Here is a 288,358-nt window from a genome sequence, read left to right on the forward strand (position 1 = left end):
AGTCCTGTAAGATGCCTTTTGGTATAGATGATTCCATCTTGTTTTCTCCACCTCAAGCATTGTCAAAGATTTCTATTTTAATCCTAAAACTATCTTCTTTACTTCTTTTTTAAATTTAAGTATATAGATGACTTAAATTTTACGTTAGTTTCAGGTATAGCATAGTGATTCAGTATTACAGATTATACTCCATTAAAGGTAATTGTAAGAAAACATCTATAATTCCCTGTGCTATATAATGTATCCTTGTTGCTTACCTATTTTATACATAGTAGTTTGTATCTCTTACTTCCATACCCCTAATTTGCTCCTCCCCTCTTCCCTCTCCTCTTTGGTAACCAGTAGTTGATTTTCTACATCTGTGAGTCTGCTTCTGTTTTGCATATATATTCATTTGTATCATTTTTTATGTTTTCCATATAAGTGATATCATACAGCATTTGTTTTTGTCTGATTTATTGCACTAAGCATAATATTCCCTATCTCTATCCATGTTGCTGCAAATGGCAGAATTTCATTCATTTTAATGACTGAGTAACATTTCATTTTATATACATTCAGTTCAGTTGTTCAGTCGTGTCCGACTCTTTGCAACCCCATAAACCGCAGCACACCAGGCCTCCCTGTCCATCACCAACTCCTGGTCCATTGAGTCGATGATGCCATCCAACCATTTCATCCTCTGTCATCCTCTTCTCCTCCTGCCCTCAATCTTTCCCATCATCAGGGTCTTTTCCAATGAGTCAACTCTTCACATCAGGTGGCCAAAGTATTGGAGTTTCAGCTTCAAAATCAGTCCTACCAATGAACACCCAGGACTGATCTCCTTCACAATGGACTGGTTGGGTTGCCTTGCAGTCCAAGGGACTCTCAAGAGTCTTCTCCAACACCACAGTTCAAAAGCATCAATTCTTTGGCACTCAGCTGTCTTTATAGTCCAACTCTCACATCCATACATAACCCTTGGAAAAACCATAGCCTTGACTAGACGGACCTTTGTCAGCAAAGTAATGTCTCTGCTTTTTAATATGCTGTCTAGGTTGCTCCTAACTTTCCTTCCAAGGAGTAAGCATCTTTCAATTTCATGGCTGCAGTCACCATCTGCAGTGATCTTGGAGCCCAGAAAAATAAAGCCAGCCACTGTTTCCATTGTTTCCCCATATATCTGCCATGAAGTGATAGGACCGGATGCCATGATCTTAGTTTTCTGAATGTTGAGCTTTAAGCCAACTTTTCTACTCTCCTCTTTCACTTTCATCAAGAAGCTCGTTAGTTCTTCTTCACCTTCTTCCATAAGGGTGTGTACATACATGCACATATATATCTCACCACATCATCTTTATCCATTCTTCTGTTGATGAGCATTTGGATTGCTTCCATATCTTGGCCATTATAAGTAGTGCTGCTATGAATGGTAGGGTATACATATCTTTTCAAATTAGCGTTTTCTTTTTTTTTTTTCAGTCATGTACATGGAAGTGGAATTGTTGGATCATATGGTAGTTCTATTCTTAGCTTTTTGAGGAAACTCAATACTGTTTTCCATAGGGACTGCACAAATTTACATTCCTGCCAATAGTATAGAAGGATTCCCTTTTCTCTACATCTTTCCCAAAAGTTTATTTTTATACTTTTTATGATAGCCATTCTGACAGGTGTGATATATCATTCTTGTTTTGATTTGCATTTCTCTAATAATTAGAGTTAAGCATATTTTCATGTGCCTATTAGCCACTTGTATATCTTCTTTGGAAAAATGTCTCTTCAAGTCTTTTGCCCATTTTGAAGGTTTTGTTTTGCTGGTTATTGTTTATGCTTAAAACAAAAGAAATTTATTCTTTCATAGTTCTAGAGGCCAGAAGTAACACAGGACCAAAACTAGCTACTAGTAAACTAGTAACACAGGACAAAACCCCCTTCTGAGGGCCTAGGAAGGTACGCTTCTTTGCCTCTGCTAATTTCTGGTAGCTGAGCGCAATCCTTGGCTTGTAGCTACATCACTGATTTATCTCCCTAGTCACATCTTGTTCTCCCTTTTGCCCATTTTTTGACTGGGTTGTTTGGATTTTGATATTGAATTGTGGGAGCTGTTTATACTTTTTTGGATATTAGCTTCTTGTCAATCATATTATTTGTCAATCACAATATTTTCTCCCATTCTGTATGTTGTCTTTTCATTTTGTCAGTGGTTTCCCTTGCTGTGCAAAAGCTTTTAAGTTTAATTCGGTTCTATTTCTTTATTTTTGATCGTATTTCTTTTGCCTTAGGGAAATTATATATTTATAAAACATAATTATTTTTATAATTTATGTCAAAGTGTGTTCTGCCTATGTTTCTTTTCTAGGATTTTTATGGTTTCAGGTCTTACATTTAGGTCTTTAATCCATTTTGAGTTTATTTGTATATGTAGTGTGAGGAAATGTTTTGATCTCATCCTTACATGTAGCTGTCCAGTTTTCCCAGAATCATCTGTTGAAGAGATTGTCTTTTCTCCATTATATATTCTTGCCTTCTTAGACTAAAACTGTTTTCTATATTACTGTTTTTAATGTTCTAATTGTTCATAATTATAATGAAATTCAACCAATAGATTAGACTTTTCTTCTATTTGATAGAATTTCAAAGCTACAGTTTACCAATAGTCCAGTTTACATTTCTAGTTTCTGTACCCCCTATACTCAGCTTCCAAAGGCAGGACACTATAGGAAAGGCTATCTTGATGGATAGACTACATCTTCAGTTTCAACCATAAGCCTAGACCTGTGAAAAACTTCAGTTTGTAGACAATTAATAGTAAAATTTATATAGTGCTTACAGAGTGCCAGGTACTTTTTAAAGTATCCTAACAATATAAACTCACCTAGTGCTCATGATCGGGCTTCCCTGATAGCTCAGTTGGTAAAGAATCTGCCTGCAATGCAGAAGAGCCCAGTTTGATTCCTGGGCTGGAAAGATCCACTGGAGAAGGGATAGGCTACCCACTCCAGTATTCTTGGGCTCTCTTGTGGCTCAGCTGGTAAAGAATCTGCCTCCAATGTGGGAGACCTGCGTTTGATCCCTGGGTTGGAAAGATCCCCTGGAGAAGGGAAAGGCTATCCACTCCAGTATTCCGGCCTGGAGAATTCAGGGTCGCAAAGAGTCAGACGCTACTGAGCAACTTTCACTTTCAGTGCTCATGATCACCTTGTGAGATAGGCACTGTTATTGTTTTCATTTTACAGAAAACTGAGGCACAGAGAGGGCAAATGATGTACTGTAGACGGATCAGTGAGTAACGAATCTGCCTGCAATGCAGGAGACCCAGGACACATGGGTTCAATCCCTCAGTTAGGAAGATTCCCCTGGAGGAGGAAAATAGCAACCCACTCCAGTATTCTTGCCTGAAAAATCCCATGGACAGAGAAGCCTGGTGGGCTACAGTCTAAAGAGTTGTACCTGCCTGAGCAACCAAGCACAAAAGGTTAACAGATAGTAAGTGATACAAGACAAGCTGAATTTTAGTGGTCTGGCTCCAGAGTCCATAGTCTCAATGATAGAATTAATTCCCTGTTCTGATACAACAGTGTCTTGTTCTTTTAAACAGCTTTTATCCCCCCATTAACACTAATGGTATTTAATTTTGTGGATGATGAAAAGATTAAGTCAGTGCATTCTTAACCCTGGCTCAATAGAATCACCTTGGAGAGCTTTAAGGAAATAGCAGTGCTTTGGTCCCATCCCAGAAATCATGATTTCATTGGTCAGGTGGAGCCTAATCTCTGCATTAAAAGAATCAACTCCCCAGATGGTTCTGTTGTGCATCTGAAATTGTGATGCACTGGATTAGCTCACTGAGGCACCTTGTGATGTCTGGTGGTAGAATTTCTTCGTTCTAACCAATTACTTGGGCCTCTAAATCCCCAGTGTTTCAGTCCTTTGCATTTTGATCATCCATATTAGTAGTAATAGTGTGACTTGGCTTTTCATGGTTAATGTGTCTTTGCACAGCGTGCACTCATGCATGCATGCACACAGTTCATATGCCTCTTCAGAGCTAGTACTCACTGCCTGTTACCTTCTCATTTGGTGTTGTTCTGTGTCTCAGTGGCCAGGACTTACTAGTTGTGAATGTCATTTTGTCCTTGTTCAGTTTAGATCAAATCACCTAATGTGTAGATCTCCAATATAGCACGTTAATAAGGTCAGGGGCTAAGCTGGGACTTCATTGCTCTTTGTTGGAAATATTTTTGGCTGCAGAATGCTTTATTCTTCCTCTTTTTTTCCCATGCCACAGCACTCAGACAAAATTTGTAGAGGAGAAAGCTCATCACCTGGGTTTAGCCCAACTTGCCCACAGGCCTCCTCAGTCTCTGGAGTCACCATTAGCTATAATAAGTTAAATTCCAGTGTCCTTCACCTCCGTCTTAGCCCCAACAGTTGATATAGAGCTTCAACTCCCAAGACTGAGGGGGTGCCCAGGGGAGAACATACATGTGCACAAACCAGCCTGCACCCATTCTCACTGCACTGAACCCCAAAATGCCAAAGGGCTGGGATCAGCAGCAAAGTGAGTTGTGACCCTGCTCACCTGCTCTTTTTGTAAATACGGCCACAGGAGTCTAGAGCTCTTTGAGGCCCAGTGTTTGGTAGAGAAGAGATCTTCCTGGATTTCCCAATAGCCTAGCCTTCCTCCTGAACCCAGACAAGAGTCCACAGGGTGGGGGCTGGGACAACTCAGGAAGCAGGAAGCAGCCTGTTGCATCATCTCAATTTCCCTCCAACACCAAGGTCCCCTTCCAGGGGCCGAGTCGTCTCCTTGGCACCTTCCTCTCCTGAAAGTAGGCTTCTGGGAGCCTCTCCACCCCCAGCTCACCAGCTGTGCTGCTCTGACACCAACAAGCCTGCTCTGACTCCCCATTCAGACTGTGTGGAAGTGCATATCTGTGTAGCTGTTTCATTTCTATAAATGTCCCCCAGAATGACCTACGGTTTAGATTGAGTTCTTTTTTTTCCTAACCACAGGATGAAGCTTAGGCAGGCCTCCAGGCTATGTGGACCAGTGAGCTATGCTGTTCCTTAGGCTTTCCTTCAACAAGCATTTATTCAGCATCTACAATCCACAGTGCACAGACACAGCACAGGAGTAGACACAAAGATAAAGCACACTTGTTCTCCACTCTCGAAATCTCAGCTTCCATTGCAGAATAGAGACACAGACAAAGTCACTGCAATATAGCGCAATACATGCCACAGCTTGAGGGAGGACAGGGAAGCACAGGCATGGAGAAGGGACCTTGAAACTGAGTCTTAAATGAAGAGGAGCACATGAGTTTCCTAGGGCTGCATACGAAGTACCACAAACCGGGTGGTATAACCAATAGAAATTTCACTTCTGGAAGCCAGAAATCCCAGATCAAAGTGTTTGCAGGGTTGGTTCCCTCAGAGGGCTATGTGGGAGAGTCAGTTCCAGGCCTGTTGGTTGCTGGCTATCATGCCCTTATTTTGGCTTGTAGAATCATCACCCTGATCTCTGCCGTCATCTTCATTCTCATGGAATTCTCCTTGTGTGTGTGTGTCCACATTTCTCCTTTTTTATAAGGACATCAGTCATATAAGATTAGGGCCCAGTATACTCCAATGTGGCCTCATCCTAACTAATTACATCCTCAGTGGCCCTATTCCCAAATAAGGTTACATTCTGAGGTACTGGGGGCTAGGACTTGAACAGATGAACATGGAAGTGGGGGACACAATTCAACCCATAACAAGGAGTTTACCAAGAAGAGAAGAGGAGGAAGGCTTTCTGATTCTCAACAAAAAGGAGTGTATGTGAACATAGGAGAGGGCAAAGAGGACACAGTCTGGGAAAGACAAGCGAGGGGTGGGTGTTGAGGAGGGATGGGCAGGGGTGGAAAGGCAGGTTCAACTCTGATTCCAAGGGGTTTTTCTATCAGGACTCTGCATATAGACACTTCACTAGGGCAGGGAGAAACTTGCCTTCCTGGCCTCAGCCCAGCTTAGGGTTGAGGAAGGAGGCGTGGATCTGAGAACAGGACATTTCAAACTGTCTGCTCACACCTCCCCAGGGTTGGAAGATTAGAGAGATCAAGAGAGCTTTGCTGGTAGCTAGACATGAGCTCACATCCAGCCCCTTACCCTTGGGCAAGTCACTTAAACCCTTTGGGTATAGTTTCTTCCTCCACAAAGTGAGCATGAAACCACCTGGCACATCACAAACACTCAACAAAAAGTGGTAGTATAATCACTGTCACAAGTCAGCCCAAGGAACTTTGACCCCTTCCCCCCCAAAAAAGAAAGAAAGCTTCCATTCAAATCATGGTGAAGGATGTCTGACTCCAAGCTAGGATTTAGAGTAAGTTGGTGAATTAAAGATTAATGATGGAGATTAAGTATTTATTTCAGTATCTATTTCCTTTTAAATGTGTATCTGAAAGAGATATCTGCTTTACAGTTCAGTTCATTTGAGTGTGGCAGTTTAAGTGGGATATATGTTTTGTAATAAGAGGAGATTTGTAATAACTGGTTAACTTTGGGCCTTGATCCCTCACAGGGGATGATTCAGACCCATAGCAGGCACGTGACTGCTTGTCGTGGTGAGAGGCAGCTGGTGCTGGGCAGGAAGCAATGATACCGCCAACCAGCCTCGAGGCAGAGCCCCTAGACACCTCCTGCTGGAATGCAATGAAGGTCACTGGCAGGACAAGCCACAGAGCCTGGAATTATTTTATCAGCTCATTTTCAACCTGATGGTGTGCTATGAGTAGGGGCATGTCTGTGTGTGTGTGTGTGTGTGTGTGTGTGTGTGTGTGCATGGAGAGAGAGACAATGTGAAAGTAAGGTAGCAAAATGCTGAGTGTCAAGTGGGCATAAGAAGCAGAGGCGAGCCTATTCGGAGACCCCCAGAGACCCAGAGACAAAGATGCAGGCAGGGTAGCAAAGAGCAGGAGGATGCCTGAGGCTCTGTGTGAGGTGAGGCTTGTGCCCACAGAGCCCACAGGTAAGGTTGCTTTGCCGGCCTGTGGTCCAAGCAGCCCTTGTAGGAGAGAGGCCTTTGTAAAGAAAATTTTAGGGACAGTGTAGTGTTTGACATCAAATTCCAGCTTCACACTGCCTGGATGTGTAACCTTGAGCACGATGATAAGTGAACCTTCTGGTCCCATTTCCTTGTCTGTAAATGGAGATAACAGTGGTCTTCATCTCATAGGAATGTTGTGTGGATTACATGAGATAATGCACTAAGAGTGCCTGGCATGTGCTTGCTTGATGTATAATACTCTTTTAGTTTCCTACAAATGCTGGAATACACTACAACAAACTGGGTGGTTTAAAACAACGGGGGAGGCCAGAAGTCTGAAATCCAGATGTTTGCAGGGCTGCACTTCTCTGGGGCTCTAGGAGAGAATGTGCTTTGCTTCTTCCAGCTTCAAGGCAGTCTTTGCTTGGGGATGCATCACTTCAGTCTCAGTCTCTATGTTTACACGTGTCTGTTACTGTTCTACTATCTCCTATAAAGATGTGCGTATGTGCTCAGTAGCCTGTCAGGCTCTGTCCATGGGATTTTCTAGGCAAGAATATTGCAATGGGTTGCCATTTCCTCCTCCACAGGATCTTCCTAAACCAGGGATAAAACCCGTATCTCGGGGGCAGTCCTAAGATGGCAGAGGAATAGGACGGGGAGACCACTTTCTCCCCCACAAATTCATCAAAAGAACATTTGAACGCTGAGTAAATTCCACAAAATAACTCCTGAATGCTGGCAGAGGACATCAGGCACCCAGAAAAGCAGCCCATTGTCTTTGAAAGGAGGTAGGAAGAAAACCAAAAGATGTAGGGACGGAGATCCATCCCAGGAAGGGAGTCTTAAAAAAAAAAGAATTTTCCAAACACCAGGAAACACTCTCACTAGTGAGTCTGTGGCGAGCCTTGGAACCTCAGAGGGCAACATAACCGGGAGGAAAAATAAATAAATAATTAAACCCCGCAGATTACGTGCCCAACGGTAACTCCCAGCGGAGAAGCAGCGCAGACACCTGCATTCGCCACTAGCAAGCGGGGGCTGGGCAGGGAAGCGCAGGCTGCAATGCTTAGAGTAAGGACCAGGCCTGAATGCCCTGAGGGCAACCTGAGGAAACTAACTTGAGATGGCAAACCAGTCTATGGTATAGCTATCCCGCGAAAAGCCCTAACCTAAGACACCTCCAGGCCCGCGCACAGAACAAAGGACTAAGCAGAGCTAGCCAGCGGCGGACTGGACCATCCCCCACTGGAGACAGGCAGGTGAGGGCAGCCAGAGCCAGAAGGGGGCAATTGTGGCCCCAGAGAGGCAGCCTATACCAAACTGCAAGCAGACTCCGTTGCTAAGACTTCTTGGGATTCTGGATGGTCGCCATCTGCCAGGAGGGTCGCAGCCAGAGATCAGCTCCCTAGAAGACACACACAGCACACCTGAGCAGGTGTACACCCAGAAAACCAAGTGGCAGGGACAGGGGAGGCGATAAGCCGCAGCGACCGTGCTCGCCAAGCACCTGGTCACCTGAGCTGCTTGGACCTGAGAAGGGCACAAAACGCAGGCCCAACCTCGTTTGTGCGTTTGTGGAGTACCTGAGTACCTGAACCTGAGCGGCTTAGACCTGGGAAGTGCATACAACCCAGGGCTGGCCTCAGAAGGTTCCCTGCAGAGCAACCTAGAGCCTAAGCAGTGTAGACAGGGAAAGCACACACGCAGTAATTGGCGGCAAACCCAGTGTGGTCAAGACACTGACAGCACACACCAGTGTTATTTGTTTGCAGTGTTCCTCCCTCCCCACAGCACGACTGAACAAGTGAGCCTAAAAAAGTGTCCACCACTGCCCCCTTGTGTCAGGGTGGAAATTAGACACTGAAGAGACCAGCAAACAGAAGAAGCTAAAACAAACAGGGGGAAGTGACAGATGGAGAAGTCTTGAGGCTACTGTAAGAATAAGACTGAAAACCAGAGGCAGGAGGCTTAAGTCCAAATCCTGAGAACACCAGAGAACTCCTGACTCCAGGGAATATTAATCGACAGGAGCTCATCAAACACCTCCATACCTACACTGAAACCAAGCACCCCCCAAGGGCCAACAAGTTCCAGAGCAAGACATACCATGCAAATTCTCCAGCAACACAGGAACATAGCCCTGACCTTCAATATACTGGCTGCCCAAAGTCACACCAAACCCACTGACATCTCATAACTCATTATTGGACACTTCAATATTGCACTCCAGAGAGAAGAAATCCAGCTCCACCCACCAGAACACCAACACAAGCTTCCCTAACCAGGAAACCTTGACAAGCCACCTGTACAACCCCACCCACAGTGAAGAACCTCCACAATAAAGAGGAACCACAAACTGCCAGAATACAGAAAGGCCACTCCAAACAGCAATATAAACAGGATGAAAAGGCAGAGAAATATGCAGCAGGCAAAGGAACAGGATAAACACCCACCAAACCAAACAAAAGAGGAAGAGATCAGGAATCTACCTGATAAAGAATTACGAATAATGATAGTGAAAATGATCCAAAATCTTGAAAACAAAATGGAGTTACAGACAAATAGCCTGGAGACAAGGACTGAGAAGATGCAAGAAAGGTTTAACGTGGACCTAGAAGAAATAAAAAAGAGTCAATATATAATGCATATTGCAATAAATGAGATCAAAAACAGTCTGGAGGGAACCAACAGTAGAATAACGGAGGCAGAAGATAGGATATATGAGGTAGAAGATAGGATGGTAGAAATAAATGAAACAGAGAGGAAAAAGAAAAATGAATTAAAATAAATGAGGACAACCTCAGAGACCTCTAGGACAATGTTAAACACCCCAACATTCGAGTCATAGGAGTCCCAAAAGAAGAAGACAAAAAGAAAGACCATGAGAAAATACTTGAGGAGATAATAGTTGAAAACTTCCCTAAAATGTAGAAGGAAATAATCACCCAAGTCCAAGAAACCCAGAGAGTCCCAAACAGGATAAACCCAAGGCAAAACATGCCAAGACACATATTAATCAAATTAACAAAGATCAGACACAAAGAACAAATATTAAAAGCAGCAAGGGGAAAACAACAAATAACACACAAAGGGATTCCCATAAGGATAAATGCAGATCTTTCAATAGAAACTCTTCAGGCTAGGAGGGAACGGCAGGACATACTCAAAGTGATGAAAGAAAATAACCTACAGCCCAGATTACTGTACCCAGCAAGGATCTCATTCAAATATGAAGGGGAAATCAAAAGCTTTACAGACAAGCAAAAGTTGAGAGAATTCAGCACCACCAAACCAGCTCTCCAACAAATGCTAAAGGATCTTCTCTAGACAGGAAACACAGAAAGGGTGTATAAACTCAAACCCAAAACAATAAAGTAAATGGCAATGAGATCATACTTATCAATAATTACCTTAAACGTAAATGGGTTGAATGCCGCAACCAAAAGACAAAGACTGGCTGAATGGATACAAAAATAAGACTGTTATATATGTCGTCTACAAGAGACCCACCTCAAAACAAGGGACACATACAGACTGAAAGTGAAGGGCTGGAAAAAGATATTCCATGCAAATAGAGACCAAAAGAAAGCAGGAGTAGCAATACTCATATCAGATAAAATAGACTTAAAACAAAGGCTGTGAAAAGAGACAAAGAAGAACACTACATAATGATCAAAGGATCAATCCAAGAAGATATAACAATTATAAATATATATGCACCCAACAAAGGAGAACCGCAATATGTAAGACAAATGCTAACACGTATGAAAGGGGAAATTAACAATAACACAATAATAGTGGGAGACTTTAATACCCCACTCACACCTATGGATAGATCAACTAATAGAAAATTAACAAGGAAACAAAAACTTTAAATGATACAATAGACCAGTTAGACCTAACTGATATCTATAGGACATTTCACCACAATACAATGAATTGCACCTTTTTCTCAAGTGCACACAGAATCTTCTCCAGGATAGATCACATCCTGGGCCATAAATCTAGCCTTGGTAAATTCAAAAAAATTGAAATCATCCCAAGCATCTTTTCTGACCACAATGCAGTAAGATTAGATCTCAATTACAGGAGAAAAACTATTAAAAATTCCAACATAATGGAGGCTGAATAACATGCTGCTGAATAACCAATAAATCACAGAAGAAATCAAAATATGCATAGAAATGAATGAAAATGAAAATACAACAATCCAAAACCTGTGGGACACTATAAAAGTAGTGCTAAGGGGAAGGTTCATAGCAATACAGGCATACCTCAAAAAACAAGAAAAAAGTCAAATAAATAACCTAACTCTACACCTAAAGCAACTAGAAAAGGAAGAAATGAAGAACTCCAGAGTTAGTAGAAGGAAAGAAATCTTAAAAATCAGGGCAGAAATAAATGCGAAAGAAACAAAAGAGACCATAGTAAAAATCAACAAAGCCAAAAGCTTGTTCTTTGAGAAGATAAATAAAATTGACAAACCATTAGCCAGACTCATCAAGAAACAAAGGGAGAAAAATCAAATCAATAAAATTAGAAATGAAAATGGAGAGATTACAACAGACAACACAGAAATACAAAGGATCATAGGAGACTACTATCAGCAACCATATGCCAATAAAATGGACAACTTGGAAGAAATGGACAAATTCTTAGAAAAGTACAACTTTCCAAAACTGAACAGAAAATCTTAACAGACCCATCACAAGCACAGAAATTGAAATTGTAATCAGAAATCTTCCAGCAAACAAGAGCCCAGGACCAGACTTCAGAGGCTTCACAGCTGAATTCTACCAAAATTTTGAGAAGAGCTAACACCTATCCTATTCAAACTCTTCCAGAAAACTGCAGAGGAAGGTAAGCTTCCAAACTCATTTTATGAGGCCACCATCACCCTAATACCAAAACCTGACAAAGATGCCACACAAAAAAAAAAAGAGAGAGAGAGAAAAGAAAAGAAAACTACAGGCTAATATCACTGATGAACATAGGTTCAAAAATCCTTAACAAAATTCTAGCAAACAGAATCCAACAACACATTAAAAAGATCATACACCATCACCAAGTGGGCTTTATCCCAGGGATGCAAGGATTCTTCAATATCTGCAAATCAATCAGTGTAAGACACCACATTAACAAATTGAAAAATAAAAACCATATGATTTTCTCAATAGATGCAGAGAAAGCCTTTGACAAAATTCAACATCCATTTATGATAAAAACCCTCCAGAAAGCAGGAATAGAAGGAACATGCCTCAACATAATAAAAGCTATATATGACAAACCCACAGCAAACATTATCCTCAATGGTGAAAAATTGAAAGCATTTCCCCTAAAGTCAGGAACAAGACAAGGGTGCCCACTCTCACCACTACTATTCAACATAGTTTTGGGAAATTTGGCCGCAGCAATCAGAGCAGAAAAAGAAAAGGAATCCAAATCGGCAAAATAGAAGTAAAACTCTCACTGTTTGCAGATGACATGATCCTCTACATAGAAAACCCTAAAGACTCCACCAGAAAGTTAGAAATTACTAGAGCTAATCAATGGATATAGTAAAGTTTCAGGATATAAAATCAACACACAGAAATCCCTTGCATTCCTATACACTAATAATGAGAAAATAGAAAGAGAAACTAAGGAAACAATTCCATTCACCATTGCAACGAAAAGAATAAAATACTTAGGAATAAATCTACATAAAAAAACAAAAGACCTATATATAGAAAACTATAAAACACTGGTGAAAGAAATCAAAGAGGACACTAATAGACGGAGAAATATACCATGTACATGGATCCAAAGAATCAATATAGTGAAAATGATTATACTACCCAAAGCGATCTATAGATTCAATGCAATCCCTATCAAGCTAACAATGGTATTTTTCACAGAGCTAGAACAAATAATTTCACAATTTGTATGGAAATACTAAAAAACCTCAAATAGCCAAAGCAATCTTGAGAAAGAAGAATGGAACTGGAGGAATCAACTTGCCTGACTTCAGGCTCTACTACAAAGCCACAGTCATCAAGACAGTTTGGTACTGGCACAAAGACAGAAATATAGATCAGTGGAACAAAATAGAAAGGCCAGAGATAAATCCACACACCTATGGACACCTTATCTTTGACAAAGGAGGCAAGAATATACAATGGAGTAAAGACAATCTCTTTAACAAGTGGTTCTGGGAAAACTGGTCAACCACTTGTAAAAGAATGTAACTAGAACACTTTCTAACACCATACACAAGAATAAACTCAAAACAGATTTAAAGATCTAAATGTAAGACCAGAAACTATAAAACTCCTAGAGGAGAACATAGGCAAAACACTCTCTGACATAAATCACAGCAGGATCCTCTATGACCCACCTCCCAGAATGTTAGAAATAAAAGCAAAAATAAACAAATGGGACCTAATTAAACTTAAAATCTTCTGCACAACAAAGGAAATTATAAGCAAGGTGAAAAAACAACCTTCAGAATGGGAGAAAATACTAGCAAATGAAGCAACTGACAAAGAATTAACCTCAAAAATATACAAGTAACTCCTACAGCTCAACTCCAGAAAAATAAACGACCCAATCAAAAAATGGGCCAAAGAACTAAATAGACATTTCTCCAAAGAAGACATACAGATGGCTAACAAACATGAAAAGATGCTCAACAGCACTCATAATCAGAGAAATGCAAATCAAAACCACAATGAGGTACCATTTCACACCCGTCAGAATGGCTGTGATCCAAAAGTCTACAAGCAATAAATGCTGGAGAGAGTGTGGAGAAAAGGGAACCCTCTTACACTGTTGATGGGAATGCAAACTAGTACAGCCACTATGGAGAACAGTGTGGAGATTCCTTAAAAAACTGGAAATAGAACTGCCTTTTGACCCAGCAATCCCACTGCTGGGCATACACACCAAGGAAACCAGAATTGAAAGAGACACATGTACCCCAATGTTCATCGCAGCACTGTTTATAATAGCCAGGACATGGAAGCAACCTAGATGTCCATCAGCAGATGAATGGATAAGAGAGCAGTGGTACATATACACAATGGAGTATTACTCAGCCATTAAAAAGGATACATTTGATCAGTTCTAATGAGGTGGATGAAACTGGAGCCTATTATACAGAGTGAAGTAAGCCAGAAAGAAAAACACCAATAGAGTATAATAATGCATATATATGGAATTTAGAAAGATGGTAACAATAACCCTGTATGTGAGATAGCAAAAGAGACACAGACGTATAGAACAGTCTCTTGGACTCTGTGGGAGAGGGCGAGGGTGGGATGATTTGGGAGAATGGCATTGAAACATGTATATTATCATATGTGAAATGAATCGCCAGTCCAGGTTCGATGCATGATACAGGATGCTTGGGGCTGGTGCACTGGGATGACCCAGAGGGATGGGATAGGGAGGGTGGTGGGAGGGGGGTTCAGGATGAGGAACACATGTACAACCATGGCTGATTAATGTCAATGTATGGCAAAAGCAATACAATATTGTAAAGTGAAGAAAAAAAAAAAAGAAAGAAAGAAAAATAAAACAGAAAAGAAAATTTTTTTATAGGTATGTAGGAAAAAAACCAAACAAAAACCTGTGTCTCCTGTGTGTTCTTGCATTGGCAGGCGTATTCTTTACCATTGAACCTCCTGGGAAGCCCCATCTTACATGGACACTTGCCATTAATTTAGGCCCACTCCATTATCCAGGATTATCACATCTCAAGATCCCTAACTTAATTACATCTATATGGCCCTCTTTCCAGATAAGGTCGCATCCACACCTTCTAGGATGTAAACATGTCTTTTTAGGGGGGCTACCATTCAACCCCCTATCCTACCTAATGTTTATTGAGTGCTTTCTAAAATCAGAGCTTTATGTGTGACATTTGATTATTCAGTTAAGCTATATCTTGGAGAGAGAGGCCCAGGAAGTTCTTTCCTTGGGGCCTTATGCTGTTTTCCCAAGTAATGTGGCAGTGAATGGCCCTATGGCTTCATGATTAGTGACAGAAGAAAGTGGGTTGACACACATAATTTCTAGATTTTTCCAGATTCCCTCCTTGGCCCTCTCCGTGTACAATATCTTTTCCCTTCTCTGCAAAATGTCTTCCAGAAAGGACTTGTCCCAGCTGCTGGGAGTGTTGTCATCAAACAGCCTTCACCGGTTAGCACCTTCAGGTTAGCCTCCATGAGGAGGGCTGCCTCATTGGAGTTCACTGTCCCAATGTGGGCCACATCGAGTGACAGACGAAGGCTGTGGTACGAACAGCTGCGCCCTTTTAACCTTCAGTTCAGTTCAGTTCAGTTCATTTCAGTCGCTCAGTCGTGTCTGACTCTTTGCGACCCCATGAATTGCAGCACGCCAGGTCTCCCTGTCTATCACCAACTCCCGGAGTTCACTCAGACCCACTCTTAGGGTAAGTCAAATGGGCCATTTAAACCCCCAAATTTCTTGTGGGATCAGAAGGGCTTCAAGGGACTTGCATTTCGTTGTCACTTCTCCCTGGGCCTAATCCTTCTTCCACTTTCCACAGACATGGAGCCCAAAGGCGCCCCCTAGTGAACATTCTCTGCACTAAACTCCAACTCAGACCCTTGCTGCTCAGAATTCCCAGGCTGTGCCCACGTCAAAGGGTCATTTGTTCTTGGGATCATGCAATTATATGTGAAATAGAAATTTTACCCCCACTAATTTTGCACTTGTGTGTAATGATTCAGTTTCTGTAAGTGGCAATAAATGATGTAACCTTTAAGTATTATATTTTTAAATTTTTGGAGATCTCTTTAGGGGTTTGCAGTTTTTCATTTTGTTAAAACTGAGGACATGCAGATGACTATAAGGCAATCCTAAAGCTTTGAAAGATTCCATATGTACTTGGGGGAAAGGAACACTAGTTTGATAGTTGCTGAAAATGTATCTAGTTGAAAATAGTGGTTTGAAGTTTCAACTTGATTCATATCCATCTTTAAATGTTTAAGTAACTTGATGAAACTGATATTTGTCACCATCTGTGAGCAAGAAATAAGAAAAGAAGGAAAAAACAGACAGGTTACTGTATAGATTGAGAAGGTGAGAAGATAGACTTTTTGCATAAATCTATCTGAGTTTGAGTCTTGTCTCTACCATTCGCTGTTACTGAATTCTGCACGTCAGTTTCTTGATCTATTAATGGTGATAATAATGATGCATACCCCATAGAGTTTTTGAGAAAATTAGATAAGATTATCTATCTAGATAGATTTATGCTAGTAAGCATATTGTTTATGCTAGTAAGCATGATAACTGTAATTTATTATTATTAGGTACTTCCTGATATAAAGCATATAAATAAACACACCAAGCAAATTTTAGATCATTTATGTCACTGCCTACAGAAAACTCAAAACAAACACACAAAAAAACTTGTCTAAACATATTTTTAAAGGGTTTTTCTTATTAGAGAGAAGGCTTTTAAGTTTTCTTCTCCTGGTGACATCTGCATCAAGACCTTGAGGTTGTGCAGGTGTGGGTCATGTGGCTCTCCCAGGAAGATCATTTCAAACAGAGGGAATCAGTTCAGTTCAGTTGCTCAGTCTTGTCGGACTCTTTGTGACCCCATGAATTGAGCACGCCAGTCCTCCCTGTCCATTACCAACCCCCGGAGTTCTCCCAGACTCACGTCCATAGAGTCGGTGATGCCATCCAACCATCTCATCCTCTGTCATCCCCTTCTCCTCCTGCCCCCAATCCCTCCCAGCATCAGGGTCTTTTCCAATGAGTCAACTCTTCGCATGAGATGGCCAAAGTATTGAAGTTTCAGCTTCAGCATCAGTCCTTCCAATGAACACCCAGAACTGATTTCCTTTAGGATGGACTGGTTGGCTCTCCTTGCAGTCCAAGGAACTCTCCAGAGTCTTCTCCAACACCACAGTTCACAAGCATCAATTCTTTGGCGCTCAGCTTTCTTTATGGTCCAACTCTCACATCCATACATGACTACTGGAAAAACCATAGCTTTCACTAGATGGACCTTTGTCAGCAAAGTAATGTCTCTGCTTTTGAATATGCTATCTAGGTTGGTCATAACTTTCCTTCCAAGGAGTAAGCGTCTTTTAATTTCATGGCTGCAATCACCATCTGCAGTGCAAAATTCTGAGAGGACACCTAGACTGCGTTTAAGGACCAGCCAGGAGATTCATGTGGCTGGAGGGGACTAAGCATGGCAGATGAAGTTAAGAGATATAAAGGGGTAGAGACAGGTTCTGTAGACCTGGTAGGCCCTTGTGAAGATTTTGGGGTTTGCTAAGTAATTGATGGACTTGTTAGGAGTCTGGGGCCAAGGAGTGACATGGCCCAATTTCTGTATTAAAGGGATGCCCTGACAACTGTGTTAAAAATGGAATGGAGGTGCACGAGGCAGAAGAAGCAAGAAGACCACCTTCCAGAAGCTACTGTAGCATCCCTGACAAACAGCAATGGCAGCTTCAGTCACCATGGGAATGGAGAATGGTCAGTACCTACTACGTTTTGAATCCTGAACTGATGGAATTTGGTAATGTCCTGAGAAGAAGAGAAGAGTTAAGGGTAACTCTTAAATATTTTTTCTGAGCAACTGCAGGAGAAAGTTTCCTTTAACTGAGATGAGGAAGGTGCAGGGGAGTTAGTGGGCCACCTGGACTAGAAATGTCTGTTGGGGAGATATTGGGCTGTAGGTGGTGTTTCAAACTATGCAACTGGATGAAATCACTGAAGAAGTGAGGAGAGAGGGCAACAAGAGTTGAAATAACAGAACTTGGAGGCAACCTAATATCCAAGGGGCCAGAGAGAGAAATAAAGAAATAGCACAAAGACTGAAGAACACGGAGAGTCTGGAAGCCAAGTGGAAGCATGTGTGCGGGCTCTGGTGGTTAAACAAGAGTTTGTTAGGCCAGCGGTCTTCAAAGTGTGGTCCCAGACTAGCAGGGTCAACAGATAGGAACTTGTGAGGAATGTGCAGAATTTTGCACCCTAAGCTTAATCTATTGAATCAGAAACTCTGATGCTGGGTTTCTGATATACCTTAAGATTTGGGAGAATGGCATTGAAACATGTATAATATCATATATGAAACGAATCGCCAGTCCAGGTTCAATGCATGATACTGGATGCTTGGGGCTGGTGCACTGGGACGACCCAGAGGGATGGTACAGGGAGGGAGGAGGGAGGGGGGTCAGGATGGGGAACACGTGTATACCTGTGGCGGATTCATGTTGATGTATGGCAAAACCAATACAATATTGTAAAGTAATTAACCTCCAATTAAAATAAATAAATTTATATTTTTAAAAAAGATTTAAGAACCATTGCCCTAGTCATACAGTTGCCTACCCAATATTATAAAGAGCATTAAGACCCTCACCCTACCATCACCACTTTCTTTGCTGGAAGAAAATATTTTTAAAGACCCACTTAGTGCTTAAGGGAAATGTGTAGCCAATGGGTATTAGGGAGGGAGTAACCCCCTTCCTAATATCACTACTCCCATCTCTCATGTCCCAATTTAGAAACTTTCTACTAATTTATCATGACTCTTTGGAGAGGAGGAATGCCCCCATTTTAGGGACCGAGGCAATGCTGAGCACCAGGCATGCCAGACATTCCATGGCTAAATAAAAGTGTGTGTATGGGGGGGTCGGCATTCCAAGGTTAGCATTAATGGGCCATAAATGCTGAACTCCTAGATAGATATAAACCTTATTCCACTCGACACAACACTTTCCAAATTTTCCTCTAGGTTTTCCTAAGAGAATTCCACCCTTTTCCATCCTGAGGAAAAAAGGTTAAAATTAGGGCCAGCCCTGCAGGACTGGCATTCCAGATAGAGAGAGGCTGTACCCAGAAATAAGCTGGTTCCCACTGCGGATGGGAGGGGTGGGGTGCCTCCAGCCCCAACTCATCCCGAGGGGCTCCTGGGACGCCTGCCCTCTCCAGCGGCTGCCAGGGATCTGGTCCCAAGCCGTTAAGAATCCCGGAGAGATATGGGGAGGGAGGTGGAGGGGGGTTCAGAATTGGGAACACGTGTACACCCGTGGCGGATTCATGTTGATGTATGGCAAAACCAATATAGTATTGTAAAGTAAAATAAAGTTAAAAAAAAATACAAAGGTTAAAGAAAAAGAAAAAGAAAAAAACAGAAGCCGAACCGTGTCACTGCCTCCCGACCTCTCCTGTCCCAGCCAGTCCTGGCTGGCTTTTCAAAAGTGTGCAGTTGTCTCCTCCCCGCCCAGCCCCATCCTCGCGCAGGACCAGCTGTGCGGCCGGCTTCACTTGGGACGCAAGCTGCCTCGCGGCTACAGCTCAGCAAGCGCCGCTCCCAGTTCAGGCACCTTCAGCCCTCCATTCGGCTCCCGAGCCGCGGTGCAAAGTTGGGCAGCTTCCAGTGCTCTTTGCCTCTGATTTCTCCCTCCCCCGGTTCGAGGTGTCTTTGCTTCCCATGCTCCTTTCACCGGGAGCAGCCTGTCCCGGCGGGCTGGCGGTTCGCTCCTCTGTCCAGTCCTCCTCCCCGACCATGCTGTTCAGGAGCGTCCTCCTGGCAGTGCAAGGTAAGGCCTGGACCCGGGGGCTATCCCCGTGGGGCGCTTTCGTAACCCTCTCCCAATCCTGCAGCCCCGGTAGTCCAGCTTGCGGTCCTGGGCTGGGCCATCTAAGGGTGCCTACGGACAGCGTCTCAGCAGCCGTTTACGTCCCTCGCCAGCCCAGCGGCTGCGCACAGGTCTTGCAGTGGAAGCTCCCGGGGCGGGGGCGGCAGTAGCACATCCCTCTCTCGCCCCATCTTGGACGCCTTCCTCCACTTTCACCAGGTAGTTCCCCAGGGTGCCCTGAGTTGCTGCCAACGCTCCCCAGACCCAGCCCGAATTGAAACTCGCTTTGTATCCACAGCACTGCAGCTTGCCAGTACCCTGGACCTGCCCGCGGGGTCCTGCACCTTCGAGGAGAACACCTGCGGCTTTGACTCGGTGTTCGAATTCCTGCCGTGGATTTTAAATGAGGAAGGTAAGGGGCTCGTGCACAGGGGCCCAACCTGAACTTTTTTGGCTGGGTGGCTCTTTTGCATGAAAGTGAAAGTTGCTCAGTCGTATCCAACTCTTTGTGACCCCATGAACTATATAATCCATGGAATTCTCTAGACCAGAATACTGGGGTGGGTAACCTTTCCCTTCTCCAGGGGATTTTCCCAACCCAGGTCTCCCGCGTTGCAGGCGGATTCTTTACCAGCGGAGCCACAAGGTAAGCACTTTCGCATGGATAATGTTATTATCTTGGAGTTACATACTCTCGGGAGAAAAAGTGTGTCATGGATCATCTTTCCAGTTCTCAGCTGTGCTGCATGAATGGCCAATGACGAGATGGGGGTTGGGTGGGGCGTCCTTTGTTTACCTGGCCCTTGGCGAGAAGCGCTGAGATTTCGCCCCTGCCCCCTACTCCCTAATGAAAGGGAGAAAGGGAACACAGCTGATGCTTGTCTCCCACCAGCTATGTGCCCTCTGCAGGTCAACAGGCTCTCTCGTCCTCAGTAGACACCTTTGTGAGCTGGGCAAGTTGGGTGAGATAAGTTTTCCTTTCATCCTGCAGAAACGGTGGTGCTGCTCCTCTGGGATGAGACCTCAGTGTGAACCTCACGTTTGTGTTGTGCTTGACAGCGTTTTGTTGCATGACATCACCCTCATATTATTGTTGATTTATAATTCAGCACTTGGCAAAAGAGGAAACCAAGTGTATGGCTGTGTGTCTGAGGTCACTCAGCTGGCTTGCATTGGTCATTGCCTCAACCGCTCATACTGTTTGGGTTCTAGTGTCAAAGTTTCAATGTGGGATCTTAAATGGGATACAGTTTTTTGCCCTTTATTTATTTAGTAAATATATATATATATATTTCTATTTCTTTACTTTTGCTTGTGCCACCCCATTCAGAAGCCTGATGTCCCAGGTCACCGGAACTGGAAAATAGCCTCCTTTAAAATATGCCGCAGCATAAAGAGATCAGTTAATCTCCTTCCCCTCTCAGTTGTCTTCAGGCCCCCAGATTATCTAACCTCCCTGGAGAAGGTGGGGGCCCAGAACCCCTGCTCAGGATGTATAAAGTGTCATCACAGCTTTTCTGCCTCAGGCTTATCCTTGGGGCTTTGCATATTTTAGCTTCCCTGATGTTGGCAGGGAGGTGATGTTAACCCCAGTTTCCAGAGGAGGGAATCTCAGTCTTAGAATATTTAGACGACTGGCCCACGTACCAAGGTAATCAGTCAGTGGCCAACTCTGAACTGACTAGATCAGGGAAAAAACAGGAGCAAACTACTCAGTAGTAAACGTTATTTATTGCCAACGCTTGCTAAGTCTTCAGTACCAAATACTTAAGGATAGCTGGAAAAAAATCAATTCCTGATTTATTATTTGAGGAATTCCTACCTTGCTGATTGCCTTAGGGAAATCTCTTTCATCTCCTTTCTCTGTTCTGATTGTGCGTGAAGCATGTTGAGCAATGGCCTGGGCCACACAACGGGCTTTGGAGAGCATTATTCTCTAGCACAGTGCTTTAGCTGCATCAGAATTATCTGGGATGGCGGGGGCGGGGGGGTGGTATTAAAACACAGATTGCTGGGCCCCACCTCTGAGTTTCAGAGTCTGTGGGTCTGGAAGGGTGCTGAGAATTTGCATACCTAGTAAGTACTTAGGTGATGTTGCTGGTCAGGAGATCACACTTTGAGAATCACTGACCTTACACATCCCCCTACCTCTGGTGGTGGCTCTGCGCAGGGCTAGGACCAGGGTAAAAGAGCCACTTGCATGACCCTGAGAGTGAAAACCTCCTTCAATCTTGTGCCCTAGACACCCCTTTTGCTTCACCCTAGTCTGGCACTGAGAAAAGGAAATCAGCATCACCCCTTAATCCAGGAGCCTCAGTCCTGTGCCCCCATTGTCAGGCCTCTGTCAGGATGGTGGCCCCCTGGCAGCCTGCTCCTGGGTCAGTGGGCAGGCCACATCCCGCCACACTCGACTGCTGTCCAGACCCACAGGAAGTACTCTCTGCTGAGTTGGCACCTCTGCACCAGTGGCAGTTTAACAGTGCCCCTCCAGGAAAACAGGAAGATGCTTATAGGGGAAGGTGATTGCGGTTTACAGCGTATAATGAAGGCACTGTTGCTTTCCTCTTTGCTTTCTTTCTAACATCTAACAGTCACTGCTTTCTGGCTCAAGGCTGGGACTCCTGGCTTGGCTGGGGGAAGGTAATTCAGTCGCCTCTGAGCATTTCTATGGGAGCAGGCCCATTAGGCTTCTGTCCTTACAGATCGTGTTTTTCAGTGGCCAGAATTTGGACGTAGCAGTCCACTCCAGAGGTGCAGTGAGGTAGGTGTGTGCCAGCTGCTGTGGTTGCCTCCTGAGAAGCCATCACTAAGAGTTTCTATTATAAACCCATTGCTAGGTTGGTAAATTAAAGATAATGAAATTGTTCCAAGCTGAAATTTGGCAAGCTGTTCGCCAGCCTTTCTGCAAATTTACTTCAGCTGGCTGTAAAAACCCTTTGAAACTAGTTCCATCCACCTCTGTGTGTTGCATGGTAGCATAGAGAGCTGTAAGTTTCAGTGACTTTTGCCTACAAGAATTTGGAATGCAAATAGCACTTCCTTTGATGTCCTTGGTCAGTAGGTTAATTTATGGTGGAGCAATCAATGCTAAAGCCCAGTGAAGAGGGTTAAGTGGAGAAACAAATCTGCCAATTAGAATTTCATTCCCTGATAGCTCAGTCGGTAAAGAATCTGCCTACAGTACAGGGCACCTGGGTTTGATTCCTGGGTTGGGAAGATCCCCTGGAGAAGGGAATGGCAACCCACTCCAGTATTCTTGCCTGGGGAACCCCATGGACAGAGAAGCCTGGTGAGCTGCAGTCCATGGGGTTGCAAAGAGTCAGACACCACTGAGCGATGAACACCTTTGCCTTTTTAGGATAGGAGATTCACATCAGGAGTTGTCTCAAAATACCTCCCAGCTGCCCAAAATTGTATGTGAGGTCCACCCCTTTGATTTATTTAGTGTATTAGGTCTCTAAGCCTTTCCAGTTACAATTCCAGTATCCCTAGCTCATGGCCATTTTGAAATATGCTTGATCTCCTTTCACAGAATGGATGAGTTTTGACAAGGCAATGTGTTGACTTGATTGTGCTCCACCATGGAGGGCACCCCTGGGGAACCGAGGATGGCATCAGAGTAGCTGAGCATGTGCTAGAACCTAGTCTCATCTACTTTCCAGTTTTGGCAATGTGGTCTTGTTTTCTTGATTTACCTCCATGTTTTTGGTAGAATATTTTCATTTTCTCTCACTTGTCAAGGCAAGTGAGATTGTATCAGAATCAGACTTTGAAGCTGCTTCTAAGATTTAGGTTTGAATTAAATCCTGGGAAGAAGAGACCTATTTTATCCTATAAAAATCTTCATTCATTCATTATCTCAAAAAATCTTTATTCACAGTTCAGAGAATATTGGAACCCCTTTAACAGTCATCCTCAGCAGAAATCAAGATTGTCAGTTCCACTTGCCCAGTGCCAGCTGTGGGGGCTGAAGCCCTTCGGCTGAGGATTCTTGGAGACTGTAAAGTTGGCCTCACATCAGAATTGTCATGATTCAGATTAGCCATTGGATGGATTTTGGCTTTGTTCTGACTTTTGGGCACCTCGGTTTAGTATCTTTAAGCTGGCTCTGTGAGGAAGTCATTGGTGGAACTGCAGGAGGAAGAGAGTAAAATCCAAATCCAGGCACTACTCCTTTATTAGAAGTTTGGGGCACTAAAGCACCCCAGAGAGTAAGGCAGATGTGGACATATGTCAGGTAAAAAAGGAAATTCAAAACACTTGTTGTAGAGGAGGTGGTTTTTTCCTACAGCAGTGGGGGTCAAGGTTTGAGGAAATGTCTAATACAGGAAGAATTTGGATGGTGTTTGTACCTCGGGGCAAGTGATAGTATCTGTGGCAGGCTGGCCAGCTAGACGTTTGCATTAACCAAGGGGGTGAGAGTAGGGTGGTGGGGTGGTGGTAGAGTGTGCTGAAATCTCAATGTAAGTACATGCCTTTTTCTCTTCCTGTCACCCTCCTTTCTTCACCAAACCCCTTACTTCTCTCTTAAGGACACTTAGAGTCACTTGGTCAGCTGAATTTCAGCTCTTTACTCAGTCAGGTGCTAGTTATTATTAATAGTGATAAATCCTGCATGATATTTCTTGAGGCCCAGCTAAAGCCAAAGTCTGGTCAGGATCCCAGAGACCTTCCTGAAGGAGAATGATCAGTCCTCCCTTTCTGCAGATTAGAGCTCTTTTCCTGATTCTGGGAGAATGGCTCAGCATCCCACTCTGACATCACCCGGAGTTCATCCAGGGAATTCCCACCCTCTGGGCCTGTTTGAGCCTGCATCACCTCTGCTGGTTGGTCTCTTGACACCCTCTCTGCTGAAGCACAGCCCCCACATTGTGCAAAGGCTGGGAGCAGCACAAGACTGAGGTGTTCCCTGTATGCCTCTTGGAGAAACAGTCGACCCCAGGCCACATTCTTCCTGCAGTGCCACAAGGGATTCCTGGGCCCACCCAGGCTACTTCTGATGTCCAGTCGAACCTGGCTCTTGTGAGCTGTGCCTAAGCATGACCTCAGTTCTGTCCTGGCTCTGCCCAGCATCCTAGATCCTAGGGCTGGGCCATGGAGTTCACCCAGTACAACCTCCTCATTTTATGGAGGAGCACACTGGAGCCCAGAAAGGCTCAGCATTAATCAGGCTCTATATTGATGCTGCTGGTGCCTTCTAGGAGGCCCCTGAGCTCTCAACCCCTCAGTTTTGGGGCATGTCCCTAACCCTTGGCCTCCATATCAATCTGAGTTCCCAGGTTGTCTTACATGGCTCCTCCACTTGGGACTTAACCTACCTGGACTGGTAATCTCTCCCAGCTCCTCCCTGCCATGACTCACTTCTCTGAACATAGGCACTGTCTAGCCAGCCTTCTTCCTATCAAGGCCAACACCCAGTCTGGGTCTTCTCTACTCAGGTTAGAATTGCTGAATGGGAAGTTGCTACCTAGTTCCTGGCCTGATCCCTAACAAGGTGTCCTGGATTTGGGATGTTTGCCTTCTCATAATCACAGAAGTCAGCTATGGTCACAATATATTGGGAGGAAAAAGGAATCTCTTGTCATAGGACTTTCTGCTTTTATTGTCATCTTCAAATCTCTTAGCATGCAAGCAACCCCCATGTTTTATGACTTGCATTTTGGGATATGGTATTCATAAAAAATCCTGGTTCTTAAAATAACAGAACCTTTTTGGTAGGTCATCTCAGTAACAGTCCTAATTCTGTCTTATTAAATAGCATTTGATTTTTAAGAAGTTGATTAAAATGCATGTATGTTAATAGAAGTGGTGGGTATCTCGATGCGTAAGATCAGCAGACAGTTGAATGTGTCTTGGGCATTTTGACATGGCATCACCAACTTGATGGACATAAGTTTGAGCAAGCTCCGGGAGCTGGTGATAGACAGGGAAGCCTGGCGTGCTGCAGTCCATGGGGTCACAGAGTCGGATGCAACTGAATGACTAAACTGAACTGAACTGAGCATTTTGGTTGGTCAACCCTGATTTTCACCTCTGCCAATTATCCCACCACTCTCCCTCAATTTCTCTTGTGTGTGTCTTAATCAGCTCAGTCATATAAGTGTATTCATACATTCAGATCTAGGCTCTTGTGGTGTTTGATTATATGTTTAATTTTATACATATGTAGGTATGTGTATGAAATATCTAGAGAAAGAAGGTGGTGCTGAACACAGAACATATTGCTGGTGATAAATGAGGAAGTTATTTAAGAGCAAAGAACTTCCACAGTATATCAGAAATTTCTATCATATCCATTGTGTGTGTGTGTTCAGTCGCTTAGTCTTGTCCAACTCTTTGCAACCCCGTGGACTGTAGCCTGCTAGTTTCCTTTGTCCAAGGAATTTTCCAGGCAAGAACACTGGAGTGGGTTGCTATTTCCTATGCCAGGGGATCTTCTGGACCCAGGGATTGAGCCTGCGTCTCTTGTGTCTCCTGCATTGGCAGGTGGACTCTTTATCACCGAGCCCCCTGGGGAGCCCATCATATCCATTAGGCCATAACCTAATTAAGTAAAGCATAATGTCACACCTAATATCAACAAAGCACTCCTGACAAAAATAGAAATTTATCGAGAAATTCTTACACCTACGCCAATGGTTCTTAGCTCTGACTGGACATTAAAATCACCTAAATTTTTCTTTAAAAATAGTCGTACGCAGGCCCTACCACAAGAGATTCTGATTTACTTGACCGCATACAGGGCCAGACTTGGCACTGTTAACAAACAGACATTAGTAGATGAACAAACTCCCTATGTGATTCTGATACGTGGCCAGGGTTGAGGACAGTGACGAGAAGAATGGCCAACTCCTCCTTCCTCTCCCCAGCCAGATGCAGAAAGAAGGAACGTGCTGTTGCTAAGGATCCTTTAATGATTACCGATTGCCAATAGAATAAAGTACAAACTGCCTAGCTTGGCACTCAGGGGCCTTTGTAATTTACCCTCAGTTATATTTTTATTCCTCCCCCCGTTAATCCCCAACATGCTGTTCACTCAGTGAGCTCTTTGCTTTCTCGCCTCCTTGCTCTGTTTGTGCTGTTCTGTACATCCCTGTTATCCTGCTTTTTCATTCCCTGGCTCCATCCTGGCCTATTTAAATCTATCTGTGCTTTAATGTATGGCTCTTTTTTGAAACAATCCTTGAGTTCCCCAAGTAAATAAACTTCTCCCTTTCCTCTTTGTTTCCCCTTCCCATGGCTCTCTTCACTTTCCACTTTGTAAATCTTCTTCTTAGTGTCTCCTTATTGGAGTCCCCACCTCTTCACCTCATCTGAGTTATGCGTTGAGAACAGGGATCACATACTTCCCACAGCACCTGACAGTGTGTGGTATCAACAAACATTTTGAATTTAATCAATCTCTAAAGCCCTTATTGAGATCAATTTCTTTAAAAAAAAAAAAGTTCTTGACATTTTCCCCTGTAAAGAAAGAGGTTGTGTTTAATAATCCTTCCTACCATAAGACTTCAAAGACTTTGGAGTCTTCTGTTGCAATTTCCAAATATAACAGTGAAGCAGTATTTCAGTTTGCCTCACCAATACATGATCTGTTTCATCCCTGACATACCAATGGACAAATAGCCCTTGGATTATTTACCCATCAGGACTGCCTGAGTCCTTTGATCCTCTGCCATCACAAACAATCACAGTGCAACCTGGAGAGAGACACTGATGGTCTAAAAAGTATTTTTGGCAAAAGATGATCAAACTTTGGACTAGCTATTGAGAGCTGTTGTTTCTAAGGAACTCACGTGGGAGACATAAATAGTACCTACCCTGATGGGTAAAAGCATACAGGGATATTTGTCTGTTACTTGAAGAAAGGAATCTTCCATACTGATGTGACTTATGGAGAAATTCAGTGACATCTGCAAAAATATTTGCTTTTTCTACCTTGTGAGACATTTATCTGTGTTTTTAGGGAGGGTTCTGAGTTTATGAATAAAATAAAACTAGTGGTATCATGCCATAATTTCATAGTATCATGAATGAATCATATCTTTTACAAAAAATACTTTTAAAGAATATTCATTCTGTCAACACATATTTGCATACCCACTATCCATCAGGCACTATGTTGGTTGTTGGAGTACAGATAGTATATGGAATACATTCACAGTCATGATCCCTGCCATTTGCAGGCACCTTAGACCAACAGGAGCAAACACAAATCTGTAATTATGATAGAGAGCAAAAGGAATTGTATACTAGCCCAGGATCTTCATTGCAAACAACATAAGTAGACTGTTTAAATTAAGCGCAAAAGAAGTTTATTGGAAGGGTATCAGTTAGCTCTTAGAATCAGCAGGAAGTCTAGAGATCTGAGTTACATTTGGGCAAGGGTAAAGAGATATAATGTGTTGGCGAGATCCCACTGAAGGAACCATTTGTGTGACTTTGCCATGATTGTTTCCTACTGCACCTCTGGACCTGCCTGTTCATTATACTGTAGACAAGAAGCAGTGTGATGCAGCCTGCTCTCCAGTTCAGTAGCTGAGAAAAGGGTTGATCTGAGGAAGACAAGATGATAATGGGAAGGCTAGATAGGGAACTATGCAGTGGTTCAGCTAAGAGATGATGAGGCTTGAAATAGGAAAAAGGGAGTAGGGGTAAAAGGGAGAGTAAATAAAGCATCAGAACAGGGACTCATCTGGCAGGACTTGCTTATTGATTGGGTGGGAGTAATGAGTCAGATAGAGAGTGACTTCCAGATTTCTAGTTTGGGCAGACATATGTTTGAGGGTGTCAACAGTTGAAGAATTTCAAAGGGAAAATTGTATTAGAGTAGAAGAAGATGTGTTCAATTCTGAGTTACCTGGGAAACATCCAGGTGGAGGTGTTGAGCAGGACTTTGATGCAAGAAGCTGAGAGTCAGGAACAGTCTGGGTAGGACTATTCCCACTATGGCTGTGGGAATCTTCAGTGTAAAGATGGTGGTTGAAACCTTGAGTATAGACAAGATTCCCCCAAAGAGAATGTAGAAAGTGAAGATAGCAGGAAGCTGAAGGTGGAGCCTTAAATTCATGTTTAAGGATCAGGCATAAGAAGGAGATGGTGTAAAAAAGGAAACAGAAGGAAATTTAGACATAGAGGAGGAGAATTAAGAAAATACAGGGCCACAAAAGCCCGGACTTTGTAGGGTCAAAAGGAGGAGGTGATCAACAGGGCCCAGGGAAGCTGAGAAGTGGGCGCTTTATGACTTGCCTGTTGAAAATAACAGTTAGGTGCTCACATGAGTGAAGTGTCAGTAAAGCGCTCAGGACAGACCCTACATGCCCTGGTGGAAGAATGAAGGGAGAATGTTGACAGTGGAGCTCTCAGCAAAGAAGTTCAATGTTCCCTGTTTCTCAGAAAGAGATTTAACCATACCTCCGAAGAAACTTGTGATGAAAGAGTTTTTGTTTTTCTTTTCCTTGTTTCTTAGGAAGACTTGTGCCTGTTTGTAGAGTGAGAGGAAAGGATTAGTCAAGAAAGAAGGTTCAGGAGAGAGTAGGACCTCCTCACTAGCCCTACAGTAGACCCAATTTCCACTTTGACAATTTGGAAACCTCAAGAATATTTCTTTAAAAAAAAATTATTTATTTTTGGCTGCATCAGGTCTTCGTTGCAGCATACAGGATCTTTCATTGTGGTGTGCGGGTTTCTCTAGTTCTGTCACAGTCTTAACTGCCCCGCAGTACGTGGGATCTTAGTTCCCTGACCAGGGATCAAAGCAATGTGGATTCTTAACCACTAGACCACCAGGGAAGTCCCAAGAACATACAGATTTCTTCAACTGGCATAACCCAAGAACCATCCATTGAGTGGCTTGAGAACATTTGTGTCAGCTTCAAAATGTGTGACATTTTATTCCTATTGTAAATCTAGAGGGTATAGGAAATTGGGCTGAATCTGCGGTAGTTAGGATGCATCCTGGAACTTACTTAATAAAAAGCAAAACCAAACCTTTAGAAGTTACAGAATGTTTGGGTATTGGGAAACTTTAACAGCATAGCATATTGTATTTCTGTATTAGGAACGGTTCCCAGTGAGAAGTGTGAAGCGATACCTAGTGAAACCGTTACACGATAGCTTCCTGTGCCGCCGTGGTTTGTGACCCATAGGTGGTGTATCATGGTGCCTGTCTAGTATATTTATTGTCATTGTCTGTAACCATCGTAACAACCAACCATCCCGGAGGTGGTTATTATCAACATTTTACAGATGTGGAAGTAGGAGACACAGAGAGATGGAGGTAACATGCCCAGCGCGATACAGAGTCAGGATGTGGACCCAAGCACATCCAGCTCAAAAGACTTGCGCCTCACTGGACCCTGGGCACCTTCCCATCAGAATAGGTTGATACCTTCATACTTCCAGAGGTCATCACCATGGGAGACAGACCTGAAAGATTCGTGCTTCCCTAGAGACAGTGGGAATCCTCTGCAAAATTCTCATGGTGTCCCAGCATTCCCACTCTGCCCTGGGTTTCAGGCCCCAGCTATAGCCAGTGTGCCTGCTATATGGTAGTAAGCCTTTGGAATCAAGCCAAGATAGGGAAATATACTTTTACTTATTTTTTCCATAATAGATTATAGAGTTTAATTTTGGAACCATTGGAGGATTCTCTTCTCAGTCCTCAGCATGATCTTGGCAGAGAACGTCAGGGAAAATTTACGACTTGACCTAAAATACTTTGGCAGTCTTAAGGAATACTCCTCAACTTCAAATTCATCTGTTCCTACTGTGAACAAATTAAAAGAGTACACAGATAGATGTGTTTTTGCAAGCCAGTTGCCCCACTACGCTACACGAGCACTTTGGTACTTATTCCATTACTCTTAACAGAATGGCAATATTGCTATCCAGCAACATTATACAACATTGTGATATATAACTTAGCTCTACGCTCAGAAAAATTTCCATTCCTTATTTGAAAAACTTTTGCCTCACTGCCAAAGAGAGCTGAAGTGTTATTTGGGGCCATGCTTGTAATGAAGATGACTTTAATATGCTTTAACTTCACCAAGAAGCTGCATTCTTGGCTTACCAATGTTTTATGACTAAAACCATATTGTCTGATATCATAACTTAATGTTTTCTTTTTTAAGCTTCTGCAGATTTCTTCTAATTTTGACTTTATGAAAAAAATGGGTAATAGACTGGAGTGTGTTTAAATTGTTTTGTGACTCTACATTAGCCCATTTTAAAATATAAGCTTTATGGAAAGCCTTTGGCTTTCCACTATAAATCCTGAAAATTGGGAATAAGCATATGAAAATCTTTTTCCTTTTCCACAAATTCTGTTGCGGAAAATGTGAGTTATGCATTGGTACCTTTTTTACGAAAGAAAACACTGAAGAGTAGAACCTTTTGAACTCACATTTAAAAAGCTCTAATATATCATAGGTTACATGTTATCTTTGAAGATTTTCGTCTTCATTGTCAACATGAAATAGTCAATAACCTGCCTACATGTGGTTCTTTACTGAATCAGTTCAGTTCAGTTCAGTCACTCAGTCGTGTCCGACTCTTTGCTACCCCATGGACTGCAGCACACCAGGCCTCCCTGTCCATCAACAACTCCTGGAGTTCACCCAAACCCACGTCCCTTGAGTCGGTGATGCCACCCAACCATCTCATCCTCTGTCATCCCCTTCTCCTCCTACCCTCAATCTTTCCCAGCATCAGGGTCTTTTCAAATGAGTCAGCTCTGAATATTGTATAATAAAAGAGAAATTACATTGAAGGTAACATACCTGAAGATGCATAGTATTGTCATGGGTTTTAATTTGGTTTTTTGTCCTTGAGGTGTAGTTGACATACAGTAGTATATCAGTTTAAGGTGTATAGCATAATGATTTGACTTACATATGTATCATGAAATGATTACCGCAGTAAGGTTAATAAACACTCATCATCTCATATCGAATCAAAATAACAGGTAAAAAAAACATTTTTTTCCTTGTGATGTAAACACTTAGGATTTACTGTTTTAACTCTCCTGTGTAACATAGCAACAGCACTAATTATACCTATGCTACGCATTACATTCCTAGTACTTTATCTTGTAACTGGAAGTTTGTACCTTTTGCCCATGTGTGTGTTTATTCACCAAGTCATGTCCAACTCTTTGGGACCCCATGGACTGTAGTATGCCAGGCCTCCCTGTCCCTCACCATCTCTTAGACTTTGCCCAAGTTCGTGTCAATTGAATTGATGATGCCATCCAACCATCTCATCCTCTGTTACCCCCTTCTCCTTTTGCCTTCAATCGTTCCCAACATCAGGGTCTTTTCCAGTGAGTCAGCTGTTCGCATCAGGCGGTCAAAGTATTGGAGCTTCAGCTTCAGCATCAGTCCTTCCAGTGAATATTCAGGGATGATTGCCTTTGAAAGTCAAAGTGAAAGTCGCCCTTTAGGATTGACCGTTTTGATCTCTTTGCTATCCAAGGGACTCTCAAGAGTCTTCTCCAGAACCACAGTTCAAAAGCATCAATTCTTTGACACTCTGGCTTCTTTATGGTCCTACTGTCACATTCATACATGACCAATGGAAAGACCATAACCTTTGGTGGCGAAGTGATGACTTTGCTTTTTAATACACTGCCTAGGTTTGACTACCTTCACCCAACTCCCCCTCCCTCCCAAACCCCACCTCTGGTGACTGCAAATCTAGTCTCCTTTTCTATGAGTTTGTTTGTTTTTGAAGTATAATTGACCTACAACACTATGTGATTTCCTATTGCACAACATAGTGATTTGATATTTTTTATATTACAAAATGATCACCACAGTAAGTCTAGTTACCATCTGCCACTGTACATACATATTACAGTATTATTTACTGTGTTCCGTACAGTATACTTCCCAGGTGGTGCTAGTGGTAAAGAATCTGCCTACCAATTCAGGAGGTGTAACAGACACAGGTTTTATCTCTGGGTCAGGAAGGTCCCCTGGAGAAAGGATAGGCAACCCACTCCAGTATTGTTGCCTGGAGAATCCCATCCCAGGGACAGAGGAGCCTGGGGGGCTGCAGTCCTTAGGGTTGCAGAGTCAGACATGACTGAAGTGACTTAGCCTGCACTCTGCACTCTGCATTTCATCCCCATGACTTGTTTTGTAGCTGAAAGTTTGTACCTCTTAATCTCCCTCACCTATTTCACTCATTCTCCTACCTCTCTCCCCTGTGACAACCACCTGTTAGTTCTGTGTATCTATAAATGGGTTTCTGTTTTGTTAGGTTTATTCATTTTTTTTTAAGGTTCCACATATAGGTGAAATCATATGGTATTTTTCTGTTTTATCTCACTCAGCATAATACCCTCCAGGCCCATCCATGTTGTCACATATAGCATTATTTTATTCTTTTTTATGACTGAGTAGTATTCCGTTCTGTATACACCACATCTCCTTTATCCATTCATCTATTGATGGGCACTTAGGTTGCTTCCATATCTTGGCTACTAGGCATGCATGTTTCATTTTTAATCTTGCACTTGTGAAATAGGACTTATTTGCTCTATATACACATAAACTCTAAAGAGTGTTCTGTAAAATGAGACTCTAAAAGCTATAGAGCATAAATTCCAGGTTTTTAAACCACTCCCATTATTTTAAAAAAATATCAATAATTATCATTGATGTCATGTTCAATTTTGATCCAAATGGGCCTCTTGTCTGTCAAGTATGTCATTAAGCAACTTTTGGAGAGGATGAAGGCAACCTGTTTGCTTCATAACAGCTGAAAACGGACAGCTTAGTTGTCAAAAAAGTTTCTCGGTCTCTCAGAATATCTTGCATGCCTCTTGCCTTTCTACAAACTCAGCTACTCACAATAAAAATTGCTGGGAGATGAAAAGGGTGTGAAATGGTTTATATCTTTAATTAATTCCATTCATTTGTCATTTTGGCAAGCAGGAAGTCATTCACAAGTTCACGACAATATTCTGTCATAAAATAAGTTTGGACACATTAATGGGCGATCTCTTGCTGAGCATAATATTGGCCTAGTAGTCTAAGATTTGTTAGAAAATTAATGAGTCTTGGAAAAATAGATAACGTTCACCATCATTCCATCCAAATGTGCAGTGAATCATGGCTTGCACAGTAGACACTGAATCTGACACTCAAGTGATTTAAGAACTTCTCCTTAGAAACACTAGACAAAGGAAAGATCCTGGAGAGTAAACAGCAGAGACTCAGAGTTCCAATCTCTTTTAGCCTTGATCACTAGTCACCAGTTGAATGACTTGCCATCAAGATTTCCCTAGCCAGACACTGAGGATGATGACTGGTGTATTTTATTTAAATATTTTGAAGAATGGACTCATCAATTTTTTAAATGTTTTTTAACCATTTTTTTTAATGTTTACCCATAGATCTTTTTTCATAAAGACCATTTGCAAGCATTTACTGAACACTGGGTGAATGTGTTGGCATTGAGCCAGAAGACCCAGTAGATGAATAATGACAACTATTTTATCCAACACTTATTGGGCAGTTCTTATATACCAAGCACTTTGGTAGATGCCTTGCATGTATAATCTCACTGAATTCTTACAGTGACCCAGTGAGGAGATACTCACTACAGATGAAGAAACTGGGATTTAGAGTTTTGGGGTTTTTTTTTTAACATTCCCAAAGTCACAGAGCAGGTAAATGATGAAGCCTGGATTTTAACCTACATTTCTCTCCAAAGACTGGGAAAAGAATCATTCTGCCAGTTTGTTTCCACACTCTCCCTTAACATGGAGCCTCAAAGCATCTTTGGGATAGAAATAATAATGATACTTATAAGTAGCTAACTCTTAAATACTCATCTATATACTATTGGGGTCGCACAGAGTCGGACACAACTGAAGCGACTTAGCAGCAACAGCATATACTATTCTATGTTTGATGTTATTAACTAATTTAATTGTCCCAACAGCTTAATGAGTTGAGTCTTATTTTCATTCTCATTTTAGGGTTAAGGGAGGTGAGGCATCCACAGGTAACATACCTGTGGTCACAGCGATCCCAGCTGGGAACACTATATTTTGTAACAGGTCTTCTGGCTCCAGTCTGTGTTCTGTGAAGGATATAGCAATTATAATATTCTTTTTTTTCCCACTGCACTTTGAGGTGAGAAGCTTTTCTCCTTAAGTTCTAATGTGAATGACTAAGAGAACCATGTAAGGACATTCTTTCAGATTCTTTCATGCACAAGGGCCCTATCACCAAATAAATTCTAATCTGAAGAAATTTTTAATCAGTCCTTTTCTTTAGAAATGGCATGGGACCCTGGGACAACAGAATTCCTGCCTGGTTCCAAGTTCTAAATGAGGTTACGATGGGAACTCCTGTGAGAGACTCATACTCCAGGCACCCCCATGACTGCCCCGCATTCTCTGGACAAATTCCAGTAGAACTTATGTTCCTTGATAATCTTACAGTCTTGTTTTGAAAATATATCAAGTATCCTCATACCAAGAAAAAGAAAAGAAATAGAAGTGTAATATTTGTCTTCTTGGGTTATGGAGCAAGGAGCTCAAATCAGTAGGGATATAAGCAGGAGACACCATATAAGCAGAAAGACAATGAAAAGCCCTCATCCTTGGAACAAAGGCAACGAATGACCCCCTGATCAAACTTACTTTGTAAGTTAGCTAAAGAAATATATGCATCTCAGTCTCGAGGTTTTCTGTTTTTCTTTTCAGTCATGACTACATATTTATTTGTTTACTTTTTAATGTCTAATTACTTTTTAAAAAATTTTATTGAAGTACAGTTGATTTACAATGTTGTGTTAATTTCTTCTCTACAGCAAAGTACTCAGTTATACATCTATATGTAGAGAGAGAGAGATACATAGATTCTTTTTCATATTCTTTTCCACTATGGTTTGTCACAGATATTGTATATAGTTCCCTGTGCTATCCAGTAGGATACTGGTGTTTACCCATCTTGTGTATAACAGTTTGCCTCTGCTACTCCCAAACTCCCATTCCTTCTCTCCGCTCCACCACCTGCTGCCATTCCTTGCCAACTGCAAGTCTGTTCTCTATATCTGTGAGTCTGTTCTTGTTTCATAGATATGTTGATTTGTGTCGTATTCTAGATTCCACATAAAAGTGATATTTGGTTTTGAGTTTTGACTGAAAATATAAAAACTTATGAGTAGTTAGCAGTGAAAGCATAGCCCTAGGCAGTTGATCAATGAGTTTATATCTGTCTATAAAATGCAAGGGCCTGATGGACATTATACTAAGAGGCTCAGTATTCAATTCTTAGGTGATTGGTCAGTTGTTTATGTGGTGCTATAATATATAGTATGGAAAATTATTTGTCAGTGAGATCCTCAGGCATGAAATAATAATAATGACCATTTAGTCTCTATGCTGAAGATACTATGGCCATGTTATCTCCAAATCCTATTATAATTTTATATGATCCGTGTGGCCATCTCCATTTTAAAGACACAGCTGCTGAGAACCAGCAAGGTGACTCAGCCTGCCCCAGATCACACAGCCATAGCAGAATAGGTCCAGGTCTATCTGTGCCAAAGCCAGTGTCTGTTCCATTGTCTTGCCACTGGGTGTCTGGCACTGGATTTGATGCTGCAGGGGCTTCCAAAGAAGGGCAATACCTAACTTCTGCCTTCTAGAAGGAGTAGGATTCCAGCCTCTCCGAGGTTGACTGTTTTGACAACCTCTTCTCCCAAACCAGCCTCTCTAACTCTTGGTCTTTGCCATCATCCATCATGAACGTCTCTCCCAAACTCCACTTGGACTAGGGATTGCTCCCCGGTACCTGACCTCATCATGGTTAGACATTTAGGGAGGGCTTATCAGACTCAACAGTAAAAGTCACTCAGTTGTGTCCAATTCTTTGTGACCCCATGGACTATACAGTCCATGGCATTCTCTAGGCCAGAATACTGGAATGGGTAGCCTTTCTCTTCTCCAGTGGATTTTCCCAACCCAGGGATCAAACCCAGCTCTCCCACATTGCAGGCAGATTTTTTACAAGCTGAGCCACAAGGGAAGCCCAAGAATTCTGGAGTGGGTAGCCTATCCGTTCTCTAACAGCTCTTCCTGACCCAGGAATCAAACCAGGGTCTCCTGTATTGCAGATGGATTCTTTACCAACTGAGTTATCAGGAAGCAGTTCCACTCATCTTTCTCCCTCCCTGCCTGTAAGCTCAGCTTTCATGATCCTCTCCCGTTTTTGCTCCCTCCTGCTGGTTCTCAGTCATTTATGTTGCTCTTCCAAACCTAAAAATTTAGGCTTTTAGGGAACCTGGTGTTATTATCACAAAATCAACATCATGTCCCACTTCCCAAAGCTGGCTTTGGTAAAGTTCAAGTGGAGAGAAAGCTTTTGCCCACTAGTTCTTTTGGTCCTCAAGCCTTAAAAACAGATTTTTTCATCCTTTCTCCAGGGACAGTGTGATGACTCATAGTTCTGTTAGCTGAAAGAAATGCTTACAAGCCTCAATGGTTCTGTCCCCATGAAGCCTGCCCTCCCATACCTAATACCAATTCACAAGATCCTTTCCTGATACTCGGGGCACTGATCAATAAAATAGGTGGGAATGTGCTCTAGTGCCATTTCCTATCAGGCCTTGATATAGCTGTCTCCTTCTCATCATCCCAGCCTCAGCTGAAGTGTTACCCTCTTCCCAGAGCACCCCAGTTCCCATTTGACCTCCCTCATGGTCACTACCACATTGTCCAATTTTAATTCACTTTGTAGCACATTAGCTCTGATATTTTTCTTGTTTATCCAATCAAATATTTATTGTCTGCCAACCTGTTAAACTGTAAGCTTTGCGACAGCAAGGAAACTGTCTCACTTGTGTCACTGTGGATTCTTCCATGCCCAACACAGTGTCTACAACCAGACAGAAACCCAATAAATATTTGGATGAACCAATCTTAGTCACTGTGGAACTTCTGCCTTGGAAATGTACAAAGGCCAACACATTATCAGGATTTGTTGAATGAAAAGAAATGCCAGATGAGCCTGGGCATCACAGAGACATTCTGTGTAAGAGATGCGACTATCTCTAGGATATGTCTAGGCAGAGACTTCACATAGAACAGGTGAATTTTTCAGTTACATTTTGGTGCTGCTCTTACAGAGCTACCAACTTTCTCTTTGTCTGCCCGTGGGAGTGAGTGTTCTACTGGGAGAACAGAGATTTCTCACCCAGATACAGGATAGTATTTTCTTCTTTTAACAAATGTAGTAAGCAATTTGTGGAACAACAACAAAAAAAATATGGAAGAACATTTAAAAACTAAATTCTAAAACATTGCCCAAACAAGAATAAGAAGCTGTGTGTGTGTGTGCGTGCACACACATGCGCGTGCATGTGCCCATGTGTGAACAATAAGTCCTTAGTTAGTCTGTGGTGTGAGAATGACTTTTCAGAAAACTAGCTAGTTTCTCTTAGTACTGGTTGTGTGTATATTATTCAAGCAACTGTTTTAACTTTTTTCTCTTCCCCTAAGATCGGCCAAGCTGATACCTGAAATCTATCAGGGTAATCAGACTCCAGATCACTTGGAAAAGATTTTCCCTTATCACAGATTTTTCTTTTAAGATCCCCAAACAGAAACCTCAGTGTGGAGCCCCTGAAGCAGTTTGAAAAGAAATTAATAAATAGTGGACATGAAGTCTGCCCATAGCTCTCATATATTCTTCTAAAAATGCACACAGCGTGTTGCATCTCTCCACCTTCTCTCTCTGGAGGTATGTGATAACTGGTATCACAACCAACATTTTAGATTTGTGTTCCCCAGGCCCCTTTGGAATCACGACTACGGATCTTTGTCATTTATTGTGGGCCCATGGGGGCTTCACTCGTTTCATCTTACAATCACTCTCTGAGGTAGGTGGCATTCCCTCTAGTTCACAGTTGAGGAAATGGAAGTCTCTAGTGGCTAAGTGGCCTGCCTGATGTCACATAGCTAGAAGTGGCAGGACTGGGCAAGAGGTATCATGGTATCTACCCTGTCATAGCACTCCCATAGCCCTGGCAGTATTTTCAAACCTCTCTTCAAGCACTTGAAAAGAAAGTGAAAATGTTAGTTGCTCAGACATGTCCAACTCTTTGCAACAGCATGGGCTGTAGCCCTCTGGGCTCCTCTGTCCATGGGGTTTTCCAGGCAAGACTACTGGAGTGGGTTGCTATTCCCTTCTCCTAGGGATCTTCCCCACCCAGGGATTGAACCCAGGTCTCCTGCATTTCAGGCAAAGCACCTATTTACTCTCATTCCATTGGCTTTATTCAAGAATTTATCTTTTCCCTTCTATTATGCTTCCCTGGTGGCTCAGACCATAAAGAATCTGCCTGCAGTGCAGGAGACCCAGGTTTCATCCTTGGGTCAGGAAGATCCCCTGGAGAAGGGAATGGCTACTCACTCCAGTATTCTTACCTGGAGAATTCCAGGGACAGAGGAACCTGGCTGGTTATAGCCCATGGGGTTGCAAAGAATTGGACACAACTGAATGACTAACACTTTCACTAGAAATTAGCATCCGTGTCTCTTCCTTCTCTTAATCCTCTATATACCTTACCAAATGCTCTGCACATAATAAATCAGGGCCAGGGCTGGGGAGAAGTTAATGAGGCACTCACTTGGAGTGTAAAATTTAAGGGAACACTCTTAAAATCACAGTCATATTTTTTAAAGCTGTTTTTATCTTTTGGCCCTTGACACGTTGCTCCATTCTCCATCCCCACTTCTGGCGATCACCAATCTGTTCTTTATGTCTGTGAGCTTATTTTTTTCCCCTTACATTTCACATATAACAGCAATCACGTGGTTTGGTACTTGTCTTTCTCTGTCTGCCTGACTTAACATAATACCCTCAAGGTCTATTTGTATTGTTACAAATGGCAAGGTTGTATCCTTTTTATGGCTGAATATTATTCCATTCTGTATGAATATATGTGTATATATGTACCACGTCATCCTAATCCATTAACCCATTGATGGGCATCCAAATCTTGGCTTTTGTAAAGAGTACTGCAGTGAAAGTGGGACTGCATATATCTTTTCAAGTTACTATTTTCATTTTTCTTTACATAAATCCACAGAAATGGAACTGCTCGATCATATGGATTATAGTTCTGTTTTAACTTTTTAGGAGTCTCCATACTGTTTTCTACAGTAGCTATACCAATTTACATTCTCACCAGTAGTGTGCAAGGGTTCCTTTTTCTCCACATCCTTGTCAATACTTGTTATCTGTGTTCTTTTTGATTATAGCTATTCTGATAGGTGTGAGGTAATAGTGCATTATGGTTTTATTTTCATTTCCCTTATAACTAATGATGTTGAGCATCTTTTTATGTACAGTTGGCCATCTGTATGTCTTCTTTGGAAAAAAAAAATGTCTATTTTAAAAATGTAAAATTAATACAAAAATTCCATGATGAACAAAATATTAAAATTTAAATAGAGCCTATTATACAGAGTGAAGTAAGTCAGAAAGAGAAATATAACTATCGTATGCTGACACATACATATGGAATCTAAAAAGATGGCACTGATGAATTTATTTTCAGGGCAGCAACGAAGAAACAGGCATAGAGAACAGAACCTATGGACCTGGAGGGGGAGGAGAGGGGGGAGATATATGGAGAGAGAAACATAGAAGTTTACAATACCACATGTAAAATAGATAGCCAATGGGAATTTGCTGTACGATTCAGGGAACTCAAACAGGGCTCTGTGACAGGCTGAAGGGTGGGATGGGGAGGGAGATGGGAGGGATGTCCAGGAGGGAGGGGACATGGGTGTACCTATGGCTGATTCTTGTTGATGTATGACAGAAAACCACAAAATTCTCTTCATTTTTATGCCAATAAAAGATTTTGAAATTAAAAAAAATAAATAAAGATAGGCCCTGATCCTGAACTTGGCCTCCCTTGCTTAGTCCCAGCCCTATAAGAGCTCTTAAAATATATTGAATGAATGGATTGTAGAATTGGTGTTTGGCTTACATGAGCTAAGTGTGCCATTAATGATCTAGTGACGTGTTACTGTTCAGAATTCATTGGTGAATCAAGTGGACTAAAGCTCTGGTCTTTCTTGCTGTCCGTCTGTCCATGAAGATATTGATTCAGCTGCACTGGTCATGCTCACCCCAGCCTGCAAAAACCGCCATAGTCCTGCTTCCTTACTAGCCTGAGCAGCAGTCTACCCAACAGGGGGAGTTTTCTTAACAACTCTAAATTAAAAACTGTTCTTGGTTGTCTAAGATACTGAAGTTCCTGAAATTTCTCTTTCATTTTGTTATCTTCCCACTTTTCTTATACTTCTGGTTTAAGGAAATTGGAATAGTTATTTTGAAAGACACACTGTAAGATGTACGTGTGTGTGTGTGTCTGTATATATATGTGTATGTGTGTGTGTGTGTGAGATATATAGATTGTGTGTGTATGTATTGATATCTCTCTCACTGTTCCCACTGAGCTCCACCAGGGATCAGTAAATAATAAGAAGCTGCGTAAACACGTGTAAATTTATCAATTGGATTATAGGACATGAACTGTAGGAAAAGAATAGTTTAATTTTGAGTATATTAGATTCATCTGAAGTCACCATTTTATAGCTGACAAAAAGCTTTATTCCAAAAAGACCAGCAGATCTAATTTGCTTCAGTTAAGCCCATTCTTTCATGCTGTTTCCATTGTTTGTGTTAGGAACATTGAAGACTTAGCCAAACAAGGAATCTGTAAATGGAATGCAGTTGCATTGTCATTCACAGTAGCAATTAATAAGACAGAAATCTAGGGTCTAAGTGTCCACTGGGCAGCTTCTCATCTCAGTAAACTGGCTTCATTACAGAATGAATCACCACTTTCAGGGGAACTTTAGTCTCTCCAAAGGCTTATCTCTCAAAGTCATAGAATTAAAATGTTGAAAACAAGCTTCAAGTCCCAAATGGTCAGACTGACTAGAAATGGGGAAAGAGGTGCCCTTGCCTCTGTGCCAGTGAGGGACTGGGAGAGGCGTTTCTGTTGCTCGAGTGTGGCTGTCTGATCTGTAGCTTGGCTGTTGTTGCTCTGGGCTCTAGACTGTTGAAAAGAAGGAACAATTGCCATCAGAATAAATCTTTCTATGCTTAGGTATAATCTACCTAGACAGGCTCAATTCAGAAAGACTTCACAGTTTTCAGAAGAGCAGATCATTCATTCATTCAACAAATGCCTACTGAGGACCTATATATGCCAGGTGCTGGGGATTCAGTAGTGAACAAAATAGTAGTCCCAGGGAGTGTGCATCTTGGCGGGGAGAGCTTGAGATAAATGACACAACAAGCAACAGTGTGATATGGCAGATGGTGTAAGCTTCTTGGAGGGAAATGAGTCAGGGTAAGGATAGCTGTTTTGGCTCAAGTGGGCAGGACCGTGTGACCGAAGGCTGGAATGGTGTGTTTGGGAAAGGCAAGGAGGTCAGTATAGCTGCAGCCTGGTGAAAGAGGAGGGTAGGGAGAGGAGATGAGGCCATACAGAAGTCTGAGGGCCAGATCATGTCAGCCTAGTGCAGGCCATGGGGACTTAAGACTCTATTCTGAGAGATGGGAAGCCTCTGGAGGTTTTTAGAAGTAATGACCTGATATGATATATGACCTGATATGACCTGATATGATGTTTTATAAAAATCACTCTGACTTTTAAGTGAAGAGCCAGTGCTTCAGCCTGGGTACCCTGAAGCCAGGTATAATCTTGCCCTTGTGGAACTTATAAGTTGATGGAGAATTTTGGCAATGGGCACATAAACAAAGAAGTAAAGTCAGTGCAGGTACATTCTAAATAAAATGAAAGAGGGTGATGGGAAATCAGGAAGAATGGGACTGTCTGCTGTAGTTAATGGTTAGGAAAGCTTCCCTAGAGAGGTGATGTTGAACTGAGAACAGAGTAAGGAGGAAGAGCAATCATGCACCAGTGAGGGAGGGCACAGAGTATACCAGGTGCCTGGCCAGCTGTGCAAATGCCCTGAGGTAGGGGCGAGCTAGGGAGAGCGGTCAAGAGAGCGGCAGAGCCAGACCCTGGAGAGACACTCAGGTGACAGTGAGGAGTTTGGATTTTATTCCAATTGAAATGGACAGCCGCTGCAGGTATTTAAGTATGAATTCTGTTTCAAAGGGCCTCTCTTCTACTTTGTGGAGAATAAATGTGCCCTGAGAATGGAAATTAGGACACCAGCCTTTGCAATAATATATGTAAGAGATAATGGTGATTTCAATACTAGTAGAGCTTGTGGACTTGAAGAGTGGATTGGGGATATATTTTGGAGTAAGTCAACAGTCAATTAATGCAATGGATGTGGAAGTATGGGGAATCAAGAATAACTTCTAGGTAATTGATTTGAGCAACTGAGTAGAGGTGTGCCATTTATAGAGATGGGGAAGAATGAGAGAGGGACAGATAGGATAATGAAGGGATAATGAAGGAAGGGGAATCAAGAGTTCTCACTGACGTGTTACATTTGAGAGAGACCCTTGATGGAGCTTTTAGTGCAGATGTCCAACAGACAATTTGATATAGGTTTCTGGAGTTCAGAATAGAGGTCTGAGGGTGAGACAAAAATTTGGGAATTATTAGCATGCAGTTAGTATTTATTGCCCAGGACTAGATGGTCATCTAGGGAAATAATATAAAGAGGAGCAAGAGGGTAGAAGACTAAGCCCTAAGGATGTTCCAAAATTTAGAGTGGAGATGTGGGAAAGGCGCCAACCAGAAGGACTAAGAAGAGGGACAGGTAAGCAGAAGGCAAGCCAAGACAGAGTGATGTGATAGACTCTAAAGGAAAAGAGGTTTCCAGGTGTGCATATCCAGCTGTGTTGAATGCAGTGGAGAGATGAGATGAAGATAAACAGAAAATATTGGATTTGGAGACCACTGAACATTTTTGGTGATCTTGGCAAGAACAGCTTGAGTACAATAGAGAAAGCAATTTTGAGTAGTTTCCCTTTGGCTGAAGGTAGGCTTCATGACCCCTCTATGAAGTCACTTGTAAATTTTTGTCTCTTGGAGTACAGAGAAATATACCAATTTCCTTCTACTGTTGAGCAGACTGAAAATGGTTACATTCTCTGGTATAGAATTAACTAGTTTTTGGTATCTTCTGTTTCATTAAAAAAAAAAACAGAGTCTTATTTCTTCACTTGTACTTATTTTTTTATTTGACTATTAATTTTGAAATTATGGGGCTCATAAAGGGGCCCAGAGGTAAGGATGTTGGTAACCCCTTTATTTTATTGATGAGGAAACAAGAAGCTTGGAAAAGCAGAATGATAGAGGCAGGGTAGAATCCAGGAATCTTTCAGCTTCACTACATGTAGCCTTTATGATTCATATAACTCTACCCCTCATTCCCAAATGCACCCAATTGAATAATATTAGAACAGTGGTCCCAGGTAGCTTGAGACAGGCATTCTACCTTCTAGATTGCTTCTGATCTGAGATGCTACTTATCAAATGGAATCTGCTTTTTTGATTGGTCATGTTTTAGGATATTACAGAAGACTCCATAATGAAAGTCTAAAAACACTCCATGTCCCGTGTCTATGGCATGCACACTGCTAAGATACTCTTTCCTGCTTGCTCAGATACAGCCTCATGCAGATTTCTAGGCAGATACCAATAAACATCTCACATGACTCAGGGAAGCCTGTTTTTCTTACACGTTTTGGATGGAAATTGCGAATGCTCCTAGCCTTAGCAAGCTTACAATGTACAATGGTGAAAACCGTACATTGAGCAAAAGGATAATGGATTCAGAGATCTTTGATCTGACAAGACACTCAGGTGGTCCTCAGCACCAGTCATTGACTGGCATGGTCTTTATATGAACTTATTACTTAAAGATAGGATTTTCCACTTTGGTAATACAAGTGGAAAACTCAAGTGAGAGATGTAGCTCTTTCAGATACCTTAAGAAAATTACTTTATGTGTGAGGAAAACACCTCTTAGCCTCCCTCTGTGGCTCTAATAGACCTGCCTGCCTATATGGCTCACCAGTATGGTATCACTATGGTGACAGTTCTTTACCAGAAGCTGGATCAGAGAACCAGATCTCAACCTACCACCAGGCACAGCCCCATCTGGGGTCTGGTTATACTTAGCCATGTAGTCTATATAAGGCATTTATCCCAAGTCTTATTTTCAGCATCTACAAAAGGAGGAGAATTTCCATAAAGAGTGCGTGAGGCTCACATGAACTGATTTGAGTGGATGTATATTATAATCTGTAAAGCATTATACAATTGTGAGCTGTTATAAGACTTATAAAGAGAATCCAGAACCAAATTAAGCTTGACAATTTGAGATCTCAAAAGTATGAGAGGCTTTAAAAGTAAGGAAAATATTTACTGTAGTTAACTTGTGAATTAGGCGAAGGCACACATGTCTGCTTCTTAAAAGGCACAGTAAAGACTCTGCATCTAGGAAAGGCTGTATTCTGTGGCACTACCTGGAACTGGGGATCAAGGGAAATAGCATTTATTGTGTATCTCTTCTGCAGGCGGGGGTGGGGTGGGGGGCTTTGGGCTAGGTAGGATTTAGCCAGTATGGAGACAAGGATCCTTCCTGTGAAAGATTTCAAACCAAAAGGGACTAAGAGGCAAACATCCAAATTCCAGGACAGAATGTGATATGTGTAGCAGAAGAGATATGAAGGTTCACAAAGTCCAAAGAGTGGAGCAGTTTTGTTAGGTAAGAGAGGGCAGCAGAGGAGTTTTCTTAAAGAAGTGGGATTTCTGATATGCTGTGAGGGATGGATAGAATGCTGAAAGTTGGGTAAGGCAAGCCAGGTACAGGGCAAATATACAAAGGTGTGTTGCAAAGTTTATGCCAGTATAAGAGTGGTCCAGATGGTGACTGCAGCCATGAAATTAAAAGACACTTACTCCTTGGAAGGAAAGTTATGAACAACCTAGAGAGCATATTCAAAAGCAGAGACATTACTTTGCCAACAAAGGTCCATCTAGTCAAGGCTATGGTTTTTCTGTAGTCATGTATGGATGTGAGAGTTGTACTATAAAGACAGCTGAGTGCTGTAAAATTAATGCTTTTGAACTGTGGTATTGGAGAAGACTCTTGAGAGTCCCCTGGACTGCAAGAGATCCAACCAGTCCATCCTAAAGGAGATCAGTCCTGGGTGTTCATTGGAAGGACTGATGCTGAAGCTGAAACTCCAAAACTTTGGCCACCTGATGTGAAGAAGAGACTCATTTGAAAAGACCTTGATGTTGGTAAAGACTGAAGGCAGGAGGAGAAGGGGACAACAGAAAATGAGATGGTTGGATGGCATGACTGACCCAATGGACATGAGTTTGAGTAAACTCCAGGAATTGGTGATGGACAGGGAGGCCTGGTGTGCTGCAGTCCATGGGATCACAAAGAGTTGGACACGACTGAGCGACTGAACTGAACTGAAGAGTGGTCCAACATGAAAGGAGCAAAGGTCAAAATGGAAAAATTATAACGGTGAATGTTTACTGAGTGCTTACTGCATGTCAGGCTGTCCTAAAGGCATTATGCATGCTTCTTCAGGAATCATCATAGTGACCCCATGGGATAGATATTGATGTCATTGAGTGGATGAGCAAAGTGGGGCACAGGCAGGTTGAGTAAAAAACCCATAGTTACCCTGCTAGTAAGTGACTGAAGCAAGACTTGAACTCCAAATAGTGTCATTCAGGAGTCTAAACTTTATACCACTGTGCTATGTCACATTCTCAGATTCTAAGAGATGAAAAGCTGAAATGAGAATGAAATGAGGCTGAATATCTCCTCTGGGGTTATACTAACAGGCACATATTAGGAGCAGGTACAAGTGTGCTCTCATTTCAAAGATCAGTGTTCCCCTAAATCAGCACACAGGCTACTAGTGAGATGATACTTCAGACACTGCCCATTAGTTTTAAGAAGCTATGTATTTATCTTAATATGTATTTTGCATGTCAAAACTTTGATCATGGAAATTTTTACTTAGAATGATGCTATATTTTTTAAGATGGGTCAAAGAAAAACTTTATTAAAGAAATTTATTAAGGAAAAAGTAAATAATAGTACAGTTGATGTACAGATATGTCAAAAACCATGAAAGTAGCCTTTGAATGCTTAAAGTTTGAGGATGCACTGGATGGGCAATGCAAGCAATTAAAGTTTCTAGAAAAGGGAGAATAATGGTCAGACATCCTCTATGGGAGGTTAATTATGTCCCAAGATTTAGGATTGATTAAAAGGTCCAACAGTGAAAGAGGTGGGGTCCTGTTTCAGTCGACTCTATCAGTCAGTATTCAGCCAAGAAGACAGAAGTCCTTCTAAGTCTTTACAGCAAGGAGATTTAGTGGAGAGAGTGCCTAGGTTACATAGGTGATACAGGAGCTGAGGAGCCAGAGTGGGTATACTGCAGCAGCTCAAGAAGCAGTTTCCACCCCTAGGCTACAGGGATAAAGGGAAAAGGTCATGCTGGACCCCCAGGGATCAAGGTCACTGGCAAAACTGGAATCACATCGGAGCTACAGGTGTATGGCTACAGGTGACATCACTTAAGGCAAAGTGAGTGAGTGAGAGTGTTACTCAGTCGTGTCCAACTCTTTGAGACCCCGTAGACTGTAGCTCGACAGCCTCCTCTGTCCATAGAATTCTCTGGGCAAGAATACGGAAGTGGGTTGCCATTTCTTTCTCCAGGGGATCTTCCCAACCCAGGGATCAAATCTGGGTTCCCCTCACTGCAGGAGGACTCTTAATCTTCTGAGCCACCAGGGAAGACCCTAAGGCAGAGAGAAACAGGGAGAAATACTCCTGCTTCTCCCTCCACCCAACTCTCTAACCTCCTCCCTCTGGCATCTCCCATTGGCTGAAGTAGGAAACACAGTCGGTGCAATGCAGAGCCAGGGAAAGGGGAGGCCAAAAAGGCCCACCCACGATCAGCATCAGTGCTGGGATTCCAGCCTTAATCTCTCAGGGAGTAATTTTGGAAGGGCCAAGGGCTGGTGGAGCCAGGATGCAGATGGTCCCTTTTGGAGACATTTTTAGACAGAATGGGTGAAGTCGCTCAGTCGTGTCCGACTCTTTGCAACCCCATGGACTGTAGCCTACCAGGCTCCTCTGTCCATGGGATTTTCCAGGCAAGAGTACTGGAGTGGATTCCCATTTCCTTCTCCAAGGGACCTTCCCAACCCAGGAATTGAACCCAGGTCTCCCACATTGCAGACAGACGATTTATCGTCTGAGCCACCAGGGAAGTCCCTAGACAGAATGGGTAGGATTTGATATTTGCCTGGAAGGGCAGGGAATGATGGAGGAAGTGTGAGTGCAAGAGTAAGAGGGATGAGCTGAATGAAATAAACCCTAGATTCATTCTTGGGTAAGAGTCTCTTGGACATTACCTTCTCTTTTCCACACTTATTCCATCTCATATGGCATTTTATTCCCATGCACACCAGAAAAAATCTTTATTCTTATTGTTCCTGTGAATTTTTTTTCTGTTACTGTATCTGTTATTTTACTGGTCAAGTTAAAGACTCATATAATTACTGAAAATAATTGTAAGAAATTATATTTAGTATATCCAAAGTTATTTTTAATGTGTTTTTCTAATCACAGCACAGCTTTCTTGCTTATCCCAGCTTCTCTCTTGGCTAATAGGCTGAACTAAACCTCAGGATCCTCCATACTTTTGTGGGTCAAAGAGTTGGGACATATCTTTGTAAACATTTCATGTAACATTTCATGCATGATGGGGTCAGAAGCAAACTGTGGATTTACAATGCCTTCTGGTAATTTGTTTAGAATAGGTTACCTGACAAGTTTGTATGAATTGAACACTAGTTTCTTCCTGAGTAGCTAGTGCAATGTTTCTTATTCCTGTGGTGGGGAACTTTTTGAAAATCATTGGGAATATTTAACATTTGCACACTGACCCACATGTTAGCGCCTGGAAGGGAACTGCTTTGCTTTCCAGAACTTCCTGTTCCTGAAGAGTTACAGGAAAAGTTGGAGACGAATTTTAGCCAGAAACATTTGTCTTTTTTGTCACTCCCACCTCGTTTCCTAGGACATTATTTTCATGTCAGCATGATCTTGGCTGAAAAAGAATTTATTCCTCTTAACATCTTCCTCAACTAAGAATAATCATCTTGTACCTTTTTGAAGCCATGTCTGAGACTGCTCTGCTGTCCCTCACAGGGGAGTGGTTTCAAAAGGGATAAGCTGAGAAATGGTGTCAGGTGAGTGAGGGCTGTTGGTGGGTGATAGTTTCATTGTATGTTGTTAGAAATAGTCATGCTAATTGGGAGATCCACCAATACTGTAACCTTCCTTGTCCAGTGGCCGCTTGACTTCTTGAGGTTCCTGAGAAACATATACGTGCACAGTGGGCATTGACCTGACTGCTCCTTGGGAGGAAAGGAAACAAAATCTACACTTATCCTATGGATGACTGGGCCCAGATCTTTTCTAATACAAGCATAGGGAAGAAAGGGAAGAAAGACTAAGCCAATATTGGTGAAGGGACTTCAGAAAGCTCCACCACTAAAAAACTGTAGCTCAGTCATTCTCTGACATTTGATATATAATGTCAATTTGAGGAGCTGCCTTTTTTTGTTTTTTGGATTTTTTTTTTTTGAGAATGGACTTTCTTTCTCTTTACTTGCATTAATCCTTTGGAATAAGGAAAGTAAGAGGTAAGAAGATTGTACCTTCAACTCTACCCTTCCCATAACACACACACATTGCTAGTGTGGTATATATAGCTGGAAGGTTGAGCAATATCCAGGACTTGAGTCACTGAAAGTATGGGGCTGAGAACACCATAGATGTCTAGTAACTTCCTGCTGACCACATGTTTAATTGATTAGAGAGACAAAAAGATCTTCCAATAATATATTTCACGTATGATGTGGTCTTTTGGCTCAGACCTTGAGTAGTAAATTATATTCAAACTCCAGGCCATTTCTAGACTTTTTTTTAGACGTTTATTTGCCATAGATCATTGGCTAATGTATTCACTGTCTTATCCCTTTTCTCTTTTGCCCATTTTAGCAGAATATATTCTTCTACCATTTGCAGACACAATTGTCTCCTCCTGCCTTTTTATGGTAAATATTCTGACATTTGACATGTAATGTCAGTAAAAAATTTTTTCAATGAACAATGTTGCAAGGTGTTCAAAAAAATCATGACCAATTAAATATTTGAATACCAATGGTCAGTTCTATTAACCTCTTAACACTAGATATCCCAAATCTAGAATGCTATAAAACTGCAGGAAAGAAAAAAGAACTTACTAGAATTCTTCTGTAAATAGTGATTTTCAGCAGTAGGAAAGCACTGGTTTACCAGAGGGAGTGGCCTCTATTGACACTAGTTTTGACAGTTCACTTGGGTTATGTTGGGTTAATAGTGTGTACTTTACCATACACTTTGACCCATTCTTCCTCAAAATGGAGACCAACTGTGAGATGAAGGAAAACTGGAAAGCATTACCAGATTTACCCAAGATGTCATTGGTTCTTTTCATGAACAAGAAAATCCATTGATGGGCTCCATGCTACTTCCCAGGGGCTTCAGAATTAAGAGATTGCTCTATTTTCCTTTCTGTTTAAGTAGAAATAATTAGCTAAGGAATCTAACAGGAGTCATAATTCTAGGACTTTGGTGAAAATGTTCTTTCTTGTTATGACCCTCAAATTTTATGAAATCAAAATGCCTGCTTGTTTAATTTTTCTGAATTATATGCCCTCCCTTCCTCCTAGGATTATTGTGAAATAAATGGAGACAATGGAGATATAAAATGTTCTATAGGCACCTGAGGTCTTACTATTTTTATTTTTTATTTGCCAAGGAAAGAACAACCTTTGGGTAATTTTTTGCTCCAGCATAAGTTGAAATCATTTCTATCTGGGGAACTGCAGATAGGGGAAGGAATTAAGAGTCAGAAATTATAGAAGGAAAGCAAAGTGATGATATTAAAGCAACTAATAAGTTAGGGAGTAGAAGGGCTTAGAGAAGACTGGTTATAAATCGATGAATAAAGAGGCCAAAAGAAGGGATCAAAATAAAATTGGCATTTTTTCTTTTAATTTGCCAAAAATTCCCAGGGATACATTTCAAAGAGAACTTATGCAATATGAAGGAGGTCATATTGTAAGCTTGAATTTAAAACATAAATGTGGAATATTTAAAAGAGCCCTCATTTCAACTATTTTAGGAACTGCTTGGGATTTAAACCTTATAGAATATATTACAGATTGCCTGCCCATTAATAGATGCCATCAATATTATGACTGATGATAATAGCTTAAGAATCATTTATTATTAGGAAGTCTTTAGTGCTGTGGTAAGTTAGAGAGGGTAGAAGATATTGACTCATCTAGTACGTCTTGTTTTTAATTCTCTTGAGAAGAACAAGGTATCGAGATTACCTTCCCAGCAACACTATCTCCATATACAACCAATCTCAAAGAAATCTGGCTTACAGTTTTACTGGTCCCACCATTGTGTGACTCATCTGCCTGGATCCCAAGTTCCCAAGGAAAGATGTCTGCTTCTAGCGGAGGCCCCCTTTCCTCAGGATAAGCTCTCAATAAAAAACCCTGAATTCTAGTCCCTTTCAATGTAGATTATAAATAGTCTTCATTTTAGAATTATATATGTGCTAGAATAATAGTGGTAGTTTCATACTTATGAAACATTTTCTACATACCAGCTATAACTGATTTAATCCTCACAACAAATCCATCAGCTAGATATTGGTACTGTTAGTATTCCCACTTGCAGATAAGGAAATTGAGGCACAGTGAAAAAGTTAAATAACCTGATTATACTAAACTCGATTTGAATCTAGGCAACTGAGTTCTTGACCTATAGACTATTGTCTCTAAATATATGCATTCCCAAACTTTTGAAATATTGGAAGATTAAAAGATAGTATTTTTTCCTATCTCTTCCATATTAAAATGGACAAGTCTGCGATAAAAATGTACACTATGGGGAGGGAGATAGAAGGGGGTTCAGGATGGGGGAAACAAAGAATTTTCAAAAATGTACACTAAATATTGAAGTCAAGAGGGGCACAGTTTAAAGGGAAAGATGATAACATTTTTATTACTTCTATTTAAGATGCAACAGAGATTTATGTAAGGGAATGAAAAATCAGCTAAAAAAGGGTAAAGCTCTCATTTCCAAGCTTAAGTATGTGCAAATATGTGGTTTAGAAGGGAGAAGGCTGTACTTTTGACAAGCCAAGTTTGTTTTAATTTGTAGTACTTGTACATCTTGTACCTGAGCGGCACTGAATATTTGTAATAAAGTGTCCTAGTTGGTTTAAAACCAAAATAAAACCAAGAGTTGGTGTCAGGGCTGATTTATTCCAAAGGGAAGACTTCCATCCAGGCAACAGAAAGTCCATGTGAGAGGTGACGACGGACTCGTCCAGCGGCCGTGCTGGCCACTGCAAATGTCGCTATGGTCCCTGTGGCTCAGATGCAGCCACTGAACTTCCAGGAGAGATTCCTAAGTCCTGGCCTTTGGCCAAGGACATTGAAAAGACTTTTCGGAAAGAGTGACTACTTTGCAGTGATTTTATAGACAATGTGAAGCAGCTTTTGAATAATGAATTATACACAGGGACCTGGCAATTTTCAGATCATGATCAAGTGGAAGTCCTTTATATTTCTGGTGTAAATCATGAATATCGTCTCACCAAAACAGTGCTGGGAACAAAGGGGTTAGAATCTCTCTTCTGGCCTGGCCACAATCCCCTTCTTTCATCATTCCAGTCCTGTTGATGTCTTATCCATGTTACTCACTTCAGTATCTTACATGGCTCTGGTTAATGCCTTGGTATTACTTCAACATGTAAACAGCTAAAGAGAACTCTGTCTGCAGCTGCTCAAAGCTCAATCCTTAAACTCTTAGGGTCATGGGCCTCCTTGAGAATCTGATGAAAGTCATGGATTCTCTCCCAGCAAAATATCCAGGCATATAATGATGTCTACAATGTCATGAACTTCTGAAACCATGCCTGTAACTAGGGTAGGAATCCTGGCCCTGATAACTTTAAATGAAATATTATACTTTGGGATCCAGGCTCCTTGTAGCTCACACTTTGCCATCCCCAGCTGTAGCCCTTATCCTCATGGTCTAACGTGCCAGCCATTGTAAATGCATTCCAGGCAAAAGGTAGAGGAGAAAGATAATTTTAAGGGCATCTCCCAAAAGTTGCCTAAACACATATGCTTTTGTGCAGGACTGGCTCCATGAACATGCAACCAGTACAGTTATATGAGGCCTGTTGGCTCGGGTTTAGTGCTCTGTAGCCACCATCTTGACTTTCTTAATAAATTCATGTTTGAATTTGTGTTTTGTAAATGAAGTTCAAATGGAACAATGGAGAATGTCCACTTTCTGCCTCTTCTTATTCCCCCAGGACTATTTCTCCACAGCTAGCCCCTCTCCCCCAGTACCCTGGGCCATCTCAGCTTCCCCATCACCTGTTCCACCCGGCAGCTGTTGTGGCCCTCTGTGCACAGTTGCAGTGGCCTGTGCACCCATGGAGGACTGGTGTCAGGTGAAATGTCCCAAGACTTGGGGCAGGGCTTGGCTACTGCAGCCCCTACCCGGAGGTGCCAGTGTCAGAGTGCACAAAGCAGGACTCACTAGGGACTTAGTAATTCACTCACCTTCACCCATAAACACCAAGACCATCCCAGTACATAGAGGTCATAACACACTTGGAAGGCCTACATCTGCAGTGGGTGGGGCAGCAGGACTGTAGAAAGCAGATGTCTAGCCTGACTTCCAGCCCCCCAGTGTTGAACAGGAAGGGAAACCCCACAGCCCCTGGGCTGTCCTGGTGCCTGTGAGTATTTTCCCTTCCCCACCAGTATATCTGTGTGCCCAAAGGAGAATGCTGCTGCTGCTGCTAAGTCACTTCAGTCATGCCCGACTCTGTGCGACCCCATAGATGGCAGCCCACCAGGCTCCCCTGTCCCTGGGATTCTCCAGGCAAGAACACTGGAGTGGGTTGCCATCTCCTTCTCCAATGCATGAAAGTGAAAAGTGAAAGTGAAGTTGCTCAGTCGTATCCGACTCCTTGCGACCCCATGGACTGCAGCCCACCAGGCTCCTCCATCCAAAGGAGAATAACCAGCAGCAAATAAAAATCATTATGACAGGTCAAGAGAAATTTTGGAAGAAAAGTGAAAGCTTTATTTTTATACCTTTTCATGCATGCTAAGTCGTTTTAGTTGTATCCAACTCTTTGTGACTCTATGGACTATATAGCCCACCAGGCTCCCCCATCCCTGGGATTCTCCAGGCAAGAATACTGGAGTGGGTTGCCATGCCCTCCTCCAGGGGATCTTCCAGATCCAGGGACCAATCCTGCATCTCTTATGGCTCCCACTTTGGTAGGTGGATTCTTTATCACTAGTGCCACCTGGGAAGCCCCAGCAGCACCCTTTCCTGCTTTTTCAACAAGAGGCTCCGCAGTTTAATTTTGCACCCAAATTATGTAGTCAGCCTGCTCTGTCTCAGTGGCCAGCCACAAAAAACTGCAAGACTAACTGATAAATACAGTCTTTTTCTAGGTGACTGTGCCCAGTCCCAGATCAGGAGTTCTGTTACCATGGAAGATGGGGATAATGGATATTGGGGTAGATAACTAGCAGTTTCCACCTTGTAAGTTAACACTTTAAAAATAATTACCAGGAATCAAGGATTATTGAAAATGTCTACAAATTTTACCTCATTTAATCTTGAAGGCAGTAGTACTATTAGCTCCAGTTTACAGATAAAGCAGCAGCACTCAGAGATGAAATCGCTTGCCCCAGAACACAGTTTCACAAATGATGGATCTAAGATTCAAAAAAGATCTTCACAACTCAGATAATCACGATGGTGTGATCACTCATCTAGAGCCAGACATCCTGGAATGTGAAGTCAAGTGGGCCTTAGAAAGCATCACTACGAACAAAGCTAGTGGAGGTGATGGAATTCCAGTTGAGCTGTTTCAAATGCTGAAAGATGATGCTGTGAAAGTGCTGCACTCAATATGCCAGCAAGTTTGGAAAACTCAGAAGTGGCCATGGGACTGGAAAAGGTCAGTTTTCATTCCAATTCCAAAGAAAGGCAATGCAAAAGAATGCTCAAACTACCGCACAATTGCACTCATCTCACATGCTAGTAAAGTAATGCTCAAAATTCTCCAAGCCAGACTTCAGCAATACGTGAACCGTGAACCCCCTGATGTTCAAGCTGGTTTTAGAAAAGGCAGAGGAACCAGAGATCAAATTGCCAACATCTGCTGGATCATGGAAAAAGCAAGAGAGTTCCAGAAAAAACATCTATTTCTGCTTTATTGACTATGCCAAAGCCTTTGACTGTGTGGATCATAATAAACTGTGGAAAATTCTGAAAGAGATGGGAATACCGGACCACCTAACCTGCCTCTTGAGAAATCTGTATGCAGGTCAAGAAGCAACAGTTAGAACTGGATATGGAACAACAGACTGGTTCCAAATAGGAAAAGGAGTACGTCAAGGCTGTATATTGTCACCCTGCTTATTTAACTTATATGCAGAGTACATCATGAGAAACGCTGGACTGGAAGAAACACAAGCTGGAATCAAGATTGCTGGGAGAAATATCAATAACCTCAGATATGTAGATGACACCACCGTTATGGCAGAAAGTGAAGAGGAGCTAAAAAGCCTCTTGATGCAAGTGAAAGAGGAGAGTGAAAAAGTTGGCTTAAAGCTCAACATTCAGAAAACGAAGATCATGGCATCTGGTCCCATTACTTCATGGGAAATAGATGGGGAAACAGTGGAAACAGTGTCAGACTTTATTTTTGGGGGGCTCCAAAATCACTGCAGATGGTGACTGCAGCCATGAAATTAAAAGACTCTTACTCCTTGGAAGGAAAGTTATGACCAACCTAGATAGTATATTCAAAAGCAGAGACATTACTTTACTGACTAAGGTCCGTCTAGTCAAGGCTATGGTTTTTCCTGTGGTCATGTATGGATGTGAGAGTTGGACTATGAAGAAGGCTGAGCACCAAAGAACCGATGCGTTTGAACTGTGGTGCTGGAGAAAACTCTTGAGAGTCCCTTGGACTGCAAGGAGATCCAACCAGTCCATTCTGAAGGAGATCAGCCCTGGGATTTCTTTGGAAGGAATGATGCTAAAGCTGAAGCTCCAGTACTTTGGCCACCTCATGCGAAGAGTTGATTCATTGGAAAAGACTCTGATGCTGGGAGGGATTGGGGGCAGGAGGAGAAGGGGACGACAGAGGATGAGATGGCTGGATGGCATCACTGACTCGATGGACGTGAGTCTGAGTGAACTCCGGGAGTTGGTGATGGACAGGGAGGCCTGGCGTGCTGCGATTCATGGGGTCGCAAAGAGTTGGACATGACTGAGCGACTGAACTCAACTGAAGATTCAAACCTGGGCAATCTGGATTTTGAGTCGAGGATCTCTGTGTGGCACTGCCCTTGCAGTTCAGCAAAAACCATCCTCTGTGGCTCAGCAGGGATGGTCTAGTTTACTAAGACTGTGAACAGCCTTATAAAAAGTTAGATCATAGGATCACTTGTACCAGAATTGCTGCAATGTTTGTTTAAAATGCAGCTTCCTGAGCGCTAATCCAGGCTAGTGAACCAGAATGTCTGAGGATGGGTCACAAGAAATTTCATTTTAAGCAAATTCCTCCAGGTGATTCTTAGCAACTTTAAGAAATGTTGCTCAAAGATTTTAGGTTGCTGTAAACTTCCTGAGAGACGTGTTGTATGGGAATTAGGAAGTGTATGTGGGTATGTGTGCCTGCTCAGTCATATGGCTGTGTCTGATTCTCTGTGACTCTATAGATTGTAGCCTGCCAGCCTCCTCTGTCCATGGGATTTCCCTGGGAAGAATACTGGAGTGGGTTGCCATTTCCTTCTCTGGGGGATCTTCCTGACCCAGGGATCAAACCCACATCTCCTGCATCTCCTGCATTGTAGGCAGATTCTTTACCATTGAGTCACCAGGGAAGCTGAGGAAATGGATACTCATAGTAATACATTGTGGCAGGAAAGCAAAATGTTACAACCTAATGAAAGGGAATTTGCCAATATCTATGGAGACTACAGATGCATTGGCCTTATGTTATAGCAGTCCCAATTCCTGACATTTATCCTACAAATAGACCTACACGTGTATGAAATGGCAGAGGTACAAGATTGTTCGTGGTGGCATTGTTCACCACAGCAAAATAACGGAAGCAGCCTGGGCATCCAGGGGAGAGGTGGCCAAGTCCACCCACACAGTGGCACAGAATGAGGAAGAGCACTGAGTTCCGATGTAGGAAGGTTCCAGGAGGTCTTGGGAGGTGAAGAAAGCACGGTGCCAACAGTGTATACAGACAGGTCAGAGAATCAGCTCTCAGCAGGAATAGTGCTCCCACAAACAGTTCTCTCTTTACAGACTCTGATCTCAGGGCTGGCGTGGCAGGTGGGGGTGGTACCATCAGCTGTGGCCCCTCTTAGTAAAGCTTAGATTCTTAAAGGTGCCCTGAGAACTGTCTTTAGAAGTAGTGGAGGTACTTAGGGCCTCTGTGCCCTAGGCAGAGCAGGTCCTGTTCATCAGTTCCATGGCAAAAGAAAACCATTCTGTCACATCTCTTGGAAACAGTAAACCTAGCTCTTGGGTGTTGAATGATTCCTAGACTGTGTTAACCTTCTCATCATTTCCTGCTGGAAAGGCTGCTGCCTCAGACCTTTGGGGGGAACAGACATTTTGTGTTTGCTTTTTAAATGCGTTTGGAGGATCGGTGCTCTTCTAGCTCTGTTCGATGCCTGTCTCCTCTTGCATTTGGACCGCTCTCTCCTGTTAGGTTGTTTTCTTTTGTACTTAAGAGAAGGCTTACACTCTTGACTGGAAACACAAGGGAGTTTCAATAACAGATTGTTCTCTAAAAATAGTCCCTTCAGTTTTTCCGATTAAACTAGGTGTCAAAGCTCAGAGTTAGAGCAGTTTATTAGAGGAAAAGCTGCACAGAGTGTTCCCTTGGAGATTGTCATATATGGCCGTGAAGCCCCAGGAAGGCAGAACTTGGAAGTCTTCACAAGTTAAGCAGAGAGAAACCCAAATGCCAGGTCAATTTTTTTTTCTTTACTTAAAATATAAGGATTAAAAAATACTCTAGCATCAGGAAGTAGATAGATAGTAGATGATCTGTTAGCACAATAAAATTTTTGTTGTTTCCTGTGTTTGGGGCCTGGATTAATTTTTTCTGGGTACTGTCATGGCCAGTAGTGGTTCCAGAATGCGGAGTGGGAGAGTTTGAAGCTGCATTTTCATGGCCCTTTATGTAAGATCAAAGAAGTATAAACTGACTGTGTCAAAGAGTAAAGGGGTAGCTGATGGACAGTATAGGGAAAGCTCTCCTTCCCCACCCCCTCAGGCCTCACCTTGGCACTCTAATTGGTAGATGATTCTTGTCACAAAGGCCCAAAGTTATATCCAAGGTTAATTTGGACCAGCCATGTCCAGTAGAGCTTTCTGTGATGACGAGAATGTTGTGAGCATGTTCTGTCCAGCAGCCAGTGGTCATTGAGCAGTTGATCTGTAGATAGTGTAACTAAGAAACCAAATTTTTAATTGTATTTCATTTCAACTACTTTGGGCTGCCCCTGTGGCTCAATTGGTAAAGAATCCACCTGCAATGAGAAGAGACCTGGGTTAGACCCCTGGGTTGGGAAGATCCCTGGAGAAGGGAAAGGCTACCCACTCCAGTAATCTGGCCTGGAGAATCCCATGAACTACAGCCCATGGGGTCACCAAGAATTGGACACGATTGAGCAACTTTCAGTTTCACTTTCAACTACTTTAAATAGTCTCATTTAAATGGCTAGTGGCTACAATTTGGATAGCATACCTCCCAGAGCCTGGAACAGGGGTCAGGAATTATGATTTCTGAACTCTTTTAGTTCAGTTCAGTTCAGCCATTCAGTCATGTCTGACTCTTTGCAACCCTATGACCTGCAGCACACCAGGCCTCCCTTCACATCGGGGGGGCCAAATTTTTGGAGTTTCAGCATCAGCATCAGTCCTTCCAATGAATATTCAGGACTGATTTCCTTTAGGATGGACTGGTTGGATCTCCTTGTAGTCCAGGGAACTCTCAAGTGTCTTCTCCAGCATCGCAGTTCAAAAGCATCAATTTTTCAGCGCTCAGCTTTCTTCACAGTCCAATTCTCACATCCATACATGACTACTGGAAAAACCATAGCCTTGACTAGATGGACTTTGTTGGCAAAGTAATGTCTCTGTTTTTTAATATGCTATCTAGGTTGGTCATAACTTTCCTTCCAAGGAGTGAGCGTCTTTTAATTTCATGGCTGCAGTCACCATCTGTAGTGATTTTGGAGCCCAAAAAAATAAAGTCTGACACTGTTTCCACTGTTTCCCCATCTATTTGCCATGAAGTGATGGGACCGGATGCCATGATCTTCGTTTTCTGGATGTTCAGCTTTAAGTCAACTTTTTCACTCTCCTCTTTCACTTTCATCAAGAGGCTCTTTAGTTCTTCACTTTCTGCCATAAGGGTGGTGTCATCTGCATATCTGAGGTTATTGATATTTCTCCCGCCAATCTTGATTCTAGCTTGTGCTTCATCCAACCCAGCGTTTCTCATGATGTACTCTGCATATAAGTTAAATAAGCAGGGTGACAATATACAGCCTTGACGTAATCCTTTTCCTATTTGGAACCAGTCTGTATGCCAAATTAAAATGGCAGTATTGTCGTATTAGTGCCTTGTGCATTCATTGTTCATCTTCTAGAATAGATATAATTGACCCTTGCCTCCCCACTTGGATATTCTGAGAAGAGTGGGCCTTCCCAACTTCCTTATTGGGTTCTGTGAACCAGAGATGTCAATGCCAAGCTATTCTTTGACTGTGTTGGTCCTTATGCAAGAACTGAACAGGAAATTCAGTCCTGGAGAGGCAGACTGATATGAAAGCATGCTCAAACAGCAGAAGGTATGAAATCACAACACTGCACCTGATAATCACAAGTGAGAACTCTTCTTTCATGTGTGTGTATTCCTTCAAAGCAGAATCCGTTCATTAATTTCAGGGACTTACCTTGCCTTACATGAAACTGCACTCCACCCATTTCCCCAACTTATGAGGAAATAGAAAAGAACTAATTGCCATAGTGCAAAGTTTTAGGGGTTGTAACAACTAGGGACCAATTTATTGTTATAAAACCATCTTGTATGTAAAGTAGATATCCAAGGTGGCTTTGTAAAAGCAAACATCATTCAATCTTGTGTATCCTGCTAACCCTAAGTCAGTCTGATCACTCTTTCCTACTTCCTGTTTCTCCCTTCAGAGTATTCATGTTTTATCTTAGTCTGCTGCTGCTGCTGCTAAGTCACTTCAGTCGCGTCCGATGCTGTGCAACCCCATAGACAGCAGCCCATCAGGCTCCCCCGTCCCTGGGATTCTCCAGGCAAGAACACTGGAGCGGGTTGCCATTTCCTTCTCCAATGCATGAAAGTGAAAAGTGAAAGTGAAGTTGCTCAGTCATGTCCGACTCTTAGCAACCCCATGGACTGCAGCTCACCAGGTTCCTCCGTCCATGAGATTTTCCAGGCAAGAGTACTGGAGTGGGTTGCCATTGTCTTCTCCGTATCTTAGTCTAATCAGTGGTATTTTCCAAATCACCTGGTACCTAATATTTTGTTTTATGCTGCTTAGTTAAAAAACAATGCATAGTTGAGCCTCCCATCATGTAATCCATGAGGTCCTATCAATAAAAGTCTTCATCTTCAACCCCATACACTCACATCTCTAGGCCTAGACTCCAGAATTTTTAAGAGATGAGTCTAATCATTTTTTCCCCTAGGAATTCTGTTTCCTTAGGAAGTGGGGAGGTTGGATGGCCCGAAGCAAACCCAATCTGCCTCGGGTCCTCAGTCCCATTGATCTTTATTCCTAAGATTGTCCTTCTGGGAATCCCAAGACCTTCAGGGTTAGCCCAGAGGGAGCCATCCTCCAGAACCAGTCTTCTCTCCAGCCTCCACTTAGCCTGTGTGCTTTACGGTCAGGTCCCAGTGTTGGGCCACCATCTCTTGTCTTCTGATGCATGTCCATTGGTAATAAGCCATGCTTTAGTTGTTCCCCTAAGAGGAAGTCTTGAAATACTCTGGACCAGTAACAACTACAGTTGTTAGAACTCCTGAAAGAGGGAATCCTCTTGGCATAGACTGCTATGTACATCTCATGGACCTAAGATGATTTTGTGACACTGAGACATAGAAACTCTCCAAACGGCTTATTCAAGGAACAAATTCATAACGCGTTTACAAGCTGCTGTAACAATGACATTAACTACTCTCCTCTCCTACTAAGTGAGCCACCCAGCAGAGTACCATGAATATAAACAGCCCTGGAATTTCATATCTTATTGTTTTGTTGACGAGCACACATGGTCCTTGCGCCTACAGTGTGGGTGGTCTGCTGGGGGTTATGAATCAAAGCCAAAAGGTTTTGTTCTTTGGTCAGCCTCCACATGTTATTTGTGAGCACTTGTCTAATTGATCCTAAACTGCACATTTAATGGCCACTTTTGAATTTTTGATAGGAAAATGGCTACTTGTTTATTCTCAGATGTCATAATATACCCACCCATTATAAATCAGAGCCCCAGCATGGACATGTGAATGGACTCTGGGGTGAGATTAGAGGCCCTCCCTGTGATCCACAGCCCACGGCACGACCTTGAGAAAGTCTTGGCCAGGTGTGCCTTCTGTCTTCCCCAACACAAGCAAAACACACCTGCTGTTCATCTGCTGAGTGGGAAAGTGTGCAGCTGCAGTAGATTAGAACCAATGAATGTTTGTCTGCAAACAGAATTTCTTGGTGGTTAGATGTTATGCAATTACAAGTGTTATTGCTAAATATTACCCTGATTTATTCTGTATATGTTAAAACTTTTAAAATTGATCATGCATTTTCTAGAAAAAAGGATATTTTCCCAGTCTCCTGTTTTTGCTTTAAATGATCAGAACAATTCAAGTAGTACAGAATTGTATAAATGACTGAATCATCTTGAGGTAACTAATGTTATAGATGTAATGCACTGCAAGTAACTTTTCATAATCTCTCTATGTGTGTAGAAATAGCAATTCTTATTTTTATCATTTATGAAAGCACTGATATGCCTTTAATATGCTATGGCTATATGCATATACAAATATATATATGTATGTGTGTGTGTATATATATATATACATATATTTTTTACAATACAGCAATACCTCATTCTTTTTAGTAGTTGCCTAATGGTCTATAATGTGGTCCATAATTTGTTGAATCATTTCCCCAGAGTTGGCCACTCTAGTGTTTCCTCCATTCTTAAGTGATAAGAACAAAAGCAAAGGTTGTTATCTTGGCTTTATGACTTTTTGTCATGTACTTCATTTTGAGTTTTAGTTTGTTTTAAGCTCCTCTTCATTAGATTTTCCATCACATGGCAGGTGGATTTTAAAAATATGTGTATTTTCATCTTAATACCCTTTATTAAGAAAAGAGGAAGAGAAAAGTGCCTTTCTGTACGATGGTAGAGCTTACAGGGCAGTTGGTTGGTTGCGTGAGTATCTGGGAGTATTGTTTGTTTACATGGTCGTTTCCTAGGTTTCTGTGTCATTGCCAATCTGTGTGACTTGGCGGCCAATAGCTCTTCCTAAACCACGTCTTGTGGCCAAATGCAGACTGGACGTCAAGGAGTGGAAAATATTGCAAAGTTTCTAAATGGTCAGGAAGGTTTTAATTGCAAGAAAGGCCTAGTTTTTGTTTTATGAAACATAGCCTGGAAACACATAATTTAAAAAAATTCTCTTTAAGTATTTACATTGCATGCAAAGACTGAGAATGTTTTTAACATAGAGCTTCTGCACCAGGCTGTTAGCTTACCAAGGTAGGCCTCTTTATGCATTTTTGTGTAATGTGAGACATAAACAGTAAGACAGTAGGGAAAGGCCAGCCCTGGCATAAGATTCTGTTTGGGAGTAGGAGGAGAGACCAGGAAAATGAGGTAATGCGGTTTGCTCTAGTGATAGATGCTAAATCAGATCTTGAGGATGTTTATCTTGGGCCTGAGAGCAATGGAAAGCCACAAGAACCTTTCTGGGGGGATGGGGATGGGGAGGGAATGGCCGAATCAGTGAGCGGAGAAGCTGACTGAGGCTTTTTACGTGTCATTATGATTGATGACCTGGGATTGTTCTCTCCTGCCCGTTGCATGGAATCAGTTTGTTATACCTTATTTTTATAGCTTGTTCTACCAGGTTTCTATACACCAAAGAATATTGGTAACAATAGAAACAAAACTCTAACTTTTCATATTGTGAATTGGTATGTAGTCTGATTTTTATACATACCACTCATTTCCACAAATGCATCAAGAAAATATAATTTTTATTTATATTATTTTTTATACAATTTTATATATAAAATTTTTATTTTATATTCTATCTAAAAATATAATTTTTAAATTGGGGAACAATTAAAAAACCCTTCAAGAATGATGAAACTTCCTTCCTAGTCCTCAATCCTCCTGAGTTTCTTGGTGGCCTCCAAAATTTTAGCCAGCCTCTCAAAGGCTGTAGAAACTTGGGGATAGATTCAGAAAATTTGAAGTCCTAAAATTCAGTAGTCCCTAACCTTTTTGGTGCCAGGGACCAGTTTTGTGGAAGACAATTTTTCCATGCACATTATAGTTACTGTGCACTTTATTTCTATTATTATTACATCAACTCCATCTCAGATCTTCAGGCATTAGATCCCAGAGGTTGGGGATCCGTGCTATTAATATAACTCATTGTATGAGCTAGGCTTAGACTCAATTCACTAACAAGCCTCAAAGATCATCTTTTTTTCTTTTTTTTTTGGAGGTCCTTACAGGCCAACACTTCCTCCCAGGAATATATAAAACCAACTTAAACTGATTTACCTAATACTTGCCTCTGTCCTACTATGCCTGTTCTGGATGTTCTTACTTGTGATGACCTAATTTCTAGGCAAAATAAAAGATATTCTGCCTGGACACCTGGACATACCAGGCTGTCCCAGATCTAGTGAGGCCCATGAGATAGGTGTGGCTTAAGCCTAACAGGCAGGGGAAAATGCAAAGAGAAAGATAAATAGTACTTTCCATCTTGCTCCTTGATACAGACCATGAAGAGTTAATATATGAAGAACATGAAGGAATGACAGAAACTTCAAATGAGTATTGCAAAACTCAAATAAAAGAGTGTGGGCAGAAGTTCTCTGTAAACTTCAGAAAACTCTGTGAAAAAAGAAGGAAAGCTCTGTGAATTATACTTAGTACTTGTTCTAGAATGCAAAATTCATTGGGTAAAATATTCTAAAAAAAAAAAAAAGCTGTTTTCAAAAGTCTAGCTTCAGTCTACTGTAATTTCCCCATGAAAGTCTGTTGTCCACATATGAGAAAACTTGGTGAAAAGTATGTTTTCTCATCTAATGTCACTGGTTGTTTATGCCTTTGCCTCAATTATTTCTGATTTTTAGTGTTTTCTTTTAATCTCTGCAAAAAATATTGGGATATACTTTTTTCTCTGTATATATATCCTGTCTTTTAATCCAAAAATTCAAAGTGGCTGGGCTTCTCTTTGAAAGGCAACTCACGTGTTCCTGCAGCCATATATCTAAAGAGCCTACGACAAGTATAAAGTTAGTCCAGATTTGGGTCTCTCTCTGGTGTCATTCCTGTCTAGGAAATAGTGCCCATCATGGAAGTTACTTTTCTTTGAAGAGAGAGAATTCCCTTCTTTCAGACATGCAAACCTAACAAGCAATTTCCTCTACCTGATTTACTTTTGGCATTTAATACAACACTACCTGCAAATCGGAACTTTCTGATAAATGCCAGCCTTTTTGCACCAGAGAAATGTCGAAAATGTTAAGTATTTATATTTAAAACTACCATTGGAATATTCTAGGAGACACTATCATCGTGAAATTTCAAAGCATGGTTTTGTTTTTTTAGCTCCTAGCATCTTCCACTAAGAATTGAATTGAATTAACAAAAAGGAAACATAAGGCATTTTATTTTATGAGTAAAATCCCCAGAATAGCCAGTGTGACCAAGTTTTGAAAACTATGAAAGTGAGCAGTGGCTGGGTTGTCTTTTCCCGAGAATCAGAACAATTTCAGATATAAACAGGTGGTTTGCTTGTTATTGCCCTCACCTCTCTCTTTATATTCATGTTGTACCATTGATTTAGCCATAAATTCTCTAGTCCAATTCATTTAAAAGTTTATATCTAAGGGATTCTCTAATTTTAGTCTGACAATATTGTATTTGTTCTGGACTGAGTTTTTGGAAAATAGTGCACATATTAGTTTTTTATTTTCTGTTGTTTGTTCTATAATCAAAGCAATGAAGGGCTCCATAGTTCAGCAGCAGTGTTCTACATGGATATAATATGTCTTCTAAGACAAAGAAAGTCATGTCTGATGGATCACTTATGACAGTCTCTTTTGTTAAAAAGTTGTAACAATCACCAGGCCAGAGGGAATTGTAACCAAAAACAAGGATGATCTGTCTCAGTGAGAGAAGCCAGTGAGCTCCAGGTCAGACCTTGCATCCTATTCCTATGGCTTTGTTCCTCTTTCCCTCCTTACCCATGATTCCTTCTTTCTCACAACCCTCATCACAACCCAAAGCCCATCCTCCCTGAGGGAGGGACCTGAGGAAGCAACAGAGACAACTGCCTTGTATTCCCTCAAGTTTATATTTATTAATGTGGATTCAGTTATTTATTGTTAGTAAGGAGATTCTTTAGCCAGACACGGTTGAGATGTAAAAGTCATACAGCTAAACATCTTGATTCTATTTTAATAAACATGAGCATATTTTGCCTTTAATGATAATTAGCTGAGAAACTTAAGAGTTGAAAAGAGGGGGTTGAACTCAATGACATCTTAAGTCTTTCCTAATGTCAATATTTTGTGATCTCAAAGAAACCATATAAAGAAACCCAACTAGATATTACCAACATTTCCTTTAGTATGTCAAATCCCCCTGAGCTCAAAGTACCAACTGGAACCTACTTCTCTTTTTTTGCACACTCTCAACTTATGTAATGTGGGCTGGTTTTTGTGAGAGACTTACAGCTCCTAAATTTATTATCCAGGTCTATTCCCCATTTTGCCTCTTCCTTATTTTGTATCTTGGCTATAGTCTTTGAAGAGTTGCCATTCAGACAGCTCTCAATCAAAGTGACTGGACTTAAGGCCATCAGAAAGGAGTAAATAATGCTCTGAGCATCTATTTTGTTTACAGCTACATCTCCAGGATCTTAGAACATGTCTTGTACAGAGTATCTCAATATTGTTAAACTCAGAGCTAGCATCACATAATAATGCCTTGGGCTCCACATAGTCACAATCACATGCAGGATGGGTATCACCCGTCAGTCTCTTCTCTGTTACCACCCCATCCCATGCCCAACTGTCACTCTACTTAAAACTTGTTTTTTGTTTCTTCCTTCTACCTGATTCTTTTCCTAGGTTAATCTATAAAAATCTCCTAATCAGTTAATTTATTATCTTAATGTCATTTTTCATTTAATGAATAAGCCATTGGATTGAATTTGGTTTCCCAACTATTGTTATGATCCACTGGCTGGCTGCATAAAGTGAATACATCCAGAGAGCTTTGACAGAACTGATATTGCTTGTCTTTGAACCCAAGAGACTCTGGGGTTTACTAGGAAAGAGTCAACTGGAGCAAATTTTTCTATGTTATTAATAGTACTTGGTCAGAGGGGAATATAGTCTTGGAACAGTTGCCTGCATGAAAGTCATACCCAGGAATCATTATTATTATAAACTATAATTGAAGTTGGAGTAATGGGAAAAATTAAACTTGTTTTAATAAAAGACTTTAATAGATACTATATCCTGCTTTCTCTCATCTACAGTATAGGTGCTCAGGAGAATCAATATGCAAAGGTTACACATTAACACATTAAAACTGCACCACAAAGCCCCTTGTTGTTCACACCAATGTTAGTATAGGGATGAACTTCTGTTCCCAAATCAAGTGGGACAGACTCTTGGAAAACAAATTATCTGCACTTTGAGAGGACAGTACTTTCCATCACTACTTCATCTGCTCCCCACCCCTTCAGTCTGCCTGGCACATAACCAAAGAGACTATTACCAGAAGGCACAGACATCATCGCTAGAGCGTTAAGCCAAACCTCTCAGTAGAGTGTTGCAATTGGCTCCCTAAACCTCCAGGGACCAAGTTCATTCCATCTGTGAAGGTACCAGTTGAGAATTCTGGGGCAGAGAGCTTGCAAGCCTTCATTTCTTAGGGTCTTAGCCTTGTCAGTGCACCTCTTGCCCAGGGAGCTATCCAAGGTGCTATCTGAAACTCCTTGTCTTCTGGTAGATCTGAATGTTTTGTCCCAGTGTGGACATATATTTCTGCCTCTCTTGAGCCTCACCCTTCTGCATTTGTCTAATTCTGAAGCCATTTGTCTTTCCCAATTTGGATCTTTCCTGACCACTACTTGCTTCCAAATCCTGAGATATGTTGTGACGCATTCATAGCCTGCCCTCAACTAACCCTTTGCCCGCATTTTGTCTTGACTCTGCCTAGTCTGACTTAACACTTGTCCTCTCTCACCCTGTTCTCCATCTGGGCTTTCAGTATCTATAGCACATATAAGCAAAGTAATATAAATCAGAAGTTAGTTGATAAGAGAAATTAAACCCCATTATATATGTTTTTATTTTTGTATTAATATAAATTGCCTAAGTTATATACAGTTGAAAAAAATTTCCCTAATGAGAAAACTTCTAAGTGTACAGACTAGATGGACACAATGAAAAATAATTTTCATTCTTAATTATCTTCCAGCCTGTTTTCTAAAGTAAATTCAATATTCAATTATTGTGGACAAGATCAATACTATTCTCAGTCAGTCAGTTCAGCCTCTCAGTTGTGTCTGACTCTTTGAGACCCCTGGACTACAGCACACCAGGCTTCCCTGTCCATCACTAACTCCCAGAGATTGCTCAAACTCATGTCCATTGAGTTGGTGGTGCCATTCAATCATCTCATCCTCTGTTGTCCCCTTCTCCTCCTGCTTTCAGTCTTTCCCAATATCAGGGTTTTTTCAAATGAATCTGCTCTTCACATCAGTATTGGAAATATTGGCCAAAGTACTGGAGCTTCAGTTTCAGCATCAGTCCTTCTAATGAACATTCAGGACTGATTTCCTTCAGGATGGACTGGTTGGATCTCCTTGCAGTCCAAGGGACTCTCAGCCTCCTCCAACACCACAGTTCAAAAGCATCAATTCTTCAGTGCTTAGCTTTCTTTATGGTCCAACTCTAACATCCATACACGACTACTGGAAAAACCATAGCTTTGACTAGATGGACCTTTGTCAGCAAAGTAATGTCTCTGCTTTTTAATATGCTGTCTAGGTTTGTCATAGCTTTTCTTCCAAGGAGCAATAAATATTGTCCCAGAAACATGTATTTGTTATAAAGACTCATTATAGTCACATTTTCAGTTTTTATGTGAAATAAAACAAAGAAAATTGTTTTGACTATAGTAGTAGACAACCCATTCTGGCAATTGGTGCTAAAATGTATTTTTAAGATGCATTTTAAAAATACTTGGAACACTCCAAATTTATATGCAGTGTCAAATTTGCCTGTAAGTAAATATATTTTAAATATAAGAATAATAATTTATATTCCCATAAAAATTATTTTATGTTCTTTCATAAAAATTATTGTTTCCTTTGATTTCCTCTACATGTGTATGTTGTCTCTATAAGGAAAATCAAATACTAACTTAGAGCACTGTGGACACACATCAGGTATTGTGCAATTGATTGTGTAACAATTGCTCTGTGTTTCTTTCACTTCTTCTACAATGATCACACTGTCTTGAGAAAGAAAAACAAACCTTCAAGCACAACACCCTCTGTTTTCTAGCTATGAAGAGATTGTCTGCCTTGAGTATTACCAGTGGTGTTTGTATTGGCTTTTAAGGCAAAGCTAATGACTATATGGAACAATGTCCATTCCTTTTCCCAGTCCCTGTGTGAGAAATGACCCACATCTCTAAGACAGTTCTGAAGATTAGGGATGCAGATCATTGCTATTAAAATTTTTTTATGTCTGCATTAAGCTAATCAGTCCTCCAGGGACTGAGCTCTTGCTCTTGGCTTCTGACCAACTCTTACCAAAGAGGGACCACATTCCTTATCCACCTGAGTTAGTCTTAACTCAATTTAAACTTCAATATAAACAGAACTAATGGTCAACTAATCTATTGTAGTAGTAGAGCCTATTCTTCCAGTAAAAGCTTATTAGAAAAAGTGAAAGTCACTCAGTCGTGTCCAACTCTTTTTGTGTCCAACTCTTTGCAGCCCCGTGGACTGTATAGTCCCTGGAATTCTCCAGGCCAGAATACTGGAGTGGGTAACTGTTCCCTTCTCCAGGGGATCTTCCCAACCCAGGGATTGAGCCCAGGTCTCCCACATTGTAGGGGGATTCTTTACCGGCTGAGCCATCAGGGAAACCCAAAACCTTATTAAAGAGCCTGGCAAATAATATCGATAAAAGGAGACTGAATTCCACAGAATGAAAGTCTGGGAACTTGGCTCCCCATTACTGTCCCATCACCTGAGGCAATGCAGGGCTCCATGAAGCTCTGACAACTGCTGATTATTTAGCTCCTTTACTTTACAGATGGATAAACTCAGGCTTGAAAAGATTAACTCACTGTTCAAGGCTACATTGCTAAGCAGGAGTAAAGATGAGACAAAAAAATTTGTCTCCTGACCATCCTCTGCTGCCCAGTACTCAACCTCTGCCTGCTTCCTTTCCATTTTCCTTAGCACTATGATTGAAAGCGGCACATCATGCACTCACTCTGCCTTTTGTATTAACAGGGCTTTTTTGTCCTCAATTTATTCAGAAAACTAAGATCATGGCATCTGGTCCCATCACTTCATGGGAAACAGATGGGGAAACAGTGGAAACAGTGTTATATTTTGGGGCTCCAAAATCACTGCAGATGGTGATTGCAGCCATGAAATTAAAAGACGCTTACTCCTTGGAAGGAAAGTTACGACCAACCTAGATAGCATATTAAAAAGCAGAGATATAACTTTGCCAACAAAGGTCCATCTGGTCAAGGCTATGGTTTTCCCAGTGGTCATGTATGTATGTGAGAGTTGGACTGTGAAGAAAGCTGAGCGCTGAAGAATTGGTGCTTTTGAACTGTGGTGTTGGAGAAGACTCTTGAGAGTCCCTTGGACTGCAAGGAGATCCAACCAGTCCATTCTGAAGGAGATCAGCCCTGGGTGTTCTTTGGAAGGACTGATGCTAAAGCTGAAACTCCAATACTTTGGCCACCTCATGCCAAGAGTTGACTCATTGGAAAAGACCTTGATGCTGGGAGGGATTGGGAGCAGGAGAAGGGGACGACAGAGGATGAGATGGCTGGATGGCATCACCGACTCGATGGACATGAGTTTGAGTGAACTCTGGGAGTTGGTGATGGACAGGGAGACCTGGTGTGCTGCGATTCATGGGGTCGCAAAGAGTCGGACATGACTGAGCGACTGAACTGAACTGAAAAAGTACTCTAATTTAAACTGGCTTCAATTAAAGGACTTTATTGCCAAATATAAATTAGAAGTGCAGGGAAATCTGACTTCAGGTGCATCTAAAAGATTTTAAAATTTCATCCAGTTCAATCTCCTTCTTTTCACATCTTTTGGTTCTAGCCTCTCTTATGCTGGCTTCGTTTCCAGGGGGCCTCCTTCATGGACTCCAGCAGGTGGAGGCTTCCAGTGTTCTTACAGCAGATCGTTCCTGTGAAAAGAAAGTTTCTCCCAACATCAACATTCTCATAATTGAGCCTCATTTACCTGAGTTGGTCTATGTGCTCATTCCTGAACCAACCTCTGTGACCAAAGGGTTTGAATGATCTGATTGGTCAAGCCTGAGTCAAGTGGCCATCCCTGCAAGGGGAGGTTGAGGTCAGTCCCAGTCAAATCATTTGGACTGAAAATAAGGAAGGGCCTCTGTTTGAGGGAAGAAACAGGCTGCTGTTCGTCAGGACTAGGAGGAAGTGGAGGCTGGGAAGGTAAAAACAATATGTTCTACTGAAACACCCTCAACTCTTAGTTGGCTTGTGAGACTGATATCAGAGGTGAGAGGGCTCACCACATAGCTGCCTGCTCAGTTTCAATTTCTGTAGGACCCCAGATTCCTCTGTATTATGGACTCTTTATTTTATTATTATGCAACGGGAGAACATATAGGGATTTCTTGATTTTTTAAAAAAAGCACAGAATTTAAGTATATCCTTCATTTTTGGAGACAGTTGGTAGAAATGTCCATATAATCTATTAGAGGCATGATACGTTTGGGAGAGGATGGAACAAAGTCAGAAAACTTCCAGAAAATCTCTAAACAGCCCATAGTATTGACAACCCCAGATTGTTCTGCTCTCCTCCGTTCTATCACCACCCACCCAGGTGGAATGCTTTCCTGTACCAAGTAAGGCTATAAATTGAGCAAAGCTCTTGGCTAGGTTGGCTCAGGTGAGCACATTCGGAGAAGGAAACCCTGCCTTTCAGGTTTCCTAGGTGACAAAATATTAACAGTGGTAGAAGAACAATATTGCTTTATGATATTACAGTGTTAATCCTGTAGCCAGCCGGGAGACTGGCTAATGGAAATGTAGCCCTGGAAATGCAGACACTTGGGTCTTGTCTCAATTCTACAGTAGATTGTTGGTTTGACTTTGATTAAATTTCTTACCCTCTCTGGGCCTTAGTGTCCAAGCCTTGGAAAGGAAAGGTTGAAAATATAATAACAACTAACTTTCACATAAATTAGAGTTTTTACCATGCATACCATGATGGTTCATAAGATTATTTTAGATGGCATGTGGCTGTATTTTTAAATTTTTATAATTGTGTATTTATTTTTCCCAGTTTTATTGAGATATAATTGACAGGCAATTTATGTATGTATACTAGATTAGCCAGGACAGCAACTCCCCAATTGCATGGATAGTATTACTAATGAACCAGATAAAATCAACATATTTTTTCAAAGATGAGTACAGTTAAAGAAAAAAAATATTAGTACCATTGGTACATAGATATGGCAAAACCCCAAACATGGTATTTGAATTATGCAATTTGAAAGCTCTGCTATACATTACCTCAAAACTAAAAAAAAAAAAATTGATACAGTAGTATAATAATGATTTGACAAATATGAAATCTGAGACTGCACTTCGAGAACCTACATTACAACTGTTGCTATGCTAGGTACTTCCCAAGCACGAGATTATCCATTTCTACAAACATTCTTCAAAGAACATATTTTTATCCCCATTTTACACCTGAGGAACTGAAGCTTGGAGGAGATTAATTAACTTTCCTGAAGTCAGAAAGTTGTCGGCTGAGTTGTTGTTTAAATAGGAATGAGCTGATTCTAAAACCATGCTCCTTTCCACTAGCCACACTTTCTCTTCAGGATTCATGGTTGATCGAAAAGTAAAACCAGGACAGAACCTTATATCTTCTGACTTCAACTCCTTGCAGACTTTTCTCTAAAATTCACTGCTTCAGATTCAGGAGGGGCTTTCTGAAGCTCTTTACAGCCTGGGCAGGGCTAGACATGTGAGCAGACAGAATATGAAGCTTCCTACTTGTCTGACTCTGTGATAACTCTCTGCCCTCTATCCTATCAATTCATAATTATAGCTCTCTCTCTCTCTCTCTCTCTCTCTCTCTCTCTCTCTATCTATCTATATGAATTTTTTTACATCTCAAAAAATTGTCTCCCTGCTCTACATGTTTTAGATTACCATATAGTTCATACCCTAGTAGGAAACAGCTGAGAGCTGGCAGGAAAACCCAGGGAACTATAAATAGGCAGTTCCTCAGCGTGTACACAGGAGGTGTCAGGAGAGGAGTGGGGATGGTGGAGGGAGAGAGAAGAATGAAATCCCATGGTGAAGGAAGAAGATTGATGAAATCCTTGGGATGATACCAAAGACAAACGCCCGCATGGTTCTATAATTTTTCCTCAGTCTACCTCTAGGTCCAAAATAAATCTTAGGGACCATTTGTACAATGACTCGATTGTGCCTTCCTCATAGGGCTGCTCTTATGAGGTAAAGAGATAAGCGTTTGAGTGATCAGCCCAAGGCTTGACCCATAATTATCCCTCCTGGAAATGGTAGCAATCATAGTTCTGGTGTAATATCATGTGCCATTGAAAATCTTTTTCTAACCTTGATATATCTTGCTGCTGCTGCTGCTGCTAAGTCGCTTCAGTTGTGTCCGACTCTGTGCGACCCCATAGAGGGCAGCCTACCAGGCTCCCCCGTCCCTGGGATTCTCCAGGCAAGAACACTGGAGTGGGTTGCCATTTCCTTCTCCAGTGCATGAAAGTGAAAAGTGAAAGTGAAGTCGCTCAGTCATGTCCGGCTCTTAGCGACCCTATGGACTGCAGCCTACCAGGCTCCTCCATCCATGTGATTTTCCAGGCAAGAGTACTGGAGCGGGGTGCCATTGCCTTTTCCGTGATATATCTTATGCTCCCTTAAATACTCATTAATTTCTTTGTAAACAAAAGTCATAAATCAAGGGACAAATGGTAAGCTGGGAAGCATTGCAATGCATATGACAGGTATCAGGTTAATGGCCTTAATATGTGAAGAATTTCTGTAAATTAATAATGAAAAACTAAAAATGGGCCAAGGACAATAGAAAAAGGAAATATCAATGGTTTTAAAGCATGTAGAAATATGTTCAACTTCATTCATAGTGAGAAAAGTTCAAATTACAACTAGAATTCTATCCTATTTTTTCTATAAGAGATAAATATCAAAAAGTTCAGTAATACACACTTGATTAATGAGGACAGGAAAAATACTCTCACTTATTGTGGCTGGAAGCACCAACTTGTACTTCAAGAAGGAAAATTAGGTATTATGTAAATCAAGTATAAGTGCATTTTCCCTTTTATTTAGCAACTCCCTTGCTAGGATTTTCTCCCAGGGGGTATACTTAGAAATGTGCATTAGCCATAGGTTCAAGGAGATTTCTTGCCACTATGCTTTAATAGCTAAAGATTGGAGGTTTGTGAATGTACACCACTAGGGCACCAATAATTAAATTAATGGCATAGCTATACAATGGAATCCCAGATGACTCTAGTGGTAAAGAACCCACCTGCCAGTGGAGGAGGCAGAAGAGAAGTGGTTTGATCCCTGGGTTGGGAAGATCCTCGGGAGGAGGACATGGCAACCCACTCTAGTATTTTTGCCTGGAGAATCCCATAGATAGAGGAGCCTGGTGGGCTATACCTCATAGGGTTGGAAAGAGTTGGACTGAACTGAAGTGACTTAGCACACATGCACATACAGTGGAAAGCTGTGGAACAGTTTAAAAATATGAGGCAACTTTGGATACATAGAGATAGATTGATAGATATTAATAATATAATCATCTTCAAGATCTATTAAGTACAAAAAAAAAGCATGTTAGAGGAATATTTTTGTTAACCATTTGTATAAGAACTCAAAAAGCTATGTTTAAATATACATACAGGTATTAATATATTAATAAAGTCTCTGGAAGGATGTCCCAGAAACTGAGAGTAAGAAAGAGGATTCCCTTCACTATCTTATATCTTTAAGTTTTATACCATTCAGTATCACCTATTCAAATAATAATCAAGCATTGAGTCCACAGGGAGAGTGTGGCCCTGGAGTCCTGAGTCATTGTTCGTGTCCTTTTTGCCTGGTCTGGCTCCCTGCTGCATTGGAGTAAGGCACACATCTCAGGCCAGCAGGCACGGAACCTTCGGGAAGGCCTAATACCAGAGCAGTCAGAATGGGAGAGGAAAGAGCCACAGTTGAGCCCTTTTATCTGAGAAGGTCCACAGTGACCCTCCAATCAAATATTCTATTTTCACAGAAAAAAAAATTGGCCTGTAGCCTAGGGTTACTAGTAAATAGAGGAAATCCAGTTCAATCTGAATTTCAAATAAAAAGGTAATTTTTTTAGCATAAGTATGTCCCCTGCAGAATTTGGGACACAATAAGTATTTTTAATTGCTTAATCTGGCAGTTTGAGTGGGATCCAGAACCCAGATGCTCATCAGTCTCCATGTATTCTCTGAGCCTGCCTTTTGTGAGCTGTGAAATGAAGGATAATAACTCTCCAGCTTTATTATGGGGTTGTTTTGAGGATTAAATATGCCCCAGTGCTTGTTGAATAAGTGTTCTAAAATTATCAAGAATGAACACAGCTGCTTTCTATGTTATTGTTATCAAAACCCTAGTCTCCATGGTAGACAACTTATTGAAACTCAGTGTCTTGTTTTCTGCCAGTTTTGCTGTGATTTCTTATAAGCCATAGGCCTTTAGTTATACATTTCATTTATCCTAGTGGGAGCCAGAAACTGGCTGTTCATTAGGTGCAAGAAAGATTTCTAAAATACATTAACAGGGACTTTATTATTGTTTTGGGACTTAAAATTTTTGCCTTTATTTTAAACCACCTTTATCCTAAGTTGAGTGACATAGTGTACAGCTTAATTCAGTTAGCATATATTTATTGAACACCCAGTATATGGCAAGTGTTAGAAGGAAAGGAGTGAAGAAACAGACCTAGATCCTGCCTTCTTTGAATGCATGGGCTGGCCGAGATTCAGCCATGGTAGGCCCAAAAAAGGAGGTTGATAGGTAAGATGAGTGTTTCTCTCAAGCCTGGCTTGACTTGAGATCACCTGGGGAGGGATTCTGAAAACTCTGCCATTAGTAGGGTGACCAACCAGGCCAATTCATCTAGTTTGGAGGGATTCCTGAGGATGTGGACTGATGTCAAGTCTGCACTGCAGACCAAGGCCTCCTTCGGTGATTTCAAGATGTACCACCGTTAAGAATGCCTGACTTAGAAGGAGTATAGAGCATGATGGCCCTCAAACTCAATAGAGTCTATTTGGCAAATGAGGACTTCTCAGCCAATACGAATGTGGTTGCTTACATAGACGTGTAGAGAGTGAGTGCATGTACTAGACCCAACACCTAGTGATTTGGATAAAACAGACATGAGAGAAGCAAGAGTGCAGCTTGGAGTGGGCAGTCCAGTGATGTACTTAGACTGCCCTACTGGGGAGACTCAAGACCATCTGAATCTGGTCCTGAGAGTAAGCTTCAGAGCTCCTGGAAAGGAGGTTGATTGGGAGGCAAAATTGCCCTGGATGCAAATAACTGCATAAAACTATTGAATCCACCTGGCAGTCGCAGCCTCTCTTCTTTGATCTGTTAATAGACAGACATCTGTGTTCAGTTATGATAGAAAACCCAGAAGAAGCCACAAATCTGAATCAGTCATTTTACAGATATTGTGGGGTTTACTTCTATCTAAACTCCTCTTTCTATTATTATGCTCACACCGTTGAAAGCTATATCTTCTCTGTAAGGCAACAAAATAAATGTGTTTACCTCTCTAGATATATTTTCAAGTTGAACATTCTGGTTCCTGCTAGCTTGCATACTGTATAATAGGCATAAAATGCAGAATTTGAAATGAGAATTTGCAAATAAATGTAATATATGTATATATCTATATACACATATATATACATGTGTATAAATGTTTGTTTAAATTCAGATTTATTTACCTGTACCATGGTGAAATTTTCATAGTCACTCCTACTTTATTCTGATTTGAATGAAGCGGTAAAGCGTCTGCCTGCAGTGCAGGAGACCCGGGTTCGATCCCTGGGTTGAGAAGATCCCCTGGAGAAGAAAATGGCAGCCCACTCCAGTACTCTTGCACAGAAAATACCATGGACTGTGGAGCCTGGTAGGCTACAGTCCATGGGATCGCAAAGAGTCGGACACGACTGAGCAACTTCAGTTTCAGTTTCAGTGAAGCTGAAATGTGTATAAGTCCTTTTGTTTGACAGAAGTGCCTTGCATAATGCATAAGCAAAGATATTCAGCTGTGCTCTCAGTGGTGTTATTAACAAAACTGGTAAGATAGAGAGTTAGGGTCTCTTTTAAGTCAAAAAAGGAAAATTTCCTTGTAAATGAATGCATATTCCATGGAAGAACAGTACTTGTTTCCCTCCAGGTACACCCAGGGAAACTGAAGAGAGAATTCAGTTACCTATGCATAACCATCCCCCGATGTCATCACCCTCTGCCTTCTTTATCTTAAATAGAGGGGCACTTCCAAGTTTCCAGGAAATATCTTCCCCACCTGGAAGTTCATGTAGTAGAAAATATGTTCTGAGAACCGGTCTTTAGTAGAATAAACACTATCTGGTGATGCAGCCTTTTTTTTTTTTTTTTAATTTTCATACTTTGTTAAATACTATGTAAAGTGTAGCTCCCTTTCCAAATACCCCATGACCTTTCACTGTGGACTTATCACTTGGTTTTACATTGGTAGTTGCTAAGGTAAACTTTTCTTTTAAAACTGCCACTGGGGCCAACAGGGTTCAAAGCTATGCCCTTCCCAGACCCTGTTGAAAACAGTGAAGTGAACATCTGCGGTAGCGGTTTCAAATGTTGGTGTACTGTTTACACTGGATATTGCCTCCTGGCATTTGTTTTCTTTTTGCTAGGCTTAATGCTCTGTAATCTTTTAAGACTACTTTTGCAGTGTTAGTCAGGGTATAAGAATAATTTCCCTGTTGTCACGGGAAACCAAAATGGCATTCAAGACATCTGAGCAATGCTGATCTCATCACTTCCTGATGTTTCGCTGACCCCTGCACTTATGGAACTCCTTGAAATGTGAAGCTAATAAAACTATAGCTCTCTTTAATCTAGAAATGTACACACTGAAACATTTCCTGAATGTGTCTCCTAAACTCTGCATTCCAGAAAGGCAAAGGATTATGCATTTTAACAATCCTTTGTATACCTTGACATAATGAGAATTGTGTTTCAGAAAGTGTTAACAGTGGAAGTATATGTGAAAATATTGTGTCCTGTGAGTTTCCAGGAAAGTTACAACTCTCATTAAATGTCACAGCTTCCAGAATAATAGTAAACTGAGTCATTTATGAAATCCAAACCTAATGAGAAACTTCCATAATAAAAACGAGTCTTAAGGTGTCCTTGATGTGTAAACATAACTAAATCTGGGAAGGAGTTTACCTTATTTTCAAATATAAAAAGTAGCTACTGGGAGCCAGGTAGATGTGATATATGTCCTTAGATGCTTAAAGCCTAGTGAGGAATATCGACAAGTGATCAGAAAATTAAGAATAAAAGTTATAATACTGATAGTAAAACAGACTTAGAAGAGACATTTAAATAAGTTTGGAGGTGGAAGTTAGCAAAGACTACTGGCAAAGGCAGTATTTAACAGGACCACTGTGTACAGTTGTCTAAGTGATACATTGCACAACTATACTTTTTGACTCTGTTAAGACCTTAATGACACTTAGTAGCAACCTAGGAAAGGAGGTGGTGGAGTGGAACATGTGAAGGAAGGTGTACCAAGTAAAGGAGAAGCATGTGAGGCCTGGAAACAAGAAAGTATGTGATAACTTAGCATAGAGGAACTAGAAGAAATTTTGTGTCTGCCGTGTAGACCATGAAAACAGTGTAGTGGCTAAATATGAGGGTTAGAGAAACAGGGCCTTGTAAATCAAGGTCAGTGGGGAACCCCTCAAGTGTTTTAGGCCAGAAAATAATATGATCAGTTTAGCACAGTGGAAGTAACACTCTGGACCCAGTGTGGAGATCAGATTCTAGTGGGGCAAGATTGACTGAAGCAAGGAAACCTATTGGGAATCTCTTGCAACAGTCCAGATAAAAGATGGGTCTAAACTAAAACAGTAGAGGGAACTTGGTGGAATGGATGGCTTTGAGAGAAATTTAGGAAATTAAGTCATCAAGATCCATACAATTTGGAGAAGGAAGGAGGTGAAGGAATCAATGAAAATATTAAGATTTCTTGATATTGGATAGTCAGATATCAATAGTCACCTATAGTCAGGTCATTGAATAGTCAGAGCTCCATTCACTTAAATTTGGAACACAGAAGAAGAGCAGGGTTTTGAGGGAAGAGAGGCATTTGTGTTTATGACTTGTACAAATGGAGACACCAACAGGAAGGTAGATGCATGGGTCTGGAAGTTAATAAGGGATCCAGTTGGTGAACTAGACTTGGGAAACACTTGTATAAAAATTATTCTGAAAGACATAGGGGGTGGTGAATCAGGTAGTTTGGAAGCCTGTAACAAAAAAACAAACAACAAAAAAAACAAAGATAACAGTGGTTAAAACTGGAATCTGTTTTTCTCTTTCATAATGAACAGTGCAGAGGTAGGAAGTTAAACTGGTTATAAGACTCCACAATGTGAGTAGTAATCCAGCTCATTCTGCATTTCTGCCCTGCCCACTACAATGGCTTCCATCCTCAGGGTCACCTCCCAGGGTGACCAACTGTGTTGGTTTGCCTGGGATTGAAGGGGTTCCCAGGACGTGAGACTTTCCATTTGAAAACCAGGAAATTCCCAGGCTACCTGGGATGAGTTGGTTACCTCTGCACCTCCTGGTTTTGCAATGGCCACTGCAACTCCAGCCCTTTGCACCCACACTTCAGACAGGAAGAAGAAGTAAGAGAGGAGGGCAAAAGGGACAGGTCAGCTGACTGAGCCCCTCTTTAAGGAGTTTTATCAGAAGCCCCACCTGACAACTTTCTCTTGCATCTCCATCTAAAACTGTCATTGGCCACCTCTCCTCTCAAGGGTGAATGGCGACAGCAGTGTCATGGCTGGGCACATTGGCAGCCCCATCATAAAGTTTGGTTCTCTAGAGAGGAAGAAGGAGAGAATGGATATTGGGTGGGCAATTATCAGTTCCTGCCCCAATGAGGAAGACTCCTCAGAGCAGAGAAACCAGACCCAGACCTGGAGAAGTACAAACTCTGAAGATCAGACAAAGCTAGATGATCCCACAGAAAGGACACAGAAGTAGAGACAGGAGCAGAACTGCTGCACCAGGCATCAGGAATTTAGAGGCAGAAAGTGCTTTAAGATGGAGGCAGGGTCCAGAGGTTAATGCTGCCCCAGGGTGATTTTGTTAAGGGCCACTTTGAAAAAAGAGCCACAAGCTTCCTGTGGAAATTCCCCTTCCTTTCTGAAAGCCAAACACCCCATATGTGGGAGAAGTTGCTGAGTAAGTTAAAGGACAACGTTGGGATCCTAACTGCCCCCTCCACCGGCCTTCTCCCATGACCAGCACAGACAGGACTGATAGTGATACAGTTCAGTGGGTCTGTTCTGGGCCTCACAGTTTTCTTCAATTTTAATCCAAAGTGACATCAGTGAAAAAGCCTTGCATGGCCACTGTTGCACAAAAGGGTTCCTTCCAGCCCCGCATGTTAAGTTGCTACAAAAGTTTGAAGTCAAAAAACATTGCTTTGGCTCCCTTGGTGAGAGGAGCAAATTCTTGTTTATACACGAATACTGGGAAAACTGAAAAGTCACTTTCCACATCAAGGAATAGGGATCGCCCTGCCCCAGCCCTGTGTTCTAGGATGTCACTGAAGCCTGTATGTGGCAGTTTTATGCTGCTCTTTAAATGCAGGCTTTCCTTTCTCCTTAAGCAAGGTGATATTTGAAATGTTCCTCGACTTGAGAGCCTCTTCACTGCACTATGAAAGGTTTCATTCTGGGAGGGGTTTCTTACTCCTTGGAACCAAAACAGAACTGTAAATGCACTCACTTCTCAATTATTCTCTCCATTGCATTTCAGAAGCGGGTCCTGCCTATAAAGTTGTGCTACCCATCAACCACCCTCGGTATACTGATTTCTGGGGGGATTTAGATTTAAGCTCATATTTCTTAAATCTCATTCATGTGTTTATCCATGGAAGCTAACCAAAATCTAGGGGGTTCATTCAGTTTTACTGAATGAGAATGAGAAATTTCTTGAAACTGTCATTATCAAGGACCTCATATGGCAAAAAAGAAGGAAGAAAAGAAGCCATTCCCATCAAAGCATTTACTGAAAGCAGATGTGCCTTGCAAAACTCTGTAGAGAGATTCTTTCTAACCCAGCAGGGAGTGGGAATCTGGGAGATTTGTTTTATGTTGGACAGCACAGAGCACCCTGGTGTCTGGCACGTAGGGGTCCAAATCCAGTCTGGAAATGGACTACCCATGGGAAGCACATGCAGTGCCTTCTGCTCCATGCAAGTTAGTAAATACTTATTAAGACACTGAGTTGAAATTCTGCACTGTTCTTGTACTTATAGTTCTCTGATCTGTCAGTACTGCCCTCATTCTGAGTGACTTGAAAACTCTTCATTTCCATGTTGCCCCATCCTCCACTGCCCAGCAGTACTTGCTGGGGTATGGCCTAGGATTCTCTGAGCCCAAGACAGTGAGGTCTCTGTCCACCATCACTAACCAAAGTATGGATGCAAAAACTTACTCTGTATGCATTAATTCTAACCATTGACTTGTTAACACCCTTTTGGTAGGGGAAAGGTGCCCTACTGCGGATCAAGTACAAGGCATACCCCAATTTTAGAAATTTTAGAAACCTATGTATTTATAACTCTTTCAGATGTGAGGCAATGTGACAGAAAAGTTTATCTGCTTGTTGTGTTATCGACAGGAACAGTATGTGCAGAAAAGCCTGTCAGTTCAGTTCAGTTCACTTCAGTCGCTCAGTTGTGTCCAATTCTTTGTGACCCCATGGACTGCAGTATACCAGGCCTCACGGTCCATCACCAACTACCGGAGCTTGCTCAAACTTATGTCCATCGAGTCGGGGATGCCATCCAACCGTCTCATCCTCTGTCATCCCCTTCTTCTCCTGCCTATACAGGCTTCCATATAAAAGCATCCGCACCTTCAGGATCTCGGAGTAAGGAAAAGGAGGGGAACTTTTGCTCTCCTGCCATAGGAAGATTGATACAGTTGTAAATAGATAAATTAATAGAGCACACAAGAAAGTATTTGGAAACAGTATGGAGCTGAGGAAATTAAGTAGGAGCCAAACCTTCATTTACTAGCTGTGACCTTGGACTGCTCAGTTAGCCTTTGTGAGTATCTGTTTCCCCCCCTGTAAAGTGGTAACTCCCATGTGACAGGATCATTCATCAGGATTAAGAGAGAAGAATCTCTCTTATGTTGAGAACCTAATGCCTACAGCTCAATGAGTATTAGTTCCCTTTGAATCTTTGATTGTTAACAGATGATTTAAGATGAATTCTTGAAAGCTGTCTTCATTTTCATAGGATCAAAATTATATTCATATAGTGATTTACTAAATAAACTAGAGGATAATAGAAAAATTGGAAACTTCAAACAGAGGATAAGACTATTTTTATGTAGTCATAGAAATTTGCGATTTTTCTTAGATATTTTCAAAACAAAACATTCTTCTGCCAGAGGTAACCAGTACATTTATAAATTATCATCACTCTGATTGTTAATACAGATTTCTACATTTGGTGAATGCTATGACATTTATTTTCTAATAGCACAATCAGCTGTTTTGGGGAACCCCTATGCCCATTGCATTTTCTATACTTCTTAATTTTTGAAAAGCCTTTCATGTGCAAAGAAAGCAAGACTCCTCCAAAATATAAACCGATGGCTTATACATAATTGAGGATGCAATTATTTGGAAGCCTCCTCTTTCCATGATAGGAATCAGGTTCTTTGCAAAACACTTCATGAGCATCTGCCAGATGCTTTGCATGTGTTATTGTCCAGGCTGTTTTGATCAGCTAGTGGAGGGTAAAGTTGATTGTCAACAGATAGCATAGTTCGGCAATGGGACAGGACAGACTGGGAGGGGCTGGGACATAGAAAAAGTTGTGCCCAGAGGAGTAGAGCAGGCACTAGGGAGAATGAATACAGATGCATACAGATCTTTGAAATAGTGGACAGAAGCCGACGTCAGAAGGGCAAGACGAAGAGCTAGTAGCAGTTAATATCAAGGAGGGCCAATTTGAGAAGATGAGATGGGCTAGCCATCAGGAAAATCGTGCTGGTCAAACATTTGGAAAAATAAGACAACATTTATTAAACACTTATCACATGCCCTTGGGCACTGTGCTAAGAGCTTTACTTATCTTATATAATCTTTTGTAAAACTGCAAAGTCAGTATTTTAGCATCCTCATTTTACCAGTGAAGAAAGTGTCTCAGACAGCAAGTGCGACTGGCTGAAAGTGACATGATTTGTAAGTAGTATAATTGGGATTTCAACCAACATCTGGCTGGGGTGATGACCACCAAGTTTTAAGCACTCTGCTTCCACAGACAGGGCCCAGTCCAGATGGGCAGGCAGTAAGGCATTCAGGAAATCTGGCAAGAAGATCCTTGCCTTAGGTCAGGGACTGGACTTCAGCCCTGGGAAGGAAGCTGCCAAAAAGAAGGCAGTGTCCTTGCCTTAGACATGCAAGATGCTGAGAGCTAAAAAAATGGAGAAGTAGGCATCAGTATCAAACCTGGGTCACCAGAGGTTTCAGCCAGAATCATACTGGGGTAAATATATTGAATTTTATCAGGACTTCAGATGGTGGTTAAGCCTGGGTGGGAGCAAGGGGGGGTCTTAGCTGCAAGGAAGGGAACTGCTGAGGATGGGCAGCCAGAAGAACCCCAGTACTCAAGAGGACAAAGGTATAGATTTCAGCACCAAAGAGTCAATTAAGATGAAACGAATGAAGATTGTTCTCATATCAGCACTGTGAATGTGCTGTTGGTCTGTTACCTGAATAAATAGCATCTCTGAACCATAACAGAAATAAGAAGACAATAGAAATTTCTATCTCTGGAACAACTAAAGGATTCCTCCCCTGATAATAAGAGAAATAATTAACAATTAACATTATACTTTACAAAGCATTTTTATATATGCCATTTTCATCAGGTTCTCACAACTCTGTAGATATGAAGTCATTTCTCACCTGAGCTTTGTATTCTAAAGTCAACATGAAAAATGAAAATGGAACACCATCAAAATTGCCCTTGAAAATTCCTTAAATTACAGATGGAATGTAGTATACATGATTTTCTGTGTATTATTACCATTTTTATGTACAACACAGCTGATTTTCCTTTTTGTGTTGAAATGCGTAAGTTCCACTTAGTGGGTATTTATATAAAAAACTTATTTCATACAAGTAAGTATGTATTGCAGTGATTGGATTTTTTTTTTGTTGGTTTGTCTTTTTCTAAGTACATTGAGTGATTTCTCAAATATTGAATGTGTATGTAATAGGACTTCCCTGTTTATTATTCCCATTTTGTAGACAAAGAAATTGATGATACGGTTAGCATATGCATGATGAAGTTTTAAGCCAAAGTTATGCAAATCCTGGGTGGGGTCCCCATATGATCACCCCACCATGATCTTTACATCTGAATGACAGCACATTCATTAGCAAAAAGAACTGCAAGGGTCACCAAGAAGTCTCCCATAGTGATTGCCTGGGATTTAGACCCATCACACTGTGCCTTGGCTGTTAGAAGTCATTAACTCAAACCATTGAACTCAAACCATGCAGATATGTCTAGCTTTGGGGCATAACCTCAAAGTCAGTTCTTTAGTCTGCCTTCACTGAAACAGAGAAGCCTTTTCTTTTGTTTTCTAAATGCTGCATGTGACTAGAAGACACATTCAGACCCTTGAGGCATATGGAGCCTAACCATTTTGGCAATATAGTTTAATTACTGGTTTTGATTGCCATCCTACTTTTTAAGAATCTATTTGGAAATTTATGGCCCTCTTCTGACCCCTTATAAAGATTTTATCATTTCCAATAACTGTCTCATAAATTAGATCAAATTACCTAAGTAGCTGTATTTGAAAAAGATCCTTCCTTCTCTTCCTATCATCATGTTTTCAACTCTGTGGCTACTAAATCTCCCCCAGACCCTTTGCCCCACGTGTCACAATCAACAGCCCTGTCCACATGTGATTTCTGCCATCGTTTGCCTTTTTCTTACTTGTTTCTCTTCCAATGGTTAAAAGAGTTGGGAAAGGGAGTGGTGTCTTTAGGAATGGTAGAGTAAGGGCTTCAGAAAATCCTTTCCCCACAAAAGCGATGGAATCACTGGCAACAATGGTCAAAATCAGCTTTTTAAGAACTTGAAATTAACCAAAGACTTGCAATATTTGGGAGCATTTATTCAAGAAAAACAACTGAATATCAGCAAGGACACTGAAACTTGTGTTTATTTTAACTTACTCTATTCCTATCCTGATCTTTAGATGCACATGGAAATGCAAGGGACCCAGAATACTCAGAGTAGTCTTGAAAAAGAAGAATAAAGTCAGAAAGCTCACACTTCTCAGTTTCAAAACTACCACAAAGCTATAGTAAGCAAGGCTATGTGGTAGTAGCAGAAGGATAGATGTAAATCCATGTAATAGAATTGAGAGCTCAGAAATAAACCTCTACGTCTATGCTCAACTGATTTTCAGCACAAGTGCCAAGGCAATTCGATGAGCAAAAATCAGCTCAAAATAGATCAAAGACCTAAAGGGCTAAAACTATAAAACTCTTAGAAGAAAAGAGTTGAAAACCCTTCATGACCTTAGATAATTACTTCCTAGTCATGACACCAAAAGCACACACAAAGAAAAAATAGAAAACTGGACTTCATCAAAATGAAAAAGTGTGCACTTCCAAGAATACCATTAAGAAAGTGAAATGAAAACCTATGAATGGGAAAAAATATTTACCATATTTTTACCAAATATTTACCATATTTTAAAATATTTACCATTTCACCACATGTAAGTGATAGCATATGGTATTTGTCTTTCTCTTTCTGACTTACTTCACTTAGTATGATCACAGCTAGATACATCCATGTTTCTGCAAATGGCATTATTTCATTCTTTTTATGGCTGAGTAATACTTCCATTGTATATATGTACCACACCTTTTTTATACATTCATCTGGTGATGGACATTTAGGTTAATTCCATGTCTTGGCTATTGTGAATATTGCTGCTATGAATATAAGGGCACATGTATCTTTTTGAATTATAGCTCTGTCTAGATATATGACCTGGAGTGGGATTGCTGGATCATATTGGTAATTCTGTTTTGGGGTGTTTTTTGAGGACTCTTCATGCTGTTTTCCATAGTGGCTGCACCAACTTACATTCCCACCAACAGTGTAGGAACATTCCATTCCCTCCACACCCTCTCTAGCATTAGTTATTTGTAGACATTTTAGTAATGTCTCTCATTGGTGCGAGGTGGTACCTCATTGTAGTTTTGATTTCCATTTCTCTAATAATTAGTGATGTTGAGCACCTGTTCATGTGCCTATTGGCTGTCTATATGTCTTCTTTGGAGAAATGTCTATTTAGGTCTTCTGCCCATTTTTCGATCGGGTTGTTTGTTTGTTGTTGTTGAATTGTATGAGCTGTTTGTATATTTTGGAAATTAAGCCCTTGTTCCAGTGCATTGTTTACAAATACTTTCTCTCATTCTATGGGTTGTCTTTTTGTTTTGTTTATCATTTCCTTTGCTGTGCAAAAGCTTGTAAATTCCATTAGGCCCCATTTGTTTATTGAAAAGATTGTTTTTAATAAAGTAAGAAACTCACCAAAACCATTATCAGTTTGTTCTAGAATGGCAATTTTATTAGTGGCAGTCCATGGAAAGGCATCATCCTGATATCAGTATCTTCCTCATTCTTTCTTAATTTTCTAAAATGTCTTCATAATGTGCCACATTCCTTCTGGTTCAACTTAGCTCTAATATGACCACAAGATATAATATGACCCCAAGCAGGGATGTTGCAGCTTAGATCCCAAATCAGATTGATTGGTAGTAGTTATATGGAACACTATATTTAAAAGGATTCTAAGGCTATATCCAAGCTAGGCATACAATTAATTAAGAAAATCTGACTTGAGATTGACAGCGGTAGTGGAGGTAGTTAGCAATTGGGCTAATTATTTGATCTAGGAAAATACATTATTCTACTGAGTGGCTACAAAATCACTTGGGTGGATAAATCTTTGGATGGATTGTAATACAGCTAATTCACATATTCACACAGCATGACCTAAGAGTGATTTTGAGGTCTGTAATTTACATGTAAAATCCTATGATTTAAATAGCTAATATTTATGGTCAAGATGTCAAAATCACTGAATAAATAGCATTAGCTTTCTTATAATATCAGGGTGTTTAAAATAATACATTTTATATACTGTGTGCTTTCAAAGGTTTTTAACAGAAGAGTATTAGTGTATGCTTATAATAAAATCTCACCTGATAAAAGGTTATGTCGTGAAAGATTTTTTATGGCATTCACTGAAAAGTCAAGATAGTCACCAGTAGATGTACTCATTCAGCGTCCTATAATACACATTTACGTATGTCTGAATTTTACCTCCAAGTAAAACTGTTTCCTCCCTCCTTTGCATGCTTTCTTTGATAGATTAGCAGTGTCCTGAGAGTGACTCCTATTTCTCTGTCCGATATGTAAATCAGCGGTTCTTATGTTGTGATCCCCAGACCAGCAGCATCAGCACTCTCTGGAACTTTTCAGAAATGTGGTCTGTCAGAAGTGCAGCTTCACCCCAGACCTACTTGGATTGGAAACTCAAGGAGTGGGTCCAGCAAGCCACTGGGTTTGAACAAGCCCTCCAAGTGACTTAGCTCAAGTTTGAGAGTTCCTGCTGTGAGTTGTTTCCCTTCTAGAAGGGGAAAGGCAGGAGGGAGAGAAGTTGGGCAAGTATCCAGGGAGAAGTGGGCCTTGTTCGGCAGCCAAGTTGGCAGGGGACATAAACAGTCACAGGACACAGCACGGACATTCTTTGTTTCTTCCCTCTTTTATACCCCGTGTTTCAATTCTCTACTTCCTCGGGAAAGGTTTGAAGTGCTCTCAGGATCTCCCTTAATTCCCATCCCTGCCCTATCCCACTACTAGTCTTTTTAGAATCCTTTCCTTTATGGCAGCGGCAGAGTGGGACAAGGAGGATGTGTTTATACATTCTTTCATGTCACAGTGAAGCAACAGTACGAACCCCAGCTTAGTTAGTGCTTCAAAACCCAACAGGCCCCGCAGCTAGTAAATATAGACGAAGCACTTAGAGCAGCACCTGGTTCATAATGAGTGTTTGCTGTATGTAGGAGGTAGTGGTATTGCTGGTGGTTACTGCAAGGACCAGATTTATTCATAGAGAGTGCCTGGGTTGGCATCTAGAGGCAGTTGCTATTTGCACCTCGTGGGTGGTTGCTATGTTGAGAAGACTGCCAGCTAGAGATAGATCTTGATCTTGAAAGCTTTTGCAGGCAAGTGAGGCTCCTTGAAGATAATGCCCTAACTGTGTCCTGATTGTGAGGATGGCTGTCCACTGAGCTACCACTAGCCTGTCCGCACTCACCACAGGATTCGGGCTGGGATCAGATTTGGGAAAGCAAGTGTGGGAGAAGGGGCTGAGGAACATCATGAAAAGCAAAGAGGCCTTTTAGGGCCTTTCCAGTAAGAATTTAGTGTTGGGGAGTCCCAGATGCAAGGGGTGAGGTGGGTGGTCACGTATACAAGACTGCATGTTAGATGCTGGCCATGAATGTGGGAACCTCTGAACAAACATGAGGGTGCAGGTTAGAAGGGCAGAGGGTCCTCAAGACCCACCAGCAGATCAGATCATTGCTACAGGAAGCCAATGGCCAGAGTTAGATTCGGAAAGCTCAAGTGAGAGTTCTTGGTTCCAACCTCCTTTTCTGTTCATAGAAATGCTATTTTACGTCCTAGTGGAGCCAGTGGAGCCCTTGACAATATCAGGAGAATGAGGAGAGAGGGAGCAGGGGGGAGGAGTGAAGAGAGGGAAAGGAGAAGAGGAGGGGTGAAGGGGATGGGAGGGACAGGAAGGAGAAGACAGAAGGGAAGGGAAGGGAAGGGAAGAGAGGGCGAGGAAGGGGGCAGGGGGTGGGGGTGGGGGTAATCAGTGCTTCTGCTGATTTCCAAGCCTTGCCCTACATGTTTTACGTGTGCTTTCTCATTTAGCTATCAGAACTAGAAGATTCAATTGAGGAAGAGTCTAGAGCAGGAGAAAAGTGAAAGTTTCAGTCACTCAGTTGTGACCCCATGGACTAGAGCCCACCAGGCTCCTCTGTCCATGGAATTCTCCAGGCAAGAATACCAGAATGGGTAGCTATTCCCTTTTGCAAGGGATCTTCCTGACCCAGAGAAGGAGAGTTCTAGACTAATTAAAAATTAGCTTGCGATAAATTTTTTTCTGCCTGAGCCCCACGTTTGAAGTAACAAAATCAATTTAATATAATGAGGCACATTAAATACAGATTGAATCATTAGGTACGAGGGGATCGATGGAAGGGGAAGGAACCCACCAAGGTATTCTGACTCCAGTAGAGGAATACTGCTCCTCCAGATTCGGAAGCTCCTTAGCCTGGGTTCTCAAACTCATATGCCTATGGGAGCCAGGGAGATGAAAGCAGGGTGCTAGATGGACCTATTATAAGGTGATGGTAGGTACTAGTTTTGCTTCAAGGTCAGGAGGTGATAGGGAGAGGTGGGGATAATGGCAAATAGAGCCCACACGCCAGCTCTAAAGAGGCATCACTACTGAGCTCTGGGCTTCTGCAGTTGTGTGAAAGTAGCCTCCATGTCACCAGACCTTCTGATTTCTCACCAGAAGCAGAGATCCAGTGTTCAGACAACATTTAGTGGGGCCACATAATGCATGTGCTGGCTGTGTCTGCCCTCAGGTTTATTGGACTGCAGTCGTGCATTTTCCTGAATCGCAAAGAGAAGATTGATTTCTCCCCTGGGTCCCCTTCTCTTCTAGGCCATTATATTTATGTGGACACCTCCTTTGCCAAGCAAGGGGAGAAAGCTGTGCTGCTGAGTCCTGATCTGCAGGCTGAAGAATGGAGCTGCCTCCGATTGGTCTACCAGATAGCCACATCTTCAGGGTCTCCATCAGATCCCAGCCGGCTGAACCTCTACATGAGATTTGAAGATGAAAGCTTTGATCGTTTGCTTTGGTCAGCCAAGAACCCTTCAGACAGCTGGCTCATAGCCAGCTTGGATTTGCAAAATACTTCCAAAAAATTCAAGGTAGACAAAATCTAGAAGCAGGATTATTGTTTGACATTATACTCTTCTGAGATCGTATGAAGACTTCTGCCATTCATTGCAGTTAGTTTTCTCCTGTGTTAGGATGTGACATTTTGAAGGAGCTGCATCACAGAAAAACATCAGTAATGGAAATTAATATTGTTTACTCCTTAGAAGAGTTTCTTCCCAGATTTGTTTTCTATTTAAATGGGATTTGTGTAAGAATCTAAATGGGGCTTAAACCAACCTCTTCAATGAAAATTTACTTTCCAATGGGCTTTAGGGAGTATTCTCATTTCTTATAATTTTGTTTCATTCTCCTAAGTTGTGTGTTTATGTTTGTGTTGTCTTCCTAATGCTTCCTTTGCTATAATTTTTAACAAAACGGTAACTATGCTAAAAACAAAATGAAAATACATTGAAAGAGGAACGATACTTAAAGGACATGTTCTGATTTCAGAGATGAAAGTTGTCCCATCAAAAGTATTGGGAAAGTAAGGTAGAGAATGTAACAGAAAGGGGTGTAGATTGGAGCAGGAAGGAGGATGAAGCCTGGGCTCAGCTGGCCATGAAGTATGACATTTAGTGAAAACCTGTCATGAGGGACAAAGCGGAGGCTTCCAGAAAACTTTCTCCATTTCTAGTCCTCTTTTCAGTTCCTTATCCCATATCTCTTCTTCCTCAACAAGCTTTGGAATACGGTACTCTACATTGTGTATCAGCATATAGTCCTCCCATCAGACAGCAGGGCAGATTGAGGGAAGGAGCACTGGGGGCCCTATTATAAAGTGTCCCCCCAACAGTGTATCACACCTGATACCTACCAGAATAGCTGCAAAATATTGCACTAAAATCACATAAGGAAAGGCAAATATTTTCAGAAGCAAGACCCAAGGTAAACAGTGCTTGTAATCAGTCACACACATGTTTATGCTTCTCCCTATTCTTTGGGGCTTCCCTGGTGGCTCTGGTGATAAAGAATCCACCTGCAATGCAGGAGACCTGGGTTTGATCCCTGGGTTGGGAACATCCCTGGGAGGACAGCACGGCAACCCACTCTAGTATGTTTGCCTGGAGAATGCCATGGACAGAAGAGCCTGGTTGCACAGAGTCGAATACTACTGAAGCAAAAAAAAAAAAAAAAAAATCTCTATTCTTCATGTAAAATTATCAAATTTTCATCAATATAGAAACTACAAGTTGAGCTGAGTTTTGAGCCTCTTCCATTCATACAAAGATCCCTCCACCACTGGTCAAATTGCCATACCTGCCTCCTCTCTCAAGGAATTTTTTTTTACCCCTCTGAGGACTCTGCCTTCAGTTCCTGGCCATGTTCAGAATGGATTTGCCCAGGGACCTAGGTCTCATTTCCATCTGCAGCCAACTGGTGTCACCACAGGTGCGGGAGAAGGTGGTGGCTGGGGTTACAATGGAAGGCAACTGACTGGAAGACAAATGAGCTCTTACTGGATACCTTGCTCACCTCAAAGTTCTGAGAATATGTGTATGAGTTTGTGTACACACATGCACACGCACACACTTGCCTTCTTTCAGTAAAGTCCATCATGGGATTAGTATCCAACAGCAATGAACTGAGACAATCTCATTTTGCCTTGAATTGCTGAACAGCTTCTGACTAGCAGATGAAATACTAAAAATGGACACATGGTGTTTTAAAGTCTAACTCCCTTCTACCCCATGTGTTGTGCAGATTTTAATAGAAGGTGTGCTAGGACATGGAAATACATCCAGCATCGCACTCTTTGAAATCAAGATGACAACCGGCTACTGTATTGGTAAGTGGGTTTCCTTTTCATTGTATCAGAACATGCATCTTTTTCTAAAATCTCCTGTTGCCAGAAGTAATTGAATCAATTGTAAAGGCAGAGTATTTTATAAACTACACTCTGTAGTGCATTTTGAATTTCACATCATTTGAATGCTGTATGATGTTTCTCTGTCTTTAGCAGAGGAAGGGTCATTAAGAGTTTGCCTGGACTGATTAGGTTGATGAAAGAAAAGTAGGTGAAGTGACTGTAACCTGAGTTGCTGCCTTAAACCCAACATATTCCATATTCCAATAAACATAATTTCCAGTTGGCTGTCGATTCAGCTTTTTGTAACATTTGCCAGAAAGGCGGCATCCTGTTTACCTCCATGTTGCCTCCTTTCCTCACTCTCTTCCTTTCCTCTCTGACACACCACTGCTCTGTGTTTACAATCACAGTGTCACTTAGATTCCACTCGAGCAGGGTTGTGAGGTGCTTCCTATATGCCAGCTTCTTAGAGGGCATCAAAAGCAGACATTCTCTATGCTTGAGGTCGCTCACCTTCCATTGTCTCCTACTGAAGCTGTCTCTATAAATGATCAGTTCTGCAGGTGAAGGACACACCATGCTGTGCAGGCGAGAGGGGTGGGGAGGAAACCAGACAGGACTCAATCTAGGAGATGCATTTGAGCTGTTGTTTCAAGAAGGGGAAGTTTAGGAATTCAGTCGGTGAAGGAGCGGGGCAGGAAGGAAAGCACTCATTCTGAGCAGACCCCACTGCAGGGACAGTGCAGTGCGTGTCCAGGCGAAGGCCAGGGGCTGGGTAGTGTTTGAAGTGAGAGTCAGCAGTGCTGAGGGAGGCTGTTATGAAAGAGTCTGGATCCCAGCTGTGGAGCCTGGGTTCCTGGATTATGTGGTTGGGAGGCACCAGAAGTCATTCAGCGGGGAGGGGCCTGCAGCTGGGATTGCAGATGCTGACTCTGGCTGCCACCTGGAAAATGAGCTGGAAACAAGGAAAGTATATAAGAGATAGGAAAACCCTTCGGAAGTGCTTGCGCCCTCCAAGAGGGGGATATAGGAGCCTAAAATTGGGGTCGGCAGTGGAATGGGATAAAGGTGGTAGGTTTGAGAGATTTTTTCTAGCACTGACAATACTGGAGGCTGAATGGCTGTGGAAAGGAAGAGACAAGAGTCAAGGGCAATTCTGAACAAAAAGGAGCCTTTACTAATTCCTTGAGTCTTCCTTCTCTGTTTTGACCTGCTGGTGATGATGCTAATGCAAGTGAAAGAAAGCAGCCCTAGACTGTTACCACTTCATGAAGATACAGTGAGCTAAAACTGTAGGCCAGCCAGACACACCTGGTGGAGCACCACCTGCTGGCTCAGTCAATGCACTGTGCCCCGCAGCCTCTGTTTCATTACCTGCAAAATGGGGATTCAAATATTCCCCTCATAGGAAAGGACTGTTGTAGAGACCAGTAAGATCACGGATATGAAGGTGATTGTCACCGTGCTTGGCAGTCAAAAATGTTAATTTCCTTTCTTCAAATCACTGGATGGCTTCTGTTTGTTTTGTTTTTTTTTCAAAACACAAAAGGAGCCCTGATATTTTATCTTGTTGAACTGTATGATCTTACGCTCACCTCATCTTTCTTTCTGTACACTCCTTTTGCCTCTCTTGTTTCCTCATCTGTAAATAATATTACATACCTTGTGGGGTTGTTTTGAGGATTAGATGATTTAATTCATATAAAGTACTCAGATTAGTGCCTGGTGCATTGAAGAATATTTTGCTTTTTTCTTTTACTCTGCAGCAGCCTTTAGCACTGACGGTTGGGCATAGGTCAGTGGATCCTGTAGTAGAAAAGTTGAAAATGAAAATCTTAAAAATGTTGAGTGCTTGCTAACACAAAAGCACATTGATAACTATCAGTCAGGACCCTGGCAAGAAAGTGGAAACAGATTACATTCAACCTTAGTAATTTGAGGAAAACTCACCAAAGGGACTACAAAGGTGTGGGTGGGTGAAGGAAGCCTGTCAAAATGCAGTAATCCAAGACTAATCAGAGTGACTCATGAACCATCAGCACTGGAGGTCTGAAGGGGCAAGAGAGGAGGATTTACCAGAACATAGAGCTGTGTGGTCCCTCCGTAGAGGGGCACAGCCAACTCATGGCATCCTAGCAGAATGGGAACTGCAGGAATAAACAACCCCAACCTTGTTCACCTCCTATCTTCCATTGGTTGAATTCATTTTAGAAGCCAGCAGGCAAGGAAGCTCATATAGGTCCATAGACATCAATCTCTGGAGGATGGAGTAGGGCGGAAGAAAGGTGGGTGGGTCTGGAGGAGCCAGCAGGAGATGACCAGCACAATGACAAGTTTGTATTTTTAACTGTTGTTTATGGGGGTCAATGGAGGAACTGGCTTATGAGTTTCTTGCTCGCCCAAAGGAGTCTGTTGACTGGGAACAATTTATCTGTGCAAGCATGTCAACGCACCTAAAAATGGGAGAGAGGGTCTCTTTGTCTTCTCTTGTTTTCTCTACTCAGTAGCTGCCAAAGGGCCCAGTGCCTAAGATATTCCTGTCTCGACTATTCTAAGATCTTGTTTCTAAGAAAAGCAGAGAACTCTAGCATCTAGGAAACATGCGCCGTAGCCCTCAGCTTAGTACCTTGTCTACCATGAAGAGAGAAGGGAATGAAAGAATGGGTTCCCAGAAAGGTGGTGGATAAAATTTCTGGAGCTAAAAGTGTAGCTCTGAATAGTGCTCTGACACGGAGTTGGCTGATTCACCAAGCACTAACCACGTGCCTGGCACTGTGCTGGCAGCTGTCCACCCTTACCACAGCCCTGCGTGGTGGGAGTGTCTCCCCGTTTTACATAGGAAGAAACGGAGACTAGGAGAGGTCACACTGCAAGCCACATGGGCCACAATCCAAAGAAGCAATGATGAATTATAATCTCTGTTCATTACAGAATCTCTCCTCTTGATCGACTGTCCAGGGCTCATGGTACAAAGGCCCCAGTGGTAGAAGGGAGTGAGAAACATACCTGAGTAAGATCAAACTGCAGTGAGCCTGGGCAGCTGCAGGTATAAGTACATCTCCATCAAGTCTGTTTTTATTTCTCTTCTGCCAGAATGTGACTTTGAAGAAAACCATCTCTGTGGCTTTGTGAACCACTGGAACCCCAACGTGAACTGGTTTGTTGGAGGAGGAAATATGCGGAACTCCCAGTCTGCTCTCCCGCAGGATCACACCTTAAAGAGTGAACTGGGTGAGCTGGGGACACCTTTTTCCAGGATAACTGTTTGCCTTCTCCCCACTATATTGACCTGTCCACGGCTCTGTCAACAGAAAAGGAGGCAGTGAGAGGAGGGTGAGTAGGCACGGAGAGGCCTGGCAGGAGAGTAGGGAAGAGTAAGCCTTGAGACAGGGACGAACTGCGGACGCGAGCGCTGTAGCCGAGAACGCCACCCGGTTCAGGGCTTTTCTTGCCCTCTGACTGGGCTTTGCTATTTTCACATTTCCATACTATAGTTTATTTTCCTTTCTGTTTATCGTTCAGCATTTCTAAAGACAAGGCTGGAATAACCCTAGGTTACTTTTCACTAAAAATAGATTGAATGATGCGAAGGAGTCCGTAAGAACTTCTCTCTTGGCAGGGAGGTGAGCCACTACGGATGATCAGTCCTGAATGTGGTGAGCAACTGGGCCCCCTAGTGGCCAAGTGAGCTGATTCTCTGCAGGGAAAATGGAGAGGAGAGGGTATCAGTAATCAATGGGCTTAGGGGAGAAAGACCCTACATAGGGAGGGCAAGGGCCTGCTTCCTTGTGGATTATGGCAGCTCTCACCTGGACTTTGGTGGCTTCATGAAAACCTAGGTCTCCTCACGGTTGCAACACATTCCTTTTGTCAACTCCAAGTTCTTGTTGACCAGAGAGAAGGTTCTGGTGACTGGCTTTCCATCAGGGACAGACTAGGAATGTTGATTCTGCTACACACGGTAACATTTTCCCTTTTAATCCTTTGCCATGTGGATATTTAGCTGATCTGCTCAGTCACAATAAATGGCTGACGATGACAGTGTGTCCCCTTCAGCTGCCTGAACACATGGCAACTTTTTATGGCAAATTTACATCATTCCTCAGTCACTGTAGTTTCTCTTCTTGTGAGTATATTTTTAACCACGTCTCCAACTTTTTTAGGTGTCCATCTTGTTACTTATCTTGGCCTTGGACGGTCTTCATCCTGTCCTTACTGTTCTCTTTGCTCCTAGGTGTTACCCAAAAGACTCAGGTTTCCAAATGTATATACATATTTTGGTCCCAGAGACACACAACCCCTCTCTACTTGTGGCCATTGTAGGAGCCACACCTATAATGAGTGTTATGTATAGGGTGAATGATCAGCTGTTATGACAGATTAATTCAGGAATCTGCATGAGTATTTTAAATGACAATACTGCTACTGCTAAGTCACTTCAGTCGTGTCGGACTCTGTGTGACCCCATAGACGGCAGCCCACCAGGCTCCCCCGTCCCTGGGATTCTCCAGGCAAGAACACTGGAGTGTGTTGCCATTTCCCTCTCCAATGCATGAGAGTGAAAAGTGAAAGTGAAGTCGTTCAGTCGTGTCCAACTCTTAGTGACCCCATGGACTGCAGCCCACCAGGCTCCTCCGTCCATGGGATTTTCCAGGCAAGAGTACTGGAGTGGGGTGCCATTGCCTTCTCCGTAAATGACAATAGGGTTAGCTCAAAATAATAAAATGTTACTACCTCTTGAAACCTTTGTTTAAATGAATAAAACAAAGAACACTGTCTTGGGGTTTCAAAAAGAAAAGCCAGATGACATTTCTTAATTTATGGAAGTAGGCTGATTTTGAGATTGTTTTCTGCCATCTTTTAAAATTCTAGTGCAAGGAATAGAGAGAATCTTGAAAGACTAGTGCATTAAAATTGTAATAATCCTTGGTGTCATTACCACAGAGATACAACCTTTGGTGTTAGAGAACTTTTCACAAATCCCTAAAAAATTAGTTCTAAAGTCAGATCCTCTGGGTAACCAGTGTCATAATCCAATGATTATTTGTTCAGTGCATAATTTTTCATTCTTAATGATGCCAAGGACCAGCTGGCTGGGAGAACACATATTCTTGGGAGAGGCAGCAGACCTATGGGACTAGTGTCAAATCATCCCTTTGACTATGGTGTGATGTGTGTGTGTGTTAGTCACTCAGTCGTGTCCAACTCTTTGCAACCCCATGGACTGTAGCCCACCAGGCTCCTCTGTCCATGAAATTCTCCAGGCAAGAATACTGGAGTGGGTTGCCATATCCTCCTCCAGGGGATCTTCCTGACCCAGGGATCAAACCCATATCTCCTGCACTGCAGGCAGATTCTTTACCATCTAAGATACCAGGGAAGCCTATGTTAATTGCATGTAACCCATTGTTTGAAAAATGCGTCACCACTAGTTCTTCCTCTCTCTCATTTGTGACCACAGAACATTCCAACCATGTTTGTATCAAGAAGGGATAAAGAAGAGGACCAGGCCAGGAGTCAGAATGCTTGTGCTCCAGACCCAGTTATAAGAGTGCTGTATTACTTTAGGTGATTTGCAGATATTTGATCCTGTCTAGAATGTCTATAAGGTATTTGGTCTATCCCGTAAGGTCCTTGAAATTTGGTCCCTTCTAAAACACCTGTGAGCATTATTTGGTCTGTGTCAAATGGTTTTCAGTTCAATCAGTTCAGTTCAGTTGCTCAGTCGTGTCCGACTCTTTGGTTTTAGACAGGACCAAATATCAAGGAGCTTTGTGCACAGACTAAATGTCTTAGGGACATTTTAGACAGGACCAAATGTCCTTCAGTGCTTTGGGTAGTCCCTTAACTTCTGAGGGTCTCCACCAGCCTGTTTGAAAATGAGAAATTTGAATTCAATGATCCCTAAGATGCCTTTGAGTTCTAATATTTTACTCTTTTTTCTTTACCTAATGCTATACATCAAAATCTCCAAATTCACCACCCACTGAGATCTATTTCAAAAATGCTTTGGATAAAAACAAAAATAAACAAATGGGGCCTAATTAAATTTAAAAGCTTTTGCACTGCAAAGAAAACAATAAACAAATGGAAAGACAACGCACAGAATGGGGAAAATTATTTGCAGATGAAGCAACCAATAAAGGATTAATCTCTAAAATATGCAAACAGCTCATGCAGTTCAATATCATAAAAGCAAATAACCCAATCAAAAAATGAGCAGAATATCTAAATAGACATTTCTCCAAAGAAGATATAAAGATGGCCAAAAGGCACATGAAAAGATGCTCAACATTACTACTCAGCTCAGTTCAGGCACTCAGTCACGTCCCACTCTTTGTGACCCCATGGACTGCAGCAAGCCAGGTTTCTCTGTCCATCACCAACTCCTGGAGCTTGCTCAAATTCATGTCCATCGAGTCGGAGATGCCATCCAACCATCTCACCCTCTTTCATCCCCTTCTCCTCCCCTCCTCTGTCTTTCCCAGCATCAAGGTCTTTTCCAGTGAGTCAGTTATTCACATCAAGTGGCCAAAGTACTGGAGCTTCAGGTTCAGCATCAGTCCTTTCAGTGAATATGCAGGATTAATTTCCTTTAGGATTGACTGGTTTGATCTCCTTGCAGTCCAAGGGACTCTCAAGAGTCTTCACCAACACCGCAGTTCAAAAACATCAATTCTTCAGTGCTCAGCTTTCTTTACGGTCCAACTCTCACATCCGTACATGACTACTGGATAAACCATAGCTTTGACTATATGGACCTTTGTCAGCAAAGTAATGTCTCTGCTTTTTAATATGTTGACTAGGTTGGTCATAGCTTTACGTCCAAGGAGCAAGCATCTGTTTAATTTCATGGCTGCCGTCACCATCTGCAGTGATTTTGGAGCCCAAGAAAATAAAGTCTGTCACTGTTTCCCTTGTTTCCCCATCTATTTGCTATGAAGTGATGGGACTGGATGCCATGATCTTTGTTTTTTTAATGTTGAGTTTTTTTTTTTTTTTTTTTTTTTTTTTTTTATAATTAGCTTGGTTATTTTTAATCTGAGGATGCTATAAGGAAGTAGTTTGGTAACACTTATTATGGAAAAATTTGCATTATAGAATCAAGTAAACCAAAAGAAAGGTTTGTATTATTTTGTACTGAAAGAAGAATCATTTTATTCTTACAAAATGAGTCAACAAAAGAACATATGGCATGATTATTTTCTGATAATCAAATGTATGGATTTTCATAAAATTCAAAATATTATATTCATAAAACATTAGGTAAATTATTAAATATGCTATTAGAAAATAAATTCTTTTTTTGTTATTAATGATAAATATTTTAGAAGCTAAATTTTTCCATGTCTGCCTTCTACATCTGTTTTAGTTAGAATAACAAAAACCAAAAATAAGTTTATAGGTAGTTTTATATTTTTAAGTGGTTGAGAAAATAATATTTTGGGGCATGCAAAAATTATATGGAAATTCACATTTCTGTGTCTACATACAGTTTTTTTTTTTTTATTTTTTTTTTTATTATTAAATTTTAAAATCTTTAATTCTTACATGTGTTCCCAAACATGAAACCCCCTCCCACCTCCCTCCCCATAACATCTCTGTGGGTGATCCCCATGCACCAGCCCCAATCATGCTGTATCCTGCGTCAGACATAGACTGGCGATTCAATTCTTACATGATAGTATACATGATAGAATGCCATTCTCCCAAATCATCCCACCCTCTCCCTCTCTCTCTGAGTCCAAAAGTCCGTTATACACAGCTGTGTCTTTTTTCCTGTCTTGCATACAGGGTCGTCATTGCCATCTTTCTAAATTCCATATATATGTGTTAGTATACTGTATTGGTGTTTTTCTTTCTGGCTTACTTCACTCTGTATAATCGGTTCCAGTTTCATCCATCTCATCAGAACTGATTCAAATGAATTCTTTTTAACGGCTGAGTAATACTCCATCGTGTATATGTACCAAAGCTTCCTTATCCATTCATCTGCTGATGGACATCTAGGTTGTTTCCATGTCCTGGCTATTATAAACAGTGCTGCGATGAACATTGGGGTACATGTGTCTCTTTCAATTCTGGTTTCCTCGGTGTGTATACCCAGCAGTGGGATTGCTGGGTCTTTCAGTCTCCTCTTTCACTTTCATCAAGAGGCTCTTTAGTTCCTCTTTGCTTTCTGCCATAATGGTAGTGTCATCTGCATAGCTGAGGTTATTAATATTTCTCCCCACAATCTTGATTCCAGTTTGTGCTTCTTCTATCCCAGCATTTCTAATGATGCATATAAGTTAAATAAGCAGAGTGACAATATACAGCCTTGACATACTCCTTTCCCATTTTGGAACCAGTCTGTTGTTCCATGTCCAGTTCTAACTGTTGCTTCTTGACCTGCATACAGGTTTCTCAGGAGGCAAGTCAGGTGGTCTGGTATTCCCATCTCTTTAAGAATTTTCCACAGTTTGTTGGGAGCCATACAGTCAAAGGCTTTAGTGTAGTCAATGAAGCAGAAGTAGGTACTATTGTAGAATTCTCTTGCTTTTTTTATGATCCAACGGATGTTGGCAATTTGATTTCTGGTTTCTTGGCCTTTTCTAAATCCAGCTTGAAAGTCTGGAAGTTCCAGGTTCACATACTGTTGAAACTTACCTTGGAGAATTTTGAGCATTACTTTACTAGCATGTGAGATGAGTCCAATTATGCAGTAGTTTGAACATTCTTTGGCATTGCCTTTCTTTGGAATTGGAATGAAAACTGTAGTCCTATGGCCGCTGCTGAGTTTTCCAAATTTGCTGGCATATTGAGTGCAGCACTTTCACAGCATAATCTTTTAGAATCTGAAATAGCTCAGCTGGAATTCCAGCATCTCCACTAGCTTTGTTGGTAGTGATGCTTCCTATCGCCCACTTGACTTTGCACTCCAGGATGTCTGGCTCTAGGTTGGTGATCACACCCATCATGGTTATCTGGGTCATTAAGATCTTTTCTGTACAGTTCTTCTGTGTGTTCTTGCCACCTCTTCTTAATATCTTCTGCTTCTGTTAGGTCCATATCATTTCTGTCCTTTATTGTGCCCATCTTTGCATGAAATGTTCCCTTGGTGTCTCTAATTTTCTTGAAGAGATCTCTAGTGTTTCTCATTCTATTGTTTTCCTCTATTTCTTTGCATTGGTCACTGAGGAAGGCTTTCGTATCTCTCCTTGCTATTCTTTGGAACTCTGCATTCAGATGGATATATCTTTCCTTTTCTCCTTTGCTGTTCATTTCTCTTCTTTTCACAGCTATTTGTAAGGCCTCCTCAGACAACCGTTTTGCCTTTTTGCATTTCTTTTTCTTGGGGATGGTTTTGATCACTACCTCCTGTACAGTGTCACAAACCTCCATCCATAGTTCTTCGGGCACTCTATCAGATCTAATCCCATGAATTTATTTGTCACTTGTACTATATAATCCTAAGAAGTTTGATTTAGATCATACCTGAATAGATTAGTGGTTTTCCCTACTTTCTTCAATTTAAGTCTGAATTTGGCAATAAGTTAATGATCCAAGCCACAGTCAGCTCCTGGTCTTGTTTTTGCTGACTGTATAGAGCTTCTCCATCTTTGGCTGCAAAGAATATAATCAGTCTGATTTCAGTGTTGACCATATGGTGATGTCCACATGTAGAGTCATCTCTTGTGTTGTTAGAAGAGGGTGTTTGCTATGACCAGTGCATTCTCTTGACAGAACTCTTCATTTTGTACTCCCAGGCCAAACTTGCTTGTTACTCCAAGTATCTCTTGACTTCTTACTTTTGCATTCCAGTCCCCTATAATAAAAAGGACATCATTTTTTGGTGTTAGTTCTAAAAAGTCTTGTAGGTCTTCATAGAACCATTCAACTTCATCTTCTTCAGCATTAGTGGTTGGGGCATAGACTTGGATTACTGTGATATTGAATGGTTTGCCTTGGAAACAAACAGAGATCATTCTGTCATTTTTGAGATTGCATCCAAGTATTGCATTTCAGATTCTTTTGTTGACTATGAGGGCTACCCCGTTTATTCTAAGGGATTCTTGCCCACAGTAGTAAATATAATGGTCATCTGAATTAAGCTCACCCATTCTGGTCCATTTTAGTTTTCTGATTGCTAAAATGTTGATGTTCACTCTTGCCATCTCCTGTCTGACCACTTCCAATTTACCTAAATTCGTGAACCTAACATTTCAGATTCCTATGCAATATTGTTCTTTACAGCATCAGACTTTACTTCCATCACCAGTAACATCCACAACTGGGTGTTGTTTTCACTTTGACTCAGCCTCTTCATTCTTTCTGGATCTAATTCTTTGGTCTTTTCCAATAGCATATTGGGCACCTACTGACCTGGGGAGTTCATCTTTCAGGATTATATCTTTTTGCCTTTTTATACTGTTCATTGGGGTTCTCAAAGCAAGAATATTGCAGTGGTTTGCCATTCCCTTCTCCAGTGGACTACATTTTGTCAGAACTCTCCACCATGACCCATCCATCTCAGGTGGCCCTATATGGCATGGCTCATAGTTTCATTGAGTTAGACAAGGCTGTGATCCATGGATCAGTTTGGTTAGTTTTCTGGGATTGTGCTTTTCATTCTCTCGGCCCTCTGACGAATAAGGATAAGAGCCTTCTGCGTGGGGAAAAAAAAAAAAAAAAAGAGGCTTCTGGAAGCTTCCTGATGGGAAGCACTGACTGTGGGGGAATCTGGGTCTTGCTCTGGTGGGTGGGGCCATATTCAGTAAGTCTTTAATCCAGTTTTCTGTGGATGAGCAGGGCTGTGTTCCCTCCCCGTAGTTTGGCCTGAAGCGAAACTATGGTAGGGGTAATGGCAGTGATGGTGACCTCCTTCCAAATGACTTATGCCAGCATGCTGTGGCTCCCAGGACTGTTGTATTCAGTGCCCCTGACACTGCGTCAGACCACTGTCAACCCACATCTCCACCAGAGACTTCTGGACACTCACAGGCAAGTCTGGCTCAGTCTCCTCTGGGGTCACTGCTCCTTTCTCCTGAGTCCTTGTGCACACAAGGTTTTATCTGTGCTCTCCAAGAAGACTCTTGGAAGGCACAGGCCTGTGCCTGGGGAAGGTTTCCCCAGGCCTGTGGAAGTTCTGTAAGCAAATTCCACTGACCTTCAAAGTCAAAGTCCCCAGGTTGGGAAATCTGTTGTGGGCCCTAGAACTTTTGCAACAGTACGAGAACTTGTTTTAATTGTTCTCCAGTTTGTGGGTTGTCTGCTCAGTGGCTCTATGGTGGAGTTAATGGTCACCTCCTCCAAGAGGACCTATGCCACGTGGCACACCTCCCAGGTCTGCTGCAGCCAGAGTCCCTGTCCCCGTGGCAGGCCACTGCTGACCCGTTCCTCTGCAAGAGACACTCAAACACTCAAAGGAAGATCTGGCTCAGTCTCTTGTGGGTCCTGGTGCACACAAGGTTTTGTTTGAGCCTTCTGAGTGTCTCTGGTGGGTATGGGGTTTGATTCTAAACACGATTTTGCCCCTCCTAGCATCTTGTTGGGGCTTCTCCTTTGCCCCTGGGCATGGCCTATCTTTGGTGGGCTCCAACATTCTCCTGTCTGCAAATCAAAACTATAATTGAGGTATCACCTTACAACAGTGAGAATGACCATCATCAAAAAATCTGCAAATAATAATACTGCAGAGGGTGTGGAGAAGAGGGAACCAGCCTATACAGTTGGTGGGAATGTAAATTGGTACAGCCACTATGGAGAACAGTATGCAAGTTCCTTAAAAAACTAAAAATAGAACTACCATATGATCCAGCAGTCCTACTCCTGGGATATATCTGGAGAAAACCATAATTTAAAAAGATATATGTACCCCAGTATTCATTGCAGCACTATTAACAATAGCCAGAGCATGGAAACAACCTAAAAGTCCTTCGATGGAGGGATGGGTAAAGAAGATGTGGTACATACACACAATGGACTATTACTCAGCCATTCAAAACAAGAACAAAATGATGCCAATTGCGGCGGCACCGATGGACCTAGAGATTGCCATACTGAGTGAGGTCAGACAAGGTAAATATCATACAATATCAGTTATACGTGGAATCAAAAAAAATGGTACAAATGAACCCGTTTACAAAACAGTAATAGAGTTGTAGTTGCAGAAAAGAAACTTATGGTTACCAAGGGGGAAGTAGGGGAGGGATAAATTGGGAGGTTGGAATTGACGCATACACGCTACTATATATACAAAGATAATAAGAACCTACTGTATATCGCAGGGAACTCTACTCAGTACTCAGTAATGACCTATATAGGAATGGAATCTAAAAATGTGGATATACATGTATATATATATGTATCTGTGAGATTCACTTTGCCATACAGCAAAAACTATACTGTAAGTCAACTATCAGTTCAGTTCAGTTCAGTTCAGTCGCTCAGTCGTGTCCAACTCTTTGCAACCCCATGAATCGCAGCACGCCAGGCCTCCCTGTCCATCACCAACTCCCAGAGTTCACTCAGACTCAAGTCCATTGAGTCAGTGATGCCATCCAGCCATCTCATCCTGTCATCCCCTTCTCCTCCTGCCCCCAATCCCTTCCAGCATCAGAGTCTTTTCCAGTGAGTAATCTAACATTAATTTGATTGAAATTTCTTCATCATTATTGCCTCAAGAATTTCTTCTGTTCTTTTTTCTTTTTCTCTTTGTCATGTTTCCATATGTGTATGTTAAACCTTTTGCAGTTTTCCCACAGGTCTTGAATGTTCTGGTGTTTTTCATTTTATTTTCTGTCACTTTTTTGTTTGCTTTTTAGTTTTGGAAGTTTCTACTAAGAGAACATCAAGCTTAGACATCCTTTTTTCAGTTGTGTTCAGCCTATAATATGTGCATCACAGTCATTCTTCATTTCAGTTACAGTGTACTTGATGTAGCTTTGATTTTTGGTCCTCTGTTAGAATTCTCATTTCTCAACTTAGATCATCCTTCTGGTATTGTATGCTGTTTTCTTTATTCTTCAGTTCAGTCCAGTTGCTCAGTCGTGTTCGACTCTTTGCGACCCCATGAATCACAGCACGCCAGGCCTCCCTGTCCATCACCAGCTCCCGGAGTTCACTCAGACTCACGTCCATCGAGTCCGTGATGCAATCCAGCCATCTCATCCTCGGTCGTCCCCTTCTCCTCCTGCTCCCAATACCTCCCAGCATCAGAGTCTTTTCCAATGAGTCAGCTCTTTGCATGAGGTGGCCAAAGTACTGGAGTTTCAGCTTTAGCATCATTCCTTCCAAAGAACACCCAGGGCTGATCTCCTTCAGAATGGACTGGTTGGATCTCCTTGCAGGCCAAGGGACTCTCAAGAGTCTTCTCCAACACCACAGTTCAAAAGCATCAATTCTTCGGCGCTCAGCCTTCTTCACAGTCCAACTCTCACATCCATACATGACCAATGGAAAAACCATAGCCTTGACTAGACGGACCTTTGTTGGCAAAGTAATGCCTCTGCTTTTGAATATGCTATCTAGGTTGGTCATAACTTTTCTTCCAAGGAGTAAGCGTCTTTTAATTTCATGGCTGCAATCACCATCTGCAGTGATTTTGGAGCCCCAAAAATAAAGTCTGACACTGTTTCCACTGTTTCCCCATCTATTTCCCATGAAGTGATGGGACCAGATGACATGATCTTCATTTTCTGAATGTTGAGCTTTAAGCCAACTTTTTCAAAGTTTAAGCCAAAAAAAAAGTTGGCTTTAAGTCAACTATACACCAATAAAAATTAATTTTAAAAATAAAATGCCTTGAGTCCCTCCTGAATATGTATAAACACATTGCACTTGGCATTAGAAAAAAGGAAAAAGAGGATTAAAGGGAGTAAGGAATGAGAAAAAGAGGACCTGGCTTTTCTAATATCCTGACCAGTAGATTTTCTAACGTCTATATCAAGGTGTGATGATGTGGTCATCCCTGAGGAGCACAAAGACTTGGTGGCAGAGCATGTCAGCCCTTCCATAGGCACTCACTGCTCTCTTCTCATTCCCTCTCCCCATTCCTCTCCATTTTTCCTATCTTTTCTCTTCTTCCTTGGCTATTCTAAAACTGCTCCCAAAGACAGGCAGCTTTGCCCACTAGCATTGCTTAGTCCCCTGACATCAGTATGAAGGCCCAACGAAGTATTTGAGCCTGAGCCTGAAGTAGTCATGTATGGATGTGAGAGTTGGACTGTGAAGAAAGCTGAGCGCCAAAGAATTGATGCTTTTGAACTGTGGTGTTGGAGAAGACTCTTGAGAGTCCCTTGGACTGCAAGGAGAGCCAACCAGTCCATCCTAAAGGAGATCAGTCCTGGTTGTTCATTGGAAGGACTGATGCTAAAGCTGAAACTCCAATACTTTGGCCACCTGATGCGAAGAGCTGACTCATTTGAAAAGACCCTGATGCTGGGAAAGACTGAGGGTGGGAGGAGAAGGGGATGACAGAGGATGAGATGGCTGGATGGCATCACCGACTCAATGGTCATGGGTTTGGGTGAACTCTGGGAGTTGGTGATGGACAGGGAGGCCTGGCGTGCTGCAGTTCATGGGGTTGCAAAGAGTCGGACATGACTGAGCAACTGAACTGAACTGAACTGAAGAGATGAACTCTAGGGAGACTTTTACCTGCTTCCAGCAATCCTGAATTATAATCAGCCTAATCAGAGCCTTCTTCATTGATCACAATGAGGCTTTTTCATTGATTGCTCATTCATTCATTCAACAAATACATAATAAGCCCTCTTTATAGACCAGGTATTCTTGCATAACCTAGTGATACAAAAACTTCCAACTGTTCCCTAGAACGCCACTATTTGAGTATAATAATCTTTATGTAAGAAGAAGGGCTATATATGTCATCAAGTAAACTGGGGAAATGCTGAGCTAAAGAAAGCTAAACAGACACCTCCATTTGATGGCTTCTCAGTGCCTTGAATATACTTCTGTGTTAACATATATTATGGCCTTTCTCAAAACGTTCAAATACTGAGATACTATGTAAATATGCATAGGGATGTATGATTAGTAGAATTATGAAATAAATGGTATGGGATCACAGAAAAATGAAAGACCACCTTGATTTTGGAATTTGGGGAAGGCTTTCTACAGGAAGTCATATCAGAACTGGTACTTGGCCTGGTGGATAAGGAGAAGACAAGAATAGTGTATGCAGAGGTGTCCAGGCATGAGAATAGATAGTTCCTTTGATGTTTGGAGTGTTTAAAGATGGTGGCACATGTGATAATGGCAGCGTAGGGCCTAGATCCTAGGTTGTATTTCTGCTTGTGATCAGCAGGAAGCCTGGATGCCTACCTTCCATTCACTTCTTCCAGCTGTTCTCTGCTATCTCACTTTGGCTTCTCTTTTTGGAGTAAGGTATTGCCCAATGAATAACCAAAGAGCCTTCTCATTTCCACCCCACACACACAGACATTCACACTCCTCACACTTAGACTCCTAGGTGAGACTTCTCCCTACATAGGATGGGGCTAAAAAAGATGAGTTCTAAAAATTCATAAATTTTTTATTTGAAACACTTTTTGCTCATACGACTCAAAGGTTTGACCAGGATTACTCTTGGGGAAAAAAAGCTTCCAATGCTCTAAATAAGAGAAAGGCTGCCTTCCTTATTACATTTGCCTTCTACCAGGTATATTGATTTTCCCTGAGCTCCGTCAATTTGGGTGGCAGAGGACAGATTAAATGGTTCAGCTGTCTGCCCGCAGCAGCAGATTTGGCTCTATATAAACTCATCTCCTGTTCATTCGTATCCTGGAAGCAGCTTATGCTTTTGCTTTCAGGTAAAAACTGGAGAAACAAACAGCAGGGGTGAGGGAAGCTATGTGCCTGTTCAGAAACTTCAGAGCTGCAGAGATGCCGAAGGAAGTCTTCTCTGGAGGGCTCTGGCCTATGTGTTTTAGAAAAGAGAACAGTGAAAGTAATATCTGAAAAATATTGTGTGGATGTCAGTTTTCCTTCACTTGTCTGTGTGTTTTTAACAGCCTCAAACAGTGAGTCAGATTTTTCAAACGATCACTGTGTGTTCAAATTCTTGACTTATGGTGGAAATGACTAATGCAGTAGGAGTGTGATAGACTCCTGGAGGGGCTGGGCTATTATCTTGCTTTTTCTTACTCAATTTGCATTCATCACATGTAGATTTCTCTCCTTTGTTAATATTTTATGAAGTGAAACAAAATCCTTCAGAGGATAAGCTACTGACAGCTCAGATCATTACTGTTTCCTACATGTCTTAGCAAAAAGAAGATAATTGCTGGAAAGATAATGAGGGAAATCTGTTCCTTTGCTAAAATTTTAAAAATCAGGTCTGCATATGGTGCTGCTACAGAAGGAGCTGAACAAAGTTTCAAAATGTAGAATAAGGTCAGAGTTGTTTTACTCCATCAAAGACCCTGAGATGGATGGATCATCTTTCCATAACTCACAACATTCTTTCCTCATTTCACTTTGGATTGAGTTCAAGCATCATCTTCACAGCACTTATTCGTTCTCTCTCTGCACCGATCCATTTGGGTCATTGCAAAAGCACTCAGCAGGGAAGCAGCTTTACTAATTTTCTCACCATTACCTTTGTGCAAGCTCTGCTGGACCTCCTTTCTCTGTCCTTGGGTGACTTCACCATGGCTTTCCAGGCACCTTCTGATATGAACAAACCACCTCATTTTTAAGGATTAAGTTCAGTTGATTCGGAACCCCAATTTCCGAGCCTTCAACCAGAACACAGATCAGCTGTAGAGAAGGGATTGGGCTTTACTGCTTCATACTTCTTCGCTTTGGTCTTTTCTTCGTCTTCCCCCACTCACGATGCTGCTTCCGGCTTCTCCAGGGTTGGGGGAGGCAACATGGGAAAGGGAAGGGGACGGAAGGTCACATGGGACCTGTGCTGTTTAATCTGGAGTCGATGACCTTCATGCTGCAGGTGGCTGGATGCTGGCTATGTCTCTCATAGCCAGTGACAAAAATGATGCACTCTGACAGGCCATCTGTGAATCCCCCTTAGTGCTTGTTATGGGGTAGACCCCACCAGCCCCTTTTTGTTAGGGTTACCGCCCTGGATGCAATCCTTTTGAGAAGAGTCCTTTCAGGCACTCTAGCCCAGCTACCTTCTGAGTTTTCCACCTAGGCTTCGGGAAAACTCAGATGTCTCCCCCACCAAACTCTAGAAGTCCAGCTCACTGGCAACAAAAATCCTTTCTGTCCCTTCTGCCCCCAGGTCCCTACAGCCTCTAGCTGCATGCCATCAAGGCTCTGATACAGAGGTCCAGCCTCTGCAACCCACAAACTCCAGTTACCCCTGGAGTTCTCTCAGTAACTGCCACCCTCCTCTCAAGGCCCAAGGTAGTCACAGAACCCAGGAGCTTGCAAGCATGGGTGGGATGAGATTAGATGGTAGTTTCCCTCCCCTATCTTCTCTGCAAGTGGTTCTCTGAAACCCCCTCCCTTGGGTAAAGGTAAGAAAGGGGAAGCAATCCCCTCCCATTCCCTTGGGGGATCAAAAGGAAACACATGGCAGGTCAGCTCCACGGGTCTCTTCAAAGAAACTCTGCCTCCAGTCTCTCTGATCCCTCCTTGGCCTTCTCATATATACAGGCCGGCAGAGGGGGGTGAGGAGGGAGGGTTAGGATTAGTGGGGAGGTGAAAGGGTCTAATCTGGTAGAGCAGGTTTAGATTCCAGGTCTGCCACAATGTAGCATATACAACAGGGATAGTTTAGCACCACTGTGCAGAAAATAGAGGGACTTGTGCCCCATTGTTCTTATCACTGAGATCTTAGCAGAAACTAGAAGTCCCACTTCATATACTGACTCTGCTGTAGAGTCAGACTCTACTATAGTAAAACTTAACCAAACCCTTGGAACTAAAGGTTTAGCAGGTAACTGCCAGACCTGTAGACTGGAGAGCGGGCATGGTAACTAGATGCCTTTGGGTGCTGCCTCCTCACAGTGGCAGCAGACCCACTGGCATGCCTTTCTCTGGGTCTTCCCCCACACCCGGAAGACAGCTCGTCCAGACAACCGTGACACAGATGCAGACACCGCAACTGGAGCACAAATGCGGCCAACAGGACCGAATCACAGCTGAGTCAGAGGGTGCCATTGGCATCGCAGCCAAGCCAAGGGCAATCTCTGTGGAATGCTGGTTAGCCACACTGTTTGAAAATAGAAGTTCAGGAGCTGCCTTCAAAGTTCTTTTCCTAATTCAAGGGGAAATGGCTGACTACCAGTGAGCCACTGGTTCCACATGAAAAGTTGAGCTAATACAGAGAGCTGCTAAGAAAGGAGGGAAGCCCTCTTCAGAAGAGAGTGTGTGTGTGCTCTTAGCGCAGGCATTTTGCCAGAGGGGCCTGAGCTTTGGCTTGGGTCACAGAGAGTTTTGCTCTTTTAATAGGATCCCCAATGGTTTGGTTGATTATAAGGATCCTTTCCACCTAAGATCTATCTATACCTAGTTTAATCTACTCAGAGATAAAGGATCTGATTTTTCTTTCTAAAAGGCTTCTTCTAGAGATTCTGGAGGTTCCAGAACCCTGGACTAGTTGAGGAGTTGGCCTCACTGAGCTGGGCAGAAAAGTTCTTATAAGACACCGGCCATAATTTTCCAAGCACTCCAGGCTGCCTTCTTCATTCCCCTTGGAAGGGTACCCAAAACAGTGCCTGCACCACCACCTGCTCCCAACCTCAGAACAGATTGTACCTGAAGACACATATTCAGCCGGGCTGGTGGTCATTTCTCTGGCCCAGCCTCCTGGGGCTGACACCTGGTGATTTCTGAATCATCCACACTCCTTCAACTGAGATGATACGCTTCTGATGAGTTAACTTCTGTTTCCCAGTCAGAAAGTGTCTTACTCAGATAGTCAGTAAATAGTACCCAACTTTGGCAACAAGTGAATGACAGAGAGGAAAGGGTGGGGAGGCAATAGATTGTGGTCTGGTCTAGTGGTTCCATCCGAGACTTGGTGTCAGCAGGCTTGGTCAGATTCCCAGCAGCCTCTCTGACTCACTTTGGGCAGGTCACATTGTGTTTGCTGTTGTTTGGGAGCAGGAGTGGGACTGTGGTTCACTGGCCTCATGTCTGGTGCGTGGGTTGTTAACTAGGCACTAGCTGCAAATTCAGGTATTTAAATTTTGTCCACCCAGGAGGTGAGGAAGTAGCCTTTAAGAACCACTGTCAGATATCTGTCAGCTGTGAGGAAGATATATTCATAATGGGAAGGAGTGTGAGACCTTGCTCCTAAACATGTACTCTGGAAACAGAACAAATACTTTCCAGTGGATTTGTAAGGTCTCCGAGACGTCCTGAGGTCTCCTGGAGTTTTGGAGGTGTGCTTCACCTGGGTAGACTGAATTCCTTCTTCATTTCTGTCTGGCTACCAGCAGTGCTTCAGGACACTGAGCTTAGGAGGGCTGCTCGTGGCCTTGCCTCCTCATCAGAAGTTCCTGGATTCTGCTCAGTCCAGCATTCTGATTCTTCCTTTAAAATCCCTCCCCAGAGGCAGCCAACTGGGAGCTCATCAGCTGCTGCCAGTCTTGCAGTTACGTTTATTTGGCACTCACAGAGTTTAAAAAATTGTGATGGCAGGTGTTATAGGTTGAATTGTATTTCTTCAAAATCCATATGTTAAAGTCCTAACCTCCAGAACTTCAGAATGGGGGAATGGAAATGGGGTCATTGAAGATTAATTGGTTAAGATGAGGTCATACTAAAGTGGGGTGGGCCCTGGCCCTGCCCAAGTCCAGTATGAAAAAAAGGGAAATGTGGCCACAGAGAGATACAAGCTTAGAAGGGAGAATACCATGTGACCATGTGATCTCTGAAGGCAGAGATCTATCAGTCAGGGTCAAAGGTTGCCAATGCCATGGAAGCTAGGAGAGAAGCATAGAACAGGGTCTCCCTGACATCTGTCAGAGGGAACTAATTGTTCCCGTACCTTGACCTTGGACTTCTAGCCTCCCGAATTGTGGAACAACAAATTTCTTTAGTTTCAGCCATCCAGTTTAAGTTACTGTTATGGTAACCCTAACAAAATAATAGGGGTGGTATCATTTTTAAATCAATGGATTTGCCAGAAAAATCTGGATTTTGAGATTCAGCGGGAGAAGCCTGCAGCCCCTGGCTGATATGAGGGCATCGGCAGGAAGTAGAGGGATGGGCTCTCAGGAAGGAGCACGGGTCCACGCACAGGGCCAGCACCCCTCACCCCCAGCTGGCTGTCACAGGCCAAGAATACAGACCCAGCACTATCAGATTTTCTGATTTTTTTCAGGGAAATTTGATATCTGCTTCCCGTTGCTGGTGAAATGTGATTTCCACTGTTGGCGGCTAATCCGTCACTCTCCATTTTCTCCCTGACCCACTCCACTTCAGTCATATACTTGATCTGACTGACTCCTCTGATCATCTGAGTTTGTGATTTCTGTTTATTCACAGTCGCATGGCTTGGCAAGATAGTCAGACAATTCTATTTAAGCCAGGGAGATTTTTCAGAGTGGGTTGAACAATTTGCTACCAGGAGAAAGGAGCTTTGATTTATCCACCTCTCCCCTCTGCCATATTGCAGTGAGGATTGTTCTGAGACCATGTTTCTGCTTTGAATCACCAGTTGTTGAGGGCCCACCACATTCCAGGTGGTGTGTTAGCTGCAAAGCAAGTGTCCAGCATGTGAATGCATATATTCTTCCTAATATACTTACTGCTATTTTGCTGGTGATAAAAGAAAAGATTATAAACCAGGTACCATGTAATAAAAGCAAAGACATTAAGCTGTAATTGTTCTGAGCTTATAAATAGGCCATTCTATCACAGCTGCATTTCCTCACACGCCTCTGTCACTGCAGCTCAAATAAATTTAGACTAATAAATAAATTAAATTGCTGATACTAATGGTACCATAAGGGAGGTGCATGGTATAAAAACACCAATGGCATTCCTTTACTTCATTATAATTATCTTAGGCAATTACAATGTGCCAGGTACACACTAACCACTTCACATACACAATCTCATTTAACATTCAGATCAACCCTGTGAGAGAAATATTTGATTCTTATTCTAGAGATCAGGAAAGTGAAGTCCAGAGATATTCAGTAACTTGCTCAAAGTCACAGGGCATAAGATGTAGAGCTGGATTCAAAGCCAGTGCGTTTAATGCCAAAATCCAGGTTCTCCCACTTCCACCTCTCTTTTTCTTTATTTTACCAAAATGCCTCTAATGAAGATCAGGTATTAGGTCTGAAGTCCACCAAGGCCTTGCCAACCATCGAGGGAAGGGGGCTTGGTCCCAAGTTCAACTTCCCAAATCCTAACCCTGTCGACAGTGTTGACTGACCTACATGCCCTATTAAAGAGGTACAAATTGTCATCTAGTTTGAATTCGAAATCTTTGTTTCACTGAAAGAACGCACAGTGACATTACATGTATGTGGCAAAGATGTAGAGGAGAACAGATGATGCGCTTGGCGTGCTCTTAGAAACCTTATCACTCAAAGAAGGCTTGTTAGAGGAGCCGTCGGGGTCACATTCTGCTTTTTTTCTCAACTGTGTTCAGCTTATAAACATTCAAACGCTTTACAGATGACATACCTACCTTTCTATATGTATGTTTTACTTCAATCAAAGGTAAAGGAAAGGGAAAGACTGGTCCTTATATTAAGCAGAGCACAGTAAACTCCACTACTTATCTCCCAGCGGCAACTTTCATCAACCTATTGCCAAACTTCTTTCATCTACAGCTCACTCTCTTCCTCTCCTCACCGGGTTATTTTGAAGTAAATCCCAAATTGTGTAGTTGCGTCTGAGAATCTGTCTCCCTGTCTTAGGCTGTTTTCTCTGTGCGATTTCAGGCCATTACATGTACGTGGACTCTGTCTACATCAAGCACTTCCAGGAGGTGGCCCAGCTCATCTCCCCGATGACCACGGCCCCCATGTCTGGCTGCCTGTCATTTTATTACCAACTCCAGCAGAGGAATGGCAACATCTTCTCTGTGTACACGAGGGATGCAGCTGGCCTCTATGAGGAGATCTGGAAAGTGGGCAACCCAGGGAATGCTGTCTGGAACCTTGCTGAGGTGGAGTTCAGTGCCCCATACCCCAAGGAGGTACGTGTGCCTGGTGTGCCCTGGCCTGGCCACTCTGCAGAGATGCCACCGCACCCAGACGTGGCGCAGGAGACACTGCAGTCTCACACTCATTCCTCCTTCTCCTTTGTGTCCAGTCTCAGTCTCCCTTTTCCCTTCCTTGGCCTTTCCCACTTTTCTCCCCTCCTCTGTATTCTCTCTGCCTTCCTCCTCTATCACTTCATTTTCTAGAAGAGTGTTTCTTAATAAAGACAAATATGGGAAAGCCAGTCAACCAACTAGATTTCTTGGCCACACTCTCCCTCTGAACTTGCACTGTGGTCGTGTGAGTTCAGATGAGATTAGTGAAACTCCTTCTACGTGAATCTCACTCTCAAACTTCAGCTCCTGACAGCAGCTGTGAAGGTTCCCCTTACCTGAGGGAACACTCTTTCTAAATTTTTTTTTTAATGAGTAATTTTTTCTTTTCTCCTTTACAGTATAAATAACGTCATAAAAGTCAGAAATAAACATGATTTTGCCCCTAATTTGAAACAAGCCTTGGGGCCGCTAAACTTTTTATGGTTTAAAACTATTCATTTACATGAGTGGTAAATGTTGAGTGCAAAAGAATTAGAAAATTCAGAGAAGCAAAACAAACTAAAACGCCCTACACCAGCCCTGCAAAGAAAAGAACTAACATCTTGGTATTCATCCTTGAAGACCTTTTTGTAGGCACATTTGTTAATACATATCTATACACGTATTCTGGGCTTTCTAGGTGACACAGTGGTAAAGATTCTGCCTGCCAGTGCAGGAGACGCAAGAGACTCAGGTTCAGTCCCTGATTTGGGAAGACCCCCTGGAGAAGGAAATGGCAACCCACTCCAGTATTCGTGCCTGGGAAATCCCATGGGCAGAGGAGCCTGGCGGACTGCAGTCCATGGGGTTGCAAAAAGTCAGACACAACTGAGCACACACATGCGCACACACACGCACACGCACACACATATTTCTGTACTGACAACAATCCAACAAAGTAGATAAAATTATCCCCGTATTCCAGATGAAAGAGGAGGAAATGCAAAGTGCAAGATGTTTGCTGTTTTGTTCTAGGTCACACCACTGGGGAGTGCCAGGGTGCTAAGAAAGTTTCCTGCACTAAATCTGACTTAAATTTGAAGGAAGAGGGGAGCTCTGTGGTTGCAGATCTGGGGGTCTAAAGAGAGTCTTAGTCCCCACAGGTTGTGAACATTCCCTGCTTTCACTTTGCACTTTTTGCAGTATCTTGCCTAGTTCCGTTTAGAGTGCAAAAGAGGCCGACGATCCTCTGGATGCTTTTCAGTAGTGCCATCTGCTCACCTGATGTGGTGTTTCAGTGAGTGTTGGGGTGGGGTCTCGGTTTCAGAAGTGTTCTGTCCATAGACTGTGTGCCTGCCACTCCCTTTCCTTCTTCCAATTCCCCCTACCCCAGACAGCCCCAGAGAGGGGACTTTTGTAGTATGCGTGCTATTTCCTATTCCAAAGTCTAGCCAGGCCTTGATTTGCTCTTGCAGCCCAGTGGAAAAGTTTCTGTGAGTTTGGGTTACAAGGAGAAAAAGAAATGCACATGCTGCTTGAGAAAGTTTTCCTTCTATTAGAGTCACAAGTCACATGCACAGTGAAGGCGTTGTCCTTGCAAATTCTTTTCATCCAACCGTAAACTCCTGGGGCAACATTTATACGAGTGAGACTTTGCTGAATTTTCTTTTTAATCAATGCTTGAAAAGTTACCATTTCTGTTTATTGCTTAAGTTTACTACTAAACTTAAGTACATATCCTTTTGAGTCACATATGCATGAATTTGCCCTGGCAGTTGGGACTCATTACATCAGGATTATTGGCTCCTGGTAATTTCCGAGAAAAGAAACTTACCCTGCGGAAATCAGCGAATTTAATGTCCCCATATTCTCAAATGAATTTTTTAAAGGAAGACAAATATCTGAACAATAGAGAACACAATGACACAGAGGCTGTGATTTGCTAATTATGATTGGAAATATCCTTATTCAGTAAGGGTATTTTGATCAGTCAGTAAAATCAATCTGTTGTTGGCTTTATCACCTTGAAAATGAAATGTCATAGGCCTATGTTGAGCTTGTAAACTGAATTTGCTCCTCCTCATTCACCCAAATCTATCCCCTTGGTTCTCAGCCCTTTCTCCATTGCCAGAGACAAACTTCCAGGGTTGTCTTAGATTTTGGAGAGGCCAAGTGTCTAAGGACCATTGTTGTCAAACTGAAACGGACAATCTTATCCAAACTCTTTTCTCAAAAATTAAGAAGTTGAGACCTAGAGGATAAAAGGGACAAACTAGAGTTAATTAGTGGCCAACTAGACTCAAATATGAATACCAGTTCAGGAGGGGGTCACCCTGGAGAAAAAGGCATGGATTTAGTTCAGAGCTTGTTATGCACCTGACTCCATAGGATCTATATATACAGTATCTCATTTAATCACATCTACAGTCCTACAAGGAAGATGTTAAAATGTCTATTTTATAACAAGAAAAGTGTTTCTCTGAAAGGGTTAGCTATGTCCCCAAGGTCACCTAGTAAAGTGACCACAACAGGATTTGAACTCTGGTCTGTCTGCCTCTAAGACACCATTCTCCTTAGCAGAGCGTGAAGACTAGAGGCCTGTGGATCAGATCTAGCCTATAGTGATTTGTCTAGCTGCTATAGTGGTATTTGTTTGGTTTTATTTTGCACACATATTTGTTTTAGTTTTTGAATGAATTGTCAACATTGAAAAATCTGAAGATTTCAAATAAAAATCTAGTGATCAAGTCCTCTTGACAATTTAGTGAGTCCAGGCATGTTAGGCCTAAATTCGCACCTGCCAGCAACTGACAAGGCTAAGTAGCAGCTGCCCCCAGTAGATGAGCCTGGCTCTCCATTTCACACCATTTCCTGCTACATCAGATGAAACCCATATCACGCATTTACATTATGTAACTGGCCTGGGTGGGCACTTGGATTTCCACCCCTGCTCAACAGCATATCTTATGTTATCAATCCAGCAGGGTAGTCTGCATATTTCGGTGGTTTTCCCAACACAGGTGAGTGTTGTGCTCACCATACTTGATCCCCATGGAAAGCAGAAAGTCATCCATTGAACTCAAAGCTGGTGGCAGAGAAGACAGTATAACTAAAGGGGCCTGAACTCATTAATAATCCCATCTTCTCTCTATTTGAGCATGTCAGGATATGCCGAAATCCTAGCATTTGTACACTGGAGTTCTGGGCCTGATTCTGCCTTAGGCATCAGGTAATCATCTCTGATTGCTGCATCTTTGTCCAGATGGACATAGAATTTTATGCATGAAAAAGAGAACCTGGGAAGGGCTTAGGGCTCTGTGAAGGGCAGGATCGCCTTCTGCAAGCAGCATGTTGCCTCTTTAATTGAATTTCATAAAACAGATTATTGAGTCTGCAGTTCTATCAGCAAGTGATATAGGTACTTTGACTCGCAAGGGAGGGGGAAAATTCCACCAATAAAATACAGCTTAAGGCTTAGTAGTCATTCTCACCCGAAATAACTGTGAGTTAAGGAGGGAGCTGCTCAAATACCTATATACCTGGCTCGACCAACACACCATTTTAAGTCATAGTTACAAGCATTTAAGCCTAAAAGAAAATATGTAAACAAGTAACATGTCTTTCTCCTCTGCAGGTTATTTTTGAAGTTGCCTTCAATGGTCCTAAAGGAGGATATGTGGCCCTGGATGATATTTCTTTCTCTCCCGTTCACTGCCAAAATCAGACAGGTAAGCGTTCTCTTTTTCTTCTTCCTCCCATTTGGGATTTTCCTTTCTCAACAGATGCCTGTGGTCAGGAGTTGCTTTAATTCCTTCTAATTTCCTCTTCTTTTCCTTTTTTATCTCATCCTTAAAAAATTATTTAGCCAAATAGTCATTTCTCTGTTATTTTACTCTTTTTTTTCCTCTCACAGAATGAAACTGATTTTTCTGACACCAAAGGTCAGTTTTCCTGAATTAAGGAGATTTTATCTTCTCTACGTACTAAGAAATTAAAATTAAATAACTCCCCCCACCCACTCCATCTTTCTCTTTAAACTAAATCTTGGGTCCATAGACATGTGTGTAGAGTAGACAGAAAAAACTCTCAAAATCTACTGAGTAGAATTATAAGAACTCTTTCTAATTTTATGAATCTAATTTTTAAATGTCCTCCTGTTTAAAGATGTTAGTATTTGGTATATATCTGTATCAGAGAAGATAATGGCAACCCACTCCTGTACTCTTGCCTGGAAAATCCCATGGACAGAGGAGCCTGGTGGGCTGCAGTCCATGGGGTCGCTAATAGTCGGACACAACTGAGCAACTTCACTTTCACTTTTCACTTTCATGCATTGGAGAAGGACATGGCAACCCACTCCAGTGTTCTTGCCTGGAGAATCCCAGGGACAGGGGAGCCTGGTGGGCTGCCATCTATGGGGTTGCACAGAGTCGTGCATGACTGAAGCGACTTAGCAGCAGGAGCATACATCTGTATGATGGTTTTGACGTCAGGGTATGTATTCAATTTCTCTTTCTAAGTGAATGCTCACATAATTTTATCATGACCAATTTTGTAATTTCCGTAAACTTTGTGTTTGTAAAAAGAGGGGGAATTTTTACTTTCTGGGAAATAGGTAAGCAAATCAATTCAAAGTGAATTAGAAAACAAATACTTTAGAATTAGAAGGGTGACACTATAATTGATAATCCAGATAAATGCCTTCCTGCCAGTGCAGGCGACATAAGAGACGTGGGTTTGATCCCTGAGTCGGGAAGATCCCCTGGAGGAGGGCATGGCAACTCGCTCCAGTATTCTTGCCTGAAGAATCCCATGGACAGAGCACTGGTGGACTATAGCCCATAGAGTCGCAAAGAGTTGGACACAACTGAAGTGACTTAGCATGCACGCATGCACAAATAAATGCAGTTGACCTTACCTTTTAATGAATTTGTTTCCTTGAGAGGCCCCAGGGAGACACAGTGGTCATCCATCCTATTAAGGAGAATTTGTTCTGGGTTTTGGAGTGTGGGAAGTAAATTTTTGAATTTGGTTTTGGTAGTGTAACTTTCGCTTAAGATAGAGTTGGTCTCTAATTTAATATAGTTTTGAATATATTCTTTTTTTAATGTGCATATATGTATGTATCTATTTTTACAAAAATAAGGTCATACTATACATATTATATATAACTTGCTTTTTTTCATATAACAGTACATAATGGACATTTATCTATGTAAACAAATATGGGACTACATCGTAATTTCTAATGGCTATAAAGCACTCTAGCATATGGCTTTATCATCATTTATTTAAACAGTTTCCTACTGTTGGACAATTAGGACATTCCAATTTTGCAACCTCAGATATGCAGGTGATAGCACTCTAATGGCAGAAATTGAAGAGGAACTAAAGAACTTCTTGATGTGAGTAAAAGAGGAGAGTGAAAAAGCTAGGTTGAAACTCAACATTAAAAAAGCTAAGATCATGACAACCAGTCCCATCATTTCAGGGAAACAGAGGGGAAAGAGTGGAAGCAGAGACAGATTTTGTTTTCTTGGGCTCCAAAATCACTGCAGACAGTGATCGCAGCCATGAAATTAAAAGATGCTTGCTCCTAGGAAGAAAAGCAATGACAAACCCAGACAGCATATTAAAAAGCAGAGATATCTCTTTGCCAGTAAAGGTCTATATAGTCAAAGCTATGGTTTTTTCCCAGTACTTGTGTATGGATATGAGAGTTGGACCATAAAGAAGGCTGAGAGCCAAATACTTGGTGCTGTTGAACTGTGGTGCTGGAGGAGACTCTCAAGGGTCCCTTGGGCTGCAAGGAGACCAGAATAGTCAGTCCTAAAGGAGATCAACCCTGAATATTCATTGGAAGGACTGATGCTGAAGCTGAAGCTCCAAAACTTAGGCCACTTGATGTGAAGTGTAGACTCATTGGAAAAGTCCCTGATGCTGGGAAAGATTGGAGGCAGGAGGAGAAGGGGAAGACAGAGGATGATATGGTTGGATAGAATTACTGACTCAATGAACATGAATTTGAACAAACTCCAGGAGATAGCTGGGGACAGAGCAACCTAGCATGCTGCAGTCCATGGGTTGCAAAGAGTCGGCCATGGGTTGCAAAGAGTCGGCCATGACTTGGCTTAGCTCCTGAACAACAATAACGAATGTTGCTATTCCAAGCAATAATAAAATAACCAATTATCTATATCATCACTCAATTAACTAAATTTTTTTCTCTTAGAAAAATTCTACATTGTGAAATATCTTGATTGAAGAGTATGTCCTTAAGAATATGTGTGTGTTTGTGGTGTGTGTGTGTATCTTAGGGTACTATCAGCCTCCAGAAAAAGCCAAGACAACTTACTTGCAACAGTCACATGTGAGAATGCCTGTTTCTACACACCTATACCAACCACGGGTCTTGGTAAATTTTACATCTTTGCAAATCTGATCACCTGGATCAACCAAAGAGCTGTCAGATGCCTCAAGTTGGGGCCAACCAAACTCTCTTCAGGACTTTTAATCTTATCTGGAGTGACCCAGAGATGGAAGAAATTCTAGGGGGAGATAGTTGAGCAGTCCCTTCTACCAAGGCATTCTGGAATTGCCAGCCTCCTTCCTGTTCAGCCTTCTCGACCTCTTCTATTGCATCCTCACAGGTTTCCATAAAATTTCCCTTTTCCTTCTTAAGCAAAAGGCCTTTTCTTCACAAAAGATTAAAAAACCATGAAAAGAGTGTTTTGGTGCCGACTCATAAACGTGACTGGCAGTTGCTGCTGGCAGTTGTCTGGGAGCTCAGTTAGGCCTGTCTCCTGAACCACTTACACATGATCTCTCCAGAAAGGTGGTCTCAGGGTTCTCAGACTTCATTGCTGGCTGACTTCCGGCGAAGCCATGTTCCAAGAGAACCAGGAGGAAGCTGTAGCACCTTTTATGACCCAGCCTCAAAAGTTGCATACCATCGCTTCCTCTGGATTTTATGGGGCAAAACAGTCACAAATTCATATTATGTCCATAGTTACATCAGTCCATCTTAGGATTGTTAGATATCATCAGATCAAGAAGAGGTGTCACATACGATTGCTGTTGGTGAAGATATTTACAGAGTTGAAGAAAGTCCTTTCCTTGAAGTAAAGAAACCCACCATGGGAAGCCTTCAGTTGATGAGGAGGTTGAAAAGCTGAAAGCTTGTCCTGAAGATCCCAGACAAGCCCCCAAGATGATATCTTATGGTGAACGGTATTGGATTCTTGATCTCCAAAGATTTATCTTTGGGACCAGGCACCAGGCTTGATCACTCAAGAGCTTTTGTGAAGCAGAGTTTTATTAGAGGATAAAAAGGGACAGAGAAAGCTTCTGACAAAGACATCAGAAGGGGGACAGAGAGTGCCCCCAGTTTCTAATATACTCTATAAGCAAAGGAGCTTAGAATATTTTTCACTCAAGCTAAATTGTTACCTCCAAATTACAGAGAAACTTACTAATTAGCTGAAATCAAATATTAGTTTTAACTAATTCTACTTAAAAAAAACAAAACTAGTGAAACAGAACAGACTTGATTTACATATTTATATGCTCTAATTAAAATGATTTAATCCTAACAGTAATCAAAAATTAAGAGTCTCTAAATTTGGCAGAACACAGAAACCAAAGTGGTTTTGCTTCTCTAAATATGATTGCTCCCTAATTCCATCAGTTAATGTTTCAGTGATGTTAATAATAATTTTACAACCTCTTTAACATTATTTTTGGAAAGTTTCTCTTCTCAGTCACTGGATATTTACATTGAACTTTTAAAAATATTTCCAAGTTATGCATATAGAAGAAGAGGTGTTTATTTAGCATCTATACTGGATAGGAAGTGGAGTAAAGCTGCAGCTGGAAGGTGATAGAATCTACTGAACCACCAAGATACAGAATATATGTGAACTCTTTTCTACTGACTGATGAAAAGAAAAGAAAGATTCCAGCAAAATAAGGACCATTTGTTAAGAGAGATGGTGACCCCTTAGTCTCTGAAATCCAGCCCAGATAAAGACCCTTCCTCCATAGGGACTACCAGGGATTCACATTTTTATATAGTTAACCAAGGTTCCCTATTGGTCTTCAGAATTTCCTAGTATACCAGCTTTCCTTTAAATGGTTTAACTGCATAATCAAAGTATTGTGCTTAAGAACCAGGACTTTGGACTCACATCCCTACTCTGCCATTTACAAGCTGTGTGACCTTCAGCTTGTTACCCAATGTCTCTGAGACTGTTTTCATGTCTATGGGACAAGGATGGAAGAATCTGTTTCATAGAATTGTCAGGAAGATTGATGATTTAATAATGTCTGTGATAGACCTGAAACAGTATGGCACACAGAAAATGCTTGGTGTGAGACCTAATATTATTTACATAATTTTCAAAATACTCCCATTCATTCCCTAGAGAACAGGGAGTCAGATAGAAACTAAAGAGAACCAGCAAAGGGCACTGCCTCGATGAATGTGTAAGCTGGAGCCTGTTTTGTGCCCTTCATTAAGCACCTGTTGGCTAGATTCTGAGTCTTAGAGGCTGAACCCTCTAGTTTTCCTACTTCCTTTTACATTTCACAAATAGTTTATGTCCTTCTGTTTCATAATAGGTACCAACATTTTTTTCATCTTGGTTACCTCCAGACTTATTGTCTCTGCTTTTCCCAGCTGGATCTGACATTTTCTTCCCTCATCTCCCTAGTAGGTTGAGACAGGAATTACTTCAACATATGAAGCATCTTGTTCCCACCATCTGGTTGCTCTTAGATTAATCTAGTTTCCCAGACCTGAGACCTATCTCAGAGTCACAGGTATTAAGCACCAGCTGCTTGTCATCCCCCCAGATATTTCCCAAGGATGCTTACAGAGTATAGTGAGACCTTACCCCATCCCTCCTAGCTTGCGTTCCAGCCCTTCCCTTTCCAGGCCTCTCCCATCTGAAAACTCCCCATCCACCACATTTGACCCAGAACCTAGACCATAGGAATAAGCTCTCCTTTTAATCTGTAAGTCCTTGAATACCTAACAGGTGATTCCACTCACTTCTCACTTCTAGAAATACTGCCTTAATGCCCAGCTGCCAAACAGAGACCTCCAGTCTCTGCCATATGCAGACCTAGCTTCCTCTCTGGCCTTGGATTCACCCCACACCCAGGCCAGGCTCTGGGAGGGTACTAACCCTCACAGATATACCTCTAAAAGGATGTCTGTGTGGGCCTAAGTCCCAAAGTTGACCGTTCACCAACAACACACTGCCTAGACCTCTTGTCTGGTGTGGAAATGTGGCTCCAGTTGTTGCCTAGGCTACAGCTGCAGGTGTCACAGTCTTCCTTAACTCAGAGGCCTTCAAGCATCTCCACAGCCTCATCAGTGGCCCAGCCCTGCTCCATCGTGATTCCTCAGTCTGGTGCTAGGTCCCACTCGCTGTATTCCCTTGCCAGCTTTGAGCTGTCCGAGCCTGCTTTCAGGCTGCTACTGCCACTGAGTCATGTCAATCCTGTCCGACTCTGCTCCCCCCGTCCCTGGGATTCTCCAGGCAAGAACACTGGAGTGGGTTGCCATTTCCTTCTCCAATGCATGAAAGTGAAAAGTGAAAGTGAAGACGCTCAGTCGTGTCCGACTCTTAGCGACCCCATGGACTGCAGCCCACCAGGCTCCTCCGTCCATGGGATTTCCCAGGCAAGAGTACTGGAGTAGGTTGCTTTTAGGCTGGCCTGTGCTAAAATAAGAGCTACTGCGCAAGTCTAACAGTCTAAAGAGCACCACACCCAAAGTCTCTCTAGCACTACAGGGGCTGATAAGCTTCTTAGATCTCAAGGACTGATACTGAGTTCATCTCTATGAACTCCATGAAGCAGAGGAAAAGATGAAAAACATTCCCAACCATTCTTCTCCAATGGAGACTAGTTTATCTTCTCCGTCTATCAGATTAGTTTATCTTCAGAGCCTCCTGATTCTAAAAAGTTCAAACATTGGACATCAAGTAATTAACTAAATGGTACATTGTGAGGCTCAAAGAGAACTTTTTCTTTTTGATGGGACAGGGTGATCAACTGATGCTCAGGAGCCTCCAATTTCCTCTGATTCCTTCCTATGCTTCAAATATGTTATTAACACTCCTCAAATTCAATCGCCACTTGACACATACTTCTGAAACAAGCCTGAAGCAAAGGCTTTTCATTCACCTCATGTGTTTGGGGATCTCACTTTAGGTCATATATAATAAGCCCTCTGGCCCCCATCTTCAGGAATTAGATAGTGTCTTATGCTAGAATAAGCATTCTAGTTAAAAAAGATTTAGGTTTTGAGTTATGCTTTTGAGGTTTTCTTTTTATCAGAAAACTGTCTCAGAACCCCTGACAAATCCACTGCTAGGACGAAGTGTTTAGCAAAAGAATATAACTGTGTCCTCAGAAAAATCTTCTCTGTGTGACTCAGTTTGTCACTATGGAGACAACAGAGCCTTGCTTACTTACAAGTTTTACTATCACCTCTCACCTCCTCCCACACACCTAGGAAATGGGTTATGGATCTCTTTTGGATGACCAAGAAGATTATCCTTGGGATATATTCCTGATGCGTAATGTCACTGACCTTCCACTCTCTTTATCCATGGCTTTTGGGAGTGCTGCCCTATTTTCTTATCTGAGTGGCTATCTGTAGGTCTGAATTTCCATCTGCTTTTTCATTACCAGGTTGAAGAGGGGTGACTAAGACTGAAGATCATTATGGGGTTTCCCATGGGCTCAGATCTCTGTTGGGGGAGGTCAAAGGATCTTTGTTTGCATGTTGTCATAATCATTTTCAAATGTATATCTTCATGACTTTATCTGCACAGCTTCAAGATTCAACTTGACGCTGACAGAGTCAGGCAGAGCAGTGGGTTACCACCAGTCTTAGAGCACTGAAAATTCTCTTTCTTTCCTTCTATCTAGTTCTTCAGGGGCCTCTCCTTGTACGGTTGCTAAGGCATATTGTCTCAGATATGATCAGATTCCAGTTATGTAGGGGCATTTTCTTCCTATTCTTTTTTTGTATTGTGGTTAGTTACTTACTTTTCTTTCTAATTTAGCATTTTTAAAACTCTTTACTTTTGTATCATTTTAAACTCTGACACAATTTCCAAGATTATGATAAGGAACTCCCAAATACTCTTCACCCAGATCTAAAAACGTAGATTTTGCCAAATCTATATTTGCTTTCTCAATCATTTAAGAATAGGTTATAGATATTATGTCCTTTTACCATTAAAAGGCTTCCCTGGTGGCTCAGATGGTAAAGTGTCTGCCTGCAGTGCAGGAGACCCGGGTTCGATCCCTGGGTTGGGAAGATCCCCTGGAGAAGGAAATGGCAACCCACTCCAGTACTCTTGCCTGGAAAATTCCATGGACTGAGAGGCTCCTCAAGCCTGGTAGGCTACAGTCCATGGGGTCACAAAGAGTCAGACATGACTGAGCAACCTCACTTCACTTTACCATTAAATACTTCATTAGGTATTTTCTAAAACCAGAGACATTCTCCAACATGCTATGGGATAATTATAAAATTCAAGAAATTTAACACTGATACAATATTATCAATTAATCTATAGTCCATATGCTAATTTCACCAATTGCCCCAATAAAGTCTTCTACAGCTGTTTGTTTTCCTAGACCAAGATGGAGTCTTAGATCCCTTGTAGCATTTGGTTGTCATGTGTCTTTTATCCACTTAGTTGGGCCAGCTCCTCAGACCACTGGAATGTTTTCTTGCTTTGAATATTGACAAATTGAGAGAATAGTGAGTCTTTGTCCCTAAACAGCTCTCTGTTTCATCAGATTCCCATGCCTAGAACTCAAGTGATTCTCCAGAGATAATTTTCCACTTATTCAGAACAGTGCTACCTCTGGCCCTAAAAGGTTGTGTGTGCTTAGTCACTCAGTCATGTCCAACACTTTTGTGACCCAATGGACTGTAGCCTGTCAGGATCCTCCATCTATGAAATTTCCCTGGCAAGAATACTAGATTAAGTTGCCATTTCCTCCTTCAGGGGATCTTTCTGGACCAGGGATCAAACCCTTGCCTCCTGCATTTCCTGCATTGCAGGAGAATTCTTTACCACTGAGTCTAAAGATAATTTTCTGCTTATTCAAAACAGTGCTGTCTCTGGCTCTAAAAGGTTAAGCCAGTATATGTCAGCATGCAGAATAAGATTATACTTGGCTACAGTGAGTGTGTCCGAGACCGCTGCAGTCTCATCCCCTCTGGACTCAGTGGGCAATATGAACAGTGAGGTTTAGAGTTACTTGTTGCCAGGACCACATTATTTTTGAAAGAGCAGGAACCTTTTATGTTCCATTTCCTCCAGGTAATCTGGGATGAGGTGATGTTTATAGACCAGAGTAAATGACACCAGAATTCATCAAAAGCCAAAATAAAAGCAGAACCAGTGACAGAATCGGTGTTTGAACAGTGTGATTTATACTGAATAATGATTCTCTTCCAGCAAATCAGCTCCTGCTACTAACGTCAATTATAAACAGACAGTGGCTGTGCTTCTGACATAGAGATTGATCAACAAAGGAAAATTATTCCTGGAAAATATTATTTCTATATATCTGTCAGAAAGAAATTAAGAATTCTGTAAAATCCGTACTTTTTCTCTTTCTTTTTAATTTTGTATGAGTGAAATTTGAATTGTGAAGAAGTATGTGAATAAATGCTCTCAGTTTTACATCAGGAAAGGGAATTTCTTTTGAAGTCTGGTCCTTTGGGTTTTTTGTAGAGAATGTGAACAGAGCTTCTTCCTACCCCTTGAGGGAGGAAAAGAACAATTTTCCTGTCATGCTGAAACGTGGGTTTGCTGCTAACCTGTCAGCATGCCATTAGGGTAAAAATATTTTTGTTGTGTGTTGCTTCTCCAAGCTCCCCTAGTACAAATGTGTACATATTTGTCAATCAGTTGTCATCCTTTGAGATCCTTGGGTTTGGCCTACTTTAACTTTGATTTTCCTTTGCTCAGAGCGTCCTTTTAGTGCCCTAGAAGCAAGCTGCAATTTTGAGGAAGACCTCTGCAACTTTTACCAAGACAAAGAAGGTTCAGGCTGGACCCGAGTGAAAGTAAAACCAAACATGTACCGGGCAGGAGACCACACTTCAGGCCTAGGTAAATCAGAGTCTGTTGTGTGGGATGTTGTGGTGGGGGTGGGGGTTAGTATTCATGCTCCATTTTCCAGTTGTTCTCACCAAGACACCAGCTTGAAAGAGGAGGGTGGTGGGGGGACAGCTGTGAAGAAGCAAAGACAATAGGTAATCTTGGGTTTGACCGTTTTTCAAAACTGGAATTCAAGTTGCTGTGCTAGTAGATGTATTTACCGGTTAATTAAGTAGTCTAACCTTCGGAAATTGCTCTTCACTTTAGATAGAGAAGTACCTTTAAAAACCTATTAGATTCCAATTACATGAGATATCCAGAAAAGGCAAATCCATAGAAACAGAGAGCAGATTAACGGTTGCCAGGGGCTAGGGAGAGGGGGTGGGGAGTGACTATTCAATGGGTATAGAATTTTCTTTTGAGGTAATGAAAATATTCTGGAAGTGGGTAATAGTGGTTGCACAGTCATTGTGAAAGTACCAAATGCCACTGAATTGTACTCTTTAAAATGGTTAAAATGCTAAATTTTGCGATATATGTGTTTTATTGCAGTAAATAATACATGGTGGGACGTAAAAGCTATCACAGCTGTTGGGAAGTATTAGGTGGGCACTTGATGGATGGGCCTGCATGAAGCTCTTAGAAATCAGTGCGAGCTCCCCCGGTGTAAGGATTATCTATCACCACAAAGACAGCCCTTGTGAAGTCCACTCCAGTAGAGACTGAGGGAAAGGGCTTGTTCTCAAAGGGTTACTGTCTAATTAATATTTGTATACTGGGTTTGGGGGTAACTTACCAGAAAGCTGATGAAGCTGGTTTCAGGGCCCCTCACTTTCACCAGGTGCTTGCAATTTTATACTTGTAATTTTATATTCTTTGCTGAGAGGTTGCAAAACTTAAAGAATTACAGAATAAACACCTGTTCTGACCTTGGCCAGCCTAACCCCTGGGGGGATATGATAGTGAACAAATCAGGTATGTATCCCACCCTCACTGGCTGACCATTATTTCAGCGGGCAAGAAAAACACGACAAACATATATACAGATAGATGCGTGATTACAAATTGTGGTGTGTGCTGTGAAAGAAATAAAGAGTGAGCTGAGAGAGAATAAAGAACCTCCTTTTGGTTGAAGATTCAGCGAAGTGGGTTTTAGCTGGAAGAATGGGAGCAACCCAGGCAGAAGGAACAGCATCTCTGAGGGCCTGGAGTTTGGAAAGGGCCAGACACTGCCAGGAATTAGGTTAGTGTGGCTGCACCATTGAGAGGAAAGTAAAGTAAAATGAAGTTAGAAAGGGGGGTAGACCATAGATGTGGCAGGCCAGAGTAAGCAACTGGGATTTTACTGTAAAGGAAATGAGAAGCTATTGATAGGTTTCAAGTAGAGCAGTGAAGGATTAACTTTAGACTTAAAAAGATTGCTCAGGCTGGTGTATGGCTACCTGTGTTAGTCTGCTCAGGCTTCCATAACAAAACATCACAGACTAGGTGACTTAAACAACAGTTTGTTTTCTCACAGTTACAGAGGCTGGGGAGTCCGCAATCAAGGCACCACTGGGGTTGGTTTCTGGTGAGATATATCCTCCTGACTTGGACAAGGCACCTTCTCACTGTGTCTTCATATGGCCTTTCCTCTGTGTGTGCACAGGGGGAGATGGGGGCGGGGGCGGGGGCAGAGGGGTTGGGAGAGGAGAGAGAGAGAGATGTTGTTTCTTCCTCTTCTTACAAGGACACCAGTTGCGTAGGTGTTAAAGCCTCGACTTTCTAACTCATTTAACCTTAAATTGCCTCCTTAAATGCCCCATCACCAAGTATGGTCACACTGGGGGTTAAAACTTCAGCATATGAATTAGGGTTGGGGAGGGGACATAATTCAGTCCTTAACAACACTCATGAAATTACCAAAGAAGCTTTTGCCAGATTAAATGAAACTAAACTGTATACCAAAGACTGCTCCCAAAAGAGAACTGATGGAGGAGGCTCAGAAAAAGGAAAGGGGGGAAAAAAGTAAGTTTCCTGCCCCATCTTTGTAAGACACAAGGACCTGTTTTAAGTTTACCATGGGGGTGGTAGAGCAGGTGGTAGGGGAGGTTCTTGATCCTATTTTTTCATGTTATTTAAGAGAAGTAGGGGAAAATCAGATATTCAGCACCTGAGAGGGTCTATCTGATTAAAAACCTGCTTTTTAGGATCCAGTTTAACATATGACCAAGAGAGTAAGCTCTGCCTGGATACATAAACCACCCCTACCCTTCACCCCTCAAGGACTGCCAGACCCTGCAACCTCTCCCACTCCACTGGTCATTGTGTTGCAGGAAGGGGGACCCCTTCCAGGGCCCGAAACTGGGCTCTTATCTAACACTCGGAAAAGAATTGTTTGAGGAGACACATCTGCTGACAAAGCAAGAGATTTTATTGGGAAGGGCACCCGGGTGGAGAGCAGTAGGGTAAGGGAACCCAGGAGGACAGCTCTGCCGCGTGGCAGTCTCCATTTTTATGGTGATGGGATTAGTTTCCAGGTGGTCTTTGGCCAATCATTTTAATTCAGAGTCTTTCCTGGTGGCGCACGCATCGCTCAGCCAAGATGGACGTTAGCGAGAGGGATTCTGGGAAGTGGATGGACACGCGGTGTCTCCTTTGGACCTTTCCTGAGCTCTTCCGGTTGGTGGTGGGTTATTAGTTCCCTATGAGTATGAAGTCTCTCAGCGGGGAGTTGTTAGGGGAAGCACAGTGATTGAAACCGCCCACCCTGGCCAGGCACCATAGTAACCATATGCATGAGTTGTTTTATGACAGGAGATCCTGGTAAAAATACAGAACTAATAAGCCACCACCAACCGGAGGAGTTCGTGAAAGGTAGAAAGGAAACACCGCGTGTTTTGAAACAGAGCAGTTCTCCTGGGTTCCCTTACCCTACTGTTCTCCACCTGGGTGCCCTTTCCCAATAAAATTTGCTTTGTCACCACATGTGTCTCCTCAGACAATTCATTTCCGAGTGTTAGATAAGAGCCCAATTTCGGGCTCTGGAAGGGGTCCCCCTTCCTGCAACAATTGCAGAGATAATAGGAAAATCCGCTCTGGGCCTTGTGTTCTCTGCGACCCAGTACTACTCAGTCTAGTTGTCAGCTCTTTGTCTAAAAAGTAGAGAACCACAAGATGATTTCATCCTTTTTGTTTCATGAAAGGTTATGGAATTCCCTGGCAGTCTGGTGGTTAGGACACTACCTTTTTTTTTAACTGCTGAGGGCTAGGGTTCAATCCCTGATCAGGGAACTAAGATCCTGTAAGCCACATGGCATGGCAAAAAAAAAAAGTGTACATCCTAATTGATGGCTAAAACCTGAGCATACGCAGTTGGAAATCTATGCTGGTTTATGAATTTACCTTAAAATTGGAGGTTTATTAGCAAAAGAGTCACACAGATATTTTCTATCACCCAGGCCACAGACATTGTTAAATGCTATCACTTAAAGCCTATAGAATAGTCTCTTTTGGCAGATTCCACTACTTTAACCAAATTTTTCCACTTGATGATCTGGGCTGAATTATTTAGGTTTTTCATTGCTGATGCACTGAAAGCTTTGTCCTATTCACAGGGTATTTCTTGCTGGCCAACACAAAGCTTACATCACAGCCTGGCTACATTGGAAGGCTCTACGGTCCCTCCCTGCGAGGAAACCTGCAGTATTGTTTGCGTTTTTATTATGCCATCTCTGGATTTTTAAAAATGAGTGACACCCTAGCAGTTTATATCTTTGAAGAGAACCATGTGGTTCAAGACAAGATCTGGTCTGTGCTGGAGTCCCCAAGGGGCGTTTGGATGCAAGCTGAAATCACCTTTAGGAAGCCCATGCCCACCAAGGTACAGTGGAATCTTTCTACAATTTTCAGTCACTGGACTGGGTTAGTGAATTTCTGTTTAATTATTTTCAACTGATGATGCATTGTTTTTCTTCTGTTCAAGCTGAAAGTCCCACCCTCACATCCTGTTCCCAGGCATGTGTGAGTTATATCCTTCACTTCTTTTCAGTGTTCTCTCTCTCGGAATCATGGCCACATAAGGAGTTTGCTTGTTGTTTAATTCTTAGACTCCCTGAGAATAGTCCAAAGAGAGAGAATATGTGAATAAAGTTCTACACTGAAGCTTTAAGGTCAACACCCTAAACCTCTAGCTGAACACAGGATGGGGAAGCTCAGTAAAATAGGAGAGCCAACTCAGACAGAAAGAATTTACATAAGGGAACCATCAGAAGCTTATTGATAGAAGTAAGAAAACAGAGATCTTTATCACAAAGGAAATGCAAAAGAAAATTGTGATCTCTTGAATTTTACAGCTCATAAACTTTAGGAAGCTTAACAGATACGATAAATTCTGTTAACTATTAATACAACCCAGATTACAACTGGAATGGGAAAACCTGTTTTGTTTCACCTGCCAGTTGGTGAGAAGATCTCTCTCATGCACCCTCTGTGCAAGAAAGAAGGTCCCTTCCTTCAAGCAGATTCCTCACACAATGGAAGCTCAATAGATATATCATTGAAGAGTGGCTGTTCAGTTGATCATGTTCATAACTAGGGTCCCGAAGAAAAGATATACACAGCAGAGCAGTAGAACTTTCTTCACACACATTAATGGTTCAAATTTCTCTTAGTTATACCATTTGGACAGAAACATAGCTTTGTCTATAACTTCCCGGCAAAGAAATTTTGCACACCTTTTCCATCATGATGTTGCTTGGTTACTCTTAGTCCATTAGAATACACACCAGGGCATGATTAAATCTTTGCAATGATTAATCAAAGATCTTTGAAAATATTTACAAAAAAAATTTTTCCCCATTGCTAGGCAAGAAAAAATGATGATTATAATGACATGACAGCCTCCTTAACTTACTGATTTCTAAAAGAGTCAAACCAATTTATGATATCTGTAGTAGAATATAGGCACAGAAGTTTTACCACATTCTCATAGGCACGGCTTTTATTGTTTTCATGCTAACTAAATAGGTAGTCCCCATTACCAATTATTTGACTCTCTCAAGTAGTTATGGTAACACACACACCAAACATGTACCTAATCCATACAATCAGGGATGCACGTAATAAAATTTTTACTGTACTCCACACCCTCTGTTGCTAATGTTTTAAAAGAGGGAAAGTATGACAAGCCTTTCATTCACTTATTTGACTTTCATTTATTTATTCATTTATTCTTTTATTCAACCATACTGTATTAGGTATAAGTTCAGTGTAAGGGATATAAAGATCAATGAGGCTCAGATTCTACTTTTGAGAATGAGATCACAGATGATAGAATGTTAAGATACAAATATGTAAACAACTAACAACAGTGCAATCTCACTGCCTCACAGAAAGGTCATATAGAAAAGCAGAGGAGGAGTTCTACCAGCTGGACACATGAAAATAAAGATGAACAGAGGACCAGCTGAGCTGGTGTTTGGACGGTAAATGTTCAGGCCATGTCGGATTCTAACTCCTTTCATCCCACCTGACTCCTCTCTTCTCCCTGCCCCCAGCCCCTCATCTTTACTCACAAAACATAGGCTGTTAGTAACTTATCTGCTCCTAGGTGTCAGTCCCTGCTCTTATTTGACTCCCATGGAATGGAAGGAAGCCACCCAGCAACTGAAGATGCCCCAGAGAATTTGCCCTTTTCTTCTTTGACTGACTTCCAGCCCTCCCAACAACCACACAAATCCTACCCACCTACTTCAGGAAAAATTGATCTAGACCCAGTGGGGGCAGAGAAGTTCTTATAGCCTCAGAAGGAGCTAGTATGGATTCAGTCCCAGAGCTGATGAGGAGACGGGACAGTTCAACACAAGCAAACTCTGGACACGTGTCTGAAAGAGGTGAATAGTTTTTGGAAGGTCCTTGCTAAACAGAACCAGTTTCTCAGAGAGTGAGAGAACCATTTGACATTCGTACAGATGGCACTGAGTAAGGAAGGAAACTAATATGGAACATATACAGGTAGAGACAAACGTATGTATGGTATTTCAGAGAAGAAATAAAATGAAAAGTCAAAGTTTCCCTTACCACCCCTCTACTCAAACTCCAATTCTACTTCTTTTTCTAAACGTTTTTACCCCTGATTTTCTGATGTTTGTCTCTATAATTCCAGATATTCTATTTCTGCCTCATTTCTTGATTCATTAACCTTAGCAGTATTTGCTGACTCCCTTCTATGAAAAGAAATTTGGCTTATTTATACCATTTCCTTTCATTTTCTCTATCCTCCTTACAATTTTTTAGTTGTATTTTTATTTTTAACTTTCTCTTGGTTCCCTTGTGACTCCGATACACCTAATCATCTGTTTCTGCTCCCATCGACTTCAGGCCGTATCCTATGACACTCCAATATGTATGGTGAATACATGTTCACCCCTCTGTTCCCCCTCCCCTCACTTACCCTCTCCACCTCTCAGTTTTCTCAGCAATACATTTGCTTGTACATAGCAATGGCTTAAAACATTTCTATTCCTCCAGTGAAGACTTTGAGCTTTGCCAATAGCAGGATTTCCCCGTATGGGCCCCCTTGGCAATTTGGAAGGGACAGTGCCGCCTCTGTAGGCGGCCAGACCTCACATGATTGGGATTTTGTCATCTGCAATGACAGCAACAACCCAAGTTATTTCCACATGTTTCCATATGGCCCCAGAGGTGCCAGGCCATTCTTGGATGAGAACTGTGGCTTTGTAAGTTGATTCTGAAAATTGAAATTAAGATCTAGCCCCACCTACAATCCATCTTTGCCTGCTTGGATCTGTGCTCTGCGGAGCAGCATAGTGGTAATGAGGGAGCCTCCCCTTCAATGACCCTCTGGCTTCCTGTTGCTCTTCTGGGAAAAGGCTTGCCTGCTCTAACATCAGCCTCTCCCCAGCCTCACCTCTTACTCTCCCCATTCTAATAACATTGCAATCAGTTCCTGGAACACACTGCTCTCTTCCACCTTGGGCCATTGCACACCCAGTTTCCTCTGCCTACACTCTTGTTAATTCAGTCACTGGCTTGAACTTCCCTTCTGCAGAAACTCCTTTTCTGGCTCATTCCTCAGAATAGATTAGTGTTCCCTGGGCCTCCTAGGCCTCTTCTCCCTCATTCTGGAGACAGGATAGCACAGCAATTAAAAGAAATGATTGAGGAGTCTGTTTTCAAATCTCCATTCTACCACTTAAATGACTTTGCAATCTTAGTTTTTTCCCTTAATTGAGATATGATTGACATGCGTTTGAGGGGCACAGTGTAATGGTTTGGTGTATATATTGTGAAATGATCACCACAGTGCATCTAGTTAACATCCATCACCTCACATAGTTCATGAGTATTTTTTCTTGTGATAAAAACTTCTAAGATTTATTCACTTAGCGACTTTCAAATATACAATACAGTTTGCTAAATATACTCACCATGCTGCTCTTTATAAATTTAAAAGTGAAGAAACTGAAGTTTCCAAAAGTTAATATAGTACTATTCTTGCTGTTACCTTGCCGCTGTACCCCAGACAAAATCCTTTACAGTTGTGTCTTTAAAATACATCTCAGATATGTTTACTTCTGTGTCCCCAACCATCACCCTAGTCTAAGCCACCATCATTTCTTACCTAAACTGCTCCGTATCTTTCTATCTGGTTTTTCTGCTTCCACCTTGCTCTCGACACTCGCATGCAGCCACCAGAATCATCATCTTGAAATGGAAATAGGATCAGGCCACTCTCCTGCCAGAAACTGTCCTATGGTCTTTAGAATAAAGCCCCATTCCCTCCTGTGGCTCATAAGGCCCTGTACCATCTGGCCCCTGCATCCTTCATGAACTTCACCTTCCTTTGCTCTGCCCATGATCACATGGTCACACAGTCCCCATGGTCCCGCTGCCCTTCTCTCGGTCTCCTGAGTCCCAAGGCCTTTCCTTCACTGGGGACATCATGTTTGCAGTCTCCTCGCCCACCTATCCTATGTCAAGATGGTTCTTGTCCTTCTGTCCTGGTCAGGTGTCTCCTTTTAGACAGGAACTGCCTGACCACCTGGTCTGCAACTGCTTTTTCCTTCCCCAGATTATTCTACAAGATATCACCTAGTTTATTTTGTGCATAGCATTTACCCTGATCTGAAATTTTCTCATTTGTTTGTCCACTTGTTCATTGTCCATCTCTTTTCCCATAAAAATATGACACTGAAAAATGAGTAAGTAAAAGAATGAGAGTGGACTTTCTAAGGCTGGTAAGTGACAGAGCTGGGGTTTGATCCATGGTCTATAGACTGTCAGAAGCCTGCCCTTTGCCTCTGGTATGGCAATCCTGGGTGCTCAGGACTTCCACCCAGTTTTGGGGAAGGCCTATTCTTCTGTAGTGGAGAATGTGAGGCTCCCAAATGTGCCTTGGGGCATGGGCACCATCTTTTATTTTATTTAATTCTCACAACATTCCTGTGAGGGAAGTGAAGTATCTCCTTTTAGTGCCTTTGGCCTTCTAGAAGTCAAAGTTATACCAACTCCGGGTCACATCCTACTAGAAATGGATGCCTAAGCTCAGAGTTCGCTGCACATATGTCACTGTCGTGAGGAAAACCCTTCCCTGCCTCTGCTTCAAGTCCTCACTGCCCCATTCCTGAAGCCAATCAAGCGCCAGTGGTCAGGGACCAAGTCACCGAGAGTGAGTGGCTGCCTTTTCATACCTGTTCCCTGGCTGAAAGCCTTGTATGTGAATTTTGAATACACCTAGCCTAATTTTCCGGAGAAGGCGATGGCACCCCACTCCAGTACTCTTGCCTGGAAAATCTCATGGACAGAGGAGCCTGGAAGGCTGCAGTCCATGGGGTCGCTAAGAGTCGGACGTGACTGAGTGACTTCACTTTCACTTTTCACTTTCATGCATTGGAGAAGGAAATGGCAACCCGCTCCAGTGTTCTTGCCTGGAGAATCCCAGGGACGGGGGAGCCTGGTGGGCTGCCGTCTATCGGGTCGCACAGAGTCGGACATGACTGACACAACTTAACAGCAGCAGCAGCAGCCTACTTTTCACTGGTAGAGATGTTTGGTACATACGTGTGAGTATCTGTGCTGCATAGTCAAAATAATATCAACAATAATCTCTTACTTTCACATTGCTCCTGAGTGTGACCTGCTTTCATGAACATTATCTTCACCTCTCAGTGAGTTGGCTTGTGAGACTAGAAATGAGCTGAGTGAGGGCAGCCTGCACAGAACTGTAAAAAAGTCAGGACTTTTTTCCCTCTTTCCTTATGTTTGTCCCTACATGTTACCTCATCTGTGCCTTCCCAGGTAGCTTCCACTCTGAATGCTTCTTTACCTTTATTTCAACATTTGCTCTTAACCAGACCATTTTAAGGACACTGGGTTGATTTGATTAACAAGTCCCTGCTAGCTCCCAAGTCTAATGTTTGATGGAAACTATAATATATATTAATATTTCTATTTAAGGAATAGTAGCAATGATAAGAATGTTCCTGAGATCATTCTAGCCAAATAGCCATATGGATGGATTATATATAATGTCATAGCTGCCAACAGGACTAGGGACTTTCACTGAATGCTTTCCATGTGCCAGGAGCAATGCTAAATATTCGACATGCGTTACTTCATTTGATTCCACAACGCCTTAGGAAGGAAGGCTGTATAGCCGCATTTAACAGATGAGGGAAATTAAGGACCTTGTTCAACATCACACAGTTACTAAGAGGCAGAGCAGAGAGGTAAATCCAAGTCTTTTTCAATCCAGAAGCCACGCCTTTTGTACTATGCCTTTATGCCCCTAGCTCTCTTCTGGCTTATGTCAAAACTATAGGATCAGGTGAGGAGAAACCAGCCCTAACTCAAGACTTCCAAAGATTTCCGGGACTTTATTATTGACTCTCAGTTGTTCTATTTTAGAAATCACTTTAGCTCCAAGGAGCCAAAATTCAAGGCTCCAAGGTCAAAACTTTGACTCCAAAGTTCAAAATTCAAGGTGCTTCAACATAGACAAAGGAGATCTGTGGGGTAGAAGGAAGAATGGCATCATGCCTGAGACTTGGCTGTGGATTCTCTGGCTTTTATGCCTTTATACTTGGGGCTAGGTATGTGAGTCTCTCTGAGCCTTGCTCTTCTTCTTATACAAAATGGGTGTATTAGCAGTACCTACCGCATAGGCTTATGGTGCATGTAAAGCCCTCAGCTTAGCACCTGGCACGTAATTGCCATTGATTAAATGTAGCTGGAGAGAGAGCAAGAGTGAGAGAGAAAAGAGAATTCTTTAGTCTCTTTTGAACAAAGAGACTACAGGATTTTTTTTTCTAGGTCCTGATCCTCATAAGGATTCATAAGCATCATCTCTTTCAGGTCAGTTCAGTTCAGTTGCTGTCGTGTCCGACTCTTTGCGACCCCATGAATTGCAGCACTCCAGGCCTCCCTGTCCATCACCAACTCCCAGAGTTCACCCAAACTCATGTCCACCGTTTGGTGATGCCATCCAGCCATCTCATCCTCTGTCGTCCCCTTCTCCTCCTGCCCCCAATCCCTTCCAGCATCAGAGTCTTTTTCAACGAGTCAACTCTTCGCATGAGGTGGCCAAAGTATCATCTCTTTAGTATGTGACTAATTCTGTACCTTAACTTTTCTTTAAATTAAAAATCAGGTCTGAGTTAAACATTCATTTTGATAGTACCAGACTGCTATGCTTGCATAATCATCAACTAATATATTTGTTAATGTTTTAGAAACATTTTGAAAAACCATGAATCATGAAACGGTTTTCTTTCTCCTTTTTTAAAAATGTATTTATTTGGCTGCTTTGGGCCTTTGTGGGATCTTTGTTCTGTCATGCAGGAACTTTCATTGTAGTACTTGGGCATAGTTACTGTACAGCACGTGGGGTCTTAGTCTCAGACCAGGGATCTAACCCAAGTCCCCTGCATTGCAAGGCAGATTCTTAACCACTGGACCACCAGAGAAGTCCTATGAAATGGGTTTTCTTGATCTGATTGTCCTTAGCACATTACTAAATATAGAGCAGTAATCAAGACTTACACTGAAACTTTCACACACCAGAAATAGTCATGAGGAGAGTGAACAATTCACTCCAGAATGCTTTTCCTGAAAGCCAAAAGTCAGGAGAGACTAGAGTCATTGTCAGAAAGTCTGTAATGATGAAGCACAAACATTAGCCTTTATATTCAAATCCTTGGGGTGACGTTGTGCTTGGTCACTAAGGAACCTATGTTAGATCCTGCAATATCTTTTGACTGGAAAAGAATTTTCCTTTTAACAAAAATCATTAAGTAGTCTGTTAATTAGAGGCACTGGAAGAAACTCAGTATCATGCTCATTAAATATTTCTTTTGAAAAAAATGTTAAATGGTCCATAAATGAGAGCATGACCAGATATACTCTTTCATCTGGGTCAGGCTTAATGATCAGCTCAGTAGTCATTAACATCTGCATGGTAAACCCTTCAAAATCTACATCTTTATTCTGTTGTAAGATTAAAGAACAAACTTCAAAAGTCACTTAAGAATATAGAGAAAACCTTCATATAGCCAGTTTGAAAAAATATACATTTTTTTTAACCAGTTCAGTTCAGTCACTCAGTCATGTCTGACTCTTTGCAACCCCATGAGCTGCAGCAGGCCAGGTCTCTGTGTCCATCACCAACCACCGGAGTTGACCCAAACCCATGTCCATCAAGTTCATGATGCCATCCAACCATCTCATCCTCTGTCGTCCCCTTCTCCTCCTGCCCTCAATCCCTCCCAGCATCAGGGTCTTTTCCAATGAGTCAGCTCTTCACATCAGGTGGCCAAAGTATTGGAGTTTCAGCTTCAACATCAATCCTTCCAATGAACACCCAGGACTCATGTCCTTTAGAATGGACTGGTTGGCTCTCCTCGCAGTCCAAGGGACTCTCAAGAGTCTTCTCCAACACCACAGTTCAAAAGCATCAATTCTTCGGTGCTCAGCTTTCTTCACAGTCCAACTCTCACATCCATACATGACTACTGGAAAAACCATGGCCTTGACTAGACAGACCTTTGTTGGCGAAGTAATGTCTCTGCTTTTTAATATGCTGTCTAGCTTGGTCATTGCCGGGGTCCAGCCCTGGTGGATCCAGGGAATTCGAAGTGAGGACGGCGTTGGCGAGGAAAGACTTATTTATTTATTAATATAAGATTAGATTAGGGAGAAATAGTGTAGTAGGAAAATTAAGTGGAGACAGAAGGCTGAATAACTTGGTTTATGTGGGAAGCCAATAAAGTTCCAGACAAGGAGCTTGCACCATCGACGTTAGGCCACCAGCATCCTCTTGAATATCGGGGGGTGCCCCGCCTTGGGCTCCCCCTCGCGTGAATCTTAAAAGCCGGGACAAGTAAGTATACATGGTGAGCTTCCACACCCCAGATGGGAATTCAGCCAGAAATTAGAGAGGAGACACGGGGGAAACCAGTCCAGCGACTTTCCCCAGCCTCTATTGTCTAGAAAGGCCTTTTATACCTTTTTGATTGTACATAGAGATCAATGGGTAATACAAAATTATGCAGTGTTAGCAGCCCAGACTCTTATCAAAACCAGGCTTTTCTCTCTGCATACCTAGTTGTATACACAAGTCTTAGGTAATTTACATCATCTTTCGGCCAAAAGGGCCAATTAACATTTTACAGCCTTTTTTTCTGATAAGGGTTTGTCAACCAGAAGACTTATTTGTGTTGATCTTCCCAAAGTCTGGTGCCACTCTCAGAAAGCACTAAATAAAGTTACATTCTTACATATCAAAGATACAGCAACTTATAACAAGTAAAAGGAGTATAGTGATTTATAACAAAAGAAAAGTAATTAACTCAAAAGTCTAGTGTTGCTAACATCAAAACTACCATATATCTTTTTCCATATCCCATTTACATTGATTAACATCCTCCCAGGTGCCTAAAAGATAAAGAATATGGAGGCCTGGCAGTAGTCATTGAGTCAACAGTGAAAACCCTCTACCAATATGATTTTTAACTCTTTAGAAAAGGCTCTGTATCTTTAAGATGCTTTAAGCTTTGTGCCTCTCATGGTTGGGGGGCTGTAAGCAATTCATAAGCTGTAAGAGGTCCAGGGGAACCTGTTAGGCAAGCTAGAGAGTTATCAGAGGGGGTTTAACTGAAACATCCCTTTCAAATGCAGAAGACTAAAGCCCTGATTTGACTGTTTCCAGAGAATATCAGAAGAGTGGAAAAGCAGGCAGATTCTTATTTTTGGGGGGTGGATGCTCAGGAAATTCCAAGGGGAACCCCTGAAGCCTAATCACATCCTTGCGTTTTGTCAGGCTTCCTTCCTCATGACCTTGTCATGGGCGGGATTCCTCACGCTGGCTCCTGGCAGGTCATAACATTCCTTCTGAGGAGTAAGCATCTTTTAATTTCATGGCTGCAATAACCATCTGCAGTGATATTGGAGCCAGAAAAATAGTCAGCCACTGTTTTCACTGTTTCCCCATCTATCTGCCATGAAGTGATGGGACCGGATGCCATGATCTTCGTTTTCTGAATGTTGAGCTTTAAGCCAACTTTTTCACTCTCCTCTTTCACTTGCATCAAGAGGCTTTTTAGTTCTTCTTCACTTTCTGCCATAGGGGTGGTGTCATCTGCATATCTGAGGTTATTGATATTTCTCCTGGCAATCTTGATTCTAGCTTGTGCTTCCTCTGGCCCAGCATTTCTCATGAGGTACTCTGCATATAAGTTAAATAAGCAGGGTGACAATACACAGCCTTGACATACTCCTTTTCCTCTTTGGAACCAGTCTGTTGTTCCATGTCCAGTTCTAACTTTGCTTCCTGATCTGCATACAGGTTTCTCAAGAGGCAGTTCAGGTGGTCTGGTATTCCCATCTCTTTCAGAGTTTTCCACAGTTTATTGTGATCCACAGTCAAAGGCTTTGGCATAGTCAATGAAGCAGAGGTAGATGTTTTTCTGGAACTTTCTTGCTTTTTTGATGATCCATCAGATGTTGGCAATATGATCTCTGGTTCCTCTGCCTTTTCTAAAACCAGCTTGAACATCTGGAATTTCATGGTTCAAGTATTGATGAAGCCTAGCTTGGAGAATTTTGAGCATTACTTTACTAGCATGTGAAATGAGTGCAATTGTGCAGTAGTTTGAGCATTCTTTGGCATTGCCTTTCTTTGGGATTGGAATGAAAACTGACCTTTTCCAGTCCTGTGGGCACTGCTGAGTTTCCATATTTGCTGGCATATTGAGTGCAGCACTTTCACAGCATCATCTTTCAGGATTTGAAATAGCTCAACTGGAATTCCATCACCTCCACTAGCTTTGTTCGTAGTGATGGTTCCTAAGGCCCACTTGACTTCACATTCCAGGATGTCTGGCTCTAGATGAGTGATCACACCATCATGATTATCTGGGTCATGAAGATCTTTTTTGTACAGTTCTGTGTATTCTTGCCACCTCTTCTTAATATCTTCTGCTTCTGTTAGGTCCATACCATTTCTGTCCTTTACCGAGCCCATCTTTGCATGAAATGTTCCCTTGGTATGTCTAATTTTCTTCAAGAGATCTCTAATCTTTCCCATTCCATTGCTTTCCTTTATTTCTTTGCATTGATCACTGAGGAAGGCTTTCTTATCTCTCCTTGCTATTCTTTGGAACTGTGCGTTCAAATGGGTATATCTTTCCTTTTCTCTTTTGTTTTTCACTTCCCATCTTTCACAGCTATTTGTAAGGCCTCCTCAGACAGCCATTTTGCTTTTTTGCATTTCTTTTCCTTGGGGATGGTCTTTATTCCTGTCTCCTGTACAATGTCACGAACCTCCATCCATAGTTCATCAGGCACTTTGTCTATCAGATCTAGTCCTTTAAATCTATTTCTCACTTCCACTGTATAGTCATAAGGGATTTGATTTAGGTTATATATGAATGATCTAGTGGTTTTCTCCACTTTCTTCAATTTCAGTCTGATTTTGGCAATAAAGAGTTCATGATCCGAGCCACAGTCAGCTCCTGGTCTTGTTTTTGCTGACTGTATAGAGCTTCTCCATCTTTGGCTGCAAAGAATATAATCAGTTTGATTTCGGTGTCGACCATCTGGTGATGTCCATGTATAGAGTCTTCTCTTGTGATGTTGGAAGAGGGTGTTTGCTATGACCAGTGCATTCTCTTGTCAGAACTCTATTAGCCTCTGCCCTGCTTCATTCTGTACTCCAAGGCCAAATTTGCCTTTCACTCCAGGTGTTTCTTGACTTCCTACTTTAACCAGACATGAACCTTATGTCAGTGTGCTTCCCTGATAGCTCAGTTGGTAAAGAATCCACCTGCAATGCAGGAGACTCCAGTTCAATTCCTGGGTCAGGAAGACCCACTGGAGAAGGGATAGCGTACCCACTTCAGTACTGTTGGAATTCCCTTGTGGCTCAGCTGGTAAAGAATCCACCTGCAATGCAGGAGATCTGGGCTTGATCCCTGGGTTGGGAAGATGCCCTGAAGAGAGAAAAGGCTACCCACTCCAGTATTCTGGCCTGAAGAATTCCATGGACTGTATAGTCCATGGGGTCACAAAGAGTCACTTTGGGGTCTCAAAGTGCTTCCATATGTCAACACTTATCAGAGTATGTCCCGTGGAGTACAAATCCCTTGAATTGTTCTATTGAAAACTGGTTACATGGTCAAATGAGTTGGAGAAATTTTGCATGCTAGATCTCTACTCTTCCACATACACATAGGAAGGTTTGCCCTGCACAGTAACATGTTAGAAACTCTGATAAGTTCTACATTAAAGAATCCTGTTTAACCTTGTGTAAGGTGGCAGTTTTCTCAGAGTATGTGACATAGACCCCTTGTGTAGCACCTTTTAATGAAATACTACTATCCTAGCTTTTGAACTGTGGTGTTGGAGAAGACTCTTGAGAGTCCCTTGTACTGCAAGGGAGATCCAACCAATCCATCCTAAAGGAAATCAGTCCTAAATATTCATAGGAAGGACTGCTGCTGAAGCTGAAATTCCAATACTTTGGCTACGTGATGTAAAGAAGTGACTCATTGGAAAAGACCCTGATGCTGGGAAACATTGAAGGCAGGAGGAGAAGGGGACGATAGAGGATGAGATGGTTGGATGGCATCACTGACTCAATGGACATGAGTTTGAGTAAACTCTGGGAGCTGGAGATGGACAGGGAGGCCTGGCATGCTGCAGTTCATGGTGTCGCAAAGAGTCAGACACAACTGAGCAACTGAACTGAACTGAACTATCCTAGCATCATACATTGTACTGAAATTATCTCCTTACATACCTATCTTTGTTAGCTTACATCAGACTGTAAGCTTCTAGAGAACAGAGACCTATATCTTATTTATTTTTTATTTCTAATGTAACACAATTTCTAGAACAGAGTGAGTAGTCAAAGGGTACTGAGCTTTCAAGGAAAATGTGTTGATGACAAGGAAGAACAATGTAAATCAATCACAGGAAGAAGGAAGATTAACTGTTTCTGCTTTTGAATCATATAAACCATAATCTCTTATAGCCCAGAGCCATGGGTCCTGCAAAGAATTTGAATATGAACAATTAAAAGCAGGAATAACCTGCTGGAGTAGATATAAGGATTCACACAGGCACATATATGCTGAGTCTGGTTTGAGGCTTCTTATGATGATTTTTATTAAGACCAAAAGCTGTAACTCTTTTCTTTGGAACAACTTACATCACTCTATTCCCCTATTCCCAAAGACTGATATAAGGTTTTTCCCAGCCCTCTTGATTTTCGTGATCCTTTTCCTATCTCCCAACACAGCCTCCATGTTTCTCGAGCCTCCATTCTGTGCTGTGGTCCATGGAGCACTAACCTCCACATCAGTCTTCCTTTCCATACGTCCTCTGGCTTCTTCCTCCTTGGTCCTCTGAACCCCTGGGAACCTAAGCAACTATTTTCATCTTCTTTGCCCTGAGCTTTTCAGCACAACTGAAGAAAATAAGATTAGTTTCCACTGTCCCCTCCATGTTACTGGATCCAAGCTGCTGGGAAGTCTTTTACTCAGATCATCTCTCACTGACTTCCTTTCCCATTCCTTACCCCAGATATTCAGATCCATTTCAGTCACAAGTCTCCAACTTGATTTTCTCTGCCTCATTCTTAGGATGTGACCTCATGGGTTCATCTCCCAAAAGGATGAAGGCATTGAGAACAAGCCCCTTCAATTTTGTTTCTCTTCAAATCCTCACCTGTGTCTCTTTGACTCTGACAGTTGGTTTCTCATTCAAAATCAACCAGTTGTTTATTTGATTTCACCATCTTGCCACCCTGATTTCATACATTGTTCTCTTTCTCATAAATTTTTAATTTTTGTTAGTTCTTTGCATACTGCCAGCAAATATTGATCATACAAATGAACAGCAAACCTTCTTTTTACCTTTTTATCCATTTAAGTTGTCACCCTATCCTATTCCTTTAGTCTTCAAATTATTTGGAAAATGTTTTCAATTACTGTCTAGGATCCAGTGCAGTTTCTCATCCTTCAAATCCTTGCCTTACTCCTCCACTGCTTCCTCAAAGGATTTCAGTTCAGTTGCTCAGTCACGTCCAATTCTTTGTGACCCCATGAACTGCAGCATGCCAGGCCTTCCTGTCCATCACCAACTCCTGGAGCTTGCTCAAACTCATGTCCATCAAGTTAGAGATGCCATCAACCATCTCATCCTCTGTCACCTCCTTCTCCTCCTGCCTTCAATCTTTCCCAGCATCAGGGTCTTTTCCAATGAGTCAGTTCTTTGCATCTGGTGGCCAAAGTATTGGCGCTTCAGTTTCAGCATCAGTCCTTCCAATGAACACCCAGGACTGATCTCCTTTAGGATGGACTGGTTTGATCTCCTTGCAGTACAAGAGACTCTCAAGAGCATCCTCAAACACCACAGTTCAAAAGCATCAATTATTTGGTGCTCAGCTTTCTTTATGATCCAACTCTCACATCCATGCGTGACTACTGGAAAAACCATAGCCTTGACTAGATGGGCCTTTGTTGGCAAAGTAATGTCTCTGCTTTTTAATATGCTATCTAGGTTGGTCATAACTTTTCTTCCAAAGAGCAAGCATCTTTTAATTTCGTGGCTGCAGTCACTATCTGCAGTGATTTTGGAGCCCCCCAAAATAAATTGTCACTGTTTCCATTGTTTCCCCATCTATTTGCCTCAAAGTGATGGAACTGGATGCCATGATCTTTGTTTTTTGAATGTTGAGTTTTAAGCCCACTTTTTCACTCTCTTCTTTCACTTTCATCAATGGGCCCTTTAATTCTGCTTCAAGGTCTGCCATAAGTGTGGTGTCATCGGCATATCTGAGATTATTGATATTTCCCCTAGCAATCTTGATTCCAGCTTGTGCTTCATCCAGCCCATCATTTCACATGATGTGCTCTGCATACAAGTTAAATAAGTGAGTTGACCAATATACAGCCTTGATGTACTCCTTTCCCAATTTGTAACCAGTCTGTTGTTCCATGTCTGGTTCTAGCTATTGCTTCTTGACCTGCATACAGATTTCTCAGGAGGCAGGTAAGGTGATCTGATACTCCCATCCCTTTAAGAATTTTCCAGTTTGTTGTGATCCACACAGTCAAAGTCTTTAGCATAGTCAATGAAGCAGAAGTAGATGTTTTTCTGTAATTCTCTTGCTTTTTCTATGATCTAATGGATGTTGGCAATTTGATTTCTGATTCTTCTGCCTTTTCTAAATGCAGCTTAAAAGAATGCTCAAACTATCACACAATTGCACTCATCTCACATGCTAGTAATGATCAAAATTCCCCAAGCCAGGCTTCAGCAATACGTGAACCGTGAACTTCCTGATGTTCAAGCTGGTTTTAGAAAAGGCAGAGGAACCAGAGATCAAATTGCCAACATCCACTGGATCATCAAAAAAGCAAGAGAGTTCCAGGAAAACATCTACTTCTGCTTTGTTGACTATGCCAAAGCCTTTGACTGTGTGGATCACAATAAACTGTGGAAGATTCTTAAAGAGATGGGAATACCAGACCACCTGACCTGCCTCTTGAGAAATCTGTATGTGGGTCAGGAAGCAACAGTTAGAACTGGACATGGAACAACAGACTGGTTCCAAAGAGGAAAAGGAGTATGTCAAGGCTGTATATTGTAACCTTGCTTATTTAACTTATATGCAGAGTATATCATGAGAAACTCTGGGCTGGAAGAAGCACAAGGTGGAATCAAGATTGCCAGGAGAAATATCAATAACCTCAGCTATGCAGATGACACCACCCTTATGGCAGAAAGTGAAGAGGAACTAGAAAGCCTCTTGATGCAAGTGAAAGAGGAGAGTGAAAAAGTTGGTTTAAAGCTCAACATTCAGAAAACGAAGATCATGGCATCTGGTCCCATCACTTCAATGGAAATAGATGGGGAAACAGTGGAAACAGTGTCAGACTTTATTTTGGGGGGCTCCAAATCACTGCAGATGGTGACTGCAGTCATGAAATTAAAAGACGCTTACTCCTTGGAAGGAAAGTTGTGACCAACCTAGATAGCATATTAAAAAGCAGAACCATTACTTTGCCAACAAAGGTCCATCTGGTCAAGGCTATGGTTTTTCCAGTAGTCATGTATGGATGTGAGAGTTGGACTGTGAAGAAAGCTGAGCACCAAAGAATTGATGCTTTTGGACTGTGGTGTTGGAGAAGACTCTTGAGAGTCCCTTGGACTGCAAGGAGATCCAACCAGTCCATTCTAAAGGAGATCAGTCCTGGGTGTTCTTTGGAAGGACTGATGTTGAGGCTGAAACTCCAATACTTTGGCCACCTCATGCAAAGAGTTGACTCATTGGAAAAGACTCTGATGCTGGGAGGGATTGGGGGCAGGAGGAGAAGGGGACGACAGAGGGATGAGATGGCTGGATGGCATCACTGACTCGATGGACGTGAGTTTGAGTTGGTGATGGACAGGGAGGCCTGGCGTGCTGCAATTCATGGGGTCGCAAAGAGTCAGACATGACTGAGTGACTGAACTGAACTGAAACATCTGGAAGTTCTCAGTTCACGTACTGGTGAAGCCTAGCTTGGAGAATTTTGATTCATCAACAGCAAATATTTTTCATTGATCATGCTGCAGGAACCAACCTGAGAAAATCACCTTTCTCTCAAAGTCCATCTCAGGAGTCCCTTCCTCTTTGAATCTTGTATAAGTCATTAATTTGTGTTTTGTTAGATTTAGATTATGCAAATAACAGATCCCAGTCAGGAATAGGAAGACTTGGCTTCAAGTCACGATAAATCAGGGGGCTTCCCAGGTGGCTCAGATGGTAAAGAATCTGCCAATGCTGGAGATGTGCAGGAGAGGTGATTTCCATCCCTGGGTTGGGAAGATCCCCTAGGGGAGGAAATGGGAACCCACTACAGTATTCTTGCCTGAAAAATCCCCTGGACAGAGGAGGCTGGCTGACTCTGGTCCTTGGGGGTCACAAAAGAGTTGAACATGACTGAGCAACTGAGCATGCATGCACACACTTGGCAAATCAGAATGCCATGTCACCTCTCTATGAAATGAAAACATGTTTCCTTATGTCTGCTAAGTCTCTTCTACCTTCTTTAAGATATTTTTAAGCATCTTAGCATCAAAAAATGTTTTTTAATATCATGCAGCACTGTCCTTGGGCATAGCTTTCTCTGTTTATTTTCTCTCACAATCTTTTTGTTTTAGCAAAACATCAATGAAATTTAAGTCTGTGTTTTGGATTTCTGCTTTTAAAATCTTCCTTTTCACTTTGCCTTTTAATAATGGAAATGCCACTAGATATAAAATATCTAGGGTTATGAAATTTTTAAAGATGACACTTAGCAGTTCACTCAGATAGAAGAGCAGGTCTAGTAAATTTCTGGATAGATTTAGATGCCTATTTAATAACAAGACACCCTGCTATAAAGGGACTAAGGAACAAGAAAGTCAATGTGTAGACAAGATATATGAGAAAAGATAAATTTCCTATCATATTTCATGATGTCTGGGAACACTGGGAAATGGCTGCTCCAGGATATTAATGTTCCAGCATAATTAAAGCAGGACAGCTGAGTGCAAAGTAGAAATGGCAGGATCGTTAATTTCTGACAAGATAATCAACACATTTTAGAATAGATTAAGATAGTTCCATATACAGAGCCAGGAAAATTATACTGTCAAGTGGAATAAGTTTTAATGTGAAATTGGATAGAGGAGCTAAGTATGGGAAAGGAGCCTACTGTTGAGTTTTTCCAAGCAAAACTCAGTGTCAGTTGTCAGTACAGGAATTATAAATTATTTTAAATATGAGTAAGGCAGAGTTAATCTACTCTCGTTTTCCTTCTCTTTCATTTCCTTTCAGATATTCGTTGTTGGGCTTCTGTGTTTCACATCAGTTTATAGGGGAATGACTGGAAAGGCTGACTAGCACAACTGGTAGTTGCTAACACAGCTTACATGAGGGTGATGTTCATGCCAGTGCATTCTTACTTGACTTTCCCAAGGAATTAATTTCATGGAATATTGCTGGATTACCACATTCATCCTTGCAGCAACATGGAAATATCTGAGATCTTCTTTCCCCATAGTCTTATAAATAAGCTTAATTTAGGCAAATATTTATTCCAAAGGTTGTTTATGAGCCTATGAACACTACCTCCCTCCACACTTCCAAATTCCTAATCTGGTATTTCATAATGGGTGGATTTTTAGGGAATCTTTTCTCAAGTATTTTCAGTCACTTCAGTTCAGTTGCTCAGTCGTGTCCAACTCTGCGACCCCATGGACAGTAGCACGCCAGGCCTCCCTGTCCATCGCCAACTCCTGGAATTTGCTCAAACTCATGTCCAGTGAGTCGGTGATGCCATTCAATCATCATCCTCTATTGTCCCCTTCTGCTCCTGCCTTCAATCTTTCCCAGAATCAGGGTCTTTTGCAATGAGTCAGCTCTTCACATCATGTAGCCAAAGTACTGGAGTTTCAGCTTCAGCATCAATCTTTCCAATGAATTTTCAGGACTGATTTCCTTTAGGATGGACTGGTTGGATCTCCTTGCAGTCCAAGGGACTCTCAAGAGACTTCTCCAACACCACAGTTCAAAATTCTTCAGCACTCGGCTTTCTTCACAGTCCAACTCTCACATCCATACATGACTACTGGAAAAACCATAGCCTTGACTAGACGGACCTTTGTTGGCAAAGTAATGTCTCTGCTTTTGAATATATGCTATCTAGGATGGTCATAACTTTCCTTCCAAGGAGTAAGCATCTTTTAATTTCATGACTGCATTCACCATCTGCAGTGATTTTGGAGCTCCAAAAAATAAAGTCTGACACTGTTTCCACTGTTTCCCCATTTATCTGCCATGAAGTGATGGGACCCGATGCCATGATCTTCATTTTCTCTGAATGTTGAGCTTTAAGCCAACTTTTTCACCCTCCTCTTTTACTTTCATCAAGAGGCTTTTTAGTTCCTCTTCACTTTCTGCCATAAGGGTGGTGTCATCTGCATATCTGAGGTTAATGATATTTCTCCTGGCAATCTTGATTGTAGCTTGTGTTTCTTCCAGCCCAGCATTTCTCATGATGTACTCTGCATATAAGTTAAATAAGCAGGGTGACAATATACAGCCTTGACATACTCCTTTTCCTCTTTGGAACCAGTCTGTTGTTCCATGTCCGGTTCTAACTTTGCTTCCTGACCTGCATACAGGTTTCTCAAGAGGCAGTTCAGGTGGTCTGGTATGCCCATCTCTTTCAGAATTTTCCACAGTTTATTGTGATCCACACAGTCAAAGGCTTTGGCGTAGTCAATAAAGCAGAAATAGATGTTTCTCTGGAACTTTCTTGCTTTTCCGATGATCCAGCAGATGTTGGCAACTGCCATTCTATTGTTTTCCTCTATTTCTTTGCACTGATTACTGAGGAAGGCTTTCTTACCTTTCCTTGCTCTTCTTTGAAACTGCATTCAAATGGGTATATCTTTCCTTTCCTCCTTTGCCTTTTGCTTCTCTTCTATTCACAGCTATTTGTAAGGCCTCCTCAGACAACCATTTTACCTTTTTGCAAGTATTTTGGATGAGACAATATTGATTTTAATGCTCACACTGAGATTCTCTGGAGATCCTCTGATTTTCTGAACTCACAGATCATTTAGGTATTTCCTGTACACTTTAGGTATAAGCTCAATTCACTTACTTGGAAACTGACAATTCACACATTAGTGAAGACTCTGCTTTCCTGCATGGAAGAACACCTTATTTCCTTCTGCATAGATATTTCCATCTTTTTTCCCTCTCTTGTTCTCTGGGAGCTTTGTGGTCTCTCTTTGCAGTGCATAACTCCAGTGGAAGTCTCTCTCCAGGCAGTCTACAAGCCTCTTCCTAATGGCATCTGCCACCACACCCTGAAGGGTCATGAAGTCCTATTTTCTATTCAACATCAACTTACATGGGAATGTATGCAATGGTCAAGGATGCATCATTACTGTTTGTGGCCTGCCTAGTTCATCTCAGTCTCCAGGCCAAGACATGTAGTTCTCCCTTAACTTCTTTCTCCAAGTAAGGATTGCCTCATAAACATGTCTGAAAGGCAAATATCAAGCCAGAAAAAAAAGTTTGCAACATATATGACAAACTCCTAATATGTTTAAGATTTAAATTTTCTCTAATAAATCAATAAACAAAAGATGAACTAAGCAATAGGAAAGTGGACAATGAATATATACAGGCAAATCAGAAGAAAAGGGCCATTCCTAGAAAATAAATATGCAAACATGTCCAACTTCATTTATAACCAAAGAAATCTGAAAAATAGCAAAACAGTACATTTGTCCATCAAATGGATAAAGATATTTTAAAAATATAATACTTTGAAGAAGTGTATTTGTATTAATAGCTGCATTCATATTCATATTGTTCAATTTATCAATTTAAAAATTGATCTTTCATTTAGGCCCCAATATATATATATATGAGTTATAGACATTTATTAAATATTTATGTATTTAGCTACATAACTCAGGGATTGAACCCATGTCTCCCACTTTGCAGACAGATTATTTACCGTCTGAGCCACCAGGGGATCCCACAAATTTAAGTATATGATATATAAGGTATTGCCATAGAGAGGTGAGAATTCAAGGAAATAAAAATTCTCATAAGCTCTAGTGTGATAGTAAATTGATGTAATATTGTTGAGTCACTAAGACATGTCCCATTCTTTGTGACCTCATGGACAGTAACCCACTAGGCTCTTCTGTCCATGGAATTTTCCAGGCAAGAATACTGGAATGGGTTGCCATTTCCTCCTCCAGGGGATCTTCTGATCCAGGAATCAAACCTGCGACTCCTGCACTGGTAGGTCAATTCTTTACCACTGAGCCACCTGGGAAGCTCAATATAATCTTACTAGATGACAATTAAATTATATGTACCAAAAAGAAAGACCCAATTATGCAAATTTTTAGAGATAACCATTCTACTTCTAGGAATTTATCATAAGGAAATGGTCGTAGTTATGTACAAAGATCTGCCTACCACATTTATCAAGCAGTGTTAGTAATACTGAGAAACTGGAAGCTGCTATGTAGTGTATGGTGGTGGTGGTTTAGTTGCTCAGTCATGTCCAGCTGTTGTGCTTGCGACTCCATGGACTGTAGCCCTCCAGATTCCTCTGTCCATGGGATTTCCAGGCAAGAGTACTGGAGTGGGTTGCCATTTCCTTCTCCAAAGGATCTTCCCAGCCCAGTGATCAAACTTAGGTCTCCTGCATTGCAGGTGGATTCTTTACCAACTGAGCTACCAGGAAAGCCCATCTATCTGTTGTTGTGCAGTCACTGAATCATGTCTGATTCCTTGTGATCCCATGGACTGCAGTACACCAGGATTCTCTGTCCTTCACTATCTTCTGGAGTTTGCTCAAACTCGTGTCCATTGAGTCAGTGATGCTGTTCAACCATCTCATCCTCTGTCACTCCCTTCTCTTCCTGCCCTCAATCTTTCCCAGCATCAGAGTCTTTTACAATGAGTTGGCTCATCACATCAGGTGGCCAAATTATTGGAGCTTCAGTTTCAGCATCAGTCCTTCTAATGAATATTCAGGATTGATTTCCTTTAGAAGTGACTGGCTTGATCTCTTTGCTGTCCAAGGGACTTTTAAAAAAAGTCTTCTTCAGCATCATAGTTCAAAAACAATTCTTTGGTGCTCAGCCTTCTTTGGGCTTCCCTGTAGCTCAGCTAATAAAGAATCCGCCTGCAATGCAGGAGACCCCAATTTGATTCCTGGGTCAGGAAGATCCACTGGAGAAGGGATAGGCTACCCATTCTGCTTTTCTTGGGTTTCTTTGGTGGCTCAGCTGGTAAAGAATCTGCCTGCAATGTGGGAGACCTGGGTTTGATCCCTGAATTGGGAAGATCCCCTGGAGGAGGGTATGGCAACTCATTCCAGTATTCTTGCCTGGAGAATCCCTATGGACAGAGGATCCTGGGGGGCTACAGTCCATTGGGTCACAAAGAGTCAGACTTGACTGAGCAGCTAAGCACAGCACAGCACAGCCTTCTTTATGGTCAACCTCTCACATTCCTACATGACTACTGGAAAAACAATAGCTTTGACTAGATGGACCTTTGTTGGCAAATTATGTCTCTGCTTTTTAATATGCTATCTAGATTTGTCAAAGCTTTTCTTCCAAGGAGCAAGCATGTTTTAATTTCATAGCTGAAGTCTCTGTCTGCAATGATTTTAGAGTCCAGGAAAAGAAAACCTGCCACTGTTTTAATTTTGTCCCCATCTATCTGCCATGAAGTGATGGGACCAGATGCCATGATCTTAGTTTTTAGAATGCTGAATTTTAAGCCGGATTTTTCACTCTCCTCTTTCACCTTCATCAAGAGGCTCTTTAGTTTCTCTTTGCTTTCTGCCATTAGGGTAGAAATGTCATCTGCATATCTGAGGTTGTTGCTGTTTCTCCTAGCAATCTTGATTCCAGCTTGTGATTCATCCAGCCTGGCATTTTGCTTGATGTACTTTGCATATAAGTTAAATAATCAAGGTGACAATATACAACCTTGACGTACTCCTTTCCCAATTTGGAGCCAGTCCATTGTTCCTTGTCTGGTTCTAATTGTTGCCTCTTGACCTGCATACAGGTTTTTCAGGAGGCAGATAAGGTGGCCTGGCATTCCCATCTCTTTAAGAATTTTCCACAGTTTGCTGTGATCCACACAGTCAAAGGCTTTAGTGTAGTCAATGAAGCAAAAGGAGATACTTTTCTGAAATTTTCTTGCTTTTTCTGTAATCAAATGGATTTTGGCAATTTGATATCTGGTTCTTCTGTCTTTTCTAAATTTAGCTTGTATATCTGGAAGTTCTCTGTTCACATACTGTTGAAGCCCAGCTTGAAGGATTTGGGGCATTCCCTTGCTAGCTCGTGAAATCAGCGTAATTGTAGATGTTGGTTAAATAATTCGTGACACAGCTAAAAGGGGCTTAACATTATATGAGCTTTTAGTCACAGCTCTGCATCAAGGATCTCCACTTTTCCCTGGGAATCAATGAAAATTAGACCCACAACTGTCTCTATGGTTCATACACAAGCAGAGTGAAGTCATTATTTGGGTATTAGTTAAAGTCACTGTCTTCTCCTGACCCAGAAAAATTCATACAGAGCAAGGGTGAGCCCTTGAGAGTCAAGGCAAAAACATAGATTCCACCTTTTTTGCAGTTGATTGTATTCTCTGAGTCTTCTGGAAAGACCGACATTTTATATCTCTATCCAAGTAGTCACAATAGGTCTGTATTTTGATCTCCATCCATAATAAATAAATTGGTCCTTACATTATGTTGGTCAGGAAAGTGTTTAACTAGAGGTCCTCCCTAAGGAAGGTTGACCAGAGATAAACCACATTGTATGTTGAGGAAGGCATTCACACCTATTTCCTTTACTAATGATGAAAGGTTTATAGGAATATTATATGTAATTATGTCCTCATTACTTTGGTGTGGAATTAGACCTTAAAACACTAAAAATGATACCATCTTGCTTTTGTCTGATCTTCATTTTTTCAGAGGCTTTTCATGTTTATTTTCCATTTAGACCCCCAATACTAGTTGTCAGGATTGTACAGGATCTATGTCCCAGAAAAAGAGGAACATGAACTTTGGAGTCAGACAGACCTTGCTTCCAAAACAAAGGAAAGGAAGTGAAAATGAGTGCGAATGAAGATAAGATTGAAGGTGTAGATGTGGGGAGTTGAGGGCATTTTTTCCTTATTTTTTTCTGTGTGAAGTAAATTTTCCACGTGGAGCAAATATAAGGTCATCAGCTAAGAGAGAGAAGGATATCACTGAGGTGAGGGAGCATCTCCTGTGGAGAGGAGAGGTTTCACCAATCACCAGCCATGAAATTTAGTCCCAACTGATGTAAGATTCAGGTTCTGGCATCAGGTGACCAAAAACTGTTTATAACATACATAAGGCAAAATGACGGGAAGCTAGTTCTAAATGCTGTTCAGAGACATACTTGTCCACTGCTATTAATTATGCTGTTAACTGGGGAGTTTTGAGCCTTTCATAATCATATTTTAAAATACCTAAAGTGAAAAGGAGAAAATGAGCTGATTGGTATAATGAAATATGCTCTATCAGACATTCAGAGTATGATATTTCATGCTTAGGTCTACAGCTGGCTATTGTATGACCTTGAGTTCATATCATAGGGTCTCTCTTTTCCTCATTCTAAAAAATGTCTGATTCTGAGGTCTCCTTTCCCTTTTCTGTGACCAAATGACTTGAAAATAATGTCAATCAGTGAACTGAGTTATGTGGGTGTTTACCACCCAAACAGCCATGAAAATCTTTGGCTGCAGGGCTGCAAATCTACCACAGGGCGCCCTCTACCCTAAAACAGAAGACTTCTATGAGCAGATGGACTCATGCTGGGTAAAGCTGGAAGCTGCTCAACCTTTGTTGCTTGTGAAACCCAAGAGCAGAATTAAATCAGATGGGTCTTTTAAAAAAGACAAAACCAAAACCAGATGGATCTTTTAAGAAAAAGGGTTGGTCAGCTAAAGACTTATTTAAAAACACATGGTCATTCTGCCTTTTGTGGGATCTGAAGACCAAATATAGTATCTACAAGAGGCATGCTATTACAGTCCAGCAACTATTTCCCCAAACATGGCTGGGATTCTAAAAATTTTAAAGTCTTACACTCATTTTTCTAGATAAAGCTCCACTCAGTCTGTCCTTAGAGATCTGTGAAAATTCCATCTTTTTAGCCAAGTGTCTAATGTCAGAATTTTTGTTTTGCTTTGTTTTTTTTTTATTGTTTTAATTCTCTTACAATTTATTGTCAAATTGTTAAATGAATGCTGTTGCATTATACAGTATCGTATATCCTGCAGTTGTGTCAATACCATCTTAATGAAGGGCTCTGGAACTTCACTGACTGGATTATAGTAATTTAGTGAATAATTATTCTACCAACTCTGTAGTCACCATTTCCACATTTATCTGTGCAAGTGATTCCAAAAGACTTGAAACTTCATCAGAAGAGAAGTTAAATTTAACCCAGAATCAAACCCTCTGGTAAGTTATTGAGGCCTACCACTTATAACAACCTAAGTTTGTTTTGTGAACTTGAGTATTTTATGGTATTGTTGGCATAGGATTGAAATGTTTCTATGTGAAGATAGGAGGCCATTTCTGGAAACTATCATTTACATTCTAATTATAGGCCTACATTGGGCTCTTCAATTGGTAAAGTAGGTGGTGGATTAATCCAGCAATCTGGCCAACCATGTGTCTTCAGAAGGCCGTGAAACTACTGGGTTAGCCAACAAGTTCACTGAGGATTTTCCAATGGAAAATCCCAAACAAACTTTGGCCAACCCAGTACTTTAAAAGACAGTGAAAAACCAGTCAATTCAGCTAATGTTGAGCTGTTTAATACTAACCATATGTTTTTAACTACACAACAAAAGTTTGTTGTTATATATTCCACAGTTCCCTGCAAAGCTTCATATCTTCCCTCCCTCAGCAAAATCCTATTTATTGTGTTGGGTACCACTTAAAATATGACACTTTATAAAGTTAAAATTAGTAATCCTAATTATTTTTTAAAAATCCAGCTTGATCTGGTTTGAGAAAATAAGTTCCTGACTTATCTGTTTCTCTACTTTTCCTCTCCCTCATACTTTTTCCAGGAACTTCTCTGGACTTTTACTGGTTTAGCAGCAGTCTAGACCATCAGACTAAGGCAGCCTTGTAGCTGGATGTCTGTACAGACTCTCCCTCCACCCCACTGTTCCCACTCCTTGGGAAAAAAAAAAAGAGATAACTTTAAGAGAGAATTATAATTTGTATACTATGAGGAGTGCTTGCTCAGTTACCCTAACGCTTCAGATCTGCTCCCTGTCATTATTTTATTTTGAGGGAGTAGATCTTTCTTTTTTGAAAGGGAGACGAGTGAAAACGAAGAAGAGATTCTATTCCCCTTTGACAATTCGAATTTTTTTGAAATAGGAAATTGAAACAGCGAAGCCCTGATTGACTTGGTGATGATTATTCAGCTGGAGAGTTAGTTCATCTCCCTTGCTGTTTTGTTCCTTTGCCTTTTGTTTCTAGGGCTTAAGGATATTTCATGCTCATTAGAGCTACCACCTGATGGTGTGAGGAAGAACAAACTAATTCAATCTAGTCTGCTTTTAAAATATAAACAACTGACCGGGGAGAATGAAAAGGTTGAAACTGAGAATCCAAGGGGGTAACAGATGTGAAAGTGCCTCACATAGGGAGGCAATAGGAATACATATAATAGGAATTTAGCAAATGGGGTTTGATAATCCATACAGTTATCTGCTACCCTTAACCAGTGGTTCTCAGCCAGACAAAATTTTTCCCTGCCCCCCCCATTCCCCAGGGGGCATGTCTGGGCATCTGGAGACATTTTTTTTTTTTATTGTTATGATTTTGGGAGTGATATTGGTATCCAGTGAGTAGAGACCAGGAATGCTTAACATCCTGCAATGCACAGGGCATCTCTCACAACAAAAAATTATCTGACCCAAAACATCAGTAGTGCTAAGACTGGAACACCTTACTGTAGATAAATGAGCATGTATAATGTCTATTTTTAATATGATAAAAAGTAAGTTAAATCATGTTTTTTAACCTTACTTGACTATATTTAAAATGATTTGTTTGCAAATGTGTGTTTATAGCTCTCCATTCACTGCCTATTTGCCTTCCAAAATTAGTCTAGCTAAGTTTTTTCAACAATTAATCTCTATCAAAACAAAAATTTTAATGTATCACTAGTCCCAAAGGAGTGGAACCTTTAGTACACTAAAACAAACTGATTTACACAAATCTAATTTGCTCCTAACTTTTAAGAGGTTTGCATAAAATCAAGAAGATCTGTCTAAGGGACAGCAGTTTACTTTGTCCCTCTTCTCCTCTTTCAGATAGATACTATAGTATACATTTGAGTTGCCTGAGATCTTTTTCCCAGTCTTTAGAGGTATTGTCTGCTTTGAAATACTGCCTAAAATGAAATAAACACTGTTGTTGTTGTTTTTTTAAAGATCTGTAATTAAACAAGAGGTCAGTCCCCTTAAGAATTTAGACTATGGGGAATTTTTTTCTTGTCACATTCTTAACAGGACCCAGGACAGAGTTCTTAAGAACAGACCAAAATTTTTGACTTTCTCTTTGTCTATTGCAGCCAGGCCCAGTCAAGCTTACCCAGTCATCAACTACCCTAAAATAACCTCTCCACCTCAAGTAGCCCTCAAAACAAAAGATGGCAGCACAAGAACAGGAACTGACATTATCATTGCTGTTAATAGCGGGGTGGAAATCCAATGTGTTAGAGCAAACAAATGATCTTGTCAGGTTTCTTTTTTATGTTGGAATGCTGATAGACAGCTGCCAAACAGATCTGCGCTTTGAGGCCATAGTTTGAATATAGTACGTAGCAGACTGTGAATCTTCAGACATCAGACAGAACAACAAGTGGTCTGGCCAGTACTCTAAGTGCAGAAAGAGTTCTAAGACAGTAATAACCTAGCGGCCTGCTGTTGTCCAGAATATCTCTAATGTTTCACTTAACCCACTATGACAGTTCACAAATTTGTTTGGAATGTCCGAAATGAAGCTCTATCTGGTGGAACTTTCTGCAATGAGGAAATGTTACAAATCTGCTATGACCAACTCACTTGATCACTGGTTATATATGGCTATCAGGTACTTGAAATGTGGTTAGTACACTTAAGGAAAGAAAATTTGTAACTTTAATTTTAATTTCAATAGCCATGTGTCCTCATAGCTACTACAATAAACAATGCCAATCTGAAAAACAGTAGCCCATTATTTCACACCTTAATTATAGATATCTTGATTCCTTCTTTTTTCTCAATTATAAATATAACAAAATTGAAGAATGTTTAGAAACTAAAAGGAAATTCTATTCAATACCCATAATTTCTCAAACCTAATAAAAGTGTTATATATTTAGTAAATTTTCAAGGTTTTTTCCTATGTATTTTTAGATGTTAGATATAATTTATCTCATTTTATTTTAATTTTATTATCAGCGGCTTTCATCACTTAACATTATGAGAGGAATATATTCTCTACTACTAAATAATATTTGCAAATCATCAGAGTTAATAATGGCCTGATTTTTAGGTTGCAGCACCATGATTTGTGTATTTCTTCTGTTTTTGAAATCTTGGGTTGTTTGTTTGCTTGCTTCCTTGGTTTTATGGTCATTATAAAATAATGGCGTAGTAAACATGTGAAAGCATGATAACATTTCTCCTCTTTACGATATGTTTACATGCCATATGTTTGAGTCTTATTTAGGTAATAATTTATATGGTGAATCATTTCAGTACCACAGAATCTTTTTGAAAAAGTGCTTTTTCACTATTCATGTCAAAAATAGACTTTAAAGCTGCCAAAGGAAAAGAAAGCCAAGATTTTTCTCTGCAGCACAATTAATTCAGTAAATTACAAGGCAGATTACTATTCCTTCCATAGAACAAGAAAAATTGCTGATAAAAATGGAATTGCACTCAGGGCTGATGACATAGACCTCTGCTTTGTAAATGGAGAATAAGTTCCTATGTATAAATCCTGCAGATAATATATTTTACATAGTCAGATCATCCCTAGAATCTATAAAGATAAGAAAATTAACAAAAGTTAAATGAAAAAAATGAACCACCCCTTTTAGTTCATTCCTTGTAAATATTGATCCATACAGTTTTATATTAGGGCTCCCTTGGTCGCTCAGAGGGTCAAAAGTCTGCCTGCAATGCAGGAGACCTAGCTTCAATCTCTGGGTCAGGAAGGTCTCCTGGAAAGGAATAACAACCAACTCCAGTATTCTGGCCTGGAGAATTTCATGGACAGAGGAGTGTGGGAGGCTACCGTTCATGGCGTTGCAAAGAGTCAGACATGACTGAGCTACTAACACACACACACATAGCTATGTATTATTACATCTCTACAGTATTACATGCCTTTTTCTTATAATTTATTGTAATATGAATCCAGTTCAGTAAACTTTTACACATCTTATAATTAGTTATTCTGAAGATATTGGCCTAAGACATTTTATATTTTGCATAGTGATAAACTGTCATGTGATTTTTTCAGCTTCTTTTTAAATAAATTCTATATTCTGGTGGCTCTGATCATCAAAGACCAAAGGGATCCTACTAATAGCACAAGTAAATTGAAGACATTGCATCCTGAACCTAAAAAAGGTTTAAGAACCTAAAAAAATTTTTTAGGCTTTTTAGGTTTAAGAACCTATAAAAATCAAATGTTCTCATTGCTCATAATTTGGGTTGTTCTTTCGTTGTATCTCTTTGTTTTTGAATTAAGATTTGTATTTGAGGGGCTGAACATGGACTAGAGACTTTGTGCTCATTAAACATTAGGTTATACATGTGAAGCAACTTTGTACACTGCAAAGTGCAGTGAAAATCTAACAAAAATGTTTCGAAAAGTACTCTTTGCTCATCCTATATATGCAAAGGAGACTTTTAAATTGATTTAAGAAATTCAAAACATTTCTCTCTTTTTGGCACAATGAACTTAATAATTTGTTGTAGAGAGATTTATTTTTCCTTCACATGCAAAATGTTTGACTTGATAAAATAACTGCATTTAGGGCTTTTATTAGTGATAACACTCAGGGATGTAGATCTTTACTTTGGAAATGAAACTTGAGTCTTCAGGTGGCAAATCACTGAGACTTCATTCACCAGACGAATGAACCACATTGTAAGAAAGTCACTTCCAAAAAATCAGTACTGTCTGCACTGGAAATGTTTGTAAAAATGCTTGGACTGCCATCAATCCTGTATACACTTTGTGGACTATTTGGGGGAAAATATTTAAAAGCTGACAGATTTTCCTCTGTCACCCAGTTAACCTCTTGCTTTCCTCTCTCAGTTCTTTAAAGAATGCAAACTAATTTCAGCATTAGTGTATACACTATATCATTGTGAGCTTGACTCTGCTGAAAAAATTAAGTGATTCCCGGGTCATATATAAATGGTTAACCATTACTCATGCCACTGTATCTGTAGTTCACAGACAGTGAAGACATGCCTGTAGTTTGCTTCTATACTCCTGTTGTGCTATGTACATCCCAGGATGTAAGAGTTTCCAATTTTCAGTTAACTGAACTCATAGTTTTATTTTTCTTCATTGCAGGTGGTTTTCATGAGTCTATGCAAAAGTTTATGGGACTGTGGTCTAGTAGCCTTGGATGACATTACAATAGAATTGGGAAGCTGCTGGTCTCCAGGTAAGATGACTATCATTTCAGCTTTCTTTGTTTCCCTGGCCAGTTCATGGCATGTCCTGTTTCTCTAATAATATACCACATGTGTTTAATCTCTGCTAGTCTGTCCTTTGCTTTTCTTGCCAGAAGTGCCTCTCTCATTTAGAAGTGATGACTGAAATGCAATGTATGACTTTGCACATGACTTGACCCCTATATTCTCATCTATAAGAGAGGTGGTAATACCTACTTGAGTAGTGAGGATAACACATATAAACACCCTAGCTTTGGACCTGGCACAAAGCAGTGCTTTAAAAACAGATACCTTCTTTGATAATTACTCTTGTTATGATTACTGTTTTTCCCTTACTTGAATGCAGATTTTCAAGCTATATTGATGAAATTGTTATACTATACTAGGCTAAGCACATCATGTCTAAATCATAATAAAATAAATATTTTCTAAGTGGATTAAATGACAATGAAACAATGGACCAAGCATTGATGATAGTGACAAATATTATGGCTATGTGTTGGACATTATGTCTAATGAGAAAATTATACGTACCTCAACCCAGATCATTGGTATCTATCTATTAATTACCACTGCATCCTAAGTCACAAGGTATCCATTTCTTTAACAAGCAGGCATGTTGTGGTATCTATTTGGCACTGGAGATAATCTCCATGTTTATTTAATTAAAAGACAATTTGTTTGTAGTCCCTTGATTTGTGTGGCACTGCAAGGACAACGTAAAACAAGATAAAAATCTCTACACTCAAGGCATAGAAAAGAGAATGAACCTTCATTAGCTTATAGTGTATGTAAAATAAAATGAAGTAAAATAATTATCATGCTAGAGAAGGAAAAGATGGGTTGTTTATTGGAGAATCTAGATGTAGGAAGGTACAACCAAGTTCAGCCAAAGAAGTTCCCAGGAAGTTGGGAGGTGGCACCACTCTAATATAATCATTATTAGAGTTATTGAAGATAGCACCCAAAGACAGAAACATTTGTTTTTGAAAATGGAAAATAAGCCTCCAGGTAGAAAAACACCAAGTTCTAATATTTACTTAGCTAATATTTATTGAGTTTTACATCTAAATGTTTTACATACATCATCTCATTTAATCCTCACAACCCCCTGAGGTGGATGCCATTAATATTCCCACATTACAAATAAGAATGCCGAGGCAGAGAAAAATTCAGTAACCTGCTGCACACGTATTAATCTGTCTCCAATATCACATTTAATTCTTTCACATTCTCTCCCTTTTCCAAAGCGACTATAGATAGCTTTGTTCTGAGGATTTCCTTCACTCATTCTGGATTTCTGAAGAAACCTCCTGCTTGCAATTTTATTATTTTTATGTTTCCATAAAGGCAGTATACCTCCAACTGTCAGAGAGTTTTATAATCTCATTCATACAAGTAAATTCACAAGTCAGAGAAAGTTTCTTTCTCAAAGTGTTCCAATACTTTTGGATCTAGTATTCTGATTGTTCTCTGCCTCCATGGCAGAACCAGGGTGAAGTCCAGACTCTAGCCAGAGGCAAGAGCTTGGCTTAGAGGGAGTGCTGGTAGTTGGGTTGCCTCTCTATGTGGCGCATGTGGCCAGATGATAACCACACATTAGTGTGGGTTTCCAGTGAGCCTTGGAATATGTATTCATTGAAAGAGCCTCAGCAGTCACAACACCTGCTGTTTCCTTGCAGAGAAGCTCCTACCTCCACCAGGAGAGTGTACTTTCGAACAAGATGAATGTGTATTTACTCAGGAGAGAAGAAATCGGAGCAGTTGGCAGAGGAGGAGGGGAGAAACTCCCACCTCCTACACTGGACCAAAGGGAGATCACACTACTGGGGTAGGTGAGTTATGCCACATGGTGCTGTTTCCTAAGGAAACCCGAAATAGCTTTCTAGGGGTTGTTTACTGCATTGTGATATGTGAAAACTAAGGTGTCTAGAGTGAACTGCATGTGGGATATTACACACATGGGATAGGTAATTCAGTATGTGCATTTAAACTCATTCTTTCTGTTTATTATATTGCTCATTATCTAGATGCAAAAAGGATTTAAATGAGCTTACAAAGATGTGCAAACAAAGATAATTAGAAGTAAGGTTTCAAAATAAAAGGGAGATGGGCAAAAATGAAAATAATAAAATAGTGGTCTAAAATGAAGCCCAGGACTGAGGCCTAGTATAGAAATATCTGGCAGACAGGGAAGATGTATCAGTGTGAGTCCTCACTTTCCAGAAGCTGAAAAAGATGGAAAAGTCATCTGTAAAACATGATTTACTGTGTTCTTAGGATAGAAACAGATGAAGCAGTCCACCAAGGGATGGAGGCAATAAACGGGTACATTTTTCTGTAGGAAATGTGTAAACTACACTAAACCAGACTAAAAGTTGTTCTGCTTCTTCTTATCACCATGTGTCAGTGATTGCAAACAATGTCCAAGATAAAATACTCCTTGAAGAATAGACCTTTTCCACTGAGGCTCTCAATTTCTCTAGGAATTATCTCAGTTGGATAAAAGTACATCATTTGGTCCAGCAACTCAGAACTATCCCTGATATTAATATGAAAGAGATACTTCCTGAAGGGTCCTTACAGAGAGTGGCATAGTGTTGTTTCTTATGGTCTACCTCAAAAATAAGCCTAGGGAATAACACCACACAGCAGCAATACAACAAAAAAACATTGGCTGTATTGGCTAAACTTGGGAGGGTGCAATCAGCAACAGCTTTGTATTTTCTTTCCAACACTCTCTTCAAACATACCCTAGAGAATTCCCCCTTTCCCAGCCCTGGCAGATCCCACGGTTTCCCAGTCCTGTTGAAGTAGTGGAGCAGTCACACATTCAGATGTGTTAAGATGTCCAATTCAAATGACAACTTCAGTTTCTCATTCCATCAAATCATCCTTCCCCCTCAGCATGGGCCTCATTCATAGTTTGGAGACGATAAAAGAGAAGACTGTCTGTGCTTGAACTTTCTTTGTTTTACTTCCTCTTCTGCCCAGCATCGTCAGGATCCTTTAGCCAGAGTGAGTGGAGGATGGATTAAAAGAAAATAACTTCTAAAATGTTTAGTGTTTCTTCAAATTCTTTCTTGGACACCTTCTGTTATGACAGATATCTAAGTACTGGCTCTTTTGCATCTCACCTTTTTGGGCACTGTACTCTCTGGCTGATGATCTATGGCTACCCTCTTTTCCCCTAGTACTTGTACTACAGAGATAGAACTCACGTAGATTTTCTACTTGCATCCCTCCTGGCAGTTTTGACTTGGGTCTTTTCAAGAACACTTGGTTCCAGCCACTATCCATTTGAGTATCCATTTGGCCTTGGATCCTAAACGCACTCTTGTCTAAGAAGATGATGTGAAGCTTGGTCCCACCACTGACCTCTTTTCTTTCCGTTACTTCAGAGATGCTGGGACAGTGTTGCATCAGCTAGGGTAGCTGTTGAAGAGATTCAGCCTTTGTTCATAGGTAGATCAGATTTCTACTTCCAGCACTGAGTAGAAGATTCTAAGAGAGTGTGAGGCTATATCTGGAAAGACAATGAAGTTAAAAAGATAATTAAAAGATGTGTATATGTTAAGACTATTTTGGTTGGAGATAGTTTATTGCTCATTGTAACAGGAAAAAAATGCCATTTTAGGGCTGACTTGAGGCACAGCTTGATGTAGAGGATAAAACCATGTCACTGGGACCTCCTCCTCTCCACCTCTCTGCTCTGGTTTTTCTGAGTTGGCTCCGATCACAGTCTGTCCTCTCATGGTAGCAAGAGGCTGCTGCAGTGGCAGCTTCATGGCCTTTCAACACTGAATCTAGTGAAAAGAGATAAATCAGCAAACGAAAAATGAGCCTCATTAACTGATTGGCAGTGTAATGAGGGCTGCTACTGCTAAGTCGCTTCAGTCGTGTCCAACTCTGTGCGACCCCATAGATGGCAGCCCACCAGGCTCCCCCGTCCCTGGGATTCTCCAGGCAAGAACACATGGAGTGAGTTGCCATTTCCTTCTCCAATGCATGAAAGTGAAAAGTGAGAATGAAGTCTCTCAGTCATGTCCGACCCTCAGTGACCCCATGGACTGCAGCCTACCAGGCTCCTCCATCCATGGGATTTTCCAGGCAAGAGTACTGGAGTGGGGTGCCATTGCCTTCTCCGGTAATGAGGGTAGGTGGTGGTTTAGTCACTAAGTCATGTCCGACCCTTGTGATCCCATGGACTGTAACCTGCCAGTCTCCTCTGTCCATGGGATTCTCCAGGTGAGAATACTGGAGTGGGTTGCCATTTCCTTCTCCAGAGAATCTTCCCAACCCAGGAATCAAACCCGGGTCTCCTGCATTGCAGGCAGATTCTTTACTGACTGAGCTATGAGGGAAGCCTCATGAGGGCAGAATACTATCAAATTCCTGCATGAATCCCCACAGGACTTATTGTTGTATCTTATACACTACAGAGGCTCAAAAAAGTCCTTGGAAGGAATAAATGAACCAATAAGCCCCCCCTGATGCATATAAGAATAGCCACTTAATTAGCAAGACCCATAGAAAATGTAGTAATGGGGAGAAGCTAAATTACGAGAGGAATAGAGAGATATCAAGAAGAAATCAGCTTTAGTTTGAGTCCATTATAATCACGATGTTGTCTATATGTACATTTTTCTGGGGAGGGAGTTGATAGCTTCTCTTCCATTTTTCAGGGACACCAAAAAATCTGGTAACAACAGATCTGAGAAGAGGGTTGTGCTGTGGTAGAGTAGCACAGGGGAATTTTCTGGGTAACAGTCTGTGCAATGTCTTGGACACGGAAGAGAGGACAAAACAAAAATAGGGAGCCGTGGAGGGAGAGAGTCTCTGAAAAGGGCAAGGGAGGGTTACCAAGCCAGGATATAACAGACCCATGAACTTTGGAGTCAAGGTTCCCCACTCACTAGGTCTGAGACCTTGAAAAAGTTACTTCAAATCTCTAGGTCTCAGTGATGTCATCTAGAAAATGAGAATAACTATAGCTACTTCTCTGTTTATGTACTTCAAAGGATGGTTGAGTTTAAGCTTAATCAACTTGTGGATGACATTCTCCCTCCTGCCTAAAGACAAAATCTATGAACATCTGACAAAAGTACACCCTGTAGATATTCCATTACTCATGATTTTGCTCCTTTATTTACATGTAGGGGCACATGTTAGTTTACTTGGTGTGGCTTTGTTTAAAGAAAATGGCACGATTGTGTTTTCTTTGTCTCTCTGAAAACTTGGAAGAATATTTCAGCTGACTGGGGTGAAACTTCATAACAAAAATTGTAATGTAAAAACTTCTTAGTGTGTTCAATATTTATTCCCAGAAAATACTTGACCACAGAGTATCAGAGTCTCTGGTGAACAACACAGAGCATTCTGATTTTATTTTTCAGTAAATTTTTCTAGGGTCTCCCTTTTTTTCCATCATTTATTTCACCTGTTTCAATGCAAACTTTCTAAAGGGTCTCAGGACATCTTTCAATTTTCTAACCACATAAAACCTTTTCCAGATTATATCTTTTTATTCCTAAGTATAACAATGCAGAGGCTGCAAATTTTGCTGTGCTGTGCCCAAGGTTACCTACAGATAATATGGCATTGGAGTTTTCTGTCTTTGTCTTGTTCGTTAAATTACTTTAACCGTTATTCTTCTAGGGAAATAATAACATCTATTGATCATTGATGGAGTGTTTACCATGTGCAGGCACTGTGCTGGGACCTTTATATCCTTAGTCAGTTTGAGCTGCTATAACAAAAATACCATAGACTCAGAGGCTTAAATAGCAGACATTTATTTCTTACAGTTCTGAGGGCTGAGAAGCTCAAGATCAAGGTGCTGGCAGATTTGAGGTCTGCTGAGGGCTCACTTCCTAGTTCACAGTCAGCAGTCTTTTTGCTGTGTCCTTACACAGCAGACGAGGCAAGTGAGCTGTCAGAGGACTCTTATAAGGCTACGCATCCCACCTATGAGAGCTTGGCCCTCAGGACCTAACCCCTCCTGAAGATCATACCTCTAATTACCATCATAGTAGGGGTTAGGATTTCAACATATACATTAGCAAAGAGGGGAAATGAATATTCAAACAATAACACACCCTTACCATGACTTGCAAGTGAAAGTATCCATTTTTCATATGAAAGAACTGAAGGTTGGAGAAATGCCTTTAAAAGGCCACACAGCAATGATTGGTGGAGTAGGGACTGTGTCTCAGGAATGTTGGGCTCTAACGTCCATATTCTGTCCACACGGTCTCACCAGAGTTTTCCAACCCACATGATAGGAGGAGACCACACGTGACTTCAAACAGTTGTGACGGCTCACGTGGGAAAAACACAAGTCTTCACACAGCCATGCAATCTCATACCTGTCACCCTTCATACCAGAGAAAAGGGTCTGCTCTTGGAGAGGATATATTCAAACTGATGGTATTTTTAGACATCCACTGAAATGTAACCCATCAGAAAGTATCTAAATTTTTTCTGATCTGTGAACCAATATCGGCAGTTTAACTCCAGGACCACAGTCCCCGCAGCCATTGTGTAGCCTGAACCCTCAAAGGGTAGCTTCGCCTTTGAGGGTTAGGATACACAATGGCCTCTAATGGCCTAATGTGGGCTGATATATTGGCTTTCAGATTACAGTATAACAAGGATCACCCATTCATAAAGTATAAGCAATTAAATACCCCTTTAAAACGAATGTTTGTTAAAGCCACCAGTGTCATATGCTACATGTTTATAAGATGAAACATCTTAGAACTGGGAGCAATTGTAATGTTATCTAGAGCAGAGTTTCTACGACCTTGATTTTCTCCATATTTTCTAAGTACCTACTATGCATCATGCATCACATAACAGCAGATGCCCTGCTAATCTCTTAGGGCTACAGTGATGATTAACCAAGGTTGTATTTCTGAAAGAACTAATACTATACAAGCTCCACTGAAATGAAAATGATATTACTATTTTTGTAGTTAGTGACTCATTCACAAAATCTGATGTTCATCTGGTGTTCACTTCTGGGATACTTTCTTGGACTCAGTGTTTTGTGTCATTTGTGCTTTTATACATAGAAAATCATGGCATGTGATTACAAATAAAATGACTTAGTAGTAACCAGAAGATTTGGTAGACCTTAAGCCAGTGTTTTCCAAAGTACCACTGGGTGATTTAAGGGTTAAGTGGATGAATATTTTTAATTTGATAGTACTATTCATGTAAAAGCAAAATATATAATCAATACAGCAACACCATTATTTCACAAATCTATAGCTTGTTTTCTGTGTTCATGCTAATATGAAGTTTCCTATTTGAATAATGGATTTAAGGAGCAAAAAATGAAATCTATTTAAAGAAATATATCAAATGAGTAATAGTACAGGTACTATGTGGATAAGTAATATATATATAGTGGTATCTGTGTGGCTAAAGTTGGGGAAACATTTCCAATGTTTGTCAGTCATCAGAACATGTCATTCTACTAGAACAACAACAAAGACAATATTGTAGCCCAACCGTTTGGCTCCCTGTTTGATAAAATAATAAAAGTACTTGTGACAGATAAGTCTTGACTTGCATTGAGCTGAAATGGACTCTGCAGAACCTGTTTATCCATTTCTTGTCACCATCTATTTGAATAGCTCTATCCTGGCAGAATCAGAAAGTTCCTTGACACTGATGCTATTTCTTTTACAAGACAGTAAAGACAAATCTTAACAAAGTCCTAAGGGTTTTATTGGTTATTACAATTTTAATATATGATTGCTGCTACTGCTGCTGCTAAGTCGCTTCAGTCGTGTCCGACTCTGTGCGACCCCATAGACGGCAGCCCACCAGGCTCCCCCGTCCCTGGGATTCCCCAGGCAAGAATACTGGAGTGGGTTGCCATTTCCTCCTCCAATGCATGAAAGTGAAAAGTGAAAGTTAAGTCACTCAGTCATGTCCGACTCCTAGCGACCCCAGGGACTGCAGCCTACCAGGCTCCTCTGTCCATGGGATTTTCCAGGCAAGAGTACTGGAGTGGGGTGCCATTGCCTTCTCCAAATTATTTTTATATAATAATATTATATTATTAATGTGATGCCATGCTGTCAGAATTCTTCTGAAATAATTGTTTTAGTTGTCCTGGAGTTTACATGGGTTTTGTGACCAAGAGATAGTAGAATAAATAAATCAACAGATAACTCTCCAGTTTAGTGAGAAAATGCCTTCCACTGTAACATTTCCTAGCTCACTGAGTCCACCAGTGAATAGATGAAAAGTCATCCAGTTTTCCCTACCTCTTTCCCACAGCTATGTCCTAGAAAAGTAGCTATTCATCATTTTAAAAAATAATAATTTCCAAATAAAGAGACACCATCAATTTCTTCTGTGGTACTGTTCAGTGTTTCAATACATCTTATGTACTTCTGGCAATTAAATTCTCTCCAACACACTACTAAGTAAAGGTAGGAGTCTTATATGAACCTTCTTGTGTAGTAGAAATATGAGTGATACATTAAAATACCAAATAATGACATTTACTTATAAATTGTGCTGTTGACACAAAAGAAAATCAAAACTATATATTTAATGTGTTGGTCATATATTAATTGCTGAAATTTAATAGCAGTCTCATTCAAGTCCTTGTCTTTTAAGAATTTTGGTAGCTAATATCCAGACATGTAACAGTGCTACTCAACTAGTCTGAAACTATAAGAGCAATTAGCTCTAGAATATTAAAATCTCCAGTCTTCTCACTTTTTTCATAATTTATCTTATCACACTAATTTCTGGTATTGTTGGACCCTACTTACCCAAGAGAAGACTTCTATGACAAGCTTTTTTTTAAAAATAGTGGTAAAATATACATAACATAAAATTTACCATTTTAGTCATTTTTATGTACATAATTCAGTGGTATTAAGTACATATACCTTTTTTGTAACCATCGCCACCCCAGAACTGTTAAAAGTTTTCCCAAGTTGAAACTCTGTCCCCAGTAAGTTAATAACCATTCATTTATGACATGCTTTAAAAATCATTTAAAAGATATAATAAAGAACAATAATTTTAGAGAGAGACATATTTAGCAGTTGTTCTTCCCAAAATATTGATATCTTTTCCCCCTGACTGTTAAGAATCATCTTCCAGCTTAATGAAGCAGCTAGCTGTTCATTCCACATGGCCTCCCGCTCCTTCCCAGCCCTGGTGCGAGAGGGTCGCGAGACTAGAGGAACAGCTGCTTCACTGCTCCCAGTTACAAATATGCTGTGTCTCAGCACATCTCAGTTGCTGAACAAAGAACAGATGGGACCCTGATCTGCCAGTAGACCCACTGGAACCCCTATCTTGAATGTTAAACAGTGATCCACAGAAAGAAAGTAATTTGTCTTCTCCAGTTAATAATCCCTTCCACAGACTGGAATCCTTCATGTGCAAGGACACGTGAGCCAGTCTGAGCTTTCATCGCTGGGGCTCCTGGCTCCCATCCAGAGAGCTTTTGTTTGCTGAGACAGACAGCATTTGGAGTTGGAATGTGGCAAAGCTTGTCGACACACAGGGCTTTTCTCTGCTTTCCAAACACATGTGAGGCCGACTGTCTCTCCACGAAGCTCTGATCTTTTCTGGGGAAAGGAAATGTTACGTGCAAGTCAGGAAGAAAAACATGTTTGGAATCAAGAAGAATAATTGGTCTGGGCATCAGACAGATTCTGATCAGTTGACAAATATGTGACAATTATTTTTAGGTATAGATGTTGGTCTAGATTAGTCTAACTCAGTATTGCCTTAAGGAATATGCATACTACTACTACTACTGCTAAGTCGCTTCAGTCGTGTCCGACTCTGTGCGACACCATAGACGGCAGCCCACCAGGCTCCGCCGTCCCTGGGATTCTCCAGACAAGAACACTGGAGTGGGTTGCCATTTCCTTCTCCAATGCATGAACGTGAAAAGTGAAAGTGAAGTTGTTCAGTCGTGTCCGATTCCCAGCAACGCCATGGACTGCAGCCTACCAGGCTCCTCCATCCATGGGATTTTCCAGGCAAGAGTACTGGAGTGGGATGCCATTGCCTTCTCCGAAGGGATATATATGTATGGGCTTAAAACAGAAACTCTATCCTTAAGGAGTTTTAGAAAGGTCAAAACTCAAGAAAGGTCTAAACTCAAGAAAAGTAGATTAGTGCCTGTGCCCCAGAAAGGTGTAATTATACTAATGTATAATTACATTAGAGACGGGGCTGTTCCCTGTCTCTTCCAAAAGCAGCAGTTACACATGTCAAACAGTTCAGGAGCTTTCCTTTCATATTTCATGGTACTAAACACAATGATCTCAGGAACTAGAAAGCTTAGGTAATGGCTTTAGCCTGATACCCAAGACCCAGAGACTCATGAAAGGAAAGCATTACCAGAGTAATGCTTCACCCAGTTGAGGCTGACTGATTAGTGCACTGTACTCACACAAGGAACAATTCAGTTGGATAATCCTGGAGGTTTACCCCTCTAGCAGGACTTCAGATGATTTTGGCTAGGATTTGGGCTTCCCTGGTAGCTTAGTAAAGAATCCACCTGTGATGCGGGAGACCTGGGTTCGATTCCTGGGTTGAGAAGATCGCCTAGAGAAGGAAATAGCAACCCACTCCAGTATTCTTGCCTGGAGAATCCCCATGGACAGAGGAGTCTGGTGGGCTACAGTCATGGGGTCACAAAGAGTCAGACATGACTGAGCGACTAAGCACAGCACACAGCATATGTCATCACTGGGATTACATACTACCATCACTAGATGGAAGATACTTCTTGCGTCATCTCTCACTTATAATGGACCCGTTGCTTTCTTTCCATTCTGAAAAGACTTCCTGTTGTAGGGCCACAATAGTCTTTTCTTTCCAGTTTCCCAGTGACAGCATCTTTCAGAGGAGCCCCCCTGTCCCCTATCCTCCCCCTCCCATTAAGTGTTTTGTCTTTAGCTAAGGTCCTTTTCTTGGGATTCAAGTGGACCTTTTGAGAGTCCCAAAGGCAGGTACCAAAGTTATTTTTCTTTGACTTTCTTATAGTACATAACACCGTTGTGCATAGTAGGTGATAAACCATGTTCATGTTTTGACTTTATTTTCCATGGGATTAAATTAAATACACCCTTTTGTTAGGGTTTTGTGTACCTATATTTGTTTACATCCAGCCTAGCTTAAGTTAGAAAGTATTAAAGAAAAGAACAATAAGATTTTCTTTCATTGCTGAAAGTGTGAAAACCCCGGTGCTTCTTGTGTAGCAATTTTCTTGCCAGTGAAAGAATGAAGGTAATGAAGTTAAAGAATATGTGTTTGGCTAAAAAAAAAAAAAAAAAGTCAGATGGTACGTAACTAGGTTGAGAACATTTTCTTTAAAATGTGACTTTCTCAAAACTTGGACTTGTTGCTACTTTGCTTTGGAGCGTCCTCGTCAAGTACATGTCTCGTTGCCAAGATCTTCACACAACTGGAGTAACCTTCGTAGAGCCATGTGCTCCGGAAATGGTCGCACTGGTCTGTGGTTTTTGTTCATTAAACAAATATTTGTTGAGCATCTGCTATGTTCCAGACACTGCTCTAGGACCTGGGGGCATAGTAGTAAAGTAAACAAGGAAATAGCTCTGCCTTTGAGTGTTCTACAGGAAGGAGACAGACAAACTTAAAAACAGGAATGTTATACAGTATGTTAAGGGGCAGTTCGGAGAAGGCAATGGCAACCCACTCCAGTATTCTTGCCTGGAGAATCCCAGGGATAGGGGAGCCTGGTGGGCTGCCATCTATGGGGTTGCACAGAGTCGGACACAGCTGAAGTGGCTTAGCAGCAACAGCAGCAAGAGGCAATTAAATGAGATGGAAAATAATAAATTAGGGTACAGAGAAAAAGGAGTACCAGAGGAGGGGCGATTGTTATTTGAAACAGTGTAGTCAGAATAGGCCTAATAGAAAAGGTAATACCTGGGCAAAGACTTAGAGGTGAGAGAGTGAGACATGAGATTATACGAAAGAAAAGCCACTGTAGGCAGAGATGAGCACATTCAAAGGCCCTGGGGTGGTAGCAAACTTACTACATTCCAGGAAAGGTAAAGAACTCAAGTGTGTCCTCGAGACTCAGAGTGAGTGAGGAGAAAGGCGGGAGGAATCAGAGAGGTAAGAGAATGAGCGGGAGTTATGTAGAGCCTTATATGTTGTCAGGCTTTCAGCTCTTACTCGGAGTGAAATGCTAACTAGTGGAGGGTTTTGAACAGGGGAATGGTAAAATTTAGCTATTGCTTTAGAAAGTTTACTATGGATGCTATGTTTAGATTAGATTGCAGAGAACTAGGGTAAAAGCAGGCAGACTTGTTGGGAGGTGTTGGATTAATCCAAGTCAGAGATAATACTGGCTCAGATTGGGAGGTAGCAGTGGAGGCGGTAAGGAGAGAAGTGATTGGATTCTGGACATATTCTGAAGGTAGGACCAACAGAAATCCCTGACCATCTGGATGTGAAGAGTGAAAGGATATAAAGAATGGCCAGGTTTGGGGCCTGGACAACTAAAAAGGGTAGGGTAAGCTTTAGAGTGAGGCTGTTAGGAGTGTAGTTTTGACCATGCTCAGTTTGAGATATCTACTTGACAATAAGAAGAGATTACTTTCAATAACAAGCCTGGATTTTAGGAAAGAGGTTGGAAATTAAAATTTGAGATATAACAACACATATAGTATTTCAAGCCATGAAATGAGATCACCAAAGAAGTGAGCGAGAACGGAGAGATTCAAACACTGGGTCTTGGAGCACTCCAAGATCAAGAGGTCAGAGAAGAAAAGGTGGGCTAGCAAAGGAGTGACCAGTGAAGTGGGAGAAAAACCAGCAGAGGTCAGCATCCTGCAAACCAAAGTGAGAAAGTCCTTCTAGGAGGCAGGAGTCACCTACTGCGTCCAGTGCTACTAATGACAAGAACGACAAGAGCTGAAAACTGACCCTTGGTTTTAGTAATGAGGGTGTCATTGGTGAGCACAGCAGACATGTGACAGTATCCCAGCAGTTTAGAGTACATCATGCGGGTGACTGGTTGACAAAACCCATGACTGACTGCCCAGTTTGGCAGGGGGGTAACTTTACTGAGGGAAACACTGAGGAAGGGCTTGCACAGTGTGCAAGATCTGGTAAGACCAAATGGGGCAGGACTTTTTCTCCCACTGTTATAATAGCCCGTTGGATTCTCAGATCTGTGGAAATGAGGGAAAGGAAAAGGAGGAATGCCTTGAAGGAGCAAGGATGGAGCCTCTGATCAATTCTGGTTGCGGTGTCTCAAGCATTGCCTTTTGCGAAATGAAAAGACTTCATTGACTAACCTTGAAACTTTAAAGATGCTCTAGAAGCCATTTCATTTGTATGCAATATTTGGGAACTTTTTTTCCCCCTCAGTGCAGCCATTGATTTCCATGTGAAATAACAGAGAGATAACACTATGTAAAAATTTTTACATCATGTATGTAAAAAAATCAATATTGGCAAAGAAGATGATGCAGTTGGATATAAAAATTTGTGCATATTTTTTCAGGTTGAAGAGATATAAGCTTTTCATCAAATGAGGAAAGGTTAAGAACTATTTATACAGAGTCCACGGCTTTTTAAAAAAATGAGCCACAGGTACCTAGAATTACATTATGGGTGTATTATTCTGGAAATTACTATTATTATATTGCTTATTTTAGTGGCTCCATGGTAATTTTTTAACACCAACCACCTCTTTTTTATGTTGGGGGGCTGACTTGTAGTTGTGTCCCATTTCTGTAGTATGAATACTTCCATTGTAGACCCTTTCAAACTACCAAAATGAAGCCATTTGGACCTACCAACAGAACTCACATAATTGACTGTTGGAGCCAGTGGAAACAGGTTCCAACACACCACTGCATTATTTACGTGCAGATTAATCCTGCCTCTGCCTAAAACAAGCAAATTAAAAAAAACAAAAATCTAAAAACTAAAATTAGGAAAGGAAAATGGAAATGTAAGGTGTTATATAACATATAGTATATAGTGTATGATGTATAAAGTATAAGATATAAATATGTTAAATGTCACAAATAATTATATTAAATATTGGTAGACTGTGTGGATCACAATAAACTGTGGAAAATTCTTAAAGAGATGGGACTACCAGACCACCTTACCTGCCTCCTGAGAAATCTGTATGCAGGTCAGGAAGCAACAGTTAGAACTGGACATGGAACAACATACTGGTTCCAAATCGGGAAAGGGGTATGTCAAGGGTATATATTGTCACCCTGCTTATTTAACTTATATGCAGAGTACATCATGCAAAATACCAGGCTAGATGAAGCACAATCTGGAATCAAGATTGCCGGGAGAAATATCAATAACCTCAGATACTCAGGTGACACCACACTTATGGCAGAAAGTGAAGAAGAACTAAAGAACCTCTTGATGAAAGTGAAAGAGGAGAGTGAAAAAGTTGGCTTAAAGCTCAACATTCAGAAAACTAAGATCATGGCATCTGGTCCCATCACTTCATGGCAAGTAGATGGGGAAGCAGTGGAAACAGTGACAGACTTTATTTTGGGGGCTCCAAAATCACTGCAGATGGTGACTGCAGCCATGAAATTAAAAGATGCTTGCTCCTTGGAAGAAAAGCTATGACAAACCTAGACAACATCTTGAAAAGTAGACATTACTTTGCCAACAAAGGTCCGTTTAGTCAAAGCTCTGGTTTTTCCAGTAGTCATGTATGGAAATGAGAGTTGGACTGTAAAGAAAGCTGAGTGCCGAAGAATTGATGGTTTTGAACTGTAGTGTTGGAGGAGACTCTTGAGAGTCCCTTGGACTGCAAGGAGATCCAACCAGTCAATCCTGAATATTCATTGGAAGGACTGATGCTGAAGCTGAACCTCCAATTCTTTGGCCACTTGATACGAAGAACTGACTCGTTGGAAAAGACTCTGATGCTGAGAAAGATTGAAGGCAGGAGGAGAAGGGAATGACAGAGGATGAGATGGTTGAATGGCATCACCTACTTGATAGACATGAGTTTGAGCAAGCTCTGGGAGTTGGTGAAGGACAGGGAAGCCTGGTGTGCTACAGTCCATGGGTCGCAAAGAGCAACTGAATTGAACTGAAATATTGTACAATTATATTTTCAAGAAGTATCACAGAAAAATATCAGGAAAGCAGGGCGGAAAACATATTTGAATACATGTTACATGTGGACATATGTCACACACATTATTTAATTCTCATAACTCTGTAGCACAGGTTTAGTAACCATTATTTTTAAACTCAGGGAGATAGTGAAGAACGGGGAAGCCTGGAGTGCTGCAGTTCATGGGGTTGCAAAGAGTCAGACGCAACCTAGCAACTGAACAACAACAAATTTTTAAACTGAACATAGATTCAGACGGGATAATCCATTAGATCACAGTCACACAGACAATAACTATTAGAACCAAGACTTGAACCTCATCTACCTGACCATTCCCCTAAACCAATGATGGAAGCTAAAAATATTGTCCATGGATTAGTAGGATAAATTCTCATGTTAATTACCACCTCAGTGGCACAATACTAGTATATTAATTACTTCCTGTATATTAAACTGAATTATAAATTATTACATGAAGACACTTATTTTGATGGTTAAAATATTGTAGCATATTTATCTTTCTTGAATTATACACATTCTCCAAAATTATGAACTCCTTTATCAGTACTGTAGTCAAGTCGTTCATTGACTCTAATTTGTTTCCAGGAACAGTACTCAGAACAGAAATGAGGGGCAGAATAAATTCGGAGTATGGGGTTAACTGGAGAAGGCAATGGCATCCCACTCCAGTACTCTTGCCTGGAAAATCCCATGGACGGAGGAGCCTGGTAGGCTGCAGTCCATGGGGTCGCTAAGAGTCAGACACGACTGAGCAACTTCACTTTCACTTTTCACTTTCATGCATTGGAGGAGGAAATGGCAACCCACTCTAGTATTCTTGCCTGGAGAATCCCAGGGACAGGGAAGCCTGGTGGCCTGCCGTCTATGGGGTCGCACAGAATCAGACACGACTGAAGCAACTTAGCAGCAGCAGCAGCATGGGGTTAACAGATACAAACTGCTATACATAGAATAGATAAGCAACAGGGATTTACTGTATAACACAGAGAACAGTATTTAATATATTGTAACAATCTATAATGGAAAATAATCTGCATATACATATGTTAGAAGAGAATATGGTGTGTCCTTTTTAACAATGCCTGATGTTCCATTGCTCTCAAGGCTACTACATGTACATCGAGGCTTCCCACTTGGTATATGGACAAAAAGCAAGACTCTTGTCCAGGCCTCTACGAGGAGTCACTGGGAAACACTGCTTGACCTTTTTCTACCACATGTATGGAGCAGGGACTGGCCTCCTGAATGTTTATTTGAAAAAGGAAGGCGACAGTGAAGAGTCTCTCTTGTGGAGAAGAAGAGGTGAACAGAGCATCTCCTGGCTACGGGCGCTGATTGAATATAGCTGTGAGAGGCAGCACCAGGTAAGCCAAGAGAGACAAGAATCAAATGATGGGAAATGTGCCTATACTCTTCTGATGCTCTTTCTTTTTCTTGCTACCATCAAGAATGTTTTGTTCTTTTTCAGGGTCAAAGATAGAGGCAGTACTTGTTTAAGAGCAAACATAATTACTGCATTGATTGAACGTAAGCAATGAAAGGGAAATTAGAAAGAGAGAGCTTTGGGTATTTATACATAGAGTAATTTTTGTAACTCAATAGTGAAACTGTAGCTATTTTCATCTTGGTACATTTTGAGTGTCAGTTATAGTCTGCGTCCTGAAAACCTCTAAAACAGAGCTTCTCTTTTTCCTAAACCTGGTATTACCTAATTAGTTGCTGCAGCTGCTTCTTTCATTCATCATTAGCCATATGCAAGGGCTGCTGTTGTAAGCTTCTATTTAACAGAGTACATGATCCAGAGTAAAATTTTAAGCCTCTGTCTGCACTGATGCAAAAGAAACAATCTTGATCCTATGTCCTGGGCCTCCCTTGAGTCTGCTCACAGGCAGTAGGAGACCTCCTTCCTGCAGGATCCCAATTATAACGGAATCTGAACAGCAATAAGAAGGAGCCTTTTCAATTCCGGTGGGTGAGATCAAGCAGCCAATTAGCCTAGGAATCAGCAGAAGCCTCCTAAAAGCCTGTGACTACCTGCCTCTTGTTTTTCTTTAGTCACTAAGTCATGTTTGACTCTTTTGTGACCCCCATGGCCTGTAGCCTGCCAGGTTCCTCTGTCTATGGGATTTTCCAGACAAGAATCAGGAGTGGGTTGTCATTCATTCTCCAGGGGATTTTCCCAACTCAGAAATGGAACCCGTGTCTCCTGCATTGGCAGACAGGTTCTTTACCGCTGAACTAGCAAGGAAGCCTTTACCTGCCTACCATGAGTCAAAGCTCCAGAAAGTTCTGGGCAGATAACATTAGACCCTTGACTATTCCTGAAATTGCTGTATAGAATTCCAGGAGTGACCTTTAGCTAAAAGCCCTACTTCCTCCTCATCCTTGCTTTTGGACCAGAGTACCCCTTAATGTTAACCACTGCCTACTTGGCTTAAGCAAGTCTTCCCAGGAAGAAGTATCCAAAATAAAGACAGTATTTTATGCTACCCCTTAACCAAAATTGATTTTCTACAGATCTAAATAGGAACGGCCAGGTTGCAGTGCTGTCTAGGTTGCTATTGCTAAGAAAAAATAACAGAGGGAAGATGCACATTATTCAAGGATGGCCCATTATCTTGGTGTGGATAAAACTACCTAAACATTTAGTAAAGGAAAACATATGGCCCCAGAAATAATTTTGATAGTGATTTAGTGCCTGCTTACAGAAAGAAATGGATCACTCATAAACTTCCTTATATCACTGATCATCATTCAGAGGTGATGGGTTAATTTTTTTAGGTTATCAGGGCACTCACACTATTCAAAGGTCCTCAAGGTGTGGTCCTGACACCAGCAGCAACACCTGAAATGTATATTCATCTAAAATGAAACTCACCTGCAATGCACACTCCCAGGCCCTGCCTCAGAACTACTGAACCAGAAACTATGGGGCTTAGGGCCCTGCAATCTGTCTTAACAAGAATTGTGGTGATTCTGGAGCATTCTAAAGATGGAGAATTTATGTCACAGATGGAACAAATCTGAGTTTCTCAGGCAGAGCCTGAGCCTTGATGTTTTCTAAAACGCCCAAATGGTGCTGATGCACAAGAGCTCTAGGACTTGAGATCTGTGGAACAGGTGACTTCACAGCATCTGAGCCCTAGGTATAGGTCCTTGCATATACTAGACTTGCCAGGTGACTTGTTGTCTGAAAATTTTTTTGAGCACAAAGTAGTGAGGCACCTTGGGTGGCATCTTGGGATATTTAAGCTCAAAGGGTAAAGAATGACCTGAGAGATTTTTGGCTCCCAATTTGGGAAAAAAGATTCCAGATCATTCCTTTAGGCTTAGAATGGAACAGATATGAATCTGCCATGAGGAATGTTCTTGATTTTGTGATTCCCTCAGGAATCTCAAATGACTATCTGGAGACCAGGATGAACTAGTTTCTCGAAAACATCCTAGTGTCTAATAAAACACAGAGACACCCATGTGCTAATGGCCATCTTCCGTGTGCCAAGCACTCACAGCGCTAAAAGCTGTGCATAAGTTCTTCCAGTTGACCTTGTAGCTCTTCTTTAAAGATGGGGAAAACTAAATGTCCAGCTGGTAAGTGGCAGAGTGAGAACTCAGTCCCAGATCTAACTGGTTCCAATGTTTGCATCCCTAAGTCCCTGTTTTACACTCTCTCCTGCCATAGAAGTCCCAACATATACTCATTGCCCTGGATGTCACAAGCACTAGGTGATCTTGGAGAAACGTCAGTCTCTCTGAGACTGTTTGTGTTAGTTGCTCATTCATGTCCAACTCTTTGCAACCTCTTGGATTGCAGCCTGCCAGGCTCCTCTGTCCATGAAATTCTCCAGGCAAGAATACTGGAGTGGTAGGCATTCCCTTCTCCAGGGTATCTTCCCATCCCAGGGATTGAACCCTGGTCTCTTGCCTTACAGGCAGATTCTTTACCATCTGAGCCACCAGGGAAGCCTGTTAATACATTTTCAAAATGGGGTAATAATGCCTGCCATGCTGACATCACTAAAGTGACAGTCAAATGAGGTTATGTTTGTGAAAGGGTTTTATAAATTTTAAAGTACCAAACTATAAAAAAGATTAATTGTTTCTAAAAATATATTCTTTCCCAAATCTTTCTGGTCTTTATAACCATGGCAGACCTGGTATTCTCAATAGCTATATCAGTTATCAGTCTGAGCTACTATAGGAGCTCAGGCCAAAATATCTCTTTTCAGTAAGTATTTATTGACCATTTACTCTTTTTAAGTGCTGAGGATACTGCAATGAACATAGCATACAGTTCTTACACTTTTAAAGTTTGCGTTCTAGTGGTGGGGGAGAGGTAGAAAATGTGAAACAAAAATATATAATGTAACATCAAGTGATAGTAAGTGCTATGAAAAAGAGTAAGTCAAGCTGATCAGGTAATGAGGTCAAAGAAGTATCAGGAAATACTCATGAAAGGCCTTGGAGGACATGGTACAGTTTGAAATTTATTTCAAGAGCAATAAGAAACCATTAGAGGCTTTTAAGGTAATATGTTCTGATTTATACTTTTAAATGATCATTCTAGCTACTACCTGGAGCTACTTACTACATAGACTATGGTGATGGGGCTGGTGGGTGAGGAGACTTTGGGAGTTACTGCAATGGGCTTCGGAGAAGGCAATGGCAACCCACTCCAGTGTTCTTGCCTGGAGAATCCCAGGAATGGGGGAGCCTGGTGGGCTGCAGTCTATGGGGTCGCACAGAGTCGGACATTTAGCAGCAGCAGCAGCAGCAGTGGGCCTGGCAACAGAAATGGTGGGCGGGGCTGTGCAGCAGAGGTGAGATGTCGTCAGAAAGCCCACAGGACTTCCTTCCTTGTGGAAAGTGGGGTTTGAGAGAAAGAGAGGAGCCAGGATGACTCCAAAGTTTTGGCCTGAGCAACTGCTAGAATGGAGTTGCTGTTTATCGAGATGAGGAAGACCGTAGGTGGAGCAGACCTGGAAGAAGGAAGGCAGCTGATGCAAGAGGCAAATTAACAGTTACTTTTGTTTTTAACACACATAGTTTTTGATATCTTACTAGACATCCAGTGGCACCCCACTCCAGTACTCTTGCCTGGAAAATCCCATGGACGGAGGAGCCTGGTAGGCTGCAGTCCATGGGGTCGCTAAGAGTCGGACACAACTGAGTGACTTCACTTTCACTTTTCACTTTCATGCATTGGAGAAGGAAATGGCAACCCACTCCATTGTTCTTGCCTGGAGAATCCCAGGGATGGGGAGCCTGGTGGGCTGCCGTCAATGGGGTCGCACAGAGTCGGACACGATTGAAGTGACTTAGCAACAGCAGCAGCAGCAGTAGCAGACATCCAAAGTGGGTATGTCGAATGAACAGTGGGCTGTGAGCCAGGCGATCATGAAAATGCAGAGAACTAGAGAAGTCAATCTGTACATCACCAGAGTGGGCAGGTATTGATTTTTAGAATACTGTGGTACTGCTCCCATTTGTGATTTATCTTGTAGGGCAGCAGTCCCCAACCTTTTTGATACCAGGGACCAGTTTTATGGAAGAAATTTTTTTTCACAGATAGGGGGTCAGGGGATAATTTTGGATGATTCAAGCACATTTATTGTGCACTTTATTTCTAATCTAATGCCACCACTGATCTGCCAGCATTGAAACATGTATATTATCATATGTGAAACAGATCGCCAGTCCAGGTTTGATGCATGAGACAGGGTGCTCAGGGCTGGTTCACTGGGATGACCCTGAGGGATGGGATGGGGAGGAAGGTGGGAGGGGGGTTCAGGATGGGGAACACATGTACACCCATGGCTGATTCATATCAATGTATGGCAAAAACAACTATAATATTGTAAAGTAATGAGCCTCCAATTAAAAAAAAAAAAAGACAGGAGGTACTAGTCTGCTGCTTGGAGGCTGTAGACCCCCAATATAGGAGAAGTATGTGGGTGGCCTCTGGATGATATTCCAGTCATCAGATTTTCTTTGTAGAAAAAAATGTATGAAGTAGCAAAATTTTAATCATGTCCTTTCCTAAGGGATTTATTAAAGTGCTAAGCAGAACCTGATTCACTGTTGATCAAAAACACAGAATGATTTTATTTCCTTTGAATTCCTTGCTTATCTTTCCTCCTCTGCTCTCAGGTGTTTTCCTCCTGATTTCTTATCTTTTGATGTCATTGAAAGAGACTGTTGCACAAATTCTCAGCTCACTGAAATAGTTCTGTCATTCATATTGTTCATTATACTGCCTGACATTTAGTAGGAATTATTATGTGCTGGTACTGAACTAATACCAGGTCTTCAAATTTTCTTGCTTATGGTGCCCTTAATCTCAATAATTTTTTCCTGGTGCCCCTGGACCAAAAGATAGCTAATGTTCCCTTTATCAAGTAGTTGAGTCAAAACTGTAAGTATTTATGTCCTAATGACTTGAGCTTCCCAGGTGGCGCTAGTGGTAAAGAACCCCGCCTGCCAATGCAAGAGATAGAGATGCAGGTTTGATCCCTGGGTTGGGGAGTCCCTGGAGAAGGCATGGCAACACACTCCGGTATTCTTGCCTGGAGAATCCAATGGACAGAGGAGCCCAGCAGGCTACAGCCTATAGGGTTGCACAGAGTCAGACACAGCTGAAGCGACTTAGCATTTATGCATAATGACTTAGTAACCATTTGAAAATAAAATACACTTAAACTGAAAGAAAAAGTTGCATTTTTATCTAATTCTAAAATAACCACAGTTATTTAATAGGATTTTTACAAATACAAATAGGGGAATAATACAAAGGGGAAATCATAATGCTATAAAATGGTTATCACTCAAATATTTAGGAAATTCAAAGGAGAGGGTTGTATGAAATCAAGGTTTTGGCCCAACAACAGACTATTCAGAATATAATTCCATCAGGTGATTTTTCTGTTGTACTTCCATTGCAGAGTTGGAGGTCAAAAAACAGATTTCACTGCTGTCCAGAAAACCAAAACAGTTATTAACTACATTCATATATCCTCCTATCTAGATGTATTAGGACACTTTTTCCTCTTCTTACCATTTATTTGAATTCTTGTTTAGGGTTATATCTTTAGAATTTCTATTAATGTTATCTTGCCACGTTTCTGTTGTTAAAGCTTCTCTGAGTCATTAAATTCAAGATAGTTTCATATGCTTATTAATTATCCACTTTATATTGTTTATTTAATTTAAATCATGAACTATAGTCCAATGGGAGTAATTTGCTCATCAAATTAGTAGAGCAAATGTGTCTTCTAGACAATTTTCATTATCCACAAGCCTCCCTGGAGTATTCCATGGTTTATTAGCTATTATTAAAGTGTTTTTAGAGCTGATAATATATTTTCCCTAGAACCTGAATATTTGATCAGTTATTTTCTTCTAGGATCTAAAGTCATGAAACTGGTTTCCTCTTTTTCTTGGGCTGCGTCTTGGATGTTATGGTATTTAACGTGATCAGTGAACCATTGTCTTTTTGGTAAATTCAACTATTATACAGTGCTGTTCATACTTGGGTCTCATCTGTTGTTTTAATTCTCCCACCTAGAACTAGTACAAAGGTAGATTTAGGGAGAGACTATGGAAGCTGAAGCTTCTGGGCCCTTCACTTTCACAGGGCCTGTGAGTGACAGGAGTAGTATTCTAGGTAGCAAGGGAAAACAGGTCACCACCTAGAGGCATTTCTTGGTGGACATTCCTGAGAAATTGCCTAAAGAGGTCTCAGAAGAAAGGAACTTAAATTTCCAAGCCTCCAGTAATTTGTTGTGAATTTCTTTACATTCCAAATAAGAATTCCCTTTTGTACCTAAATTTGAATTGGTGATTTTGTATTCTTTTCCTGAAAGTGGGCCCCTGAGAATAATCGAAGCTTCCAAACCCACACAACCTAGATCTGCCTCTGACAAGCATTGTTTTAGTAGGATGACTCTATTTCTAAATTCATATTTCATTATTTTTCAGATAATTTTTGAAGCCATTCGGGGAGTGTCAGTAAGAAGTGATATTGCCATTGATGATATTAAATTTCAAGCAGGATCCTGTGCAGGTAACAATAGTTTTCCAAATTATTTAAGTTTGACTGAAAAGAGAATTTGCAGTAGTTTCAAATCATAAGAATGCAAATTCAGTATTTTCTACATTAAAAATAGAGAAAACTATTATTGTCTATTTGTCTTTCCTGACAGAAATGGAAGATAAAAGTCAGCAATCATCAGGATATTCTGAGGACTTAAATGAAATTGAGTATGAAGCAATGATCTGAATCGGATTAACTAAACAAAAGCCATACCTCTCTTCAATCAAAATGAAAACAAAATAATACTGGACAGTCTTAACCATTTCATAAGTTATAAAATGACTTCAGAGCACTCTTTTTCATTACTTTTGCAAAAAATACTGACTCAGGGCTTTTTTTTTTTTCCTTTTTGCGTATGACAACTGTTACTACAAGTACAGGCTGCTGGTTTTACCTAGATCATACATCTTAACTTTGGTACCAGTTAAAAATACACATGTACTATATTGTAGTCATTTTAAAGTATACAAATAAAGGGCACAATCAAATGAGATGTGCTCACTTAAATCTGCATTCAGTGAATGTACTGGGAAGAGAATAGGTCTTGTGGGTTTCCTTTTGAAGTTCAAGTATCATAAATATTTTTAAAGTAATAATGTGTGATGTCAGTAATATCTGCAGAATGAATGCAGTCTTTCACGGTAACAAGTTATTCTAAGAAAATAAAGTTTTTTTTCTATGTTTTATTCATAGAAATGGAGTATTAATTTTTAAATATGTTTACCATATGTGATAACAAAGGATCTTTTATCAGTGTTCCGGGATAAGTATTAATTAATGCTGTATTACAAAGCAGTGCTACCTTCTTTTTTTTATTTTTGAAAGTCATTCTGAACACTTGGATAGAAATTGCACTCTTTTTTTTTGTAAAGTAAGCTTGAAAATGTTTATGTACACACACCCCTAAATTTTTCTAGTGTGTTAAACAATTTTACTGATTTTTAAAATAAATGTTTTGGTAATGTTTTGAGTTACATGAATTCAAACAGATGTAGTAAACTACTATCTTTTATTTACATGTTTAGAAAATTATACAGACATGTTTATATATTCAAACAGCTATTATGAAATTATGATTACCTAATAAAAAATAATTTGAAAATCTCTCACTAGCAATTAACCTTCTTCAACATCTTTTTCTGTTTTTAAAAAATTTCTATTTTTATTCTTTGGCTGACTAACACATGGGTGGTTCCCTGATGAGGGATCATCACAAAGTCTTAACCACCAGACTGCCAGGAAGTCCCAATATATTTTTTTGAATGAATATCTTCACTGTATAACTGCTGATTCTAATTTGAATCTCTACTCTGCTACAATTAAATGCTTCTTAATCCTTTTTGTTAGTGGCATAAGCACTGCAAACATAGATACCATAATTAATTTTTAAAAAGTGTTTCATGTCACATAAGTGATCTCAATTGTCTCCAAAATTGTATCTTATTAGGATGTAAACTCTGTGAAGACAATGATTCCATAAATGAATGAAGTAATTCACCAGACTCTGCTTACAGATTACATAAGCCCATGGTAATAATCAGCTTCCCAGGTGAAGCAGTGCTAAGGAATCTGCTTGCTAGCACAGGAGACGCAGGAGATGAGGGTTTGATTCCTGGGTCGGGAAGATCCCCGGAGAAGGAAATGGCAACCCACTCCAATTTTCTTGCCTGGGAAATTCCATGGACAGAGGAGCCCATTAGACTACAGTCCATGGCGTTGCAAAAAGTCGGACACAACTGAGCAACTGCACAGGCACACGTGGTTATAATCATCGCTAATATGTATTGAATATTTATTACCATCAGACATTGTTCAAAGAGCTTTACATGAATTTGCTCATTTAATCCTATAACAATCCATAAGGTAGAGCTAGTGATGGTGGTTACATGTTGTAAGTAGGAAACTAAATCTGTTCAAGTTTAGCAACTAGTGTAGGGCTTGGCTTTGAACCTTGGTTTCACTGTTCTTTAAAAAAGAAATGACAGGCCCAAAATGTAGTTACTTGTACTAAGTCCCACATCAGCAGACCAATTCTTAATAGCTAACCTAACTGCAGTTATAACCTTCCCTAGGATTGCAGTCTTAACAGATCAGTCTGGAATTTTCTGGTCAGCAGCAGTGAGGTAACCAGCCACATAGGCCCTTCCCATCCCTAAAAGGAAGATGAAGCAGTCCATTCTCTCCTTTTCCCTTTCCCCTCCCGTCTATAAAAACCTTCCATTTTGTAGAAATCCTTGGAACTCTTCTCTGGTCACTAGTTGGGATGCTGCCCAATTCATGAATTGTTCAGTAAAGCCTTTATATCATTACAGTCGACTTGGTTGAATTTTTACTCAACATTGCCAAACCTGTGATCTAATCCTCACAAGACTGCCTCCTGAACCTTCCAGCTCCCCTACCGACTCCATTCCTAATACCTAAGGTTCCAAGTTTCCCACAGGTAGGATTTATTGGCTACCCTGGAGGTTGCCAAACCAGAAATACTACTTGGGATAGCAGCTTTGGAAAGTGGGGGGTGGGGGAGGGGGTGGGGTTGATGGTGGTAGTGTTGCAGGAAAGGGGACCCCTTCCAGGGCCCGAAACTGGGCTCTTGTCTAACACTCGGAAATGAATTGTCCAAGGAGACACATCTGCTGACAAAGCAAGAGATTTTATTGGGAAAGGGCACCCGGGTGGAGAACAGTAGGGTAAGGGAATCCAGGAGAACAGTTCTGTCACATGGCTTGCAGTCTCGGGTTTTATGGTGATGGGATTAGTTTCCGGGTTGTCTTTAGCCAATCATTCTGACTCAGAGTCCTTCCTGGTGGTGCACACCTTGTTCAGTCAAAATGGATGCCAGAGAGAAGGATTCTGGGAGGTGGTCAGACAGGTGGTGTCTCCTTTTGACCTTTCCCGAACTCTTCTGGTTGGTGGAGGCTTATTAGTCCCCTGTTCCTTACCAGGACCTCCTGTCATAAAACAACTCATGCAAATGGTTACTACGGTGCCTGGCCAGGGTGGGGCGGTTTCAATCAGTGTGCTTCCCCTAACAGCAGGGGTGGGAAGTAGAGGGGGTAGGGGTTGGGGGCTAATTATTGACTTAGGGCAGAAAAAAAGGAAGTAACTATTACCATTTGTTGCTGAAATACAACGTGAAGTTCATGGAAGCGAAGAGAGAAGATGGAAGGTGAGCGGATTTACTTATCCTCTCTCACTTATGCCCCCTTTGCATGTTTCACTGATTGGATGCCACTCTTCCTTTTCCAGGTTGTCCTTGGCCTTTATTTTAACCATATTTCACCTGGATGAAAATTTGCAAAATATTGTAAGCACAGTATAGTTTTCTCAGGTTTAGAAATGCCACCGAGAAAGGCATACTAGCTAATAATTACTGCTTAACCATTTAAACCCAGTGTTAGCATTTATTCCAGTTCTCACCTAAACACACAAGTGCTTCAGATGGAAACTACTTTTTCTCCTATAATTTGCTGTTTGTGTTGGAAATTATTTAGAAGGGAGCAAAGGAAAGTCTAAGGAAAATAGGGTTCTGATGCAAGGTCTGGTTAAATGAGGAAGAAGAAAATGTTTAACAAAGATTTATTAAGAAATCTATGCTCCAGGTATTATACTAAGCGTGGAGATCACAAAAGTCCTCACATGTCAGCAAGGAAAATAGAGATCTAAACCTGTTATCATAAGCAGAGTGCCAAATTGGAGAAACCATATTCCCAGGGAGTGCTTAGAAAGGGCATCTGAGAGGGAGGGCAGGCCAAGCCTCCAGCTTGTCTGGGCAGAGCAGAGAGAACCAACACTAACAGAGTGTTCTGGTGTCTGGATGTCTTCTGTCACTCTGGGGGCTAAGGCATGGGCTCTTTGACTTCTCATGCAAGAGACGTGTTCTCCAGTGTGATTTAACCAGAACAGGGGAGTGGGGAGAATTTTTGTAACCGACCATTCTAATGTTATTGTATTTTCAACACATGGATTACTATAAAGAGATGAAATACAATGATTTAAGTGCATGGTTTCCAGATTCAGGCTGTCTCAGTTTAAATCCTGGCTTTGCCACTTACAGGATTTGTGACTGAAAGCAAGTCACTCCTACCATCTCTGACTCCTATTCCTAGTCTGCAAAACGGGCAGCAAAATACTCATCTCTACTTCGTAAGGGTGCTGTAAAGATTAATTTAAATGAAGGTGATATATATGAGTCCTTAGTATCTGACACACAAAAGCATTTCTAGTTTATAAGGGTTGATTGAGATTTTTGGATATATCACAGTTGTTTTTATATAGCATTTCTCTACAAAGGAATTGTGAGTTTATAGTGCCATCTTAAGGATAAAGCAACCATATGCTCTTGTCATTTTTCATCTTTTTTTAAATTATTTGCTATTCAAGGCTCATTTTAATCAGCATGTGGGCAATGCCTTCCACTTTGCTCTTCCTACTCCAGCCATTGTGCTGCTTACCTGTATTCATACCCCTCACAAGATATATCATGCTAAACCTAAATTCTTGCTTTTACATCCATCTCAAGCTGGTTGCATATTCAGTTATGTACCCACTCTGCCTATCATATTCAACAAATATTGCTGAAGTAAATAAACAAATTCTCAATAAAGGCATTTAGTTTAGTACAAATACATATGTTGATTCATGAAGGATATAAGGATTCTCTTTGGCTTATCAAAATTTTATGGTCTGGAAATCCATGCAGTAAAAGTTTAACTTAAAAATATGTCACTGGCCAGTTGGGGCACCTGGTAGAAACAAATATAAAGACTCTTTGGAAGGCTACACACTCAGCCCAGGCTGTACAAGTTTCCTACATATTAAACCGCATGGAAGGGCTCACAATACAAAAGCACAAAACATTTAGTGAAACAATTCACTAGAAGCACAAATCAGATGTCAACAAACAGCAGAATGAGATCCCCAAGATGTCACGGCCCCCTTCCAGCTGTGTCATCACTCTAACATCTGCTTTCATTATCATATCTCCTCTGCCTCCCTCCCTCTTATAAGGACCTTTGTGATTATATTGGGCCTACCTGGATGGTTCAATATAATCACCCCATTTCAAGATCTTTAATCACATCTGCAAATTCCCTTTTACCATGGGAGGTATTATATTCACAAACTCCAGGGATTAGGATGTGGGCATATTTGGGGAGCCATTGCTCTGCCTACCACAAGTTTTGTTTGCTATTTTATCATATCTCTTTAAAAGGCCAATTTTAGTTTTTCCTTTTCAACTCTATTTGCTTTATTTTCATAACTTATCTGGCAGGCTAAGACATCCAATATAGTGCTCAAAAGAAGTAGTGATAGTATCATCTTTCCAGAACTTGAGAATATTTCTAAACATTTCATCATTGAATATGAACTAGCTGAAGGTTTCTGGTATTGCCTTTTATTGGTTAAATGAAGTTTTTTTCTACTCATAGTTTCCTAGAAACTTTAACCATCAATGTGTGTTGAAAATAATTAAATGATTTTTCCTGTTTCAGTCTCTCTCCTGCAGTCTTTTAATATGAAGAATCATATTAATTGATTTGATTTGACAATAGTTAATCACCCTCAAATTCTGTAATAAGCTCATTTAGGTAATGACATATTTACTTTTTTAAACACTGCTACATGTGTGCAAATATGTTCATGAGTAAGATTGACAGAGAATTATCTTTAATTTCTTTAGAAATTAGGGGATTTAGACAAGGTTAGACTCATAAGCAGAGCTGAATGAAAAAATCTTTCTTCTTTTTCTATTCTCTGAAAAAGTGGGTAGGATTAGGGCAGTGGCTCTCAATTTGGGGCACTTTTATCCTTTAGGAGACATTTGTCAAAGTCTGGAGAACTTTTTGGTTATCAAAACTGGGGAGGCGTTACTTGCACCTAGTGAGTAGAGGCCGACAACGGTGCTGGCTATCCTGCGATACACAGGATAGGGGCCTCCTTTTCCGCCAGCAAACAACTTTACCTTACCCAAATTGTCAATGGTCAGTGGTGCTGAGGCTGTGATTTATTTTTTCATTCTGAAGTAATAATCACTCTTCTCATTTTGTATTTGAAATACGTTTTTGTTTTTGTTTTTTTTTTTTTCAGAGAAAGCTTACAAACTTATATAAGTTTCAGGCCCCATAGAACCTAGACGTCATGGGAGAAAAAGAGGGCACTATATAGAGGGGAGGGGTTTGTGTGTGTGTAGGTAGGGGACGGGGAGAGAGAAATCATTGAGTCAAAACCAATGCTAGAAAAGGGGGTGGGTGGAAGAGAGAAATTTTCTTTTTAGACATAATTTTCAAATAATCACAGTTACTAAGAAATTAGCCATAAGCAACAATTTCAAGAAACTGAAGCAAAGTAATTACTGTGGTACATGATCTAGCAGTTTTAATTCTTGATACCTATCCTAGAGGAATGTTAGTACATATACATAAAGACAGGTCTGAGGATATTCCCCGAGTAGTGCTTGTGAAAATGAAAAATTGGAAGCAATCTACTTGTCAAATCATTCGAGTAGTGGATAAAGTGTGATATTTTCATACAAAAACTCTGTAGCAGGTAAAAGGGAGCCAGACTTATCAATATATCTGTCAACATGGATACATCACAAAAATATATTTTTGAACAAAAAAAGTTGCATAACTATTCATACCATATTTTTATGTTAATACATTTAGATATATATGCATGTAATACATTGTTTATATAATAGTGCATTTACATAATGCTTCACACTCAAAATATGATTACATATTTTATATAGATAAAATGCATATAAATATTGAAACAGTCTTAAAAGACATTACATTACACACTGAACAAGTGTGAGAGTAGTTAACTCTGGAAGATAAGGAGTGCAGCAACAGGACTGAAGAAAAAATGTTGAATGCACACAATTTTATCTGTATTCTAATTTTTAAGAGTAGAATGTATTCATGTTATTTCACATGTAACTTTTAAAATAGATTTAAAAAGACAGTTACATTATGCCAATTGTTTCAGGGTTAATTCCTTTTTTTTCTTTCCAGTTTTATTAAGATATAATTAACACATAGCACTAAGCTTAAGGTGTAGAGCATAATGATTGACCTATATACATCATGAAATGAGTATCACAATAAGTTTAGTGAACATCCATCATCTCAGTTCAGTTCAGTTCAGTCGTTCAGTTGTGTCCAACTCTTTGTGACCCCATGAATCGCAGCACGCCAAGCCTCCCTGTCCATCACCAACTCCCGGAGTTCGCTCAGACTCACGTCCATCGAGTCAGTGATGCCATCCAGCCATCTCATCCTCTGTCGTCCCCTTTTCCTCCTGCCCCAAATCCCTTCCAGCATCAGAGTCTTTTCCAATGAGTCAACTGTTCGCATGAGGTGGCCAAAGTACTGGAGTTTCAGCTTTAGCATCATTCCTTCCAAAGAAATCCCAGGACTGATCTCCTCAGAATGGATTGGTTGGATCTCCTTGCAGTCCAAGGGACTCTCAAGAGTCTTCTCCAGCACCACAGTTCGAAAGCATCAATTCTTCAGCACTTCAGCCTTCTTCACAGTCCAACTCTCACATCCATACATGACCACAGGAAAAACCATAGCCTTGACTAGACGGACCTTAGTCGGCAAAGTAATGTCTCTGCTTTTGAGTATGCTATCTATGTTGGTCATAACTTTCCTTCCAAGGAGTATGCATCTTTTAATTTCATGGCTGCAGTCACCATCTGCAGTGATTTTGCCCATCATCTCATATAAATATAAAATTAAAAAGAGCGAAAATTTTCTCTTAAAACTTTCATATGTAACACACAGCAGTTTTACTTATATTTATCAAGTTTTATGTTACATCCCTAGTACTTATTATTCTTACAACCAGAAGTTTATACCTTGTGATCACCTTCATCTAATTTTCCCCTCTCCCCACCCTCTGCCTCTGGTAACCACAAATCTGATTTTTTTTCCTGTGAGTTTGTTTTTGAATTTAAAAATAATTGACCTTAAAACCAACAAGCTTATGGGAGAGTTCAGCATCCCAGCTTGTAGAGATAATGAGATGAAATGTCACTCTCAGTTTCTAATATCAAAAAATTCACTTATAATTTATGAAGCTGATATCAACAGATTTAGAACAATGCTGACAATTACCAACTTTCTTTTCTATAGGAAGTAACTGGGTGTGAGGGAGAATGCTTGCTCTCCCCCTAGATTTGAAATTGAGGGTAAATTCCTTCTGGAGTAATTTAATATTGTTTTCCCAGCTGATATCCTCCAAAGAAATGAAGGCCCATTTAGATCTAGGCTTCTTATCATGACATATCACAGAGAACACTTGAAACCTTACATTAATTCCTAACAATTTCTTGAATCTTTCAGTTGGATTTTGTATTCAAGAAATGAAAATTTGAGAAAGACACAAATCTGTTGAGACATTGATCCAGAATATAAAATTGAGTTATGAAAAAGTGCTTAGAGCAGCAACTTGTATATGATAAATGCTGTTAGTGTTAGATATTACTACAGTCCATTCCAATACTAATGTAGCTACACCAAGAAGAAGCAGATATTTCGATTGTTTTTAACTTTAGTATGATGTTAGAAACCAATTTTTAAAAATTAAGAACTGCAGAGATAAGATATTTTTACCTCTAGCAGAATTTGTCTGGGGTTTTAGCTCTCTGTGAGAAAGGTGATCATTATCTTTAGCCCTCCAGAACAGTTCCTTCACTAAGTTGATCAGAGAGAGAGAGAGAGAAAGTGTGTGTGTGTGTGTGTGTGTGTGTGTGTGAAGATCCCTTAAAGGAGGAAATGTCAACTCACTCCAGTATGCTTACCTGGGAAATCCCATGGACAGAAAAGTCTGGCGGGCTACGGTCAATGGTGCTGCAAGGAGTCAGATAGGTCTTAGAGACTGAGCATACACAAGCTCGTATAACCTGTCAGCATCTGTCTGGTTCATGCTAACTTCCAGTCATACAGAGCCCAACAAAAGAGAAGTATTTAGATAAATTATACTACATCTGTTTGATGGAATGCTATATAGTTACTTAAAACCATGTTACAGAAAAACATTTTTTATTATTTATTTTTAATTGGAGGATAATTGCTTTACAATGTTGTGTTTCTGCTATACATCAGTGTGAATTAGCCATTAAGTGTATATATATATGCTCTCCCTCTTGAACCTCCTTCTCACCTAGAAAAATACTTAATGGCATAAAAAGATATTCATCTATTTCTGCTTTATTGACTATGCCAAAGCCTTTGACTGTGTGGATCACAATAAACTGTGGAAAATTCTGAAAGAGATGGGAATACCAGACCACCTGACCTGCCTCTTGAGAAATCTGTATGCAGGTCAGGAAGCAACAGTTACAACTGGACATGGAACAACAGACTGGAAAAGGAGTACATCAACGCTATATATTGTCACCTTGCTTATTTAACTTATATGCAGAGTACATCATGAGAAATGCTGGGCTGGTGTAAGCACAAACCGGAATCAAGACTGCCGGGAGAAATTATCAATAACTTCAGATATACAGATGACACCACCCTTATGGCAGAAAGTGAAGAAGAACTAAAGAGCCTCTTGATGAAAGTGAAAGAGGAGAGTGAAAAAGTTGGCTTAAAGCTCAACATTCAGAAAATGAAGATCATGGCATCCAGTCCCATCACTTCATGGCAAGTAGATGAGGAAACAGTGGAAACAGTGACAGACTTTGTTTTTGGGGGCTCCAAAACCACTGCAGATAGTGATTGCAGCCATGAAATTAAAAGATGCTTACTCCTTGGAAGGAAAGTTATGACCAACCTAGACAGCATATTAAAAAGCAAAGACATTACATTGCCAGCAAGGGTCTGTCTACTCAAGGCTATGGTTTTTCCAGTAGTCATGTATGGATGTGAGAGTTGGACTATAAAGAAAGCTGAGCACTGAAGAATCGATGCTTTTGAAAGGTGGTGTTGGAGAAGACTCTTGAGAGTCCCTTGGACTGCAAGGAGATCCAACCAGTCCATCCTAAAGGAGATCAGTCCTGAGTGTTCATTGGAAGGACTGATGTTGAAGCTGAAACTCCAATACTTTGGCTACCTGATGCGAAGAGTTGACTCATTGGAAAAGACCTTGATGCTGGGAAAGAATGAAGGCAGGAGGAGAAGGGAACGACAGAGGATGAGACGGTTGGATGGCATCACCGACTCAATCGATAGGAGTTTGGGTGGACTCCGTAAGTTGGTGATGTACAGGGAGGCCTGGCATGCTGTGGTCCATGGGGTTGCAAAGAGTCAGATACGACTGAGCAACTGAACTGAACTGAAACATATTATGTGAGAAAAAGAGGGTTAAATAACAGCATATATAAGTTGTGCAGCATAATTCTACTTTTTTCAACAAAAGGACCATAACATACATACGCAAAGAAAAAAGATATTAAAACATACACCAAAATCTTAACAGTGATTAGTCTGGGTAGAGGAATTATGAGTAATTTCCCCCTTGTGTATGTTTGTTTTTCTCTGTTTCCTAAATTTCTGCATTTAACACATGTTGTGCTTGTGGTTAGAAGTAAAACCAGTAACATTTCCCTTTTCAAAGGATGACGGTAGAGCATGACTGACTGACAGTCTAGACAAGAACTCACAATCTGTATGCATAATATGTGGTGTCATTTCCCGATAGCTCAGTGGTTAGATTCCACCTGCAAGGCAAGAGACACAGGAGATATGCGTTAGATTCTTGGGTCGGGAAGATCCCCTGGAGAAGGCAATGGCACCCCACTCCAGTACTCTCGCCTGAAAAATCCCAGGGACAGAGGAGCCTGGTGGCCTACAGTCCATGGGGTCACAAACAGTTGGACATGACTGAGCATAAACACAAACACACACACACACACACACACACACACACACATTTCCCAACTCAACTTTATAAGCACAATTTGAGTGGTTCACTGAGATCTAATGATAGTATAAAATGATTAGATTGGTTTCCTGCTCTCAACCCTCATTATCACTGCATGTATTATTTTACCATTGCTGCTAAGTCACTTCAGTCGTGTCCAACTCTGTGCGGCCCCATAGACGGCAGCCCACCAGTTTCCCCTGTCCCTGGGATTCTTCAGGCAAGAACACTGGAGTGGGTTGCCATTTCCTTCTCCAATGCATGAAAGTGAAAAGCGAAAGGGAGTCGCTCAGTCGTGTCCGACCCTTAGCATGGACTGCAGCCTACCAGGCTCCTCCATCCATGGGATTTTCCAGGCAAGAGTACTGGAGTGGGGTGCCATTTTACCATTAGGTTTCCCTAAATGTAACGATTTCTTCAAAGAATTTGACTCTTCTAAGGCTCTTGAAGCAGGTTACCAAGTCACTTCTCAAAAAGTTTGTACTAGCAATGTAGCAAATGAGGGTATAATACCCTCCTAAGCCCTATTTTTAAAAAGATTATTTCCTGCCTTTTGAACAGTTTTAAAGGTATTATTTAATTTGCTGAAAAACTAAAAATTTTCTAACAACCAAGACATGTTCACATTTTTTAAAAAAATTTTATTCTTTCTTCGGTTACAACTTCTAAAGAGTACAGATTTCAGTTGTGTGAGAAGAAGCAGGGGCTTGGGAAAGGAGCATTTAAACTGAAGTGGGGAATCAGGGTTTTCTGCGATAGCTTTCTAAATGCCCTCTCAACTTCCATGCTTGACTCTGAGGAATCAGAAACCAGAGTGCCCCATTTAAGAACTTTAATCAGATCTTGTCTCTCTCCTGCTTAAAACCATCCAATGGCTTCCCATTGCTTTTAAAATAAAATGCATGATGGGCAAGGCCCCCCTAAGCAAGCTTGCTCACTTCAGTAGAGCCTAGGCGGCCTTCCCTTTGTTCCTCATTCTGCTGGTTTCCACCTCAGAGCCTCTGTCCTTGCCTGGAATGCTTTTTTCTCATTTCCTCCGCTAGCTCCTTCTCCAGGATTTAGCTCAAGTATCACCTTCTCTGACAGGCCTTCCCTGCTTCTTACATTCATTCTGTTTTTTCCTTCATGACACCTATCACCGCCTGGAATTATCTTGATCCTATGCAGGTTATCTTGTTCTTTTCCTGTCTTCCACACCAGAACGTAAGCTCTGAGACCTGCTTGCCTGGCTCCCTCACTGCCTCAGCCTAGCCCACTGTAGATCAGACATTATTAGAGTACAGACCTTCAGAGGCCTCAGTGAACCTCATCTTTAATAAGGGATTTAACTAGATGAACGTGACTAGGTTTAAGTGGAAGCATCCTCTCAACGATGCCAGCGTGCTCGCTGGGGCACTTCTAGAAAGTTCGAAGGAGGAATTCTTACTAGGGAGCTAGGGAGAGGGGGTGGTGCTGGGGGTAGTGAAGAAAACCTGTGCGGTGCAATCTTTACACCTGTTGGAGAGCGCAACAGACACGAGCGCTATGTTTTAAGGGAAGAGCTGGCATAGAGTCATTTGAAAGCTTGCATTGTTGGGGTTTTTGTTTTGACACGGGGACCTGATTAAAAGCACAGTCAGAAGATGAAGAGGTCCCGCGCTCCCTCCCCTCGTGGATGTTTCCTTGAGCGCTGAAAAGGTTTTCAAAACATTAAATGCAGCCGACATTTTTTTCGGAGTTAAAAAAAAAATCGGCAAAATGCAGAAACGTACAGACCAGTCCCGTGGCCGCTTCCCGCTGGGTCCCGTGTGCCACCCCGTCCGATTCCCACCAGCTCGGGTCTCCCAGGACCCGCAAGGGGCGAAGGGGTGGAGGGGTGGAGGGGTGGGGCATACCCTGTGACGCTACCAGGCAGGGACTGCGCAGGCGCCGGGGCGGGCTCTCGCGCACTCGCGCGCCGCGCTATTCGCGCGGGAGTGGGACTGCGGCGCGCTCGGGGTGTAGGTAGGTGGGAACGGAAGCCACAGCCGCGAAGAGAGACCGCCAGGATGGCGACACCGAGCAGGAAAACGTCCACTCAAAGCCCCCTGGCCTCCAAGAGAGCTCTCATGAGTGATCCCTCGTCGGAAGTCCCGAGCAAGAAAAAGAGTTCGGTTCCACCGGCTGCGCCACCGCCACTGCCGTCTTCCGGGCCTTTCGTGGAAGGCTCTATAGTCCGCATCGCGATGGAGAACTTCCTGTGAGTGACCGGAGGCCGAGCCGCGGCGTGGGAGGCCAGCGGCCGGCACACGAGGGCCGCAAGCTGCGTGCATGCGGGGGGCGGGTCGGTCGAGGTGTGCCTAGCTTTTGGTAAATTCGTCTGGGGATTGCTGTGAGGATATTTACTCGTGGGCCGTGGAGATTGACGTGTTTGTTGATGTGGTAGGTGAGTGCCTTGTGTATTGCAGTTTTTAAATTCTTAATGCCAAAGTTGTTTGAAGACGTCAAATGGCGGGCAGTGGACGTAGTAGGAATTACATCTCCCGCTGGGAGTCACGGCCTGTAGACATAATCTGTAATTCACAAAACTATGGTCCTGGGAAGTCAAAAAGCAACGGTTAAATCAGGGCGACAGTGACGCTGTGGCACATTTCGTGAAGAGATGGCAGTTGCCAGGTGGACAAAGATGGTGATGGTTGTCATGGATGGAGACATTTCCTGAAATGTACCAGAAAATTAAGCCCTGCTCTCAGTTGTTGCGCTACCCAGCAGAGCCTTGACTTCTTCAAATCTGACTTCCCTGGTTGCTTTCTCACTCTTCAGACAACTAATCATAGTATTCACTTTAGAATTTAGTAAGGATGTTGTAACACAACTATCGTGTATCCGTCTAGCACCTTGCAGTTATTTGTCTGTTATATTTTAAGCTTGCGCAGTGGCCTAAGGAAAACAATTACGGTAACAATAACGACATTTTTTTTAAAGCATCTGTCCTCTGCCAGGTATAGAAATAGGTACTTTATTTACACAGTACCCTCATTCATTCCTCATAACTCTTTATAGCATCTCCACTGTTAAGCTCAGAGAGGTTGATTTGCCCAGGTTTACTCAGCTGATAAGTAGCTGAATTGTTGTTTTAATTCAAATCAGGAAAGATAAATATCAAATGAAGTACCTACCATAATTATATATGTGTGTGTGTATCAGGATGCCCTGGGGGCGCAAAGGATGAAATGATTAATTTCCTCCACAGTTGTGAGAAGGGCCTTGTACTGGAGGATATGAAAGTCTTAAGGGAAGAGCATGGAACTGCCTGAAACAGTTGGCTGTATTTAGTAAGTTTCCAGTATCCTAGTATGATTAGGACATAGGATGTGAGTGAGTGTATGGATAGAGTGATACTGACGATATGTTGCATTATTGAGGGTCTGTGTTTCCTGTGCTGAGAAATTGCAACTTTATCCTGTAGGTAGCCAGGATGCATTTTGAGTAGGGCATCATATCTGGGTTGGGCTTCTCAGGTGGTGCTAGTGGTAAATAACCTGCTTGCCAGCGCAGGAGGGTTAGGAGACAGGGGATGGATCTCCTGGAGGGCGGCATGGCAACTCACGCCAGTATTCTTGCCTGGAGAATCCCATGGACAGAGTAGCCTGGCGGGCTACATCCATAGGGTCACAAAGAGTTGGACACAACTGATATAGCGCACACGTGTGCACCCTCATGTGGTTTATATTACTTTGGAAGCAGTGTGAAGGATGATTTAGAAAGGGTGCAAGATTGGAGGCAAGAAGGCTTTTACAGTATGAAGGCAGAGATGATCGGGATTTGAGTCTCACAGTGGGAAGTAGGAGCAGAAAAAATAGATTTGACAGGATTTTGTCTGCAGATTAATTGCGAGGCATCGGGGTAAAGGAGAAGTGGAGTATTTTTCCTCAAGTCTCTCTCTTGGCTAATTGGTATAGAGCTGTGCCAAAGAAGAGGTAATTCTGGGAGGGTAATAATAAATGCCTTTTGTATCTTGTGTATTGAAGTTTCCTGTGGGACATCTAAAAGGTCTTCTATGGGCAGTATTTATAAGGGTTCAGAGCTTATAGGAAAATGTTAACAGATGAGAGACTTAAGAATCATGCATATAGGTGATTGTTGAAATTGCAGAAATGGTTGAAATTGCCTCGAAGGGAATATAAATAGAAGTCCAAGTACAGGGTTCCAGAGGAATGCCAACATTTAAGGGTAAACAGAAGAACTCACAGATTGAGAAGGAACTGTTCAGGGAAGTAAGGGGAGAACTGTGGGAGAGTATTATCAGAGAACCCAAGGAAAAAGAGTACTTCAGAAAACATATGATACAGTGAAGTCAGATAACAGTACAGAAAAGAACCTGCTGCATTTAGCAGTCAGGAAATCTTTGGCGCTTTGAGGTAGGGGAAGTGGAAAACTTTGCAGTCATAGAAGAATGAATGAGCGTGAGGAAGTAACGCTTGGATGTGAAGAGGAGAAAGAAAAGGTAGCTGGAAAGCACAGACTAAGTAAGATTTTGTTTATTTTTATGAGAGGACTTTGAGTTTTAGGAACGCAGTAGGAAGACTAGGCCTAGAGAACTAAAAGGGCCTGGAAGAGAGTAGTCAAGGGAAAGATTCCTGTGAGTTAACCAAGTCCACTGGGATTGAGAGTAGAGGGAGGAGATTTTTAGGCAGAAGTAATAGCATATGCAAAGGCTTTGAGAAAGAAGGAAGCATAAGATAGTCAAGAAATTGAAAGAAATTCTTTATAGGTAAACTTTAGAGGTCTAATTAGAGAATAGGGGAAGGAGATAGAAAGTAGAAAAAGATGATCTAGACCTAAATCATGAAGGGTCCTATTTGTTTCTTTTTTTAAAAGCAGGGTATGTCAGATTTTCTTGTTTACCAACATTATTTGGTGATGAATGATGAATGGGTGGGTAGTGTGAACAGAGGTGAGGAGACAAAAAGAATCAAAGATGATGGCTAGGTTTCTGCTGTGGGCAGAGGAATGAATAATTATATCCTTTACTAAGAGACTACAAGAGTGGTTTTAGATGTTTTTTTTAAAGGCTTATGAAAAGTAATTCCAGTTTTGGACTGTGAATTTTAAATTATTATAGCTAGGCTCAAACACATTTTTATTGATCAAAATAGCAACCATTACAGTCAACACATTTTTGCCAACAAGAAATAAGTTTGTTTATTCTTGTAGCTTAAAAATCTGTCCTTCAGGATTCAACGAACTCTTGGAAAGCGTTTTCTGTCTCATGCTGCTTGTGGAAGTGATTTGCCTGCAAAACGTTGTTGAGATGCTTGAAAAAGTGGTAATTGGTTGGTGATAGGTTATATGGCTGTTGAGGCAAAACTTCTTAGCCCAATTCTTTCAACTTTTGAAGAGTTGGTTTTGTGATGTATGGTCAGGCGTTGTTATGGAGATGAATTGGGCCCATTCTGTTGGCCAGTGCTGGCTGCAGGCATTGCAATTTCTGTGCATCTCATGGATTTGCTGAGCATACTTCTCAGATGTAATGGTTTCTTTGCACCAGGATTCAGAAAGCTGTAGTATATCAGATGGGCAGCAGACCACCAAGAGAGTGACCATGACCTTTTTTTGGTGCAATTTTGACTTTGGAAAGTGCTTGGAGTTTCTTCGTGGTCGAACCGCTGAGCAGGTTATCACCGGTTGTCATATAAAATCCACTTTTCGTCACATGGTTTGTTGTTGCATACAATAAGAGAAGATGACACTTCAAAACAACGGGTTTTTTTTTCTTGGTCTATTCATGAGGTACCCACTTAACGAGCTTTTCCACCTTTCCAATTTGCTTCAAATGCCGAATGACCACAGAAGGATTGACATTGAGTTCTTGGGCAACTTCTGGTGTAGTTGTAAGAGGTTCAGCATTGATAATCCTCTCAATTGGTTGTTGTCAACTTCCAGTTGCCGGCCACTGTGCTGCTCATCCTCAAGGCTCTCATCTCCTTTGCAAAACATCTTGAACCAGTGCAGTTCATTAGCAGTTCCTGGGCCAAATGCGTGGTTGATGTTGAGTTATCTCTGCTGCCTTACAACCAATTTTGAACCCATTTTGAACTCGAATAAGAAAATTGCTCTAATTTGCATTTTGTTTAACATCATTTCCCTAGTCTAAAATAAATATAAAATAAACAGCAAGTAATAAGTCATTAGCAAAAAAAAAAAAGTGCATTAAAATGATGTATAACATAACCACATTTATTTGAAAATCTATTCCAATATCAAACAGCAAAGTTCAACAATGCAAAACCACAGTTACTTTTGCACCAGTGTAATAGTTTTGAATATGTTAAGTTTGAAGTGACCATTGTAGGACATCCAAATAGAGTTCTTGAGGTGGGAATTGCATCTGTAGGTCATCTGAACTGACTTTCAGTATGTAGATGTTACCTGAGGCCATGGAGAATATATGAGGTACTAGATAAAGTATGTAAACTCAGAAGAGGGTGGCCTCTGAAATTAGCTTTTTCAGGGGGAGGTCAGAGAAAAGGGAACTCACAAAAGGGAATTTCCAATAAACATATTGTAGAGTCAGAATGGGTTTTTTTTTTTTTTTTTTCTCTTTTAAATGCAGAGGCTTTATTTAGTTTTTGGCAGCTTTTCGTGTTTATAGTGTTTGTGTGTAACGATATAGGTCAGAAGTTTTCATGCTTTTTTCTGCTGTATTTGTTTGCTTTAATACCAGTTGCATCACTATTTTAGTAAGACAGTTGACAGCAGGAAAATCAAATATTAAAAGAATGGAGCTGCATGTGTTGATTAAGAAGCTCCAAGTCAGATAATTTTCCAGATGTCTGAAATTCCCAAACTAGTTTTATTTTCAGTGTTGTAAAGGGTTGTTTCAAGACTCTGCTGTTACTAGAATAAAGCTTCTGAAAAGACAGGTGGATGCTCTGCGGAGAAGTGGGGTTGGAAACCTGCCAGAAAATACTTTTATTTACCACCTGTATTTATTTTATTACAACTTGGAATTTCAGAATTATTAATTTCTTGAAGTGTGCTTGGTTAAATTATTTGAATACTTAGCAAGTTAGTAATAGGCTAAGCTTTTACTCTTGGGGAATTAGTTGGTAGCCAACTGAAACTGTGGGCATGGGACATTACTTATGGGGTCCAGTTCCAGATATTCAAGGACATGGTACAAAGATACTGAGTCAGTTTCCTTCACATCTTGCCATAGCTCTCCCTGAAGACTAATATGGGTTAGATGCTCCTGTTGCAGGTAGAGAGCAGGACAGCATGCTGCTTTCTAGTATGAGGGAAAGTTACGGACGTGCTTGGTGATGATGCACTCTTGTTTCCTCTCATAGGAATGAAATTTAATTTGTACTACAGATAGATCCTTTGGTGAATGTCTGGCAGCATATTAAAGGAAATTCATGTTATTTTTAAAAATTAATAAATTAAACTATTGAGTTGATATATCTTCAGTTTTCTATAATAAAAGTAATTCGATTGACTGTGATGTTTCTAGTAAGCATTTTAATTCAAGAGAAATATAAATGTAAAATACACAAATTTAGAATGAGCTGTCACTTTACTTACATATAATTTGTTTAAAAACCATTTGTACAGTAGCTTTGATGGACTTTCTCATGTATTAGAATTACTAAAGAGTAAATTATATCAAACTTCACTCTATTCAGCAGACTTAATATTTGAGAAAAATTATGTGAAGTTTTATTTTCCCATGAATGTTCTAATTTTAGATATACTTTGTCACTTTTTAATTTCTCTCACTGACAGACATTTTTTTCCCTGTAAATTATTAACAACCTATAAACTAATGTTACATTAAAATTTATAAGGTGAGTTGGTTTTCAAAGAATTTGAGGAAACCTATAGTTAGTGATACGAGTAAAGCAAGAAAAAGTGCTTTAGTAGGAAAATATTCTTCACTTCTTGTTTCTGCCTAGTAATCTCACCTCTTTATAATTTAGGACATATGATGTCTGTGAAGTATCTCCTGGGCCCCACTTGAATATGATTATTGGAGCTAATGGAACAGGGAAGTCCAGCATTGTGTGTGCCATTTGCCTTGGATTAGCAGGCAAACCTGCTTTCATGGGACGGGCAGATAAGGTAAGTTAACATAGGTACTTTTAACAAAATTCAAAACCATGAATCGCTTTTGGTAACAAAGCAATTTCTTCATCTTAATTCTTTGGGTATGGCAAATGTGTTGTGCTTGAATATAAATAATGAATTTGGCAGATAGAGACACTGAGGGAAGATCTCCATTTTACAGAAGTAGTTTGCTATATACCTAGAGAATTCTCCAAGTGTGTAACACCTTCAGCCTTAGAAATAGTGTAAGATACAGCTGTTTAAATGTATGGATGGACTTGTGAAAAGGAGAAGTAAGTTTCCAAAGGGCACAAACAAAGTAATTTGGATCCAAAGATTGCTGCAAGCTCTGAAGTTGTTTTCCCAGAGTTATTTGCTTACCTTGTGCCCTGAAACCTGGTTTTGAATTCGTTGCATAAAATTGGGGGTCCTGAGGGTGTAGAAGAGTTAGAAGATAAAACTATGAGTACTGTGTGTAGCAGGAAAAACAAAAAATTGCAAAGTGGGGCTACTTATCTCAATATTATCTCTGAATACAGTAGTAGAAGGAAAAAGAAAAAAAATCTTTCAAACAAGCCTCAACACATACATTGTAATTTTAAAGTGGCCTCACTTAGTAATATCTCTGGCAGAAGCAAATGAAATCCTCTGAAGGAAAATGCTTTCAATACAGTCCTCAAAAGAAACCTAATGTAAAGTTCCAAGAAATTCATGAATCCATACCCTGCAAAATCACAAAGCATAGGAGAAAATGAAACACCAAAAATGAGAGCTAATAAAAACAACAGGCTGACCTATAGAGCTTGTATATATAGAATGTAAACTAGGAATATTTGGTTTATTTAGGAACTGAAAGAAGGTTGCAAAGGAGTAAGTAACAAAAAGATAACGTAAATTTGAAAAAGAATCAGTGAGAATATAAATAAAAATACATGGGAGAGAAACTTGATGGACAGGTAAAACAACAAAGCAGACATATTTGAGAATATGTGAACCAAAATACTTGACAGTTTTTCTAAACATGAAATATAGAGTTAAAGCAAAAGAATTAAAAGTATGAGATCAAGATTGAGACCTGATAGTTGAAGGAAAATAATGGACTAAGGAAGAGGCAATATTCAATGAAAGAATGACTAAGAATTTTCCAGAAATGTTGAAAAACTTGAATCCTCAGATCCATTGTACCTAAATATATTCCAGATGGTGTAAAAGAAAGAAATACACAAATAGACACATTGTAGTAAATTTTAGAATACCAAACATGGTAGTCATATGGTCTCAGAATATGAAGGGGTTGAAAGAACCGTCTGAGATCCTCATAAAGGAACTTTGAAAGTGTTTAATTTAGGAAGAAGGAAAATTATCTCAGAAGAAAGTCTGAGAGGTAAAAAGATGTGATCAATGAAATGGTAAACATGTAGTAAGTGTTAGTTGCTTAATTGTGTCCAACTATTTGCAATCCTGTGGACTGTGGCCCACCAGCCTCCTATGTCCATAGAATTCTGCAGTCAAGAATACTGGAATTGCCATTCCCTTCTCCGGGGGAACTTCCCAACCCAGGGATTGAACCCGGGTCTTGTACATTGCAGGCAGATTCTTCACCATCTCACCAGTGAAGCCTACTAAACATATAGTAAAGTTATGTGTAAACTGTATAAAATAATACTGATGTCTCATTTGTCAATTTTTTAAATCAAAGAAGATAGAACTAAATGTTGTCAAAGCTGTGATCAGAGTTAAAGTATTCTCTGTATTGTTGGGAGAAAGTTAAGATAATTGGTTAGCTTAAGAGTTTATTAAGTTAAATATGCATTTTAAAGTTTGTAGAGTAAACCAGTTAAAAAAAAAAAAAGAAGTCAAAATATGTAACTTCCAAACAGGAAAGATTAAAGTAGGAGGAGCGAAGTAGAGGAAAAATAACCACTGCCCAAACAATCCAGAAGGAGTCTTGAGAAAGGAGAAAGAGAAAAGAAACAGAAATGTGAAAAAGGACATCATTAGAAAACATAAAAAGAGTGGAAATCCATGCACAATACATTTCATAATAATTATGACTGCCATCAGGGCATTACAAGACTGCAGCAGAGGTTTATATATTCATAATATAAGAATATTATGAGAATCATTCCACTAAAGCGTAAATATTTTAAAAGTTGTGACTGTATATATTTCTACAGCTATTTAAATTACCAAAACTAACTCTTAAGTAGAGACGATAAATTAGCTGGTAAGTTTTTTCTCATAGAGAACACCATACAAAAAAAAATGTGGATTAGTCCTAACAGCAAAAGTTGCTGTTTACACGGAAATGTGACTTTAGGTACCCAAATCAATCAAGGATAGCATGAGAAAATAACAAGCTCCTTTCACTCATGAATCTGGAGGCAAAAATCACACACAAAAAAGGAACTTTAGCATGTTGAATTTAATAATATATATTGTGACCAAATCGAAGTTATTCAAGAAATGACAGATTATTAGTAAAAAATTAACATAATAAACCATATTTTAAAGAAGTAGAACTCAATAATTTCTCAACAAATAAAAAGCATTCAGTTAAATTCCACAGTAATTTATGACTAAAAACTCTTAGTAAACTAGGAATAGAATGGACCTTTCTTAATTTCAGGATATATCTATGAAAATGTACATGTCAAAGTTACCTACTAGCATTACTATTAAACACTGTATTGGAAGTTCTAGATAGAAGAGAAAAGATATGTGTTGAAAAGAAAGAAAACTCTCAATCACAGGTTGTAGGAATGTCTGCTTAAAAAGCATAAAGAAATTCTGGCTGAGCCTCCTGATGGATTAATATACAAATTTAATAGGGTTAAATCACCTATCAACAGAAAATTGGATTAAAGATTTACTGAGCATGGCCCGAAAACAAGACCCAGTTTCTCCCTCAGTCAGTCTCTCCCATCAGGAAGCTTCCATAAGCCTCTTATCCTTCTCCATGGTGGGGCAGACAGACTGAAAACCACAATCACAAAAAACTAACCAATCTGCTCACATGGACCATAGCCTTGTCTAACTCAGTGAAACTATGAGCCATGCCATGTAGGGCCACCCAAGACAGACGGGTCATGGTGGAGAGTTCTGACAAAACGTGGTCCACTGGAGAAGGGAATGGCAAACCACTTCAGTATTCTTTCCTTGAGAACCGCATGAACAGTATGAAAAGACAAAAACATAGGAGAACTCCCCAGGTCGGTAGGTGCCCAATATGCTATGGGAGATCAGTGGAGAAATAACTCCAGAAAGAATGAAGAGATGTAGCCAAAGCAACAACAACACTCAGTTGTGGATGTGACTGGTAATGGAAGTAAAATCCGATGCTATAAAGAGCAATATTGCAGAGGAACCTGGAATGTTAGGTCTGTGAATCAAGGCAAATTGGACGTGACCAAACAAGAGATGGCAAGAGTGAACATCAACATTTTAGGAATCAGCAAACTAAAAAGGACTGGAATGGGTGAATTTAACTCAGATGACCATTATATCTACTAGTACGGTGGGCAAGAATCCCTTAGAATACATGGAGTAGCCATCATAGTCAACGAAAGAGTCTGAAATGCAGAACTTGGATGCAGTCTCAGAAACGACAAATGATCTCTGTTTCTTTCCAAGGCAAACCATTCAATATCACAGTAATCGAAGTCTGTGCCCTGACTGGTAATACTGAAGAAGCTGAAGTTGAATGATTCTATGAAGACCTCTAAAACCTAGAACTAACACCCAGAAAAGAATCCTTTTCATTTTAGGGGACTGGAAAGCAAAAGTAGGAAGTCAAGAAATAGCTGGAGTAGCAGGCAAATTTGGCCTTGAAGTATAGAATGTAGCGAGGCAAAGGCTAACAGTTTTGCCAAGAGAATGCACTGGTCATAGCAAATGCTCTCTTCCAACAACACAAGAGAAGACTCTACTCGTGGACGTCACCAGATGGTCAGTACCAAAATCAGACTGCTTATATTCTTTGCAAGCAAAGATGGAGAAGCTCTATACAGTCAGCAAAAACAGGACCGGGAGCTGACTGTGGCTCAGATCATGAAAATAAATATTGCCAAGTTGAGACTTAAATTGAAGAAAGTAGGCAAAACCACTAGACCACTCAGGTTATGGCCTAAATCAAATCCCTACTACTATACAGTGGGAGTGAGAAATAGATTTAAGGGACTAGATCTGATAGACAGAGTGCCTGAAGAACTATGGACGGAGGTTTGTGACACTGTACAGGAGGCAGTGATCAAGATCATCCCAAAGAAAAAGAAATGCAAAAAGGCAAAATGATTGTTTGAGGAGGCCTTACAAATAGCTGAGAAGAGAACTGAAAGACAGAGGAGAAAAGGAAGATAATTCCATTTGAATGCAGAGTTCCAAAGAACAGCAAGGAGAGAGAAGAAAGCCTTCCTCAATGATCAGTGTAATGAAATAGAGGAAAACAATAGAATGGGAAAGACTAGAGACCTCTTCAAGAAAATTAGACATACCAAGGGAACATTTCATGGAAAGATGGGCACAATAAAGGACAGAAATGGTATGGACCTAACAGAAGTAGAAGATATTAGTAAGAGGTGGCAAGAATACACAGAAGAACTGTACAAAAAAGATCTTCATGACCCAGATAATCATGATGGTGTGCTCACTCACCTAAAGCCAGACATCTTAGAATGCGAAGTCAAGTGGGCCTTAGGGGAAGCATCACTACGAACAAAGCTAGTGGAGGTAATGGAGCTTCAGTTGAGCTATTTCAGATCCTAAAAGATGATGCTGTGAAAGTGCTGCACTCATTATGTCAGCAAATTTGGAAGACTCAGCAGTGGCCACAGGACTACAAAAGGTCAGTTTTCATTCCAGTCCCAAAGAAAGGCAATGCCAAAGAATGCTCAGACTACCACACAGTTGCACTCATCTCAGATGCTAGCAAAGTAATGCTGAAAATTCTCCAAGCCAGGCTTCAATAGTACATGAATTGTGAACTTTCATATGTACAAACTGGATTTAGAAAAGGCAGAGGAACCAGAGATCAAATGGCCAACATCTGCTGGATCATCAGAAAAGCAAGAGGGTTTCAGAAAAACATCTATTTCTGCTTTATTGACTATGCCAAAGCCTTTGACTGTGTGGATCGCAACAAACTGGAAAATTCTTCAAGAGATGGGAATACCAGACCACCTTACCGGCCTCCTGAGAAACCTGTGTGCAGGTCAAGAAGCAACAGTGAGAACTGGACACAGAACAACAGACTGGTGCCAAATCGGGAAAGAAGTATGTCAAGGCTGTATATTGTCACCCCACTTATTTAACTTATATGCAGAGTTCATCATGTGAAATGCTGGGCTGGATGAAGCACAAACTGGAATCAAGGTTGCTGGGAGAAATATCAGTAACCTCATATATGCAGATGATACCACCCTTACGGCAGAAAGTGAAGAAGAACTGAAGAGCCTCCTGATGAAAGTGAAAGAGGAAAGTGAAAAACTTGACTTAAAACCCAACAGTCGGGTAACTAACATCATGACATCTGGTTTGGTCACTTTATGGCCGATAGATGGGGAAACAATGGAAACAGAGAGAGACTTTATTTTGAGGGGCTCCAAAATCACTGCAGATGGTGAGTCAGTTCAGTTCAGTCGCTCAGTCGTGTCTGACTCTTTGCTACCCCATGAACTGCAGCATGCCAGGCCTCCCTGTCCATAACCAACTGCCAGAGTCTACCCAAACCCATGTCCATTGAGTTGGTGATGCCCTCCCACCATCTCATCCTTGTCCCCTTCTCCTCCTGCCCTCAGTCTTTCCCAGCATCAGGATCTTTTCAAATGAGTCAGCTCTTCACATCAGGTGGCCAAAGTATTGGAGCTTCAGCTTCAACATCAGTCTTTTCGATGAACACCCAGGACTGATCTCCTTTAGGATGGACTGCTTGGATCTCTTTGTGATCCTAGAGGCTCTCAAGAGTCTTCTCCAACACCACAGTTTAAAAGCATCAATTCTTTGGCTCTCAGCTTTCTTTATAGTCCAGCTCTCACATTCATGCATGACTACTGGAAAAACCACATCCTTGACCAGATGGACCTTTGTTGGCAAAGTATTGTCTCAGCTTTTTAATATGCTATCTAGGTTGGTCATAACTTTCTGTCCAAGGAGTAAGTGTCTTTTAATTTCATGGCTGCAGTCACCATCTGCAGTGATTTTGGAGCCCAAAAAATGAAGTCTGACACTATTTCCACTGTTTCCCCATCTATTTGCCAAGAAGTGATGGGACTGGATGCCATGATTTTAGTTTTCTGAATGTTGAGCTTTCAGCCAACTTTTTCACTCTCCTGTTTCACTTTCATCAAGAGACTTTTTAGTTCCTCTTCACTTTCTGCCATAAGGGTGGTGTCATCTGCATATCTGAGGTTATTGATATTTCTCCCGGCAATCTTGATTCCGGCTTGTGCTTCCTCCAGCCCAGCGTTTCTCATGATGTACTCTGCCCATAAGTTAAATAAGCAGGGTGACAATATATAGCCTTGATGTACTCCTTTTCCTATTTGGAACCAGTCTGTTGTTCCATGTCCAGTTCTAACTGTTGCTTCCTGACCTGTATGCAGGTTTCTCAAGAGGCAGGTCAGGTGGTCTGGTATTCCCATCTCTTTCAGAATTTTCCACAGTTTACTGTGCTCCACACAGTCAAAGGCTTTGGCATAGTCAATAAAGCAGAAATAGATGTTTTTCTGGAACTCTCTTGCTTTTTCGATCATCCAGGAGATGTTGGCAATTTGATCTCTGGTTCCTCTGCCTTTTCTAAAACCAGCTTGAACATCTGGAAGTTCACAGTTGATGTATTGCTGAAGCCTGGCTTGGAGAATTTTGAGCATTTCTTTACTAGCATGTGAAATGAGTGCAGTTGTGCAGTAATTTGAGCATTCTTTGGCATTGCCTTTCTTTGGGATTGGAATGAAAAGTGAGTTTTTCCATTTTCCAGTCCTGTGGCTGAGTTTTCCAAATTTGCTGACATAATTAGTGCAGCACTTTCACAGCATCATCTTTTAGAATTTGAAATAACGCAACTGGAATTCCATCACCTCTGCTGGCTTTGTTCATAGTGATGCTTTCTCAGGCCCACTTGACTTTGCATTCCTGTAGCCATGCAATCGAAAGACACTTGCTCTTTGAAAGAAAAGCTATGACCAACCTAGTCAGCATATTAAAAAGCAGAGAGATTACTTAGATGACAAAGGTCGATCTAGTCATAGTCAAAACTGTAGGCAAGTATGGATGTGAGAGTTGGAATATAAAGAAAGCTAGGTGCCCAAATATTGATGCCTTTGAATTGTGGTGTTGGAGAAGAGTCTTGAGAGTCCCTTGGACTTCAAGGAGATCCAACCAGTCCATCCTAAGGAACATCAGTCCTGAATATTCATTGGAAGGACTAATGTTGTAGCGGAAACTTCAGTACTTCGACTACCTGATGTGAAGAACTGACTCATTTGAAAAGACCCTGATGGTAGGAAAGATTGAAGGCTGGAGGAAAAGGGGACGTCAGAGGGGGAGATGGTTGGATGGCTCCGCCGACTCAATGTGCATGAGTGTGAGTAAACTCTGGGAGTTGGTGATGGACAGGGATGCCTGGTGTGCTGTAGTGCATGGTGTCGCAGAGTCAGACACGACTGAGCGACTGAACTGAACTGAGGTGTAAGGTAGTGTGACACTGACATTGAATCTGTGAATGCATTGATCTTGCATATCCTCACCTTCAGATATCTGAGAAATGTATGTTTAAGCCACCCACTCTGTGGGACTTTTGTTACAAAATCCCAGACTAAGGCAAGGACCTTTTTCATTCTTACTAAGGATTCCAAAACCTTTTCTGTGAGTTATATCTATTGATTAGAATTAATAATAAACTTAGAAATAATGAGCAGTTTTGAAATAAGAACTGAGAACCCCCTAAAAAAGTTGATTAACAAACAAACAAAAAAAAGTTGATTAACAAAAATCAGTAGCATTTCTGTGTTCGCTAACAGTGAACAGTAAATGCAATTGAATGCAATTAAAATGGATATTATAGCAACAAAGGTATAAGTTACATAGCCGCAAATAAAAGATATGTATGAAGAGATTATAGTTTTTATTTAAAACTGTTAACGTTTGATGCATGTCATGGTAAGTGTCATTCCAGTCAGAATTCTGTTACCGTCTATAAAAATTACAAGCTGGTTCTAAAATTTAGATGAAAAAACAGGGCCAAAAATAGCCAACCTCCTTCTCTAAAGAAATAGGATAAAGTGGAAAAACTTGTCTACCAGATATCAAGATGATACAAAATCATGGTAAATTAAGAATTGTGGTGTTGATGTAGGGTAGACTAGTGTGATGTGACCGAATAAGGAGCCAAGATACAAAGCTTAGCAAGAACTTGGTTTATGACAGAACTGACATCGTAGGTGAGTGAGGAAGAGATGGATAAATGGGACTGAAACAACTGGTTATTGGTATAGGAAAAGATGAAATTGAGTCCTTTCCTCATACTTTAACAAAGATTAGTTCCTGGTGGATTAAATATCTAAATGTGATTAACCAGGAAGTTTTTAGAAGAGATTGGTAGTAGAAGAGAATAATTTTGTGACTTCAGGTTAAGAAAATGTCTTAAAGTATAGACCCAAAAGGAAAAGTTGATGATTTCAACTCTAATAAAACTAAGGAACTTCTCTTCATCTAAAAGACACCTTGTAGAGAAAAGACTAGGCACAAATTGGGAGCATGTATATATAGAACATATAACAAGATTGATATACAGACTATATAATAAGCAAAATAATGACAACTCATAAGACATGTGAGTAAAAGATCCGCTTAAATATCTCACAGTCAAGAAGCGACCCAGACTGCCAGTACATTCCTACAGATAAGAAAAGATGCTCAACTTCATTAATTATTAGAGAAACGCACATTAGCCCTGGCAAGGTATATCTGTCAGACCCACCAGAATTCTGTTGGTGCCATGTGCTTATGAGGATATAAAGCAGTGGAAACTCTGATGCATTCTTGGTGGGAATATGAATTTGTACAACCTCCTTGGAAAGTGCTATGGTATTACCTAGTAAATCTGTAAATGCTTACATCCAGTGCCTCAAAAATTCTGCTTTCTAGGTACCCAAGTCAGCTTTTGTGCATTTATACTAGGTGAAATCATGGAAATACTTATAGAAGTATTGTTTGCAGTAAATTCTGGAATAGTCAAATACAATTGAATATTATATGACAATAAAAACAAACTTTGGCTCATTGGTTAAATATAAAAAACATAATTTTAAGGAAAAATGCCATCTTGGAAAAATACATGTAATGTGAGTTTGTTTCTAGAACAGTCAAAAACATTTGGAGTCTCATACAGTAAAAAACAAAAGCAAAGGAATTAATCAGTTTAGAGATAATAAAATCAGTTTAGCGATTACATTTGTTGTTTCATTTTTTAAACTTTTAATTTTATGTTGGAGTATAGCCGATTAACAACATTGTGATCACGTTTCAGCTGGACAGCAAAGGTACTCAGCCATGCATATATACATGTATCCATTCTCCCCCAAACTCCCCTCCCATCCAGGCTGCCAAATAACATTGAGTAGAGTTCCCTGTGCTATACAATAGGACCTTATTGGTTGTCTATTTAGAATATATAACAGTGTGTACATGTTGATCCCAAACTCCTAGCTATTCCTTTCCCTCTTTCTTCCCCATTAGTTGAGAGAAAAAGGATGCAATTAGCATGAATTAAGGAATGTCAGATACACCGGTAGTGATCAGTTTCATAAACTGGTAGATATATAGTTGTTTTATTATTTCTAAACAGTTCATGAAGTTTGTATATACTGTTGGTATATATTTCACATGAAAACATGTTTTAAAAAGAAAGTCTAAAAGTTGGGTTACTTCACTGTAAAATATTTTTAAAACTTGAAATGATTCTTTTATTTTTCAAAAACTATTGTAAATATAATATAATCAAAGTGATATTACAGGTTTTTAAGCAAGACTTAATATTTAATGTGCTGGCTTATGTGGTGTCTCCATGAGAAGGAATCTACCTGCCAACGCAGGGGATGCAGGTTCAATCCCTGGGTCAGAAAAATCTTCTGTAGAAGAAAATGACAACCCAATCCAGTATGCTTGCCTGGAGAATCTCATGAACAGAAGGAGCCGGGCTGGCTATAGTCCATGGCGTTGCAAAAGAGTCAGACACAACTTAGCGAATAAACAACAGCAAAATTTAATGTAGGTTACAAGATTGATTTGTATACCCCTTAACATTATAAATAACCTATTCAAAACAAAATTTTAATGCCATAAAGAAGGCATTTATGAGATAGAAAAGATACTGCTTTATTAATAATTAATTTTGTAACCTGAGTCATCTGGAATTCAGTTTTTATTTCAGAGAACAGGGGTTGGAGTAGATAATTTCCAAGGACATACTCAGATTTTTATTAATATTGTGTTTTGTTTGTTTTCTTGGCCATGCTGCACAGCTTGTTGGATTTTAGTTCCCCAACCAGGAATCTAACTCAGGCCTTTGGCAGTGAAAGTGCCAATTCTAACTGCTGGACTGCCAGGGAATATGTAGTTTTTTAAATTGTCAGAAATTGTTTATTAAATCGTTATCTCTCTGTAATGGTCTGCTGGATTGTATTCCAAGGGCTGCCATAGTCAGAATGGATTGGGCTGTAACAATTTTCACCAACCTTCTTATTTATTTTTGTCGTGAAGATACATCTGTCCTCACCCTTGAGTGGTAGGCTTTTTAAAGGAGGCTGTGAAGTGCAGTTTTCTTAGATGACAGCTTGTAGACATTTGTGTATCCACAGATGTGTTCAGGGGATGTCCAAATTCTTAGCAAAAAATTTTTAATGTTCTATTTCTGTTTAAATGCAATATAAAAATTTAGTGTAAGCATGTTCTGTACCACTGGTACAAATACTTTATAATAAGAACTGCCTTCTGATTTTTTCATTTCTTCCATTTGGTACCAAGTATTTTAATTATTGCAATCTAATGAGCAGATGCCCCACTCTTAAAAAAATGCCATTGTTTTCCTTATTTATGAACAAACTGAAACAGAAATGTTAAGTAACCTGGTCAAGGTGAAACAGTTTGTATATGGCAGAGCTGAGATTTGAACTGGACATGGTCTGTGTTGAAGCCTGTACTCTTGATCATTAAACTGTACTTTCTTGTTACAGGAACAGACTTTCTTTTTCATCTTTCTGGTTCTCAGTTTCATCATCTATAAAATGGATATAATACATATCTCATAAATTTTCTCATGAGTATTAATGAGAAAATTGTATATCAAGTGCTTAGAACATAAACATAGTAATGCTTAATAAATGTTAACTGTTGTGGTTATAATTGTCATCATCATTGTCATTACCACTATTAAAAAACAATTATTTGCAAGGTTTATTTCCTACCTTTTTTGAGTATTACTTAATTATAGCCTGATTTAAGATCCAGTCTGATTTTTTTAGGTCCAGGGTCTTTTTTCATACTTTACACTCACATACATATAGAAAGCAGCTTAAATACATCTATTTTATGATATAAATTGTGCTCACTTAAATCATATTTACTATATTTATTGGACTATTTAGAAAGTGCTTGGTGATAGGTGTATACTAATTAATAGCAAGATGGGTACTATTAGAGTGATTACTAATAATATTTAATCTGTGCAGTTCCGTAGAAATACTGGGTCTGGAGCTTGATAACTTGGGCTCAGATTTTTGCTCTGCACTACAATAGCTTTGTCATGAACTTTGTAAGAGGCTCTTAGACACACAGAAAGATCAATAACTCTTAGAATATTAAAATACTGGTAGCTTAGAATATTATCATCTGTGAGTGGAAACAGTGGAGGTGCCTAAATCTGGAAAGGGTACAGTTAGAAAGTGAAGGGAGTGAATTACAGAATAGTTATTGAAAGAATCTTGATCTGACAAATAATAATGACTTTGCTACATCTCACCTGGAAATGTCACCATACAGCTCACTTTGTCTGTTTTTATATCTTAGGTTGGCTTTTTTGTGAAGAGAGGATGTTCCAAAGGCATGGTTGAAATTGAATTGTAAGTGTTAAAAGTACTGAAACCACTTTTTTCTGCATAATTTCTGAGTTTATGTTCATGCATTCCTGATAACTTTAGTCAAGAGTAATAATACAGTATTTATTGTTGTTGTTCAGTCGCTAAGTCATGTCTGACTGTTTGCAGCCCCATGGACTGCAGCACTCCAGGCTTCCCTGTCCTTCACTATCTCCTGGAGTTTGCTCAGATTCACATTTAATTAGTTGATGATGCTATCTAACCATCTCATCCCCTGACACTGCCTTCTCCTTTTGCCTTTATTCTTTCCTAGCATCAGGGTATTTTTCAGTGAGTTGGCTGTTCATGTCAGATGCCAAAATATGGGAGCTTCAGCATTAGTTCTTCCAGTGAACATTCAGGGTTGATTCCCTTTTAAGATTGACTAGTTTGATGTCCTTGCTGTCCAAGGGAATGTCAAGAGTCATCTCCGGCACCAAAGTTCTATGGCATCGGTTCTTCAGTGCTCAGCCTTCTTTATTTTCCAACTCCCACATTCATACATGACTACTGGAAAAACCGTAGCTTTGACTACATGGACTTTTGTCGGCAAAGTGATATCTTTGCTTCTTAATACGCTATCTAGGTTTGTCATAGCTTTCCTTCTAAGGAGCAAGTGTCTTTTAATTTTGTGGCTGCAGTCACTGTCTGCAGTAATTTTGAAGCCCAAGAAAATAAAGTCTGCTTCCACTTTTCTCCTCTCTATTTGCCATGAAGGGATGTGACTGGATGCCATGATCTTAAGTTTTTTGAATGTTGAGTTTTAAGCCAATTTTTTCACTCTTTCATCCTCATCAAGAGGCGCTTTAGTTTCTCTTCACTTTCTGCCATTAGAGTGATATCATCTGCATGTCTGAGATCGTTGATATTTCTCCTGTCAATCTTGATTCCAGCTTGTGATTGATTCAGCCCAGCACTTTTCATAATGTACTCTGTATCAGTTAAATTCAGTCACTCAGTCTTGTCCATCTCTTTGCGACCCTATGAATTGCAGCACGCCAGGCCTCCCTGTCCATCACCAACTCCTGGAGTTTACTCAAACTTATGTCCATCAAGTCAGTGATGCCATCTAGCCATCTCATCCTCTGTCATCCCCTTCTCCTGCCCCCAATCCCTCCCAGCATCAGAGTCTTTTCCAATGAGTCAACTCTTCGCATGAGGTGGCCAAAGTACTGGAGTTTCAGCTTTAGCATCAGTCCTTCCAGTGAACACCCAGGACTGATCTCCTTCAGAATGGACTGGTTGGATCTCCTTGCAGTCCAAGGGACTCTCAAGAGTCTTTTCCAGCACCACAGTTCAAAAGCATCAATTCTTCAGCACTCAGCTTTCTTCACAGTCCAACTCTCACATCCATACATGACCACAGGAAAAACCATTGCCTTGACCAGACGGACCTTTGTTGGCAAAGTAATGTCTCTGGTTTTTAATATGCTGTCTAGGTTGGTCATAACTTTCCTTCCAAGGGGTAAGCGTCTTTTAATTTCATGGCTGCAGTCAACCATCTGCAGTGATTTTGGAGCCCAAAAAAATAGTCTGCCACTGTTTCCACTGTTTCCCCATCTATTTCCCATGAAGTGATGGGACCGGATGCCATGATCTTAGTTTTCTGAATGTTGAGCTTTACGCCAACTTTTTCACTCTTCTCTCACTTTCATCAAGAGGCTTTTTAGTTCCTCTTCACTTTCTGCCATAAGGGTGGTGGTATCTGCATATCTGAGGTTAATATTTCTCCTGGCAATCTTGATTCCAGCTTGTATTTCTTCCAGCCCAGCGTTTCTCATGATGTACTCTGCTCATAAGTTAAATAAGCAGGGTGACAATATACAGCCTCGACGTACTCCTTTTCTTATTTGGAACCAGTCTGTTTTTCCATGTCCAGTTCTAACTGTTGCTTCCTGACCTGCATATAGGTTTCTCAAGAGGCAGATCAGGTGGTCTGGTATTCCCATCTCTTTCAGAATTTTCCACAGTTTATTGTGATCCACACAGTCAAAGGCTTTGGCATAGGCAATAAAGCAGAAATAGATGTTTTTCTGGAACTCTCTTGCTTTTTTGATGATCCAGCGGATGTTGGCAATTTGATCTCTGACAGTATACAGCCTTGTGGTACTCATTTTACAAGTTTTAACCAGTCCATGAAAGGTTCTAACTGGTTCTAAAGGTTCTAAAGGTTCTAAAGGTTGCTTCTTGACCAGCATACAGGTTTCTTAGGAGGCAGGTAAGGTTGTCTGGTATTCCCTTCTCTTTAAGATTTTTTTCAGTTTGTTGTAATCCACACATTCAAAGGCTTTACCATAGTCAATGAAACAGAAGTAAATGTTTTTCTGGACTTGCTTTGGTTTCTCTATGATCCAATGAATGTTGGCGATTTGAACTCTGTTTGTTCTGCCTTCTCTAAACCCATCTGGAAGTTCTTACTTCATATACTGTTGAAACCAAGCTTGAAGAATTTTCAGTGTAACCTTACTAGCATGCAAAATGTGCGTAATTATACAATAGTTTGTAGATTGACACTGCCCTTCTCAGGGATTGGAATGAAAACTGACCTTTTCCATTCCTCTGACCACCGCTGAATTTTCCAAATTTGCTGACATACTGAGTGCAGCACTTCTACAGCATCATCTTTTAGGATTTTAAATAGCTCAGCTGGAATTCCCATCACCTTCACTAACCTTGTTTGTAGTAAAGCTTCCTGAGGCCTACTTGACTTCACTCTAGGATGTCAAGCTCTAGGTCAGTGACGACACCATCTTGGTTATCTGGATCATTAAGACCTTTTTTGTATAATTCTTCTGTGTATTCTTTCCACCTCTTTTTAATCTCTTCTGCTTCTGTTAGGTCCTTACTGTTTCTGTCCTTTATCATGCTCATTCTTGTGTGAAATGTTCCCTTGACATCTCCAGTTTTCTTGAAAAGTTTTCCTCTACTTCTTTGCACTGTTCACTGTTCTTATCTCTTCTGTTTTCTGGAACTCTGCATTCAGTTGGGTATATCTTTCCCTTTTGCCCTTGCTTTTTGCTTTTTTTCTTTTCTCAGCTATGTATAAAGCCTCTTTACACAACAATTTTGCCTTCTTGCATTTCTTTTCCTTTGGGGTGGTTTTGGTCACTGCCTCCTGTACAAGGTTATGCACCTCTGTCCATAGTTCATAACTCTGGCTACCAGATCTAATCTCTTGAATCTATTCATCACCTCTACTGTATGATTTTAAGGGATTTGAATTAGGTCATACCTGAATGGCCTAGTGGTTTTCCCTACCTTCTTCAAGTTAATCCTGAGTTTTGCATGAGGAGGTGATTATCTGAGCCACAGCTCCATGTCTTGGTTTTGCTGACTATATAGAGTTTCACCATCTTTGACTGCAAAGAATATAATCAGTCGTATTTCGGTATTGACCATTTGGTGATGTGTGTGTGTAGGGTCATCTCTTGTGTTGTTGTAAAAGGTTGTTTGCTATGTCCAGTGTGTTCTCTTGAGAAAACTCTGTTAGCCTTTGCCCTGCTTCATTTTGTACTCCAGGGCCAGACTTGCCTGTTACTCTAGGTATCTCTTGACTTCCTACTCTTGCATTCTAGTATCCTACGATGAAAACGGCATCTTTTTTTGGTTAGTTCTAGAAAGTCTTAGAGGTCTTAATAGAATTGTTCAACTTCAGCTTCTTCAGCATCAGTGGTATAATACTATATTATGACATTAATATTAGAAATAATATTTAAGGAATACTTCATCCAGAAAAGTTTCTTTTTTCTTTAATGCAGCTTTTAAAACCTGAATTGTAAGGACTTTTTTCTGGAAAAATTCATAAGAAATTAGAAATTTATGGGAGATAATGAAATGATGAAATTTATGGGAGATATGGGAGTATTATTTCATACCACCATACCCTAGTGGTATGATCTCCATACCACTATTAAATATTCATTATTCATTAAGAAGTTGCAGTATTTTTACAAACTTAAGCATTTTTTTAATCTTTCAGAAATATTTATTTATTTGGCTGCATCTCAGTCGCATGCACAGGGTCATTGTTAAGGCGTGCAGGCTTCTTTCTAGTTGTGGCATGCAGTCTCTAGAGCATGCAGGCTCAGTAACTGTGATACACAGTCTCTCTATTTGTGGCTTCAGCTCCCTAGTTGTGCACTGGCTTAGTTGCTCTGCAACATACGGGTTCTTAGTCCCCTGACCAGGAATCAAACCTGCATCGCCTGCATTGGAAGGCAAATTTTTAACCACTGGATCAGCAGGGAAATTTTTTTCTTTTTTCTGATTTTTGAAAGCAAAATACTTGATTGTTAGAAAAAAAAGAAACCTTAATCTAGGGTTGTAAAAAGATGAAAATGAAGGCCCTCTTGACAGTTCCACTTCTAGAAACAATCTTTGTTAGTAGTTTGGTCAATTTCATGTATGGCGAAAACTTGGCATTTATATCACCATTTTCTGTTCCCTCCCTTATGGCAGAAATCAATAATTCATTATAGTATTCTCTTCCCTTAACTAGATATTCCAAGTCTGCCACTCTTGGCAGCAATTTCTGATGGATGAGAGTTCCTCTCCAAGATGAAAGCAGTATATCCTTCATGTATATACTTTGTTTTTTATACATAAAAAACATGTGTACAATATGTGCATTCTTTAGATGATTTTTGGATCATTTTTTGGAATGTTTAAAGAGAGTTATTGAATTTTCATAGCTGAAATAGCTCTTAAAAAATACCTAATAGCCCTGTCATTTTATGGGATATAAAGAAATGGTCTTTTTGTTCAAAAATTGTTGGAAATTTTTAAAATTTATGTAGAGATGAGAAAGAGGTCCACATAGAAGGAAACAGTTAAGAGATTATGTTCAACTTACTAAAATATAATGTTATTTTACTGAAGGATATAAAACTAAGGCCTGAATAAATGGGGACGCTTATTATGTTCTAAAAATATAAAATTGCAATTATCAACAGCATGTCAGTCATTTCCACACTAATGCATAAATCTGATAAAATTCCAGTGAGAGTCTCAACAGTTTATAAGTTGATTATAAAGTTCATCTGGAAGAATAAATGTGCCAGAAACCCAAGAGGTTTTGAAAAAGCACAATCATGAATAAGACATTTGTGTAACAGATGTTAAACTGAACAGTAAAGCTTTTTTTAAATTTAATTTTTATTTTACATAGGAGTATAGTTGATTTACAGTGTTGGGTTAGTTCCATCACTGTACAGCTAAGTGATTCAGTTACACATATATCTATTCATTTTCAGATTCTTTTCCTGTATAGGTTATTGCAGAATATTGAGTAGAGTTTCCTGTGCAAATAGGAGATCTCTGTTGATTATCTATTTTATATATAGTAATGTGTATATGTTAATCCTAAACTCCTATTTTGTCCCTTTCCTCCACATGCCCTCACCTGGTGACCACAAATCTGCTTTGGAAATCTGAGTCTGTTTCTGTTTTGCAAATAAGTTCGTTTGTATCACTTTTTTTTCTTTTTTTTTAAGATTCCACACATATGTGTTACCATATGATATTTATTTTTCTCTGAGTTACTTCACTTAGTATGATCATGTCTAGGTCCATTCATGTTGCTGCAGATGACATTATTTCATTCTTTTTAATGGCTGAGTAATATTCCATTGTGTGTATGTATCACACCTTCTTTATCCATTTCTCTGTTGATGGACATTTAGGTTGCTTCCATTTCTTGGCTCTTTTAAATAGTGTAAATCATATGGTAATTCTGTGTTTAGTTTCTTAGGGAATCTCCATATTGTTTTTTGTAGTGGCTGTACCAATTTTCATTCCCACCAACAGTATAGGAGTGTTTCCTTTTCTCCACACCTCTCTAGCATTTATTGTTTGTAGAGTTTTTTGATAATGGCCATTCTGAGTAGTGTGAAATGATACCTCATTATAGTTTTGATTTGCATTTCTCTAATAATAAGTGATGTTGAGCATCTTTTCAAATGTGTTTGTTGAGATCACCTATATGCCTTCTTTAGAGAAATGTCTAAGTCTTCTGCCTGTTTGATTGGGTTGTTTGTTTTTTATATTGAGCTGCGTGAACGTTTGTATATTTTGGAAGTTAATCCCTTGTCAGCTGCTTCATTTGCAAATAGTTTCTCTCATTCTGAGGATTGTCTTTTCGTCTTGTTTATAGTTTCCTTTGCTGTGCAAAAGCCTTCAAGTTAAGTAGGTCCCATTTGTTTATTTTTATTGCTGTAGATCAGTTCAAAAAGATAATGGTGTGGTTTATGTCAAAGGGTGTCCTGCCTATGTTTTCCTTTCCTCTAAGTTTTATTTTATAGTATTCAGCCTTACATTCAGGTCTTTAATCCATTTTGAGTTTATTTTTGTGAGTGGTGTTAGAGAATGTTCTGATTTCATTTTTTTACGTGTAGCTGTCAAGTTAATAACGCTGTTAATAGTATGGTATTAGTACAGAAAAATTAGAGGAACAGAATGAAGAAAATAATAACAGTTCTAAATGCATGTAAGAGTTTAATTTATGAGAGGTGGTATGTAAGGTGGCTGTGTAAAGGTATATAAAGGTGGCTATATAAGCATGGGGTATAAATTTATGCAGGCTTCTCTGGTGGCTCAGCTGGAAAAGAATCCACCTGCGGTGCGGGAGACCTGGGTTCGACCCTTGGGTTGGGAAGATCCCCTGGAGAAGGGAATGGCTCCCTATTCCAGTATCCTGGCCTGGAGAATTCTATAGACTGTATACTCCATGGGGTCACAAAGAGTAGGACACAACTGAGTGACTTTCACTCTCCCAGGTTTTAGTTAAGTTCAGTTGCTCAGTCGCGTCTGACTCTTGCAACCCCATGGAACGCAGTACACCAGGCCTCTCTATCCATCAGCAACTCCTGGAGCTTGCTCAACTCACGTTGGTTGAGTTGGTGATGCCATCCAACCATCTCATCCTCTGTCGTCCCCTTCTCTTCCTGCCTTCAATCTCCCCCAGCATCAGGGTCTTTTCCAGTGAATCACTTCTTCACATCAGGTGGCCAAAGGATTGGAGTTTTAGCTTCAGCATCGTCCTTCCAATGAATATTCAGGACTGATTCCCTTTAGGATTCACTGGTTGGATCTCCTTGCAGTCCAGGGGACTCTCAGGAGTCTCCTCCAGCACCACAGTTCAAAGGCATCAGTTCTTTGGCACTCAGCCTTTTTTGTTATCTGGCTCTCACATCCATACATGACTACTGGAAAAACCATAGCTTTGACTAGATGGACCTTTGTCATCAAAGTATGTCTCTGCTTTTTAATATGCTGTCTAGGTTGGTCATAGCTTTTCTTCCAAGGAGTAAGCATCTTTTAATTTCATGGCTGCAGTTACCATCTGCAGTGATTCTGGAGCCCAATAAAATAAAGTATGTCACTGTTTCCATTGTTTCCTCATCTATTTGGCGTGAAGTGATGGGACCAGATGCCATGATCTTAGTCTTTTGAATGCTGAGCTTTAAGACAGCTTTTTCACTCTCCTTTTTCACTTTCATCAAGAGGCTTTTTAGTTCTTCGCTTTCTGCCATAAGTGTCATCCACGTATTTGAGGTTACTGATACTTCTACTGGAAATCTTAATTCCAGCTTGTGCTTCATCCAGCCTGGCATTTCACATGATAAACTCGGCATGTAAGTTAAATCAGCAGTGTGACAATATAGAGCCTTGACGTACTCCTTTCCCAATTTTGAACCAAGTCTATTGTTTCATGTCTGGTTTTAACTGTTGCTTCTTGACCTGCATACAGATTTCTCAGGAGGCAGGTAAGGTGGTTTAGTATTCCCATCTAGTCAAGAATTTTCCACAATTTGTTGTGATCTACACAGTCAAAGACTTTGGCGTAATCAATAAAGCAGAAGTAGATGTTCTGGAATTCTCTTACTTTTTTGATGATCCAGTGGATGTTGGCAATTTGATCTCTGGTTCCTCTGCCTTTTCTAAATCCAGCTGGAACATCTACAAGTTCACAGTTCACGTATTGTTGAAGCCTGGCTTGGAGAATTTTGAGCATTACTTTACTAGCATGTGAGATGAGTACAATTGTGCAGTAGTTTAAACATTCTTTGGCATTGCCTTTCTTTGGGATTGGAATAAAAACTGACCTTTTGCAGTCCTGTGGCCACTGCTGAGTTTTCCAAATTTGCTGGCAGGTTGAATACAGTACTTTTAACAGAACCATCTTTTAGGATTTGAAATAGTTCTAGTGGAATTCCATCTCCTCCGATAGTTTTGTTCGTAGTGATGCTTTCTAAGGCCCACTTGACTTCGCATTCCAGGATATGTGGCTCTAGGTGTGTGATCACACCATCATGATTATCTGGGTCATAAAGAGTATTTTTGTACAGTTCTTCTGAGTTTTCTTGCCACCTCTTCTAAATATCTTCTGCTTCTGTTAGGTCCATACCATTTCTGTCCTTTATTGTGCCCCTCTTTGCATGAAATGTTCCCTTGGTATCTCCAATTTTCTTGAAGAGATCTCTAGTTTTCCTGTTCTGTTTTTTTCCTCTGTTTCTTTGCATTGCTCACTGAGGAAGGCTTTCTTATCTCTCCATCCTGTTCTTTGGAACTCTGCATTCAAATGGAATTTTCTTTCCTTTTCTCCTTTGCCTTTAGCATCTCTTCTTTTCTCAGCCTCCTCAGACAACCATTTTGCCTTTTTGCATTTCTTTTTCTTTGGGATGGTCTTGATCACTGCCTCCTGTACAATGTCACAAACCTCCATCCATAGTTCTTCAGGCCTTTTGTCTATCAGATCTAATCTTGAAATTACTTGTTGCTTCCACTGTATAATCATAAGGGATTTCATTTAGGTCATAACCTGAATGGTGTAGTGGTTTTCCCTACTTTCTTCAATTTAGGTCTGAATTTGGCAATAAGGAATTCATGATCTGAGCCACAATCAGCTCCCAGTCTTATTTTTGCTGACTGTACAGTGCTTTTCCAATTTTGGCTGCAAAGAATATAAGCAGTCTGATTTTGGTATTGACCATCTGGTGATGTCTGTGTGTAGAGTCTTCTCTTGTGCTGTTGGAAGAGGGCATTTGCTGTGACCAGTGCGTTCTCTTGGCAAAACTGTTGCCTTTGCCTTGCTACATTTTGTACTCCAAGACTGAATTTGCCTGTTACTTCAGGTACGTCTTGCTGCTGCTGCTGCTAAGTCGCTTCATTCGTGTCCAACTCTGTGCAACCCCATGGACGGCAGCCCACCAGGCTCCCTCATCCTTGGGATTCTCCAGGCAAGAACACTGGAGTGGGTTGCCATTTCCTTCTCCAGTGCATGAAAGTGAGAAGTGAAAGTGAAGTCGCTCAGTCGTGTCCGACTCTTCATGACCCTATGGACTGCAGCCTACCAGGCTCCTTGAATTCCAGTCCCCTAAAATGAAAAGGAATCTTTTTTGAGTGTTAGTTCTAGAAGGTCTTGTAGGTCTTCATAGAACCATTCAACTTCAGCTTCTTCAGCATTACTGGTTGGGGCATAGACTTGGATTACTATATTGAATGGTTTGCCTTGGAAATGAACAGAGCTCATTCTGCCATTTTTGAGATCACATCTAACTACTGCATTTTGGACTCTTGTTGACTATGATGGCTACTCCATGTATTCTAAGGGATTCTTATGCACAGTACTAGATACAATGGTCATGTCAGTTAAATTCACCCATTCCAGTCCACTTTAGTTCACTGACTCCTAAAATGTTGATGTTCACTCTTGCCATCTCCTGTTTGACCACTTCTAATTTACCTTGATATCTGGACCTAACATTTCAGGTTCCTTTCCCAAGTGGCAGAGTAGTAAAGAATCCACCTGCTAGGGCAGGAGATGAAAGAGATGTGGGTTCAATTCTTCAGTTAGGAAGATCCCCTGAGGAAGGAAATGGCAAACCACTCCAGTATTCTTGCCTGGAAAATTCCATGGACAGAGGAGCCTGGCAGGCTGCAGTCCGTGGGTTCGCAAAGAGTCTGTTGGACATGGCTTAGCAAATAAATTACTCAAACTGAGTTGAAATAATTGGCTGTTAGTTGTTTAAAATAGATAAATTTATAACTTTTATCAGGTAGTCCTGTACATAAGTAAAATCTTGATTTTAAAAGTCTTTAGACTGAGTGAAAAAATATGTAGGTTTAAAAAGAACAGAAAAATGGTGTAGAATATTTTTTAAACCTCAGTAGAGGGAAAGACCTTACTCAGTAAAACAGGATAGCCAATAACCATATAAAGGAAGATGGAAGGAACTCGAAGGAAGAGAAGGCTGTTTTGATGCCTGGAACTGCTTGGCCTCTGCCCAACCATGTGGAAAGGTAGGCTGAGGATAGCTGGTCTTCACTTAAGATAGGCTGGGACCTGGGACCGTTTCTCAGAATACTTGAACATGGACAGATATCCCCTGAAGCAACAGAATACAGAGAAGCTGTAAGGGACTGAAAATAATTGCACACATGGAAGTTGGTACAATCATGAACAGTAAGATACAGAAAAGGCCATAAATCAACAGAAGTACCAGTAGCAAAAGCAGGGCACTGTGTGTGATTCTTGCACACAGCACCACCAAGGTGGTGGGCAGGGTGGCGAGCAGATTGTCTAAGCTATACCGCCTGCCCAACCCACATAATCTGCCCCTGTTGTTACCTGGACCCAAACAGCTCCTCTTTTGGAGTGAGCATGGGTACCAGACTCATGTTTTCACTCCTTCATGCTGTAGCAAGAGCTTTGTAAAACCTTGTCTGGAAAAGAAAAAAAAGATAGGAAATTTAGGCCCCATAAAAATTCAGCCCAAGATAATGGCACCATAGTTAAAAATGAGTGATCGATGGGAGGAAACATTTTCAGCACAGATCATATGTACATGTCTTAAAATGACTAAGATTTTAGTATCTCATTAAGTCAGTAAAAATTATATACAACTTAATAGGAAATAAGCAAAGAAGTTTAATACAAAGTAATATAAATGACAAGTATTTAAAAAAAAAAGACTACATCTTACTAGTTACAAAGGAAATCAAGGTGAAGATTGTTTTCCTCTCAGAAAAATTTAAAATAAAGTTCAATCATATGAAGTTACAGAAAAGAGAATCCTGTCATGCACTATTACGGGAGTATAGGCACTATATCCTATTCTGCAGCATCTGTTAAATTTTAAATAACAAGTATTCTTTGGTTCAGTCACTGTTCTAGAAAATGATTGCTCACTGGCATAATGTAGCTTTTTCCTAATTATAATGATGAAAATTATGAATAACTCAGATGTCCATTGCCTGAAAAATGGCTAAACAAATTATGATATATCCATACCATAACACATTATTGAGCCATACAAAGGACTGAAGTACTGATAGATCCTGTAACATGGGTAAACCTTGCAGAGATTATGCTTGGTGAAGAAACTAGACACAAAAGATTGCATATTGCATGATTCCATTTCTGTGAAATGTCCAGGATAAGTAAATTCATGAGACAGAAAATAGATTAGTGGTTGCTGGGGTTTGAGTGGAGGAAAGAATAAGGAGTGACTGGTTTTAATAGGTATGGGCTTTTCTTTTGAGTGATAAAAATATTCTGAAATTAGATGATGGTGATGGTTGTATAACTTTGTGAAGGTACTTAACCCCTGTTGATACACACCCTTAACTGACACCTAAAAATGGCTAAAATAGTAAATTTTATCATCTTTTAAAAAAAAGAACATTAATTGTACATATTAAAATAGTGGGTTCTATGATTTGTGAATTATATCTCAGTTTAAAAAACACAAGCATACGTTGTTTCATTGTGCTTTACAGATGTGTTTATACAAATTAAAGTTTTGAGGCAACCCTGCATTGTCAAATGATGGTTAGCGTTTTTTAGAAATAAAATATTTTCACTAAGGTAGGTTATTTTTTTTAGACGTAATGCTTTTGAACACTTAGTAGACTACAGTATAGTATAAACATAACTTTCATTTGTAAGGGGAAACCAAAAAACTGATACAGTATACTTTATTGCAATGTTTACTTTATTGCAGTGTTTGGAACCAAACCTGCAATGTATCCGAGATATGACTGTAATTGCAAAGATACTGCTAGGTTAGGACTGATCATGATGGTTTCCTAGATACCGAAACTAAAAGTATACTAAACCAAGTATATTTATAAAACACAGAGGGAGTATTAACATTTAAGTTTCAGAAGTCCATTAAGGAGGGCTGTAGGTCTTAAGCGCTCCTGACTTTTTACTCTGAGTCATCAAAGCCCTGCTGTCTTCTTGTTATCTAAAGAGGTTAACTATTCTGGTGTTCAGTAGCTACTTGCTCTAATAATCTAGCCAGTGACTGTTAACCAGAGTTCTGTTACCAGGTCTAACACAAGGGAAGATTTCCTTTCCACATACTCAACATGATTATGTTGTGCTCTTTTGTTCAGTTAGGGTCCTTGTGGCTTTGAGAATACCAAGCCCAAAATGGCTGCTATCAGTCGTCAAAACTGTCATTGCTGTTGAATGGAGGCAATAACTGATCATATATTCATTGAAGGGATTGGTGGGTAGAATAAATGGTCTCTGAAATGCATTTATGCAGTCATTTTTCAAATATGTTTTAGTACATTGAGGGATACAGCATTCTTATTTGGGGGGAACAGCATTCTGCCATCCTGGAATATATTGTTGTTGTTGTTCAGTCGTCAGTCGTGTCCAACTCTTTGCGATCCTGTGGACTGCAGCACACCAGGCTTCCCTGTCCTTCACCATCTCCTGGAGCTTGCTCAAACTTATGTCCATTGAGTCAGTGATGCCATCCAAACATCTCATCCTCTGTCATCCCCTTCTCCTCCTGACTTCAGTTTTTCCCAGCATCAGGGTCTTTTGTAATGAGTTGGCTCTTCACATCTGGTGGCCAAAGTATTGGAGCTTCAGCTTCAGGATCAGTCCTTCCAGTGAATATTCAGGACTGATTTCCTTTAGGATGGACTGGTTGGATCTCCTTGCTGTCCAAGAGACTCTCAAGAGTCTTCTCCAACACCACAGACCATAGCATCAATTCTTTAGCAGTCAGCCTTCTTTATTGTCTAGCTCTCATATCCATACATGACTACCAGAAAAACCATAGTTTTGACTCTGTGTATCTTTGTTGGCAAAGTGATGTCTCTGCTTTTTAATACTGTCTAGGTTGGCCATAGCTTTTCTTCCAAGGAGCAAGCATCTTTTAGTTTCATGGCTGCAGTCACCATTTGCAGTGATTTTTTTTTTTTAGCCCAAGAAAATAAAGTCTGTCACTGTTTGCATTGTTTCCCTATCTGTTTGCCATGAAGTAATGGACTGGATGCGGTGATCTTAGTTTTTTGAATGTTGAGTTTTAAGACAGCTTTTTCACTGTCCTCTTTCACTTTCATCAAGACGCTCTTTAGTTCCTCCTTGCTTTCTGCCATAAGGGTGGTGTCATCTGCATATCTGAGGTTATTGATATTTCTCCCGGCCTTCTTAATTCCAGCTTGTGCTTCATCCAGCCCGGCATTTTGCTTGATATACTCTGTATGTAAGTTAAATAAGCAAGGTGAGAATATACAGCCTTAACCTACTCCTTTCCCAGTTTTGAACAACCAGTCCATTGTTCCATATCCGGTTCTGACTGTTGCTTCTTGACCGGCATACAGATTTCTCAGGAGGCAGGTAAGGTAATCTGGTATTCCCATCTCTTTAAGAATTTTCCAGTTTGTTGTGATCCACACAGTCAAAGGCTGTAGTATAGTCAATGAAGCAGAAGTAGATGTTTTTCTGGAATTCCCTTGTTTTTTGTATGATCTAGCAGATATTAGCAATTTGATCTCTTTTTCTTCTGCCTTTTCTAAATCCAGGTTTTACATCTGAAAGTTCTTGGTTCACATACTGTTGAAGCCTAGCTTGAAGGATTTTGAGCATTACCTTACTAGCATATGAAATGAGTGCAGCTGTATGGTAGTTTGAACATTCTTTGGAATTGCCCTTCACTGGGATTGGAATGAAAACTGACCTTTTCCAGTCCTGTGGCCACTGCTGAGTTTTCCAAATTTGATGGCATATTGAGTGCAGCACTTCAACAGCATCATCTTTTAGAATTGGAATAGCTCAGCTGGAATTCCATGACTTTACTAGCCTTTTCTTAGTAATGCTTCCAAAGGCCCACTTGACTTCACACTCCAGTATGTCTGGCTCTGTCTACACGAATGATCACACTGTCATGGTTATCTATGTCATTGAGACCTTTAGTTCTTCTGTGTTTTCTTATCACCTCTTCTTAATATCTTCTGCTTCTGTTAGATCTATACCATTTCGGTCCTTTATTGTGCTCATCTTTGCATGAAATGTTGCCTTGGTGTATCTGTAATTTTCTTGAAGAGATCTCTGGTCTTTCCCCTTCTATTGTTATCTTTTATTTCTTTGTGTTGATCACTAAGGAAGGCTTTCTTATCTCTTTTTGCTATTCTTTGGAACTCTGCATTCAGATGGGTATATCTTTCCTTTTCTCCTTTACTTTTTGCTTTTCTTCTTTTCTCAGCTATTTGTAAGCCCTCCTCAGACAACCATTTTGCCTTTTTCATTTCTTTTTCTTGGGGATGGTTTTGGTCACTGCCTCCTGTATAATATTACGAATATATGTCTATAGTTCTTCAGGCACTTTGTCTGTCAGATCTATTCCCCGAATCCATTCATCACCTCCACTGTATAATCATAAGGGATTTCACTTTAATCCATTGGTTTTTTAGTAACATGTTGTTTAGTCTCCATGTAATTGTTTTTTTCTCATTTCTTTTCCTGTGGTTAATTTCTAGTTTCATGCTTTTGTGGTTAGAGAAGATCCTTGAAATAATTTCTATACTCTTAAATTTGTTGGGGTTAATTTTGTGCCCTAGTATTTGGTTAGTCCTAACCAGTCCATCCTAAAGGAGATCAGGCCTGGGTGTTCATTGAAAGGACTGATGTTGAACCTGAAATTCCAATATTTTGGCCATCTGATGCGAAGAGCTAACTCATTTGAAAAGACCCTGATGTTGGGAAAGATTGAAGGCAGGAGGAGAAGGGGACAACAGAAGATGAGATAGTTAGATGGCATCACTGACTCAATGAATATGCTGCTGCTGCTGCTGCTGCTGCTGCTGCTAAGTCACTTCAGTCGCGTCTGATGCTGTGCAACCCCATAGACGGCAGCCCACCAGGCTCCGCCTTCCTTGGGATTCTCCAGGCAAGGACACTGGAGTGGGTTGCCATTTCCTTCTCCAATGCGTGAACGTGAAAAGTGAAAGTGAAGTCGCTCAGTCGTGTCCAACTCTTAGTAACCCCATGGACTGCAGCCTACCAGGCTCCTCCGTCTATGGGATTTTCCAGGCAAGAGTACTGGAGTGGGTTGCCATTACCTTCTCTGTCAGTGGACATGAGTTTGGGTAAACTCTGGGAGTTGGTGATGGACAGGAAGGCCTGGCGTGTTGCGGTTCACGGGGTCGCAAAGAGTCGGACATGACTGAGTGACTGAACTGAACTGAAAGAATGTTCCATGTGCAGTTGAAAAGAATGTGTATCCTGGGTTTTTTTGCATACAGTATCCTGAAAATATCACTTAAATCTGTTTTATTGCATCATATGAGATCTTATTGCCTTGTTGGTTTTCTTTATAGAGGATATGTCCCCTGATGTGAATGAGGTATTAAAGTCTCTTCCTCTTGTGTCCCTATCAGTTTCTGCATTTGTGTCGTGTTAGTATTTGTCTTATATATTTGGGTGCTCCTATATTGGGGGTATATATGTTAACGAGTGTAAAATCCTCTGCTTGCATTGATCCTTTTATCATCATATGGTATCCTTTTTCATCTTTTTTTGTGGCCTTTGTTAAAGTCTATTTTGTTTGATATGAGTATTGTGACTCCTGCCTTCTTGTCATTTCTGTTTGCATGAAATAACTTTCTCCATCCCCTTACTTTCAGTCTGTGTGTCCTTTGTCCTAATGTGGGAGGCTCTATTTTTCTTTTATCCTATCTTTTACTCTGTCTTTTGATTGGAGTATTCAGTCCACTGTCATTTAAGGTAATTATTGATACATAAGTATTTACTGCCATTTTAAACTTTGTTTTCCAGTTGACTATATTTCTTCTTTTTTCCTCTGTCTGGTTTGATGAAAATTTTATGCTTATGTTCTCTTTTTGGTTTTTGTGAATTTTTGTATGTTTTTTAATTCGTAGTTGCTCTATTTTTCAAGTATGTTAACCCTTTCCTATATCTGCTTGCTTTAATAGTCACATAGGTAAACATTCTTAGAAAAAAAGTATTACATTCTCTTAGTCTTCTTCCACACATTTTATGATTTTAGATTTTTTATATCTTCATGTTTATCCTTTTGCTGTTTATTATGTTTATCATTGCTTTCACAAATAGGTTTTTTTTAAATCTGTATGTACACTGGCTTAAGTGATTTCCTTTTCAATTGTGATTTCTTCCTACCTATATCTGTTTGCTGCTTTTCTATTTAGAGAAGACCTTTCAATATTTCTTTTAGGATAGGTTTAGTATTGCTGTATTCTTTTAGTTTGTGCTTGTCCAAGAAATTTTTTCTCTCTACTCCTATTCCAAATGGTTATCTTAACTGGGTAGAGTATTCTAGGTTGCAGAGTTTTCCTTTTGAGACTTTGAATGTTTTGCCACTTCCTTCTGGGCTGTAACATTTCTATATAGAAATCAGCTGATAGTCTTATGGGAGTTCCCTTGTCATTAACTCTTTGTTTTTCTCTTGCTGCCTTAAGAATACTGTCTTTAACTTCTGTCATTTTTAAAAATAATATATCTTGGTGTAGGTCTGTTTGGGTTCATCTTGTTTAGAACCCTGTGTGTTTCCTCTATCTGGATATCTGTTTCCGCTTTTTAAGTTTGGGAAGATTTTAGCCATCAGTTCAGTTCAGTCGTTCAGTCGTGTCTGACTCTTTGCGACCCCATGAATCACAGCACGCCAGGCCTCCCTGTCCATCACCAACTCCCGGAGTTCACTCAGACTCACGTCCATTGAGTCCGTGATGCCATCCAGCCATCTCATCCTCTGACGTCCCCTTCTCCTCCTGCCCCCAATCCCTCCCAGCATCAGAGTCTTTTCCAATGAGTCAAGTCTTCGCATGAGGTGGCCAAAGTACTGGGGTTTCAGCTTTAGCATCATTCCTTCCAAAGAAATCCCAGGGCTGATCTCCTTCATTGATTTCCTTTAGGATGGACTGTTTGGATTTCCTTGCAGTCCAAGGGACTCTCAAGAGTCTTCTCCAGCACCACAGTTCAAAAGCATCAATTTTTTGGTGCCCAGCCTTCTTCACAGTCCAACTCTCACATCCATACATGACCACTGGAAAAACCATAGCCTTGACTAGACGGACCTTTGTTGGCAAAGTAATGTCTCTGCTTTTGAATATGCTATCTAGGTTGGTCATAACTTTCTTTCCAAGGAGTAAGCGTCTTTTAATTTCATGGCTGCAGTCACCATCTGCAGTGCTTTTGGAGCCCCCCAAAAATAAAGTCTGACACTGTTTCCCCATCTATTTTGCCATGAAGTGGTGGGACTGGATGCCATGATTTTAGTTTTTTGAATGTTGTGTTTTAAGCTAACTTTTTCATTCTCCTCTCTCGGAGGGCTACTAATATGTGGGAGCGTCCTTGCATAGCTTGTGTGGCTTTAATATTTTTTGGTGTGAGGGCTGCTTTTGGTTTGGATGCTTGTCGTATCTTCCCTCAGTGTATACTGGATATTGGTAGGCAATGTGCAGGTGTGCTGCCCACACATGCTCCCAGGAAGTGGGGGCCACGAGCAGCTGCCTCTCACAGGACCCCCAGCAACAGCAGCCCATGCCCATCTCTGGAGTCCAAGATGACAGTGGTAGCCCATGCCCATCCTTGAACCCCATGTAGGCAGTGCTCTGCTGCCTAAGAGCATGAACTCAGAGAAGGAAGTTTTTCTGATGGTCTTGCTGCTCGTTTCATGTGCCACCCACAGTGGTGCCTTGCCTCTCTATCAGTCCCAGGCTTCTTCCCATACTCGCTATGTAGTGGCACACCACACCCTACCCACCTCAGACTGTCTCTACACAGCCAACCCTGGTCCTCTCCTGGGGTCTAACCTCCAAAGCCCAAGCCTCACTCCACCTGCCCCAGCAGATGAATGTGTCAGGCTGGGGTCTGCCTGGTGGCACCTACTGTCTGAAGGTGTCTTTCCACTTTGCCCTTGCAAAGCAGTTGCTGCACTCTCCTCTGAGGCTCCAAAGCTACCCCTTTGTCCCAGTTGATCTCACCACCAATGAGGGAACTTCGCAATGTGCAGAAACCTTTCCTCTTTCACAGCTTGCTCCCAGGGACTCAGATTCCATCCCAGTTCCTCTCTCTCTCTTTCCCTTTCTTCTTTTGTCCTACTTAGTTACATGAAGATTTTCTTGCCCTTTAGAAAGTCTGAAGTCTTCTTCCAATGTTCAGTAGATGTTCTATGTAAATAATTCTGCATGTAGATGTATTTTTGATGTATTTGTCTGAGAAGGTGTTCCCCTTGTCCTTCTCCTCTGCCTTCTTGATCCAATCCTTGGGATGGTTTCTGTTAGACTCTACCTTAGAGAACTCTGGGCTTTGTCTTCAACACCCCTCTCTCAGGGGATCATAAAAATAAATACACCAGGTTACCTGGCTGGCCAAATGCCCTCCGAATGAAAGGCAGTTTCTTTTTTCCACTGCTGGTTTCCCATCTGCACTGGTATTTTGGCCAGAATTCCTTACTTTCATGCTAACCTATAAATACATTTATAAAGATACTTGACCAGTTTTTTTTAGTAGTTGTTCAGTAAGAGAATCAGAAAATACTTTGTTAGTTATGCTCCTGGAAATGAAAGTTTAGAATACCTTGTTTAACATCCTAAAATCTTACGGTTTGGAGTGTTTTGATTACAGTATAATCTAGATATATACAGTATTTACATTGTCATTTTGCCATTGGATATCAATAAGTTATATTTATGCCACATGCTGCTGATTTTCAGTGAAAATGGGTGAATAGGTAGGAGGTGTGGCACAGTAGTGCTTCTAAAAGCAAAAAGTAAATACCCTTCTTTCAGATGAGTTTTCTTTTGTTCAGTGTTCTTTTATAGTCATGTGATACAGTTTCTTCTGAATTCAGAGTGGTGGAGTATAAGATGAGGAAGCCATGGGCCACCTGTATGCATTTCTACTTGATATCTGGAAATACATACACAGTAGTTGGTTTGCATTTGTACATTTTCCAAGTAGAGAGAGTTTCAAGGTTGAGCTCTTAATGCTGTAATATATCAACCCAGTTTGAATTGCAGTGAGCACATGTGATTAGAGAATAGCATAATGATTAAAGGATAAATAACTCCAGATATGTGAATCCTCAGGCAATGTTTGGGAGTTAATATCAGTGTGTTTTAATTTTATTTTAATGGTTTAAATTTCAGATGTTGAAAGAAGTAACTTATTTGTGGTCAGTTATGTATTACCACTAATAAAATGCCAGGCTTTCCTTCTTTGGAGGGGCTATAATGTTAAATAAAAATTATAATAATAATCCTATGTGGAAACCTTTGGTGCAAGAGAATTTTAGAAATTTAATTTTTAAAATAATGTATGTATTTTGAGTATAAAGATTTTTAATTTTTAAATAGGTTCAGGACTTCTGGAAATCTTGTAATCACTCGCGAGATTGATGTGGCAAAAAATCAGTCCCTTTGGTTCATCAACAAAAAATCTGCAAACCAAAAAATAGTAGAAGAGCAAGTTGCAGCCTTAAATATTCAAGTGGGCAATCTTTGCCAGTTTCTACCTCAGGTATGAGAGAATTAAATGTAAAAGTGGGAAACATTTCTATATAATGTTTCCTCTTTAAGTTATATAAGAATATAAATACTTTTTGAGAGCTATTGTTACTATTTAAAAGGAGCATAGTGGTCTTAATAGTTAACAGTTCTTTGTATTGTAAAAGGTAATATCTCATCTCTTATAGTAAAATCTTTCTACTTTTTAGTAATTTGGAAATAGTCAATAAATAAGGAAGTGAAGGTATTATCTCCCTTATTTATTTCCTTGTAAATAATAAAGGTATTATTTATAAGTACAGAAAGTAGCTTGAATAGTTCTGTGCTTCAATTTATAGGCTTTTAAAATTGTGTTAATAAACAACTTCTTAATCAGTGTATTTATAAAATGCTTTATATACCAGGACTCTTAAATCTATGTGTATGCCTTCTAGAACTGTTTTATATTTTAAGTTTGTTCAAAAAAGATAAAATCTCTTGATATTCCATGTTAAATATTAAAGTCAAATATCTTTTAGACTTGTCTTTGGATGTTATTCTAATGACTGAATTAGTTTATTTCTTCAGAAACAATGGTGATTTGATTACTGTGTCCAAGTTAAGTAAAAGTTAAAATTTGAAAGCATTTATCAGCTGATTTAAAGCTGTCTCCAGAAATATTAATAGTTGTTTGAAATTGCCATCCTTGTTTTCTTTTTAAGGTTCTAATAATTTCATTCCAATTGACATGGTAATGATCATTGCAATCCAGGGCAGTATTTTTTATTTCCAAACTGTGTTAAATGTATATAAAAGTTTCAACCTGGAAATATTGACATTGAAATTTTTTTAAAGTTCTCAAAAATGTGGTAGTTTATACCCTAAGTTTATTAGTGTAAAGAATAATATCAAAGGACAGGATTTATTTTAAGATTCGTATCTCAAAGGTTTTTTTTTTTTTTTTCTTTTGAGTGAGTTTCTTCTTGACAAGTATCGAGTGAAAAATGTTTTGAGGATATTTGTAAATGATAATATTAGTTGATATTTAAGTTTTGTGCTCTAGGATAAAGTTGGAGAGTTTGCTAAACTCAGTAAAATTGAACTCCTTGAAGCTACCGAGAAGTCAGTTGGTCCTCCAGAAATGCACAAATACCACTGTGAACTGAAAAACTTCAGGGAGAAAGAAAAACAACTAGAGGTAATTTATAGTCAACTCATTTTATTGTCTTTCATTGGATAATGAAAGACATTGGATAATGTCTTTCAGTGAATAATAAGTTCATTGAGTAAATTCATATATTTGTGATTTTTTTTTTCAGCAAGGATTTTCAGTAATTAAATTAGGTTACTAAAAAGTAAGAATGGGTTTGATACAAAGTTTTGACTATCATGTCATCAAATATGTGTTTTTAATTGAATTTCTAAAGAGCCAATTAATAGTATTACAAAGTACTTTTTTCTCTCAGGAAGTTTCAGTGTTATTCTTTTATTCATTGAGTATTTTCTAAACACCTGTGATATTTCAGGCACTGTATAGGGTTTTGGGTAATACAGCATGTATATAGCATTTAGTTAGTGTCTCTTTTAAGCCCATTCTTATGTTTTATTCAGTTGTGTGAGGATAGACTTTATAAAAGAACTGTACATTTAGTTGCAGTGTTTGATTTTTATCTTCACCCTTAATAAATTTAAATGTCCTTTTATAGTATATCACATTAAAAGATGTTTATTTAATGCATCATTTTTCATAATTCAGCAGCTACAATTCAGTAAATTTTTGTAATGAGAAATCTAGTAAACTAATGCTTTCTTTTAAACTGTAACTGGCACTTCCCAGTGGCTCAGTAGTAAGGAATCTGCCTGCAGTGCCGGAGGTGCAGGTTTGATCCCTGGGTTGGAAAGAGCCCCTGGAGGAGGGCATGGCAACCCACCCCAGTATTCTTGCCTGAAAAATCCTATGGACAGAGGGGACTGGTGGGCTGCAGTCCATGGGATTGCAGAGAGTTGTACACAACTGAAGTGACTAAGCACATACAAACTGGAACTATCTGTACTTGATAATGTGATAGGTTCTGATTTAATGCTATTGTTATTGTTATACTTACTCAGAGTGAATGGCAAAATAAGTTGTAATTATTTTAATCCTACTTTAGATACCCCTGTTAGTCCTTTTATTTTTCCGCACATCAAATCATCTAATACTCCCCTCTGAAAGACTAACTACCTACCAACTTCTGAAAGAAAACAAGCACATATTCTTCTAGGTTCTGAGTACAATTTATGTGTTTGTTAATTCACAGGATAAAGGCTAGATTTTAGCTTTCCTTTATCTCATTTCTAAATCCTTCAGGCATGGGTATTCATAACACACTACTAATAATACCACTTTTCTGTATGTCATGTTACAGCTTTTGAGCTTTCACCTGTAGTAGTTGAACACCTTCTTCCAGTGAAGTGAGTGGGGCAGATATCTCTCTTCTCTTTAGGCAAGAAGAGTCCAAGCTTAGAGATGTGGCAGGGCTTCCTCATGGTCCCATAATTGATAAATAGTAGATCCTAGACCAGAAGTCAGGTGTGCACTTTAGTTTTACACAGTTCTTAAGAACTCCTATTGTGAAATTTTGCTAGCATGATACATTTTTCATTATAAAAAGATTTGACCTTTTGTCTTTCTTTGATTAAGCTAATTGTTAAATGAATATTTATTTTAGACCTCATGCAAACAGAAAACTGAATGTCTAGAGAAAATGATTCAGAGGAATGAAAGATATAAACAAGATGTGGACAGGTTCTATGAACGTAAGCGACATTTAGATTTGATTGAGATGCTTGAAGCAAAAAGGCCATGGGTGGTAAGTCTGAGTTACTAAAGTAAAATAGTGATTAAGTATCAGGAAAATTATAAAGGAGACACTAAATACTCAAATTAGGTACTGTTCATTTTTGCTTTGTGTATCGTGCATAGTAATATTTATCTGTCTCTGTGTTATTTTGCAACTGTGTGCTATGTTATTGTTATTGCATAACAGGTAACAGTTGATTTAGTCTGTGTCCTTAATTCTTCCAGAATTGAGTCAACAGATAGTTTTGTTTTATAAAATATTAATGAGCTAAAAATATTTACATATGTAAGAATGAAATGTCCTTGGGTCACTGAATATTTACTTGGAGTGGGCTACTAGTATCAACTTCAGCTACAGACAGAGCTGAAGGATATTAACTGTAATCTTCTACTCATTATGGTTCATAAGTTTACTGAGTTTACTGTTTTAATCACTGTGATGTATATGATTTGGAACCACAGTTTGGGCCAAAAATTCATTTCCCTCAGTACATTATTTTTCAGTGGGTGGAACAAAATAAGGAAGTTTAATAGTATTTTAAATGCCAGAATGGAAATAATTATTAGATTGGAAAAATGTTTGGCTGTATTTGTGACTTTATTCAGCCTGTCCCACCCGTTTCACCCTATCCTTTTCCGTAATTCCATTTTTCTTAAACTTTTTCTTTTTTTTTCAGCTCAATTTCATAATTTTTTCCTATGTTTATTATTATTCTGACACCTGCTTTATCTTTGTATCTTGAAGTCTTTTGATTTCTCTCTTTAAAGATTGAGTTTAATGATTTTTCAGTATTTCCTTTTTTGATTTCCTATAATGTTTATTGTTGTTCAGTCACTTAGTTATGTTCGACTCTTTGTGATCCCGTGGACTGCAGCATGCCAGGCTTCCCTGTCTATCACTGTCTCCCAGAGTTTGCTCATCTCCATTGAATCAGTACTGCCATTCAACCATCTCATCCTCTGTTGTCCCCTTCTACTGTCTTTGCTCTTTCATAGCATCCGGGTCTTTTCCAGTGAGTTGACTCTTTGCCTCAGGTGGCCAAAGTATTGAAGCTTCAGCATTAAGTCCAACTCTTACATCCAGATGCCTAGTGGAAACATCATAGCTATGACTTTATGAACCTTTGTTGGCAAAGTGGTACATCTGCTCTTTAATACGCTTTCTAGGTTTGTCATAGCTTTTCTTCAAAGGAGCAAGCATCTTTTAATTTCATGGCTACAGTCACTGTCCACAGTGATTTTGGAGCCCAAGAAAATAAACTCTGTCACTGTTTCCATTTTTTCCTCATCTATTTGCCATGAAGACTGGATGCCATGATCTTAGTTTTCTGAACAGTGAGTTTTAAGACAGCTTTATCACTTTCCTCTTTCACCTTCATCAAGGGGCTTTTTAGTTCCTCTTCACTTTCTGCCGTAAGGGTTGTATCACCTGCATATCTGAGGTTATTGATATTTCTCCCTGCAATCTTGATTCCAGCCTGTGCTTCATCCAGCCTGACATTTCACATGATGTACTCTGCATATAAGTTAAATAAGCAGGGTGACAATATACAACTTTGATGTACTCCCAGTTTGGAACCAATCTGTTGTCCATGTCCGTTTCTAACTGTTGCTTTTTGACCTGCATACAGATTTCTCAGGATATAAGTAAGGTGGTTTGGTATTCCCTTCTCTCTTAGAATTTTCCAGTTTGTTGTGATCCACACAGTCAAAGGCTTTAGCATGGTCAATGAAGCAGAAATAGATGTCTTTCTGAAATTCCCTTGCTTTTTCTGTGATCCAGCAGATGTTGGTGATTTGATGTTGGTTCTTTTGCCTTTTCTAAATCCAGCTTGTACATCTGGAAGTTCTCAGTTCACGTATTGTTGAAGCCTAGTTTGAAGGATTTTGATCATTACCTTGCTAGCATGTGAAATGAGTGCAATTGTGTGGTAGTTTGAACATTCTTTGGCTTGTCCTTCTTAGGGATTGGAATGAAAACTGATCTTTTCCAGTCCTATGGCCACTGCTGAGTTTTCCAAATTTGCTGACATACTGAATGCAGCTCTTTAACAGCATCATCTTTTAGGATTTGAAATAGCTCAGTGAAATTGCATCACCTCCACTAACTTTGTTCCTAGTAATGCTTCCTAAGGCCCATTTGACTTCATGTTTCAAGATTTCTGACACTAGGTGAGTGATCACACTGTCTTGGTTGTCTGGGTCATTAAGACCTTTTTTGTATAGTTTTTTGTATTCTTGCTACCTCTTAATATTTCTACTTCTGTTAGGTCCATACTTTTTCTGCCCTTTTATTGTGCCCATCTTTGCATGAAATGTTCACTTGGTATTTCTAATTTTCTTGACGAAATCTCTAGTTTTTCCCATTTTGTTGTTTTCCTGTATTTCTTTGCATTGTTCACTTAAGAAAGCTTTCTTACTTCTTGCTATTCTTTGGAACTCTGCATTCAGATGGGTATATCTTTCCTTTTTTCCTTTGCCTCTTACTGCTCTTGTTTTCTCAGTTATTTGTAATGTTTATTTGTATTCTTTTTTTTTTAAGCTTTCTTCATCCCACTCATTCTTACTATATGCTTTCTTAGCACTTTTTCTTTTTTTAGCAAATATTCATTTATTCCTGTGATGTGACAAGCCTCATTTTCACCTGGATGATTCATTTTGTTTTTCTGTTGGACCATTTTCTTTTTTTGTTTTTAAAAATTCTTCATGAGTGAGTTTCTTTTGGTTCTTTATATATTTTTGAATCCCTTCATTATTCAGAGATTAAACGAGATCCTCCCTTTAGTAGTCATTAGGATATATGTCTCAGAAACAGGAAGGGATGGAAGACAGAATCTGGCCTAATGATATAAGTGTATAATATCACTAAGTTCATCATCATTTGATATTTACTATTTCTGAAGTTGTTTCAGAGGGCAAATTATTTTTATTAATAGACCTCCTAAAGGGATTCAAAATTGTCTTTTTCATAGGTTTGGTTTCTGCCTGTAGCTTGATTTTAGTATATGTGTTACTTTAAGTGAAGAGTTCATTAACTTTTCTTTCTTGAATTCATTGTAAGGAATATGAAAATGTTCGTCAGGAATATGAAGAAGTAAAACTAGCTCGGGACCAAGCAAAGGAAGAGGTCAGAAAACTTAAAGAAAGTCAGATTCCTATAACAGAACGCATTGAAGAAATGGAAAGGCAGCGTCACATTTTGGAGGCTCGAATCAAAGAGAAGGTTATATTTCTGGCTCAGTTTTGGGTTTCTTGTCATTTATTTTAGCAAATACAAAAAATATTTTGTAGGTTTTTAAATTTGTGGATTTACTTGTAACTTTAGTTCTTTTAAGTTCTTTTATTAGGAATTCTACTACCACAGATCTTTCAAGATCCTAATCATCACTTGCTACTTTATAGAAACTTGCTACTCTATAGAAATTCCAAGATATATAAAGAGAAAAAATGAAATGTGATTATTCTGATTACAGGAGGATTCAGAGCAATATTCCCAGAAACATTGATCTCCTTTTATGAATTTCTTATACATGTTATATAATTACATTCCCCTTTGTAGAACATAATGTAAAAAACCTCATGTTTTTTAGAATAAATAATATAATGGTATATGGAATATTCTCTATACCTTGAAAACGTAACTAAAAAATTTTGCAATCATAGCTTTTAACCTTTAGGGAAGATTTTGGAGTCACGTAATTGTTTTGAGAGTGTTTTAAACTATGGACCCTGCTATTGTATATGATTGCTGTTAGGATAAAATAACATGAGGAAATAAATGTGAAGAATTGTAGAAACATATGTATGCATATAGCTGCAACTACTTTTAATATCTGTAGAAATAACCTTTAATTGTGTTTTGGGTGATAATGAATTTACTTTGAAAGAAGTCATAGAAGAGCATTGTGGGTAAACTTACAGAGCAATTTTATGTTTGGATGAGCAGGGTCACATAATTGCCTTGCTTTTTTTTAAACTAACTTCCCTTCTTCTGATTCAATCTTGCAGGCATCAGCTATTACGGAAACATCTCAAAAATGCAAACATAAGCAAGATGTTATAGAAAGAAAAGATAAACAAGTAAGATCTTACATTGAATTTGAAATTTTTATGTTAATCTACCCTAACTTTTGTGTTCAGGTGTGGGTTATGAGAGAGTTTCTTGTTTTTGAATTTCCTGAGCTCCTCCTTGTTCTCTATTTCTTGTCTTAAATTGTGAGGAGAACTAAAATTTGGAAGTATAGCAGTTGCACAGAGGATAATTGGGGAGAATGGCTCAAAAGTACTCATAGATATGCATTTAATAGGGTGATAGTAAAATGGGATTTAGTTGTCTCCATAGCAGCAATTAAATTGCAAAGGATTGATTCTGTTGTGTCTTTATATTAAAGAGTTGGATATTTCAGAGCTGATTATAAATTCATTGTGCATGGATGGAGCTTGATAGCAAAATTATTTTAGGATAATTGTGCAAGAAAGTGGGCTTTTTAGATGCTGTAGCTCTGATGGCTCAGAGAGATCCCCAGATATTTTGGGGGTTTTGTTCTCCAGAACCATTCAGAAAGTAAAGCTTGAATTACCTTTCTTAGAGAGGGATGCACATCTTGAAGCATTTCTGGTGTTTAAAGCATTATGTTAAATCTGTCCATTTTCAACCTCATCCCTTTTCCTATATTTTTATCTTCAAATTCCAATCCTCTCTCATTTAACTTCTCCAGAGGATAAACCTTACATTTTCTTGACAGAAGCTTGCTTGATAGCAGTAGTGCTCAAGGTGTGTGCATGGGGGGTGTGGATGCATTGTAGTAGAAAGGTAGGGTGGTGTGCATGTACAGTTGCTCAGTTGTGTCCGACTCTTTGCAACGCCATGGACTGTAGTCTGCCAGGCTCCTCTGTCCATGGAATTTTCCAGGCAAGAAGACTGGATGGGTTGCCATTTCCTTCTCCAGGGAATCTTCCTGACCCAGGGATTGAACCCACGTCTCCTCTGTCTCCTGTACTGGGAAGCAAATTCTTTACCACTGTGCCACCTGGGAAGCCAGGTGGGGTAGGTAGGAATCATTCTCTTCTATGTGATGTCTCTCTGTGTGTTTTTTTTTTTTTTTTTGCATTTTGGAAGGCTCAGCAATCATTTCCTTACTCTAAATCTCTCTAAAGCATGCACAGGGCAATCACTATTGTATCCAAATACCTGGTGGAGAAATAGTGGCTCAACAAAATTAAATGACTTAGAGAACTTAGAAGTGGCTCCGAGTGCTGCACTTTATTTTCCACAGTATAAAATAAAAATTTCCACAAAAATATTACTCAATATATGAGGTCTTTATATTTGACATTTCCTAGCTATAAGAATCTTCTAGGATTTTTTTCTTTTTTAGGAAGAGTCAGTTCTTGTTTTTTTCTCTTTCATTCACTCCTTATACTGTGGTTCCTGTAATAGGGTGCTAAATTAATTGTCCTTCTACTACTTTTACTCTTCTGAATATTTATTGAATTCTCCAGTTGTTCCTTTATTCCTTTTGTCCTTGTGGGACCGAGCCCTTTTAGCTCCATTTGTATTATTTATTTAGAGTTTAGAAGGGAAAAGGCGTAAAGATCCATCTTTAAAACCCCAAACAGGAACTGCTAGGTTGATAGGTTGTCTAACATTTAGCTGGATTTTAAAAAGTCAGAGGAACCAGAGATCAAATTGCCAATATTCCTTGGATCATAGCAAAGCAAGAGAATTCCTGAAAAAGATCTACTTCTGTTTGATTGACTGTGCCTAAGGTCTTTGACTGTGTGGATCACAACAAACTGAAAAATTCTGAAAGAGATGGGAATACCAGGCCACCTTACTGCCTCCTGAGAAATCTGTATGCAGGTCAAGAAGCAAGAGTTAGAACTGGATAAGGAACAACGGATTGGTTCCAAATTGGGAAAGGAGTAGGTCAAGGCTGTATATTGTCATCTGGCTTATTTAACTTATATGAAGAGTACATCATGAAAAACGCCTGACTGGATGAAGCCCAGGAGTCAAGATTGCTGGGAGAAATATCAGTAACCTCAGATAACACAGGTTACACCACCCTTATGGCAGAAAGCGAAGAAATAAAGAGCCTCTTGATGAAAGTGAAAGAAGAGAGTGAAAAAGCTGGCTTAAAACTCGACATTCAAAAAGCTAAGATCATGGCATCCAGTCCCATCACTTCATGGCAAATAGATGGGGAAACAATGGAACAGTGAGACTTTATTATTTTGGGTTCCAGAATCATTGCAGATATTGACTGCAGCCTTGAGATTAAAAGGCGCTTGCTCCTTGAAAGAAAAGCTATGACCAACCTAGACAACATATAAAAAAGCAGAGACATTACTTTGCCAATAAAGGTCCATCTAGTCAAAGCTATGATTTTTCCAGTAGTCATGTATGGATGTGAAATTTGGATCATAAAGAAGGCTGGTTGTCGAAGAATTAATGCTTTCTAACTGTGGTGTTGGAGAAGACTCTTGAGCATACCTGGGACATCAAGGAAATCAAACCAGTCAATCCCAAAGGAAATCAATTCTGAATGTCCATCGGAAGAACTGATGCTAAAGCTGAAATTCCAATACTTTGGCTACCTGATGGGAAGAGCCAACTCATTGGAAAAGACCCTGATGCAGGGAAAGATTGAAGGCAAAAGCAGAAGGGTTCAGCAGCGGATGAGATGGTTGGATGGCATCACTAACTAATGGGCATGAGTTTGAGCAAGCTCAGGGAGATGGTGAAGGACAGGGAATCCTGGCGTGCTGCAGTCTATGGGGTTGCAGATAGTTGGACCCGACTGAGCAGCTGAACAGCTTACATTCTGACATAAATCTCACTTAATATTTTAATACATTGGTAGATTCAAATAGAAAATCTTATCTTTACCATTTTTTGTACCATCTAAGATTGACCTAAAATTTTCTTTTGTTCCATCCTTAACTGGTTTATTTCAGTGTTAAGCCAACATTTAAGTAGTTCTCGTAGAACCAATGTTTTCTTTTTTTTTTCCTGTGTCACTTTATCACTTCTGTAAGTTCTTGAATTTTTAGATTTCTTAATTTTTAATATAATTCATTATAGCATGTAAATTTTTTCTGATTATCATTTGGTTACATCTTAACATGTGTGGTATGTGCTTGTATTGTTTTGGTTCAAGATTTTATAATTGTCATTCACATGTTTTCATTTAAGTTTATATAGGAGTTCTTACTATTTCAGTTACTTGGATATGGAATTTTTAATCTGTATAAAAAAAAGTTTAGTCCCAGTTATATTGCTTTACAGGTAATAGATGTGACCTTTATGACTTTATATTAAAATTTTTGGAAACCTCTTTTGGACTTTTACTATAATTATACAAACGTTCTACTCTTTTTTTTTTTTTTACTACCCTGATTTATCCACTTTAAAGTGCCAATTCCTTTTTCTTTGAATGTAGACTTTTCTGTTTTTCTTGTAATTGTATTTTTGCTTTCTAGATATTAAGGCTTTATTGTTTGTTCTTTATCTGCTATAACTAACATACACTGGGTTTTGCTTTGTAATTTTTAAAATGTGGTATGACGCACTTTCTCATACAGTAAAGGAGTTTAACCAGTCCACATTTACCACTGCTTTCTACTTACCCTTAAAAAGTTTAAATGACATATTTTTCTTAGTAGAAAAAGTTAATTTGTATTTTTATTCTTCTATTTGAGAAAGATCAGAATCTTAGCAAACTTTTATTTCCTCTTCCTCCACTCTGTGCCAGTGTCATTAGAAATTTTACTTGTCTGTTATTTAAGGTATTATTTTCTACTGTCTGTATTTTAGATATTTTAATATATTAATATTTATTAATACTTACTAATATTTACTACATATTAATGTTTCAATATATTTAGATGTTTTAATGTATTTTATTGGCTTATTTTATCATGTTACTGCTTACATCACATTTTTTGTGATTCCTTTGTTTGAAGAGATAGAAATTTAGGTTTTTTTTCATACTGTCTCTCTTCTGTAGGTGTTTTAGAGAGCTTCTTTGGGTGATAGATTTTTTGAGTCCTTGTATGTTAGGAAATATCTTTTTTGCAGTCACTATGGAATATTAAAATGGCTGGATGTTGAATTCTAAATTACAAATTGTTTTTCTTTAGGACTTTGGCAGTCTGTCTCAGTGTCTTCCTGGGTCTAATATGGTTGACCTGCCACGTCTGTGGATTCTGTATTTGTGGATTCAACCAAATATGGAGCAAAAATATTTGGGAAAAAATATTCCAGAAAATTCCAAAAAGCAAAACTTGAATTTGTTGTATACCAGAAACTATTCATAGCATTTAGTTTGTACTACAGATGATATATATATTTAACATTTCATTTTATCCATGTTTGCTTTGGGATAGGGAATAGATCATTTAGTAAAAGCGTAAAGTCAAGTCAAGGTGTGTCTTGTGGACAACATATAAATGACAATAATGATGTACTTTTGCACCCCATAATAATGATGTGTGTAGGTTATATGCAAATACTGTGTCATTTTATATAAGGAACTTAAGCGTCTATGGATATTGGTAGCTGTAGCAGGTGGGGAGGGATAGCGAGGTGCTGGAGCAAATCCCCCAAGGATGCCAGGAGACAAATGTATTGTTCCTAAGAAGTAGCAGATATGAGAGGTAGACAGAGACCCTATTAGGTAGACCCTTGAAGAAAAAGTGAATTGAACTCGATTGTAAATGAACTATACAATCTTTCTTACAGTGAGAAACTGTAAGAAAGCTTTGGTTTGAAAGTTTTTAAGCCATAGAGAAACAGTATATCATACATGTTAAAATACTTTGGACTGTGTTATGGAAGATGGGCTATAGTCCATTTTTGCCCCGCATGTGGGAGTTTCATTTAGGAGGCCATTGCAGTAATAAAGGCAATAGATAATAGTGGTTTCATCTAAGGTGGTAGCAGTTGATAATTTAGAAAATTGAACCAACAGTATTTGCTCAGGAGGTGGATATAAGAATATATTGTGAAAGAATCAAGGATCAGATCTAACCTTTTGACCTTTGATAGTGGTGCCTTTTACTGAAATGAAATTTGCTAGGAGAGGGAAATGGAGAAGGAAATGGCACCCCATTCCAGTATTCTTGCCTGGAGAGTTCCATGGACAGAGGAGCCTGGCAGGCTACATAGTCCATGGGATCCCAAAGAGTCAGACTTGACTTAGTGACTAAACCACCACCAGGAGAGGAAAAATAAAGAATTCTATCTGACTGTGTAGAAGAGTTCCATCTTTTTACTTTATACCTGTTTCTATCCTCAAATCTAAAATGTGTTTCTTAAAAACTGTATTTAGTTGGTTGTGATGGTTTTTTAATCCTTTTTGCCTGTATCTACCTTTTAACTGGAGTGTTTAAACCATTTGCATTTGATGTAATTACTAGTAAGTCATTTTGTAATTTGTTTTCATATGTCTTAGGACTTTGTTGCTTCTGTCTTTCTCCAATATTGCCTTCTTTTGTGTTGTTTTTTAATGTACAGTTTAAATCCCCATGTCTTTTTTTTTTTTGTATATTTTTGAACTATTTTCTTAGTGGCTGCCTTTAGAAATATAAATAACATCTTAATTTATAATAGTCTAGTTCATATAAATATGTACTTGAGTAGTATAGAAAACTTTCCTCCTGTGTAGCTCTATTCCCTTCTCCTTCCTTTGTGCTGTTATTGTCATACCAGTTACATTTTTAAGCATTATAAGCCTGTCAAAATAGTTTTATAATTATTTCTTTATGAAGTTTCATTTTATGTGGCAGTTATTGATTCTTTGACACCAACTCTGTTCTATACAATTCAATTCAGTTCTGATACTGTTTAGAATTTAAGTAGATTCCACAGATTTGTGGTTTAGTCCCTCAAGACAGCCCTGGCTTCATGCCAGTCTCAAGTCCCCAGATCTCAGTTTTCCTACTCTTCTGTCTGACTTGGGTACAAATTCAGAGGTTCACACAACTACCCCTGCCTTCAGGTTCAGTATGTGCTAGAACGACTCACAGAACTCAGGAAAACATTATACATAACAATTATGGGTTTACTGTAAAGGATACAACTCAGGAACAGCCAAATGAAAGGTGCGTAGGACAAGGTAGCGTGGTGCAAAGTTTCTATTCCCTTTCTGGGTGCATCACCTTCCCGGCATATGGACGCGCTCACTAACCCAAAAGCTCAATAGCCATGTTGTTCAAGAGATTTTATTGAAATTTCATTAACTGGGTGTAATTGATTAAATTATTGGCTGTTGGTGATTGAAGTCAATCTCCAGCCTCTTTAACCTCCTGGAGGGCATGGAGTTGGACTGAAAATTGTAATCCAGCTTTTAATCATGTGGTTGTTTCTTTGGGCAATCAGTCTCTATCCTGAAGCTGTATAAAGTCCCTGAAAAGTTACCTTTTCACTGTATGGATCATAATAAACTGGAAAGTTCTTAAAGAGATGGGAGTAATGGACCACCTTACCTGCCTCCTGAGAAACCTGTGTGCAGGTCAAGAAGCAACAGTTGGAAATGGAAATGAAACAATCATCACTATGAACAAAGCTAGTGGAGGTGATGGAATTCCAGCTGAGCTATATCAAATCCTAAAAGATGATGCTGTGAAAGTGCTGCACTCAATATGCCAGCAAATTTGGAACACTCAGCAGTGGCCACAGGACTGGAAAAGGTCAGTTTTCATTCCAATCCCAAAGAAAGGCGATGCCAAAGAATGTTCAAACTACTGTACAGTTGCACTCATTTCACATGCTAGCAAAGTAATACTCTAAATTCTCCAAGCTAGCCTTCAACATTACAGGAACTGAGAACTTCCAGATATTCACACTAGATTTAGAAAAGGCATAGGAACCAGAGATCAAATTGCCAACATCCATTGGATTATCGAAAAAGCAGGAGAATTCCAGAAAAGAAAAACATCTACTTCTGCTTCATTGACTACGCTAAAGCCTTTGACTATGTGGATCACAACAAACTGGAAAGTTCTTGAAGAGATGGGACCACCAGACCACCTTACTTATATCCTGAGAAATCGTGTGCAGGTCAAGAAGCAACAGTTAAAACCGGACATGGACAATGGACTGGTTCCAAATTGGGAGAGTGTGTCAAGGCTCTATATTGTCACCCTGCTTATTTAACTTACATGCAGAGTAATTCCAGAGTTCTGAAAGAGTTGATTTTTTGACAGTTTTTGCTAACGTTTTCATTACTCTTTTGGAGGAAAGGATTTTCAGAGTTCCTTACTTTGTCATCTTGTTGACATCCAAATCTTTTCTGTATCTACAGAAAAACATTGCTAGGATTTTAACAGGACCTGCATTAAACATATATATCAGTTTGGGGGAGAATAGAAAATACCATGTTGAATCTTCTAATCTACAAACACAGCGTGTCGCCATTTATTTAGATCTTTGATTTTTATCCCATCAGCATTACATAGTTTTCAGCATATAAGTTCTCTGTGTTTGTTAGATTACACCTAAATTTTTCCTTTGATTTTTCTTTTTTCTCTTTTTTTGAAATAATTTACTTGGAATTTTTTTCAGAGGCAAGCTTGTCATCTACAAATGGAGACAACTTTATTTCTTCCTTTCTGATTTTTATGCTCTTTATTTCCTTTCTTGCCTTACTTCACTGGCTAGAAATTCCAGCACTGTGTTGACTAAAGATGGTAAGAGTGGACATCCTGCCTTATTCCTGGTCTTAGGAGGAAAGGATTCATTATTTCACTGTGGAGTATAACGCTAGATACAGATTTTTTATAGATCAGGAAGTTCTCTATTTCTGTGTTTCTGAGAATATCATGAGTGAGTGTTGGATTTTGTCAGATGCTTTTTCTGCATATCTATTGATATGGTCATGCACATGTTCAATTTTAGCTTGATGAATCGAAATTTATGAATTTCATTGATTATTGAATATCAAATCAATCTTACATTTCTGAAGTAAACCCTGCTTGGTTATGGTATATAAATTTATAATTCCTTTTACACACTGTTAAATTCTGTTAAATAACATTTAAAGGATTTTTGTATCTATATTCATGAGGCACATACTCTGGTTTTCTTTTCATGCTTGTCTGCTTTTGATAACAGGATAATAACTAGTTTTTTTAAATTAATTCAGAAGTGTTCTCTCCTCTTCCCCAGTTTTGGAAGAGACTGTAGAATTTGAGTTAATTCTTCTTTAAATATTCTTAATAATTCTCAAATAACACTTACCTGGGCCTGGTGATTTGTTTTTAGAGTTTTAAAATTATGAATTTAGTAAAGTTATAGGGCAGTTCAAATCTTTCAGTTGGTTTACTTGTGCTAGTGATTCCATCCCCCATTGGTCCATTTTATCTAAGTTGTTAAATTTATCTATTCATAAATTTTCTTACTATTCTTTCAATTTCTATGGGTTCTGTAGTGATAATTGATATCCCTGTTTGATTCCTGATATTGGTAATTTGTGTCTTACTTTTTTCTTTTGGTGGATTGTGAAGATGGGGTCAGTCTTGGTAGAGGTATGTTAATTTTATTGTTTTTTGCAATGAACTAGCTCTTTGTTTCACTGACTTTTCTCTGTTATTTTTCTGATTTCATTGAAGTTTGTTCATATTTTTATCACTTCCTTTCTTCTGCTTGATGTTGATTTGTTTTGCTCTTTTTCTAGGTTCCTGAGGTTGATGCTCAGATTATTGATTTGAGAATTTTCTCCTTTTCTTGTGTATATGCACTTAATGCTATGTTTTCTTCTCATCACTGCTGTACCTGTGTCCCACAGATTTTGATATGTTGTATTATTTTTGTTCAGGTTTTATTTCCCACTTTTCTTGAGATCACAATTTGTTTATCCATATATCTGTTCACAGATGTTTAGTTTGTTTCTGGTTTGGTGCTAGTACTAAAACTGTTGTGAAGTTCTTATGTAATACAAGATGTGCTTTCATTTCTTTTGGATAATTTCCTATAAGTAAGCTATCATAGGTATACATGTAACTTTTGAAGGATTTGCCAAACTGTTTTCCAAAATGATTATTAACAATTTTTTGTTGTTGTGTTTGACTATGCTAAAGCCTTTGACTGTGTGGATCACAGCAAACTGAAAAGTTTTTTAAAAAATTTATTTTTTTAATTGAAGGATAATTGCTTTACAGAATTTTGTTGTTTTCTGTCAAACATCAACAAGAATCAATCATAGGTATGCATATGTCCCCTCCCTCTTAAACCTTCTTCCCATCTCCCTCCCCATCCCACCACTCTAGATTGTTACAGAGCCCCTGTTTGAGTTTCCTGAGTCATACAGCAAATTCCCACTGGCTGTCTATTTTACATATGGTATTGTAAGTTTCTATGTTATTCTCTCCATACATCTTACCTTCTCCCTCCTCCTCTCCCTCCATGTCCATAGTCTGTTTTGTATGTCTGTTTCTCCTTTGCTGCCCTATCATCAGTACTATCTTTCTAGATTTCCATATATCTGACTTGCTTCACTCTGTACGATAGACTCTAGGGTTTGTCCACCTCTTTAGAACTGACCCAGATGTGTTCCTTCTTCTGGCTGAGTAATATTCCATCATATATGTACCACAGCTTCTTTATCCATTCATCTTTCGATTGACATCTTGGTTGCTTCCATGTTCTAGCTGTTGTAAATAGTGCTACAGTGAACATTGGGGTACAGTGTACAAAGAACAGTGTACATGTGTCTTTTTCAATTTTGGTTTCCTCAGGTTATATGCCTAAGAGTGGGATTGCTGGGTCATACGGTGGCTTTTATTTCTAGTTTTTTTAGGAATCTCCGTACCATCTTCCATTGTGGCTGTGACAGTTTACATTCTAACCAGCAATGCAGGAGGGGTCCCTTTTCTCCACGCTCTCTGCAGCATTTAATGTTTGTAGACTGATGATGCCCATTCTGACTGGTGTGAGGTGGTATCTCATTGTAGTTTTGATTAGCATTTCTCTAATAATCAGTGATGTTGAGCAACTTTTCATGTTTTTGTAAGCCATCTGTATGTCTTTGGAGAAATGTCTGTTTAGGTCTTTTTCCTCACTTTTTGATTGGGTTGTTTATTTTTCTGATCTTGAGCTGCTTGCAAATTTTGGAAATTAATTCTTTATTATTTATTTCCTTTGTGATTATTTTCTCCTATTCTGAGGGTTATCTTTTCAACTTGTTTGTAGTTTCCTTTGCTGTGTAAAGAAGGAAATGGCAACCCACTCCAGTATTCTTGCCTGGAAAATCCCATGGGTGGAGGAGCCTGGTAGGCTACAGTCCATGGGGTTGCAAAGAGTCAGACACGACTGAGCAACTTCACATCACATCACATTGCTGTGTAAAAGCTTTTAAGTTTAATTAGGCCCCACTGGTTTATTTTTGGCTTTATTTCCTTTACTCTAGAAAGTGGGTCATAGAGGATGTTGGTTTGATTTATTTCATCCAGTGTTTTGTCTGTGTTTTCCTCCAAGAGTTTTATAGTCTCTTATCTTACATTTAGGTCTTTAACCATTTTGAGCTTATTTTGTGTATGGCTTTAGGAAGTGTTCTAATTTCCTTTTTTACACGGAGCTGTCCAGTTTTCCCAGCACTACTTATTAAAGAGGCTATCTTTGCTCCATTGTGTATTCTTGCCTCCTTTGTCAAAAATAAGACATCCATAGGTGCATGAGTTTATCTCTGGGCTCTCTATCTTGTTCCATTGGTCTGTTTTTTGTGCCAGTACCATACTGTTTTGATGACTGTAGCTTTTGTAGTATTTTGTAGTCCAAAATCAGGAAGGTTAATTCCTCCAGCTCCATTCTTCTTTCTCAAGACTGTTTTGGCTATTCAGGGGTCTTTGTGTCTCCATATGAATTGTGAAATTTTTTGTTCTAATTCTGTGAAAAATGCCATTGGTAATTTGATAGGGATCACATTGAATCTGCAGATTGCATTTGCTAGTATACTCATTTTCTCAATATTGATTCTTCCTACCCAGGAACATGGAATATCTCTCCATCTGTTTATGTCATTTTTGATTTCTTTCATCAGTGTCTTATAATTTTCCATATACAGTTCTTTTGTCTCCTTAGGTAGGTTTGTTCCTTAGGTAGGTTTATTTCTAGATATTTTATTCTTTTTGTTGCAGTGGTGAGTGAGATTGTTTCCTTAATTTCTCTTCCTGATTTTTCATTGTTAGTACATAGGACTGCAAGTGATTTCTGTGTATTTACTTTATATCTTGCCTCTATGCTAAATTCACTCATTAGCTATAGTAATTTTCTGATAGTTTCTTTTTGGTTTTCTGTGTATAGTATCATGTCATCTGCAGTGAGAGTTTTCCTTCTTCTTTTCCTGTCTGGATTCCTTTTATTTCTTTTTCTTCTCTACTTGCCATAGCGAAGACTTCCAAAACTATGTTGAATAATTGTGGTGAGAGTAGACATCCTTGTCTTGTTCCTCATATTAGAGGGAATGCTTTCAGTTTTTCACCATTGAGAATAATGTTTGCTGTGAGCTTATCATATATGGCCTTTACTGTGTTGTGGTAGTTTCCTTCTATGCCCATTTTTTGAAGTGTTTCTATCATAAAGGGGTGCTGAGTTTTGTCAAAGGCTTTTTCTGTGTGTATTAAGATGATCGTATATTTTTTATCTTTCGATTTGTTAATATGGTGTTTCGCATTGATTGATTTGCGTATATTGAGGAATCCTTGCATCCCTGAAATAAACCTGACTTGGTCGTGGTGAGGGAGTTAATTCTTAGGTAGGTTGATAAGGAGTCTGGGGCCCTCAAGGAGAAAGGGGTCCTCGACCCTGGAGGAGGAGCAAGAGACAGACTTTTTTTCCCTACATTCCTTTGTCTTAGTCACCTAAGACATTTTTTTCTTAAGCTCTGAGTTGTTAAAGTAAAGTGAAGTCACTCAGTTGTGTCCGACTCTTCGCGACCCCATGGACTGTACCCTACCAGGCTCTGAGGAGCCTCTCAGTCCATGGAATTTTCCAGGCAAGAGTACTGGAGGGGGTTGCCATTTCCTTCTCCAGGGGATCTTCCCAACCCAGAGATCTAACCTGGGTCTCCTGCTCTGTGGGCAGATACACTTTACACTTTACTGTCTGAGCCACCAGGGAAGCTTAAGTTGTTAAGGCAACAATCTGTTTCTTCTAAGACTTAACTTTCTTTAAGCCCAGAGCTAATGGTCAGCAAAGCAACTCATGTTGCTCAAGTGTATGTTTTTCCTTAAACTCTATACTAATGATTATGTAACAACAATGTATCTTGCTGAAGGACATTTTCTCCTTAAGGAACTTCTGACTAATCCTGTTATCTAAAGATGTATGTTGTGGGAGTGGGTCTGGTAAGACCTTTCTATTGGTAATAACCAGTTGAAAAAGTGTGTAAGATCTTGATAAACCTAGTGAGTGGCACCTCTCAGCCCCTTCTGGTGTCTTTGTCAGAAGCTGTCTCTGTCCATTTCCACTTCAATGAAACTTATGCCTCACGAAGGTCTTGAGTAACTGCAGCCGTGTCTTTGGTCCCAAAGCAAAGTTCTCTCCTTTGGAAATCTCGAATCCAACACTGTTCACCATAAGCTGTCACTGGTGTGTGAGCTTTTTAATGTGTTGTTGAATTCTGTTTGCTTGAATTTTCTTGAGGATTTTTGCATCTATGTTCATCAGTGATATTGACCTGTAATTTTCTATTCTTGTGTTGTCTTTGCCTGGTTTTCCTATCAGGGTGATTGTGGCTTCTTAGAATGAGTTTAGAGGTGTGCCTTCTTCTGCAGTTTTTTGGAAGAGTTTCAGAAAAGTAGGCATTAACTCTTCTCTAAATGTTTGATAGAATTGCCCTGTGATGCCATCTGACCCTGGGCTTTTGTTTTTTGGGAGATTTTTGATCACAGTTTCAGTGTTTGCAATTGTCTTGTTCATAATTTCTCTTTCTTCCTGGTTCAGTCATGGGAGGTTGAACTTTTCTAAGAATCTGTCCATTTCCTCTAGGTTATCCATTTTATTAGCATATAGTTACTTCTCTTATGGTCGTTTGTATTTCTGTGTTTGCTGTAACCTTTCCTTTTTAATTTCTAATTTTGTTGATTTTTTCTTCCCCTTTTTTTCTTGATGGTCTGGCTAGTGGTTTGTCAGTTTTGTTTATCTTCTCAAAGAACCAGCTTTCTTGGTTTTATTAATCTGTGCTATTGTTTCCTTCATTTCTTTTTTCATTTATTTCTGCTTTGATCTTTATGATTTATTTCCTTCTGCTGACTCTGGGGATTTTTGTTCTTATTTTTCCAGCTGCTTTAGATGTAGAGTTAGGTCATCTATTTGATGTTTTTCTTGTTTCTTGAGGTAGGATTGTATTGCTATATAAAATTCCCTCTTAGAACTGCTTTTGCTGAATCCCATAGGTCTTGGGTTGTTGTGTTTTCATTGTCATTTGTTTCAAGGAATTTTTTTATTTCCCTTTTTATTTAAGTAACCTCTTTGTTATTTAGTAATGTATTGTTTAATCTCCATGGGTTTGTGTTTTTTGCATTTTTTTTTCCCTGTAGTCTCATAGCTTTGTGGTCAGAGAAGATACTTGATACTATTTCAGTTTTCTTAAATTTACTGAGGCTTGACTTGCGGCCCAAGATGTAGTCTCTCCTGGAGAATGTTCCATGTGCACTTGAAAAGAAGTTGTGTTCTTCTGCATTTGTATGGAAAGTCCTGAATATAACAAGTAGATCCATTTGATCTTATGTTTCATTTAAGGCTTGTGTTTCCATACTGATTCTCTGTTTTGATGATCTGTCCCTTGGTGCAAGTGCAGTTTTAAAGTGCCCTACTATTATTGTGTTACTGTGATTTTCCCTTTTACGCCTGTTAGTGTTTGCCTTGTACAAACACTAACAATATGAGATGTTCCTGTGTTGGGTGCATAAATATTTACAATTGCTGTGTCTTCTTTGACTGACCCCGTGATCATTATGTAGTGCCCTTCTTTATCTCTTGTAACATTATTTATTGTAAAACCTATTTTGTCTGCAATAAAGATTGCCTCTCTGGCTTCTCTTGGGTTGCATTTGCGTGGAATATCTTTGTCCACCCTTTTACTTTCAGTCTGTATGTGTCTCTAGGTCTCTTGGATTTCTTGTAGGCAACATGGTTCAGTTAATCCATTTGCATTTAAAGAAATGATTGATATATATGTTCCTATTGGCTTTTTTTAAATTGTTTTGGGTTTGTTTTTGTAATCTTTCCTTTCTCTTGTGTTTACTGGCTATGTAAGTAAGTCCCTTAATATTTGTTGTAAGGCTGGTTTAGTGGTGCTAAATTCTCTTAACTTTTATTTGTCTATAAAGCATTTGATTTTCTCTATCAATTTTGAATGAGATCTTTGCCATGTATAGTAATCTTGGTTGTAGATTTTTTTCTTTCAGTGCTTTAAATATATCCTGCCATTCCCTTCTGGCCTACAGAGTTTTTGCTGAAAGATCTGTTGTTAATCATATGGGTTTTCCTTTTATGGTACTTGTTGCTTTTCCCTTGCTGCTTTTAATATTCTTTCTTTCTGTTTAATCTTTGTTAGCTTGTTTGATATGAGTCTTGATGTGTTTCTCCTTGGTTTTATCCTGTAAGGGATTCTCTGTGCTTCTTGGACTTGATGGACTGTTTTCTTTCCATGTTGGGGAAGTTTTCAACTATAATTTCTTTAAAATGTTCTCAGTGCCTTTCTTTTTCCCTCTTCCTTTGGGACCCCTGTAACTCGAATGTTGGTGTGTTTAATATTGTCCCAGAGGTTTCTGAGGCTATCCTCAGTTCTTCTCATTCTTTTCCTTTATTGTGCTCTTCAGCAGTTATTTCCACCATTCTACCTTCCAGCTCACTTAACCGTTTTTCTGCCTCAGTTATTGTGCTGTTGGTTCCTTCTAGAGTATTTTTAATTTCCGTAATTGTGTTATTCATCTCAGTTTGCTAATTCTTTATTTCTTCTATGTCCTTGGCAACTGTATCAATTGTTTCTTGTGTTTTCTCCATTCTATTTTCAAGTCTTTGGAACATCTTTACTACCATCATTCTGAATTCTCTTTCAGACAGATTGCTTATTTCCTTTTTATTTGGTGTTGTGAGTTTCTCCTTTGTTCTTTCATTTGTACTGTATTTCTCTGTCCTTTTATTTTTTTCTAATGTGCTCTGATTGAGGTCTCCTTTTCCAGCCTTTAGGGATGTATACCTTTTTGCTTTTGGTTTTTGTCCTTGGAGGAGAGGTTGGTTTAGTGGTGTGTGTTGACTTCTTATTAGGGGTAACTTGTGCCTGCATTCTAGTGGAAAGAGGGGAGGTTCGCCCCCCCCTGCCCCCAATGGGAAGGGTGGTACATTTTGGAGTGCCTGTGGGACTCCTGTCTGTTGATGATTGTTTTTGTGGTTTTTTTCTTGCTTGTTGTTTTGATAAAGTGTCCTGGGTGGATGCTGTCAACAGCTGGATGATACTAGGCTTTGTGTACAGGTGTCAAAATTCTCAGTAGTTAATACCCCCTGGGGTTAGGAGTTCTCTGGCAGTCTGGGATTTTGGACTCAATGCTTCCGCCTCACGGTTCAGGTGTGATCCTTGGTCAGTGGATTGGGCCTCCATAAGTCACTTGTTATGGGATTAAAGGGAGCTACAGCAAACACACCAAGACAAAAAGTAAAACATGACATGAAATAAAAGATGAACCCAGATGGATGGTAAATACAAAGTCAAGATTACAGAAATAAGAGGACATATACACACACTTCCATGCACAGTTATAACCAAAGTATTCTAAGGTATCAACCAATTAAAAGCAGAGCTAACTAATGCTCAATCTGGAAAACTGAGGCTGAGCAGAGTGCCAACTGAGGAATACAGCCAGGAGAGCACAACAGTTTAATTGGTGAAAAGAAAGAGTGAAGGCTAAGAAAAAGAAAAAGGAGAAGGGAGAGAAAAATAGAAAAACAAAAATAAATAGACATATGTGAAAAAGATTTATATATATTCAGGAATAGCTACAGCTGGTAAAGAACTATAAGAAAGCAATCAAATATATAAAAATATATAAACACTTTTAATATATTTTAATATATACATAAAAACATATATATATAAACAAATATATAAAAAATAAAATCAGAAAAATCACTCAAGGGTGAAAAAATTTTTATTTCTTTTTTTTAACAAGAAAATCAAAGAGGAAAACTCCCTAGCACCACAAGTCTAATGTAAAGGTAGAAATATGTAGGGGGAATAAACAGTATGATTTAAAAAAGAAGAAAAAGTTCTCAAGATCATAGTTCTTGGTTGTGGAGTCTGCCCCCATGGATGGGGTTGGGTTAGTGTCCTGTAATATTTTCATGGTTGGGGAGCTTGTGCCTGTGTTCCGGTTGATCAAACTGGGTCTTGTCTCTGAAGGGCAGTGCGTGTCCAGTAGTAGGTTTCCGGTGTCTATGGGTTCAGTATGTCTTTGGGCAGCCCTTCTGGCTTGGCAGTGTTAGATACATCTATTTCTTCAGCCACCTCGAAGTGGCCCTCTCAGCATATCTTCACTGCCACCAGCCCCCTACCTGTTCTCTAGGTAGAGACTTGTGTGGATCATATTTTGGCTCCCCACCCCTGCCCTCTGCATCGTGGAGAGTTGTGTGGGCTTTCCTCAGCCCTCTGAGCTCACCCTCTGTACCACATGGTTTGTGTGCCCTGCAAGGGATTTTGTGTGCCCCTCTTTCAGCCCCGAGGGCCCACCCTCTGTGCCACAAGGTTTGTGTACCCTACAGAGGTTTGTATGTGCCCTGTGCCTCTCACACCATGCCCCCCTCACCCTCTACACCGCAAGGTTTGTCTGTACTTCTGAGGTTTGTATGCTGCGCCTCTCTCAGCACCCTCTTCCCTGCAGGGCTTCTGTGGGCTTCTCTGGGTTCCCCAGGCACACTGTCTAGGCGGGACCACAGTCCATGAGCTGTTTATGAGCTGAGAAGTGCAGCAGCTTTCTCTGTTTTCTGCCTCTAGGTCCCTGCTTTGCCCGGCTTTCCAAGATTCTGCAGCTCCCCTTGGGCTCACCTGTGAGTTCCTGTGCTTGGGAACTGTTCCTCCTTCACTGTTACCTCCCTCCCTCTGATCCAGAAGTTCTCTGTCTCTTCCCTTTTTGAGGCCTTGTACTCTCTCTTATCTCATTCCGGAGTGTGTGTGTGTATGTGTGTGTGTAGTCGCTCAGTTGTGTCTGACTCTTTGTGACCCCGTGGACTATAGCCTGCCAGTCTCCTCTATCCGTGGGATTCTCCAGGCAAGAATACTGGAGTAGGTTGCCATTTCCTTCTCCAGGGAATCTTCCCAACCCAGGGATCGAACCTGGGTCTCCTGCATTGCAGGCAGACGCTTTTTCCTCTGAGCCATAGTAATGCCTGTCACCTAGAGGTTCTTTGTAGGAATTGTTCTGTATCTTGATGAGATTTTGATGTATTTGTGGGGAGGCTGGTGATCTCACCGTCTTACTCCTCTGCCATCTTTTTCTGTCTCTCCAAACTGTGGAAAATTCTTAACAACATGCAAGTACCAGACCACTGCACCTGTTTCCTGAGAAACCTGTATGTGGGTCAAGAAGCAGTAGTTAGAAACAGACGTGGAACAGCTGACTGGTTCCAGATTGGGAAAGGAGTACATCAAGGCTATATACCGTCACCCTGCTTATTTAAATTACATGCAGAATATGTCATGCAAAATGCCAGGCTGGATGAATCACTAGCTTGAATCAATATTGTTGGGAGAAAAACCAACAACCTCAAATATGCAGATGATCTTTCTTGGCTGGCCCTACATCACGTGGCTCATAGTTTCATAGAGTTAGACAAGGCTGTAATCCATGTGATCAATTTGGTTAGTTTTATGTGATTGTGGTTTTCATTCTATCTGTTCTCTGATGAGTGAGGATAAGAGGCTTGTGGAAGCTTCCTGATAGGAGGGACTGGCTGTGGGGAAAACTGCATCTTACTCTGGTGGGCAGTGAGTTGTTGGTTTTTTGTTTTTTGTTTTTTTTGCTCCTTGGAATAAAAGCTATAACCAACCTGGACAGCTTATTAAAAAGCAGAGACATTACTTTGCCAACAAAGGTCCGTCTAGTCAAAGCTATCATTTTTCTAGTAGTCATGTATGGATATGAGAGTTGGACTATAAAGAAAGCTGAATGCCGAAGAATTGATGCTTTTGAACTGTGGTGTTGGAGAAGACTCTTGAGAGTCCCTTGGATTGCAAGGAAATCCAAACAGTCCATTCTAAAGGAAATCAATCCTGCATATTCATTGGAAAGACTGGTGCTGAAGCTCCAATACTTTGGCCACCTGATGTGAAGAACTGACTCATTGGAAAAGACCCTGTTGCTGGGAAAGATTGAGGGCGGGGGAGAAGGGGACGACAGAGGATGAGATAGTTGGATGGCATCACCGACTCAATGGACATGAGTTTGAGCAAGCTCTAGGAGTTGGTGATGGACTGGGAGGCCTGGCGTGCTGCAGTCTATGGGGTTGCAGAGGGTTCAGATATGACTGAGTGACTGAACTGAACTGAACTGGGCAAGGCTGTTCTCAGTAAATCTTTAATCCAATTTTCTGCTAACTGATGGAGCTATGTTCCCTCCCTGTAGTTTGACCAAAGGGCAAACTATGGTAGGGGTAATGGCAGCCTTCCCAAAAGGACCTATGCCAGCTTGCCACACCTCCCAGGACTGCTGCAGTCACTGCTCCTGACCCTGCTGCAGGCCACTGTTGGCCACGCCTCCACCAGAGACTTCTGAAGACTCACAGGCAAGTCAGGCTTAGTCTCTTGTGGGGTCACTGCTTGTTTATCCTGGGACCTGGTGCCCACAGGGTTTTGACCTAGAAAAAGTCAGTTTTCATTCCCATCCTAAAGAAGGGCAATGCCAAAGAATGTTCACACTAATGCACAGTTTCTTATATTTCACATGCTAGCAAAGTAATCGTCAAAATCCTTCAAGCTAGACTTCAGCAGTATGTGAACTGAAAACTTCCAGATGTATAAGCTGGATTTAGAAAAGACGTAAGAATCAGAAATCAAATTGCTGACATCCAGTGGATCATAGAGAAAGGAAGAAAATTAAAAACATCTACTTCTGCTTCATTGACTATGCTAAAGCCTTTGACTGTATGGATCATAACAAACTGTGGAAACTTCTTAAAGAGATGGGAGTACCAGACCATCTTACCTGCCTCCCTAGAAACCTGTACACAGGTCAAGAAGCAATAATTAGAACTGTACATGGAACAACGGACTTGTTTCAGAAGGGAAAGGAGTACGTCAAGGCTGTATTTTGTCACCCTGCTTATTTAACTTATATGCAGAGTACATCATGTGAAACTCTAGGCTCGATGAAACAGAAGCTGGAATCCAGATTGCCACAAGAAATATTGATAACTTGAGATATTCAGATGATACCACTCTTATGGCAGAAAGTGAAAGAGGAACTAAAGAGCCTCATGATGAAGGTGAAAGAGGAGAGTGAAAATGCTGGGTTGAAAATCAACATTCAAAAAACTAAGATCGTGTCATCTAGTCCCACCACTTCATGGCAAATAGAAGGGGAAACAATGGAAACAGTGGCTTTATTTTTTGGCAGTCCAAAATCACTGTGGATGGTAACTGCAGCTGTGAAATTAAAAGATGGCTTGCTCCTTGGAGAAAAAGCTGTGACAGACCTAGACAGCGTACAAAAGAGCAGAGACATTACTTTGCTGTCAAAGGTCTGTATAGTTAAAGCTATGGTTTTTCCAGTAGTTATGTACAGATGTGAGAGTTGGACCATAAAGAAGGCTGATCATCTAAAACTTGTTGCTTTCTAACTGTGGTATTGGAGAAGACTCTTGAGAATCCCGTGGACAACAAGGAAATTAAACCAGTCAATCCTAAAGGAAATCAATCCTGAGTATTCATTGTAATGACTGATACTGAAGCTGAGGTTCCAATACTTTGGCCACCTGATGTAAAGAACTGACTCATTGGAAAAGACCCTGATGCTGGGAAAGATTGAAGGCAGGAGGAGAAGGGGACGATAGAGGATGAGATGATTGGATGGCATCGTGGACTCAGTGGACGTGAGTTTGAGCAAACTCTAGGATATGGTGAAGGACAAGGAAGCCTGGAGTGCTATCCATGGGGTCACAAAGAGTTAGACATAATTTAGCGTCTGAACAACAATTGATAAAAGTGACTTGTAGTTGCCAAGAATTTTTTTTACTGTTTTTCACCATGAATAACTTGAGAAACATTGCTTGGAGTAGCCTTGGAGGGTTAGATTCAGGTAGCTATAAGAACTCTTCTTATATTGTATAAGATAAAGCAGGGTGATTACACTTGGAGGTAGGATGTTGGTTTTAAAAGGAGGAAAGTACTCTGATCAGAGTAGTCTACTTTTAACACTGCTGTTAATGAGATCTGAGACAGTCTCATATTAACTGAGTGAGTAGATGGCCTTTAGCAATATTGGATTGAGGAAGGAGGAGAAGATGTGAATTCATCTCAGAATGAGAGCATACATTTACTAGACAAACGTAGTAGTTTTGGGGGGGAGTTCTGAGTGCCTGTTGAAGTTATGTGGCCATAAATTTGAAGTAAGACCTGTTTTCAAAAATTTCTCCAATTAGTTCAGTTGTTTAGATCCAGATAAATAGAAGGTATATATTTAGGTTTGATAAGGACTCACCTTTTCCCTTGCTAATGTAAATTAGGAATGGTGCGGGGTCAGGAGATCTTTGCATGGGAGTGATTCTCATGCTGAGTTGTGGAACCTCAGCGGGTGAAGGAAAGAAATGAGAAGGGGGATGGTTGATGGTGAAAAGATAGTAGGCTCTGTGGTTTGCAGGACTCTGTAGTCAAACAACAGTTGTAATACCATGGAAATAAAATGGAAGGGAAGAAGGGGGGTGATCAAAGAGCAGGATTGTGGAAATACAGTTTTTGGACGTGGTATGATTTTTTTGGTGAATAGATATCGTTAAATATAACCATAGGAGAGGTTGGCCGAGGTGGTGTTTAGGAAAAGATGGTTGAAGTTGAAGATGTCAAGGAACACAGAGGCCAAAGACTTAAACTGGTTTTCTGTATGTATGTTGAAATACCATGATGGCCAGCATAATGATGGAGAGAAAAGGTAGTCGTAGTCAGATGCTAAAGTCATGATTGAATGAAGGGTGTGAGGAAAGATTTTGAGGGAGGCAGTTAACATCACAAAGATAATGGCTGGTAATGTCTGATCGCATGGTCTTCAAAGGATCTGAAGTGGGGCTCAGTTGACAGAGAAAGTAGTACAGTGGAGATTAATGAGGACACCTTCCCCACCTGAGTCCTGAAGTGTCCTGAAGGATTATGGCAGGAAAAGGTCCCCATTTGAAAGGGCTCCAGGGAGAAGTGTCTTCCAGCAATCACCAAGTTTTACTTAGAACAAGAAGAGAGGACATTCAGAGCAGTATGTGGATAGTATCCTAGCAGACATGGATTATCTAAGAGGCTTGGACTTCCTGTGCCTGAGCTGAACTTGGGTGTACAGAATTAGTCAGTTATGGGAGTTTGTTGGATGAAGGTGTTGAATGAGTTAAAGACAGAACTCAGAACTGAGCTAGAAGGACAGGGTACCATCCGGTTGCTTTTCAGTTTCTCAGGTCAGTGTCAAGAGACTTCTTGGTGTAAAATTGTTTCGGCAGCTCAGTGATTTTTGGTAGCTTGGTGGTCTCTTTTGCTGGGATTGCAAAAGTTATATTTGTTAAATTTCTTGTCCCTTTTTGATTGACTTGGAATTCCTCATGTGTTTGGTGTATTCTTAATTCCATCCTTGTCTCCCAATGACCTGCCAGTTTAGTCTCCTAAAACATGGGTTTCCTGGCTGAACACTATGGCTTCTTGTCTGCTTCCTTCTTTCAGGCCTGTTGAACATTGTTAATTATTTTCAGTCACATAGACACACACATACATATATCTTTTTTTTTTCAAATATTTTTTCTTCACTTCTGTGTGTGTGTTGTAGGAGAGGGAATTTTGGCATATATTCAGTTCATTGTCTGATACTGTCAAAGCTAAACTTTTAAAAAGGAAAACTGATACCAACCCAAATTTCCAAAGATCCCCTGGAGAAGTTCACAACAACCCACTCCAGTATTCTTGCCTGGAGAATCCCATGGACAGAGGAGCCTGACAGGCTGCAATCCATAAGGTTGCAAAGAGTAGGACACAACTGAAGCAACTTAGCACGCATGTACCCTGAACATAAGCGTATAGGTTGAGGATTGAAATCTTAAAATACTAATTTGAATTGCTAGTAGAAAGTAACTGAAAGAAAATGGTTTATTTTGGATTAAAATTAGTAGGATATAATCTTCATCATCGTTTCTGTTATTACTGCTTTATTGAATGTCTGTTGTACCATATAACTATTTTCAGCATTATGATGTATGTGAAATCTTCCTGTAAATATTTAGAGATCTGCAGATTGGCTTTATAAATATTTTGCTTATTCAGCAAGTATATAATGAATGCTACTATATACTACGCACTGCCCTAGATACTCGGTATGTATTACTGAACAAATAGACAAGTAGTCTGGTAGGAGTAGCAGTCTAATTCTAGCAGGATACCTTTTAGTGAGAAAAAAACCCATATTCTTAGACTGTTTGCATTTTTAAAACTATTATCACTATAAAAACCTTATAAACCAGGAGGAAAAAACGATCTCTAATACTAATCTGCTTTCGTTTTATTAGATTGAGGAGCTTCAGCAGGCTTTAACAGTAAAACAAAATGAAGAGCATGACCGACAGAGGAGAATAAGTAACACCCGCAAAATGATAGAAGATTTGCAAAATGAGCTGAAGACCACAGAAAGCTGTGAGAACCTCCAACCCCAAATTGATGCCGTTACAAATGATCTGAGACGAGTCCAAGATGAGAAGGCACTATGCGAAAGCGAGATGATTGATAAGCGAAGAGAGAGGGAAACTCTAGAGAAGGAGAAGAGGAGTAAGTTTTATTAAACTTAGGGTGAAGACATGTTTGTAAAATGGGAGATATGTCTCTGTTGATGGACTTTCTTCTTTCCCTGATCATGTCTAAATGTTTAGCTCTGCTTGTTGAGGAAGCTCATTTAATACCTGTATCTGTTGTGTAATGATTTGCCTCTAGCAGACCATTGTCTTAGGTCAGATTAAGTTGATTAAATTCCCTAAAAATACTTTGTTTTCTGTACAGTCACTCAGTTTTCTATTACTTCTCAGGTCAAATTTAAGCTCTTTATTCTAGCTTTCATAACCTTCTACTAGCTTTATTCCTAGAAGCCTCTCCAGTTTCATAATTATTTTTTTCCTATAGATCATATGGCTAGATCATTATTCAGACAGAGGAGATCTTACAGTCTATCTTCTCAGTATATATGACTAAGCTCAGTTAAAAAACATTTTAAAAAGTATTTAGCAAAATCCTAGGTGTATGGTTTTAAGAGAAGACAAAACTAGATGAGACAGCTTCCTGATCCACTGTCAAGAGTAAGCATTCTTTAACTATTTCAGCAAATTTTTTTCTAATGGTTTTTCATATATCTTAATATTTTTGTTTCTCCATGTCTTGGTTAATCAACTTTAGATATCATCTTTTAATAGTTTGTTACTTTAGATGTGGATTTCAACTTATGACACCTCCCTTACCTATTGTTGTAATTCTCAAGTGGGATTATTATTTTTAATATTAGTAATCATAACATATATTAATGTGACTTACTATAAATATTCTTATTCTTTTTTTGTCATTTAGCATTTGTTGATAATGCTTGAATGCATATTTATAAGCTAAAAATATTGGTACTCCTAGCCTTTCTTTTTACTTTCCTCCTTTCTCATAATCTAATTCTGAAATGTGTACTCTGGTTTTTATAGTTTAAAGGCTGAAATATACTTTATTGAGAACCATAATTAAATGTTATATGTTCTGTTTATGGGTTAATTCAAACAGCTAGAAATATTAAGTATTATTTATGTTATTACAACAGTAAAACTTGTTCACAACAGAGCCAAGTAGTATATTATGACCTTATTTCCATTCATTGATAATTTTTTTAAAGATTTTAATTTACCATTTTTTAGAAATGCCATTTAGTTTGGCATTTCCTTAATTGGGAAAAAAATTAACTTCAAGTTCTGAAAACTTGAATCCTCCCCCTCCCATCTAAACTGATTGTTCTCAAGGTCTGTTACATGAATGATACCTAGGACTTGTCTCACACTTTTTCTGTGTTGGATAAATAGCTATTGCTGAATTCTGTGTCTTCATTTTTTTTTCTTAATTCCTTATTTTCTAAGAGTACATCTTCAGGTAACCTCCTAGGAAGAGATACTTGAGAATTGAGCCTTTGCATCCCTGAAAAATCTTTACTTTGTTCCCTCCCTTTTTTGTTGTATATAAAAATCTGGCTTGAAAACAGTTTTTCTCAGAATTTTAAATACCTATTGTGATTGTTTTTTGATAGAAGTCTAGTGTTTGCTCATTATTTTGTACATGATCTGTTTATTTTTGATAGCTTGAAGATCATCTTTTATCCCAGATGTTTGGAAATTTGAGAATGTTTTGTCCACGGTGGGTCTTTTTCACTGGGCTGGATACTTGCTGAGTGGTATTTATAGCTTTTAGATCTAAGATATTCTTTTGTATTATTAATAGGTTATTTTACTAATTAAAAGTTTTCAGAGAAATAATGCCTTTGTTTTTTCCCCTAATTTTAGGTGTAGATGATCACATTATACGTTTTGACAATCTTATGAATCAAAAAGAAGATAAACTGAGACAGAGATATCGTGATACCTATGATGCTGTTCTGTGGCTAAGAAATAACAGAGACAAATTTAAGCAAAGAGTCTGTGAGCCCATAATGCTCACGGTAAGAAATTTGTTCACCTTAGTAATATCTGTTAGTTTTATTATTATAATTATTGTAGATTTTGTTGTTTTAAGAATTCTTAGTCTTATTAACACCCTAGTTTTCTATTAGTAGACTTGTGGCATCTGGTATGCTGCTGAATCTGTACCCTTTTTAAAGGGTCTTTGATAATAAACCTATGAACTGTTTCTTGATAGAAGTATGAACCTGGCAGCTTATTGACCAAGAATCATGTATAGACTTGGTTATCTGGTTCCTTTGGCAATTGCTATTTTTCGGTTATAATAAGCAATATAGTAAATTCTGCCAAAGGGGTAGAAAACTTCTGTAAATACAGGCTACTGATAAGGGGATACCTGACAGGACAAACAAGAAAATCATCTGCTACAAAAATGAAGCATTCTGAGGATTCTGAGAGTCAAAACCAACAATTTATTGACCTCATAAACATTTGATAGGTCTTATTGGTGACCATGGGTCATCAAGAATGGGGCAAGCTGTATTTGGTAAATTATTTAATCAAGTGTGGGTGTGGATTTAATAGGAAGATTTCCATCTAAAATATTTAAAATAGTAAGTTGGGCTATGAGAAGGAATGAAAAAATTTAAACCATTCTTTGCTAATGATATGTCAGACATTAAAACTTACCCCAAAACGATAAAAGGATCATTTTTACTAGATGATTCTTTCTTAACTTTGGGAAAGAATTCATTGTAGATCCTTGCACGATTACATGACAAGTTCTGTTTTCTGTAACTCCTGTTTATAATACACTTTATTAAAAATCATTTAATATAGTTATTTGTCTTTTATTAGAGCATGCATTGTATTAGCAAAATTAGTAGGCGTAATACTGTGTTCTCTTTTTGCTCAAATATGTATTATTAGAATATTTTTGCCAGATCAGCAAGGGAATACCTCTTTTGGATGCAGGCATTATTGTTTTTATTAATCTAGTAAGGATTGAAAGAAAACACAAGAAAAAAATACGTGACTCTTAGTATAATAAATTATAATGCAAGTGTTATTTTCAACAGATTTTTTATTAAAATGCCAACCTCAAAATACTGTCATCTTCTTGTCACTTGATTTCCTGATAGTAGTCAGTCACCAAGTCAGATTACTAGCTGGCATGTATTTACTTCTTAAATTACATTTGAGTCTGAGATAAAGGGAGATACTCTTGTTATTTTATCCTTTCCTGGAACAACCTTTTACCTTTCCTACCACCTCCTTCCAGCAGTATCCTGCCCACACTTAACTGTACCTTCAAAGGCCTTAAAGTGTTGCCACAGGTCTCTGTTTACTAATATAAGGGTGCATTTATGATACGTTCATGAATTTTAAAACAGATTACCGGATAGATATTAGAAAGGTTTCATTTTTTAAAATAGCGAAACAGGAGCCTGCCATTAACTACCAGAACATCTTGGAGTGCTACACCTTCTTTGGGTACCTGTTTATGTCTTAGTACTTTGTGAAGATGTTGCTTTGAAAAACTTTGCCAAATATTTTCTTCACTAATCTCATAAGGAATAAGAGCTCACTAAAAAGCTGATCAAGGTGCAAAACCAACAGGGTGGCCAAATCTTCCTTCAGGATATCAGCAATGGAGTGTGTATACACTTGGAAAAAATTGTCAATTACTACAGGAAATGCAGAAACTGACCAGTGACAAAAATGACCCCTACTTATGTGGCTTCTTTGAGATTCATTACCTAAACAAGCAGGTGAAGTTCATCTAAGAGTTAGATGTCCATGTAACCAACTTAACAGAATGTGTGGGCCCCAGAGTCTCATATGGCAGAAAATCTCTGATAAGTGTATCCTGGGGGAGAATGATAATGAGAGCTAAGTCCTAGGTTGGCTTATCTATTTAAAAAAAAATTTCCTTTGGTGATATTGGAGTTACTTTATCCACTTTATTCTTCCAGCAAAGTAGTTTGATACCAAAAAATTTGTGGAACAATAGACATCTAATGTCTATAGCATTTATGTCTGTGTAACAATATTTTATATGGCTGTGATTTTTTTTTTCTGTTTGCTTGTGTATCAGTTTCCCCATGTTTCTATACTGACTGATATTCTATCATTTCAAGTAATACTGACCAACAATTTATGTGACAAACACTGTACTAATTTTTTTTATATAATTTCTTTCAATCCACTTTTAGTCCCATGAAGTATAAACTGTTTTACTCTACCCATTTTACAGATGAAGTAACTAAAGCTTACAGAGATTTGGGTGGTACTTGATCAAGATCAGGATAGGAATTGAAGTGACATCTGTTGGATCCTAGAGCCCTGGCTCTTGAACTGTTGATATCTTAGTATTTTCCATAGCACTGAGCCTCACATGCAGAAGTGTCTATTAGTCAATATTTTTGAAATAAGTAATTAAGTTTATGCACTTGTAGTATAAACCTAAGGTTTCTCTTGAAAGCACTAACGAGTGAGTGAATGAAGTCACTCAGTTGTGTCCAACTCTTTGCAACCCTATGGACTGTAGCCTGCCAGGCTCCTCCGTCCATGGGATTTTCCAGGCAGGAATACTGGAGTGGGTTGCCATTTCCTTCTCCAGAAGATCTTCCCGACCCAGGGATTGAACCCAGGTTTCCCGCATTGTAGGCAGAGTTATAATTCGTCCATAGCCAGTTTTTTTTCATTAGTCTCAAAATTTTATTTAGGCCTTTGTGTTTTTATACTAATTAGTGTTTGCAGTGGATAGTATGAATTTCTCTTAAAGACAGTATGCATCAGGTGCTGTTAAAGTCTTAGCTTTTGCTTTACTATGTATGGACAGTAAATTAAACAGATATTTCCAGATGTTGACTCTTCAATACCAAACTGTTCTTTTTTTAATCTACTTTTTTCTCAAGGATTGAATTTAACCTAATTAAATAATTCTAAGTTAGATATAGTTACATTCTAGTAATCAGTTTGGGTTTCATGAAAATCAGCTTTTCTTTTTGTTTTGTTTAGATAAATATGAAAGATAATAAAAATGCCAAATACATTGAAAATCATATTCCATCAAATGACCTGAGGGCTTTTGTGTTTGAAAATCAAGAAGATATGGAGGTTTTCCTCAAAGAGGCAAGTACTAACCAGCATAATATTTTAACTTACTTCACACTTATTTTCCAGTGCTTGAGTTTTTAACTTCAATCTGGAGCAAAAAATGATAATGACCTACTATACCAGCAATAACTCTTATATAAAATCATTCAGATTCACTAATTTCTTTTTTGTGCCATTATTGAGGATTGAATTTGTTTTACAAGAGGACAAACAGCCCATAATTCCATCTGTAACATATTTTGAAATTACGATTTGGAATTAACATGAAGTAGTCTGTCACATTAAGAAAGAGAAACATCTTGATGATGAGTCTTTGGTCTTGGACATCCTTTTTGGAAATGTATTGGAATGAACTCAGTTTTTCTTTGGAGAGGGAAATAATATAATATTGCTTCTTATTATAAATAAAACATCTGCACTTCCCTGATGGTCCAATGGTTAAGACTGCACTTCCAGTGCGGGGAGTACAGGTTCAGTCCCTGGTTGGCGAATTGAGGTCCTATGGGCTGCATGGCGCAGCCAAATAAATATAACTTTAAAAAGAGTGAGAATCCTATGTCTGACTAGAGAAACACCACTGACCAAGAATCTAAGCCACTAGAAACCAGCATGACTTAGTTAAGAGCATAGACTGAACAGACAGGCTACCAGACTTTGAATTCTGGCTTTACTGCTGTTTTAAAAAACTCAGTGTTTTGTATCTTAATTTCTTCACTATAAAATGGAGATAATATCTACTTCAAAATATGGTCATGATGATTAAATATTAAATGAAAAAGTTAAGAGCAGTGTTAGGTACTGTAGTTTTCACTGTATAATAATATGTATTGTGAGCTATGTATGTTACTATCTTTCCCTTTTGCAATATGCCTTCTATTTTTTAAAAAACCCTGGAAAGATAAAGTTTAGATTTTGTTTTGGTTTAACTTTTTCTAGTAAGTCTAAGTAAGGACAGGACCCTGAATCAGCTTAAGTGGTCCTCTGTTTCTCTGGTACACAAATTACTGGAACAAATCTTTACTTTCTTTGACTTTCACTATATTGACCTCCTTCTGGTTTGGGAGTTGGCAGGGAATATGAATATATGATGACCAGATAAAAAGGCTGAATCTACAGACGTATAGAATGGACTCCAAAAAGTTAGGCATCTGTGTAGTTAAGAGCTATTTAAGTCTAAGCAGTTGGGTTCTTGACCTGATGTCACTGAAAAAGTAGTTTACTTGGTTTACAAGTCTGTGAGACATGGCACAGTGTGAAGGGCCTAGAGTCAGGTGTAATTAGATGATTTCTGTTTTGTAAATGACCAGCTTAGCCTACACTGAGTAACTGGATTTGCCTCAAAAACTCATGCTTCGTCTGTGCTAAGAATTTGAACCATTTAAGAAGACATTTGTTATTTAGTCACTAGGTCATGTCCACCTCTTTTGTGACCCCATGACTGTAGCTACCAGGCTCCTCTGTTCATGGGATTTCCCAGGCAAGAATACTGGAGTGGGTTGCCATTCCCTTCTCTAGGGGATCTTCCCAACCAAGGGATCAAACCTGTGTCTCTTGCATCTCCTGCATTGGCAGGCAGATTCTTTTACCACTGAACCAGCAGGGAAGCCCCAGTAATATGACATAGGTTCCAGGAAATTTGACCTTTTATTTTTCTTATATTATGAGAACTATCCATTGCATCTCATTATTAGGACTAGAACTGCTTGCATGTGTGATTTTTTTGTGTGTATATTTTAAATTATGAAGTTTATTGTATGTAATCTCCTCCTGTAATTATGTCTTCTGGAATACCATTTCCCATCCTTTGGTAACTTACAAACCGGTTGCTCAACTGTGTTGTTGTTCAGTCACTCAGTTGTGTCAGACTGTTTGTGACCCCATGAACTGCAGTATGCCAGGCTTCCATGTCCTTCACTATTTCCCAGAGTTCGCTTAAACCCATGTCCATTGAGTCAGTGATGCCATCCAGCCATGTCATCCTCTGTGGTCCTTTTCTCCTACTGCTTTCAATCTTTCGCAGCATCAGGGTTTTTCCAGTGAGTCAGCTCTTCTGTCAGGTGGCCAGAGTATTGGAGTTTCAGCTTCAGCATCAGTCCTTCCAATGAATGTTCAGGACTGATTTCCTTTAGGATTGTCTGGTTTGATCTTGCAGTCCAAGGGACTCTGAAGAGTCTTCTCCAACACCACAGTTCAAAGGCATCAGTTCTTTGGCACTCAGCCTTTTTTATTGTCCAGCTCTCACATCTGTACATAGCTACTGGAAAAACCAGAGCTTTGACTATATGGGCCTTTGTCATCAAAGTAATGTCTTTGCTTTTCAGTATACTGTCTAGCTTTGTCATAGCTTTTCTACCAAGGAGCAAGCGTCTTTTAATTTCATGGTTGCAGTCAACCATTTTCAGTGATTTTGGAGCCCAAGAAAGTAAAGTCTGTCTCTGTTTTTGTTGTTTCCCCATCTGTTTGCCATGGTACTGGATGCCATGATCTTAGTTTTTTGAATGTTGAATTTTAAGCCAGCTTTTTCATTCTCCTTTTTCACCTTCATCAAGAGGCTCTTTAATTCCTCTTCGCTTTCTGCCATTAAGGTAGTGTCATCTTCATATCTTTATTGATTTAATTTCTCCCAGCAATCTTGATTTCAGGTTATGTTTCATGCAGTCCGACGTTTTACATCATGTACTCTGCATAGGAGTTATATAAGTGGGGTGACGGTATACAGCCTTGATGTACTCCTTCCCCAATTTTGAACCATTCTGTTGTTCCATATCTGGTTCTCACTATTGCTTGACCTGCATACAGGTTTCACAGGAGTCAAGCAAGACGGTCTGGTATTCCCATCTCTTGAAAAATTTTCCAGTTTGTTGTGATCCACACAGTCAAAGTTGGTGAAGCAGTAGATATTTTTCTGGAACTCTCTTGCTATGTCTATGATCCAGTGGATGCTGGCAGTTTGATCTCTGGTTTCTCTTTTTCTAAATCCAGCTTCTTGTACATCTGGAAGTTCTTAGTTCACATACTGTTGAAGCCTAGCTTGAAGGATTTTGAGCATTATCTTGCAAGCATGTGAAATGAGTGCAGTTGTGCAGTAGTTTGAACATTCTTTGGCCTTGCCTTTTTTGGGGATAGGAACGAAAACTGACCTTTTCCAGTCCTGTGGCCACTGCTGTTTTCCAGATTTGCTGGCATATTGAGTGCAGCACTTTAACAGCATCATCCTTTAGGATTTGAAATAGCTTAGCTGGAATTCCCAGAGAAGGCAGTGGCACCCCACTCCAGTACTCTTGCCTGGAAAATCCCATGGACGAAGGAGCCTGGTATGGGGTCGCCAAAAGTCAGGCACGACTGAGCGACTTCACTTTCACTTTTCACTTTCATGCATTGGAGAAGGAAATAGCAACCCACTCCAGTGTTCTTGCCTGGAGAATCCCAGGGACGGTGGAGCCTGGTGGGCTGCCGTCTCTGGGGTTGCGCAGAGTCGGACACGACTGAAGCGACTTAGCAGCAGCAGCAGCTGGAATTCCATCACCTCCACTAGCTTTGTTCATAATGATGCTTCCTAAAGCACATTTGACTTCACACTCTAGGATGTCTAGCTCTAGGTGAATGATCACACCATCGTGGTTATCTGGGTCATGAAGATCTTTTTTGTACAGTTTTTGTTTGTACTGTTGTCTGTATGTCTGACTCTGCAACCTCATGGACTATAGAGTCCATGGAATTCTCCAATCCAGAATACTGGAGTAGCCACTCCCTTCTACCCGCGTTGCAAGTAGATTCTTTACCAGCTGAACCACAAGGGAAGCCCGTGTTCTTGCCACCTCTTCTTAATATCTTCTGCTTCTGTTAGGTCTATACTGTTTCTGTCCTTTATTGAGCCCATCTTTGCATGAAATGTTCCCTTGGTATCTCTGATTTTCTTGAAGAGATCTCTAATCTTCCCCATTCTATTGTTTTCCTCTGTTTCTTTGCATTGTTCATTTAAAAGGCTTTCTTATCTCTCTACTATTCTTTGGAACTCTGCATTCAGATGGGTATATCTTTCCCTTTCTCCTTTGCCTTTCACTTCTCTTCTTTACTCAGCTGTTTGTAAGGCCTCCTCAGACAACCATTTGCCTTCTTGCATTTCTTTTTCTTGGGGATGGTTTTGGTCACCACCTCTGTACAGTGTGACGAACCTCCATCTATAGTTCTTCAGGCAGGAGACTGCCTGCCTGAAGATCTAATCCCTTCAATCTGTTTGTCACTTCTACTCTATAATCATAAGGAATTTGATTTAGGAAATACCTGAGTAGCCTAGTGGTTTCCCTGTGTTCTTCAGTTTAAGTCTGAATGTTGCAATAAGGAGTTCATGATGTGACCCACAGTTAGCTCCTTGTTTTGTTTTTGCTGACGATATAGAGCTTCTCCATCTTCAGCCGCAAAGAATATAAACAGTCTGATTTCTATATTGACCATCTGGTGATGTCCATGTATAGGGTCTTCTCTTGTGTTGTTGGAAGAGGGTGTTTGCTATGACCAGTGTGTTCTCTTGGTAAAACTGTTAGCTTTTGCCCTGCTTCATTTTGTACTCCAGGACCAAACTTGCCTGTTACTCCAGGTATCTCTCAACTTCCTACTTGTGCATTCCAGTCCCCTATGATGAAAAGGTCATCTTTTTTTTTTTTTTTGGTGTTAGTTCTAGAAGGTCTTGTAAATCTTCAACTTAGGCTTCTTCGGCATTAGTGGTTGGGGCATAGACTTGGCATTACTGTGGTATTGCATGGTTTGCCTTGCAGAAAAACAGATCATTTTGTCATTTTTGAGACTGCACCCAAGTACTGCATTTCAGTCTCTTTTTTTTGACTGTGAGGGCCACTCCGTTCTTTCTAAGGGATTCTTGCTCACAGTAGTAGATATAATGGTCATCTGAATTAAATTTGCCCATTCCTGTCCGTTTTAGTTTAGATTTCTAAAATGTCGATGTTCATTCTTGCCATCTTCTGTTTGACCACTTCCAATTTACCTTGATTCATGGAACTAACATTCCAGGTTTCTATGTTATACTGTTCTTTAGAGCAGTGGACTTTGCTTTCACCACCAGACACATCCACAACTGGGTATTGTTTCCACGTTGGCTCAGCTTCTTCATTCCTTCTGAAGCTATTTCTCTCCTCTTCTCCAAACTGGAGAACAACTATTCCAAAGAAGTTCTGAGTCACTGCTGCAAAAGTTCTAGGCCCCACAACAGACTTCCCAACCTGGGGATCCAGCAAAGAGGGACTGAGAATCCCCAGGGAATTTGACTTTGAAGGACAGTGGGATTTGATTACAGACTTCCATAGGACTGGGAAACAGAGACACTTGGAGGACAAGCAAAATCTTGTGCATACCAGGACCAGGAAAAAGGAGTGGTGACGCCACAAGAGACTGAGGCAGACTTACATGGGTCAATGGTGGCCTACTGCCGGGTTGGGGGCTCTGACTGCAACAGTCCTGGGAGGCAGGGCATGCTGGCATAAGTCCTTTCGAAGGAGGTTGCCATTAATTGCCATTACCCCTACCATAGTTTGGCCTCAGGCCGCAATACAGGGAGGGAACATAGCCCCACCAGTCATGACCTATATAGTGTCAGTTGCTCAGTCTTGTCTGATTCTTTGCAATGCCATGGTCTGTCCACGGAATTCTCCAGGTAAGGATACTGGAGTGGGTTGCCATTCCTTTCTCCAGGGGATCTTCCTGACCCAGAGGTCGAACCTAGGTCTTCTGAATTGCAGGCAGAGTCTTTGCCATATGAACTACCAGTGAAGTCCAGATAAATGAAGAAAAGGCACTTCCTCATATAGTAGATTACCAACTAATAAATACAGAAAGAACAATTAGAATCATTAATGGTTCTTAAACCTATTAGGTAGTTCCATGAACAACAGAATATTTTTAAAGTCTCTCCACATACATAATTACAAACAGAAGAACAGTTGACAGATCTTTTTACTTGTTCTTTTTCAATCTTTTACCTCTTTATTGTGCTTCACTACATTGTCTAGCTCTTCTAGGACAATGCTGAAAAAAAGTGCTAAGATTTGATATCTCTACTTGTTCCCAAGCCTAGGGGGGAAGCACTTAATAATCCATAATTAAGTACTATGTCTGCTCTATGCTTATCATAGATGCCCTTTATCACATTGAGGAAGTTTCCTTCTGTTCCTAGTTAGCTGAAAATTCTGAGATAATCTTATGGCTTTTGTACTCTATTCTGACAATACAGTAAGTTAGACTCATGTAGCATTCCAAGTCAGCCAATCTCACATTCCTGGGGTAAACTTGACTGGGTTGTGTGTAGTGTTTATATATTGCTAGGTTCTGTTTACTAATACTTTGTTAAGGATTTTTGTCTATGTGTTCAGGAGGGATATTGTAATGTTTTTGTTACAATTATACTGGAATCATAAAATGACTTGGGAAGTGTCCCGTCCTTCTGTGTTCTGAAAAGGAGTCTTGGTGTTACTGTTTCCTTATCTGTTTGATAGACTTTATCAGTGGAAATAATACAAGAAATGTACTTTCTGTGAAAACACATAGCTATTAATATCACACTAAAAAGTTTTTTTATGAGTACCGTTAAATATCTAGTCATTGTTCAATTTTTTGATCGTCCCATGAATGGCAGTAAGAATAATATCATAATTTTAAAAATCTTCATTGAAAGTATATGGTAATTAAAGTAGTATTTTATTTTCCTTATATTAAGGTTCGTGACAATAAAAAATTAAGAGTAAATGCTGTTATTGCTCCTAAGAATTCATATGCAGACAAAGCACCTTCAAGATCTTTGAATGACCTGAAGTAAGTCTTGAAAATAGTATTAGAACTAAGCTGTTTTTTGAGTATTGAATCATTTATCTCTTAAATATATTTAAATTATCTCTTTGTCACACAAATATATTTGTTATAGGCTGTATTATTCTCTTTTAGGATCTCTTCTTAAGTCTAAAAAGGCAAAATCTAGGCTCAGGAACAGACTGCGGCATTCTTAGTATACGATAGTGATTTTTTGAATCATTGGAATAATATTGGACTATTTAGTGAGCTCCTGAAATAGTTGGTTAGTTATTGGGGAAATAGGATAAATCACTTCATAATGTAAAAGTAATTTCCAGAAGGATCAAATGGAAATCCTACAATTATAAAACTACTACAAGTAAATAAAGTCTTAACTCTGTATAAAAGCAATGGTAAAAACCACAAAAGAAGAGATTAATAGTTGGTAATTATAAATATTAAACTTTTCTGATCAGGAAATAAAATCACTTAAGTGACTAACTTCCTGTACCATCATTCATTTATATTTTATTGTTTATTCACTTGTCAACTATTGAGATTTTTTTTTTAATGCTGTTTTAAGAAGAAAATCCTAAAAGGTGCTTTTCGTTTCAGACAATACGGATTTTTCTCTTATTTGCGAGAGTTGTTTGATGCCCCTGACCCTGTCATGAGTTATCTTTGCTGCCAGTATCACATTCATGAAGTTCCTGTAGGAACTGAAAGAACCAGAGAAAAAATTGAACGGGTAAGAAAACACTGAATCAATCAGTACCAAAAATGTTAAAACTTCTTAACGGCAAGGAAAACTTGTGAGAAATTTAAAGAGACGTGTCATTGTTTTTAACTAAACAGGAATTACCTTGATATTTTACGTTTCTAATATTACATAGGACAATGAACGCTGACTAATACTTTATGACAGTAAGGATGTGGAGTTACCTAAATACTTAATACTTGTAGGGTAACTAAATTAAAGCCTGAAAAGAGACACCTGACTCTCTTACTGAATTCTGCTTTGCTTAACAAACATTTGTTCAAACATTAATGGTTTATTCATTTAAATTCTTGTATTCTAGATTATTTTTCAGACAGATTATACTTTAGGATGGTAGGCTAGGATATAGAACTGTTCTGGTAAGCCCTCCCCTTAAAGTTCCATGTAAGATTATCTCTTAAGCGAATGGCCACTCTCAGGAGGATCTCCTTTCTTATCCGACAGAGCCCCATGAACTTGTAGGTTCCTGTGTTCTGCTGATGCTGCGTCGAGTTTTCTTCTCCTTACCAGTAGTCTCCAAGACTCCAAACCACCTTCAGTGCTTTCATCATAGGCAGAAACAGCGAAGAAGTCTTTCTAGAACAGATTTTTCCATAATACTAAGTTACCATGTTAATGCTGTTGGTATGCATTTACAGACCTAACTGCTATTTATAATACTGAGTTTATTAGAGAATGTGTTTTAAGTTTTTAACAGCCAGTCTACAAGTATCCTAGGATATTCATTTGTAGTCTGGCGCTTTTGTATACCTCATTAACAGAAGATAGAAATGGGGCCTCATTACTAACCCATTTTGTGAAGATAAGCAAATTATTAAGTTGCATATCATATTATGGTGATCATTTGGGGAAACCAAAAAAATAGAACTCTCCATGTGTGTGTACCTCTCTTTAATATTCATTGATGGAGTTTAAAAAAAGAAGACAATATGCACAGATCTTCCAATTTCTGTCATAACTTCAGGGGTAGGTAGGGTGCTACCTCTTAAGGTTAGGATAGTAGGCATTCTTTACTATTGCAGAAAGACTAGAAAATTTGCTAAGGGCTTTCATAGCTTTACTCTGTTGCAGAAAGGGATAGTAATGCACTTGGAAAATCCTTTCACTTTTTGAACAGTTCTTCAAGTTGAAATATTTTTATGTGCTTTACTTTTTAACATTCTGTTTAGGTCACCTAGAGAGCTTTAACTCTACTGTCTCTACTAGAAAAAAGAACATGGTACATAGAAAAGCAAAGTCAGACACCTAGTAAAGCCCTTAACATAGTCTTGGCCATCTTTCAGAAAATACAAACCTGCACTGAGGAAATTTACTATCTAAACCTTTCATGTCTACCTCCTGACAACAATGGTCATATTTTCTCCCCTAGAAAAAAATAACATTCTTTAGTGTAAGTTTTGCTTTATTATCAAATTCTGACATTTTAGACTCTGTAAATGATTATTTTCATGACACATGGTGGGTAGGCTAATGTCATGTGGGCTCTCCTTTCATTTCAAATTACTGAGCATTTGTGGATGCCAGTTTATACCCTGTTAAGCTAAGTATACTTAAATATGTCATATCTCATCACTTAGACTGTAAACTTCTGCAGAGAAACAAGCCACAAGAATACTGGTAATAAGCCTTTAGAGACTGGAAAAAAATACATTACAGCAGCCTATTCTTTATGCAGAAACAGATCCAAAAATGTTGTGGTGTTTAGAATGTGCTTAGTTTATGAAACTCCTTAATAAATTCTTGAGAGAACAACTCTCCCCAAAAATGCAAAAAGAAGTCTTTGAAATCCTTGAAAAAGTATGTGCATTAAGTATTCCCCAAATATATAGGAATTAAATATAAGATTATGTATCTTTGAACAATATAACTAAGGGGAAGGAAGAGTAAATGTATTAGTTGAGATAACAGACTTCATTCTTCTGGGCAACTGACTCCCCAAAAGTACACCTACTTGGGAGAGATTGTATAGTGAAGTAGAAGTATAGCCAACTTTGGTAGTTGTTTCGGTTTTCTCCCAGTTCTCTTCCTTAGTGTTGTTTTCCAAAATAATAACCTGAAATTTATCACTCACCTTTTTAGAGATGTTGGGTTACATTTAAAGAATGAAAATAAATCTAATATATTTTGATCTATATTTCACTTGATCAGTATTTTTAATTCTTTAGTCTTTTTTTTTTAATGTTATAATTATTCTTGTGCTTAGTCCCTCAGTCATGTCTGACTCTTTGCGACTCCACATACTGTAACTCACTAAGCTTCTCATGGGGATTTTCCAGGCAAGAATACTGGAGTGGGTTGCCGTGCCCTCCTCCAGGAGATCTTCCCAACCCAGGGATCAAACCCAGGTCTCCCGCACTGCAAGCAGATTCTTTACATCTGAGCCTCTGGGGAAGCCCCATCCGATAATTCTTAAATGTCTGCTAAATGTTTATTTTACATTATAGGTAATACAGGAAACCCGATTAAAACAAATTTATACAGCAGAAGAAAAGTATGTGGTGAAAACTTCTTTTTATTCAAACAAAGTCATTTCAAGTAACACATCCCTAAAAGTAGCTCAGTTTCTCACAGTCACCGTGGATCTAGAGCAAAGACGACACTTAGAAGAACAGCTGAAGGTTGGTCATTTTTTATTTTACAGTTGATCTGCAGTGTTGTGTTAGTTTCTGGCATACAGCAAACTGAGTCAGTTATATTCTTTTTCATTGTGGTTTGGTCCAGGATATTGAATATAGTTCCCTGTGCTATACAGTATGACCTTGTTGTATATCTATTCTGTATATAAGTTTGCATCTGTTAATCCCAAACCCTAATCCATCCGACCCCACCTCACCCTTTCCCTTGGCAACTACAAATCTATTCTCTGCATCCAAGTCTGTTTTATTAAGAAATTTGTGTCACATTTTAGATTGTACATATAAGTGATATGGTATTTGTTTTTCTGACTTACTTAACCTAGTATATTGTTGTAGATAGCATTACTTCATTCTTTTATGGCTAAGTATTATTTCATTGAATATACCATTCATTGAATATACCAAAGGTACACTGAATGTACTGTTCTTTATCCATTCACCTGTTGATGGGCATTTAGATTGTATCCATGTCTTGGCTGTTGTAAATAGTGCTGCTGTGAACATTGGGGTACATGTATCTTTTCAAATTAGAGTTTTGTCTGGATATATGCCCAGGAGTGGGATTGCTGGACCATATGGTAACTATTTTTAGTTTTTTGAGGAACCTCCATACTATTTTCCATGATGGCTGAACCAATTTACATTCTCACCAACAGTGTAGGAGAGTTCTCTTTTCTGTACACCCTCTCCAGCATTTATTATTTGTTTACTTTTTAAAATGATGGCCATTCTGAGTGGTATGAGGTGGTACTCTGTTGTGGTTTCGATTTGCATTTCTCTAATATTATTAGCAATGTGGAGCATCTTTTCATGTGCCTATTGGCCGTTTGTTTCTCTTCTTTGGAGAAATACCTGTTTAAGTCTTCTGCTCATTTAGTGTTTGGATTGTTTGTGTTTATGTTACTGAGCTGTTTTGTATATTTTGGAAATTAAGTCCTTGTCCATCATATCCTTTGCAAATATTTTTTCCCAGTCCATAGGTTGTCTTTTTGTTTATGGTTTCCTTTACTGTGTAAAACTTATAAGTTTGATTAAGTCCATTTGTAGTTTTTTTGCTTTTATTTCTGTTGTCTTGGGAGATTGACTTAAGAAAACATTGGTGTGATTCATGTCAGAGAATTACAGTGTTACGTCTTCTATTGAAGTTAAAGATTGGTTATTTTGATTTGAGTATTTAAAAAGAATATTAACTCAGTTTATAATACTTTAGTCTTTAAAATATACTAACAATGTTGCATATTCCATAGGAAATTAATAGAAAATTGCAAGCAGTAGAATCAGGATTGTTTGCCTTACGTGAGACAAACAAGCATCTGGAACACAAAGATAATGAACTTAGACAAAAGAAGAAGGAGCTTCTTGAAAGGAAAACCAAGAAAAGACAACTGGAACAAAAAATTAGTTCCAAACTAGGAAGGTAACTTTCAGCCCATTCTGGGCTGGGGGGTTGGGAGGGCGATACAAATGTACTATAAGGATATTATTAGTTATATGTACCTTGTCATGACCACACAGTTCCCACCAGCATGCTGTGTAGTTTCTCTCTCAAACTCAAACCCTTCTACCCAAAACACAGGACAAAGCAGGGGGAGTCTTAAGTGTTAAGAATTTTTCTGTTCCTTGATCAGCTGTTTTCATCCCTGGAACCTATTCTATTCTTAAAAATTATTGAGGACCTTGAGGAAGTTTTGTTTATATAGATTATATCTATTGATATTTACCAAATTAGAAATTAAATAGTACATTAAAATGATTGATAAGTTCATTATATGTTAACAAAAAATATTTATGAGAAACAATTTTCCAAACAAAATGCATTTAGCAAGAAGAGGGACATTATTTTTACATTTGTAAGTCTCTTTAGTTTAAGTTTTTTCATAAGTGCTTCTGCATTCACTTGGTTGTGAGAAGTATATGAAGAAAACCTGGCCCCACATATATATGTAACTGGAAAAGGGAAGACTGCTTTAATAGACTTGTCAGCATATGTATTCTTTAATGTCACATCAAAACTTGCCAAAGTGTGGTTTGTTAACGTTTAACTGCAACATGGAATCTGAAATCATTAGTGAAGGAATATACTCTTATATTACCATAAGTGCATCTTTTACCCATGAATGACTTTGTTACATTATGCTAGCTTACTGTGAAATCCCAGGCAATTGTTCTCAGAACTGATTGTAAGTTTTATTTTGAACTTAGATGTTTTGTAGAAACTTATATATCTAAGATCAGATAAAAGCTGTTAGGGTGTTCAGTCAAGGAGGGGAGGAAAGTGAGTTCCAGTTTCAAAGTTTCTCCATGCCCATTTCAGGACACAATGCAGACCTTTTCTGGTGATTATTCTATAGGAAAGAAGCATAAAAGAAAGATATAGGTATTAAAGACATAATAAATGACAGCTCATTGCCTTGAGTACAGTATAAATTTACCTTGATTTAATAGTGTTTCTAAACACATAAGTTGAATATTTTAAATGCTTTTTAAAAAATTGGTTTTTTTAATAAAGCAAATTGCCTGTTAACTTTTAAAAGTCAGTAGCGTATGTACCTTGGTTGCTTAAAAGAAGACATATCTGCTGAGTCTTAACTGCTTAGAATTCTTTTCTATATAAACCCTTCACTTTTATCTTCAGTCATCCACAAGTGAACCTTTTACTGTTGGACTCTGTATTGAACTCATTGTCTGAAACTAAACTTTTTCCTGGTAATGTTGAATTTTGTAGTGAAATATCCTTTCATATCCATTGTCATCCTGGCTGTCTCCTATCTACAGTTACTCTGGAATACTGCAGTGGTGACACGGTTGGTGGTCTCTCCATGACTTATCTCCTCCATTCAGGGCATACAGAATACTGTCATCAAGTTTATCATCTTTTCATGTTCCTGCCCCCTTTAAGATATCTGTGGTGGCTTCCTACCTTTGCTGTATGAAATTTAAATACTGCTTTCCTTTAGATCGTCCTTCACGTTTTTCAAAATCATCTTGCACTCCACACATTCTAATTTCCTCCCTCTCTGCCCCGACACACTCTTCACTCACCATTCAGTCCACTCTCTACAATATCCACTGAACTTGTTTATTCTTGTTTTCATTGCTTCCATCTTTGATTTTTCCCTGTAGTGGAAAGAACTTGGCCCTTGATGTCAAACACACCTTACAACTTAGTATATGTAATGTTAGGTAACTTAAGTTAACTTCTACAGCCTTAGTGTCTCCATATTAAAAAGCAAAGTATTAACTTTTAGAATTATTGTATTGTCTTTTCATCATTATTATTTTACCTATTAGATTGCCACAGTTAAGCTCCTTAAGGGAAGGGACTGTTTTTATTAACAGTGCTTATCACTTATGGACCAGACACTATACTAAGTGTGTTGCATAATTTGCCTTCTTTTAGTCTTCACCAAAGCCCTGCAGAAGGACTATTATTACTTACAGTTTATAGATGAGGAAATCAAAGCTTAGAAGAGTAGCTTGTTCAGTTATACTGCTTATTGGTGGCAAAGAGGAATTTTAAACCCAAGTTTCTGACTCTAGATCCTATGGCACTTGATACATCTCAAAAAATAGTTTTTGATCCTGAGTGATTGCATAAAATGTTTAATCAGGAAGCTATCAGTTAACATCTGAATAGTATTGCTACATAGACCATAAAGCAGCAAGAAACCTGAGAATTTGGGCTCAATCCTTGTGTTTTCTCTGATTTCTACATCATTATGCTTTTCATACAGTTTAAAGCTGATGGAACAGGATACTTGCAATCTTGAAGAGGAAGAACGAAAAGCAAGTACCAAAATCAAAGAAATAAATGTTCAAAAAGCAAAACTTGTTACTGAATTAACAAACTTGATAAAGGTAAATAAGACATTTTCATTTTAGTCATTTTTTGTTGTTGCAAGTTGATAGTAAAATCTTAGCAAGAGATTTTTATAGGTAATTTCAACTTTCTCTGTTTGACATTTCTATTTACAGATCAGTAAATTGATTAAAAGTACTCATTAAGCTAAATTGGCTTATTCAAAATGACTCAAAGGAGAACTATTTAAGATTAGAGAGAAGTATCAATCGCATTAGAAAAATGTTAAGAAACTATATTGTTGTAAAATAAAACTCATAGAGGTTTTTATTCCTAGAATTGTACTGCTTTACATATGCAAAAAGTAGATTTAATTCTTCAAAATACTACAGTGATCTCTGAGAAGAACAAATTGGAATCAGATTATATAGCAACCTCATCACAGCTACGTATCACAGAGGTAAAATTATTGCTTTTATTTTTTATTTCAGGACTTCAGTTTGAAAACTATATATACATGTGTATGTATATATCATGCCTTGCAGTGTGTAGTTTTGGGTATGCTGTTTACAGATTTCATGTACTCTGCTGATTAAGAAGTAATATTTGAAACCCTTTGTGTACATTTTTGATTATTACCACCCTCCCCCAATTAAATAACAAAAAGAGTACCTGATTTAGTCATTTGAAAACCAAAATCTTACCATGTCTGCTTTCTTAGCTGATACAAATTATAGTTAGTACTATTGCCAAGAAGCAACTAGTAGCTTTTACTGCAGTTTGTGTCTCCTAAACTACAGATGAGTTCTAGTCAGCACTAAGAATGGCCTTAGTATGTGATCCCGGTGATTTAATCTTCTGTTAATGATAAATATTGAAATGGGGGAGGACAGGGGGTGATGTACTAAGTTAACATAAATTCCAAAGAAGAACAAGCAACAAAATGAGGTCGTAAGAGTGACATAGTTTTTGAGTCTTTCAAATCCTTTCCCCAAAATAGAAGAGCAACTGGGATACTATAATGACGTAACAGCAAGCCCGCAGACAATGTATACAACAGACTCAGCTTAAAGTTGTCCCTGTAGGTGTACTGCAGAATATTCTCACATTCATCGCCCAGGATTAGCATGAGGCTAGGTTAAGGGCTTAGTCCTTAATAAAACTACCCTTCAGATGCCACCTGCACTTCTGACCAACTGGTGACTGATTCAAGGGTTCTCATGGCTCCCCCAAGTTCATTAATTTACTGGAATGGCTCACAGAACTGAAGAAAAGGCTGTTCTCAACAATTACAGTTTTATTATATAAACAGTACAAATCCCTACTGGTCAAAAGGCTTATAGGGCGGGGAGGGTCCTGCACACAGTTTCTATGCCCTTTTCTGGTGAAATAATTTGTTGCTCTCCTAGCACATCAGTGTTTAGAATTTTTACTGGGTTGCATTACCTAGGCATGACTGATTGGATCATTGGCCATATGGTTAAACTCGGTCTCTAGCCCTTCTCTCTGCAGTTTAAGAGACTGGGTGGGGCTAATAATAAGACTCAAAACCCCAACCCTTTAGTCACATGATTTGTCTTTCTGGCATTGACTTCCCCCATCCTGAGTCACTCCTTAGCATAAACTCAGACACTCTGTCACTCAGAAACTTCCTAGGATTTTAGTCTTCCTCCCAAGAACCAGGGACAAACATCAGTCAAGTTCTGTGTTTTACGACAGCCATGAACCCCAGAATATAGGTAGGTGAGATAATCAGCAGCAGCAGCAAGACTGGTATGGTATTAGAAAGTATGTGGTAAGAAACAGAGGGAAGGCTCAAAGAACCCAAAAACTAAGTCACCAGCAGGTTCTCATCTTTTAAGAAAAGAGGCCCCATTTGGTGTAGAAAGCTCAGCAGATCAATTTCAGAGCAGCTGAAACTGGAAGGTGACTTTTTAGATTGCAGAAAGGTCAGGTGGTGCTGGGGTGATTCAGGTCCTGTGAACTGGCAACTCACGTGAAACTGCCTTGCAGAACAAAGTTGCTTACTGAGGAGAACTAGAACTACTGGGCAGGCTAAGGAGACAGCAAGCATGTGTTATGTGGTCAGAAGGCTGACACGGTAGCTAAAGGCACCACACTTAAACACAGAAGAAGGGAGACAAGTAAGTAAAACAATATATTTGCTGACTGTCCTGTAGGTACTATTAGGAAATAAAAGGATACTACCTCAGGTTAGATGCTTTGGGAGAGGGAAATGAGGGAGAATTTCAATATTGTTTATAGTAGAACTGAACTGAGTATGTCAAAGATACTCAGGCCACAAGGATATAAGATACTTGTGCATAAATAATCTTTCAAATAAAAATGGCAGGATGTTTAACATACATACATAATCAGAATAAAGACTTCTACACCTGCTGCCTTCCCTAACCTGACAGGGGAGTCTCCTGTCCATATTGTTAGTAGCGGCAGAAGCAGTAATATTTTTGAGTTGAGCTGATTACTCTGGAGAGTAGAAAGGTTCTTAATTATACTCTCCAGGGAAATAATCTCATTAGCTACTTGTCACACTAGATTTTCTTACCTGGACATATACACAAACTCCCTGACAGGTTTTTCCATTACTGATCTTCTTTACTTTATTTTCTATTTCCTTGGCAATATTTTATATCATTGTTTCTCTTTTTTATATATGTTAATCTGAAAGTTATTAAATACTTCTTTTTAGTTATAATTGTCTTACCAACCCTTTTGTAGGGCTCTTTTCTTTCTTGTACTGTGTTTTGGTAAGTGCTTGTTACTAACTGATCATAGTCACCAACTATGCATTTTAAATAGTCAAGAATGACGAGTGAGAGATACAGAGAAGAGTAAGTCTATAGTAGTTCATTTTGTCTTTCATTTGCTCTTTTTCCTTCTCATGTTTTCTGTCACTTACCCACGCTTGCTCTTAGCTATTCTCTTACTGGTCTTCATTTGAAACAAAGGGAGATCATTTCCTTCCTTCTTTTCTTCCCCTCACCCCACTTTGGGATTTGTCTTTTACCCTGATCATGAAAAACAAATGCACACACAAAAAAGATTGACACAGAATTTCAGTAAAGTTGTGTTCATGAAGGAACTTAGGGGTAACAAAACACCATTGAGTTTAATAACTTCCTCAAATTACTGGAGGGCAAATAGTGGAAAAGGGATCCAAACCCATTAAACATTTCCAGAGGTATGTCACTATCATCTGGAATATTTTTACAAGTTAATAAACTGACTACACATAAATCCAGATATGGAGGTAGACAGATGGATGAACATGTTACTTAGTTTTTAACTTTGAACAGGTTTCCTGACCACTCCAAGCCTGTTGTTTTCAGCTACAGATATTACAATACCTAACTTGCAGGGCTATTGTGATAGTAAGTTTAATAATACATCAAAATGCTTAGTGCGCTCCCTAGCATGAAACATGTATGGATTTACATCAAGATTCATGTTATAAAAATTGGAAGTTGTTAAATTTATTTTTTATCCTACTATCAAATTTAGAAACTGTGCTTTCATCTAATGTTCTTTACCTACCTGCTTGCTACTCTCCCACAAAAACTGAACTTTAGGAAAGACTTTTTTTGTCAATTTAGATGATATATATGTATTTCGCGGTGCGGGGTGGGGGGACCTTTATCAAGTAAACTATTATTTCCACTACCATTGTTTACTCTTTGATTGATTGAAGTAGAATTTGCAAGCTTGTATATTAAACATTGTGAAGATCACTGATGTCTGAACTCCAAATTTGACAAGGAATGGAGGGAGGAAGGACCAGACACACACTGTGTGATGGATGTGAATAAGATTACACAAGTTTAGTTCCTTTTTTATTTAATCTCCAAAAATACAAAGGATAATGTTGCTGTGCTGTGTCTTTATGAAAATGACTGTGCATCTTATTATTCAACTTTCTATGCTTAATACATGATAAAATACTGATATTTAATAGGTTCTCAGTAATTATTTGGTGAAGGAATGAATGGGTCCATGAATGAATGATCTACATGAAAGGCACTTGGAAAACATTGAAAGGTTCTGCTGAGTTTTCTGATAGGAAGCCTATGTATTGTATGTATTGTTTTACTAGAGTATAATTATACATAGGTTAAACGTTCATAAAAAGGCAATTAAGTTTAAATTTCAAAGCTGTTAGGGATTCAAGAATGCCATATTATTAATGTCCTAATATATTTTGAAGTTTAAGTTCAAATTTTAGCAATAAAATCAGTCATAATTTGAGATATGGTTTTTGGATGATTTGCTTACTGTTATCAAAATTCAGTAATACATGTGATATAGTGTGGTGATATTTATTCATAAAAGAACCCTCTGATTTAACAGTAACTTACAAATTTTCAAAATAATTCTTTTTCTTAAAATAGCAACATTTCATTGAGTTGGATGAAAATAGACAGAGATTATTGCAGAAATGCAAGGAACTTATGAAGAGAGCCAGGCAAGTATGTAACCTGGGTGCAGAGCAGACTGTTCCTCAAGAATATCAGACAGTAAGTATAAAAATATATAATGCTATAAGTTAACATATTTCACACAGTAT

The 288,358-nt window shown here is 40.1% G+C and overlaps 2 protein-coding genes across 2 annotated transcripts in view; both read left to right on the plus strand.

Annotated features, from left to right (window-relative positions):
- Positions 1 to 19,562: 19,562 nt before the first annotated feature.
- On the plus strand, positions 19,563 to 184,312 carry MAMDC2 (MAM domain containing 2). Its single transcript, XM_068974487.1, has 14 exons — positions 19,563 to 19,596; positions 19,934 to 20,047; positions 89,599 to 89,870; positions 91,582 to 91,666; positions 94,781 to 94,918; positions 113,566 to 113,822; positions 117,496 to 117,589; positions 126,872 to 127,015; positions 130,600 to 130,865; positions 160,741 to 160,834; positions 162,527 to 162,679; positions 177,109 to 177,368; positions 183,982 to 184,066; positions 184,206 to 184,312. The coding sequence occupies exons 1-14, from the start codon at positions 19,563 to 19,565 to the stop codon at positions 184,280 to 184,282; spliced, it is 2,073 nt and encodes a 690-aa protein (XP_068830588.1). The 3' UTR covers positions 184,283 to 184,312.
- Positions 184,313 to 196,992: 12,680 nt separating this feature from the next.
- SMC5 (structural maintenance of chromosomes 5) overlaps positions 196,993 to 288,358 on the plus strand; it is a 99,174-nt gene continuing 7,808 nt past the window's right edge. Inside the window, exons 1-18 of the mRNA XM_068973781.1 lie at positions 196,993 to 197,192; positions 202,915 to 203,056; positions 215,102 to 215,154; positions 234,808 to 234,970; positions 236,000 to 236,134; positions 237,648 to 237,788; positions 240,840 to 241,001; positions 241,787 to 241,858; positions 264,522 to 264,777; positions 266,529 to 266,683; positions 269,667 to 269,780; positions 276,493 to 276,587; positions 277,179 to 277,311; positions 279,786 to 279,959; positions 281,225 to 281,394; positions 283,712 to 283,835; positions 284,114 to 284,236; positions 288,183 to 288,308. Of these exons, the coding sequence (XP_068829882.1) occupies positions 197,002 to 197,192; positions 202,915 to 203,056; positions 215,102 to 215,154; positions 234,808 to 234,970; positions 236,000 to 236,134; positions 237,648 to 237,788; positions 240,840 to 241,001; positions 241,787 to 241,858; positions 264,522 to 264,777; positions 266,529 to 266,683; positions 269,667 to 269,780; positions 276,493 to 276,587; positions 277,179 to 277,311; positions 279,786 to 279,959; positions 281,225 to 281,394; positions 283,712 to 283,835; positions 284,114 to 284,236; positions 288,183 to 288,308 (2,529 nt within the window). The 5' untranslated portion in view covers positions 196,993 to 197,001. The remainder of the gene's footprint in view (positions 197,193 to 202,914; positions 203,057 to 215,101; positions 215,155 to 234,807; positions 234,971 to 235,999; positions 236,135 to 237,647; positions 237,789 to 240,839; positions 241,002 to 241,786; positions 241,859 to 264,521; positions 264,778 to 266,528; positions 266,684 to 269,666; positions 269,781 to 276,492; positions 276,588 to 277,178; positions 277,312 to 279,785; positions 279,960 to 281,224; positions 281,395 to 283,711; positions 283,836 to 284,113; positions 284,237 to 288,182; positions 288,309 to 288,358) is intronic.

The sequence above is a fragment of the Capricornis sumatraensis genome, chromosome 6 (genome assembly GCF_032405125.1).
Source record: "Capricornis sumatraensis isolate serow.1 chromosome 6, serow.2, whole genome shotgun sequence".
NCBI lineage: Eukaryota > Metazoa > Chordata > Mammalia > Artiodactyla > Bovidae > Capricornis > Capricornis sumatraensis.

Coding starts and splice junctions, on each gene's coding strand:
- MAMDC2 (XM_068974487.1), top strand. CDS start 19,563: ATGCTGTTCAGGAGCGTCCTCCTGGCAGTGCAAG. Junction 117,590..126,871: donor TCACTGCCAAAATCAGACAG/GTAAGCGTTCTC, acceptor TCCTTTGCTCAG/AGCGTCCTTTTAGTGCCCTA. Junction 184,067..184,205: donor TCAAGCAGGATCCTGTGCAG/GTAACAATAGTT, acceptor CTTTCCTGACAG/AAATGGAAGATAAAAGTCAG.